At 39.6% G+C, this 245,259-nt stretch overlaps 2 protein-coding genes and 2 long non-coding RNA genes across 12 annotated transcripts in view; 3 read left to right on the plus strand and 1 right to left on the minus strand.

Annotated features, from left to right (window-relative positions):
• CR2 (complement C3d receptor 2) overlaps window positions 1-13,364 on the plus strand; it is a 49,687-nt gene extending 36,323 nt beyond the window's left edge. For 4 of the 5 annotated variants that reach the window (XM_074309038.1, XM_074309041.1, XM_074309040.1 and 1 more), the window contains 5 exons: window positions 3,106-3,288; window positions 4,870-4,917; window positions 5,592-5,667; window positions 11,953-12,064; window positions 12,909-13,364. In XM_074309038.1, coding sequence (XP_074165139.1) covers window positions 3,106-3,288; window positions 4,870-4,917; window positions 5,592-5,667; window positions 11,953-12,046 — 401 coding nt within the window. In that variant the 3' untranslated portion in view covers window positions 12,047-12,064; window positions 12,909-13,364. Of the gene's footprint in view, window positions 1-3,105; window positions 3,289-4,869; window positions 4,918-5,591; window positions 5,668-11,952; window positions 12,065-12,908 lie in introns of those variants that run through there. The other variant, XM_074309042.1, reaches the window with a different exon arrangement.
• Window positions 13,365-81,361: 67,997 nt separating this feature from the next.
• CD46 (CD46 molecule) lies at window positions 81,362-129,674 on the plus strand. 5 transcript variants are annotated; one of them, XM_074309054.1, is made up of 14 exons: window positions 81,362-81,705; window positions 83,152-83,340; window positions 90,998-91,189; window positions 96,407-96,506; window positions 98,920-99,005; window positions 102,009-102,203; window positions 107,794-107,976; window positions 111,232-111,273; window positions 113,240-113,287; window positions 115,784-115,822; window positions 117,264-117,299; window positions 121,578-121,635; window positions 125,135-125,245; window positions 126,422-129,674. In XM_074309054.1, exons 1-13 carry the CDS (start codon window positions 81,540-81,542, stop codon window positions 125,232-125,234), a joined length of 1,434 nt encoding a protein of 477 aa, XP_074165155.1. In that variant the 5' UTR covers window positions 81,362-81,539; the 3' UTR covers window positions 125,235-125,245; window positions 126,422-129,674. The 5 variants fall into 5 exon arrangements, with proteins under 5 accessions (XP_074165155.1, XP_074165156.1, XP_074165159.1 ...); XM_074309055.1 differs by lacking the exon at window positions 125,135-125,245; XM_074309056.1 differs by lacking the exon at window positions 83,152-83,340 and having other exon boundaries at window positions 81,396-81,705.
• Window positions 129,675-131,713: 2,039 nt separating this feature from the next.
• LOC141565667 (uncharacterized) lies at window positions 131,714-235,046 on the minus strand. The gene is made up of 8 exons (XR_012489087.1): window positions 234,890-235,046; window positions 233,530-233,823; window positions 160,324-160,460; window positions 159,223-159,311; window positions 155,180-155,271; window positions 149,626-149,720; window positions 142,751-142,894; window positions 131,714-135,373 (listed from the first exon to the last, which is right to left on the minus strand). It is a non-coding gene; the product is annotated as an uncharacterized LOC141565667 (long non-coding RNA).
• Window positions 135,366-142,156, plus strand: LOC141565668 (uncharacterized). The gene is made up of 3 exons (XR_012489088.1): window positions 135,366-135,763; window positions 137,105-137,838; window positions 142,050-142,156. It is a non-coding gene; the product is annotated as an uncharacterized LOC141565668 (long non-coding RNA).
• Window positions 235,047-245,259: the final 10,213 nt, after the last annotated feature.

Here is a 245,259-nt window from a genome sequence, read left to right on the forward strand (position 1 = left end):
TTCATATTTTTAAACACTTGTCAACTGGGAAATAAAGGTCATTTGACTTTATTGAATAAAAGATTGATCTGATCAATTTTGTACTTAAGGAATTCACTTGGGCTGCAGCGTGTAGGGTAAACTAGAATGATGAAAAACTAGATCCTGTTGTAGTAATATGGGTGAGAAGTGAACCTATGTATAGTTGTGTGATTAGAGAAGGGACCAGATGAAATAGATGTTGTTGAAGTTGAAATAGTAAGCTTTGGCCGGTGTTCAACTATGTGACATGAGAGAAAATTAAGAAGTTCAGGATAGGGCCAAGGTAATGAAGCTGAGAGACTGGTTTCCGCAGTAATAAGGAAATTTGGAAGAGAGGGTGGGTTTTGGGGGAGAAATAATGAGTTTATACTGTAAATGTTAGGTTTGAGAGGTCTTTTGGCCATTCAGTATCTAGTAAGAAACAGTAAAAATAGAAATTAGAAATTAGTAAAAATTAGAATACAAAAAGTTAATTTAAAAAAGAGTTTAAATATGAACCATAGATTACACAATTAAACAATAAAATGAATTGGTTGGATGACAAAATTCAACAAATAATTATTGCTACTTAAATGTCAGCATGGTAGAAAGTCTGCAGTGGAGGGTACCCAGAATTTTGTGCTTGGCCCTGTGGTTGTCTTGATAAGAGCATAAATGTTATGCTCATCAGATTTGCAAATGACACAAAACTAGGAAGGATAGTTATCATAGCAAGTTACAGTTTTTAAATGGTAGGTCATGACTCCATGTGGGGTTGTGTAACTGAATGTGGTTAAGTCGCAAAAAAAAAAAAAAAAAAAAAAAAATGGCAGTGGTAAAAGGTATCAAATATTCCACCAATATATAATTATTTATTTATTACACATCCATCTCATTAATGTACAAGTTTGCTTTCATCTTTAATAAATGATAAATATATATGTGTGTGTGTATGTGAAAGAATTATTTTAAAATAAAATTTTTATTATTTATTATCAGTACATGTTTTATTTGCATACCTATTTCATATACTTATATACCTGGGGTTGCATAAAATAGTTGAAGAAGTCCTGTAGTAGAACATTGAGCTAAATCTAATAAAATATACTTCCATTAGAGATAAATATGGATTTTTGTACTTGGGCACAAAAGATTAACTTCACAAACATAAGCTGTGGAAAACATGGTTAAAATAGCAATTTTGAAAAAATATTGGAGTTTTAATGAACTGCAAGTTCAATATCACCAATGTGATACAGCTGCTAAAAACTAATGTAGTCTTGATTTATATAAAGGGGGACATAGCTTCCAGGAATAGGAAGATGGTAGTCTTGTTAACTCTGAACTCATCAGACCTCCTCTGGAGTATTGTGTTCAGTTTTGGAGACCATGGTTTTAGAAGGACACTAATAATAAATAAAAAGTATTCAGAAGAGGCCATCGAAGATAGTGAAGGGCCTTGAATTCATGTTATACTAGAATTATTTGAAGGAAATGGATTTTTCTGGTTTTGAGGAGAGAAGATTGTGGGGAAAGAGTGAGAATATGATAGCTGTCATCAAATACTTGAAAGACTTATTTAGTGAAGGGATTGGATCTATTCATTAAGCTCTGAAATTTTGCAAAACCAAGTTGCAAAGAGATAAATTTAAGCCTGATATTAAGATAAACATTTTGGGGCAGCTAGATGGCACAGTGGATAGAGCACCAGCCCTGAATTCAGGAGGACCCGAGTTCAAATCTGGTCTCAGACATTTAACACTTCCTGGCTGTGTGACCCTGGGCAAGTCACTTAACCCCAGCCTCAGAAAAAAGAAAAAATTAAATTAAATTTTAAAAAGATAAACATTTTAAGTAAAGCTATCCAAAAATAGAATAGTGTGTCTGTGCAATATGAGTTCAGAATCCTTTACAAGAAGTTAGGCACAAGTAGTCCATATGGAAATTTCTCTAAATTTCCACATCTGACATTTCTTTTGCATTAGTCCAATTCTGCTTTACTCATAAAACAGTTATACCATGCTGGAAGATCCTTTGCCAGTGTCTACCATGACACCCAATTAAGACCAAAGTTCCTCAGAAAAACCTTAAAAGTGTCCTTGTATCACTTCTTCTGATCTCTGTATGAAGACTTGACTTTGTGTGAGTTCTCCATAAAATAGTCTTTTAGCAAATGTGCGTTTGGCATTTGAACTGTGTAGTTAGTCCATTGGAGTTGCACTCTCTGCAGTAGAGCCTCAATGCTTAGCAGTTTAGCTCAAGAAAGGACCTTAGTAAAGATCAAGGACATCATCTTGCCAGGTGATCTTCAGAATCTTCCCAGATAATTTAAATGGAAGAGATTCAGTTTTGGGACACGGTGCTGGTATATTGTCCAGGTTTCAGAGGCACACAACAATGAAGTCAGGACAAAGGTTCGGTAGACCTTCAGTTTGGTAGGCAGCCTAAGAGCTATCCTCTCCCCTACATTCTTTTGGAGCTTCCCAAACACTGAGCCAGCTCTGGCAATGCATGCATCAGCCCCATCATTTATATGTACATCCCTTGAAGGGTAAACTGCCAAGGTAAGTGAACTTAGCCATAGCATTCAAAATTTCTCCATTTGCTGTAACATTTATTGTTCCACATGTGACTGATGTGGTGCTGACTGGAAGAGAACCCATATTTTCTTGGTATTTATTGTTAGGAAAAAATTAGCATAAGCAACAGAGAATCAATCTATACTTTATTGCATCTCAGGCTCAGAGACTGAATTGAGTGCACAATCAGCATTATAGTAAGAACTCCCTGGTGTATAAATTGTACTAGATGGCTGTCAAGATTGCTTCCAACTCCAAAATTTCTGCTTCTGTGAAATCTAAGCAGCTTCCTAAGGGACCAGTAAAGAAGGAGAATTTCTAATAAAATTTTTAAAAAGAAAGTAATTTGTACCACAGAATCTAGAAGCACCTTGAGATTTCAGAGATTGGGATTTATAAATCACCAGTTCTTGTTCATTTTCTTTTCACTGAGATGAACAAGGTTTTAAAATCTTTAAGAGTATTGTATTTCTCTGAAAGAAGTTAGAAGATGGTCATAATCTCAATCTCCTTTCCTTGATTTCAGAAGTAAACTGTCACCTCCCAGAATTCATAATTGGTGCCCACAATGTGTCAACTAAAAAAATATATGATTTTGGAGCTATCTTTACTCTGAAGTGTGATGAAGGATATATGCTAGAAGGCAGTCCTCAGAGCCAATGTCAAGAAGATCATAGATGGGACCCTCCTTTGGCAGTCTGTAAATCACGTATGTATAATATAATTATTCCTGCCGTGTCATATTACATCTTTTGTCCTCTAATGTTGGACTGTATCAGGGATGCCCTTTCTATTGCTGTAAAACTCACAGAAGGAGAAGTTCAGTTCACCAAATATTTGAAAGTAAGTTGATCAAATTTCAGATAGCACTTTGGGAGATCTCCTTTAATTGTGGAGTTTTAAAATTTCACATATACCTATTTCAAAGTGCTTAGATGTAGCACTTAATAAAGGTTTAGTTCAGCAATTACTGAATCCTCACCACTACAGGCCTGCTTCCTGTTACCCACAAGTCTCCATTTCCCATCTCTGAGGGAGACCATCTCTGAGTCTTTGTACTGCTATCTTTTATTTGGAGGATTGTATCTCTTCCTACCTGTACCTAATAGCTTCCCTGGTTTTCCTCAGTACTCAGCTCAAATCTCCTTTTGTTAGTGTTAGTTAGATAGACGTTGGTGCCTTCTGCTCTGAGCCGACCTTCCCTCAGTTCTTTGTGAATCTTGGATGAACTTGGTGACACTCATGTTAACTCCCTCTTTGTGGCCAAGGGCTGTCTTTTGCCCTTCTTTGCATCTTTGGCACAGAGTAAGTGGTTAATAAGTGCTTGTTAACTAACTGAAAAGAATCATCTCTCAATGGACATAAAGGAGTGGTAGAGTGGCAGAAAACCTTTTCTATCCCAAGAAGGCTCTGCTTGCAATGAATGCAAAATCAGTAATTTTGTATTTTAGAATCAGAGTCTATACTGAATCTTTTCCCCCATTTCATTTCTTCTTTTAAAAATGTTATTGTTGCCACAACATAGCATTTCCACTCTTTCTGTTATTGTTTGCTTGCATTTTTGTTTTTCTTCCCAGGTTATTTTTATCTTCTTTCTAAATCCAATTTTTCTTGTGTAGCAAGACAACTGTATAAATATCTATACATATATTATATTGAACACATATTTTAACATATTTAACATGTATGGGACTACCTGCCATCTAGGAGAGAGGGTGGAGGGAAGGAGGGGAAAAGTTGGAACAGAAGTTTTAGCAAAGGTCAATGTTAAAAAAATTACCCATGCATATGTTTTGTCAATAAAAAGCTATAATAAAAAATCAATTTTAAAAATGTTATTGTTCACATCTACAGATAATTATCCAAGTTATTTATCTTTGCACACAGTTCAGATCCCACCATTGTGACTTATTTGTGTAATTTTTAGCAAGTAGCCCTACTTTTCTGAGGCTCAGTCTCTTCTTCTGTAGGAGATTGGACTTGATTTTGAGTTCTCTTCCAGCTTGAAATCTCTGATCCATGATTCTTATTACATAATATGTAGTTTTTTATATATGTAATTTGTTTCATAGCATTGATGTTCCCCAAATAACAAGTTGGACACATTTCACTTGGTTTTCTTGTCATGGTATTTTTAAATATTTTTTAAATCATGTGATTACATATGCTAAAATGATGGTTTGTCAAATCTTTCTGAAAGTTCTTATATTAGTTTAATGATGACATTGTAAGAATCTATTTTGAGGTTATACTAAACTCTTAAACTGATATTTTTGTGTTTTTTCCCCAGTGAATTATTCTTCCCTTCTAGGCTCCCAAGGTCCCCTTGTTCTCAGTGGTAAGTTTTAACAACTAATTTTAGAAAAGTAATAGTCGCTTTTATGAATCAATCCAGACTCCTTTTTTCTACTTAAATATTAGTTTTTCATTTTGAACCATTATGTAAACATGTGATATTCTTTAGAGTTACAATTCAGATCTTTATATACCTAAAGAAAAACTCCAAAAAAAAAAAAAAAAAGCTCTGGCTTTTGATGTTGGAAAAAGTTTGTTTTATGGTAATATAATCTTTTCAGATTATTCTGTCTAACTGATAGTAATAGTCTACTTGAAGCAACCTTTAGCTAGAAGAAATAGAAGACCTGTTAGTATGAAATATATTCATATATGTATTATGTGGGGAGGAGAAAAAAATTGGTACTGGTTCCCAGTCTAATTATTTGACTAGAATGGTGCTGTTGAGACAAAATAACATATTATAAAGTTTTATATTTTATAAATTTAGCGATTTGATTAAACATGTTTGATACTTAGATGTTTGGCCTTCAAGGTTTGATCCTGAAGCCTGTATAGGACCTATATTCATATAAACTGTTAATAAATTGATATCTGTTCATATAAAAAAATTCAACTATGGCTAAAGATAAATTTGCTAATACATCATAAGATAAAAATTAAGAAACCTGTTTATTCCATTTTTCCTGGTATTTAATGTTCCTATTTTCTGCCTAGGCATTTCTTTGGGTACAGTATTTCTTATTCTATTTGCTGGTGTCACGTTGGCAATAATATCAAAATATAAAGAAGGGTGAGTTCAATTATATTGTCTTACAAAATATTTAATACTTCCCATGCTTCTTTTCAGAAGCTAAGATTAGTAAAAGAAATGTTTAATATAAACAATTAGCTTATGGGTGACTAAAGTACAAATAGAAACATTGGGTTCTTATATGAAAATGGGAGATTTTTTAGGAAAAAAATTTAGTACATAAAGATATTAGGTGATAGAATTATTTAATACCTTTTGGTTATTTTGAAATTGATGTCACTCATAGGCATATCACACTTGTTTTGTCCAAAATAGAACTCGTCTTTTCCCTCAAAATCCTACCTCTTCTGGATTTGGGGATTACTTCTCAATGCACCAGATCACCCAACTTCATAATCTCAATGTAGAATCCACCCTCATGTTGCCTGTGCAAAGTCACAGCACCAGGAAGTGTGATGTTCTGTGTGAAGAACAGTCAGAAGGCCAGTTCAGATGAACTGAAAGAGAGGAATATGAAAGGAAAGAATACGTGATACCCAGACTGTCAGGGACTATAAATAACAAAGAGAAGAGTATTTATTCTTGAAGAAGTAGAGAGCCACAAGAGTTTGATTTAGCAAAGAACAACATGTCATACCTAGACAAACAACATCATTTTACTGGGCGGAGAACAGAGGGAAGGAGTCAGAGCTCTGGGGACCCATTAAAAAGCTGTTGTGGTGGTCCAAGATAGAAATGAAGAAAATTTAAACTAGGGTCGTGACTATGAAATTAGAAGGTAGAGTTCATATATGAACTTGAGTGGAGACTCTTCCTTCAAAACTTAGTTCAAATACTACCTTCCACATGAAACCTTTTTTGATCCTCTCCTAGCTACTGATGTCCTCCCTCTCATAGCTGCCTTATATTTATTTTGTTTTTATTTTAGATGTCTATTTGTGTCCTGTTTTTTACTATGATATGATCTCTCTGAAGACAGGGAATTTCAGTTTTTTAGAATTTCATTCCCTGTGCCTAGCTTAATATTTAATTGATTGATTAATTTTAAATTAAAAGATGAACAAGCTGATGCTTACTGTTCTTCACATGGTTGTTTATATACTTTTTCTGTACTTTCGAAGAGGATATGAAATTACATCATACATAATTAGCATCACAACAGAAATAAATTATGCCTACAAACCTTAGTGCCATTTTGTGCTTTCAGTTCCTTAAAAGATGACAAATATATTTTCCCCTTAGTTATAACTAGTTCATGTACATTGCACTCAGCCTTCTCTCACATTGCATTTACTTTAAGGAGATTATTCATATTCCTGCAAAGTTTTTCTATTTGTCATTTTTATGGCAGTCTAGTATCTTTCTAAAGTGTCAATCTGTTGAACTTTTTCTAATAGTTATTTGTCATGAACATAAATATACGCAGAGTACATAAAAAGCAGGTCAATCAAGAAACTTTTCAAATTGCTTACTATGTGCTAGACACTGTCGTGTCGCAGCTGTGAACAGCTGGGAGACCGCACCTTTAAGCACAAGGAGGAGTAGATTTTCAGAGGCAGAGGGGAAGAGGGCCAGCATTCTGGCATATCCAGCAGCCTGCAATAGGGGCCAATATACGTAGACACAAGTCATGAAGAGGGTGATAGCTCCATATTATGAAGTGCTGAAGTGGCAGAGGTGCCTGAAATGAGTCTTAAGTGTCATAGAAGCCACTGGAAATTACTGACTTAGTGTGTGTGGTATGAAATGCAAATAATATATTTTCTATATTGTGCAATTTTTCTAACAGTATTAAGTATGTGTTGATAATTGTATATTATACAGTTTAATAATTAAACTATACATTAATTCTTGTACATAGACAAAGGGCTTCAAATCTGCTTTTGAATTATATTGAGTGACTATGAACTAATCACTTAACCTCTTTAAAATCTTAGGTAATGTTCTCTGACAATTCAAGTTCCAGAACAATTGCTAGTATGTTTTGGTAGAAGTTTCCTTCTTAGGATACATCAGTAAAGTTACAGGCCTCAACAAAAAGTAATCCTGGACAGACATAGCAGATAAAATGTTGGGCTGGTAGACAGAAGTATCCAGGTTCAGAGCCTACCTCTGACACCAGTTGGGTGACTGCACACGTTACTTTACCTTATGTCTCAAGCAACTCCGTAGGACTGAACTCTACTCAGAGATGGGACTGTGTTGGTCTTCTACATATTTATATAATAATCTTGGACATGATTTCAACCCCATCTTCTAGTATTCTATGTTCAACTGGTGTTTTTAATGTACTAGGTATTTTAATGATTGTCACTTTTTAATCTTTTTTTTTTTAAGTCAGAGAAGTCAAACCTCTTCATAGTTACTTTTTTTTCTTTTCAACATACTGCTTTCTGAAGTCTATCCCACTTAATTTGGAGAGTATCATCATAAGGGAGCAAGGAGGGTGCCAATGAATTATTTGGCCATGGCAATCCATAAAACAAAGAAAAACACAATGTCCCCTGCAGCCCCTTATGTTTCTTCAGGAATTGACGTAGAGTGTGCTAAGAATCATAGTTTTCAAACTATAAACTTGACTATAAACATCAGTCTACCATTTGTACTCTAAATATTAGATCCTTGTCCAGTGAACAGCAATGAGACACACTCTGAAAGGAACTATATCAATCTTGAGAAATGAAACCAGAAAAACAAACAAAAAAGAAGTTGCAGTTAAATGGAAGGATTTATTGACAAGATTTTTAGTGACAAGACTTTAAATAAGTGAACTAATGGAATTAATTTTATCACATATTCAAAAGCAAAAGGAAATATAATTTGGTGGGAAACATTATCTTATATTACTCAGTTTTGCAAAAAGATTATCATGAAATTAATTATAATTTGTTTTTGCCAAAAATCTTTCACTGAGGATGAAGTAGAGAAATTCTGCGAAGAACTTCCTAAGACTTTCCAAATTTAATGAGCATTTACTTTGATACTTGATAACCTCAAGGAAAAGCTAGGCACAGGGAAGAATAATGAAAAATGTTTCTGTGAGGTTGTTTGGTGTTAGCCATGCCTAGTGTTGGATTCCACTTGAAGCACATAATCATGATATAACTTTAAACCTTCTGGATAGTCTGTAAGTCTTTTCGTACATTATCTTTTTAAAAATAAATGTGCAATACATGATCACCAAGCCACGCATAGGTTGTTTTTGCTACTTTTTGGAAACAGGATAAAACTAATTTGTCAGTTTCCTTTTGCTCTTCTGAGAAAACCCTTTGAATCATCTTTGGTTGTGATATTTTGATTAGTATATTATATTAACTCACTTTGTGCTCATTAACTGATGCATAAAATCTCATTTTCACCTTCATTTAAGTTTCCCATATTAGCCATATTGCACAGCCATTGATGTTATTCTTTATATTTTTCTTACTCTAATCTGACCTAATTTATCTGTTTTGTGATTTTTCCCATTTGCTATTCAAATCCATTTAAAGTTTTGAAGTTAAACAAGCTTGGTTTCTTTTTACTTCTTTTCTTTTTTGTACTATTATTGTTCAGACTTAGCGTTGTCTAAATCAATGTTTTTATAGTAACATCCATTATAATATCCACCTTGTTTTGAATGATCCTTTGGGTGATCATCAGTTCTTAGTCTTCTTAGATATGACCTTATTACCCATGATGTTCCCCTCCCCCCAACTGTGGCTGTTTCCCTCCCTTCCTCTTTCCCTCCTTCCTTCCTTTTTTCCCAATCTCTCTCTCTCTCTCTCTCTCTCTCTCTCTCTCTCTCTCTCTCTCTCTCTCTCTCTCTCTCTCTGTCTCTCTCCCTCTATGTGTCTCTGTGTGTGTGTCTCTCCCCCCTCTCTCTGTCTCTCTGTCTCTTTCTCTCTCTTTCTCTCTCTCTGTCTCTCTGTCTCTCTCTGTCTGTCTGTCTGTCTGTCTCTGTCTCTGTCTCTCTCTCTGTCTCTCTCTCTCTCTCTCTCTCTGTCTGTCTTTTTCTCTCTGTCTCTGTCTCTGTCTCTGTCTGTCTCTGTCTCTCTCTCTCTCTCTCTCTCTCTCTCTCTCTCTCTCTCTCTCTCTCTCTCTCTCTCTCTCTCTCTCTCTCTGTCTCTCTCTCCCTCTATGTGTCTCTGTGTGTGTGTCTCTCTCCCCTCTCTCTGTCTCTCTGTCTCCCTCTCTGACTTTCTCTCTCTCTGTCTCTCCCTCTGTGTGTGTGTGTTCCTGCCTCTGTATGTCTCTCACTGTCTCTCATTCTCTGTCTCTTTCTCTGTCTCTGTCTATCTCTGCATTTCTCTCTGTCTCTCTTTGTCTCTGTCTCTCCCTTTCTCTGTGTGTGTGTCTCTTTCTCCCCCTCTCTCTCTCTCTCTCTCTCTCTCTCTTTCTGTTTCTCTTTCTCTCTCTCTCTTTTTCTCTTTCTCTCTCTCTCTTTTTCTCTTCCTCTCTCTCTCTCTCTCTCTCTCTCTCTCTCTCTCTCTCTCTCTCTCTCTCTCTCTCTCTCTCTCTCTCTGTCTCTCTCGATTTCTCTCCGACTTTTTCTGTCTGTCCGTTTGTCTTTCTCTGTCTCTCTCTATTTCTGTCTGTCTCTGTGTGTGTGTCTCTGTCTCCATGTGTGTCTCTCTCTGTGTCTCTGTCTCTATGTCTATCTGTCTCTCTCTCTCTCTTTCTCTCTCTCTCTCTCTCTCTCTTTCTCTCTCTTTCTCTCTCTCTCTCTCTCTCCCTCCCTCTCTGTCTCCCTGTCTCCCTCTCTGACTTTCTCTCTCTGTCTCTCTCTCTGTCTCTCTCTCTGTCTCTCTGTCTCTCTCTCTCTCTCTCTCTCTCTCTCTCTCTCTCTCTCTCTCTCTCTCTCTGTGTGTGTGTGTGTGTGTGTGTTCCTGTCTCTGTATGTCTCTCACTGTCTCTCATTCTCTGTCTCTTTGTCTCTGTCTATCTGTATCTCTCTCTGTCTCTCCCTTTCTCTGTGTCTCTCCCTCTCTGTCTCTCTGTCTCACTCTCTGTCTCTCTCTCTATTTCTCTCTCTGACTCTTTCTGTCTATCTGTCTTTCTCTGTCTCTCTATTTCTGTCTGTCTCTGTGTGTGTGTCTCTGTCTCCATGTGTCTCTCTCTGTGTCTCTGTCTCTATGTCTATCTGTCTGTCTGTCTCTCTCTCTTTTTGTCTCTCTATCTGTCTATCTCTCTGTCTCTTTCTCTCACACATACACACACTCACTCCAAACTGGATATTTCAGAGAAATCTCAAACTCAACATGTCCAAACTAGACTCATTACCATTTACCTTCTTCCACTTACCTCCCCCCCTCCATTACCTCTTCCAATTTTCCTTATTTATGTTGAAGGAATCGGGGTCACATTCAGTCTTTCCAAACTGTCAGGATCTCTATATAGTACAGGACAAGTATATTTAAACCTAGATATTTAAAGGAAATATACACATATACATACATACAAACACATACATATCATAATGTAGGAAATGTTTTTTTTTTCTTTTTTAAATGAGAATTTGGGGGCAGCTAGGTGGCTCAATGGATACAGTCCCTGAAGTCTGGAGGACCTGAGTTCAAATGTGGTCTCAGACACTTAACACTTCCTGGCTGTGTGACCCTGGGCAAGTCACTTAACCCCAGTTGCCTCAACAAAAGAGAGACAGACACACAGACACACACAGAGAGAAGAGAGAATTTGAGGCTTATTTTCAGCTTTTTTATTGTAAAACTTTATCCCCAATTTTATAAGGTAATTAAAATAGTTCAATTTGTAAAAATCTATTCTATAACCAACTTTTAAAAGAAATAGTTTTTTTTTTTTAATTAGGTAGATTTGTTAGAGATAAATAAATTGCAAAGCCTCTAATGTTAAAAGATAGTTTTTTTAAAAAGGAGAAGAAAGAAAGGAAAGGAAGAAAAGAAAGGAAGGTCAATTTGTGCAAAATTGTCATGCAATACCACCTGCACTGTTACATTCATTTTATGGCCTTTAGGAATAGGTTAAAATGGTAGTGATAATATAGTAAAAATCCTTTGCTTTGAAAATCAGAACTTGGTCTTGTAAGTTCTTTAGGCCTTCGTATATTATATATTTTAATGATTTTACTCTGGCAAGTTCTTTTCAAGTGCATTTTACATAAGCTAGGGGGAAATAACTTTAATAAAATCAGCTGGGCAAGCACTTTTAAGATTTTCTGATTGTGATTTTTAGTTGCCACTTTAAAAATTTTAAAACAAGAATGTAGCCAAATTTTTTAAATTGTTTATTAACTTTAGCCTTCTTCCCAAACTAAAACTTTTTAATGAATTTTTTCCCTCTTGTATTTTTTCTTCTTCTATTTAGCAATTACTATACTAATGAAAATTGTAAAGAAGTAGCTATCCATTTAGAGACACAAACATCTTACAATACTGATACTTACAGCTTTGCAAGTTAACCAGAAGACTAATAGCAGGTATCTAATTAATTCTGAATGTTTTTATCAATCGGTATTGATAATAAACATGTTCTGAACTAGGTATATTAATGGTTGCAACTTGCAATATTTCCCTTTATGAATTAAACATGCTTTAAAAACCTACATGTAATGATGACTTACTTCTGGCTTTCAAATGTATAGCTTTTAATAATTATCTGCTTATGTGCCTGAATATCACCTTGCTTGTTTAATATTTTGTATAGAACCAGTAAGTTTATAATATGTAGTTATTAATAATATTCATATTTATAATGTTATTTCATGACTTACAAAATGCTTTCCTCATAGCTCTTGAGTAGATAATGCAAATATTATTTTCATCTCACTGGTGACAAAAGGTAATATTAATAATTACTTTGCTTTAAAATAATGCAACTACCAGTCTAAGATATTAGTAAAGATTATATTTTGTTATCTTTACAAAATTTTTTATTGTATAAAGAAAGATTATTACATTTTATTATGTCCAGAATTTTAATGGCATTTAAAATGTCCAACCAGTATGTGATTCCTTTACCACTTTTATATGTGTTTGCTCTATAAATAAAGATGTATCTACAATTTGTACAAACAATTGAACATCTTAATAAAAAAGAGAGAGAGAGAGAGAGATAAACTTGAAAGCTGTTGTGATGCCAAAATTTCAAACTTTCTTTTTAAAGGCCAGGTAACTTAGAATGTAAACATCATAATCATCATATTTAAATATTTATATAATACTATTCACTTATGTATAGAGTGCCACAGTTGTCTGCATTCAAAGTTTTGCAGTATAATTACCATCTTTTCTACCAACTAAATGGAAAATCTGTTATTTCAGTTGCCATTGAATGCTGTGAAACTGGAAAGTGATCTGGAAATGAAGCTTTAATCTGGATTTGAAAAAAAAACAACCTGCTTGTGAGACATCAGACAACAACATCTTAGAATTGATTTTACAGAGATGCAACTTTTATCAAAACATGAATTTTCAGGTGGAACAAAGCAAGGTTTGGTTTGGTTTTTTTTTTAAGTTGGCCTAACCAAATTCTGACTACCTTTTTTCAGCCTGACCATTCTGTTTGTTTTTGTTATCAGCATGCTGACTATTATTTGAACACTGAACTTGAGACATGGTTTCAATTAAAGAAAAATGATTAAACCTTGTTTCTAGGCATATTTGACTTTGCCCACTTAGAAGAAAGACTTTCTTTTTTTTATTTGAAAGCTGCTTAAAACAATTTTTTTCAATTATAAAGATAGCATTTTGCTTTTTTTTTCCTCAGGTTAACATTAGTTCAGTATCTGCCTTGGGTTTCCCTATGATGTCAAAAAATAATGTAATAAAATTATTAAGGGAAATGTTATTAAGGAAGAATTTGGGAGAGAGAATATTTTGATGCTCCTTTATTTGTATTTCAAAAATTGTAGTTTCTTATTTTTAAGAAGTACTTTATGTGAACTAACAAATAAAAATTATTTCTATAGAAAATTTGGTGAATCTATATAGATTGTGTTTTGCATGAAAACTTCTATTTACTTAAAATTCTTAATGTATCAGTTAAGAAGTAAAGAACTACATGGGGAAGGTATTTTACTGGGAAATGTTCCTACTGATTGTGTGTGACACTAATAGGTCTATGGTGTAGAGGACCTCAGATTTTGGGGAACTCTGGAAAAGATATGCTTGAAGCAAAGAGACTTACAGCAGGGTGTTTACTTGGTGTGACTGATGAGATAACGGTTCTTTAGTTTACATAATACTTAGTGTGATGTAATGAGGTAATCACTGTATTTGGCATATATTTACTGTGATATGGTGATGTAATGTTTCTACAGTTGGCACATGCTCAGTGTACTGTAGTGATATAATCATACTAAGGTATTTAAGGGCTGAGAGGACTGGAGACAAGAGTGTGTGCTCGATCCCAGACTCCATCTTTGACAGCCTCCTGGTAGTTCTTTTGCCTTCATCACTTTTCCACCTAAGACCAAGGCTCGTCCAGAGATCCTCCAGGAAGCTAGCCTGGACATTACATTTTAGTGCCCAATGTAGAGAACTGACATGGGGTTCTAGATGACAGGCTCTGGATGTATATACTCAGCAGTTCAACTGATACCATCATAAGCTCAGTGGAGAAGTCCCTGTGATCCGGAAATAAGGTGAGTATAAAAATAGACAAGCAGGAAACTTAGGTAAAGGCTAAACTAGTCACTCTTTTTTTTTTTCCAGCTGAAATGGGACAAATACACAGTGGTCCTCAAACTTTTTAAATAGGGTTCCAGTTCACTGTCCCTCAGACTGTGGGAGGGTCAGACTATAGTAAAAACAAAAATTCACACTCATATAGTTTGAGAACCCCTGTACTAAGAAAAGAGCCTCCCCTACCCCAAGGGAAGTATGTAGAATGCATAGTTAGAGTAATAAAGAAGCAAGGTTTGTTGGTAACTCAGAGGCAGATCACTGGGCTCTTAAATATATTAGACTGCATGTCTTCTTGGCTCGCTAAGGAACAAAAAACAAGAACCAGACATGTGGAAATAAGTGGGGAAAGCAACTAATTGAATATTATGAAGCTAAGGGTCCTAATTCAATTCCTAAGGAAACATTCCTTATATACAATATAATACAATCGGCTTTAAAGGAGTCTACAAGTTCTTAAAAAAAATAAAAAAAAGGAAGAAAAGAAAAGATTTTAATGAGAACAGCCAGACAAGAAGATGTGAGGAGAAAGAGAGCAGGAGAGGGCTGATACTTCAAAAGAAGGTGAAATTTACTACCAAAAGCATTTTCCTAACAGTAAAGAAAAAAATCTTCCAGAATACAACTTTATTAAGAATATTCCCCCTCTCCCCCAAAAAAAGAACATCCCCATCCTGGTCTACATAACAGATTCTTAAAAAATGTTAGAAATACTTGATTAAAATGCAATTGTAAAATATTTAACAAAATAAATAAGGATACAATAAAACATAATGTTAAGAAATGAAGGAAGGAAGAAAGAAACAAAGGAAGAAAAAAGTAGCTAAAGTAAGAGCAACACCAAAAGGAACCATCCTTCCAGGAGTCAATCTGTCCCAGTGGATCACCCTCCTATTATACCAATGGATTCTTATCTCACTTAGAAGAACAGAGACTAAGCATGTCTATAGATAAGCAATCCATAAACATCTACATTCCTATTTTTACCTAGCTGTTTTGCTATTGATAACGATGGTCTATCTGGATTATTCTTCTAATTGCTCCAGAGACACCAAAATTAAGTTCAGAGACTATTTTATTCATCTTTGTATTCCCATAATGCCATAATTACTTGGTTAATGAATAAATGAATCATCTATGCACTTCTATGTCACTTCCATATGAGTATGTTCCTTGGAAGTGTGACTTAAGGTTAATTTAGGATTAAAAGTTTTGACTTTTTCAGTCTCTGCCTGATAACATAACTCATACCAAAGCATAGGAGTATAGACTGACTTGATGTCTTTTGTAGTCCCATTCACGGTTGAAGCATTAACAAGGCTGTTACCCAGGGTCAGACCCAGAGCTGGCTTAGCCATGTTGACCTTTCATAATGTTACCCAGTCATTGTTGCCAGATGAGAAGGGCCCAGAGAACAGTGGCCAACTGTTCAGAGGTCTAAATAAAAATAAAAGATCCAGGACCTAGGAAATATTTGACTGTTGGTGACATTGCTAAGGCCATTTCCAGGAACTAGAATTGATATCCTAAGTCAACTTGGAAAAATATAAAATAGATATTTATAATCTGTTCTCCATCCCTTTAGAAGAAAAAAAAACAGGGAAATTTTACCTATTAGATCTTTGGAGAAGGGAGAAATTTATGATCAAAGAAGAACTAGAGAACATTATGAAATACAACAAGGACACCTTTGATTAAATTTTTAAAATGTGCAAACAAACCCAATAGAAACAAGATTAAAAGGAAAGTACAAAACTGAGAAAAAAATTTTACAGACAGTGTTTCTGATAAAGGCCTCATTTCATATAAAGAACTACGTCAAATTAAAACAGTTCTGAGGTGGTATCTCAGATTGGCTAAGATGACAGAAAAAGGTAATGATAAATTTTGAAGGGGATGTGGAAAAACTGGAGCACTAATGCATTGTTGTAGAGTTGTGGAATGATCCAACCATTCTGGAGAGCAATTTGGAACTATGCTCAAAAGGTTATAAACTATGCATCTCCTTTGACCCGGAAGTGCCATTACTGGGTCTATATCCCAAGGAAATCATAAAGGAGGGAAAAGGACTCACATGTGTGAAAATGTAGCAGCTTTTTTGTGGTGGCAAAGAATTGGAAAATGAGTGGATGACTATCTGTTGGGAAATGGCTGAGTAAGTTATGGTATATAACTGTAATGGAATATTATTGTTCTATTTTTAAAAATGATGAACAAGCTTTTAGAAAGGTCTAAAAAAAATTATATGAACTGATGCTGAGCAAAACAAGCAGAACCAGGAATACATTATACGTAGTAACAGTAAGATTGTGTGATGATCAACTATGAAAGACTTGGTTCTGGGGCAGCTAGTTAGTGTAGTCGATAGAGCACCAGGAGTCAGGAGGACATGAGTCAAATCTGACTTCCTAGCTGTGTGATCCTGGGCAAGTCAATTAACCCCAATTTGCCTAAGGGGGGGGAAAAAGACAGACTTAGTTCTTTTCAGTGGTTCAATTATCTAAGGCAATTTCAAAAAACTTTGGGTAGAAAACACCTCTGCATCCAGAAAGAGAATTATGGAGATTGAATGTAAATGAGCATGATGAGGTTTAGAATTGGGATACCTAAATGAAATTAGGTTTAATTGTGGTCTAGTGGCAGGTTCAGGGTACAAGGAGTCAAATAGACCTCTCCTGCAACCCCTTTGGATTCGGTGCAAGGATACAGAGTTAAATGAGGACTAGTAGCAGCACAGAGTCCCCTGTAAAAGAATTTACAGACCCCAAAATCTAGATTAATAAAAGATGTTTATTATGGGGTTTGAAAGTAAAGTCTAGTTAGTAAAGTTGAAGGTAGAGATAAGAGACATTGGAACCAGGGTTCCAGTGGGCAGAGATCTTTTGGAGTGCCAAGTGTGGCATAGCTGCCATGTTTGGAACCTCTGCAAAGAGAGGACTCCAGCTTGGCTCTTTTATAATAGGAGGCTTTGGCTACAAGCTGAAGGGGACTTGTAGGTGGAGTCCCAGGTTGGCTCTGGGCTGGATTTCAGCCAGGGTTAGAATTTGAATTGAATTCAATGGGTTTCAGGACTGAGCCAGATAACAAAGATGAAACTGTCTGTGCTTAGGTGTGCCTGAGGCAGAGTCCGAGGAGGTTTTCTCCTTTAAAGATTTTTCAGAGTTTTGGGGTTCCCTCATCAAGTACATGCTATGTTCATTTCTTTTATTCTGTTTTTTTCTCTCTCCCATGGTTTTTCCCTTTTTTTCTGATTTTTCTCTTCAACAACATTCATAAAGAAATATGTATTAAAAAGTTAATGCACATGTATAACCAGAAAAAAAAATAAAACAATTAGTAAAGGGGAAAAAAAAGTAATAAAAGACAAAACATAAAAATGTCAAAGAAGAATAAGAAGGAGGAGGAGGAGGAAGAGGAAGAGGAGGAGGAGGACGAGGAGGATGAGGAGGACGAGGAGGAGGAGAAAGAAGAAGAAAAAGAAGAAGAAGAAGAAGAAAAAGAAGAAGAAGAAGAAGAAGAAAAAGAAGAAGAAGAAGAAGAAGAAGAAGAAGAAGAAGAAGAAGAAGAAGAAGAAGAAGGAGAAGAAGAAGAAGAAGAAGAAGAAAACACTAGCATAATCCCTCTGATTAATTCTGACTACAACTATCTCCTAATACTTCCTATACAAACTTTCTACTGGTCTGCACATATATACCCCTTTCACATCATCTATCCCTGATACATTTTTGAGAAAATATCCTACCTCTCTATTATTTGTGTTAGATTGACAGGATGTGAGGGTTTAAGAGGACCACAAACTTTATTGGCAATCAAAAATCTCCAACAAGCTAATGCTAGATTTTTTTAGATATTCAGAAAAGGAAAAGCAATAGCAAATAGTCCTCCTAAAACTCAGTCCCATTTAAAGTACATTTGGAGAATTGTGTTTACATCTGGTCATTACATTTTTTTAAAGATATGTCAAGTTAGAATGTAACATGAAGTGATCAGAATGAATGGAGTCTATTTCAAATGAAGATCAGTTGAAAGAATTGGGAATATGTGCTTGGAATATATTTGAAATATTTAGTGATGGGAAAGAAGGATTAGACTTGTCTAGCTTGGCACTAAATGACAGAACTAGGAAAAACTTGGAGTCAATTGCAGAAAAAAAAAAATTAAGTTCAATGTAGAGGAAAATTTCCTAACAAAAAGAACTGTTCCAAAGAGGAAAAGGCTCCTTGAGGGCAGACACTATTTTTTTCTATTTGGATTCCCAACTCTTAGCACAGTACCTGGCACAGAGTAGGCTCTTTATAAGTGTTTATTGATTGGATGATCTCAGGAAATAGTGGTTTCTCCCCTCAGGAAACTTTCAAATGGAAGTTGGATACCACTTACTGGAAATATTGTATAAGGAGAGAGACTTTTTTTTTTGAGTTTGGATTAAATTATTTTTGAGATTTCATTGTGATCTTAGAGTCTGATTCTTTGTCATGGTGGCCTCAGTAGTCTAAAGCAGGAAATTACCAATAACTGTTACTCCTCTCTTCTTTCTCTAATCTCTATCACTCATTCTGGCTTGAGACACTTTACCCAACTTCTGTAAACACCTGTTTGACATTAAAAATAAATCTCTGAAAAAAAATGATTTGGAAATTCTCTTATCATGTGGAATGCTAGAGCTATTAAAGAAATGAAGTTCTTGTCCAGATTCTTAAGGCAAGTAAGTAGTGATGCTACTGATTCCCCAGAAACTCAAACAGAATGGCTATCATTAGGATAAAAGTTCTCTAGAAATACATATCTCTGGATTTCATTCCTGCTAGTATGTGTACTTACCATAAAGAGTGAGGGACTGACCTTGGCACATCTGACAATACCCATATTTGGTTGATCATATTAGAAAAGAGGTGCAAAACCTCATGAGATTCATGAATGGGATTCAGAATCTCTGGGGAGCCCTTGGTTTTGCTGATCAGAGGTGTATTTAGGATTACTCTACTCCTTGGAATTTGTGTAACAATAAGAACTATATAATCCTACTCAACACATTCTGACATAAATACAAAAAGGTTTTAGCTGAGAACAAAGAATAGCATATGCTCACATTGTTGAGCTGAAAGAGGAATGTGAAGGGGAGTGTTTACATTATGTTTGGTGGTTTCATAATTAAGTTAATGAGGTTGTCCTCCTTATCAGGACATAAATTTTAGCCTTCCTCCCAGGCTGAGTGAACAGAAGCTATGCTCTGGGGCCTGAGATTAGCACATTGCCTTCCTCCTTCCTGGCTTGAGGTCATGGGTCCCCCTTATACTGGATATATGCATTGCCCTTACCACTTGTTGCTTACACTTATCAGGTCGAGCCCTGATCTTAGTGAGATGCAAGAAATTTTCCAACAAAACCAGCCTTCTGGTCCCACTGACCACCAGCTTTCATGACTATTATTAAGTTCATGAATGAGTCTACTTTCATATTCCCTAAAAGCCAAGAACTATGTCTCTTGTTTCTGAATATCTATAGACAGACAGTTTCTCTTCATTTTTCTATTTGATCTAGCTTTCCCAGGCTGTTGTTGGTTTTTAGGAAGATTTTGGAAATGATGGAAACCAAGCAGATGCAGAGTGTTCTTTTATGGGTAGAGGCCCTGAAAATTAGCCCACAGGGCTCTATAACTAGATCATGCCCCTGCATATGCTATAATTCCTCTTGATATGGCACTGAACGGCAAATTCCTCTGTAGTATTTACTGTAGCTGCTAGCTATTCCATTTATATCTCTGTGACATAAATATAGTCAGCTGTATTGTTAAGTCAGTGAATGAGAACTGGAAGTTATCTCAGCTGATACACTCCTGGGTGATGTTGGGTTTTTGAAGGCCATGCCAAAAAGTATATCCTACCAAGATGGAAGGGTTTTGAGGAGTGGATCTTGGCAACCACGGTGTGCCTGTCAACTGAGAGCCAAAGTATTGTGAAGCTTGTGACCAGAGAGCTGACCCTCATTGAATCTTTTGATGATAGCAATTCATGAAACCATCTACTCCACCCACATTTCTGAAATTGTGGCTCTTTCAAATATGGCAAGCCATTTTGGCCAGGAGTCATGGAGAATGACAGAAGAGAAAAAGTAAAATGAACTTCTGAACAAAAACAACCAAAAGGGGCCTGCAAGTTGAAGACCAACTAATGCTATCAGTTGGTGAGAGCTTTGGGAAAATGAAGACACTATAATGAATAATTGCTAACTACCAGGAGCATAGGAAAGATGCAGATAGCAAAGCTACAAGACACATTTAGTAGCAACCCTGTGACAAGCCACCACCAATGGCGTATGTCTTGGATCTAGGTCAACACTCGACATTTATGGCCAAGACCTTGGGAAATAACTTCTTATATTCAACATTATTTTTACCAATAACTATAAAGACAGAGGCTGGTACAACATTCCTTATGTAGCCAGATATAAAGATGAAATGGGCTCAGGATTTTCACTCTGAAATTGATAAAGATGTTTGCTTTTAACTTTATCAAGTTGAAAAAAAAATGTAAGCCCATTGGACTGACCTGAATCTTCCCCTTTTTTGTATGATACTACATGCAGTCCAGACATTCAATAGACAAGAAATTAAAATAGTTTTTAAAAGCATCATTGTGGCTAACTTATTAAAACAGGAAGCACATGGTAGGGATACAGGATCTGCAACTGTAAGTAGTTGAAATGTAGTCAGGGTTACCTGAAGGATGCTAAGAGTGAGTAGAAGCTGCAGTTCAGTCATCCTCTACCCCATCTCACCTTATGAACCCTCTGACCTGTCAATGTGAAAACAGGGTGATTAAGCTAGCCCAGAAAGAGAAAAGTTGAAAGTCAAGCATTATGTCAAAGATCCCACACTAAATACAAATCTTCCCTGAAGGAAAAGCTACTTATGGTTTGTCAATACTAGCACAGGACCCCATAAAATTCCATATTTGTTGTAGAAATCTTTTGCCCACAACATCCTGCTGTGTCTAATGGTAGAACTGTAGGCACATCTCAAGAGAATGTTGCTGATGGGACAGAAAGAATTTATATTGTGACCCCTTGGCCATATGGGCCCATGGAGAAGAATCCTGTGGACTTTTCACTGGTATGATTTATCATTTTAGAGAATTGTCTAGGACAGTGAAGACTTAAGCCATTTGTCCAGGGTCACAGTTTACAGTCTTTGTTAGCACCAGAATTAAAAGTTCTGCAAAGAACCCATCTCCACTGAAGAACTGCAATAACACAACAGAATGTGTATTAGGGACAATACAGAATGTTCTTCTGGAATATCAATAGTTCACTTTTTGTACAAATAATAAAACATGGAGCTCACAGAATGATAATACAGCAGAACAAACATGGCTCACTCATCTCTTTGCTGTTCTTTTTTCACATTGTTAATTTTAGATAAAATTGATCTGGATTAAAAAAATAATTATATAGAGAGTTTATAAGAAACTGAAAGAATACCAATGAGTCAGGAAAAAGAAAACAAATGAAAAGAGGTCAGATATTACCTACAAAATGAGGGTGTACCTTCAGATCTGAACTTATTACCTCCACTATTAAATAAACTTAAAAGGTTCCCCCATTACCTACTTTTTAACCATTTAAAATTATTCATAACCTGGCCCCAACCTACCTTTTCAGGTTTATTATACATTATTCCTTTCATATAGGATACTATCCATCCAGACTTGCCTTTCTACCATTCTTCACAAAGAACAATCTATTTCTCATCTCCAGGCTTTGCACATTTCACCGGTCCACATTCCCTTCTTATCTATGCCTTTTAGAATTATGGTTCTTTCATGAAGCACCCACTTCTATAAATATTGCCGTTTCTGATCCCCATAGCTGCTACTTCCTTCCCTTTTCATAATTACTTTGTATGTGTGAGAGATGTGTGTATGTGTATAGTTATACATATATTTAGTTATATCCAGCCCCACCTTTCCAATGTCCTTATATCTTACTCCCTTGACACCCCATCCCTTGACTCCAGATGTTTTCTCAGGCAGTCTCTCATACCTGAAACATTTCCCTCATCCTCCACTCCACCTATTGACCCCTCGGGCTTCCTTTAAGTGTTAACTAAAATCCCACCTTCTACTTCTACAGGAAGTTTTCCCCCACCTTTCTCAATTCCAGTGCCTTCACTCTGTTAATTATTTCCTATTTATTCTTCGTGTAGCTCATTTTGAATATATTTCTTTACATAATGCCTCCTCCTTAGATTGTAAATTCATTGCGGGCAGGAATTGTCTTTTGTTTCTTTTTGTATTTTCAGCACTTAGCACAGTAACTGGCAGATAGTAGGCACTTAATAAATGCTTATCAATTGATGAATTTATATATATATATATATATATATATATATATATATATATATATATATATATATATATATATATCCAAATACACATATATGTATGCATATACTGTTATATAGACAGTTCTCATTTTACATAAATTTACATTATACAAATTCAACTTTATATAAAGAATTCTGAAAGAAATTCAAATGAAGATTCTGAATGAGGATCTGATCGAGCTGCTACCTGCAAAAATTACAGAAAAAGAATTGGAAGCTTCAGAATCCAAAGCCAAACAAAAAGGTTTATAACAAAATAGTTGACAGAAGCATTTCATCCTTGAGTAAAATTTCTCTTGTACTGAAAAGATGCATCCAAGTATTTCAAGATTTTTAAAAAGTTCAAAGACTAGTTGAGGATATTGCTTGCTATGGTCAGATATAAGAGGTGGGGAAAAGGGTCATTGTCCAAACATCTCTTGAAAACTTCATTAAAAAAACTACACAGCCAGTCACCACTGATGAAGACGAAGTGCAGGGAGTGGGAAAGGAGCAGCATATCACACACTTATATTAACTTTGCTGTACAGTACTGTGCATACTTTATCATTAATTTGATCTTTCATTTCATAATTCTGTTCATTATCATGGTACAATTTTTGTATGACCACATTTTAGTACATTTTATGATGCATTTAAAGGTATTACTTTGTGAATAACTTTGTTATATAAACAAACTGAGCGGGGGCAAATTCACATTACATTAAAATTGTTTTATGTGAAGCTCTGCAGAAAGATCCATATATGTAAAGCAAGAACTGTCTATCTATATTATACACACACACATATGTATATGTGTGTGTATGTGTATATATGTATATACACACACACATATACTCCTCGTTTTGTATATATTCTCTCTCCCCAAAGGAATGTGGGCTTCTTTAATTGGGCTTGTTTCATTTTTATCTTGGTATTGATTCCCAGCACCATCACGGTGTCTGAAACAGAGTAGGTACTTAATATGTTCTTGTTAGTTGATTGAAAATATTCCATTTTTCTCTGCAAGTTGAGATGCTCCTAACTTATTGAACTTAGGGTTTTTTGTTGTTTTGTGAGGTTTAGCCAAAAACAACAAATTCATAAGTATCTTTACTGTCAAATTTCAAATTAATTCGTGAATGAGCCATGATTTAACCCATTTGGGTACTTCTGCAGGATATATCATAGTCTTTATAATTGTTATGGCCAAAAACTCTCATCAGGAGCCACTAAACTATACATAGAGCTCTGAACCAGCTTCATATTGACTTATTAACCATATATTAACATTATCTTTGTCCTATTATATTTGTATTTATTTTCTTAATATTTCCCAATTACATCTTAATCTGGATGGAGCTGCAAATGTTGTAGATTGCATGCAGGCTGCCCTCTGCATGTTTGACATCTCTGATGCAGAAATTAATGGCTTTTCTGATCATGTATGCAAAATCTGAAGGAAAATGCAAACACCAGGTAGCTCCTATTGCCTGTTATCCCATTCATGAAGCTATTACGTATACTCCATCTCTACTTTAAAGTTTTCAGGGTGCTGTCTTCACAACAACCATCTCAGGTAGTAGAAGTATATTTCTCTGATCTCAGTTTCCCAGATCTAGGCAAGCTATATTCCCCCCCTGGTTCCCCTCCCCCCAAGGAGTGAAGATATATCTTCTCCAGTGCTATTGGATTGAACTTCTATTCTATATGTTAACATCCAGCAACTAGCACTCCAGTTCCATCTAACCAATTAATAGCTTTTATCCTTTAAGCAAAAAGATTGACTGAAGAAAACAGAAATATAAACACTTCTACCCAATGTCAAAAGGCATACTTTCTCCCATAACATCTTGGTCTCTGGAAATAGTTGGCTTACATTTAATGCCTTTCTACATAGTTTTGGTCCCATCAGGTTCACTTCCAAATGAGTCCTCTCCTGCGACATGAGACCTCATCTCAACTACTCCTTGCTAGATTGAGTCCCCCAGTCACTCCTTGCTCCTTGGGACATCAGTGCTGAGCTAGCTGTAGGATTGATTTAGTGAGCTAGCTACATAGCAAGAGTTTTTTTTTTAATTTTAGAGATTTAAAGACTTTTAATAACTCTCCCATCCCTACCTATTGAGAGCCCTCTTTTCCTTCCAGTCCCAATGTCGCTTTCTCCATGAAGCCTTCCAAAACTCCTCAACAATATAAATTTTTTTTGAAGGAAAGGAAAAAGAAAAAAAAAGTCATTTGAAGATGAGGAAATTCACTGGTGATTTTTGAGAATGCTATTTCAATAGAATGGTGAAATGAAAGCCAGATTACCAAGGGAGATAGTAGGCATGAAGAGGTTTCTAATGGAGGAAATTTTGAAAGATTAACCATGAAGGAAGAAGGGAAATGAGGCATACCTATATGGTGTGGAATGGGTGAGAATATCTATATGTGTATATGTGTATGTATTCACCCATTCATATATGTGTGTATACACATGCACATATGCATAGCTACATTTTAAAAAAATATTAAAGAGACTTTTAGTAAGAGGAATTAGAGAACAGATTGAAGCTGCATGGGAGAGAAAGCTGCAACAAAGTCCAAGGAGAGATAGGAGGGATCAAGGACATAGACAATTGAACATTAGCAAAGCGTTGAGCAAAGGAAAATGAGTGATGATTCTGAAAAAATTTGAAGATTGGCTAAGAGAGTTCACATAGGATAGCCTCAATATGTCAGTGCAGTAGGAGCCTAAAGAGGGGGAGGGGGGGAGAGAAGAGGGAGAGGGAGAGACAGAGACAGAGACAGAGAGGAGAGACAGAGACAGAAGGAGAGGGAGAGACAGAGACAGAGAGACAGAGACAGAGAGACAGAGACAGAGAGAGACAGAGACAGAGAGAGACAGAGACAAAGACAGAGAGACAGAGAGAGAGAGAGAGAGAGAGAGAGAGAGAGAGAGAGAGAGAGAGAGAGAGAGAGAGAGATTGGAGGTACTGTGGGTGGGAGTGACAGTGTGCAAGAGCAGCTGAGGACATTCACCAAACTGTAACCCCTTCTCTTCTACTTTCCCCACTTCCCATAGAGGGTTACACTCTGTGAAGTAATAAATTCCTTGTCTAATCTTGGCTTTCAAAAACTGTGATGTGATACCGTGATTACCACACATTGGTTTGGGAGTCAGGGTCAATTCTGTTACTTGCTCTGCCTGTGACTGTGAACAAGTTCAAACCTCAGTTTCCCAAGAATTGTTTTAGCAATCTGAAATTTTTATCTCTGCTGACTCAGTTTTCATCTTTTTCAGACTGACACAACTCATCATTTTCACTACTTCTTCATCTCCAGTCCTTCTATAATACGCCTCACTTGATATGAGCCATAAGAGTTCTTTGCCTTTGGAAATGCCAGAGTAATGAATCTATGAGTACTTGTGCTTTCAGATTTTATATGTTAATATTTGAAGGACACATAACATACTTTGGATACGTACTCCCTCTGTCAAAGCACATCACAGGCTTTATAAGTTGCTGTGGCCAAAAACACTCATCATTTAAGGGCTGGCATTCTAATAGTGTAGACCAGAAAGGTCCGATTCAAATAGAAATGGAGGCCATTGAACCATGTATGTACAGATGCCTGCTGGTCACATATTGTCTTAGAAAAAATACATATTGACATTATCTATGTTATCATTCCTCTGAAGTGACCACAGGCATATGACTTCAGTTGTCTGCCTCAGTTTCCTTATCTGTAAAATAAGCTGGAAAAGGAAAGAGCAAATTACTCCAGTATCTTTGCCAGGAAAACCCCAAATGGGGTCACAAAATAATATTTGACTAAAACAACCAAACAACAAATGTTTCATTGTATTTGCATTAATTTTTAAAAATTTTACCTCTCAAAAAAAGAAAAAATATGTATATGTGTATATATATTTCTGAATTAATTGATTTTAATCTGATTTGCATTTTGCAGTTGAGTTAAATAAGGCAACCCAGCCAGTGTCTAAGGCTAAATTTGAATGTAGGTCTTTTCTGACTCCAGGAATAGCTCTTGATACATTGGTCCATCTAGCTACCTCTCTTTACTTCTCTGGGTTTCAGTTTCCTTATCTGTAAAATGAGGCGATTGAATTGTATTGCTTCTAAGGTCCCCTTGGATTATCATTATTCCTGACACATAACAGGTACTCATAAAAGCTGATGTTTGCTAAGAAAATATCAGCTAAGTAAAGTTAGTCCCCTTCTTTGTGAATGAAGTTGGCAGCTCCTTTCCACAGAACTGAATGAGATTTTCCCCCATGCTCAAAGTTCCATTGCCATTTTTATTATTTCACTAATAGCACTTACCATAATCAATCTGGTATTACTGTTGTTTTCAGGATTTACCACATCCCTTCTATTAAACTGTGAGTTCCAGTAGTATTTGTTTTTCTATCCTCCAGAGCATCTAACATATTGCTTTGAACCTGGTGGGCACTTAATAAGTATTTATTGACAGGTTACATTCCACTAAAAGTCATTTTATTTTCAAGTCAATATATTTTTTCCAGGAATTGATATCAGGCTGACTGGTCTCTAATTTCTGAACTCTTTCTTGTCCTCAACCATTTTTAAAGACAAAAACATCTGTCCTTTTCCAACTGTTAGTGAATAATCATATATTATTGAGCTCATACTGTTTCACTCTAAATATAGATCACATTTTCTTCTAAATCTCATGAGCACAAAACCTGAGGATATCTTATATTAGTATTTCTTAATGTTTGTCTTATGTTTTTTCTTTCAATAAAATTTCTGTGGCTTATTTTGGGACTGTGGCTTATATTTCAAGACAACCAATGTTTAGACCAATATGGTATTATAGGTTAAACATTGTGCTGGGTGCTATGGGGAGTTCAAATAGGTTTTAAGTATTGTCTCTCCCTTTAATGAGCCCACCTTTTAAAAAAACAATGACTCATGATTTTGAAGTAGCACCCTTTAAATATCCTAGGATCAATTCTATCATGCTCCATTGATTTTTATGTGATTTATTTCTTTCTGAATTTTCTGTCTTCCATTGAAAACAGGACTTGTTTTAGTCAACTACTCCCAGTGTAGCATATTGGATAGAGTAAGTAGAGTACTAGACCCAGCAACAGAAGACCCAGATTAAAATTTTCCCTCAATTATTCACTATGTGCATAATTACAAAATTAATGAACATGCATTTTTCATGCTTTAAAAGTGATTTTAAAAATAGGATTTTTAGTCACAGACTAATTTAGAAAGGTTCTTTGGGGACTTCTTCTGCATTGCTTTATTTAGGAGTCAAACTCTCTTAACACCATGTTGACAGGATTTCAGGACTTCATCTGAAAATAAAATCCCTAGTCTTTTACTGCAACTGCAACTGTGCAAAACAAAAATGAGGGGGTTTTTTGAGGTATCTTAAGAGGTTTTTTTACTTCTTTACTTTCTTCTTAATTTCTTTTCTATGTTGAAAACTAAGAGTTTATAGAAAGGGAGGAGAATATCCATCTGTTGCCTTCTCTGCTCCATTATTATTTTTCCAGCCAGAAAGGAGTAATATTCCATTTTCTTTGAAGAATAAGCAATCCCACCCACTAACAGCAGTTAATACTTAGTAATGAAGTTTAAATCTTGAGGCAAGATACTTCTAAGTCTCCCAAATATTTGTCATTGACTTATTTAACAAAAACCATCTTCTGACATACTTTTATGAGTTCTCTCTGCTGGTCACCAAATCTCTACTTTCCATTATATGTCTCCACTTGTTTTGTGGACTTTCAATCAATCAGTAAACATTTATTAAGCACTCACTATGTTTATCGATTGACTGAAAGTCCATTAAGACCAGGGGAGCCAGTACAATGGAAAGCAGAGATGTGATAACCTCCAGAGATGCTGCAGAAATTGGAAAGAATAGTAATACCAGTACGGAACAGTAGAGGGCAGAACAATGACATCATATCTGCCTACTAAGTCACAGGTGTCCCCATTCCTAAGCCTTGGTCACCTGGATTCATAAGTTTGTCTCAGCCATACATGCTCCATGGATACATGTATTCCCTATATGTATGTGTGTTCTCTTGTGCCTACCCCTGCTGAAGCTCAGGTGATTGATTATACAACAGTGTACTCTGCATGAGGAGGACTTTTTTTTCATCATGTTTTCACTGTTATTTCATTAATTTTTAAAATTAGACTGATGTGTCCTCTATTGACTGATAAGGCTAATTATATTTAGTGAGAGCTCATAAACTGTATAGCTTTGGCTGGGTACTAAGTCACAGAGAACTTCAAGTCTACAGTAGCTTTTCTGACAGTCCATAGAGGAAGGAAATCAAGAAATTCCATGACTGAAGAGTAATTCCTTTGATTTAAGATTCTGTGCCTCATATGTGTCACCTTTCCTGGATTTATTTACTTTTAATTAGTCCATTATTTAGTCCAGGATGTGAACGAATTTATCAAATCTTCTCCTAAAAAAAATCTCTCTGATAAAAGAGGAAATTCACAAGGAGATTCTGAAAAAAAAAAATTATCCTTCACAATTTTGCTTAAGATTACCCTTGATTATGGGTACAGATAAGTTATAAAATATTTTAGCTCCTGATTTCAAAGGATTTTAATCCAAAGACTAAAATTATAATTTGATACTTTTGAAACTTGATAAACTAGAAAATTATATAAGAACACGATATATGCAATGAAAATGCAGTATATCTACAACTATCAAGAAAACAAATGACTATCACAATAAAGTTACCATGTTTAATCTTAATTAATCTGTGGCAGATAATTGATCCAGTGGATAGAGCATTGGGCTTGAAAGATCTAAATTTATTTATTTATTTATTTTACATCTTTTCATTTATTTATTCTTATATGTTGAAATCTGTTTTATTATTGTGTTCATTATAAATATAGAAGCTGATATAAAAAGGAATGTTGAACTCATAGACTAGTAATACCTACAAATAGAACACTCTATGGGGCTTCCTAACATTAATTTACTTTTTTATAAATTTTTAAACAGATATGGACATCTTGCTCTGTTGTGGTATCAATCTAGATAATTTTTCTAAGATGAAAGATCTAAATTTAAATCAATTCTCAGAACTACCTACCTATATGATCCTAGGAAAGTTACTTAACCCTGTTTGTCTTAGTTCCTTAAGTATAAAATGCAGATAATCATAGGGTTGTGGTGAGGACTGAATGAGATAGATAGCACAATGCCTGGCACATACTAGGCACTCAATAAAGGCTTGTATCCTTCCTTGTCTGCCTACCTTACCACCTTCCTTAATGGCCTATCTCCATCCTTCCTGACATTCCCCTTTCTCTCTTTCCTTCTCCCTCTGCCCTCCTTCCTCCCCCCTCTCTAGATATATACATACAACATATATGTATATGTGTATATATACATGTGTGCACAGCCTTTGACACTATCATTTACCCTCTTCTCCATGACACTGTCTTGTCTCTAGAGTTCCCCAATATCATTCTCTAGTCCTCTCCTTTCCTATTAGACTGTTCCTGCTCAGTTTCATTTGCTGGCCCAGATCATGCCCATTAACCAAAGATGTCCCTCTCTGCTGAGGCTCTGTCCTAGGCCCTCTTTCTCTTCTCCCTATGTATTATTTGACTTGGTGATCTGATTGGCCCCCATGGTCTCCATCAGCATTGCTATGTTGATGATTCCTGTATCTACTTATTCAGATCTAACTTTTCTCTCCTGCCTCCAACCCTCACATCACCAGCTATCTATTGGATATCTCATACTAAATGTCTCTTAAATTCAACATGTCCCAGAGTGAACTCATTATCTTTCCCCTTATGCCCTTCCCTCTTCCTTTCCTTTTACAGTCATACATACCACCATCTTCCCAGTCATCTCATTTTCACTGCCCATATCCAGTCTTGTCAGTTCTACCTTAGTAACAGCTCACATTTATGCTCTTTCTTCTCTTCTCTGACACTGTCACCAAATTGGCCCATATCCTCATCACTTTATAATTGAACTATTATGGTAGCCTGCTGGTTGTTCTCCCTGCCTCCAATCTCTCTTCACTCAAGTCTCACCTTATTCAATAAACTCCAGTGGTTCCCCAATTTGACATTCAAAGCCATTCATAATCTAGCCAGTCTTCCTATACCTTATACCCTTTTATATACTCTACAATCTAGTGATAACATACTTCTGGCTGTTCCTCTAAATTTTTACTGCCCCCCCCCCACTCCAAACCTGAAAAGTCCTCCATCTTCATCTCTTGTCTCTTGGATGCCCTAACTTTCTCCCAGCTAAAGTCTCACCTTCTACAAGAAACTTTTCCTGATTCCTTTTAATATTAGTGCTAGATAGTCTGTTGATTATCTTTGATTATCTGCAAGATATCTGGTATTCAACGTATCCCAAAAATCTTAGGACAGTTTTAAGTTATGAAAGACTAAAAACAAACAAACAAATAAACAAACAAACAAAAAACACAACTTGTATATCTTAGAAGATATGATACATCCAAAAGTCTTAGAACAATTTTGAGCCATTTCAGCTTATAAAGACTTTTAGAATATCCTGCATAGTTTGCTTGTATACAGTAGATTATACATTTGTCTCCTTCATTAGAACATGAGATACTGAGAGGAAGGACTATTTTTTGCATTTCTTTGTATCCCCAGTTCTTAGTACTATGCCTGATACATATTGACTTGATCTGACATCACAGGATAGGAGAACTAGCACAATTTTACAGTGACAAGTTGAGGAGGTCCTAGGTCACTAGGTGGAGTCAGCAGAGGCACCCTGAAGTACTGATAAGATTACTCCCTGAGGCAAGCAGGGAAGGACTCTGGGGATCAACTCAGCCTTACCGGCCTACCCTTGAAGAGGTCATGGTTAGCCCCAATTTTCTATATCTAATCAGAAAGCCAAGTTATGTCAAACCTCCCAAGCTAAATTTCCTTTATACCTCTGCCCAAGGCCCACTCCACCTTTGATGAATCACTTTTGGATTAGCCTACCACTAAATTTTGTTTCCTAGTGTCTTTTTTCCCATTCCCCCCTCCATCATGCCTCATGGTGTTTCTCCTTCTTATATATATGATATATATATATATATATATATATATTCTTATAGCTTCCTAACTCTTTTAGGATGCTAAACCCCTCTGTGGATTTAGCAGTCAGTTTAGGGCAAATTCTCACTTCATAGAGTATTTCCTTTCTCCTGGTTAATTGTGAGTTCTGCAAGGGAGCTTATCTTTTCCATTGTTAATTGTTAAAACCCCTTTCCTTGCAAACTATATGCTCTCCCAATCTATTTCATATTTATCACTCCTGGTGTCTATTGTACCTCTTCATTTTGTCTGTAACCGCTTCTTAGAAATAAGCCTACCTTTTACCAAAGAGAAAGACCACTGTGAATTCTTCACATAACTAAACCCCAACATTTGGTGCCAAATCCAACATTTGGTGCCAATTGCTCTTCTCAATGTAAACATTTGGTGCACCTATATCAATCTTATCATTTGGTGCTGTACCTCAAGCACATCAATTACACATCAATGATCCATGGAAATATTGTAAAAGAACTTCAATTTAAGTCCTATTTTTAAATATCTTGGTAAATTGTCCCAAGGAGGTGTAAGTACAGATAAACATAAATTTGTTCTAGTTAAAAAAAAAAAAAAAAAAAAAAAAAACCCTCCACAGTACTTTTTACTGCTGATCACAAGTACTACAATTTATCTTAAAAGAGAATTATGTAGAGAGGTGCAATAGTGAAACAAAGGTTCAATCAATCAATAAACATTTATTAAGTACGTTATTGTGTATCAAGCACAGTGCTAAGCTCTGGTAATACAAAAAGAGGCAAAACACAGTCCCAATTCTTAAGGAGCTTACCATATAATCAAGGAGATAAAAAACAATTTAATTTCCGTCAAAGGCAACACCTAGTTCAGGATCACTATGCTCTGACACTTCCACTAGGTAAACAAAGCTAGTATATAATATGACTTTGTGTTGTGCTTGACTATCCAAATTGTTTTGAAAGCATCTTGTAATGGAAAAGTCTACTGAAACTATTTAGTGTCTGGAGCATATCTTTGGTGAACTGAAGGAAAGGATTTTATATGAAACTATGAATCTCCATTATATAGAATTTATTTGTGTTTTGTTAAGTATATGTCAAATTTAAAATGGATCTTTTAGAGCCATCCTGCTAGGCTGTAATTCCTTCTGAACTTTTTTCTGCCAACTTCTCTTTTGGGAAAACGGGGAACCCTATTTTTACCTTCCTATTCCATTCACCTCCCTTCTATCAAATGAAAAAAGAAAGAAAATTAATGCTCGGGTTTTTTTTAAGTGTTTTCTAAATTCCAAATAAAATTAAGAGAAGAGGTGGGAATATACTGCCTCTGAAATGCATTCTATCACTAGAATAATACTCTATGAACAAACATTTTATTATACAAAGAACTTGAAAGGCATGAAAGCATGACCTTCTGTCTTTTGGTTTATTTTATATTTCAAATTTAACATTGTAGTTCTAACACTGTTCTGTATATATCTTCTCCTGAACTTCCTTAGGCTTTTATCTGTTTATCCTTTAATCATCCATAAATACTCTTTTATTTTGTAATCCCCACATTGGCCATTGCCTCTCCATCTGGAGGTAAGTAGCATTCAGTATCACTGGTACTCTGTAGATGAAGAAACTGAAACCCTCAGAGTCTATAAAGTAACTTGGTCAAACTAATCATTCAGAGGCGGGTTTTCAATGCAGGCCCTCAGACTCCAGAACCAGTGCTCTAATCGTTAAATTCATGAGATAGAGAAATAGATGGATAGGTAGGTAGGTAGGTAGGCAGGTAGCTATGTGGATGGACAGAAATTGATGCATGGTTGGATAGATATATGGACAAAGAGGTATGGATAAAAAGAGAGATGGATAAATAAAGTTAGATTAGATAGAGAATAAATGATTGGACATTAGCAATGAATATATACTACTACTCAATAATAAAGGCTCTTATCATTTGCAAAGAGAATTTTGGATGCTTTTAAGGGATAAGCACGAAGCTGTAATTAGCTCAATGCCTTTGCATCTTCTGTTTGTTGCATTGTCTGGTAACATTAACAACTGAAATTGTCTACAACTGCTCTGCCCTCTAGATAAGAAAGCAATCTGGGCAATAAGCTAAGTAGTTTTTCTGGAATATTTGATTTCTGACAAAGCCACCTGGGGCTTCTCTATTCCCACAATATTCATGCTGGTGTTAGGGACAAAAAGACCTACCCAAATTGATTACTCAGAGATTACTCATAGAAAGCAGAATTATTTATTAGAATCTTGAGAAGTGGATCCCCATCCTGGTCTGAGAGCTGAAGCCCACAGTTGAGCCACTCCCTTGAAGATGTTCACAGCTTTAATATATTTCAGACAATGAACCTCCAAAATCTCACCCTCTATATGATGTGATTGGTTACATAAATCTGTATTCCTCTATTTGGTCAGTGGAATATAGCTGATAATGTGATGTGTAGCTTCTTCCCCATATACTTTTTAATCCCTTCCTTGGACAATGGAATGTAGTCCAGGCCTTATCTAAAATCACGTGACTCTGGAGAGGCTGAATCTGAGGCCTTAAGGCTTCAATCAATTTAGCTAATAGTCAATATGTGCTTAATCTGTAAGTTCTTCACCTTTTCCACACACTGGAAATGCAAGGGATCATTCTTAGGTGCAATCATTTACTCCTGGGATGGAGGTACCCTCCCTGAAATCACTTACCTGGCAATTTTGTTTCGAACCATTTTGAATCCTTGACACAAGAATTGTTGGGTCTATCACCTTGTGTTGAGCCTCTGTGTCCTTTTTTACTGGCACCATAGTATAAAGCTTCTGCAAAGTAATATCTCCATGGAAGATGCTACAACAGACAATAGAGTATATGACTAAATATTCTCCTGAGAGAATTAAAAAAAAAAAACAACATTCACTTTATCTTTGTTGTTGCCTTAGGTTGTTAATTTTAGATAAAATGTCATATTTGGTTAGATGACCAGAAAAGAAAGAGAGTTAATTAGCTAGTAGATTAATTAGTTAATTTCTGAGAAACTAAAAAAAAAAAAAAAAAAAATAGTGAGTCAGGAAAGAATAAATAACCTCCCCAAAAGGAAGATATAAAGTTCTCAATTCTTCCTGACAATAGTCAATTAATAGTCTTGCATATAGTAGGACTTTAACAAATGTTTATAAAATGATATTGAATAATGCAAGAATAGTATATTTTATTGGTCTTACCCAGTGAAACTTCCCAATCAATTGGAAGAAAATTAAAGCATTAGAATTACTAAGATTTTAAAAGAAAAGGAAACTGAGGCATACAGATGGGAAGTAAATTGTCTAATGGTATCTCAAATACAGTGAAAGTGGGGATATTGGAACACTGGAAAAAACTGTAATTGGAACCTATGTTCTAGTTAATTTTTTTGTTAATTTCACTTAGTTCATTTCAAATCCACAATACTCTCCTCTTTTCTTATATTTCTAAACTCTTTGGGGGGAGTGATGGGGTATACTAATAATTTCTCTTTATTCCCATTGTCTCCACAATAACTTTTATGATCTCTGTCATGAAAAAAATTTGTAAGAAATTGAAGAAGTAAAATATAATCATATTGATTTATAAGCAAGCCCAGCCATTGCATAACAAATCGGGTCCAAGGCTCCTCAGGAAGCACAAGAAAACCATTTGACAGTTAACAAGCCTTCTTAAGGCTTGACTATAGTCAAAATCTAGAGCCAATAATCTTACACAAACTTGAGTAACATAGGCATTCTCTCTTTCTAATTGGCCTTAGTTTTACAAATCTTGTGGTTATTCCCAGGTAAATTATCTGGTAATTTCAAGAATACAAGACATGTGGAATGGTTCCCAGAACATATAAAGTTAATACTACTTAATTTTCCCAAAAATTATATGAACAAAACATTTACAAGTATATAAAACTTTAAGTCACAAAATGGATGTTTTTCACAAAATGGAGCTGGTTTGGTTCTTTCAGTTCTTTTTCTTGACCCTTGTGGAATATATTCCCCATGGAGCACTTATATAGTACTAAATGTATAAGGCTAAGGTTTATTGGATCAATATTCTGAAACATCACTAGATTATTTGAAATTAAGTTCAAACCAACTTTGGTACAAGTAAAACATCTAACACAAAGTCAAAAGACAATTATGAGGCATAGGATAATGAATACACCACAATTTGATGGAAGTTCAAGGACTCATTTGTGACTTAAGGTAAGTATATATTCAAAATTAACATATCATTGCAGAACCAGGAGCTCATTGTACACGGCAACAAGATTATATAATTCTGATGGACTTGGCTCTCTTCAACAATGAGATGATTCAGACCAGTTCCAATGATCTTGTGATGAAGAGAGCCATTTATACCCTGAGAAATGAGTGGGAAATGAGTATGGTTCACAACATAGCATTTTTGCTTTTTGTTGTTTACTTGCATTTTGTTTTCTTTCTCATTTTTTTCTCTGTTTGATTTGATTTGATGTGTGCAGCAAGATTGTATAAATATGTATATATTTGATTTAACATATATTACTACATGGTTAATATTTTTAAAATTAACATAGCATCAGGGTCACCAAGAAAACCCAGAAAATATAAACACCATGACACAAAAAAAGCCCCAAACAATTAAATAATGATTACCAATATTATAGAACATCAAGTTCTATAAGAACTTCTACAAGATTTGAAGAAATCTTTCCCAGTGTTCTAACTACACCACAGAAGTTTTTCTTCTTGCTGGCTGCATTTTAAATCTTTCCAGGTAACAAAATCTAGCACACAGAACAGAAATGACATCTGCACAAATTACATGGAAGAGGACCATCCCTTCCCCACACAAAACAGCAATATCTCATCAAGTACACTCTCTGGTTATTTTAGATTTTTGCTCTGAACATTAGGTTTGGACTGCTTCTTCTTCTTTCCCTTTGGGGAGAGCAGCTCCAGTCTTATGGCTTGAATTCCTATACACAGAGCCTCTCAATGTGGAACCCCAAGCCTGGAGAGCTTTCTCCCATCCAACAGTCATTCTCTTTGCCATTTATCAGGACTTCCTTCTAACTTACTAGGTTCTACCCCTTAACCTTGTATCACCAAACTTTGACCCTCCCAGAATCCCCTTCAGCCTAGGGACAGCCCACGAGCACAGGCAGTGCCTGGGGAGAGCAGCTCCAATCTGGAATACTCCTTCCCCTTTACCTCTGGTTTATGCGTTCACAAGTTATCTGACTGTTGTCTCTGGCTTCTTCAGAGACTTTCCCTCTGCTTCTGTTTATATCTGAGTGCCTCTACTTCAGGCCCACACTTCACAGAGAGGAAGGCAGAGAGTCCCAATCTCAAGGACTGTCAGAGAAAACCCAAGCTGGCACCTGCCTTGCATCAGAACCCTAGCCATCTCTCTGGGAAGTTATATATCCCGGACGAGCCCCCACAGACTGTGTAAGGTGGTGCTAGAGCCCCTTACCTAAAATGACTACTCAGAGACATCTTCAGAAGAAACAGGAAACATTTATTAGGTCCATGCAAGGAAAGACGCAAACATGCTATCAGAACAGACCCAGAGCCTCTTAGCTCTCATCTCCCAACATGATTGTGGCCCTGAGTCCTGAAACAGAGTGTGAATTAAATAGCAAAAGACTTGGATTCATTGGAATGAAAAGAAAGTAACCACTGACCAATGGTCAGCAAAGCTGTCTACTTCCTGTGGGTCACATGACTTCCTGAAATTTAAGCCTAAGGTCTGACCCACTCCATCTCATAGACTTTTTGAGAAATCTTCACCTGGTTCCATTCATAACCCATTACCAATTGTACATTTAGTCAGTGTATTTCACCTTGAGTCTCAAATGTCCCCTATAGGCATCCAATTCTTGAAAACATCTTTTAAACATTCTGGAATAGATCCTGTGTCCAGATTAGTTCTGAAGGGAATTCCTCCTAATAGATCTGCCTCTCTGGTTCCAAATCAACTTGCAGAAATTCCTAAATAATGCTGGTAATTTCTACTTGCTAATAAGACTCAATACAATTTAAATGTAAAATCCTTAATCCAATTTTGAGAAATCATTCTCAAAAGATACTCATGGCCTATATATTTTATTGGAAACCATGTAAGCTCTGTGTGTGAGGTGGGAACAGGGAAGAGAAAGAGGACAGAAAGAGAAAGAGAAAGAAAGAGAGAAAGAGAGAAGAGGGGGGGAATCTTAGTGAAAACACTGTAATCCTGTTGTTTTTTCAGAATTTATAGTAATTCCATTTAATTTGAAAAAAACTTTTTCATCTTTGTTTAATTCTTCCCTTTTGATGATATTATCCCTGTGTCACCCTGAAAAAAAATGAGACTTTAAGGACCTATTCTTATATATGAATATAAAATGGATGGCAAATTTAAGAACTCATTTACTTAGTTGATTCAAATTTATTGACAATAGTAAGTTATGTCATACTTATATCACATTATTTTCATAGATTTGATATTACAACAGCAAAAGTTAAACTGTTCACTTGCCCTGATTATAAATAAAAATTATTCTTTTTATTCTAAACAAACAGTAAGTTATTATTGTTGTAATCCATTTTAAACACAGAATATATACTATTAAATATTTAAGTTTTCAGACATTTTTATCACATTCTTTTAACAGCTCAATTCATAATTAACTACATCCAGATTAAAAAGAAAAATTACTTCTCCAACAGTATATAATGGCTTCCTAAATTTTACAATATAATTTTTAAAAATACAATAATTTTTAAATCATGAAATACATTTATTACCAAAGAGGTGACATCAATTCAGTTGAATTGTCTTACATAGAAATCATTCATTTTATATTACCAATATAAAGTACTTATATCTATTAACATTGTTATAGTGCTTTCCATGTGCCAGGTACTATGACAAGCATTTTAAAATCATGAGATCCTCACAACTAACCTGAAAATTAGGTGCTAATATTATTCTCCTTTATATATTAGGCTTTAAATCACATAATGATTCAAAGTCACCAAGGTGACCTTGGTATTTTGTTTTGTTTTTGTTTTTTTCTTTTTTGCATTAGGTCCTATTTGTTACAATTATGTTAACAGGAAAATATATCTCACTACAAATAAGGTCACATTATGATTTAGTTTCAGAAGAAGTTTTTACCAAATCACTTCTAGATTTGTAATTACCAAATAAATGGTAACATTTAAATCTTAATTTTTCCTAGGACCTATTCTTTCCAGTTTCTCAAGTTCAAATAAATCCATGTTGAGACTCCCAACTTCTCATCATTTCTTTGAATCACCCAAACAGCCAAATCAATTTCTTTTATTTACCGAACCTAATCCCACCCAGAACACTTTAAGAAGGACAACAGAGGGTACATCTTACCTTCCCCTAGGTTTTTCAATTGCAGGTATAGGGATTTTTTTTTCTTTAAAACTTTACTGTTGCTTTTGGGGTTCTTAAAAGCTTACAAATGCACAGTTTATTTCAATACCTTTTTGATGACCTTGCTTTTGGTCTATCTAAGCAACTAGCTCTGCTCTTTCACAAAATAAAATACAATGATTAAAATATTAAAATTTTTCAGTTGCTCTCTAATTTAAACAAGCTTCTTAAAAAGAGTTAATAATAGTTAAATTTCAACTGCAAAGTGCTTTTACTTTGGAACTTCACTGGTATTTTCAAACTATCTTGAGTTCTCTCTAATCAGTGAAATCATCTTTCTTCCTTGCACTAAAATAATAAGTCATTCAGTCACTCTCCAAAGAAAGTGTTAAGTGGTCTAAGCATGTTTCCATAAAACTTTTACAAAATCACTAAAATATTTTACCATTAAAGGAACATTCAAACCACAATTTGGAAGTTCATAGTAATTTTAGTCTCCAATTAATTTATATTCCTGTAGACTAACAAATATTCCTTTCCTTTTTATATGTGTCTTTTGTCTGCTTTACCAACTTGCCTAGAATTAGGAATAAAGAGGAAAAGTAAGTACCTTTCTGAAAACTTCAAAAGTTCCTCAAAAAATTTTTTTTCATTTTTTATCCTGGCTAATCAGGTCATAGGAAGAAGTTTGTTTGATCTACACAATACAGAGATAGTACACTAGGAAATGAATGTACTTGCTGGCAACATTTTTTTCTAATCTTCCACTAAAAGTTTTAATCAAAAAGTCATTGTGCAGAATTTTGTGAAAGTAATTTAAAAACATTTGAGAGTCCCTTCTTTGAGTCAGATCAGGGAGTCATCTGGATTTTCATACATTTTTGGATCTATTACACAAGTTTATCACTACTCAGAGCCTTGATTCAGACAGGACATAAAGGAAGAAGAAACATACCATAAAATTAATACAAAATTAACAAAGACAGTGATCACCATAACAAAAAAGACAATATAAGAAACAAACAACCTAAAATATACATCATCACGACACTGAAGAAGCACCGACACCTGACTTTCTGGGCTGGGAAAATCCCTAATCACAGCTCTTTAGGTCTTGGAGTGGGAAGGCCCCAGGCAAGGTGAGGTTCTCAAAGTCCTTTTCCCACTAAGGGGCTGAGAACAAAGAAGGCACTATGCTACTTACTCTCATTTGATACATAACTCTTGAGAGGAAGCAGCCTTTCAGATACAGGTCCATTTTGAGGGACCCACCAAAGAGACTATTTGTTCATTCCCTTAGGATGATTGCACTTAGTCAGGGAACTAGCCATATTTCCAAGGCAAAACACAAGTCAGCAATAAAGGAAACTTATTAATTAATTCACAGGGTGGGTGGCTTTCCCTTCCTATGCTTCTTGGCATCCCATCAGATAATTACAAGCATGTTCTCATGTTCTCAGCAAAAAGTTACACATAGGACTTGACCAAGACTCACTAGGATTCATCCCCCAACAGCACTAATAACTCATATAATCCATGGTTTTTCATTCTTCTGATTCTAATTCTAATGTATTATTATACATAATTATATATTATTATGTCATAATTATGTGACTACTGCCAAAAGGTAATTACCACTGGAAATGAGGTTCTATCTTTTCTAAACATTATATACCTTTCTATCACCTCTCTGCACTTATATTAATACTTAATGAATTGACAAGTAGCCTAAGTATCATTTTTTTTCCCATGGAGTCAAAAAAGCTTTAAAAATTCTTTAGCATAATTAACCTAAAAAAACACATTAGGGATTTTTTTCAGCTCTAACCATTTTACTCCCTTGCTTTTTCAAAAGCACATTATTAACTTTAAGATCAAATATAAATTCTTCCTTTGGCATTGAAAATCCTTCACAATCTGCCTCTGACCTATTTTTTCAGTCTTATTGTATATTATTCCCTTCACGTACTCTTTGGTTCTGCTAAACTAGCTTTCTTACATTTCCTTATACATGACCTTCCATCTCTCATCTCCATGACTTCTCTCCATCCCTGGAATGCAGTCCCTTCTCACCTCTGTCTCATAGAATCCAGTTCTTTCAAGACTCAGTTTGGGTACTAGCTCTTGTGAAAGTTGCTCTTGAACCTCAGAGTTATTTAGTGACTCTCACTTAGAATTCCCTTGTATTAACTTTGTTTATATTTTCTACTTGCCTATATTTGTGAGTATTATTTTCCCTGAAACTCCATAAGAGTACAAACTATTTGCATTTTTCTTTATATCCTAAGGGCTCATCACTGTGTCTCATATGTAGTTGATTATAGATAAGACATTCTTGTTGATTAACTGGCTGAAAATACTCCATTTTATTTGTAAATTGAGATGACACTCCTAATCTTATGTAGTTCTAAGGGTGTTTTTTTTTTTTTTATTTTCAGAGATGCCAAGAGAAAAATATATCATTAATGTTTGTGCTTTCACATTTCCTATGTGAATCTTTTAAGGATCTATGATTTAATCCATGTGGATACCCTCTCTAAAGCACAGATTCCAATCCCTCTACACTTTGGTAGATGTTAACCTTCCCTCTTTTCTTTTCAGTTTCCTTTTGGTATTTTTTTTTCTCTTCTCTCATTTGATTTTGAGTTCCTTGAGGGCAGTGATTTTTTCTTTTTTTTATTTGCATCCACAGTGTAACACAATACCTGGCATTAAGTAGATGCTTAATAAATAAATGTTTATTGATTACTGACTGACTTATGATCATATAACTTAGTAAGTATCTGAAACACAAATTGAATAGGGATTTCTTAAGTTCAAATCCAGCACTCCTTTCACTAGGCTACAGACTCTTTATCTACAGATGACTAAAAGTTTAAGTGACTACAGTCACACTGGTAATTTAGTAATAGGATTGGAAACTAGCTTTTCTTGAGTCTTGTTCCTTTTGTTTTTCTATTATAGACAATTCTCACTTTATATAAATGTACTGTTCCACAAACCTCTATGTAAAGTAATTTTTATATAATATGAATTTGCCCCTACCCACTCACTTCACTTAACTTATATAACAAAGGCATACATAATAATATTTTTACACAAGTCATAAAATATACTAAAAAGCAAGCCTATTAAATACTGTACCATAGCAATAAACAGAATTATAAAGTGAAAGATAAAGTTGATTATAAAGTATGCACAGTACTGCAAAGTAAATGCTGCTATGCAGTATGTTATCCCTTCCCCACTCACTGCATTTAGCTTTTTCTTAACAAAGTCTTCAAACTTTAAAAAATCTTAAAAGTATTTGAATGGGGGCAGCTAGATAGCACAGTGCATAGAGTACCAACCCTGAAGTCAGGAGGATCTGAGTTCAAATCTGGTCTCAGACACTTAACACTTCCCCGCTGTGTGACCCTGAGCAAGTTACTTAACCCCAATTGCCTCAGGGGGAAAAAGTATTTGGATGCATCTTTTCAATACAATAAAAACATTCACTTAAATAGTGAAATGCTTTTGCCAGCTGTTTCACTATGGCTCTTTTTGGTTTGACCTCGTGAATGAGACCAGATGAAGTTTTTTCTAAAAATATATCTATGAGATGGAGTAGGTCAGACCTTAGGCCTAAGTCTTGTGAGCCCTATTCCCAGAGGTCTGCAGGGCCAGAAGGTTAGGTCTTAGGCCCAAGTTGCAGAAAGTCACATGATCTCTAGACCTAGAAGTCTCTAGGAAGGTCAGAACCTAAGTCTAACCTTCAGGAAGTGATATGACCCACAGGAAGCAGACAACATTGTCGACCATTGGTCAATAATGGTTACTTTTTAGTTCAACCAATCAAAAGATTTGGGTTTTTTGCTATTTAACCAGCTTTACTACTTCTGGACATGGGAGCTAAGATGTCTCCCAGGTGTGCTTGAACCTCTCCCTGTAGGGACTAAATAAATGATTTCTCTTTGTATCTGAACATGTCTCTGATTAATTAATTTGGATAAGGTAGTCAAGCACTATCCCATACCATTTATGGAAGCTCTTCTGAGATCTGTGACTTCCCAGAGAGACGGTTAGGGTTCTGCTTCAAGGAAGGCTCTAGCTTGGGTTTTCTCTGAGTGGCATTGAGATCAGACTCTCAGCCTTCCTCCCTATAAAGTAAAGTACCTAAGAGAGACACTCAGATACAAACAGAGGCACAAGTCTTGGAAGAAAAAGAAGCCTGAGGCAGAAGAGCCAGGTAACTTATACACCCATAATCCAGGGGTAGAAGGGGCAGTGGAGCTGCTCTCCCCAGGGCACTGTCTGTGTCCTTGGGCTGTCCTTAGGTGGAAGTGGGCCCTGTGATCACCAAGGCTTGATGATCCAGCATAAGGGGTGAGCCAGAAGAAAGTCCTGATAAATGACATAGAGCAGGGGCACCCTGGTTGAGTGGGAAAGATAGGAAACTCCTTCTGGGCTTGGGGGTCCAAGTTGAGAGGTCAGCTCTGTGTATCACAGGAACTAAAAGCCATTGGATGTTCTCCCCAGAGAGGTTTAGTGATCCAGCCAAGGGGCGGCCCTAGTAGAGGACCCTGGGATTATCAAAGACAGGAACAGTCCAATTCTAATCTTCAGAGCAAAAGAAAAACAAGTGCACTTAATGAGATATTTCTGTTGTGTGGGGGGAAGGGATGTGTTATGGGCCAGAACTCTGAACTTGAAACAAAGAATTCTTACAAGGTACTAAGTCAGTGGAATTGATAGAATTATCTAATTTAGCATGGTTCAGTATGATTGATTTAATTCTACAAGGAGATGTTATGGGCCAGAATTTGAAACAAGGAAGTGAAGAGACAATAGTTAAATTGAGTTTAGCATTGATTTAATCCTACAACAAATAATGATTTCCTGCTGAGTATGTTTATGAGGCCCGCTGGGTTATAGCAAAATCAGATCAGAAATGACATTCGACCTAACCTCGCATTAGCAACACACACTTCCGGCATTGGGCTGAGGTTCATAGTTTTTGTTTTTACCATAGTCCCGCCCTCCAACACTCTGAGGGGCAGTGAAATGGCCGCCTATTTAAAAAGTTTGAGGACCACTGGTGTGTAGCATATAAGCAAGAAGCTCTCAGAGCCAGAAGGGACAAGCGCATTAGAAACTCTCAGAGGCTGAGACAGATTCATTCCATCGTCCACCTTTGTGGTGGCTGGAGGCTGAAGCACAAACCTTGGGATTCAGGGAGATTCAGAAGCCAGAGAAGGCAGGCAGGAGCTCAAGCTCTCAGAAACAAAGAGAGAGATAGGCCCAAGTGAAGGAGACAATAAAGGATTTGACTTTAACACCTGTCTGCACTTGTGGTAATTACTGAACTGAAACAAAGGCTGCCTCCAGAGACCCCAAGAAAACCTCAACAGAGAACATTACATTTTAGAGAGAACATTACAGGGATACTACTCTTCCATGTAATTTTTGACTCTGTGTCTTTGTGCAAAATGTCAGTGTCATGTCTCTTCTGTGAGCTAGAATTTGTTAAAAAGAGAAAAAGGCCTGACTTTCCTGTAGACTTCAGCTCTGGCCAAAATTGGGGAGCTGCAGGAAAAATTTTGAGTGTAATGATTGGGAAGTTTTGCAATTGGTCATTTTAATATTCCAAATGCTTAGCATAAAGCAAATACTACATGAATGTTAACTTCCTTATTGGATTTAATTGCTTCATATTTGGTAACTTTACAAGGGTTTTTTAGATGTGACCAATATACAATACCAACATTGAGATAAATTAATTTTGTGTGTGTGTAAAGTAATTTGGAAGCAAATTAAATTAAAGCTCCCTCAAGGAAGATAATATATAGAATAAAGAGTCTCTTTTTTCTCCTTTTTCCCATTCCCTGACTGCAGCAGGGACAAATGGAGCAAAAAAGTGAGAGAAAGAAACTATGCTAAATCAGTTCAATTAAATTTGTTATTTGAGATATGATAGTAAAAACAGTTTTATATAAATTGTAATCCTTTTGCACTGACTTGGAGAAAAAGTATGATGAATCTCTTACAATTATGTGAAATGATTACTATTAAATGGTATGTGCTAGAATTGTGAATTGGTTTATCTTAAGTAAGATCTTAGAAATTTGTGTGCAAATATTGAAACATTATTACTGGAAATTTAAAGCTATATTTAATTTGATTTTAAGTTAAAATATAGGTTACTAAAACAAAGTTATGGTAACTTACCTAAGGGGAAGTCACATATTTGTATCCCCTAATTAGATAGTATGTTGCTTTCTAAAATGTATATTGGGTAATTTGTAAAAATTATGAGCTATGCTTTAAAATTTTGTCAGCTCTGCTGGACAGATGCATAAGTTTTATGAAACTTAGTCCAAATTTATTTAATTATGAATCTTAAAGTTTAAGGGGGAAAAAAAGAAGAGGTGATTTTAAAGGCAAGGGATAAGAATGACTGATTTGCAAAACCAATTGATAATTTGAATTGAACATTTAGTGAGAATATCATAAAATAACATATGGATTTTTAAAATTATAGTTTATGCTGTAAAACTGTTGGATATATGTATAAGTTTTATGAAATTTAGTCCAAAGTTATTTAATTATGAATCTTAAAGTTTAAGGGGGAAAAAAAGAAGGGTTGATTTTAAAGACAAGGGACCAGAAAGTTTGATTTGCAAAATCAATTGAGAGTTTGAATGGAACATCTAATCAGAAGGTACGTCACAAAGTAAAGAACACCACAAGGTAAATCTTGATTTTTAAAAAATATTTTTTAATTGTTGTGGACATTAATATTTTTCCCTGAGGCAACTGGGGTAAAAGTGTCTGAGGTCAGATTTGAACTCAGGTCCTCATGACTTCAGGACTGTTGCTCTATCTATTGTTCCACCTAGCTGCTCCTGCATGTTAAAATTTGATATGACTGTAAATTACATGAGATTCCTATCCATTTTTGTGATAAGTTATGTTATGTGACTATCATGTGGAGATTGTGAAATTGATAATTATAATATATGGGTTACTGTCAAAATATTGAAACCTGCCATTGTTATTGGTTTGGAAGCATGTTAGAAGGAGAAAGAAAAGGATAGCATGTTAGAAAAAGGGAGAGACAGTATGTTGGAATCAGGAGAGATGGGATGTGGGTGGAGGAAAGGAAGAGAAAAGTTGTAACAGAAGTATTTGCAAGGGTCGATGTTGAAAAATTACCCATGCATATATTCTGTCAATAAAAAACAATAATATTAAAAAAAGAAAATTATTATATCTACCAAAGTCTCCATCTGTCTTCAGCAAATTATTTAATATTTAAGTGCATAATGGTCTTCTTGTTTAATGAATATGATAACAAAGGTGATCTATAGCTTTCTTGAAGTACCTAGAGCAGAATTTTAACCTGATTTGATAATGTTATTTCCAAAAAGTTTATAGGAACTCCTCAATTGAAGGAAGTTGAATTAATATTTTTTTAGAATGAAGAAATTATTAATGTTAATTCTGATAAAGTTCTTTTATGTCAAATTAGTATATTCTATATTCTATAAGAATTTTAATTGATTGTATTCATTCATCTTAAAGTTGTATCCATTATTTAAAGGGACTCAGAGAATAATAGTTTTTGTCTTTGTCCCTTTGAAGATGTTTCTGCTATAGACAATGTACAATTTAGAAATTTTCTATGTATTGAACATTTTAAAAGCAAAATGATTTGTGTAATGTTGAACTTAAAAGCTTCTACTTAGAGATGAAAGGTAAGCTGTGAACTTTCTAGGATGAATTTCTTACTGTTATCAGTGTAAGGTACATCATAGCCAATACCTACTTAGAATACGTGATCCTTGTACCTGTACTCTAGAGAGCCTCTCAGGAGAGTCATTTTGAAAAAGAAAAATTTTAATTGACCTGTTTTTTAAAAGGTCAAAACAAGAGAATAAACAATAAAATACACTTTCTTCCTCATAGCAAAGATAGCCATGTTGAAGTGTGACAAAGAGATCTCATAACAGCAATGGGCTCCCCGGCTGGTGGCAGGCTTTGCTAAAGAATTCACAAACCCGAATGAATGACGTGAGGTTTATGGCAAAAAATGGGTTTATTACAGTAAGAAAACAACTTTCTTATTGGCAAAATCCTATTAGGATTTTTGCAAAGGTTTGGACACACAGCCTTTGATTATATTTGATTTTTGTTGCCCCCAGCCAGAGAGCAATTTGAGGGACTAATTTTCATTCCAATAGAGCAGGGATCCTCAAACTATGGCCCGCAAGTCAGATGCGGTTCACTGAGGATGTTTATGCAGCTGCCAGGTTATGGCAAAATCAGACCGGAAGTGAGGTTCAACCTAAACTCACGTTAGCAATGCACACTTCTGGCACTGGTCTGAGGTGGCAGAGACAGAGTGTGAGGCAATACTGAAGTGAGGTGAGTTCTCAGACCGGCATGTATGGTGTGGGGAAGGGAGAGAGATGCAGAAGATAGAGAACTGGTGGCCCATGGCCTTGTAAAGTAACGGAAGCCACCACAACAGACAGACGCAAGGGATGTACAGTGCATGCTGCACATGTCATGGCTGCTGCAAGGGGAATATATGGGCTGTGTCTGGCGCATGGGTATAGTAACAGTTAGTACAAGTCCCAGCTTGACCCTATCATTGTCATTAACAACTTTCTCTCTAGTGAATGTTGTGATACTGACTGCTATTGTCACCCAGAATGAGGCTCGTAGTACCAGGCCATGGCCCTGTATCCTTAGTGACCTCATATCTGGCTTTTGTGGTCATCAGTTTTATCATTGTATGTATGTTCTGTAGTTTCATAAAGAGATGGAATATTGCTAACATATGTCATCACCTTATAATCCCTGGGGGTCTGACCTTAGTGCCCCCCACTTATCCTGAGTATGAGGGGGTGCAGAGCTGGTGTACTGCTTCATCCCCCTCCAGATTCTTAAGGTCTCCATACACTTGTGCAACTTCAAGTCACATGATGACCTCCCCCAGAAGCCCCAATGTATGATTTGTCACTGAAGCTCATTCTGCACATACAATATATCGCGCAGTTATATACATATATGCACAGTCTTGCCTGCAATTATGATAAATTACAAATACAGCCTGTATGATCATGCAGCTCTGGATCACAAGAACTGACCCCAGGATTCAGAGGAAGCCAGGGCATTTGGGAGGGCCGCCTGAGCGGTGACTTGTGTGCAGTAAAGGTCTGAAACAGGAGAAAGTGCGGGAAATGGAGGCATCACAGTGCAGAGGCAGCTATATATATATATAGGTATTTTACTAATAGCAATTTGCAATCCCTTAGAAATAATGATATCAAGAAAAAGAAAAATTGACTTGAAGTGTAGGATATTCAAAGAACAGTGGACTTATGATTACTTTTTCATGCAGTACAAGGAAAGAGCTGTATGTCTGATATGCCAGAATATAGTGTCTGTGTTCAAAAAATACAATTTGAGTTGACACTATGAAACTTAACATAAAAATAAATATGATTGTTTGGTTGGAGAAATGAGAAAAGATAAAATATTAAAACTGAAAAATACATTGACAACTCAGCAAAATATTTTTGTGAAGCAGAAGCAGCTAAATATTTCATCACTGTGAGCAAGTTTTCAAGTTGCCAAGCTAAAAGCACACACTGGCAGACCATTCGTGGAGGGAGAATTTGTTAAAGAATGCTTTCTTTCTGTTGCCAAAGAGATATGTCCAGAGAAGGCTGATTTATTTAGTATAGTGAGTCTTTCAGGACCTACAATTACACAGAGGATTGAAGAAATGGGAGACAATCTGCATCAGCATTTGTAAAACTCCACAAAAAAATTTTCATATTTTTCCTTGGCACTCAACAAAAGCAATGATGTTCGTGATTCTGCACAACTTCTAATTTTTATTCGTGGGACGAATGATTATTTTGAAATCATAGAAGAGCTTGCTGCACTGAAAAACATCAAAGGAATAACTACAGGTGAGGATATCTATGAAAAGGTTTGCCAAACTATGGTTTGGAGCTGGACTGGGCTAAACTAGCCAGCATGACAACTGATGGTGCCCCTAGCATGGCGGGGTCTAAGAAAGGAGTAATTACTCGCGTTAACCAAGAAATGGACAAACATAACCATTCTCATCCAATAGCCATACACTGCCTCATCCCCCAACAAGCGCTGTGTAGTAAATCACTGAAGTGGGACTCTGTTATGAAAATTGTGGTATCTTGTGTTAACTTCATTAGAACTAATGCAATAAATCACAGACAATTTCAGGAATTTCTGTCTGAGCTAAATGTTGAGTATGAAGATGTTCTATATCACACAGAAGTCCATTGGCTGAGTTGAGGGAGAGTTTTGAAACATTTCTATGACTTACTTCCACAGATTACAACTTTTCTGCTTTCAAAAAACAAAGAAGTAGCAGAGCTCAATGATGCAGAATGGAAATGACACCTTGCTTTTCTGACAGATGTAACAGAGCTACTCAACAATTTCAATATGCAACTTCAAGGAAAGGGGAAACTCATCTGTGATATGCAATCACATGCCAAAGCATTTGAAGTAAAATTAGGCCTCCTCATTAAACAAGTGAAGGAGGAAAACTTCTGCCATCTCCCCACAACTCAAAATCTGTTAGCAGAAAAACCACTGATTGCATTCCCAAACAAAACATGTGTGGATTCATTGGAAAAATTACAAAAGGAGTTCCAATTTAGATTTAAAGAGTTTCATCTCCATGAACAGAGCATAGAGCTTTTCCTTAACTCATTTTCTATTGACATTGAAAATGTGTATACAATTTACCAAATGGAATTGGCTAAGCTACAGAATTGTGACTCTCTGAAAGATGCATTCAAGTCAAGCAGCCTTCATAATTTCTATGCATCTCTCCCCTTTGAGACATATCCTCATCTCAGGAACCATGCACTCAAAATGACAATCATCTTTGGCAGCACTTATGTCTGTGAACAGACTTTTTCTAGAATGAAACATTTGAAATCTCCAACCAGATCAAGACTAACATATGCACACTTACATCACTTGTTACGACTAGCAGTGACAAATATGGAACCAGACATTAACCATCTCATTAGCCAAAAGCAGACCCATAGTTCCCATTGAAATACTGGTAAGTTTGTTGATTTAACTTTACTTCATTTTAAATATTGTATTTGTTACCCTTTGTTTCTTCACTTCAAAATAAGATATATACAGCATGCATAGGAATTTGGTCATAGTTTTTGTTTTTACTATAGTCTGGCCCTCCAACAGTCTGAGGGACAATAAACTGGCCCCCTATTTAAAAAGTTTAAGGACCACTGCAATTGATGGTAGTGATTATGTCTCAGGTCAAGATCTCCAATTGAATTGAAGGAGATTACTATCTGGGAGTTTCCCCTATGAACAGGAGGGTGGGGTCCTTCCCAAAAGCCCGGAGGGTTTGAGACCCAGGACTACTCTTCTCCCAAAGACCAAAAAAGATACATTTTACATGAGCCATAAAGACAGAATGTTGTATGTCCGGTCAATTTTGTTGTTTAACTGTTAATATAAAAAAATGGCTCAATCTATTCAATTAATAAAAGGGCTATACAAATAGAAAGCAATGAAGAAATGTATTTTTATAAGAAATTTAATGGTAGGCTATTTATTAAACTTAATTTCTTGCCTTTTGCAATACTTGGGAATCTCCTTCCTGAGAGGGTAAAAGACCTAAGATTGTTGACAGCCAGTAACCTTGTCAAACTATGTAAAGTAACTTGTGAATCTAGAAGAGTAAGTAAGCTGCGGTGTTTCCTGATTCCATATTCCTTGGGCAATTTATAGCAGAGCCAAATGACAGAAGAGTTGAAAAAAAATTTTTAAATATTTAAAGATCGCTCTCATTCTACCCTATCCTTTTTCCCCCTTCACCAGTTAAAATCTGTCTATTTCTTATTCCATCTAAGCCCAACTCATGTTAGTTTTTCCATGAAGCCTTCTAAGATCCCCCAATACCGTCAAATTATTTAGAGGTCAAAGAAGGAAGCCCAAAGGGGAAACGATTATTGAATTTCAAAAGTATAATTTCAATAGAATAATAGGTGTGGAAGCCAGATCTCAGGGATGGAGAGTGGACAATAAGGAAGTATCAAGTAGAGAAGTCTTTTTTTTTTTTAATTAAAGCTTTTTATTTACAAAATATATACATGGGTAATTTTTTTTCCAACATTGACCCTCGAAAAACCTTTTGTTCCAAATTTTCCCCTTCTTTTCCTAACCCTAGTTGGCAAGTAGTCCGATGCATGTTAAATATGTGAAAATACATGTTAAATCCAACATATGTATACATATTTATGCAATTATCTTGCTGCACAAGAAAAGTCAGATCAAGAAGGAAGATAAAGAAAAACTGAAAAAGAAAACAAAATGCAAGCAAATAACATCAGAGAGAGTGGAAATGCTATATTGCGATCCACATTCTGTTCCCATCATTTTCTCTCTGGCTGTGGATGGCTCTATTTATCACTGTACAAATGGAACTGGTTTGGATCATCTCAATGTTGAAAAGAGCCATCTACACCAGAATTTATCATTGTATAGTCTTGTTGCCTTGTATAATGAGCTCCTGGTTCTGCTTATTTCACTCAGTATCAGTTCATGTAAGTCTCTCAAGGCCTTTCTGAAATAATCCTGTTGGTCGTTTCTTACAGAACAATAGTATTCCATCACATTCATATACCATAACTTATCCAGCTGCCATTATAAAGAGGGCTGCCACAAACATTTTTTGCACATGTAAGGTCCCTTTCCCACCTTTAGGATCTCTTTGGGATATAAGCCCAATATAAACACTGTTGGAACAAAGGGTTTGATAGTCCTTTGAGCATAGTTCCAAACTACTCTCCAGAATGGTTGGATCAGTTCACAGTCCCACCAACAATGTATCAGTGCCCCAGTTTTCCCACATCTCCTCCACCATTCGTCATTATCTATTCCTGTCATCTTAGCCAATCTGAGAGGTGTGTAGTAGTGTCTCAGAGTTGTCTTAATTTGCATTTCTCTGATCAGTAGTGATTAGAGTGTCTTTTCATATGACTACAAATAGTTTTAATTTCTTCATCTGAAAATTGTCTGTTCATATCCTTTGACCATTTATTAATTGGAGAATGGCTTGAATTATTATAAAATTGAGTCAATTCTCTATACATTTTAGAAATAAGGCCTTTATCAGAACCTTTGGCTGTAAAAAATGTTTTCCCAGTTTATTGCTTTAGAGGATTCTTTTGAAAATATTTTGATCATGAAGGGGAGAAAATAAACGGGGCATACCTGCATGTTGTAGAATAGGTAATGAAAAGATTTTCTTTTTAAAAATTGAGGAGATCGGAGAATATTTTTAGTCAGATGGGGAAGAGTTGAGGAGAGGGAGAGATTTAAAAGGTATGGGAAAAAATATATGCTAACTGGAGTTTTGGCAGAGGCAGGAGGAAATAGGACTGAGGACACAGATAAATAAGCATTATTAGCAAAGAGTTTGGCAGAGAAAAGAATGTGATGATTCTGAAAAGGTTTAAAGACTAGCCAAGGGGAGGTGAGGAAATTTATAAGGGATAGGCTCAATAATTTAATGATGTAAAAGCCTAAACTCATGTGGGTGTGTTTACATATGTATAGGTATACTTATTGGGAGGGTGTTGTCTGAGGTTTGAGAAGGAATAGAATTATAACTCTTTTAGAGGATCAAAGTAAATTAGTAGGTAAAACTTTCCTTTTTTCTTAGTCACAGGTAGTGATCAGACTTTCCTTTTTTTTTTTTTCAAACTTTAATATTTATATTATTTCCTTAGTAAAATTTATTTTTAAGTTTTCAAGATTTTTCTGGGCTGGAAAAGGGAGAAGATTCTCCTTCACTGTGGTTAGAGAAATTGTTAATATATCTATGAGTAGAATGTGGCTTAATAGGAAGAAAAAAGAAAAAAAAAAGGAAGCTATCAAAACTTGAGTAGGGGTTAGAGAAGAGAAGAGTTCAGGTATCCTGGGAGAATGGAGTACAGAAGCAATTAAGGACATCCAGAAAATTGTCATATCACCTCTCTCTTCCCTTCCATGAGAAATGATACTTCCTTTTATTTCCCTAAGGAGCTGATGTAGAGAACAGAACGCTGGTTTTGAAGTCATAATACCAGTATTGGTATTTCCTCTATTTAAGATCTTAGAAAAACACTTCTTTTATGACTCAGTTTTCCCCAGGCTTGCTTACTTACTTTAGTGTATCAAGATTTGATGAATGAATTTTTATCTCCATGTTGCTCAGCCCTCATCATTTTCAGAATGAAATGTGAATCATTTTAATCTCTTTTAATGGCATCTTAATTTTAATTACTTATCTTTAGATTTACAGCCATTTCTCCAGCTTTCTTTTGTTTTAGAACACAGGTGGTCATGCCATCCCTGACTTCTCAGGGAGGAGAGAATCCCCAAAAGGAGGTGATCACACCTTCTCCGACCTCAGGAAAGGAGATGAAAACACCAAAAAGGAGGTGATTACGCTCCCCTGACTTTTCAGGAAGTCAGGAAGACATCACACTGTTTCCTTGATGAAGGACTGCTGTGGATGCCTCTTGTGTAGCAAAAACGGATATTTCCAAGGGTTTTTGAGTGACTTTCAAACACATTGGATAAAGCCAGTTTAACTTCTCACAAAGCCTCTTGAGCTTCTTTTGTAAGCTGGCGTGGTGAGTTTAAAGCACTGTCTCCCCTTAAAATGACATATAATGATTGCAATTGATAGGTAGTCAAGCCTAACACTGGAAGCATCCATTGGATATCTCCTATCAATTTCTGAAAGTCATTTAAGGTGTTTAGCTTCTCTGTTCTTAAGGAAAGTTTTTGTACCATAGGCACCTTAGGATATATTTCATATCCTAAATATTGAAAAGGAGCATGTCTTTGAATTTTTTATGGAGCTATGTGCAATTTGTAGTTCCTTAGTGTTTCCATAGTCTTTTGTAGACATGCTTCTAACATTTGTTCCTCAGGTGTACATCCCAATATATCATCCATGTAATGTAATAACATTTCTTTTGGAAATGCTTTTCTTAAAAAAAAAAAAAAAAAAAAAAAAAAAAATGCTTTTCTTACTGGGGTAAAAGCAGCAGCAACATACATTTGACACATAGTAGGGTTGTTTTTCATTCCCTGTGGCAAAACTGTCCATTCATATCTTTTATAAGGCTCAGCTAAGTTAACGTTGGACACTGAAAAGGCAAATCTTTTCATATCCTCCTTATCTAGAGGGAGAGAATAGAAATAATCCTTAATGTCTATAACCCAAAGAGGCCATTCTCTAGGCAATTGAGTAGGAGATGGAAGTCCAGGTTGAAGAGTTCCCATAGTTTCCATGTATTCATTTACCTTTCTTAAATCAGTCAACATCCTTCATTTTCCAGATTTCTTTCTTACAACAAATACTGGGGAATTCCAAGGACTTAGAGAAGGTTGTAAGTGTCCTTCGTCAAGTTGCTCCTGTACTATATCTAATAAGGCCTGAATTTTATTGCTACCTAAGGGCCACTGTTCTATCCACACTGGTGTATCAGTTTTCCATTGGATAGGAACAGGTGAAAGTGTTGGCAGGCCTTCAATAGCAGCCCTGCCTAAAAAACCGAAGTACTCATTTGTAATCCTAATTGTTGTAAAATGTCTCTTCCCCACAGACTGATGGAGGTTTTTTCATCTAGAAAAGGAGTAAAAACTCCTGTTCCACCTTCAAATATTGATCTCAAAGGGGTAGCAATAACTTCAGCTGCTATTGATCCTCCCACACCAGACATGTAGGTGTCTGCTTTAATCTTTGTCAGTGACTGGGCCAGTTGGCACCTCTAGTGACTGTACAATCTGCACCAGTGTCTACCAATTCCTCTAATGGTATGCCACTTATATAGTGAGCATAGGTCGGTCAGCTGTCACAGCTACTGTCCAGCATATTCCTGGATTTTGTTGCTTGGAGTCAGACTATGGGTGACTATCACCAGATTGCTTATTAGGAGTCTGTATCAATAAACCTGATGCTACTACTTCTGGCTGATAAGTCACACATTGTCTACCTATATTAGTGACTGGGATATTATCTACACATTCCCCAATTTCCCATATCAGTGTATGGATGGACACTGTTTTGTAAGTACATTCAGGAGGTGAAATGGTCAAGCCTACTGTGCCTGGGGGCAAGGGATCCATAGACTGGAGAAGAACTGATTTCACCTCTCCCGGGGGTTTCTCAGTTGTTCCAGCTGCATACAACTCTATTCTCCCCAGTTGTGATCCCTTTCTCTCATCAGATTGCTTCCTGACTGATTGGTCATGTCTGGGTACTGAAATTCTAGGCACTCTCTGGGTGTACCATCGGCTGCCATCATGCCCCGGGTATTTTTTGCCTTGGGCCCTGGGGCTGGGCCCCTCATCACATTTCCCTGTCTACATTCTGATGCCCAATGGAAGCCTCTGTTGCATTTTGGACATGGGATATTGAGTCTTGTTCTCCCACCCTGTTTTCTCACTCTGTCTCTATGCCAACATTGAGCTTTCAGATGTCCTGAAAGTATTGATGAGTCTTTCTGGAAGTCCCTTGCCAAAAGGAACTGTCTCCCCATGTTCATATCTTGGGGAGTCTGTATCATAGCCTGGCTATAAAATATATTTGTGCCCACTGTGGCACAGTGTCTTATGATCTCTAAAAGAGCATCCTTGTGTAGTCCTAGTATAATCCTTCTACAAACCTCATTAGCATTTTCTTTAGCAAGTTGCCTTATCATAATGTCAGTTTCTGTATTATCACCATTAGTTCATATGATAACTGTATGCAAATGTCCCACAAAATCAGCAAAGGGTTCATTTGGCCCTTGTACTATTTTTGTGAAGGCTTCACCCTTATCATTTTTACCAGGGAGAAAAGCCCATGCTTTTATAGCAGCAGCAGCAATTTTTTCATATGCTGCTATGGGGTAATTAATCTATATTGAAATTTCTGCCTAAGAACCTACACCTGTTAATTGATCATAGATGATTGGAGAATTAACTCCACTATGACTATTTTATTGGGCTTGTATCCTATTGAGCTCACTATATTCAGAAAGCCACAACAAGGTTTGTCCAGGTTCTAAGCATGTCCTTGCTATAGATTTCCAGTCCCTAGGGGTTAAGACTTCATAAGCCAAATTCTGTAATAACATCTTAACATAAGCTGATGTAGCCCCATAAAGAGAGCAAACCTTTTTCAGGTCTTTGAGGATTTCTATATCAAAAGGAATATATCTTCTACTTTCTTGACCAGAAGAGTTAAACTGTTGAATCACAGAATACATTCCTATTTTCAAATCAGCTAAATCCTGCCCTTCTTCTGTAGCTTTAAGTAGGGCCTTTTGCAATCTAGTCATAGGAAGGGGTGATTGCTGGGGGTGGGGAGAGGAGGTGCTGGTAATATCACTGCCCCTCCCACTACTCCTCCTCCCTCCATCCCAGAAGGTGAAGTTGATGGGGACTGTCAGGAACCAGTTCTGATTTAGGTGGGGTTGAATCTGCCTTGTTAGATTGAGAATTACCCTGCCCTTCATTCTCACTTAACTATTCATGCTCTCCAGTGATATAGCCATTAATCTGTTCATTGTCTTTCTCTTTTTCCTCATACTTCCTCATCTAGCTGTTCTTAAATTTTTTCTTTTTTCTATAACTTTCAGTTTTCTTTAAAGCCAATTGTATTATATTGTATGTATAGAATGTTTCCTTGGAAATTGAACCAGGACCTTTGTCGTCTTAGTATTCACTTAGTTGATCTCCTACTAGTTTCACAATTATCTTTCCCTACATCTTCTTCCTTTAAGAACCAAGGGGACATACATTCTAATGTACCCAAGAGTCTAGCAATCTGCAACCAAGTTATAATTAAGCCTTATCCCTTGATCAATTTAAGTATGCTTTCTATAGCACCACCCTCAGGGTGTGGATGGGGGTGGGGGTGGGGATGGGGCCGAGTCTTTTCCTAATATCTGCCCCATTTCAACTATAAAAGGTTACTAGTTTGGCCCTTAACAAAGTAAGTTCCCTGTTTGTCTATTAAAATACCCTATTTCCTGGTTACCAGGACTTCTTCAGTGAAATTAGAGTCCTTGGTCCACACTTTGGGCACCAAATGTGAAGACTGAGTTAGCATCCCTTCCAGCTGACCAATGATGGACAGAAACAACTATACCCAGAGAAGGAACACTGGGAAGTGAATGTAAAATATTAGCACTACTGTCTATCTACTCAGGTTACTTATACCTTCGGAATCCAATACTTAACATGCAACAAGAAAATTGGATTTACACACATATATTATTTCTAGATTATACTGTAACACATGTAAAATGTATGGGATTGCCTGTCATCTAGGGGAGGGAGTGGAGGGAGGGAAGGGAAAATCTGGAGAAATTAATACAAGAGATAATGTTATAAAAAAATTACTCATGCATATATACTTCAAAAAAAAATGTATAATTATAAAATTAAAAAAAAAGCACCCTGGATACCTTAAAATCAGCTGGAGTCAGAATAAGCAAAAGTCCTTGTTCTTTATTCTTGGTCTTTAGGGATAGAAGTGAATTGGATGGATGCAGGATCTCCATAACTCTCCTCTTCGTCTACTGCCCAAAAATGACTCTGCCTTGTCTTACTCCACCCCCTAGTCCCTCCTACAACTCTCTGTATACAACAATTATTGAGCCAGCACAGAATAGTGGGAAGGGCCATTGTATAGGCATAAGCTAATAGAGTATTGTCCAATTGGTAATTAGCCTTAAGTGCCTGGTTGTCCAACCTCAGTGCATCAACTCAAGAGTTTCAGCCCTTTACACCTGCTTGTTCCACCCCTTACCTCCCCCCTCCCCCCAGAACATGACTAATGTAGAAATGTGTTTTTTGACAAATGTTGGAGGGGATGTGCAAAAACTGGGACACAGTTGGTGGAACTATGAATGAATCCAACCATTCTGGAGAGCAATTAGGAACTATGCTTAAAGAGTTATCAAACTGTGCATACCCTTTGATCCAGCAGTGTTTCTACTGGGCTTATATCCCAAAGGGATCCTAAAGGAGGGAAAGGGACCCACATGTGCAAAAATGTCTGTGGCAGTTCTTTTTGTAGTGGCTAGAAACTGGAAACTGAGTGGATGTCAGTTGGAGAATGGCTGAATAAAGTGTGGTATATGAATGTTATGGAATATTATTGTTCTGTAAGAAATGACCAGCAGGATGATTTCAGAGAGGCCTGGAGAAACTTACAGGAACTGATGCTGAGTGAAATGAGCAGGGTGGGAGGGAGAAGCAGAGCTATGATGGCAGAGAGGACACATGCTTCTTTCTGAATTTCTCCTTGGACCCTCAACTAATTACCAAAATCAGCCTCTGAATTAGTTGTAGACAGGCAGAATTCACAAATATTGGGAGTACAGCAAATTACCAGAAGAAGATAATTTCAAAGCCCATCAGAAAAGGTCTGTTTTTGGTCGGGCACAGAGGAAGGTTAGGTGTAGAAGGCCAGTGCATGCTATGCAGACCTGGGGTGGTGCAAGACTCTGTGTGGTGGAGAACCTACATGGAGGAGGACTCTACTACAGTGTTGGCTACTCTGCCCTGATTGCAAGCCACTAGATCAGCAGAGAAGTTAGTTATAAAACATCCAACACAAACACAAAAGGTAAAGAGAGAAGCCCAAAGCGCCAGAGTCTCACAAGATCTGACCACACTCACCCAGCACCAGGAGTGACTCGGCACTATCCCAGGGCAGCTGCTGCCACTCTCCTGCCACTTCACTAGTGCCAGTACAGGAAGCTTGTAAAATCTTCCTTGCCCTAATAGCAGATCCCAACTAATTTTTTTTTCAAATGAGTAAAAAGGGCAAAGCAAACTCTAATTATTGACAGCTTCTATGGTGAAAGAGAAGAACAGATTTCAAACCCTGAGGAGACTAAAAGCAGATTGTCTCCAAATGAAGCCCCAAAGGGTGATATAACCTGGTCCCTACCACACAAGGCTCTCCTAGAAGAAATTAAAAAGGATCTCAAAAGAGAGCTAGAAGAAAAATGGGGAAAAGAAAGGAAAACTGCAAGAGAAAGGCTTGGAAAAGATATATAACGCATTAAAAGAAAGATTTGATGAAGTGGGAAAAGAAAACAATTCCCTGAAAAACAGAATTTGTGAAATGGAAAAGGTAAAAAACTTCCAGGAAAACGGAATTTGTGAAATGGAAAAAATTTCCATAGAACAAAACAACTCATTTAAAAACTCAAATGGACAAATACAAAAAGAAGTAAAAAAAGTAAATGAAGAAAATAATTCACTGAAAATCAGAATTGAACAAATGGAAATGAATGATTTGAAACATGAAGAATCAGTCAAGTAAAACCAAAAAAATGAAAAAAATAGAAAAAATGTAAAATACCTACTCAGGAAAACAACTACCCTGGAAAATGGACATAGGAGAGACAATCTAAGGATTATTGGACTCCCTGAAAAACCTGATGAAAAAAGGGCCTAGACACTATTTTTCAGGAAATCATCAAAGAGAACTTCCCTGATGTCATAGAATCAGAAGATAAAATAGCCATTGAAAGAATTCACCGAACATCTGAAAGAGACCCCCAAAATTAAAACTCTAAGGAATGTCATGGCTAAATTTTAGAACTATCACACCAAGGAAAAATTATTACAAGCAGCCACAAAAAAAAATTCAAATACCAAGTAGCCACAATGAGGATTACTAGGGATCTAGCAGCTTCCATGTTAAAGGACTGAAGGGCCTGGTATCTGATATTCCAAAAGGTGAAGGAACTGGAATGCAGCCAAGAATAAATTACCCTGCTAAATTGGTCATTTTCTTCCAGGAAAGAAGATGGACATTCAGTGAAACAGATGAATTCCATTTATTTCTGATGAAAAAAAGCAGAGCTAAACAAAAAAATTGACTTCCTAATATAGAACTTAAGAAAAGCATAAAAAAGGTAAAAAGAACTTTTGAGAACCATATTTCTGTTATGGGCATACATAAAGAGTGCATATATAATTTGATTTTACTGTTATATAAAAAAGAGACTAGAGGTGGAAAGGGAATAGTACCAGAAAAAGAATAAAGAGATAATAAAGGAAACTATATCTTATTAAAGGATGCCATAGATAATGAACTAATATCAATACTAAACATATATGCACCAAGTGGTATAGCATCTAAATTCCTAAAGGAGAAGTTAAGAGAACTGCAAGAAGAAATAGACAGCAAAACTATAATTGTGGGGTATCTCAACCTTGCTCTGTCAGAACTAGATAAATTAAACCACAAAATAAATAAGAAAGAAGTTAAATCGGTAAATAGAACACTAAAAAAAGTTAGGTATGATAGATCTTTGGAGAAAATTGAATGGAAACAGAAAGGAGTATGCTTTCTTCTCAGCATTTCACAGAACTTATACAAAAATTGACCACATATTAGGACATAAAGACCTCAAAATCAAATGCAGAAAGGCAGAAATAGTACATGTAATTTTTAAGATCACATGCAATAAAAATTATATTCAATAAAAAGCCAGGGGAAAATAGACCAAAAAGTAATTGGAAACTAAACAATCTCATCCTAAAGAATGAATGGGTGAAACAGCAAATCATAGACACAATTAACAATTTCAAAAGAATGTCAATAATGCGACAACATACCAAAATTTATGGAATGCAGCCAAAATGATAATAAGAAGGAAATTTTATGTATCTAAATGCTTACTTGCATAAAATAGAAAAAAAGAAGATCAATGAATTGAGCTTGCAACTTAAAAAGTTAGAAAAAGCAAATTAAAAACCTCCAATCAAATACCAAACTTAAAATTCTAAAAATGAAATGAGCAGAACCAGGAGATTATTATACACAGCAACAACAAGATTATACAATGATCAATTTTGATGGACATGGCTCTCTTCAACAATGAGAGGATTCAAACCAGTTCTACTTGCACAGTGATGAAGAGAGCCATCCACACCCAGAGAGCGAACTATATTTATATTCCTTATCAATGGCAATTAACAACTACTGATCAACCACCAGCAACAGACAGATAAGCATAGAAGTCCTCACCCTTCTGCTTCCAACAGTCCTTCTGGTCATCATCACAGGAAGATTCCTGTGAAGAAGGGACCATGGAACCCACCAACCAGAATCCCCAGGGCAAAAAGCCAGCCTTGGGGGAGACAGGCCCAAGTTTGAAGCAGGCCGGACCACCTGTCTTCACCACTATTTCCTCTCGGGAATAACCCCCACTCTGAACCCAAGAGCATTGGGAACAGCTATTTTCCAGTCCAGTGCTCTCAGCCATCATTCTGGGAAGCAACTTCTGATAAGATGCAGCCCAACAACTGCTCCTACAGATTCTATAGCAATCCACAGGAAGGTTGAATCATGTGTATTCCTTAGATATTTTCCTGGTTCCTCATCAAGGTCAGCTCCCAAGGCTACAATCTCCTATTGTGAGTGATATTCTTTTGAGACCTATTGTTCTCCTGAAAATGAGTCACCTGGGCACTTCCCTCTCAGAATACACATCCACCAAAGATTAAGAAAGAAAGAACACCAAAGAGAAGTGGGTATGTGTTCTCTGCCACATGATGACCTGATGGAAGAAGTGGAACACTCAATGCTGACCTTCCCCCAGAACTCAGAGAAGTTCCTAATTCACTCTATGCCAGGAAGAAAAAAGCCAATAAGGCATTTTATATGTGAAACTAGTTCCAGCTCAGTACCTCCTGAATCAACAATCCTTTGAGTTCCTTGGCCAATAAGAAGACTCTTAACAACCCATGTGCTAACTTCTCAGTCATTCTTGGAAAGAAGTATGCTCACCCAGCCCCTCCATGCTGAATCACAACCTGCTCTTTATATCCTATGAGAAATCAGGGGCTTCTTCAAACTGGTCCCTTATTGGTCAATCTTTCCATTGCACTACTTTAATCAAGCTTCAAGATGAGCAGTTATACAATCTGTGTAGTAAAGTTCCTGTCTGTGTCACTGCTTTAATTAAAATATTTTATTATTTCAGTATGCTTGTTAGGCAGCTGGGTGGTATGGTGAATAAAGTAATGAATCTGGAGTCAGAAAGAGCTGAGTTCAAATTCAGTCTCTGACATTTACTAGATCTGTGACCTTGAGTAAATCACAACCTTTATCTAGCTCAGTTTTCTCATCTGTAAAACAGGAAAGATGATAACACTTACCTAGTAAAGGCTGTTGTGAGAATAAAATGAGACATTTTAAAAGCATCTTACAAACTGTAAAGTGTTGTGTGAATGTTGGCCATTATTGTTGTTTTTGTTGAAGAACTTTGAAACTGGAACATACTCTTGGGATCAAACTCAGGAATATTTCCTGAAAAGGAACCAATCCAATTCTTGTGGTTATCTGTACATTACCTTAGGATCTACCAAAAAAAAAAATTCTCACAATTTAAAAGGGGAAAAGCAAATAAATATATACAATCTATGTACAGGATAAATAGGAAATATATAAAAGAGAGAAGGCACTAGAATTAAAAGGGATTGGGAAGGCTTTCTTGTAGAAGATGGAATTTTAGCTGGAATTTGAAAGAAGCAAGGGAAGCCAAGAGGCAGAGATGAGGAGCATTCTAGGCATGGAAAGACAACCAGAAAAAATACCTGGAGTAGAGAGATGGGGTTTCTTGTTCATGGAAAAGTAAAGAGGCTAGTGTCTTTGGATCAAAATGTTCCCTGGTTCCTCATCAAGGCCAGCTCCCAAGGCTACAATCTCCTACTATGAGTGGTATTCCTTTGAGATCCATAGTTCTCCTGAAAATGAGTCACTTGGGCACTTCCTTCTCAGAATACCCATTCACCAAAGATTAAGAAAGAAAAAACACCAAAGAGAAGTGGGCATGTGTTCTCTGCCACATAGGGACCTGGTGGAAGAAGTGGTTTAAAAAACCCTAGATGTGTCATTGTTACTTTGATAATTTAATTTATTAATTTTTATTAAATTTTTATGCATTGATTAGTTGACAAAGTGCATAACCTAAGTTGCCTCTAAGGTCTTCTCTACATACTCTATATATTAATAAACAAATTTTTAATTAGTTATCTTAAAAAAGGTAATTGGTCGACTTTTATTAATTTCTCCCCTATAATTAAATACCCAGGAATCAGAAAGACACAATTCTTAGGACTATTTTATGTATTAATAGGTCAAGGTTCTTTAAAACTTGAAGCACTGCTTTGGTATGAGGTTTTCCTGGAATAAAGGTCTAGACTAATATTTCCTTGTTTATTTAAAGATAACTATGTATGTGTTGCTATGATGCTGGTTACTAGATATTATCATCCTACCGGATACATAGTTCAATAAACACTACTTTGAAAGGACTCTTTTGTCTTTGATTTCTAGTGAAGAGAGAAATAAATTCCAATGAGTCAGGTAAAGAAGCAAAGCCTCATGGGGCTATGCTAACAAGACATTAATGTTTTAAGTGAGTTTCATGTTCAATTGCAGAGCCTGTGCCTAAAATGAGATGAGATGACCCTAAGAATTCAACCTAGAAAGAACCTTAGAGATCTCATGGAGTCCTACCCGCTTATTTATGGATAAGAAAGTTAGGCCCAGAGAGAAGAAACTTGTACAAAGGTCATATAGCTAATATCAATCACCAGGATTTGAACGGAAGTTTTTTTGTTTCCTGTTATCATTATCTACTATGCCAGCTAATTTCAAAGTATAAATTAGGGACTTCTGGGAGTCCCTGAGACCCTCTAGGAGAATCTGTGAGTCAAAACTCTTTTCATAAGAATAAACATTTTAATTTATGATATGATAAATATCAAACTATAACCCATACAAATAAAAACTTTTTGGGGAGAGGGGCAATGTAAAAGGGTCCTATGACTAAAATGTTTAAAAACTTCTTTTCTACCTATACCATGCTGCTGCCAAGTAATGGACAAAGACTGGTATGGGAATTATTTTGACACATTAAGCAATATCTGAATTTCTGATATAACTACATATCCCATCAAGCTGACACGATTTGCTGAAGCTCTATAATAGCTCTCATATTATTCCCCTGCTCTCAACTCACATGACTACCATGTCATGGCTCTAATCACTTCTCAACAGGATTACTGTAATATTGTTCTAATTTTGTAATAATGTTCTAATGATTCCCTATCTCAAGTGTTTCCTCTCTTTGATTCATCATTCTTTTTGTACCCATTGGCTTCCTATTTCCTCTAAAATTAAAATACAAAGGACATTTATCACCTTTCCAACTTAATTACATATTGCTTCACATACTCCACAATCCAATCAAATTAGGTCTTTTTATTGTTCTTCTCACAAAACTCTTTATCCCATTATCCTGCCTTTCTTTGTCTCAAATCTGGACTGCTCCCTTTTAACCACTCTGCATCTTTGGTTTTGGTAGTTTTGTAGTTTTGGCAAAATGCATTATGATGCTTACTTATGGTAAGAAAGCATTTTGTTTTTATTTTTGTATCCCCAGGGTCTAGATCTGTGCTTATATTGTATCAGACAAATATCTGCAAAATCATTTTTTAACTCATGGCCTTTATAATTATCTGGATTTTCTCTTTTCTCTGTATTACTCATTCAATCAAAGTTTCCAAAGAGGGAAGAATTTGGAATTCAAACAAAAAAATGAATATTAAACATATTTTTAAAAAGACAGTCAAAAAGCAAGACAAAAACAAAATGTCCATTTTAGGCTCCCTCCTCTCTCTAGTCACTTCATGCCATTGTTATGTAAGACTTGTCCCATGGATTCTTCTTTTTTTGTCCCTTGTGCCTCACCCCCAGAAATATGACAATTATTATAGGTATCAGAGAGGCCATAATCTCCTAGTGTGGTCCCTTCCTTATCACATCCCCGATTAAGTAGTCAATTGCTGATCTATATCTTCTCCTGATTATCTTTTCCCCAAGTTTGCCTCAAAATTTCTCCCTTGTGTTCATGGTCTCCTGCTCCCAAAGAGGTCACCTTCCTCTCATATTTAAGTCCCACCAAAAAAAAAAAAAAAAGTAACTTTTGATTTACCTATAGCACAATATTGCCACATTCTGTCCATTTCTTTACTATTATCTCTACCAGATATCCACCTTCATCACTGTCTTCTTGTGTATATCGAGAGTCTTTTATTGGTCTTTCTGTTGCTGTAGATATCCTTGCCTGCTGCATTTATTCACTCCACCTGTATTTTTATCATTTGGAGTGTTCAAAAAACAAATGATCTTTTCAGTTCTAAGTTTCCTTTTGAAAAATGTTTTAAACTCTTCTTTATTATTGTCAATATAATATTATTATTGAAATTTTTCTTCATGTATGGTGATGAGATGTGCAGAGCATGTCACCCTGGACTGTATTCCTGAACTTTGATGCTTTTCTGAACACATTATTCCACTCCTTCCTATGTTTCCTAATGGGTACAGAATAGTCTTGAATTATCAAATAGCCTATCCTTTGTAAATGTATCAGTTTTGTTTTTTGTTTTGTTTGTTTCTAGTGTGATTTTGGTACTTGGAAAAGTAGTAAAATCTTGCAGTAGGAAGCCTTTCCCCTCTCAGCTATTATCAGATGGTTACTCAGAATTGAACTTTTCATGACTTTCCCTGAGTATTATAGGATGTTGCCTCATAACTTATGCTATTTCATATACAGCTGAACTAATCACATGATTAATATTTGAACATCATACTTCTACAATAGTGACTAAGATTACTGTGGGAAACTAGACATTAGTCAGTTAAACATGTTGCCAAGCCCACTGCTGCAGGAGCAAGATTATTCAGGAACTTGTCAGAAAGGGGCTCATAATTATGACATAATAGAAGTTTAGTCAGGAAACCCACAAGGTCTTAAGAAGGGTTCTCAAACTACGGCTCATGGGCCAGATGCGGAACAGGATGGGGCATATGTCCTCCTTTTTATCTTGTGTTGGAAATACCTAAATTATTTCAAGGATGCTTTCAGGGACCCTACAGATGATGAGCTTTAAATATTTTTATTCTACAAAAGCAGTTATTTTATCTATCTTTACTATAGTCCACAGAAAATTAAAAATAAAGCAAAAAAGAACAGCAACATCCCTGAATTATTTCTATATGAACTCCATCTTTAAAGTAGAAACTTTCCAAGAATGATCATAATAACAATGAATATCTATGTAGTGTTTTAAAATGTACAAAGGACTTCTGTTATAACAATGCAGTTAGATTATGTTATATATTTTATTTCAATTGGAATATAAAAATTATAATGATAGTTAACATTTAAGTAGAGTGAGTTAGGTACTGTGCTAAGCACTTAATGACTATTATCTCATTTTATCCTCACAACAACTCTGGGAGGCAGGTGCTGCTGGAGGTTAGATAGCTTACCCAAGGTCACACAAAGAGTAAGCATTTGAGGTCACATTGGAACTCAGATCTTCCTGATTCTAGGCCTAGTATTCTATCCCTTGGTCCAGCCAAGGTTTGCAGTGATGGAATGAGGAAAACTTTAGGGAATAGAGGGTGGGCACTGATGAACAAAAAGTCAGACTCACAGAGTCAGAACAGACAACAAAGTTCATGTAGCCCCAAACATAGTTAAACAGAAACCTTGCCTACAATGTCTTATGACAAGCTCTTTTCTAGCTTCTACTTAAATCCTTCCTGTGAGAGGGAATTCATTGAGGGAAGCCATTCCTTTTTGAATGTATATTAGAATGTTTTCCTTCTACTAAAAAAATCTCTCTCTGCAACTTTCTATTATTCTAAGTTTTGTCTTTGAAACAAAAAAAAAAAAAAAAAAATAGGGTTAATCCCTATTTCACAGACTTGTTCTTCAGATATTTGAAGATAGCTGGGATGTCTCTCTAGATATTACTGTAAATACTGTCATATGATTTCACAAATGACATTTTCTGGACATACTTCAGCTTTTTAATGTCCTTCATTTTAATTCCAAATGCCATGAAAGACAGGCAATAGACAAGATACATAATAGGCAAGAACCCCAGGAACAGCAACGCTTCCTCAGGCTATTCATTAACTATTTCTAGCCTTCCCTGCACCCATAATCCAGGGCTACCATCCGCACCTCTATCAATAACAGCTGTCAACCAGCTACCCCCACTGAGTAAAGCAAGCTAATCTAGCTAAAGCACTAAGTTTCCCTGAGGGGCAGACAGAAAAGTCAAGTCAGGCCCCTACTACCATGCTGACCACTATCTCTATGCACACTTTGGTGGAGCAGCTCAGGATTCTTCCCCTCTGCTCCCAGCAATAGCAGCACCCTCCAGACCAGAGCTTCTTAAACTTTTTCTACTGGCAACCCTTTTTGCCTGAGAAATGTTTCCATGATCCCTGGTATATATATAATAGGCATACAAATCAAACATTTACTGATAATCATCATTTTGGACCCCCCATAATTTAGTTATGTGACCCAATATGCAGTTTTGACCCACAGTTTAAGAAACTTTGTTCTAAATAACCAGTCTTACTTTCAAAAGACTCAGAAAATTAAGTTATCAAAGTCTTTGCTTCTGCCAAATAGTTCTTAATCAGAAACCAGTGTAATTTCTTGAACACTTGGAGCATTTAAAAAAAAAAAAAAAAAAAAAAACTCCAGCCCACAAAAACTCAATGTTCCTCAGACTTGAAGGACATCCCATTCTAGTAACAAATCATCTGATCCTAGTTGACCAGATACATTGACGGAGATGAGAAAGACTGTGTATCTCCCAGGAATTAGTACAGTGACTGGCACATAATAAACTTAATAAATGACTGACCACTTTTTATCTGATTCATCCTGCCTCCAGCACATGACTACACTATCCCCCAGATCTCCTAGAAAAGTTAAGGGAGGTAACTACAGTATGAAATGTTCCTAAAGCCATGTTGACTATAATGTTTACTGTTTCCTTTTCCTAAGAAAGAAAATAGACACAAAATGAAGGTAATCGTTCCTTACAGTGCCTTTCCCTTTCAACTGAAAGCTCATGGAAGCCTTATCCATGGATTGCCTGTCAGAATGGAGTAGAAGTCCAACCACTGCCCAAATTATAGATTTAGGAGTTTGCAAAAGCACTTCAGGACAGCCACCCTTCTGTCCAGTTCTGATGACCCTTACCCAGGAATTCAGTAAGGGGGTGTTCAGGAAGATCCACAGCCTCTGGTGTGAGGATGTGCTGACTCCTTTTCAGGGCTGCTCATCCCTGTAGAGAAGCTCCACAAAGCTGTAGCCTGTGCAGCAGCCCCAGTCTAGTGAAACAGCTCGGCAGACAGCTTAACCCAGGCCCAGGGAGACTGGTGGGCCTCAGGCCTGCATGTCTGCCCCAGCAGAATGGATGAGAACCACATGCTCCAGTGGCCACGAAGGCCCTGAAAGGATCTGTGGGGCTGAAAGCTTGGCCGGTTGTCAGAGATGCCAAAGCCACTATTGCTTCCCAGGCCACAGGTCATCTGGACTTTGGTTGTGCTTGATGACCAAAAGAGGGAGGCTGAGGACTCTGTGCAACGCTGCCTCACCAAGATCCAACTCATAGGAAGGACACTGGTCTTCAACCATGAGGGACCAGCAGTACCCAGTAAAGGGGCTTCCTATTAGGTACAGGTTTGGCTCCCTCACCTCCCTTCCAGCTCTAATTTTTACTACCACTCAAACGAGGAGATTTACTACTTTGTCCCTGTATCACTCTACCCACCCTAACCTCATTTATTTTTCTGTGGCCAGACCCCCACTTAACTTGTGTGTTATTTGCTTCCTGTCAGATGAATTTTCCTAAAGCACTGCTTTATTTTTCATGTCATTCCAGAAGCTACAAGAGTACTCTCTGGAGTTTAAATACCATTGTCTGGAACATGTAGCTCTTAGTAATCTTGTTCTTATTTTTTGCTTCAAAGCTTCTGTTCAATTCAGGTTCTTTCTTATATTCTATTCATTGGTTTCCAATCTATATTTCTTCTTTCCAGCTTCCTTTCACTCAGATTACTGCTGTTCACTGGTTTTACACTTTGCATACGGGCAGGTGCCTTGAACACAATTTCTGGACCATATGGGAGGATTCCACGGAGAGACGAGTAACACTTAGCCTTAGTGGGTGACCAACTTCTTTTTAAGTGAGTTATATGTGGTGATTTTAAATAACAGAAATGAAAGTCAGTTTTATGGCCTGAGGGCAACCAAAAAAATAAAAGAAAGATCCATGTTTTATTTCAATTTTTAAGCTTGGGAATTTAAATATGAAACATATAGAATAAATAACTCATTAGAAAAGGGCCTCAGGTTATCGTCTTCTTGCTTATCAAGACAGGAGTGGGACCACAGCTTACATATTCCATGACAAAAAAAAAAAAGCCTCTTGAAAACTGATTTTCCCTGGCATGCTTCTCTGGCATTTATTGTTATACTCAGCAAAACAATGGAGACCTAATACTTTATCTAAATAAATCAAGTGTAACAGAAGAAAATGCCGTTGTCCAGTGAAAGGTACTCATAAAGATGGCTAGGTGACACTGTAGAGCACAAAGCCTACTCAGGAAGATCTGAGTATAAATATAGCCTCACAAGTTGTTTGAGCTTGAGCAAGTCACTTAATTTCTGTTTGCCTCAGTTTCCTCAACTGCAAAACTGGGATAATCGGTTCCTACCTTCCAAAATTGTTGTATGAGATAATAAATATGCATTAAACACAGTGCTTGGCACATACCAAATATTATATACAAATGTTAAGTTATTATTATTCTTATAAAGGCGGGAAACAATCCCTGGGGCTGAGAAGCCCTGAAAGACAGACATATGCACTGACACCAGGCCTTTTTATACAATACCAACATAGGGAATAAGTAAGGGTGCCTAACTTGGATTGTGAAGGAAACTAGAGAATATAGGGACAGGAAAGGGAAGGAGCACATATCAGGAATATCATATCCTTATCATTAACACTTCTTTTTGGATAGCCTTTAGAGCCAAAATTAATCTTCCACTTTTCAGTTTTCAGTCTCCAAATGTTTTCATTTGTCTGGGGTTAGTCTTGTTATAAGTTACTGGAATGCAATCTTCCATGGGAGTGTACTTCTCATTTATTAAAGCTATCTTCATTCCTATTCATGTTAAGCTTCAAAGCAAATACCATATACTCACACCCACACCCTCACCCACAACTACAATTACCTGGTCCTATTTTGTAAGGTTCAGTGCCAGATTTACCCACCATCTAAAGAAGACATTACAGAGAGCTTTAAAAGTTCAAAAAATTTGCAAAATTTCATATTTTATGCAATTAATTAAAATAATCACATATCATATGATAATGCAGTTAACATAGCATGAAGATTTAATGACATGCATTAACAATTTTCAGAGAAAACTAAATTTGCTAAATATACTTCAGTTACTGAATTGTGCTGGCCAAACTACAACTGATTGCTGTCTATATGCAATACTATACACACATGCATTTGCTGTTTTACAACAAATATATGCACTTTTTTCTGAATTTACAAATTGCCTGAGGCGCTGAATTGTGGCTAGATCTGATTGAGAGTTATACAGTCTGTATGTGTACATGTCAGAAATGAGACCAGAACCTGGATTTTCCTGACTCTGAAGCTAGTTCTCTATTTACCAAGCTTACTCCAGGTATTATCCTTGATCCTACACTCGTGCCAGCATAGTCTTCCTAAAATAGAAGTATGACACACACACCCTTCTCTTCATTAAACTACAGGAGCTCCTTATTACCTGAGGACCAAATATATAATTCTTGTTGGCCTTTAAAACTATTCACAACATGGCCCCCTTCCTACCTGTCTGGTCTTCTGCTTTGACTCCCTTTCCTGTACTCTACAACCCTGTGATACTGGCCTACTCAGTGATCCTCCCACCTTTCCTGCATCTGTCCATTTCCAATGACTAATTTTCAACTATACTATAGAGAGGATTCCTGTTCAAATACCGGTTGGGCTATAATTCCTTAAAGTCCCTTCCAAAAGTTACCTTTTTTTCAGTCTATCCCCCTTCCAATGGAGGTTCACTCATCACTATAGTAGCTTCCCTATAATTTTTTCTGTGTTCAGAGTTCCTCCAACCCCCAATATACTCTGTACATTATCTGCTGTTGTTCAGTCATTTTCAAATCTTCATGATCTCACAGACCATATCACACCCGCTGGGTTTTCTTGGCAAAGACACTGGAGTAGTTTGTCATTTTCTTCTCCAATAGATTTATCAGAAATTAAGTGACTTTCCCAGAGTTACCAAGCTCATAAATGTGTAAGGTCATAGTTGAGCTCAGCTATTCTTGACTTCAGACTTGGCGCTCTACCATCCACTGAGTGATCTCGCAGCTTCTGCCCATTACTCAATCTTTCAAATGAATTTTTCAAAAGTCCTGTTTTCCTCAATCATGTTTTATTTCTGTCATTCCTCTACTTAAACAGTTCCCTTGTCTAATTCTGAACACCCAAGTCTGGCATAGAAAGCCCTCAATTATTTTATTTCAAACCTATTTTGCACACCTCCAACTTTCTGTTCAAACCAGGCTGCTTTTCTGATTATCTCAAGAACACCTTATTCTTTTCCATTCTACACCTCTTTACTCCCCCTCCTATGACCTTGCCTCCCATTTCCCGATACTACTCTGCACAGGCCTCCTGGTACTCCCTGCCAATCTTTGTGCCTGGAAAACACTCCCTCCATATCTCTCCTCCTTTAAGGCCCAGCTCAGGTTTGACCCCCTCCAGGCAACCATCCCTGATTTTTCCCCACATGAACAGAAACTGAATTAAACATTCTTACAGGAGCTGTAGATTTTATGCTATCATCACAGTCTGCCTTAGATAATTACCTCTCTAACTAATGGTTAATACACAGTTTCTCCATTCAATCCCTGTCCAACTAAGTTGTATTCTTTCCCAGTTCCTACCTTTCTCTAACCTCTCCTTCAACTATGCCCTTTTGTCTCTTAATCCTAGATCTCTCCTCTTTTTTTAGCCTAACCAGACTGTTTAAAATTAAGTTTTATCTTATTTCAACTAACAAGTATTTATTTACTCTCACTTCCTCTTATGTTCTCTCACTTTCTCTCTTCTAACTTCTACCTCCTCCAATCGCCTCCCAGGAAGGAAGGGGGGGGGGGGGGGCATGAGAAAGCCCTTTTTAATATGCAGAGTCAAGCAAAACAAATTCCCATGCTGGCCATTGTGTAAAAATGCTTCTCATCTTGCAAATTGAGTCTGTCACCTCTCTAAAAGAAGGTAAATGGCATTTTTCATCATTTGTTCCCTAGAATTATAGCTGGTCACTGCCTTGATCAGAGCTCTTAAGTGTTTCAAAGTCATTTACCATGACAGTCACAGACATCTCTTTCCAGTGTGGCCTGTTCCTTCTCTCAGACTTCTCCTACCTCTCCACACACTTAGCCAGGGAAAAACTGGCATTCTTCTTGTTCTCCATGCCAATTCCAGACCCTCCCTCTGAGGGGAATCTTCTCTCCTTTGAGATTTATTAGTCTACAACATCCAGTCCAAATTCTTGTTGCTGCCATCTACCTGGCCCTAGCTTACTTTGATTTTTCCTCAACAACTTTATTACTAGGCTTATAATCTCTCTCTCTACTCCAACTCCTGTCTTCAAATTTGTAAACTTCAACAGTCATGTTGATATCCCTTAAAATCCTCTGCTATCTCAGTTCCTATGACCTCCATTCATTTCCATCCTGTCCATGGAAGTAGTAGTCCCTTAGGCCTCATAATCACAGAATATTGGACAACCCTGATGATGTTAACTATGAAATTCCTGTCTGTAATCAAAATCTCCTGTACTAGCTCCCGCTGTGCTTTATTCTTTCTAAACCTTTTCCTGACTGTTACTGTAATATCCAGACCTTCTATTCCTCCCTCTTGTCAGAGCCCATCAACTTTGCTCTGGCCTCTCCTTCCTCTTTTCATAATCTTAGCCCTGTAATCAAGTTTAAACATGTACTGACCTCTACCCTTAAATCCCATAAGCTGTTCTAAACTAGTCAATGGTTTGGGTCAACACTGAAAGTCCTTCTTGTCAAGATTAACTCTCCTCTAGGGCCTTTGATCACATCTTCCCATACAACATGCTGACACCTTCTATAGCTTTAAAAAAACATTTTAAACATGCTACTCCATCAAGTCATCATCCTTCATCTCCATCTCACTGCTAAGTTACTTCAAATTACTGTCTACACTTTGACTTTACTCTTTTCCCTCACACTTCCCTCAATTTCTTGAAATTAAGCTTCTGATTCTGTCACTCTAATGAACTGTGTGTTCCAAAATTCTAATGATTAAATTCAAAAGTCTTTTCTCATTTCTTTACAGATGACATAATATGACATGATAGTGACAAGAGGTCACAGAGGTAATGCTAGAGGCAGGATTTGAATTTAGGTCTTCTGACTCCAAAGGTACCATCCACTTCCAAATACTCTGGAGACTGGGGACTTGTCAAAGCCTGGCCTTTAGTTCTACTTTTGTCACTTATCAGTAGTTAAATATAAATAAAACACTTCAATCAATTACTAATTTTGCTGAATCTATTTTTTTAATTTGTTTTAAAATTGTTTTTAGTTATTGGTAGAAATGTATGATTTTAATTTTACAAGGAATTCCTAACATGGAAACTCCTGATAATGGAGAGTAATTCATTAATCATTTATTATGGACTTACTATGTGTAGATCTTAGAGATACTCAAATGTATCTGTGATCTCAATTATTTTGTGAGTTCACTCCAATAATGCAACTCATTAATGCCTTCCCATCCTATGAGATTCTGGTCCAACGCTGAGGCTCTCCTCTTTGATATTTGTGATATCTTTAATTTATTAATGGAGTTAACCGAATATATACCTGGCATTCCTTGCTCTCCCCTTATAATCAGCCCACCTTCTATTTCTCTCATACATTTCTTTGAGGACATCCTTTGTTCTTATTCTTCTCTGAAATTCCTTGATAGTCCTACGTTATACCCTGCTTATATCTACCATGTACCATTCCATAACCCTCTATGTGATTCTTATCTTTGAATCTTTGGAGGAAGTGGCATTCTAGAGCCCTAGTATTCAAAAACAAAAATGAAACAGTATCACAAGAAGTGATCACAAGAAGTTTACTTAGGTTTGAATGGGCATCCCTGCCTCAAGTCTCTCGCCATTCCATACAGTTGCCAAGATCATTATTCTGAATCATAAGTCTATGTTACATCCCTGCTCAGTAAGATCTTATGGACCTTATTACCACTAGGATAAAAAATATAGTTTTGTGGGGGCAGCTAGGTAGCACAGTGGTTAAGACCAGCCCTGAAGTCAAGAGGACCTGAGTTCAAAATCTGATCTTAGACACTTAACACTTCCTAGCTGTGTGACCCTAGGCAAGTCACTTGACCCCAATTGCCTCAGGAAAAAAAAAAGATAGACAAGACAGACAGACAGATAGCCAATCTTTTGGCATTGAAAGTTCTTCAGATTTTTCCTTTTCAGTTTTTTTGTATCTTACTCTCTTCCATGTATTGTATGTTTTTGTTATACTGGCTTATCAGTTCCCTGAATATAATACTCACTTTCCAACGTGATGTCTTTGCAATGTTTGGCCCTACATCAAATGATCTGTGCCCTCACCTCAGCTTCTTAGCTCCACTGGCTTCCTTCAAGACATCCCAAAGCCTCCCTTCTATAGGAAGCTATTTTTAGTGGTCTTCCTTCCTCCAAATCCATCTTCCCCTCTCAGATGGCTAATAATTGCATTTTGTATGAACCTAATTGTTCATATGTTGTCTCTCTTTTTAGAATGCATGTTCCATAAGGATTGGAATTTGGTTTAATTTTTATTTTTTAATTTCCAGTAAGGTGCCTATGGAACACAGTATGAACTTAACAGATGCTTGCTGACTGAGAAATTTTGCGATCCTAAACCCTCGCTTTGTGAGCCTACTCAACAAACCAAACAAGCAAATACAAAATACGTACAAAATAAAATCAGTTACTCACCTGCAAATGTCACAAAGAGAGGCCAACATAGATTGAGTGACTTGCCCATGATCACACTTCTAATATGAATCAGACCTCTCTTTCCAATACATCACACTGTCTCTTCCTCATCTGTAAAACAGGAGGTAGAGTATCTGCCATACTTGTGCAGCAGGAACAAATGAGATAACATGCATAGGCCAAAGCCACATCATTGTAAAACTATTAAGCAAAAGCACTGTTACACCATTAGAGTGTTACTCTGAAATGAGGATAAAAACACCAGTAATTCTTACCTCACAGAGTAGTGTGAGAATCAAGGGAGACAATTAGGCTGAACCTACCTAATCATTTGACCTCCCTCAACCCCTCTGTTTTCTTTCAGGCTCTCAACTCTGCACTAGCCACTTTCTCCTTTCCCCTACCTTTACTGCTTGGTGAACCAGTTCAACTCTACAGCATCAACTTTCTTGAGTCCCTGGCACCTTTATATCTCTAAATTATCTAGCTAAGTTTCAGCCTTGGATCACTTCCTTCATTCCTACATACTAGCTGCTGAATGAAAGTGAAGAAAATTACACAACCGTTCTGACTGGGTCCATTATATATATTTATGTTACACAGCCTCACAGGGCCTTCATTGTTGCTAAGCAATTTCATTATATCTTCTTTATTGATTACCTCTCCACATTGGCTCTTCCCAAACTTTTCATTCCTTCTCAAACTTTCCATGGATCTCCCTCTCCCCACCTTCTTAGCTAAGAACTTTGCCTCATATTTAAAAAAAAAAAAAAAAAGGAAATTCACTGTGATGTCTTTCTTCCTCATTACTCAAATGCTTTCTGCAACTATTTCCTCCTTCACCCATTTCACATGTAGAAATGGCTCATCCTAATATCATTACACACCTGTCAGATTGGCTAAGATGACAGGAACAAATAACGATGAATGTTGGAGGGGCTATGGGAAAACTGGGACACTGATGCATTGTTGGTGGAGTTGTGAAAGAATCCAACCATTCTGGAGAGCAATCTAGAATTATGCCCAAAAAGTTATCAAAATGTGCATACCCTTTGACCCAGCCATACTACTATGGGCTTATATCCCAAGGAAATACTAAAAAAGGGAAAGGGACCTGTATGTGCCAAAATGTTTGTGGCAGCTCTTTTCATAGTGGCTAGAAACTGGAAAATGAATGGATGTCCATCAATTGGAGAATGGTTGGGTAAATTATGGTATATGATTGTTATGGAATATTATTGTTCTGTAAGAAATGACCAACAGGAGGAATACAGAGAGGCTTGGAGAGACTTACATCAACTGATGCTGAGTGAAATGAGTAGAACTAGGGGATCATTATACATTTCAACAATGATATTGTATGAGGATGTATTCTGATGGAAGTGGATATCTTCAACATAGAGAAGAGCTAATCCAATTCCAATTGATCAATGATGGACAGAATCAGCTACACCCAGAAAAGGAACACTGGGAAATGAGTGTAAACTGTGAGCATTTTTTTTTGTTTGTTTTTCTTCCCAGATTATTTTTACCTTCCAAATACAATCCTTCCTTTGCAACAACAACAATTTGGTTCTGCACATATATATTGTACCTAGGATATACTATAAGATATTTAATATGTATGGGAATGCCTGCCATCTAGGGGAGGGGGTGGAGGGAAGGAGGGGAAAATTTGGAACAGAAGGGAGTACAAGGAATAATGTTGTTAAAAAAAATTACCTATGCATATGTACTGTCAAAGAAAATGTTATAATTATAAAAATTAATAAAAAAAAAAGAAAGGAAATGGCTCATCCTTCTATGTGAACAAAAGATCCTATTCCATCCTGTCTCCCTGTGTCATTCCTCTTCATTACTTATCTTCAAACTCTTCCTGTCTACTGGCTCCTTCCTTACTGCTTACAAATGTGACTATGTCTTCCCCATTCTAAAAAAAAAATCCTTATTTGATTCCTCCATTTTTACAATCATCCTATATTTCTTCTGCCCTTTGTGGTTAAACTCCTTGAGAAGGCTTGCTACAATAGGTGCCTTATTTTCCCCTCTACTCACTGTCTTGTTGACCACTTACCATCCGTTTTTTTGTTTTTTTTTTTAACCTCATCACTGTTATGATTCTTACAAGGTGCTAAGTCACTGGAATGAATAGAGACAATAATTATCTAATTTAGCATGGTTCAGTATGATTGATCTGATCCTACAAGGAGATGTTATGGGCCAGAACTTGAAACAAGAAGGTAGGTACTAAGTGGAATTAAGTTGATAATGGTTAAATCTAATTTAGCATTGATTTAATCCTACAACAAATAATGGTTTCCTAGTGATGTAATGATTGGAGTATATTCAATGTGAAGCATATAAGCAAGAAGCTCTCAGGGCCAAAGGGGACTCTGGGAGATTGAGAAGCCAGGATTCAGTTGGGCAGAACTGAGGAAGACAGAGAAATGGTGGCAAGCTGTCCTGTAGAGAACACTGAAACCAAGATCCGGAAGGCCTCCAGAAAACTAGCCGAGCCCCAAGTGAAGGAAAGAGAAAATAAAGGATTTGGACTTTTAACTCCTGCCTGCATTTAAGGTAATTATTATACTGAACTGAAACTAAGGCTGGCTCCAGAAGCTCCCCAAGAAACCTGCTCCCAGAGAACATTATATTTTAGAGAGAAGAACATTACATTTTGGCGCCCGAATGCGGGACAGACACAATCCTAATTTCAGTTGAAAACTCTCTCTGATCCTGATTTCAGTAGAAAAGTCTCTCGACCCAGAAATTAGGGTGAGTACAAAAACAGACAAGGAAACTTTGTTAAAGGGCTCAAATAGTATTTCAGCTAAAATTTCAGATATTTAGAAAGCAGCCTGCTTTTCCTCTTCAAGGAAAATGTGTAGAGAGCATTGCCATACTTGTAAAAAATCAAGGTTTAATTATAACTTGGGAGCAAATCATTGATCTTTTAAAAACTGTACAGTACACATCTCCTTGATTCTTTAAGGAAAAAGAATTGAATCCAGACGAGTGGAAATTAGTAGGAGAGCAAGTAAGTGAATATTACAATTACAATCCAAACTCAATTTCCAAAGATAGACTTTATACATACAATTTAATACAACTGGCTTTAAGAAATTATGTAAGTGTTAGAATAAGGAAAAATAAGAAAGAGCAGGAAGGGGAGGTGAAAAGGATAAAGAATCAGATAAGAATAGAGTTAAGTACAATTCTGAGTGTGGCACTTCACAATGGGAGCATTTCCCATCCCCAGACCTACTTCCCTCAATTAACCCTCCATGGGTGGGGGGAGGAGGAGGGGGAGAGGCAGTAACACATTCAGGACTTCCTATGAAGCGGCCTATGACAAGATTACAAAAGGCATTTGTTAAGGCAAAAAATGAAGGTATATCTGATTTTAAAATAAATGCATACCCTGTGATTGAAGAGCTTCAAGCCAAAAAAGGAGAAGATACACTCCTTTTGATCTGGAAAAAATTAAGGATTTGAAAAAAGGTTATACTCTTTATGGGGCTACATCATCTTATGTTAAGAGGTTACTAGATAGTTTGTCTTATGAAATCCTAACCTCGAGTGACTGGAAATCCATAGCAAGGATAGGTTTAGAACCTGCACAAAACTTGTTGTGGTTTTCGGAGTATCCTGAATTATGTAGGATTCAAGACAGATGCAATAAGCAAACAGGAGTTAATATACAAATCACTTTTGATCAACTAGCCGGTGAAGGTCAGTATGGAGAGAATTCAGCACAGATTTATTATCCCATAACAGTGTATGAACAAATTTCTAAGGCTGCAATAAAAGTTTGGGGTTCTCTCCCAGAAAAAAGATGAAAGTAAAGCCTTCACAAAAATAGAGCAAGGTCCCAATGAACCTTTTGTGGATTTTGTGGGATGCTTGCAAACAGCTGTCACAAGAACCATTGGAGAAAATGCAGCTACAGAAATAATGACCAGACATCTGGCTATGGAAAATGCCAATGAAGTTTGCAGAAGAATTATATGGGTACTACACAAAGATGTTCCTTTAGAGGAGATCATAAGACACTGTGCTACAGTGGGCACAAATGCTTATTATACCCAGACTATGATGAACATGGAAAGACAGGGTGCCTCTTGGCAAGGGACTTCTAGAGAAATCGTCAATGTTTTCAATATGGAAAAATAGAACATCTTAGAGCTCAGTGTAGATATGGAGACAGAGTGAAAAGACGGGCTGAGAGAAGACCTAAAACCCTATATCCAAAATGCCACAAGGACTTCCACTGGGCCTCAGAATGTAGATTGAGCCAGAGAAATGAGAAGTGGGACCCAGCTCCAAGACCTCAATCAAAAGACAGGTGGGCATGATGGCAGTTGAGGTTCCACCCAGAGCACCTTTAGAAGGTCAGGACTCTGATGTGATCTATTAGCCAAAAAGCAATCAGATAGCAAAAAGGGATTACAATTGGGTAGAAACAGGCTTTTCAAACCAACAGGGCAGTGTCCAGTGCAAGCAGCTCCAATGTAATTGCCAGATGATGAGGAGAGATTTAGAAAGTGGTAATAGAAGGGAATTAGGTTAACTGCTTGGGATAAAGTTTTGTGGTATTCCTACAGATGGAGAAGAAAATAGATGGGTGGCAACAAGCACCTGGAGAGAAACAGAAAAAGAGAAACATGCGGAAACAAAAGGAGAAGACCTAAGAACAAAATCTGTAGGAATCACTGGATTCCCTAACACAAGATGAGACTGTTGCAGGACTTCAAAACTTGCAGGAATTATTGGATTCCTGTCACATGAATCAATGGACAATAGATTCCTTTTGGACTATTTCTAGGAGTTATGGACATGTATAATTTCTCAAGGTGATTCATGTTATTTGTAGCATCACTACTAGCTTGTATTATATTGCTATGTGCTTATGTAATTTATGTGATTATGTGTAATACCTCCCATATTTATGGATGGATGTATTCCTGTTTCAAGAGAGCCCCTTCAGAAACCCACTAATCTGATTTGATTTCCCATTTCCTTTGGTGTTTTCATCTGCCTTCGTGAGATGTCAGGGAAGGCACGATTATTGGGGTTCTCACCTCCTTGAGAAGTCAGGGAGGTCATGACCACCCTATGTTCTAAATCAGGGGCCAGATCCGCCCCTTTATGCGGCCCTCCCAGTTATGGCAAATGGGCTGAGGGGCGGAGACAGAGTGAGTTGAGTTCTTGTTTTTATGATAGTCCCGCCTCCCACAGTCTGAGGGACAGTGAACTGGCCCCTCTTTGAAAAGTTTGAGGACCACTGCCTGACTGCTAACTGCTCTCTTTTAAGTAAAGATAGACTACAAAGACTAACTGTACTCTCCCGTATCTTACTGGCTAAAAACCTGCAGCCGGTGCGCCTCAGTTGCTCTGGAAGTGTACTCCCATTTCAGTCAGTAGCTTAAACTCTCCGCATGAAAGGTTAAAAAGTCTCCTCTCACCTCAGTTTCCTTCAAACCCTAACTAAAACCCCATTTCCTACAGAAGATCTTTTCCAAGCCCCAGCCTTCCCTCTTCTATATAAATGCTTGAGCAAATTGGTCCTCTCCGTTTAATTCTGAGCTCCTTGAGACTTTTTTTTCCCTACCCGCTCAGAGCGCAGGCGTGCCACCTGGCTGGCACGTAACATAAATGCTTCCGGGTTGAATGGCTACACTCCAACGTCGGGTATAATTATCTTTAAAGCCCTCCAAAGATAGAGCTTTCCACGGTTTTCCAGAGAGCCCCACACGCCTCTGCTGGAAGTTCTCATTTTCCTAGTAATGTTTTCTCCTTTGGGTCTTGGGGCACGGGCCCCAGTGGGTAGGGAGGGGATCCACCCCTAGCTACGGGCTGGGAGGGAAGGGAGGTAAACAGGTGAAGAAACATTACTTCAGAGGATTCCAGAAACAAAAAGAACAAAGCTCGAGGCCCTCCCGCACCTTGCACGTGGGCGGGGTTCCTCCGGGAGAAGGGGAGGGAAAGGCCCACACGCGCTCACAACAATGCAGGATTCGCTGTTTCAGGCCTGGAGCACAGGGCGGGGGGTAGGGAAGGGTGTAGAAGTGGTTTTTAAAAACCCATTGCGACAACTTCCGGGACACCACAGGAAGCGCCCCTCCCCGTGCCTCCCCAGCTTCCGGCTCCCTTTTCTCTCTTCTCCCCTCCCCCCCACTCCGTCCGGACGCTTCTTCGAGGGCGGGGCCCCGTTTATGATCAAAACTAAGGCGGGGCGGGAGGATTCCCCTCCCTCGCCCTCTGGAGTTCCTGGCGGGCTTCCCGGGAGCGGGTCTCCACCCAGAGCCTGCGCCCGGCTCGCTAGGGGGATTGCTGTTAGTTAGAGAGCGGAGCGACTCCGCCGATGCTTCTCCCGGCGCGCGCCCTGCAGGAGTCCATCGCGGGACGTTCGGCGTCCTCCCGAGAGAAGCGCGCCGCAGCCATGGGGGCGTGTGCCCGCCGCGGGGCCGTGCTCCCTCCCGAGGCGCTGCTCTGGGTGCTAACACTTCTCGCACTGCCGCGGGTCCGCGGTGAGGAGGGGCGCCGGGGGCTGAGGGGGGATGCGGGGTAATGCGGGCTCGCGGCCTCGGCCCTGCCCACTGCCAGTCCCCGGGGACCGACGAACCCTTCTGGCGCTCCCTGGGGGGGGAGGGGAGGGGAGGAGGGGGGTGAAACACTTTCCTCTCACTGCTTTCCGTAATGTCCCCAGTAATGGAAAGAGAATCCGAATTTAATCCAGCCTTTATTGAGCACCTACTGTGTTCAAAGATAAAAAAAATGTGTTGCAAAGATAAAAACGAAACAGTTCTTGCAAACTTCAGGCTTGTAAGTGCGGGGGAGACGGGGCTCCGGATGGCCTTGACTTTGGCCAGATGGGAAGTGGATTTCACACCCTGCCCCCACCCCGATGTCCACTTCCTTTTTTTGGCCGGTGAACGACTTATTAGAACAACCCAAATCATTCCACTAAGTGACTCCTGGAACAGAAACGAGGTGGTTAAAGCTTCCGAAGGGCAGCGCAGACCCCTCCTGACGGTGTGTGGGTGGGGCCTGCGGTGACCCGCACCAATCCTCATTTTTGCCGAAGGAAACAGTGTTACTGAGAGAGTAGGGAATATTCCATTTGGCCCTATATTATCTCCTAAATTGGGGTAGGAGGAGGAATTGCTACTCAAGCCCTATTACTAAAGTAGATTGGGGGGGGTTATTAATTTAAATTGATTAATTTATGCATAAATTAATGAATTAATAAATTTTTAATTAACTTAATCTATGAAATTAACGAAATCAAAAAGAAGGCGTCAGAAATGTTTTCACAGTGGGCAGCCATTCTCACATATTTAATTCCTAAAATTATTTGCAAATAATCATCGCAGGGATGAGTCAGGACTTTGCTCAGAAATCTAATTTGTTTTACAGTGATAAATTCATACTTTGTCAAAACAGCTGAAAATCCAAATCTTGCAACTGTTTCAGTTGAAGTAAGGTTAGAAAAATAAGTTTTGTGAATGAGGCTTTGAAATCAGAGCTTTGACATTTTGCCTTCCCTAAAGCATAAATTCACGGCAGTGCTTTGACTGTGATGATTCCCAAATCATAGCAAACCTTGTTTCTTGAAAATACATGCTATGGGGGGGGGGGGGGGGGGGGAACGGTGTCATGGTTGAAGAAGAAAGGAAGAGAATCAACATTTATAGGGCCTACTATGTGTTCGGCACTGTGCTAAGCACTTTTACTAATATCTCATTTCATGCTTCGCAATAACCCTCACAATAACCCTGCTGTCATCTTATCCTCATTTTCCAGTTTTGGAAACTGAGACAAACGGGTGAGCTCCCAGTGTCATACAGGTATTAAGTGTCTAGGGCTGGATATGAAAACAATATTCCTAGAAAGGTAATTAAGGTTCTTTTAAAAACCCTCTCCCCTGTTACTGGAATTGTGTATAGTTTGTAATATTTAATCACTTTTTTTAGGGGATTGTAGTACTCTGCCAACATTTCAGAATGCTCATCCGGAAGGAAACTATGGTGCTAAAAAAAGCTTTGTTAATGGAACCATCATAAGTTACAGATGTGATACTGGTTATGTTAAAATACCTGAGAAGTCAGACTCAGTTGTTTGCCAGGATACGGAATGGTCACAAATCCCACAGTTCTGTGATCGTAAGTTGTTGATTTATGTTTGTTTTTAAGGAAAATAATTTACTTGTTAAAAACTTAGTATATAACAAACCGGATAGAGGCAGCATGGTCTGGGACATGAGATTGGACTTGAAGTCTGATCCAGTTTCTTCCTTAGACTGGGTGAGTTAGGTGAACTTTCTGTGCCACATTTTCAAAATGAAGAGGTTATTCTCAATGTAATGTCCTTCTAGCTCTAAATCTATAATCCTGTGAATTGTAACACTTTAAATATCCCTAACAGCTTATTCCTTTTCTATCTGTTCTTTGACACTTCACAACATTTGTCACATTTTCTTTTTCCTTTTCTAGGATCAATTTTTTAAAATTAATTTTATAATTATAACATTTTTTGACAGTACATATGCATGGGTAATTTTTTACAACATTATCCCTTGTACTCCCTTCTGTTCCAAATTTTCCCCTTCCCTCCACCCGCTCCCCTAGATGGCAGGCATTCCCATACATAAATATGTTATAGTATATCTAGGATCAATTTGAAAGCCATATAGTGTTACCTTAAATTGTTTAATTTGTTTTTTAAAATGTTTCTTTGATCTATAGTGAGGTTGGAGTTTTTTCATGTTATTACTGACCTGGGCTTTTATTTTTATAAATTGTCTTTTGACTGCACAAAATAAACCAAGTGTTATTGCCCTGTACTATTTGTACTGGTTCCTTATTTTAGATGTTAGATTGACATATAATTTTTCATATATTCCTAATTTATTGTTTTTCTTTTTGTGCCTGGAACAATTAATATTTGTTCCATTGAATTACTGGATATTTTTTGTTGATAATTTTTCCATGCAGTTGAATCAATTAGTCTTGTTTCTGATAATTTATTATTTAATACTTTTTATATGTCCTTTGTAACTGAGAGTAAAAAAATTATTTTTAATTTTTTTTTTTGGTAAGGCAAGTAATTTTTAATGATTATTTTCTCATGTTTTTGTCTGTGATACAGATGCAATTTTTTATGGTATGACTTGAGACTTGTTGCTGTCTAGTTTTCAAAACAGATTGTTAAATAATCCTTGACCTAGTTTTTATTTTCTGCAAATTCCATCAAACATATATACATTTGAATATGTGTGCTTCTGTTTCTGTGATAATTTTCCCTTCCACTTATTTTTCCTGCTCTCCCCTCCCCCAAGAATGAAGTAATTTTATAGGAAGATATAGACAAGAATTGAACAGGTATAAGAGGATTTATAGATATGTTACAATCTCCAGTGTTGGAGGGAATACTCACATTCAACAATGTTTTCTGACATACTTCACTTATTTAAAGCCATTTAGTAAGCAACCTCCATGAGGTGGAATATAGCCAAGAATCAAAAAGTAAACAAACATAGGCAATTTAAGAGACAAAAAGAGATGTCATGAAACCTGTATAATAGTCATTTGTGTACTTTAGGATTAACTCTTTTCTCACCAGCTATTGCTTTTTACACAATTCTAAATTTATTTGATTTAAAAGGCTATGCTAGATTAGAAGCATCAAATTACAAAATCTGAATTGGAAGAGAACTTAAAAGCCATATAACCCAAACTATTCCTTGAATAAGAATTTCTTCCACAATGTAGTCGGTAAATAATCCAAGTTTAAAGACCTGCACTGGGTTGGACTATATCCTGAGATACCCCATTTCACTTTTGATAGTTCTGATTATTAGGAAGTTTTTCCATATAGCAAAACCAAATCTGACTCTCTCTAACTTTTGTCCAGTGTCCCTAGTTTTATCTTCTAAGACCAAGCACAGGCTCTTAAAAAAATTGAAGACTGGTCATATTTCCTCTAAATTGTCATATTATCAAACTAAAAATTCTTGGTTCTTTCCACTTGTTCTGATATGACATAAGGATCCTTCACAGTCCTGGCCACCCTTCTCTTAGTGTCCTCTGTGGTTCTTTCCACCTTTGTCTACATTCTAGTGTAGATGCTTCCTAAAAAGTCGTATTCTGAACTATACACGTTGTTTCAGGTATGGCCTGACAATGACTTTTATGCAGTTTTAGACAATATCATACTTCTTTGGCTCTCATTCTATACTATTGATTCATTGAATTGTCAGTCTGTTAAAACTTCAGACAAAATCATGTATATTAGAAGTATAATTTTTGAAACCAAATGTGAGGTTTGAAATTTAACAGGGATTTAGTCATTTGAGCTTTTTTTGGATCCTGACTTTGTTCACTATCCATCTCCTTAAATTTGATAGCATCTGCACTTTTGATAAGCATTTTGTTAATTAAAATGTTAAGCTAGAATGAAGGACAAATCCCTATCGAGTTTTATTGGAAACTTTACGTTGACTTCAAGCTATTAATGACTACTCTTTGGGTCTGACAGTAAGGCAGTTCAGAATCCACAAATCTGTTCACTAACTCTTGTTCTTATCCACAGAATACCATGAGAGACTTTTCAAATGCTTTTAAAAATTTATGTAAATTTATATGTACAATATTTTCTTGATCTACCAAGGACATTGGGTTTCCTTGACCTGCTCTTCTACTCAGTGCCTGAGCTAAATCCTTCTTGAATCCACAGCTGGCTCTTTTCTTTCCTGCCAGGGAACCATTATTTGATCTGTGCTGAATTCAGTCTCCCATTGGACCAATAGATAAGATGCTATGAACAGTCAGGCTAATCTTCAATCCCTTTCTATGTGCTCCGGGATCTTACTCTTCTCTCTCCTTCTTACACAAAACAGATTAACCCTTTTGTTGTTGTTGTTGTTTCTTAATTTTTTATTGAGGTTTTTAATTTTCAAAACATGCAAGGATAATTTTTTCAACATTGATACTTGAATAACTTTGTGTTCCAATTTTTCCCTCTCTTCCTCCATCCCCTTCCCTAGGTAGCATATTCTCCAATATATGTTAAACATGGTAAAAAATACATGAGAATTAACCCTGTTTAAAAAATATATATGGCTAGTATAATATGACTTATTTTTGATGAGGTAGACTCTTAATGATGACCAGATGCTTTTCTATATATTCACTAACCATTCCAAATTGTTTAAAGTCAAGCTTGCTGATCTTTTTAACTTTTTTTAAAATTTTATTTAGAATTTTTTTCCACAGTATATCTGCATGAGTAATTTTTTTATAATATTATCCCTTGTATTCATTTTTCCAAATTATCACCCTCCTCTCTCCAGTCCCTCCCCCCGATGACAGGCAATCCCATACATTTTACATGTGTTACAATATAACCCAGATACAATATATGTGTGTAAATACCATTTTCTTGTTGCACATTAAGTATTAGATTCCGAAGGTATAAGTAACCTGGGTAGATAGACAGTAGTGCTAACAATTTACATTCACTTCCCAGTGTTCCTTCTCTGGGTGTAGTTATTTCTGTCCATCATTTGATCTTTTTAACTTAACAGACCATTCTTTACATTAGAAAAAAAAAAAAAAAAACACTGAGACATTTGCCCTTTTCTAATACTTTGATAACATTTCATTGATAAAAGTTCAACCATATCTAACAGTACTTTAAGTACCTTTTTGTTTTGCATGTCTCTACAGAAAAGTGACTTCAACCTCTTACCACTACTAAAATTCTTCTTTGTAACAAAGAAAAATGTTTGAGCAAGGCCAGCTTGATAAAACTGCATCGGACAGTATGTAATTATATTCTATTTATATTGTACTCTATTTCTCCTGGTGTTTCAATATGAAGTTTCCAGAATTTATATTGTTTATGACAATGCATCAGTTTCACCGCCTTTAGTGTTATAGTTGTTATAGTGTTAGTTTTTATAGTCATTATTATACATACATTTTTTTAAAAATCCAAATTAGTGAATTGTCAGGCTCCCTATGTAGTTACATAGTTCTTTAGGCAATTCCCTCTTTTTTTTTTTTTTTTTTAAAACTAAATGATTTTTCTGTCTTTAGACTTCCCTTTTGATCTTCTCATTCTTTCTGGGATAATGGTAGAATTTTTAGGCCATGTAATGCTACATTTTCTTTCTCTGAAGAAGAAATCTCTTCTTCTAAAATCTTGGGGGTTTGTCAGACGGGCTTTCTTGTCTCAATCATGAATTCTAAAGATGAATGGTTATTCTCATGATTCTTGCATTTTTACTTCTCCAATTCTTTCTTGTTATTAGAATCAGATCTAAAATAGCTTATCTCTTTAACAGTTTATTACTTCTGAAGAATGAAATTGTCATTATAGCAATTTTGATAAAGGAAAATGGTTATTAGAGGTAGTAGTAGTAATTAATACCCTGTAAATAAGGTAGTATACAGATTAAAAAAGCTGACAAGGAATTGAAATACAAGTTTAGCATTAGGACAAAGAATCTGGTACACATTTTACTTGCCTTGAGAAGGAGGAAGTGTTAATCTATATAGAATTGGTCCTTAACCAATTGATATCCCTCTCAAGCTGGTTAATAACAGAAAGGGCTCATGATATGTTTTAAATGAAACAGAAAACTTTATACCTTTAACATCTTTATGAAATCTGCAATTTCACTGATGGAATTGGAAGGGCAACTTGTAATTGGTTGACAAAAAGTTAGTCCTACTTCTGGGGACCTTTGCTAGTGCTGGAATCTGCCTCACTCACCTATTCATTGCTCATCTCTGGTGCCTTTCAGCAGATTGATTCCCCTAGTGGGGTAATCTGTTTCATATTGGGAACAGAGAGAAGGGGAGAAGGCCAAGTAAGAAAATAGATTGATAAAGTATGACCAGAGCACACAAAAGATGTTGAGGTAAGTTATATTTCTCAGCCCCACTGTTAGTAGCTTCTTGTCCCCAGTAACAGACACTGAATCCAGCACAGAACAGAATCAGTGGATGTCACTTAAAAGTAGGCTACCCCTGGCAGCCGGAAGAAAGCCAACTGTCAATTCAAGAAGAACTTGGGCCAGGCACTGAGGAGATAAGACTGAGGAAACGTATCTGAGCAACCTATCTCAACAGAGGTGCTGCTCTCAGAAGGTGCAGCCTGAGAATATTAAGAGAAAGGACATGGTCCCACAGTACTAAAGGCAATTTACTTAAACCACATATTTTTCTGCAAGTGTATTGGGGTATAAACCCTAAGTTTATGGAGAGTGGGGAGGTCGAACTGTTAGTTAGCTATTTTCTTACTATCCTAGCTGAGTGTCTTTCCCTTGTTTCAGTGTTCCTATGGGCTAACTTTTTTTTTTAAATTATAGCTTTTTATTGACAGAACATATGCATGGGTAATTTTTACAACATTGTCCCTTGCACTTACTTCTATTCCAATTTTTCCCATCCCTCCCTCCCCCTCCTCTCCTAGATGGCTGGAAGTCTTATACATGTTAAACATGTTAAAATATATCTCAGATACAATATACGTGTGTAGATCTGTACAGTTCTTGTGTTGCCCAAGAAAAATTGGATTCAGAAGGTAAAAATATCCTGGAAAAAAACCCCAAAATGCATGTAGTCCACATTCATTTCCCAGTGTTCCTTCTCTGGGTGTAGCTGATTCTGTCCATCATTGTTCATTTGGAAGTGAATTGGATCTTCTCTTTGTCGAAGATATCCACTTCCATCAGAATACATCCTCATACAGTAGTGTTGTTGAAGTGTATAATGATCTCCTGGTTCTGCTCATTTCACACAGCATCAGTTGGTGTAAGTCTCTCCAAACCTCTCTGTATTCCTCCTGCTGGTCATTTCTTACAGAGCAATAATATTCCATAACATTCGTATACCATAATTTACCCAACCATTCTCCAATTGACGAGCATTCACTCATTTTCCAATTTCTAGCCACTACAAAAAGGGCTGCCACAGACATTTTGGCACATACAGGTCCCTTTCCCTTCTTTAAGATCTCTTTGGGATATAAGCCCACTTGTAACACTGCTGGATCAAAGGGTATGCACAGTTTGATAACTTTGAGCATAATTCCAGATTGCTCTCCAGAATGGTTGGATCTGTTCACAACTCCACCAACAATGCATCAGTGCCCCAGTTTACCCGCATCCCCTCTGACATTCATCATTATCTTTTCTTGTCATCTTAGCCAATCTGACAGGTATGTAGTGGTATCTCAGATTTGTCTTAATTTGTATTTCTCTGATCAATAGTGATTTGGAGCACCCTTTCATATGAGTAGAAATAATTTCAATTTCATCATCTGAAAATTGTCTGTTCATATCCTTTGACCATTTACTAATTGGAGAATGGCTTGATTTCTTATAAATTAGAGTCAATTCTTTATATATTTTGGAAATGAGGCCTTTATCAGAACCTTTAAGCGTAAAAATGTTTTCCCAGTTTGTTGCTTCCCTTCTAATCTTGTTCGCATTAGTTTTGTTTGTACAAAAGCTTTTTAATTTGATATAATCAAAATTTTCTATTTTGTGATCAATAATGATCTCTAGTTCTTTGGTCACAAATTCCTTCCTCCTCCACAAGTCTGGGAGGTAAACTATTCCATGTTCCTCTAATTTATTTATAATCTCGTTCTTTAAGCCTAAATCAGGAACCTATTTTGATCTCATCTTGGTGTATGGTGTTAAGTGTGCGTCCCTTCCTAGTTTCTGTATGGGCTAACTTTTTAAAGATAAGTGTACTTGTGGGAGCTCATGAGCTATAATTTTAGGAGTGTGAAGTTACCAAGTTCTTTGAAAGTTCCTTTGAACTCTAGATGTAAGAATTTTTCCCTTTTGGGACCCTACTTACAACCTTCAAATGTGCTTCCAGAGAGCATGCCTTGTGATATAACACTTAACAATAGCTGTTAGTATTGTTAATGATGACATCAAGTTAACCCCTTCAAAAGACTGAGTTTTATTTTCAGCATGTTCTTTTAAGAAAGCAGTACAATTTATATTTCTCCCCAAAATACTTTTAAAAAATTTAAACAACTTTGATGTTTTAGAGGGTGAACTTCAATTACCCAGGAGGCTTATTCACATGGAATAGAAATGCCAAATAAATGGAAATAATGTTATATTTTAAATGTGTACATTAGTCAATTTAAGATATGAATTATTTTCAATTCAGTAAGTATTTCTTGAGCAACTACTCGTTTACTTCATGTTTTTCTTGGGTAACCAACCCAAGGTAGGTTAAGCACAAGAGGCATAAGAATATAGAAGACAAGTCCTCTATTCTTCAGTACATTAGTCTTTAAAAGGGGACCTAAAAGATGTTTAAAGTAATTACTAAAGAATGTTTACAATGTCATTTGTCAACTGCATTGAAATTAATATAAGCTGTGTAGTTTATAGAGACCTGGACTTCCAAAAGAACACACTCAGTTCTGACATCAATATGAGCTATCCTGATTACCTGATGAATGACTAAAATCTCACTTTTTATCTACCCGGCTCCAGACCATGGTTTCACCTCCATCTAGCCATCCATAAGGAAACCAGAGCCTATTCAGCTCAAGTATCTTTTCATCTGCTGCAAAGTTTGTACAGAATCTTTTGGTATATAATGTACTAAGACATTGAAGGGTTTTTTGCTTCGTAAACTTTTTGAAGAAAATATTTGCATCAGCTATTCAAAATATGTTTTTATTTGCTAGTCCTTTTAACTTTTTCTTCAGTTTATTTTGTTTCTACATTTTTTGATGACTGTATTCCTTTTTTAATGTGCTTTTCCCTTTTGTTTCCAGGTAGCTGTAATGCCCCAGAGCGGTTTCTTACTATGAAGCTGAATGCCACATTCGTAAATAAAAATTACTTTCCTATTAACAGCACTGTGATTTTTGTGTGTCGTGAAGGTCATACACCCAGTAAATTTGGTCAACTCATCAGTACCTGTCAGGAAAATGGAGCTTGGTCACCTGTCTCAGGGTCTTGTAAAAGTGAGTAATTCTACCAGTATAATTATCTTAATTGTTGTTATTGGAATTTTCCATTCATTTATGTTTAACTATGAAACTTTTGTTTCTAATTTTTTTTTCTATCACAAATTTGCTTCTGTGAATATTTTGGAATTGGAACAAAATGAGCTACTTGATCATTCCAATATTTAGCGCTAGCAGAACGCTATTCAATTAGGCTAGACATTGAGGTACCATACGAAAGTTCATTCAGTTCAGTAGAGCTCTCCTCTTTAAGATGCCCAAGATGTCCCATCAGCCAAGCATCGAGGCTCCCTGAAGAAGTAACATTACTGCCTGAACCTTTATTTCCCTGAGTTCATTAACTGCAAAAGGCATCAGTATTTTGTAAGATGGAAAATTTGGCTACCTTAGTGGGAGATGGGGTTAAGAAATTGCCTTTCCATGCACTATATAACACAATGAGCCCAAAATGCATATACAACCTAGATAGTCTGAAAGATCAGACTATAAAAAAATTAGAAAGGAACTAGAACAAGTACTTTTTGCAGCTATGGCTAGAGGGAGAATTCTTTAATCAAACAAGGCAAAAGAAATGATCACAAAAGACAAAATCAGTAATTTTAGTTTACATGATATCGCAAAGCTTTTGCATAATTAAGGGAAGCTTTTGATTAAGGGAAAAAAATTGTGTAATTTCAATGATAATGTCTGATATCCAAATAAGGAACTCACACAGATGTTAAGATCATTTTCTCATAGATCACTTGTTAAAGAATATGAACATAGGGGGCAGCTAGGTGGTGCAGTGGATAGAGCACCAGCCCTGAAGTCAGGAGAATCCAAGTTCATATCTGGCCTCAGACACTCAACACTTCCTAGCTGTGTGACCCTGGGCAAGTCACTTATTCCCAGTTGCCTCAATAAAAAAAATAAAAAAAAAAAAGAACATAAAGTCTTCAAAAAAATTGCAAATTGTTAGTGATTTGAAAGATTGCTCAAAATCACTATTAATAAGAGAAATGAAAATGAAAAGAACTCTTTAAGATTTCACCTCATGCTCAGAAGATTGCTAAAGATAGGCATAGATATTATTGGAGGGGCTATAGCCAGATATTATGCTGCTAGGCATCTACTCTGAAGCAGCTAGATGACTAAGCAGATCGAGCACTGGAGCTAGAGTCAGTGAGATCTGTGTTCAAATCCATCATCAGCCACTTCCTAGTTGTGTGACTGGCTACAGAAGGAAATGGCAAACCACTCCAGTATCTTTGTCAAGAAAACCTCAAATGGGGTCATGAAGGGTTCAGATATAGCTGAAATGACTGAACAGCAACAAAGGCATCAACCCAAAAGTAGTCAAAGAAAAAACAGGTTTTACTCATCAAAATATTCATAAAACACTCTTTTGTGCTGTCAAAGATCTATTGATTAGGATCAATTAAAATGTGATGGATGGATGCATTTGGATATTATTGTACCATGAAGAAACAATATGAAGAATTCAGTGAGCTGTGAGAAGATTTATATGAACCTAGGCATAGTCCGAAAAACAATGTCTAGTACAGTGCATTGTCAGGGGGAAAATTTAAAAATGAGACTGAATGCTGTGTAATTATAATGAGCAAGATTAGCCCCAGATAACAAATGAGAAAATGTACATACTTTCTTTTCTTATAGAGATAGGAAACTGGGAGTATGGAACATGATTTGTGTCCTTAGAAAGTTAATGTGTTGATTAGTTTAATTAAATTCTTTTTCCCCCTCTTTTAAAATTTGTTACAAAGGTTGGCTCCATGATTAGAGACAAGGTGAAGGATCTATTTGAAATTGGTATAGTATATAAAATCAGTCAATTAAAATGAAAATTTTAATAATAAATTTATATTCCATTAAAAAAGAATACTTTATATCTTTTGACCTTATTTGGGAGGAGGGGAATAGCTCTTGATCTTACATGTTTATTTTAATTCCCTATATGTTTTGAGTGCTAGATTTTTGCCAGAAATGTTTAACACGAGCTTTGTATAGTTGAGAGTTTTCATTTCTGGCTCATTGATTTTGTTTGTGTAAAATCTTTTTAATTTTATGTAGGCAATATTGTCTGTGTTCTCTCAATTGACCATTCTGTTCATTAAGAATTTTGCCTCTAGCTGGGTGGTGCAGCGGATAGAGTATCAGCCCTGAAGTCAAGAGGTCCTAAGTTCAAATTTGGCCCCAGACACTCAACACTTCCTAGCTGTGGGACCCTAGGCAAGTCACTTATTCCCAATTGCCTCAGCAAAAAAAAAAAAAAATTCTGCCTCAGCCATAGTCTTCCATTTTCCTCTATTTTTTATGGCATGGTCTTTCATATTTAGCTTGCACATCCATTGGAAGCTCACCTTTGTATATGGAATAGGACACTATTTTAAGTAATCTGTTTTCTTGCATACTATTTATTTGGGCACTGAAAACATTTCAGTCTTTGATTCATGCCAGAAAACATCAAGGAGCATGTAAACTTCATAAAAGTGCAGGGGCTGAGTTTTTGTCTCTGTATTTTCAGTCCCTAGCACATAATAGGCATTTAATAAATGCCTAAATGTTGGTTAGTTATGCTTGGGACAAAAAGACTTATCCAAATTAACTACTACAGAGATCACTCATAGAAAGCAGAATTATTTATTAGAATCTCCATAAGCGGACCCCATCCTGGTCTGCGAGCCAAATTTCACAACAGGATAGGGCCAGAGCCTTGAAAATGCTTACAGCTTTTATACATTTCAGACAAAGAACCTCCAAAATCCCACCCTCTATATGTTGTGATTGGTCACCTAAGTCTATATTCCCCTATTTGGTCAGTACAATGTAGACAAGGTAATATACAGCTTCTTTGGCTACGTATATATATTTTAATCCCTTCTTTGGACAATGAAATGTAGTCCAGACCTTATCTAAAATCATATGACTCTGGAGAGGCTGAATCTGAGGCCTTTAAGGCTTCAATCAATTTAGCTAACAGTCTCTGATCAGTATGTTCTTAATCTGTAAGTTGTTCACCTTTTCACACAGTTTGTGCTATATTCAATATACTTTACAAGTGGTATCATTAATATTCTTTTGTTATTTAGGTGCTTGTAATGTTCTGATCATCTCTCAGTTGTAATCCTTCTCTGGGAGGAGGTGTCTTTTCTGTTTAATCTTTTCCTTTATGAGCAGATTTCTTGGGAGGCTTCTGGAGCCTCCAGCCAGCCTCCTCTTCTTCCTGAATCCTGGCTCTGAATCTCCTCCAGCTCTTGTCCTTTCCCAGTCCAGACTGTTCTCCAAGCTCAATGTTGCCTCTTTTTATCCTCCCAGAGAATGGGCGTGGGATCATACAAGGGCTTCTGGGAAGAACCACTTCAATCAATGAGCTTGCTCCTCCTAGAATTCCTAAGGTGTAAACTCCCTTTAAAGGCCCAAACCAAAGGTCTGAGCCAGAGAACTGTCAAGTCAACCTGAGTTCTCACCTTGTCACTATCCAGACAACCTGAGTTCTCACCTAGTAATCCTAACAGGTGCTGGTTTTGGAGGCAAAAATCCTGAAATTGAACTATATCTCTGACACTTAGTATGGGCATTACCTAGCCCTTTTGAATCAAGTTTCCTAACTTTTTTTTTTTTTTTTTGCTGAGGCAAAAAGCTTTTGATTAAGGAAAAAATCTGTGTAATATATTAATATATGTCTGATACCCAAGTAAGAAACTTACATAGATGTTAAGATCATTTTCTAGTAAATCATTTGTAGGTCAGGGTCACAAAGCTAGGAAGTGTTAAGGTCAGATTTGAACTTGGGTCCTCCTGACTTCAGCTAGTGCTCTCTATCCACTGCTCCACCCAGGGTTTAAAATGGAGATAATACCTCTTGAACATTCCTCATCCTCTTTCTCTGAGGCTCAGATTAGATGGTTTTGTTTGTTTGTTTTTATAGTTATAACTTTTTTTGACAGTACATATGCATAGATAATTTTTTTTTTACAACATTATCCCTTGTACTCCCCTCTGTTCCGAATTTTTCCCCTCCTTCCCTCCACCCCCTCCCCTAGATGGCAGGCATTCCCAAACATATTAAATATCTTATAGTATATCCTAGGTACAATATATATGTGCAGAACCAAATTTTGTTGTTGTTGTTGCAAAGGAAGAATTGTATGCAGAAGGTAAAAATAATCTGGGAAGAAAAACAAAAAAAAAAAAAATGCTCACAGTTTACACTCATTTCCCAGTATTCCTTTTCTGGGTGTAGCTGATTCTGTCCATCATTGATCAATTGGAATTGGATTAGCTCTTCTCTATGTTGAAGATATCCACTTCCATCAGAATACATCCTCATACAGTATCATTGTTGAAGTATATAATGATCTCCTGGTTCTACTCATTTCATTCAGCATCAGTTGATGTAAGTCTCTCCAAGCCTCTCTGTATTCATCCTGCTGGTCATTTTTTACAGAGCAATAATATTCCATAGCCTTCATATACCATAATTTACCCAACCATTCTCCAATTGATGGACATCCATTCATTTTCCAGTTTCTAGCCACTATGAAAAGAGCTGCCACAAACATTTTGGCACATACAGGTCCCTTTCCCTTCTTTAGTATTTCCTTGGGATATAAGCCCAGTAGTAGCACTGCTGGGTCAAAGGGTATGCACATTTTGATAACTTTTTGGGCATAGTTCCAAATTGCTCTCCAGAATGGTTGGATTCTTTCACAACTCCACCAACAATGCATCAGTGTCCCAGTTTTCCCACAGCCCCTCCAACATTCATCGTTATTTGTTCCTGTCATCTTAGCCAATCTGACAGGTGTGTAGTGGTATCTCAGAGTTGTCTTAATTTGCATTTCTCTGATCAGTAGTGATTTGGAACACTCTTTCATATGAGTGGAAATAGTTTTAATTTCATCATCTGAAAATTGTCTTTGACTATTTATCAATTGGAGAATGGCTTGATTTCTTATAAATTAGAGTCAATTCTTTGTATATTTTGGAGCTGAGGCCTTTATCAGAATCTTTAACTGTAAAAATGTTTTCCTAATTTGTTACTTCCCTTCTACAGATTAGATGTTATGTAGATAGATTTTTACAGATTTTTTACCTAACTTAAGTATATCAGTATATTGCTATATAGATATTGATATCTATCGATATTCAATGTACCACTTTTGAACATTTTACAATGCTTTATAAATGTTAACTTTTTTTTTTTTTAACCAGAAAAATCATGCCCAAATCCAGAATCATTAGATAATGGTCAAGTTAAAATAATAACTGATATCCTGCTTGGTTCTGAAATTGAATATTTTTGTGACGAAGGGTAAGTTGTTTCTTAAGAAGTGTAGTGTGATTTAACTATTTAGTATTATGATTTTGTTTCTCTATTTCTAGAGCTTGTAAAACAGCCCACTGTGATTGTCATTCATATCTTGTTGATTGTAATTCAATGAGGGTTTTACAATACTTAAAGATCATGGGTGAATTCTTGAAGGCCAGGCCTTTGTTAGTACAGGCTCTGCAGATCTCATTAACCTGGAAAGTCATTGTGGTATGCCCTAATGAGATTTTCAAACAAAGTTTGGAAATGGTATTACTTCCCTGATGAAAGTAATGAACTTTTTTATTTTGGGGGGCAGTGATAACTCTCAAAGGTTCTTTACTAATATGCAGGATTGGTGCACCCACACTAAAGAAATCATAAATAACCGAGGCATTTTAGTATTTATTTGTACCCTCATTTTATTATTTTGATAATATGAATGTCATTACAATAGAAGTACTCTTCTTATTTCCTGCTATCTGCAGTACTTTTTTCTTTGTCTGAAGAAAAATGAGAGAGTATAGGTTGTAATACTAGATAGGAGAGTTACTTTCTCTTAGTCTATGATTTTATCCTGTTGGCTGTCAAAACTAATTATAATTCTAAACATATTGCATATATCTAATTTAATAGTGGTTGTTAAAGATTTTGTTAGAGACAACCAACTGAGCTTGTTTAAAGGTACAGTTATTAGTATTGTTTAAGCTTCCCCCCAGTAGGCATTCTAAAAGGTTGTTGTTACAAAGGAGTTTGCTGCTTTATTCTAGAAGATACACTCTTCACATTTCAGAAGGAGGCTGTTAGATCTTGATGGTGCTCACATGCCTCTTCTCTCTCCTGGAAATGCTCATAATGAGCTATGAACAGTGATCTACCAGAATGTTGGACTGCTGTGAGATAGTGGTACTGTAGTCCTATGAATACTAAGTATTCAAGAACTGAGCAAATATTAGAGAGAATTAAGTACTTAATACAAGAAATTATAGTGCAAGTAGTTGTAATTCAATATGTTTTATTCAACAATTATTTATTAAATGCTACTATGCACTTGTACAAGACATTGAAGATAAAAAGATAAATTTGGAGTTCTCGTAGAATTTAAATTTTTCTCTACATTTGTAATATGGAGAAATTAAAGAGAGTATGGAATTAGATAAGTGTAAAAGACAGATATATAAAAAAGTTAATTATTTGAATAATAATGATATGAAAGTAATAAAATAAATATATGTGCAATAGGTACTACAGTTTCTAGAGATTACTTTGGTTGAGATGGCAAAGAAAGATAGCCTAAATAAAATCACTAGCCCCGGAACTTTAAAATTATGTAGGCATATAGGATGAGGAATTCAAGTTGGGGTAAATGATATAAGCTAAACATAGACATTTTAAAAATAAGATCAGGGTCCAAGTTAATCCCAATAAACTTTGGATAGAAAATGCCATCTGCAGCTAGAAAAAGAATTATGGATATGGAATATAAATGAACACATGCTATGTTCACTTTTTGTTTTGTTTTGTTTTTTCTTTCTTTTCTGTGGTTTTTCGCTTTTGCTCTGATTTTTCTCTCCCATCATGATTCATAAAGAAATGTATATTTAAAAAGTTAATGTACATGTATAATCAAGAAGAAAACTTTTAAAAATTAATAAAGAAAAGGAAAAAAGAATGGGTTACTAGGATTAAAAAAAATAATATTAAGGAACATTGAGAAAACTAGCAATGTCAGATTCATGTTAAGCACATTAACTTTTTGCTTATTTATAAGGGTTTGGTATGGGGGTACTTTAGGTATCTTTGATATGGTATAGTTTCTAGGGAAATATAGCCGTGACCTTGAGGAGGGAGGACTTCTGTTCTGGCTGTATTTGATTTCAGAGTCCTTTAGCTTTGCCCTCCCTCTCCTACCCAACCTAGGAATGCAATTATTCTGACAGTCTGCCTGATTCTAGACCATCTCCTCAAGTCATTGCTGACTGATAAATCTTGTCAGTGAGAACCAAATTCCAGAGACCATTCTTCCTTCCTATCTACGAGCTATAGAATTAGCATATCTGTGATAGAAAGTGGATAAATGTGTCTCCTTGCTTCTGTTTCACTGCTGGAAATTTAGCCTGCTTTGCAATGATGATATAATTACAACAAATTTTGCCCTTTGGCTAAGGAGATGGGTTCAAGCCTGCAAATGAGATACCTTGCGACATCTGTCTATGAACCCAAACTTTTTGGGTCCCCTTCCCAACCTCAATATCCTTATTTGAATAAATTGTAAGAGTTTCATTTGCCACCTTTATAATGTTTTTCATGAACTTTTATCAAAACTTTGGTGTATTTATAGTTTAAAAAGAGTGAGGTATCAGTCTGTTAGTTTATTCAAGTTGTATTGCCCTATAACATGTTCTCTTATTTTTAGTTACACTTTAATAGGTGATAATATTAGATTGTGTCAGGTTGCTGGAAACAAAGTTGTATGGACTGGTGATGTTCCAGTTTGCAAAGGTAATTAATGGATTTATACATTTAAAGAGTTTTTTTTTTTTTTTTGCATGTGTATTTGTGAATTAGGTAATGTCTGTCTTTCAATTTGTTATTCAAAATGTACATCGAAATTCATGTTCAAATTATTTTATTATTTGAAGATATTCATCTTCAAATGATCTTAACCTAGTATGATAATGCAATAAACGTCAATTTATAAATGTTTCTAACATTCATTTGTGAACTATAACAGTGTCCTAGGTTAGCTCATCAAAGCACATTCAGTCACCTATATGTCAAAAGTTTAAAGGAAAGAGAATATCTTTTCTTGGGGAAAAGATAAACCCAAAGCAAAAGTTAGAAATAGGACACTTTTCCTTTTTACATTATCTTATCTCCTAGTGTCCTTTATTCTGCTCAAAGATTCTGACATCCTGTATCCAATCCTACCTTCCAAAATACTTCCTACCCTTGAATTATATACATGTTCTTGCCTTTTCTTCAATCAGGCATCCTGTTCCTTTTATCTTGCTATCTTAGTTAGGATCAAAACAGTTGGAATTAATTCACACCGAATGTTCTAGTTCAATAATGTAAATATTTATTAAGGGCCAGCAATATAGAACACACTATGCTAAACACTAGAGATATAAAAAGAAAAAAACAATTTTGTCCTAAGAGGCCTTTGATAAGGATCAACATGTAAGAGGTATATGGGATATAACATTATATAACCTATATGATAAATTGAAGAGGGAGAGGACACTAACAATTAGAGGAATTAGGAAAAGCTCTCTGTTGTGAGAGAGTGGGAGGATAGCACTTCAATTTGATCTTGGAGGAAGCCTGAAGATTTTTGGAAATGAAGGTGTGTGTTCCAGGTGTACACAAAGGTATGAAGAGAAGTGGAATTCTGAGTTTAGCTGAAATCTAGAATTATGAAGGGAATAATTTTAAATAAGTTTGGAAATTTAGACTAGAACTGGACTGTGAAAAGTTTAAAGTGTAAAGCTTAAGAGTTTGTTTTATTTTGATCTTTCTAAAATAAGGGGCAATTGAAGCTTCTTTAACAAGGTAGGTACATGATCATTTACACTGTCATTTAGGAAGATTATTTTGACAGGGTAGATTATAGAGGAACTGGATGCAAGGTGATCAATTAGAAACATTATGTATAAAAAGTTGGAGAGACATAATTTCTGGGGAATCAATCATTTTATTAACAATGCTAGCATATTATTAATAAAAGAATGGTGTTTTGGCTATCTCTCTCAGACTAAAGACAAATCATGGAACCCACTCAATACTTATATGCCTTTGGAAGAGTGGATGTTCCTGATTGTGCAAATCAATTCTGGTTAACAATTAATGAGGAAGAATTAACCTATTGAAAGGTGGACCTCCAATAAAGGACTAGGAGATGTGATTTTGATCACATCATTTACTTCTTAATCACCCCCAGCCTTGGACTAATTTAATCAAAGAATTTATCCCCAGTCAAATCTGAGTAGAACACAGTGGACAGGAATTCATCTAGATAAGATGGTTTGCACCTCAAACAAGGAAATAGGACAAGGAAAAAGTCTGGATCTTCCCCATAATTGGCTAATAGTAATTTCTCTCAGAAGATTATAATAATAATCCAGGTCATATAATAAGAGGTCATAAGTATTTGAATTATGGAGGTTCTCATGTGAATGGAGAGAAAAGGATGGAAGTAGAATTAACTAAGTTGATGTAAGGGAAGAGTGAGAATAGAGCATTCAGGATGAAAAGCTGCAAGTTTGAATGATTGAAAAATAGTGGTGTCTTTAGCAGAAATAGTTAAGTTTAACAGAGAAGAGAAATGCTGATTGTTTATTAAGCCCTCTGAAGAGATTTATATTCAGAAAAGAAGTAGTGTCCTAACTACATTAAACTTCATTGGTGAAATTTCAGACCTTTTTTATTGTAGTGAAATGAAAAAAAGTTTAGAAAGATCTTTTTGAATCAGGAACAAGGATTCTAGCCAAGCTTTATTACTTTCAGTTTATTTCTGCTCCAAAAACAGTCTTTATTTATTAAGTAACCTGTTACATACAAAGTCAAAAGCACTGAAATCAAGAGAAAAACTTCCTTCTAGGATTTTACATTGTGTGCTTCATAGCACACAAAACCCAGAAAAGTAAATGTAAAATATTTAAGGAAGGAGAGGGCGAACTAACAACTCTGGAATCAGGAAAAGATTCCCAGAGGAGATAGCACCTGAACAGAACCGTAAGGGAATAGAAGGAATCTAAGAAGTAGGTGTGTATAGGGTAGAGGGGAGAAGGAGTGAAAAGAGCTAAGGAAGGGATTTCATGCACAGGGAGTAGACTGTACAAAAGTACGCTGAGATTGGGACAGCTGGTAAATGTGGACGAGGGTCTGGCCTAGATGATGGCCACAGGTGGGAGATGGTGGTTCCCATAACAAGAATAGGGAAGCTTCACAGCTCCTTCTCTTTCTCTGCTTCTAGAGCTACAAAGACTTGCCTCCCTTTTGCCCTCCTAAGACTGTATAGTTCTTCTTGGCAAGGATATTCCCTATACATAGCTATAGGTAAATGTGTCCTAATGCCCAACAAGCAAAACTCCAGGCCTTCCCTCCCACATGATTTTTCCAAAGTAAAATATAGCAAAAAAACTTCCTTAAGATAATATTCATAATGCTCCCAAATTAGGAACCTAGGTACAGGCGGTTTCCAGGGGCATGTAGAATTAATGCCATCTCTTTCTCTGCCTCTGCCGTGCAGATTTCAGTAATGATGATAAAAACCAGCTTGATGCCCTGGAGAAGCTATGGGCACAGAGCTGCCCTTGGCCTTCTCTTCCTCTCAACCTATTCCTTCACATAAGGGCTAAAAGCTTCATCCTAATTGGATCAGAACAATCTTAGATTGAGTTTGTTAAATGGTTAAGGTTTTTGTCACCTTGAGTGGAATATTTTTGGTTCAGCAAGTGAATAAAAGAAATAATTATATTTAATTTTTTTCTTTCCCATTAGTTAATACTTGCCCACCACCTCCAGATATCCAAAATGGAAAGCACAATCGTGCTGGCGAGGATTATTTCCCCTATCATGAGACAGTGACTTATCATTGTGATTCAAGTGTTCGAGATCGATTTTCACTTATTGGAAGTAACACCATTTTTTGTGAAAAAGATGGACAATGGAATACAGCGCCCCCTCAGTGTAAAGGTGATGGATTTCTTGGGGGGGGGGTGATTTATAAATAGTAAAAGACTACTTTGAAAATAATCCTATTGTGTTTATCAGTGTTTGAGTAGTAACAAAGCCTATGTCCCATGCTTCTTTTAAAATCTGCCTTTAACTATATTCAGTATGACAGGGTGTTTTAGAGTAAAAATTGATTCTATATCTGGAAATGTTATATAATCCAAGGATTGGAGATGATTTGTATAGTATGTGCTTTTTGGGTTTGTAACAAGATCACACATATTTGTAGATATATCATCAAGGTATTTGACTAGGATTTAATTTGAGAAAAAATCTGTACCAATATGTTCACATAAAAATTCACTGTTAATGTAAGAATATCATCTTTACAAATGGAATGAAAATTGTCACTGACAATCCTTACATGGTAGTTTTACATTTGTGTTACTTGTCATCATTTGAGTTGTGTGCTGATTCAACTTTATTTTTTTTAATAATAGTTTTTTATTTTTCCAAATACATGCAAAGATAGTTTTCAACATTCACCTTTACAAAACTTTGTGTTCTAAATTTTTCTCCCTCCCTCCCTCCACCTACAAAAATATTTATAGGACTTCTTTTTATGGTGACAAAGAATCGGAAATTGAACAGATGCCTGTCAATTGGGGAATAGCTGAATAAGTTGTGATGTATGATTATGATGGATTCCCTATTCAGCAAGCAACCCGATATAGGCTAAGCATGTGCAATTTTTCTAAACATATTTCCACATTTATTTTGCTGTTCAAGAAAAAATCAGATCAAAAAGGAAAAAAAATAAGCAAACATCATAAATTTAAAAATGTGAAAATACTATATTTTGATCCATATTCAGTCTCCATAGTTCCCCATCCAATTGCAAATGGCTCTTTCCATCACAAGTCTATTGGAATTGCCTTGAATTGCCTAATTTTGGAAAGTTCCGAGTCAATAACAATTGATCATCACATTATCTTGTTGCTGTGTACAGTGATCTCCTGGTTTTATTCACTTCACTTAGCATCTGTTCATATAGGTCTCTTCAGGCTTCTTCAGAGTCATCCTGCTGATTGTTTCTTATAGAGCACATGGGTCCTTTTCCCTGTTTTATGTTCTTTTTGGGAATACAGACCTAGTAGAGACACTATTGAATCAAAAGGAATGCACAGTTTGATAGCCCTTTGAGTATAGAGGAACATCCTTTTCTACAAATATTTTAAATTACTTTAAATATAACTAAAAAGCAGAATTAAAATAATAGTATTAACAAGTTCAGGTTGATGTTACATATAAAGAAAGCTTTTAATCAATAATAATATGAAGTTTCTAAGGGAAACAAAATCCAATATGCCTTTGAATTCCCCTCACCTTTTAAAATTGTTATAAGGCATAGTTTTCATCTGATTTGGGATTTTTCCCCAGACAGTTTAAATAGATAGTTCTTTGCTTACCTTCCCTGAATCCTTACATTAAAGACATGTCCCATTTGGACTTATCCATAACTCTTAATCTTCAGAAAGGCATAATATCAAAAACTCTGATAGGTTTTAAAAGCGTAAACTTATTGATATTTTAGTTTCAGCAGGACTTGTTAAAATTATTTTGTGTCTAGGAGTTATTCCACCTTTCCTCAGACAGATGCTTTTTTAGAAAGCATAGTTACATTAATATGTGTTTTCAAATAGTTTTTTTAAAAAGACATATCATTTTTCTGTCATGAAGTTGTGAATTGAAGTGTTCTAATTCTGAAGAGCAGTTTGGAACTATGACTAAAGGACTCTAAAATGGCATAACTCTGACCCTGCAATACCACTAATTAAGCTCATATGCCAGGGAGTTCAAAGAAAAATGATACATGTGTACAAAGGTATTTATAGCAGCTTTTTTTTGTTGTTGTGACAAAGAATCGGAAATTGAGCAGATGCCTGTCAATTGGGGAATAGCTAAATAAGTTGTGATGTATGATTATGATGGTATTGTGCTATAAGGTTTGAAGAGCAGGATCATTTCAGAAAAACCTGGGAACATATATGTGAACTAATAAAAAGTGAAGTGAGCAGAATCAAGAGACCATTGTACAGAGTAATAGCAATATTATACAATAATTATCTGTGAATGATTTACTATTCTGAAAAAAATAGTAATCTAAGATACTAAAGCATTTGTGAAGGAAAATGCTGTTCCCTCCAGAGAGAGAACTCATGAAGTCTGAGTGCAGATTGAAGCTTAATTTTTTCACTTTAAATTTCTTTTCTTTTCTCTTTATTTTTCTTTCTGTCGTCACCTTTACAACATGGCTGACATGAAATCATGTTTTGCATAATTTCACTTGTATGATTGATACTACATTTCTTGCCTTGGGGAACAGATAGGGGGAGAATATTTGGACCTCAAAATAAAAAAAAATCAATGCTAAAAATAATAAATTTACCTTCAAAATAAACAAAAAAAACAACCACCCTATTTCCCTCACCAGAAATAAAAGCAGAAAATTAGCAAGCTTGAGTTCTCACTGTAGGTTGATCTATAGTTTTATTTCTTCCCTTCCCAAACTTGCATAACATTTATCATGAGAGTTTAGGGGTAAGATGGAATAGACTCTTGAGTGAGCAGACTAAGTTAGAGGATTGGTTAATGTCTCCTCTCATATGATATACCAAAATCAACATTGTTATATCAGGGTAAGTGAGGTATTTGAAAGATGAGTACAGCCAGCCCAGGTTTTTTTTTTTTTTTTGTTTGTTTGTTTGTTTGTTTGTTTTTTAATGTTAGCAACAGCAGCAAGATACAATGTATCATTTGTACTAGGGTGGAAACCTTGTTCGTCTTAGACTGCTAGCCTTTTGCCCAGTCTTTCTAGTCCCTGTAGTCCTCATATCAGCCCTATTGACTGGGAAATACTTCCTCTTGTCCCAATAAGTCAAGACTTAGGAACATTATAGTAATTAGAATTGAGATTTTTATTGAACTTACATGTAAATTAATATTTAAGTCTTTACCTTTCAGTTTGCTATCAGGTAATTATTTTGGAAACTATATAGCATGATACAAAATTGAATCTATTTCACAGGATTGCTCCATATACCTAATAAAAAAATCACACTTCTCCCAAAACTCCTATACTTTGTAGTTGAGAAGATAATATACATCATCCTCCTCATTTGTATGGAACTAAATTCATTTGGTTCAATTTGCTTCTAAGAAGCATTAAAATATAGTATAGAGGTAATTAGTTATCTAATCTCTAAAAAACTTTTCAAAAAGTAGTTTTCCAATGCATCTTCATTCCTGGGTTCTAAAATTTAGAGCTAGATAAAAACTTAATATTATATGGTTTAGCTCTTAGTTTTTTGGGGTTTTTTTTAAAGGTTAAATGTAAATTTTTTCAAAACCTATTTCCTTATTTGTCATGTCGAGCAAGAAAATTCAGATCAAAAGGGGAAAAAATGAGAGGAAAAAAGCAACAAGCAAACAAATAACAAAAAATAGCCCATACTTTTTATAAATAAGAAAACAGAGTAAGAAATGCTAATCAAATTCTTAATTCATTGGTCCTTTTTATTATATCCTTAGCAGTGAAGGAATACATAGGAGATTACTTGTAGAATCTCACAAATGAGGTACATGTTCTCTATCCCCAGGCAGCCTGACATAGAAGAAAAAAAAAAAAAACCCTTGATTTGAACCTAGAAAAGACTGGATCTGAATCCTGGATGACCCTGAGCAAGGTTCTTTTCTGGTTCCTCATCTGTAAAGGCTTTAGTTGCTCTTCAAGTTCTTTTCTGGCTGGAAATCCTCTGATTCTGATATTTCCTTAGAATTTAGGCTATTCCTATGTTTTATATGACCCATGTGCTTCCATCTCAGAAAATTTATTTTCATTTGACCTTTATTATTATATTTTTCTATTTGAAAAGAAATCTATTAAATTTTTCCTTTTCTTTTTGCTAAGTGCCTTTTGCGGATAACCTTCTTCAGTCTCCTATAGAAGACTTTACCTTTTACAAGATGCCTTTGATTCAAGATCTTTCAAAAGTCAATTTATATTTCCTTTCACAGGCCAATTCATCTTAACACAATATATAAAGAACTTAAAGTTTAAAAACATTCAATGATTTCATTCCAAAATTTTATTCTTTTAATTAGAAGTAGGGATTTATCATAAGTACTATAAATGCTTTCATTGATTCATCAACTCACCATGAAAAAATATATTTTGTGAGCCAAATTCAACTTGGTAGATATTTATTTAACACTTAATTCAATAGGGCTAGTCCCAGAAGCTAAGCATCAGAGGAAATAAAAAGATAAATGAATAGGAAGAGTTACCTATAAGATGGGGTTTGCCCATTCTAATCAAACCACCAAAGAATTATTTTATAGATCTAGAAAAAATAATAGGATTCATCTGAAGAACAAAGGGTCAAGAATATCAAGGGAATCCTTTTGAAAAGAGGAAGGCATCAGGGTTGCACCAGATTTCAAATTATAATGCAAAGCAGTAATTACCAAAAGAATCTGATACTGGATAAAAAATAGACATGCAATATATGTTAGTAAACAACCATAGTTATCTACTATTTGATAAACCCCAAGATCCAAGCTATTTGGCCAAAACTGCTGGGAAAATTTGAAGCAGTCCTGCAAAAACTAGGCATAGACCAGCATGTTATATTTTATACCAAGAGAAGTTTAAAGTAACACATGATTTAGAGATAAAAAGTAAGATAAATTACTTTCAGCTTCATGGATAAGGGAAGAATTAATGACCAAACAAAATAGGATCATGGAAAGCAAAATAGATATCTTTGTTTACATTAAAAGGTTTTTTTGCACAAATAAAACCAAGCATCAGAAACTGGGAAGGGAGAGGAAAGGGGAGGAGGAAATTGCAGTAAGTTTCTCTGATAAAAGTTTCATTTTTCAGCTGTATAAGGAACTAAGCTAAATTTATAAAAATAAGAGCCATTTCCCAATTGATAAATGATCAAAAGATATAAACAGGCAAGTTTCAAAAGAAGAAATCAGAGTTAATAGTTATTTGAAAAAAATGCTCTAAATCACTACTGATTAAAGAAATGCAAATGAAAGTAACTCTGAGATACTATGCAGCCATCAGATTGGCTAACATGACAGAAAAGAAATGACATACTGGAGTGGATATGGAAAACTAGAATTTGTGATGTAAAATGCTATCCACCTCCTGAAAGAGATCTCATGAACTCTGAGTACAGACTGAAGCATATATTCTTTCACTTTATTTTTTTGCCTTTTTTTCCCTCTTACAACATAATTAATATGGAAATATGTTTTGTATCTCTTTACCTGTGTAACTGAATTTGTATATCTGGGAGGGAGGGAGAGATTTCAGAAGTGAAAATTTTTTTTAAATATTTTTTTAAAGACGTCATTTGCCCCTGAATGTAATGTATCTGGAATCAGATTTTGCAGATTTTTTTTTTTTTTAATTGTTGGGAATTGTTTATTTCCCACTTTTTCTGTCCTTGAGATATCATCATACACACCAACTACTGATCTACTCCTACTTCTTCAGTGCAGTCTTTTCAAAAACTTCTTAAATTTTCTTTTGCAGAAGTCAGATGTGAAACTCCACAAGTTGACAATGCAGTCCCAATATCTGGATTTAGACGCTCTTATTCTTATAGGGACACAATTATTTTTGAATGTAAAGAAGGTTATACCTTGCTGAGTAATAACAAAATTACCTGTGAAGCTGATAATAATTGGAGCCCTGCACTTCCAGTTTGTTATAAAGGTACAAAAATCAGTCTTTTACTTTTTTCACTTTGCTACGTCTAACATGAGTAACAATACTAGAATGACTTTAAAGAAATCATTGCTTGTCACATTTCCAACTCATACTTATTTTCTGTGACATAATATTTGCCAATATATCCTGCTTTAATTGTTATTTTTCAAGGCTTACTTCTATTGTTGCTTATTATTTGAGGACTCTTGGTCATTTTCCTAGTTTTAGTGTTCATCTTCACCCCTTTCCCCAGAATAAGACTTTCTACTTCAGTTTGTATTTATATTTTTTGTATTGGTGTATGGAAGCAGATGTTTCATATACAGTTCATACTTGGATCTATACTTTTCTGGATTTCGGGCCAGATATCTGTCAGTGATTTCTTTGTCCCTGAAACCCTATTTTTTGTACCCTCGTACCCACTCACCTTATTCCTATCCACATTCCTTACTCCATCTATTACTCCAATGTCCCACCGAAGAGCTACCCACTTCTTCCACTCAGCTATTGGAACACAGGCAGCTCTATAGGGATAAATTTTGCTTTCATCTTAAACCTTTTTCTTTCCCAGTTCTTCCATCTTCTTTCATTTTACTGAGAACTGGTGACCCAGCTAATCTGTCTGCCCTTTCCAGCGCTGGTTGTACTTTAACTGTCACCCTCCATCTCACTTGGTGTGGTTGGGGATTTGAGATTTCCCTCGCTCCCTGTGGCCTCTTATATTCCATACCTTTATTTACCACCATCATTCAGGAGCCTTGCCACTCCACACCTGCTCCCTAATTAAGATTCTGATAGCTGTTTTATACCTGCTTCTCAAACATTCTTCTTCTATGCTCACTGAGTGAAGAGCCTGGCTTTTTAATCTTTCCACTCCCCAGCTTCTGCCCTCACAACTGGGGACTTGCACTTACCTTAATACTCCCTCCAACACCCTCCCCTCTGCTTTCTTTGGGTTTTTTCTATCACCTGATTCTCTGTCCCCACCTCAGAGACAATCATAGCCTTGATCTTGTCTTCTGTTGCATTCCCGTTTGTGTTCGAAAACGCCTTCTCTGAATCCAGTCAACTGCCATCCGATCTTTCTGTCTTCTCTCAGCTCTAGACTTTGTTCTTGGTGCATACCATGGCCTTCTGCCAGGATGTTACCCAGGCGTTTTCTTCACTTGTCTCCAGTGCCAGTTATTAATGAACTCCTGCAATGCTGTCCTTCTACTGCTTCAGTGTCCCATTTCCCTCTTTCTAGTCTTTCTCTGTCAAACTTCAGTCTTGGATTAGTTGTACCATTCATTGTTTTTTGCTCTTTTTCGCGGTCCTCAGTGAAGCTGCAAATAATCTCAAAATCATGCTAAATGGGTCTATTACAAATTTATATTATGTTATCCCAACTGAACCTCATTACTATAAAGAATTCTTTTTATAACTCACTAATCAATTCATCATCCCACTCACCACAGCAGCTTTTTCCATCCCTCCTCAAAACACCAATTACTTTCCTTTCCTTCACTCTTTAAGCTGAGACCTTTGCCTCTTATGTCACTGACAAAAACATTGGCAGCACTTGCTGGGAGCTCCCTTTTGTTCCTTCTTCATCTTGTATCACTCAAATGTCCAACTGCTGCTGTCTCCTTCACTCCCATCTTCTTGCTAAGACTAGCCCCTCTACCTGCCGAGATAATCCCATTCCGTCTCTTTTTGGGGAGTGATCTGTTATCCCAGTTCACTCAGTCATCTCTAACCTTGCCTCTCTAGTAGTCATTTCCTGTGTCTTTAAACCTTTTCATGTCTCCTCCCTCTCCACGGTCCTTTATTTGATTTGGTTGTCCTTGCTGGTGGTCCAGGATCTTGCCTCCCCTTTGTGGTTAATCTGCCCGAGAAGGCTGGAGCAGCTTTAGTGCTTCCACAGCCTTCATTCTCACTCTCTCCTCTCTTTGTAGCTTCACTAATGGTCTCATCACTCAGTCAAAACCACTTTCTCCAAAGTCTCTAGGGACTTCTTCACTGCCAAATCTCAGTCCTTGCCTCAATGTCTCTTTAAGATTCTTTACTCTGTGGATTATCCTCTTCTCCTTGGTCTTTTCCTATCTCTGGGTTTTCACAAAACCAGTCTCTCCTGTCTTTCTTCCTTTCTGTCTAACCACTCCTCCTTCTTCTTTGCTGTATCTTCACTCAGGTCATGCCCAGTAACTGGAGGTTTCTCAAATGGGTCCTCTTCTTCATTGGGTTCTCTATCTCATAAGTTCTCATGGATTCATTTCTACCTTTTCTGATGATTCCTATTTTCAGCTGCCTGATGGCCTTTTTGAAATGGCTATGTCCCATAGATATGGGATATGTTTTAACACTGTGTCTTAAAACTACACTCACCTTTCCTCCCCAAATGTCCCTCCTTTCTGACTTTCCCGTCATTGTCACAGACACATCCCCCAGTTCACTAGGCTTACAACTGAGATGCTACCCTTGACTCCTCACTTCTCTCTTATTCCCTCATTTCTAATGTTAGGAAGTTCTGTTTGTTATATCTTCAAAACCTGTGTTTCCTCTGATACTGACACTACCCATGCTACTTTGAGTAGCTTGCCTCATCTCTCTGCACTCTAATGAATCCTCCAATCAATTGTCAAATTGGTCTTCCTAAAATACAGGTGTAACATGGCTCTCCCCCTCCTCCATTCATGTAACTCTGATGACTCTCTGTGGCCTACAGGGTCTGATATTAAGTCCTTTGTTGTTCAAAACCTTTAATAACCAGAACCTCTTCTATTTTTCCAGTTTTCTTAAATGCACTCCCCTTCTCCCTTGTATTCTCTGTAATCCAGTGACACTAAACTCCTTGCTGTTCTTTGAACAGATACTAGATATTCCCATCTCCCAGCTATAGGCATTTTTTACTGAATGTTTCCCATACTTAGCTGTCTTTGTCTCCTAGCCTCCCTGGCTTCTGTAAAGACTGAGTCAAAATTCTTTTTATAAGACTTTCTAAGGAGCAGCTGGATGACAGTGGATGGAGCACTTGACTGTGCCCCATTTGAGTGTGAACAAGGTCTTTTTTTTTTTTCGTCTTTCTTTATATTCCCATCTCTTAACACAGTTCCTGTCTTGTAGCACACTCTTAATATATAGTTGTTGACTAACAATAAAGAAAAATTATAGGAATTTTTATTTTAGGAAATGAAAAGACAAAATCGTAACTTTATACCAATAAGAACAGTGGTTCTTAAACTTTTTGACATAATCTATTTTTCTTTTTTGAATTTCTAGAAATTCCTCCCACTAAAGAACCACCTGCCTCAAGTCATCCAGGTTTAGTATTTCTTTATTTAATGTATATTGTTAAAAATCTTACAATACTTTGGGTCATCATTCATTCATCATCTTCACCAAACCCAAAAATTAGATGATGATACAAATGATAAGATGTTCAGTGAAAAGGGAAGGGGAAAAGACTAAAGTTCAATTCTTCCCCCATGTCTATTTCTAGTGATATTTAACGATTCTTGCTGACTTATCTTCAGTAAGGTGACATGGCAATTTTTTTTAATAGAATTCATCATAGGGTTTTTCATTTTTTTTTAGAGTTCAGTCCATTTATTGTGTTCTGAACTGTTGAAGATTCTTTGAGCTTGGGAACTGTTCTCATATGACCAGTGTGGTATTCCTAGCATTCATCTGATACTTTGCTGATCCTGTTCAGAACCTCACTATACTCTGCTGTTGCTGGGACAATGAATGGAGATAGCAGTCCACCTCTACAAATGGCATCTAAGATTTCATTACTCATAAAATCATAGTTAGAAAGAGCCTTGGAGGCTATTTAGTTCAATCCCCTCATTCTGAGGATGAGGAAAATGAGATCCAAGAAAGGTAGAATCACTCAAGTAATACGGATTAAATTCTCATTGAAGTACAAAAGTTTTACAAAATCTTATTGAGTAAATATAGAAGTTTTTCAGATTTTTTTTTTTTTTAGGGACTAGATATTACTCAATAAAATGCTTAGATAGAGTTTATAAGTCATGTAAGCACTATCCCATTTCTTATATTCATTTATCCTCTGCCTCAAGTTTTCAAGAAGAAATATCCATTGTTTCTCACCTCTTTCCGATTATTTGTTTATTTATTTTTTTTGCTGAGGCAATTGAGATTAAGTGACTTGCCCAGGGTCACACAGCAGGAAGTGTTAAGTATCTTAGACCAGATTTGAACTCGGGTCCTCCTGACTTCAGGGTTGGTTCTCTATCCACTGCACTACCTAGCTGCCCTGAGATGAATTTCTTATGAAGGCCTTTGATTTGCAGGTAGAGTAGAAAGCATATGGTAATTGACAAAGTGGGGTAAAGAATGTTTTCTAGAAGTAAATACAGAAGGACTCCAATTCTAATTAAGCCTTCTAGTTTCTGTCCAAGGGTAAATGTTGTTCTGACTATAGCACTTGGAGTGTTATTTTGAAAATCAAATGTGATAACATATCAGTATTTTGAAAACCTTAAAATATTTATGTAAATGTTAGTTTCTATCAACAGTGATAAAAATGTGACTGGAAATTTTTTCTCTGGAAGAAAGGCCTATAAAATATTTAGGCTAGGAATTATTTTATATACTGCTAAATACTGTAATTAAAAGACTCTTTGGTCTAGTATTCCCATATAAGATATGGTTGTAGATTTTGGAAATTTATGTGGGATATAATATAAAAAGCTAGCCTGCATTTTATAAGAATTAATTTTATTTGTTGACTATCACTTTTACTCACTGGCAATGCATACTTTCGTGTTCATTGTAAATAAATGTTTATTAATGTATTTCACTCTATGAAATAACCAAATGCATATTTAATTTTATTTTTGCAGTTTTTCCAATATCTTTTTTTTTTTCTGAAGCAATTGGGGTTGACTTGTGCAGGGTCACACAGCTAGGAAGTGTTACGTGTCTGAGACCATATTTGAACTCAGGTCCTTCTGACTTCAGCATTGGTGCTGTATCTACTGCGCCACCTAGCTGACCCCATTTTTGCAATTTTTCGTAAGAGTTGAAGCAAAAATACTTATATGGGTTTGTAAAGTTTTCATGGTAATAAGTAGAGTTTTAAAATTATTAAATAGAAAAGAATAGCAATTGGTTAATAATAAAGTTCATTAGATAGTTTCTAGAGATTAAAAGTACAAAACTTTAGTATTATACAGATAAAGCTAAAGCAATATTTTCTAAATGGTTTTTGTTTTTGTTTTTTAAATTAAATCTGCCCTCGGTGTGTGTGTGTCTTTTTTAGGAACTGCTATTACTTCCAAAACAGAACCACCTGTCTCCAGTCAACCAGGTTGAGTAATTCAGCATTTAGCATTTTTATGTAGATTTTAATTGTTTATGATGCTATTCACCCCCTTTCTTTTAGATATTCATTCTGATACTATACTATCAGTAAGGAGGGAAGTAGAAAAGGGTGTATACTCCTTCCGTGACTTTCCTCAGTGGTTCAGTGGCTCTTTCTGACTGTTCCTTGATGAAGCTTTGTTGTTCCAGGGCTTTCCATTTTTCAGAGCACATGTAGTTTGATTTAATAAAAATATATACTATGAGCAAAGTTCTGTACTAAGTTAGAACAGTTCTGAAGTGAACAGGGAAGTTCCCCATCCCATGTTTTAAGTGAACTTCATAATAGACAACAGTCTATTTTTAAATAAATTTCTTAAAAAAAAAAATGCTGATATCTGTTGTCTTTACATCACTCACCCACATTTCCCAATGTATCCCTTCCAGAGAGAAGTCCTCTATAACAGTAAATTTAAAAGGGGGGGGAATAATTAAGCAAAATTAATACCTGCTGCTCCAAATGTTCTATCTTTGATCCTATTTTGTTCCCTTAATTACCCAAACAAAACAAAAAACCTATAAGAGAGTGAAAACAAAAGATGTTCAATTGAGGAATGACTAGACTTTGAATGGAGTAAATTATTATTGATTATTGATCATGAATAAATGATAAAAGGGACATTTGCAGAGAAATCTGAGACTAGTATGAACTGATGCAGAGCCAATAGAATCAGTACATTTTATACAACCACAATATTGTAAAGAAAAATAATCTAAAACTCTGATTAGTATAACAAACTATGACTTCAGAATAATTCTTCTAGCCATTTCTTATCAAGAGAAGTGATAGACTCAAGTTATAGATAAAAACATACATTTTTTTAAAATGTTCGGTGAGTGGATCACTTTTTGCTTTACTATGATTGTTACAAGTTGGGTTTTCTTCCTGTCCTTGGAGGGGATGTATATTTTTTTAAACATTTTTTAAAATTAAAGCTTTTTATTTTCAAAATGTATGCATGGATAATTTTTCAACACTGACCCTTACAAAATCTTGTGTTCCAAATCCCCCCCCCCATTTCCCAACCCTCTTCCCTAGATGGCAAGGATTCCAATATATGTTAAACATTAAAATGTTAAATCCAATATATGTATACATATCTATATAATTTTTTGCCACACCAAAAAAAAAAAAAAAATCAGATCACAAAGGGAAAAAATGAGAAAAAAGCAAAATGCAAACAAAAAAAGTGAGAATGTTATGTTAAGATCCACACTCAGTTCCCACAGTTCTCTCTGGTGCTCTCTTCATCACAAGACTATTGGAACTAGCCTCAATCACCTCAATGTTGAAAAGAGCCACAGAATTGATCATTGTATAATCTTCTTGTTGCTGTGTACAATGTTCTCTTGGTTCTGCTCATTTCACTTAGCATCAGTTCACATAAGTCTCTCCAGATCTCTCTAAAATCATCCTGCTGATCGTTTCTTACAGAACAATAATATTCCATAGCATTCATATACCATAACTTATTCAGCCATTCTTTAATTGATGGGCATCCATTCAGTTTCTAGTTTCTTGCCACTACAAAGAGAGTTGCCACAAACATTTTTGCACATGTGGGTCCCTTTCCCTCCTTTAAGATCTCTTTGGGATATAAGCCCAGTAGAAACAATGATGGATCAAAGGGTGGTATCCACAGTTTGATAGCCCTTTTGGCATAGTTCCAAATTGCTCTCCAGAATGATTAGATCAGTTCACAACTCCACCAACAGTGTGTTAGTATCCCAGTTTTCCCACATCCCCATCTGGAGAGGATTTAGATGGGAAAGATTTGATTGTGTTGAAAAAAGGGGAAAAAAAGTCATTGCTGTTTTTTTTGTTTGTTTTTTTTAATTCACAGAGAATTGTTTAGTATTATTAATTACATTCTTTACAAGCACTCCTTAAAGTAATAATTGTATTTGTGCAAGTATTAAGCATTCTTTGTAATATTGACTCATGCACACACTCACACACACATTATTTTAAACGAAACTTTTTTTTCTACATTTCCCTTCTGAATTTTGTCATTATATGGAAATACTATTAGTTTCTGTGAGTTTACTTGTAACTTTTTTGTACTTTGCTGAAGAGATCAGTTGTTATATTTTTTTTACTCTGAAATAAACCAGGAAATAGGGATAGTTTAGTATTAACCCTTTCTCTTTAAAAAGCCTTTTTTTCCCCCTTATTACACTTGTTGATGTTTCCTGGAATTGGGTAAAATCACAAAAGCTTTATTCCTGTAATTTTTGAGAAAGGTTCTAACATTTTTCCACTACATGTAACGTCAGAATTAATTTATAAAACTTCATTGATGAAACAAAACTTTTATAGCTCATAAAAAGTTTATAAAACAGAATTGCAAGCAATTAACAGATAAAAGATAAAATAATATGCTAGAAATCACTGTATTCATTTCAGTTTTTGACAATCTACTTTCCTTTTTGTCTTTTCCAGGGCTTTCACTTCCTCCCGAAACGAAATCACAAAGACCAGGTGCACTAACTCTTTGTTTAACATTAATAATGCAGACAGGAGGAGTTATTTGCTGTGGCCCAGAATATGTTGTAATGAATAGGAGGAACATGTTAAAGGCTGGGATATACTTTCATTCTTCCTCTGTTTTTGTTTCTATGTAGTGGTTTTTGTTGGTTATTCCTTGGTAAACTGTTGCCTTTGATGCAAGAATTCTTAAACTTTTTTATGCTATGGTCACTTGTGGATGCACACAGTGTCTGACACATAATAGGTGTTCAATGAAACATTTATTGACTTACTGTGGTAGGCAAGTGAAGTCTATGACCTGTTTTTTTAGAAAAATAGTTTTTAATTTAAATAAAATATAGTTACAAAGTAAATTAGTTATTGAAATACAGTTGATAAAATATTTTTTTTAGCAGATCACAGACCTTAGGTTAAAATAAGTTACTTTAATGAATGAGGTGCATTTCTGGATCTTTAGATACTTTTAATCTTAAACAATTTTTTCCCCATTTAGCTTTAACACTTAGCTCATCCCTCACTTAATGTGAGAATACACAGAGTTCTCTTCATATTTTAGAAATAGTGGGCAAGAAGTAATAATATGAAAGTTCACAAAGTTAAGTGATTAATGGCATTCTGGTTTTTCAGAAACTTGTTTTTCCTTTTGTCACATTCTTTGGCTTCATTCCCAATTTAGGTTAAAGCCCTAATAATTCTTCATATAAAAGTCATTTCCTCATCTTTAGTAAGTGAAGGAGAAAGATAAAAGATTTAGTTGTGATTCTTGTCTTTTTTTGGGGGGGAACTGTAAAACTTGAGCCTTAGTAATGGTACATGGTACCCTAAGGCATATATTTATAAGTTGAATTGTATATAAAAGCTTCTTCTTAAATTTTCATAGGTGCATGTTAATATTCCCAGGTTTGATTTCAGTGTATATGCTTTGGCATGTTGTGAGCATTTTTAGAATTGATCCACCTATAGGTTCTACCTGTCACACAAACACTGTCTTTACTTGAACTCCACTAAACATTTTTACAGACATATACTATGAAGTTCCTAAACTTAATTATAATTAGGAAACATTGTGTATTGATATGAAAACCAAATCCCAATCAGATAATATAGAAATCATAGAAATGGATACTGCAATAGCATAGCAAAACTTTAATTTATTTTTCTCCTACTTTAATATCATAATTGATTCAACATTTACTAAGCAATTACTGTTAGCAATGCACAGAAAAATGTAAAACTAGATTGTTGCTCCATTTTCTATATCACATGCTTTGCCATAAGCTTGAAAGCAAATTAAAGAGTTCAGTGAACCTAGAGACTTGAAGAGTAGTTTTAAAAACAAGTAATAGATTGATTAACCATTTTTAGTATTCTAGCTCAAATAGAGATGAAAAGTACACCATATTTCATGCTGAATTATATTAATTTTTCTTAGGTTCTGGCATCATTGTCCTGATTGTTGTTATCATAGGTAAGTCATACAAAATCTTAATTGTTTTAAAGGGAAGCCTGCATGGTTTAATCTGAAAAAGCATAATTACATTTTTCATTTTTACTGTTCATAATTGTCATTTGGTCTCCCAAACATTTTTGATTACTTTTACATATCAGTGAAAAGTGATTAAGCTTGCATTCCCCAACATATGTATGTTTATTTATATTTAAGTGTATATATTGTTATGTTAATGTTATATACATTGTAAGCCACACACAAAGTTGAAATTGAGAATGAGATTTAAAAATGAAATAACATTTTAATAGATTATTTTAAAAGTCATTAATGATGACTGTTTGGACATGTATACATATGCTGTATTTAATTTATACTTTAACATATTTAACATGTATTGGTCAACCTGCCATCTGAGGTGGGGAAGAGGGGAATAATTAGAACAAAAGGTTTGGCAATTGCCAATGTTGTAAAATTATCCATGCATATATCTGCATAAATAAAAACTATTAGTAAAAATAAACAAATAAACGAAAGGGAAAAAAAGTCATTAATAATGAAAAAATGTTAACTCTAAAATTATCATCATTTTTAGTGATAATATGAATGTAGTCAAGGGTCTGAGACCCATCCCTACATAAAACAAAGTCTCCAGAGCGAGTGAGTGGTGTTTATTACATTCCTGCAGGAAGGGGCGGGTGTCCTTATAGTAGAAGAACCCGCCAGTACAGAAGGAAGAGAGAAGGTGCTTATATTAACCAAAACCCTTCCCATGTGCCTCCCTATTTCCTCCCAGCTGTTCCTAATTGGTCATTATTATGTGCAAAGCAGTGTTTCCCTCTCTGCTTTCATGTCCTCCTAGATATGTCCCCCTTCCCTCGTCATGTGTCCCATGTTCAAAGGTAGTGGAAAACTCTTAGGGAGTATGTCAGTTAACATGCAAGTAGCCTATTTAGTATGGGTAGTAGACTAAACTATCTCTTGGTCACCCCTTACTGGTTTGAGATGATCTTGCTGTGTGTGGTAAGACTGAGGTCGAAAAGAACATGAGGCCTGTTCTTGATTGGTTAGATATACCTTCTAAGCAGCTTTGCTGCTCACAATTGTACTCTCAGAAGATCAGTTCTTTCACTCTTCTCTGGGGCCCCTCTATGACTGTGAGAACAGTGGTGTTAATGATGTAAAGGTACGGCTCTGAGTGAGTTCAGTTTGTTTTAGTCTTTGGTTTTAGCTGAGAAAGATACTCCACAAAAGTCTGCCAAGGTGTCCAGTTAGTAGTCACGTAGTCAGTACTTCGTGTGGGCCAGGTCCTTGGAAATAGAAGCGAAAAGGAAAGAGTGCCCTTCCCTAAGTTGTTATATTCTAGTAGGGGAAGATAGTACAGAAAAGGAAGCTGACAAGAGGAAGGAAGAGACATAGGGAGAAAGTCATTAGGAGTGGAATGAAGGAGTGCCTCTGGCAGGCCTGGGTAGGTAGCTGAAAACAGAGGTGAAACTGAGCAATTAGAGTAAAGTGCTAAAGGCTGCTGAAGGCTGAATGGTCTTCTAATAGGAGAAACTGAAAAAAGAGGCCTTGAGCCTCTGCTAGAGAAGTGTAAATGGAAGAAGCATGGAGTGATTAGCTTACTGAATCACGAGGTTTCATCTACCAATGATTCAAAGGATTTTTGTTGACATTGACTTGGTAACGTTATATTTTCCTTGATATCAGTTCTTGCAAACTAATTGAAAAGTTTTGCGTTTTATTTTGAGAAGTTTTAAACAGTATAGAAAGTTCTCTTTCCACCCATGTCCACATGTGAGAATTTTTGTTATACATTGTTGTAAGAAGACAGAAGCTTAGATTTATGCTTTTAAAAGTTGTCTTGACTAGAGTAGATGGCGGAGAGTAGATAGGACATTGCCAGAGCTCTCCCTGTCTTCCCTCAACATCAACATTAGACCAAGCCTTTGAACAGATTTTGGAGTGACAGAACACACAAACATTTGGAGTATGATAATTTTCCAGCTTAAGATATCTTGGAAGGACTTCAGGAAGGGTCTGTCTCAATTGGGCTGGGGGGAATGCAACTTAGCTTGGGGGGAAGTACAACACAGGGAAGGAATCTAGCAGGAGGCTCTTAGCCAAAATATAGCAGCATTGACTATTTTCTGGTTCAGGATGCCAGTAGATCAGCAAACCAGCTATGAGACTTCCAACACAACTACAGAAGGCAAAGGGAGATAGGAAAAAAAAATGGGAAAAGAAATGAGAACTATATAGGACAGTTATGAAAGTATGGGGGGGAAAGCCAACATCTTGGAAAAGGAAGTACAGAAATTGACTTAAGCAAACAGCTTCTTAAAAAATAAATTTGGCAGAATGGGGGGAACTACACTGAAGAAAACAACTTCTTAAAAATACATTTGGTGAAATGGAAAAATATATATATATACACACACACACATCAAAGAAAACAACTCCTTAAAAATACATTTAGCAAAATGAAAAAAATACACACACACTCTCTCTCTCTGTCTCTCTCTGAAGAAAACAATTTATTGAAAAATATATTTGTTAACGTAGAAAAACAAAACAACTTCTTAAAAAATAAAATTAGCAAAATGGAAAAAATACATTGTACAAAACAACTCCTTTTAAAGTATAATTGGCCAAATGCAAAAGGAGGTTTAAAAAAAAAGCTAACAGAAGAAAACAATTCACTAAAAATTACAGTTGAACAAATGGAAGTGAATGACTCAATGAGACATCAGTCAAAATTTTAAGAAATGAAAAAATAGAAGAAAATGTAAATACCTCTGGAAAAACAACTGACATGGAAAATGGATCCAGGAGAGACAATCTAAGAATTATTGGTCTACCTGAAAACTATGATGAAAAAAGAGCCTGAATAATATCTTTTAAGAAATCATCAAGGAAAACTATCCTGAATACCTTAGAACCAGAGGATAAAATAGTCAATGAAGGAATCTACCAATCACCCCATGAAAGAAACCCCAAAATGAAAAGTCTAAGGAATATTATAGCTAAATTCCAGAATTATCTAATCAAGGAGAAAATGCTGAAAGCAGCCAGAAAAAAGAAGGCACCACAATCAGGATTTCTCAAGAACTAGCAGCTTCCCCATTAAAGGATTGGAGAGCTTGAAATATGATATTCCAGAAGGCAAAGGAGCTTGAGCAACCAAGAATTGACTATTCAGCAAAACTAAGCATTATTTTTCAGGTGAAAAAATGAACATTCGATAAAATAGGGAATTTTCAGTCCAAGAATGAACAGAAAATTTGATATCCAAATATGACTCAAGAAAAATATAAAAAGGTAAATGGAAGAAAAAAAGTGCTGGCTTAAAATACTATTTTAAAAGTAAGTTTAAAAAAAATTGTGATGGCTTCATAATATAATCAGCTAATATCTTGAAGGTCAAGCATGCATTTAGGATGAAATGCAACAATAACAATAGAATAATAAATAGCATTTCAAATAATTTTAATCTGAATTTGTTTTTAGCTTGTCCATGTGGTTAATGAAATTTGTAGCAAGGATAGAAGAAGCATGTACTCACATTATTATCTTCGATCTATACTTTCTTTGCAGAAATCTTTTTAAAAATACTTGCCTATTTTGTGAAGTCTTTAAAACTAGATAATGTAATTCATAAAGCAACTTAATTGGTTTTAATCTCAACTATATGCATCACGGTGAAAGAACAAGAAAAGACACATGCCACCAAGTGATGGAATATGCATAGCTATAACATACATATCTCCTGAAGATACTGATGTCAATCCATTAGTCTCTTCTTTATTTTTAGATAATAATAACTCTGAAAAGAAATTCTAATAATTTTCTTCATGTATCTTGAATGGATCATATTGCATATACTCATTACACTTTAGAGACCACCCATCTTGAGTGAAGTAAACAAATCTTTGACGCAGAAATATACAATCTTATTTTGTCAGTGTTCTTGAAGGATTCTTTGTACTTATGACCATTCAGCCTTTAAAAAAAAAACTAATTTCTACACACACACTCCCAATATTGAATTGAATTAATCCCTTCAGTATTCTCTGGTAGCCTTATAAATTTTCTAGAAATCTGTTTTTACTGATATTTAGAATGCCCAATAGGCCAAAAGGAATTTATACACTGATGAAAATTGGTTGAATATATTACCTAGTAATTGATGTGAATTTGTACTTTGTGTGTGTGTCATATTTATAATACTCAAGTCTGTCATTTTTAAGAAGCTTGCTAATTTTTAACATTCCACAATGTCTGAATTTTTTTAAATAGTTATCGTATTTGTGATCATCATTATTATCATGTATCGACAGAATAACAGAGAAAAAGGGTGAGTCAAAATTTCTTTTAAAATAAATTGTTTTTTACAATTCCATTAAGAATTTTTTCTTTTTCCTTTTTTCCAGTGTATTAATGTTAATGCTATACTTGGCAAATTTGCTTTGTAAGGGCCATTTCGAACTTATTTTGTCAGGAAAAGGACACAGGCAAAATATTTGACTTTTTAAAGAAAGAAAAAAATACTTCCAAACTTAAATCAAAGTGCTGATTTAGGATCTATAGAAGGGTGCTGAAAGTGGCCTTCCCAGAATGTACAGCTTAGTGTGTGATCAGAGTTGGAGCATCAGTGGCCAGCCCCACCCCATGCTAGTGGAACTCTTAACTGGAATAGAATAGTTGATCTTTCAGAAGTCTTTTTTTTGGAGGGGGGAGGGGGAAGAGAGGATCAAGGCAATTGGGATTGAGTGATTTGCCCAGGTTCACACACTAGCAAGTGTTAAATGTCTGAGGCCAAATTTGAATTCAGGTCCTCCTGACTTCAGGGCAGGGCATTCATTATACCACTTAGCTTTCCCTTGGAAGTCTTTTTTTTGGGGGGGTGCGGGGGAAGGGAGTCCATAAAGCTACAAATCTACATCACTCACATTTTGCTCTGTTCTAAGTATATGATCATTTCAACACATCTTCAAAACTGCTTTTTGTTTCCTTTTGACCTTCAAATATTTCAGTGACCTTCCCCTTTCTCTCTCCAACATTTTGGTGATGTAAATGCTAGTTCCTTTCTCATACTGAATTTAAAGAAAACAAATACATACACTGATACTGTCTGAGGATGTAGATCTCATTCTGTACCTTGACCTCACTACTTTTAACAGTCCTCCGGAATTCTAGCTGGCCACATTGATCAAAGTTGTTAAATATTAGTTATTTTTTGTTGTTATTATCCAAATTGTTCCCTGGGATCTGCTACTTCATTCTGAAGTCTAAGATATCTTCCTGAATCAAACCCCTTTGACTTCTTACGGGGCAGTACTATTCCATTTTATTCATATATCATTTATTTTAACTCTTCCTCAACCAGTGGGTCCCCATTTAATTTCCTGTTGTTTGTTGCTACAAAAAAATAACATATATTAATAAACATTTTTGTAAGTGTGAGCCCTTTCCTTTTTTCTTTGACCTATTTGGAGGTATAACGTATAACTTGGTAAATAAGAAATTTCTATGTCACAGTGTCCACTAGTTATCTTTTGAATGTAGTTATAAATGGCTAGAATAATTCAATTTGGTAGCTTAGAAATTTAAGGCGCTCCTAGGGCAGGTTCATAATAATTGGTGTCATCCAAGATCATGAATATTACTCTTTTTTTTACCCCCAGATTATTATGATAGTAAACATTAGCAATATATATAAGCAGAAAGAACAATATACAATTTTGAAGTTTTAAATATAATTTAATTGAAAAAAAGAGGTAGCACAATGAAATAAATAGTTCATTGCCACACCAATGTTGTACCCATAATTTGTGTTATGCTATTAAAGGAAAATATTTTTATCCCTTTGCCTGCTTTTGTAATTGCACAAGAATTATTTAAGTTTGATTAGGTTTTCTGACTAAAACAAATTCTTTGTAATTTAATATTAAAATTCTGCAAAGAATCATGAACTTTTTCAAAACAAAGCCTATTGCATATTTCCAAATGGGTTCAGAAATCCAAGAATAATAATGAATATACCAATAATATTCATGGTAATACCAAACATTTATATAATATTTCTGTATTTGTAAGCCACTTTTTACATGTCTTTTATGATTTAAATCTCACAACCACCCTGTGAGATAGATATGAGAAGTTTTCTTTTGGAAAATGTGACAGTCGTGCCATTGGTACGTTGGTGACAAATTCAATGTTTACTCCTTACAAAACTTGGGGTAGGGGGAGGCAGCTAATTCTTAGGTAGCTGTAGGAACAATATGGTCATGCCATCTGAGAAATTTATTTTGGAATGCTCTTTATAAGAACTGTGTCTGCAGATTTTTCCAGTGCTGTTTTTTTTTTTTAATTCTCTTTAATTAATTGCATTTAAAAATGTTAAAATTAATTGTAGTGGTTGACAGAGTCAAGTTCTGTAAGACCTAGCAAATTAATAGCATATTTCTTGGTCATTTAAAAATACAGAATGCTTGAAAAAACAAATGTGTAAATAAGAAGATGTAAATGAAATACTTTGCCATCAGGTTTTGAAAGTAATTATTGGGGTAAAATAAAGATAGAGTCCTTTAGAATTATTTCTGAGGAATACTGTCTTGTGACTGGCTCTATCACTATCTTAATAACTTTGACATAACCTTCAACTCAAACCCTAAGGAGTTAAAATATTATCATATTTCTATATTATTCTATACTTACACAAATGATATTATTCTAAAGAGCTTAAGTATTTTTAATTGTACTTGTTCATTTTTATCTTTTGAGATTTTATTAAACTTTCTTTTAATTTTTTTTATCCATAATGGCAAAAGAAAAATTTTTTTTCAAAAAATCTTTTCTTTCTCATTGTTCATTATAGATGGACAGAAGCATATATATTTGTCTGTGATGAATGTTAATGGATAAAGAAAGCTTTTGATAGTTTTTTTACTTTGCTTATTTTAAATTTTATCCTGCCTATTCTTTAAAAAGTGTTTATGGAAAAGTGTTTATGGAAAAGTCCATTTTTACTGTTATAGTAAATGGGATTTGTAGGAGACAAAAATGAGTCAAATTGAATTGGGAAGGATATTGAAAAACAATGCAAATTAGTTTGAACTTTTTTCTGTTTGCCTCTGGTTCTTAAATAGGCAATGCATTGTAATGTAAATCATATTGTTACAGTCCATTCCAATTTACTTATATAAACATGTAGAAGGAAACACTATCACAAAACTTATTTATGATTGGTTTGGTGGTACATTCTTGATTTAAATTCAAGTCTTATTTCTAGAATTCAAGTTTTGGGAACTTATGAAATAATTATTTGCTCTTACAAGGCATTCAAAATATTTTTTTCATAGTTAATCTGCCCAGGGATCATCAGTAAGCATACTTTAAGCTGACTGTATGTACTGGAAAAAAACTTGTCATAGAATTGGACACTATGAAAATATATCTTCTCAATAAGCACACTTAATAAATAATGTGCCAAAAACTTGGGAGCATTAAATTCCAGTATATTTCTTTTCATATTATCTTTTAGTAGATGAAATCATTTTAAATCATATAACTGTATGCTCTACAATCCTCATGCATAGGTCACCACTGGGACAGTTCAGAATTTCTCCATTTGGTTAGATGGTCTTTAATTTTGTTCAAATTAAGAGCACATTACATTTTTAGTAAAACCACAAAGCAGAGACAAACCTAAATTAACTTTTTAAAGCATTACTTTTTATCTCCCATAGAATTGATTTTGTTTTCCTGTCTTCACGAAATTTTTCTTTTCGTTCTTTGGCATGATTGATCATTCATATTTTATTCAGTCAGACCTTTTCCCTTCCTCTGTTCAGCACATACATAACTGATGAAATCCACAAAGAAGAAACAATTTTAAATTCTCTTACTCCTCCTCCTAAAGAAGACACCTTAATGAAAGAAAGGTTTACTTAAATCATTAAAAGGTATCTGTAACTCATGTTATATTCTTATTATACTCAGCTTGAAAAAGTGGTCAGAAATTTTCACTGGAACTAACCAAAGCTTATAGCATATTTACCGGGAACAGAAAAACCAACAAAAAACCCCCCTTGTGCTTTGTGTCCTGTTTTCTTTGCTAAACTGCTTAAATTTTCTGGCACTAAACTTTTGATTATAAAGCATACTTTCTAAAAAAGTTTTCTAAAGAAGCTTCAAAACACTATGAGATTATTGAATGATTCTTCCTCTTTCCTTTCAAAAAAACCTTCCATTTCATCCTCAACTAGAAGCACCATAGGAGTCAAGAGCCTCCCCCAACTGAGGGCTTTACTGAAACAGAAGATGATAGACTAGCACTGCAACTTGTGGCCATCAGTAAAGCATTTTAATTTCAGTCTTTATGAAATAGATGACATCTTTTTCTGCCCTTAAAAATATATATATATAAATAATTTATTTGCCAGGAAATTTGAACCTGAGCTTGAAAATGTATCTTCAAAAGAGGAGTTACTCTTGTCAGATACATTTAGTAGGTGCTTCTGTGCTTTTTAAGTTGGTTGTCAGGAATATTGCACTTTCCAAGAAGAATTTCTTGGTAAATAAATGGTTTATGTCCAAAGGGAAATTTGTAATATGTTCCAAAAAGACTACCATTAAAATGGTTTGTGTTTTTAGACTGTTATTTAAAATGTTAAGGCATTAATTAATTGCAGAATTCACTTATCTAGATGTTTTGTTCTCCCATCAGTGTAAGATGAATTGACACTAGAATTGTTAAAGGATTCACGTTATCAGAATGAATCATCTTTTTAAAAGCTTTAGTTCAGTCAGGTTTTTGAATTGTATCATTTTAAATTCAGCCATCCCTAACCCTATTGAAATTCCTAAATGAAAATCATTTCAGTTTGACACATTGTGAATTGGTTACCAACTTTGTATAAAGTTATGAAAACTGTGAAAAGAGAATTGCTCAGAGCCAGAATTATTTTTTAATAGACTTCTTTCTGGGATGATTGGGATTGGAAATTCTTTTTAGAAGAATTAGGAAATCATTTAGAAATAGTTTATTTTCTATATGTACCCATTTTTAAAAATACCTTTATAGTTTAGCTTATTATGTAATCTTGTTTGACCATATTTTTTCTTGTTTTACCTTATAGGAAAAATGCAACAATTAGTGTTGACTACAAAACTTCCTTGAAACAAGAAAATCATTCTGAGGAAAGCAGGTGTATGGTTTCAGAAAATTAATGTGACCACCAGTCTGGCCTTTATTTTAATTGAAATGTTAAAGCACTTTTAAAGTTACTTTCGATGCAGCTCCTTTGCCACTTAAATGCACTTGTTAAATTGGAACTTTGATGTTTAAAGATAAGGCTTAGAATCTTTACATAGACCCTTATTAGCCATCCTTTGATGTGTTGGGAAACCAGGGAATATGATGCTTAAAATACACACACATTTGCCCAGGTTATCACAGCATATTGTATAGTATCAAAAGAACAATGGCAAGATAATACTTAAAGAAAAAAAAAGTTTTGCAAATGTATTTATAATTAGTTTTGAAATCTGCAATATTTTCATTCACTGGATAATTTTTAAAAATTAAGAAATTCATTGAAAATAAGGAAAGGTTGATAACCAATAGCTTGCTAGATAATTAAGTTTTATAAGAAATGTTTTTGTTGATATTTTATCCTATTTATGACTTTTGTAATCAGTGTACAACTTAGTACAAACTTAAGAAATTAGCTTGTGCACATAGCTGTGAAGTTGCCGTTTATTTTTACCAATTAAGGACAAATAGGTTTAAATTAAACAAAATATTCCCCCCAAAGACTATTTCTGTGAAAGTAAAGAGACATGTCTCCAGCCAAGAATTTCAGTACTAAGTATACAATGTATACTTGAGGCCTTACTATCTTTTTCACAAATCATTATAGAATGGGGAAAATGTACTAAGATTTAGAGCTGGCTTAATTCAAATAGGGCAGGTATTTTGTGGTATGAATGTACCATCTTTAAAGCATATTACAATAAATCTCGAGGGGCAGCATAGAATGGGGTACAGCATGACACACATGGGAAGAGCACTTAGTGACTTTAGGCCAGTGGAATCGAGCTTAAATAGAAACTTAGGAAATCACAAATTAATATTATCCACGTTGAATTATATTTTATAAACTAATTTAATCTGATTTGGGCAACACAAAAGAATTTTTAAAGACAGCTTTCAGGCCTGAGTGCAATATCTCTACCCTAGGCTGTTCTCTAAGTAAAGTGTTGCCTATACATACACACACACACACACATATAAAATGTATGTATCAGTAAGGTGAAAGATTTCTTTATCAGGAGTTCCCCATACTTCAGACACTTGACCCCCTCCCTGCACAATGTAGCCAGTTTTTACCATCAGGGAATATGTTCATATGATGATTTAAAGCCTTAAAATATATTCTGGAGGGGCATACTCTCATGTGTGATGCCATTTTGCCCCTCAGTGCAAAGAGATTTTTTAAAGACTTCAGCTGAGCCAAAAACAAAACAAAACTTAAAAATATATTTTGTATATTTTCTAAAGGTATCTGCAAAGGAAGGCTATGAACTTCAGAAAGTTATCATTATCACCTGCCTTACTCTTCCTAATTAGAAAGCCCAATGTGCAGTTTACTCTTTCTAATTTAATATATTGGGATATCATTGTTTGGTCAGGAAAAAAGCAAAGACTTTTGTGTTGTATGGGTATGGGTATGTTTGTATATACTGAAGTGTACCCACAATTGAGATTCATGATTTTGAAAAAATTTTGTTGTATATAACTGTTTCCCATTTGTATGTATAGGTGTAAGTGTACACACATGTAGGAATAAACCCAACAAGTTTGACAAACTTCCATGTCATAATTCTTAAGTCTTTTAGGGGACAGATGAATTTCATCTGCTACATTTACTGACCCTTTCCCCCCTCTCTTTGGATTTCAAAGTAGTAAGTAAAATCACCTCCCAAATTACATAAAACAAGCTTTTCACCATTGATTTATTAGCTTTGAGCCCTCTGCCCCAAGGAGAGGAGTAGGATAGTAAACTGGAGAATACTTTTTATAAACTTTTTCTTTTTTGTCTCAGACCTCAAACTTTTAAAGGCTTACAGAAACATCAGTTGTTGCCTATGTAATTTATTAGCAGTAACAGATAACCTAATAGATATTAGAACTATCACAGCCAGAGAGGCTTTCTGTTCTAAAACCACAGAGCAGAGAAAATGCTAATTGAGAGCATTCTAGTATAGAACTCTCCCAAATACGGGTAACAAACTTCTCAGAGTGACATTTCATTCCATTCTCTGAAAACCCTACAGAACAGTTGTGTAAACATGGGAATCAGAGTGAAGTCAGTTTCTTCAAAATTGTCTTTCTGGTCTCCAAGTCTTTCGCAGCTGCATTCTTTCATGACAGTTGACTCTCCCAAGTTTCTTCAGAAATGCATTTCAGCTCTTGGTGCTTCTCAAAGACTCGCATTAATTTGACTCAAGATTCATTTTGTTATAGAAACAGACAATTATCATATTCAAAGTATTCTGTAAGAGGGGCCATGGAAGTTATCCACATATGTTACAAACATATAAACACACATACTTTCAAGGAAATTACTTGGCGGGGGGGAGGGGGAAGATGTCAGATTCGATGTACCTTACATCAATTTGGACTAGTGCAAAGTAGGGAGGTATACCCCTTGGAATTGCAGATTTTCTTATATTACAAATATATAATAAAGTTCTATTTTGAAGGACAATTAGTCCAGTTAGGCTAGGAAATAGTGTTATGTATCAATAATCATAACTTATTTGTATATAAAGGAATGCTTCGGTATTTCTTGTAACCTTATTTATGTTATTTATGAATATGAGTTCTGAATTTGTGATATCAATAAGCTGTCCTTTTTCACATTCATGTTGTTAGGAATGACTTAATTAAAGTGAAGGGGAGAGAGCTATTTAAAACTGGGTAGGTGAATATTTTGAAAGAGACTTCTCTTCAAAATAAACTGTTATGGGGGTTTCTTTAAACCTAATTTTTTATTGTATATTCTCTTATGTAGGCATTTATTAAATTCTCGATTATGTATGTTATATACCATTGTTATACTTATTGAATATCTTTCAAACTGTAACTTAGAATTAAATGTCATTTTTCTACACATACTTTCAAATACCTAAGAAAATCAGCTATATTATGAACACTGACTATTCATCAACAGCTTGTGCCTTCTCTATTAAGAATTTGTGGGGGAAAGGTCACCCTAACTAACTTGAATAAAAATTACAAATGATGTCCTTGAAAAGGGTGGTGAGAAGGGAAATCAGAATGTGTGATTCTAAAGCTAAATAAAAATAAAATTGTATCTACACGAATAGACTGATTGCTGAATTGGCAGGGATCTTGGTGAAATTTCTCCAAAATCAGTGCATGTAGGATTGGTACAGATAGGCCAGGCTTAACCCTGACTTATGTTTTATTAAAACTAAATGATAAGTTATATGCAGATCTCAAATGACAAATTTTTTAAGTAAAGCATGAAGGCTATTGCCAATTTTGATATGTGCTCACTACTACTCCAAATTCTTATCGTTTCATTGTATTCCTTTTGATTCTTTTTAAAAAGACGACTACTGCTGATCTCTTTACAATGTGTAGTGAAGCTAACATTTTTTAGACAAGTTTTGTAAGATTTGTGGCCATATGCTTGTTAAAACTTTTAACTGTTCAACAATGGAAAATTTATGATGTCAGCATTTTACTTTGAAAGAATCATTTCTTCCATAAGACTGGTAACATTCCCCACACCCTATACCTATTTTAATTTAGGGGTATTGTATATTGTTTGTCAATGTCTTTTACTCTACTTCTGCAAAAGCAGCTACTGACTTTTTTTCTGAGGCAATTGGGGTTAAGTGACTTGCCCAGGGTCACTCAGCTAAGAAGTGTTAAGTGTCTGAAGCCACATTTGAACTCGGGTCCTCCTGACTTCAGGGCTGGTGCTCTATCCACTAAGCCACCTAGTTGCCCCAAATGAGGACTTTTTAAATAAGATTTTTATGCAAAGGTTGAAAACACTTGTCAGATTTGGGGGAAGTTTTATTTAGGTACAGGTTAATGTAGATCAGCAATCCCTAACTTTGCATCCACAGACCTGGACAATTTCAAGAAGGCCCATAAACATAAAAGCAGATTTATTTTACACATTTAAAAATACTTCAGAAAATGGGGGGCCCAGGACACCTCAAAAAAGGTTAGCACTTTGCCCCTTCACCCCTGGCCTGTAGCCCTCCTCGCCCTTCCCCCTGTGTACATTGTCTCTTGAGGTTCTTTCCTATGCAGGATTCTGTGAAAATCTCCCGGTTTGGGGCCCTCTAGTGGTAAGGTTGTCACAACTCAGCTCCCCAAAATGTCAGAAAAAGAAAGAAGATATTAAGAGGGGAATTGGCCTTATATGACAATCTAACAACTCGATAGCAGAGTTGTGATCCAAGAAATTGGAGCTGCTAGGTAGTTTCCAAAAGGCTCATAAATTTAGAACCAAAAAAGCACCTTCACCTCATTTTATAGATGAAGAAACAGGGCCAGACAGGTTTAATAACTTACCCGGAGTCACACAGTGTCCAAGGCAGGATTTGAATCCAGGTCTTCCCGATTCCAAGTCCAGTGTTCTTATCCACTACATCCCTTAGCTGTATATACAATGTATATAGCAAGATGAGAATAGTTTACTTTACCAGATTTGTTTGTCCTATCCCTTATGCCTTTTTCTCAATTTCATGGAATTGAATGGGAAAGAGGCATTGAAAAACAAACATGACAAGCAAGGCAGAAAAAAATTTATTAGTGTATTTAACCTTTTATAGATTTAATCATTTCATAGCACCTCAAAATTACAAAGAAAAGGCAAAACTCAGGACTCTGGAATCAAATCATGTTGATTCATGTGTCCAGAGAACATTCATCTAGCAATCAGATAGATAGGCTGTTTCTTACCTCTGAGTTTTAGAAGCTTCAATGCAGCTGCAGTTGATTAGAAAGAACTGTGGTCTTTTTTTACCCCTGTGATTCAAAATGCAAATGCTACAACTACCCGACCAGCCTTGCACAGGGTTCCAGGACTGCTGCTTTTCCCCCTACATCATAACCGATTTCAAATGGTGCTAGACAAAAACAGACTCTGAACACCAAGAGAAATCGGTCAGCCTGTGTAAGAGAGAGGTCCAGTAGGGTTTGTGGAATTCTGCTGTATTATGACAGTTGCTGACATGTTTGCATGTACAAATAACCTCAAATTTTAAGGAAAGTAAAAGAACATTTTTTTGCCCCCCTGGGGGGGGGCACTATATCTAACCCTTCTCATTATTCCAGAAAAAAACACATCACCACTCAATTGAAGACTAAAATCATGACATTCATTAACCAAGAAGTGTTTATTTTATGAAACTATTAGGACCCTACCACGATTGGGTAGGACTGTTCACTAACATTCAATAAGTGTATCATATTTTTAAAATGTCATTCATCCTCACAACAACCCTGTGAGGTAGGCAGGTGGTGAGTATAATCCCCATTTTGAAGAAAAGAAAACTGAAGCTCAGAGATTCTGACTAGGTCAAGCTAACACAAATAGTAACTGGTTGAGATTAGAACCTCGGTCTCGAGATTCCCAATCCAGTGAGCTAAGCAAAACTGACCTTAGTTTCTTATAGCATCATCTCTGGAGCTAACAAGCTGGACGAGATCCTACCCCTTAATTTGATTTTTATGACAATCGTCCTGTGGAAGGAGACTTCCTGGTTCAAATGGCGAATCTAAAAAGATGAGCCACTAAAACTTCTTTGTATGTCCTTCCCTTGCCGCAATTCTTACTCCTAAAACACTGATTTCAAATGGTGCTAGATACAGAGATGGAAAAATCTAAGCCACCATGTGAAACCAGCTTCCAGAAGAAGAGGAGCATCTTGAAGAGGGGAAGTCTCAGCCTCTGTTCCGAGATGGAAGGTCGTCTTGCTCTTCCACTGGTGACAAAAGGTACAATTATTATCATGGCACGAAGAAGAGAGTTAGGTCATGGTGGCTGAAACCATGCAAAAATCAACTTTACCATCGGCCAAAAGAGCACAGATTAATTAAGTTGTTATAAATATAAATGGGAGTCAAAAGCTCTTACCGAAATACCATTAGCTCTCACAAATCAAGGACATTTTCCCACTTAGGCCACCATTTTGCCTCCTTTCATAAAAGATTAATACCCACCTGTGGTTTCCTCTCCAACCTGTTCAGAAACCCTTGAAAATTTCAGTTGAGGAGCCCGTCCCAAATATAACACCCGTGGATTCTCCTGCTTTTCCTGTAAGCGGACCTCCTGAAGGATTTTCCTCAATCACGTTATATGCGGTATGTTACTTGTCCCCACGTTTCTTTTCCCTCCCCCTTTCTACCTAGATCAGGGGTGCTTGTGGTCCAAGAACTTAAAAATTTTGACAGAATTTGTTTCCAGTCCTATTAAAGTTAGATATTTTAAAAACATGATTCTGGAAAAGGGTCCATAAGCTTCCCCCAACCGCCAAGAGTCCGGGGCAGAAAGAAAGATTAAGAAGCCTCGACTTAAATAACCTTTTCTGTTGCTCTCAAATCACCGGGCTAAGAAAACAGACACAGGCTTATTCAGTTACTTTCCTGACACCAAATCCAAAGGGAACAGCAGAGGCGGCAAAATCCATGACGTTTCTTTGCTAATTCTCACTAGGCTAAGGGCCTTCGGTGCTTTCTTGTCACTGCTGGGAAATGCTCTCTTCCCATTTTGGAAACGACTTGATTAGAATCTCACCTCTGCAAAAACTTTTTTGTTTTGAGAAGGCCGAGGCCTTGCTTCCACCAAGCCTGACTCTCCTAATCTCCTAATTGGCAGGCAAAAATAAATAAGGATCACCAACCCTTCCCGGTGGCTTGCAAGACTAAACATGCTCCTCTCAAAGACGTGGGGATTAGGAAAGCTTGCACAGCCTGCCTCCCCTGCCCACTCTGGAGGTGCCGCTGTCACTGACCCCTCCAAAACAGACTCTGGCCTGGCCTTCCTAGAACCCAAGCCAACCAAGATGGACTCTCACCTTAAAGTTAACATGTTTGTTTACTTTTGCTGAGGAGATTGGGGTCAAGTGACGTGCCCAGGGTCACCGGGCCAGGAAGTGTCAGGTGTCTGAGGCTGGATTTGAACTCGGGCCCTCCTGACTTCAGGGCTGGTGTGCCCCTAGCGGCTAACCAAAGCCACCAGCCTGATAATGCGCTGACCCAGGGGACGGAGGGGCTCTCCCATACCATACCCCAGGTGCCGACCAGAATAAGAGGGAGTGGGCAGGAGTAGGAAGGAGGGGAGTTTATCTGTCTTTAAGGAAGAGCCAGATCCAAGAGCAGGCTTGGAGATCTCGGCCAGACTAAAAGGAGAGCAAAATGCGGGGCAGCCGGTGGGGTGACAGCGCCGCCCTGGGGGTCGGGAGGAGCTCAGACCCTCCACCTGCCTCACCAAAAGAAAAAACCTTGCAGACTTTCCAGCTGCACAGTCAGTGGGGTCTCTGCCCATCATCTGGCCTGCGAGCACGCTCTGTGCTTCCCGCTGTTCCTGGGCCTCCCCGGTGCCGAGCGCTGCACGGGGCGAGTTCTGATAAACACGTGATTGAGGAGAAGTGGAGAAGTTGTGGGAGCTGTGGGCAGAGGAGGCCTTGTGTGCAAGTGCAAAACCAAATGTGCAGGGCAAGGCGCTGGGGGCCGGCTAGCCTGCTGCAAGTGTGCGCGCGGCCCCCTCCCCAGCCGGACCGCGGACCCACCCGGCTCGCTGCAGACTCACCGAGGCAGCCGCTTTTCCATCCTGTTCTTGCTGAGTCACAGCTACTTACGTGATGGATGCAAAAAACAAAAGCCAACAAGCAGAAAAGTCCTGCTCCGGCCGGCCCTTGGGAGGTCAGGCAGGACCCCCTGCTTCACCCCTCAGCACAGAGGCCGTCGAGGAGGGCGAGGCGGACGCGCCGCCGAAAACGGGGCGAGCTCTGCCCTCCAGCTTATCCTGGCTCTGGCCCCCACTGCCGGGTCAGAGCACGCGGCCCCCGGCCCAAGGCCTGCCCCGACTCCTCGTTTGGCACTCACCGCTAACCGGCTGGGGACTGCGAGTGAAGGGGACCATTTTGCAACCCCCTGGGAGGGCTTCCCGGCTGCAGGCCCGGCAGAGGAGGCGCTCGCCTCTCGAAGGGAGCAGGACCACCGGCCTCCACTGCCCTGCCAGGAAGGCCCCGACAGCTCCCTCGGACGAAGTGCAGAAGGAGGTGCAGGCTAAGCCAACAAAGGCAGGCTCTGCTCTCAGGAAGTGACTACGCGGAATCCCCGAAACCAGCTCCTCTTGGTTTCCTGAGGGGCCGGCGAGGCTTCGGGGACTCGCGTTCCTCGGGAGGGACGTGTGTGTGTCAGGGCCTGAGGATCAGACACGGGACCGGGAAGGAAGCCGAGCCCGTCTGACGTCCCGTGGGGCGAGGCAGGCTCTCCGAGGGCCGGGGGGGCCGACCAGGCGAGAGACCCCTTCTCGGGGCGCCGTGCCCGCAGGGCCGGGTGTGAGCCGGCGGCGCACACGAGGCCACGGTGGCTGCTGCCTGCACCCAGGACACGGCCCCAGCGGTGCGGGGCTTCCAAGCTCGGGTCCAAATTCTCCCCTTTGGGGAAGGTAGATTCAAAAGTGAAACTGCAGCCGTGGGAGATCTAACAGGCCAGGGCTGGGGGAATGTCAGGAGGAGCCCTGGAGGGAGGAGACTGGGGAGGCCCTCACCTCGGCCGTCCTCCATGTGCTCGCCCTCCTCCAGGTCCCCGAGCTGGGCGCGCCCCGGGCCCCCCCCCCGCCCCTTCAGCTGCAGGCTCCGTCTCCTACCGGGCACTCTCGGCTGGGCACCTGCTCACCGGAAGGCCTGGGGGGCGGCCGGAAGAAGCCCCTGTCTCGCCTCCCTTCGCCCTCACGATCCCAGGAGTCGGCCAGGTGTCAGTGTCCCCGGCACAGCTTCCACTTCTTCCCCACGACTCCAGGACCCTGCGTCTGGAAGGAAAGGGCGTTCTGACAGGCCAGATGTCCTCCCCATTGTCTCCCTGACACAGCCCCTCCTGCTCCCTCTCTTTCTTGTCCTGGAAGGCGCTGGGCATGCTAACTAGCCTCAGTCTGGCAGCTCTGCCCACTGCCTGGGCACACACCTGGCAGACAGCACCCCGAGCTGGGCACGCCCAGTGGCGCTGCTCCACTTTGCTCTTGGGGGGGGCGGGGACGGGGCTGGGCCAGTCGTGGGGTAGGTTCAGAGCCCCGCGCCAACTTTCAAGCACGCCCTCTTGCCCGCTTCCCCTAATGCATGATATGGCTAGTGGCTGGACCCGGCTGCCCACCGCCCCGCTTTGTTCTCAGGACCTGTCTCTGCCAGGCTTATGACCGGGAACAGTGAGTTGGGGAGGGAGGGGTGGAGGAGGAAGTTTCACAGTCTGGTGCGTTCCCATCAGGAGGGGGGAAAAGGGGGAAGAGGAGGAAGGGGAGAGGAGGGAAAAAAGGAGGGAAGGGAAGGAAAGGGGGAGAGAGAGAGGAAGGGGGGAAGAGAAGAGAGGAAAGAAAGAGGGGAAGGAGGGAGGGAGAGAAAAAGTGATGGAGAGAAAGAAGGAAAGAAAGGGAGAAAGTGGGAGGCGAGAGAGGAAAAGAAGAGAAGGAGGGAGGGAGAGAAAAAGTGATGGAGAGAAAGAAGGAAAGAAAGGGAGAAAGTGGGAGGCGAGAGAGGAAAAGAAGAAAGGGGAGAAGGAGGGAGGACGGGGGACAGAAAAAGAGACGGGGAGAGAGAGGAGAAGGAGGGAGGGGGAGAGAGATCCCTGACTGAACTTTGATGTCTCCCCCTCCTGTCAGGAATGACGCTGCTGGTGGGGGCGGGTGCCCAGGTGCCAAGCCAACTGGGCTCTCGCCCGGCTCTCTCCCAGGCCTGGCACTCTCCCTCCGGCCGTTACCCAACATGCACTTCTGCCTCTTGTCGGGGAGACCTCGCCCTCTTGTTTTCAAAGTTTTATAACAGTATTGTTTGTTGTTGAGCAGATTAAATTCTTTAAAGGTTGGGGGGGGGGGAGGCAGGCTGGGGAAGATTGAGAAAGCTCGCTGGAGCCAAGAGATTAAATTAGCTCCTTTCTGAACACAGAGTTCACCTGCCTTGGAAAGGGACCAATGGCCAGGAGCACGTGTCCCCTCTCTCTGCCCTCTACCCTCATGCTCTCCTCTCCCCATCCTGGGGAGGCGCGCCGAGCCTGACAAGGACAGGCTTGGTTGCACCATCAGGGGCTGGGGCTTTAAGGGTCAGTGAGCCAGAGGTCAAGACAAAAGAAAAGCAACTGAATAGGAGAATGGGAATGGAGAGAGTGCCCCCCCACCAGCTGAGGACCACTGAGCCCTGCCAACGCCCCAGGCCCTCCCGTCGGGGCAAGGTGCTGCTTCTCCCCCCTTGGTCCCGGGCCGTCCTGGGGTCCTATGGGCGGGTCCCGGGAGCTCCGCTGGGCAGATGGCTCATTTCTGAAACGAGCTCTGGCTTCTGTTTAAAGCTTTTCCCCCCTAAAGACATTTTCTTAAAATGGTGCCCTGATGCACGTTAACCTGTGCAATGCAATACACCAGATATATAACGGGTCCGTTGCGGGAGGTGGGGTAGGAGTTGTCCTCCGGAACCAGATGTGAGAAGGGCTAACGGCAGAACCCAGGGGTGAGGGAGGAAAACCCGGATTTAACTCTCGCCTCTGACTTCTCCCGGTACAGGGCCTGACGGGCAGCTTAATCTGCAATGGCTGAAAGCTCCCAAACATTACGGGTCTGTATCGGTGGGAGACGTCTTCACCGGGAGTTCTCTATCCGATCCCCAAACTCGGACCCATGTCTGCGCACACAGCCTGCCCCATCCCCTCCTCTCGATCAACTCACATGCACGTCGGAGGATGTTCTCACGGACACGGGCGTCTGCACGTGGTCTCCGAAGAGAGCAGGAGAGAGGCGGAGAGTAACAAACGACAGACTGGGGGGGCGGGACTTGAGCCCAAAGAGCCGGGCTCCAGGTCGGCTCTGCCACCCAGGCAAGTCCCGGCTTCCGTAAGCCTCCACATCCTCATTTTTAAAAGGAAGCTCTTGTGGGAAGTGGGAAGCCCAGCAGGCCTGCAGCTCTCCTATCACCGCCCACCAGAACGCTGCCGCCTCCTTGCCTACACTTTCCAGTAGCCCACGAGGGAAAGGCCCCGGCAGGGAGCGCTCTGCCCCGCCGCCAACCCCGGGCAGTGGGACGCACTGGAGAAGCATTCATTAGGCCTTTACAATGGGCCCTGCATTATGCTAACCACAAAACAGAAAAACTATCCCATTTCAAATAGTTCTTCTGAACAGCAGACTTTGCTCTCTATTAAAAGCTATTCTTAGCTGTATCTTTTTTTATTTTTCCAGGCTGTGGAGCGTGCTGTCCACTTCCTAACTAAGAACATGCCCGCGTACTTCCCGTTCCCCAGGTGAGGCTCTACCTTAAACCACCACTCCTCGGCCACTACTGTCCAAGCCGTTCCAGCCCGAGTGCCCCATGTCTCCGGGATCTCTACCTTTGTCACAGGTAGAGCCATAAGGCAGGCAAGGGATGCAAACAATTCTGCTTCTGTCCCTTCCCCCAACCTTCAAAAATCGTCTCTGGATAGTGGTGCCAGGCTTACCCTGTCGGACCACAGAGCTCCCTCCTACACATCCACCAGAATCCCTGGCTGCGGGGCAGGTGGGCAGTGCCCAGGCCTGTGGCTACAGGTCCCACCCAGCCTCAGGCTCCTCCCTGGGAGGGATTGGTGGGAACATGCCCTCGTGGGCCTTTCTCTTTCCTTTTTTCTTTTCTTTTTTTTTATCCTCATAAAAAAAAAAAGCTATTTCTGGGGCAAGTTCCAGGAGCCCACACAAGTCAGGTTAGGTGGGGGGTTGCCTGGGCAAAGCATTTACTCTAGTAGAACACAATTCAAGCCTCGTGGCTCAGCAGCTACAGCACAGAGTAAAGAGGCCCTGAAGCAGAAAGGGGCGGCGAGGGCCACGGAACCCCAGTTCTATGGCGATCAGAACATGCGGCAGGCATGTAATTATGCCAAGGCCAAGAAGGCGCTTCAAAAGGCGCTTTTGTACCCAACAATCCACTTCCACAAATCCCTAGACTGGAGTCAACTGATAAATTAGCTCCTTTTCTTAGAAAACGTAACCACTGTCTGTTGGTCTGGTTTCTCCCCATCTGATCAGGAAGTTCTGCCCAATATCTAACTGAAATCCACCCCGCGGCAACCTTCTCATATATGTCCACGTAAAACAGCTGCTCATCATCCTTCATGGAGCATCCCCTCCCAGGCTGCAGGGCTGCTCCTGAGCAGAGAAGCGTGGTATTTCAAGAGACTCAGAGAGCGGTCCCCCAGGAGACAAAGCCCCGAACGCTCCCCAGCCTCAGTCACTAGTGACTCCCCGTGAAAGGAACCTGCTTTAGTCCAACTTCTCACAGCACATTTAAAAACAAAGCCTCACCAGGCAATTCAACAACAGGAGCCAACTGCAACCCTTCAGAGAGCCTCATCCCAGAGACTCAGCAAAGCAATACTCCTTCTATGGGAGTCATTTCTTTCACTCCATGCCCATAAACATCCCTCCTGCTCAGAGATCTTCCATCAGCCAGAGCCATAAAGGTCAAGGAAAGCAAGCTGACAAGAAGTAGGGCTTTATAAAGGCTCTCTGTCTCTATGTTTCTCTCTCTCTCTCTCTATCTCTGTGTCTCTTCTCTCTCTCCCTGTCTCTATCTCTGTCTCATCTCTCTTTCTCTATCTCTGTCTCCTCTCTCTGTCTCTGTGTCTCCTCCCTCTCTCTCTCTCTCTCTCTGTCTCTGTCTCCCTCTCTCTCTCTCTCTCTCTCTCTCTCTCTCTCTCTCTCTCTCTCTCTCTCTCTCTCTCCCTCTCTCTCTCTCTCTCCCTGTCTCTATCTCTGTCTCATCTCTGTCTCTCTGTCTTTGTCTCTCTCTCTCTGTCTCTGTCTCTCTGTCTCTCTCTGTCTCTGTCTCTCTCTCTCTCCCTGTCTCTATCTCTGTCTCTCTCTGTCTCTCTGTCTCTCTGTCTCTCTCTCTCTCTCTCTCTCTCTCTCTCTCTCTCTCTCTCTCCTCTCCTCTCCTCTCTCTCTCTCTCTCTCTGTCTCTCTGTCTCTCTGTCTCTCTCTCTCTCTCTCTCTCTCTTTCTCTCTCTGTCTTTGTCTCTCTCTCTCTCTCTCTCTCTCTCTCTCTCTCTCTCTCTCTCTCTCTCTCTCTCTCTCTCTCCCCCTGTCTCTATCTCTGTCTCATCTCTCTGTCTCTCTCTCTCTGTCTCTCTCTCTCTCTCTGTCTCTCTCTCTGTCTCTCTCTCTGTCTCTCTCTCTCTCTGTCTCTCTGTCTTTGTCTCTCTCTCTCTCTCTGTCTTTGTCTCTCTCTTTCTCTCTGTCTTTGTCTCTCTGTCTCATCTCTCTGTCTCTCTGTCTCTCTGTCTCTCTCTCTCTCTCTCTCTCTCTCTGTCTCTCTTTCTCTCTCTCTCTCTCTCTCTGTCTCTCTCTCTCTGCCTCTGTCTCCGTCTCCTCTCTCTCTGTCTCTCTGTGTCTCCTCTGTCTCTCTTTCTCTATCTCTCTGTCTCTCTCTCTTTCTCTCTCTCTCTCTCTCTCTCTCTCTCTCTCTCTCTCTCTCTCTCTCTCTCTCTCTCTCTCTCTCTCTCTCTCTCCCCCTGTCTCTATCTCTGTCTCATCTCTCTGTCTCTCTCTATCTCTGTGTCTCCTCTCTCTCTCTCCTCTCTTTCTTTTTCTGTTTCTCTCCCTGTCTCTTTTCCCTTTCTCTATTTCTCTGTCTCTGTCTCTGTCTCCCAAAAGAAAGCATTCTCTCACTCAGAATCCATCTTTAAATGAACCCCAGACCAGAACTGTTAAATAATAATTCCTCCAATGCTTCAGGGATCTATGATTTAATTGGCCTGGTTGCACCCTCCAAGGAAGCAGATGGCAACCTCTCCACACCTTAGCATTCATAGTCTATTTGCTTCTGTAGCCAAAATAATTCATCACCTAGTGACCAACCTTCTGGCTGATGAGTCTCTCAGTATATATCCAAACTAATCCTTGGAAGACAGCCATATAGGCCTTCATGGGGCCCAATTAAATAAAGTGTTTTGATACTTGAATGGATCTCTGAACTCAATGGTGGAACTCCCTCACCAGGGCAGACTGACAACCCCTCCATGTCTCTTCTCATTCTGTCTTCCCAAGTTGCTCAAGGAAGACCCAGTAAATGAACTGGAGACAACTTTTAGATAATCTTCAATGGGCCTATGACTTTTTCAGTGTGGTTACTCCCCCCAACTGTGCACGCCATCTCTCTCTCTCATCCACGTCACCCCCATAAATCTCCCTCGTCCTAAAGAAGAGAATCCTGATTATTGTTTTGCCAAGAAAAAAGCTCCCTTTCCCCCTTACTCTGTTTCCATCCTCTCAAGCCATTATATTGTATATCTCTTCTCCTCTTGTGGCCAAATTCCTAGAAAAAGCCTTCATTACTTCCTACTTCTCAACGCCTTGCACTCTGATCTCAACACTCAACTGAAATTGCTCTCCCCAAGTTCGCCAACAATCTCTTAACTACTCCTATGAACTCTGGTGATCTATTACCAGTTTCCCTCTTTTTTGATCTCTCTGAAGCTTTGTGACACTGCTGACCATTCCCTCTTCTTGGAAACCATCTCTTCTCCAGGGGTCTTGATGATAACGCTCTGTCCCTATTCTCCTCCCTACCTATCTGACCACTTCCTCTGAGCCACTTTGGCTCACCAACCCGCTGATGCGCTGCGCCAGGCGCCCACCGCCACTTCTCCCTGCCCTGTTTGTGACCCACCCCTTTCATTCTCCAGAGCCCTGGCGTTCCCTGACTCCTGGCCGCCGGGAGTCCCTGGAAGGCTGTTACTAGAAGAGGTCTTTGTTTCAGACCCATCAACCCTATAAATCCATTCAAACCCATAAATAATAGTATACATTCCCTTAAAAGAGTAAATCAATGAAAATAAAGGCCCTTTCCCATCTTTAAAGAAACCCTATTGACCTCAGCGGAGCACATTTAAATTAATGCCAGTTATGGTAGTACAAGTGGCCAAGAGGCCACATAGATCATTGGTAAGCCTGAGTGAGAGACCCGAGTGCCCAAGGCTAATGGGCATCTATGTCAGCGGGCAGAATGGATGGAGGGTGGGGACCCGAGACCAAATCCTGCCTCCCTGAGGGACCCTAAGCAGTTCGCAATTTCTCGTCATCTATAATATAGGAAGACTATGTATATATAACATATAATAATAATTAAATAATATAATGTAACACATAAGACTATACATAATACAGAAAGACTAAACTCATAAACCCCAAGGTCCCTTCCAAGATCTAGATCTATGACTCTATGAGTCTACACTTAAAAAGTTCAGGAAAACAAAATCCACCGGAGGCCCCAAAACTTCAGGGATTGCGCCTCTACGTGAAGTCTGAGAATACTGTTTCTTCTTCAGGGAAAATAAGAGTACAAGACATTATTCTCTTCGGTACCTTACTGCCTGCCTGCTCAATAGGCCGGGGAGGGAGAGAATTTGGAACTCAAAAAAATTTAATGTAAGAAAATCAAATTAAATTAAAAGGTAATTAAAAAAGAAAGCACCCCTTTCAGGTGTGTCGTTTAATAATCGGAAGCACTCTCAAAGACATAAAGATGATGTTTTGGTGATGCAGTCGCTGCCCCCATCGGCCCCTGTCCTTGGCTAACTACAGCAACCCCCAACTTGGAAGCTCCTCGGAGGAGATTCACAGCACCACTTACCTTACTTAAGAGAAGAAGCCTATCTCAAAGGACTCCGCGATAACATTTTAAATAGGCACTTAATAAATAAACACCCAACTGAACTGAATCTTTTTCTAATGGGAGCAACTTGGGTTAACTCCGTGTTCTCCAGGAAGGAGGACCATCCTCAGGGGTGGTTCTCTACTGGGGAGGAAACCCAGCCAACCCTCCAGGATCAAATTTGCAAAGCTAAATATTTGCATCTTAACTTTGCTTCAAGGCAGCCATGCAACTCGGATGTAGGAAAAAGGCAAAAGCACTAGAAGGAAATGCTATCGCCCACTCGGCTCCCCCAGCCAAGATGGCGGGGGGAGCACAGAATGTCTGAGCTGGAAGGGGCTCACTCAGAGAATTTGGTCTAATTTCTTGCACTGCAACGAGGAAGGCCCAGGCCTAAGGGCACAAAGGGGCTAATCCCAGCCCGGGCAGCTAGTCTGCGGCCAGAACACAATCCTGATGCCCGCCCGGCCCCCCATTCCTCCCAGTTAACACCGTGCTTAGCAGAGAAAGTCCCGGGTTATGATCGTTACCTGGTAAATGTCCCTAATACTGGCTGACAGATGGTTTCTGGAGAAATTTTCTTCTGGAATTCAAAGATGGCTGAATTAATCAGTTCATTCCAATCCAATAAGCATTTATGCAGGGGCTACTATATGCAAATCGCAGCGCTGGTCCTGGAGAGGAAAAGACAGGAAAAAAGAGGGTCCCCCCACTTCCCCCTCTCGGCCTCCCGGTCTCTGTCTCTCTCACACACTCGGAGACACCGGGATTCTCAACATCTCTCCTAGGTATAGGTTCTAAACATTTTTGTTTTTTATTAATTTATGTATTTAAAATGTATCACATATTGTTAATGTTTATTTCTAAGTATTTTAGTATTTCAATATTTCAAAAATATTTCCATAGAGAATGGTAAGTGGGCCCGTGGGCCTGTATCTGCATCTCCTGGAATTTGACATGTGATCACGGATGTCTAACATGCATAGAGTTTCTCACACACATCGATGGAACGTGGGCCAGTCACTGTTGTTATAGAAACGGCAGCGGTGGTTATCAGAGCAGCACTTTGGGGCTCCGGTGGCAGCCGAGACGTGACTTTTAAAACGCGGCGTTCTTGGGCAACCTCCCAGCGGCCCGCGCCGGCGGGGCAGTGACAGAGGCACGCCACTAGGGGGCCGCCCCATCCCGCCTTCCAGGACAGCCCCAGTGAGGGATGGAAAGGGAAAGGAGCCCTAGCCCAGAGGGAGCCGAGGGCGGGGAGGGGGCGGGGTTGGTTCCAAGCCCGTCACCTACCCCCCTGGGCCATGCCATCTTGGGCTCTGGACTTTCTCAGGTTTCTGCAGAAACGGGGCCACTAAACCTTTCAGAAGGATCCCTACAGGGCGCATTCTGACGCAGCTTTAAAATGTTGCTTGTGTTTTGTTGTGTTTTTTACTTATTTTGTTAAATATTCCCCCGTTGTATTTTAAACAGATCCTCCAGAACGTGGGGGACATTTTGGATACTCCGCTCCAGGTCCTCTCTGACCCCCCCCCCCAGTCCCGCACCGGTGAAATCCGCCTCTGTCCTAGGGAAAGCTCCAGTGGGCTGCGGGATGTGAGAATGGCGGGGCCCCCAGACGCAAACTCGCCTCTGGAGCCGGGCCGTAGCCTCCCCCTTCCCGGGCCTCCCATTCCTTTGGGCCTCCGTTTGTGGATCTGTAAAATGGAGGGGAAGCAGACCCCCAAGGCCCTTTACCTCTCAGGTGCCGTCCTTTTTAAGACCCTAGCCGTACCCCTGTAACCCGACCCCCAGCTGCAGGGCCTGCTGCCTGACAGACTTCTCCCCGTCTCCACCGCCCACAATTACCCCTGCCTAGCCAAGAGGGGGCTTATTCAGGACGCCCCGCGGGGTCTCTCAGCCTGGCAGCCCGCAGCCCCTCCTCGCCCAGCACAGATTTCACAGGCCGTGACTCGGGTCGTTCCCCTTGTTCTACAGTTCGGATAAGTTACTTCTCTCCCCGTAAAAAGTTCCCATGGCTGCCCTGCCCCTCCAGCCCCTGACGCCAGGCGGGCTGCCAGTTTGTCAGGATCGGGGATCCTAGGAAGGAAACAATTCAAGGCTCAAGCAAGTTCAGCCTGACCTACCTTTGCCCCGGAGGAAATAAATCCCGAGCGAGCCGGTGCCCACCCACCCACGACCCGTCCCACCCTTCATCGCCAATGGCCTCTAGGATGCCCCCAAAATGTCAGGGAAACGGGCAGAGGCCTCCCCAGGCTGCCAGCCTGCCCGCGGGAGTGAGAATCCCTCCGCACCTGTGCCCTCTCCCATCAGGCCGGCCAATCACAGCCCTCTGGGCCAGCCCAGCCGGCCCCCCCCACTGCGGCGCAGGAGTCACCAATGACTTGGCAAATGCTTTTCTGCCCGTCAGGGGCAAAGTTCTCACTGGCCAAGCCCATGCGGGGGAGCGCACCCGCGGCGTCTGGGGGCGGGGCCTTGAGAAGCCAAGGGGCAGGCGCCCGGCCTTGACCTACTGTGTGACCCTGAGGAAATCACTCACCCCGTTGGCCCCAATATTCCTGCCTGGGGAATGAGAAGAATGAGCCTCACCCTTCCTGTCACAAATAATAAGTCCCCCGAGTGCCGTCCGGAGCCAGAGGAGGCTGGCAAGAGCCCTACTGGTCATCCTGGGCAGGTCACTCACTTTTTGGACCTCAGTCGCCCCATGTGAAAACAAGGGGGTTGGACTCTTGGGACCGAATGGATCCCAAAGCTCTTTCCAAGGCAAAGTTTATGAATTTGCTTTGAGTGTTTAGGAACAGGGATGAGGGTCTGGCCCGGGCCAACCCCTGCACCTCAGCCACCCCGGGCCCCTCTCACTCTGGCCTTCCTGACACTTGGGGCCTCTTCTGCATGGCCAGAGACCCACCTCTCACCCAATGACCTTCAGGGAACAGCTCTCTCCCCCCCAGACAACGTCTCAGCCCCAGAAGCTGGAAAATTCCCCTCAGATTGCAATCTGGCCCGAGGTTTCCTCTTCTTCACCCATGCCAGCTCTCCGTGTCCTTATTTTGAGGTTTCTTGGCCTCCGTTCCCTTGCTTTCCTCTCCAAGCCCCAGAATCTCCACATCCATTTCAGAGTTTCACGCCCCACTTGGGGACCCCAGATCTATACATCCTTATTGCTTCTCTCCCCTCTTCTTCCATTCCCTTCTCTTTCTCCCTTCCTCACTCTTTCTATCTTCCTCCTTTCCTCCTTTTTTTCTGTTTTCTATCAGTGTCTCCCTCTCCCTCTTTCTTTCCTTCTCTCCCCTAAATCTCTTTTCTCTGTCTCTCCCTCCCTCTTCCCCACCTCTCTCTCCCCTCTGTCTCTCTCAATGGTGACACTACCAGCACCCTGAACCCCCTCCTCTCTGTCTCGGGGTGCTGACAGCCTGGCCCCCCAGATTCACCTCTTCCACCTCCTTACTACATTTGCTTTGGGCCCCTCGTGTTATCTGCACCGGATGCACAGCTCTGCCAGGAGGCAACTCAACTAGGCCCAAACTTCATTAGCCACAGATTCCCGAAGCCCAAGGAAAGTAGAGCGTAATGGAGGGACCGCACGGTCAGCAGCAAGCGAACGGCCAGAAGTGGTCCCGGCCGTTTCAGACTCCCGGAGGAGGGAGGGAGGGCTCACCCGGACAGAGCCGCCCGACTGTTGCCGCCGGACCCAGGCTCTGTCTTGCCACGGTGACCTCTGCCTTAGCTGGAGCCAAGATCTCGCGGCCTGAGGTTGGCCAGGACTGTGACTAACTCTCAAGATGGAGCTGACCGATGAGGTCCCCACCAGACCGGACGTTCCCTGCTCCTCTGAGCCAACCTCAGGCTCGGACCCCATCTTCTCCCTCCATCCCCCAACTAAGTAGCAACTTGTGGATCTGTAAGGCCTCGGCCAGACCCCAGAGGAAATCCAAACTACCTCTCCAAGGCTCCTGGTCTTCAGGGCGAAAAGGGAAAAAAGAGCGAGCCAGACTTTTCTGGGGCCATTCCTAGTTAACGAGGCTTTTATCTGCTGCGATGCAAGGAAGCCCCAGACTCTGGGATCTCGAAACAAAGGTGGGGGAGGGGGGAGATGAGGACAAAGTGAGGTGACGGGGCAGGAGTAGAGGAAGTTCATGGGGGGGGCACCAGAGGCAGCGGCACCCCCTCCCCCGTTGGCAGAGGTAAGGTCCTCCCCTCAGGAACAGCCAGCTGCCCATAACCCAACATCCGAAAAAAGCTCAATTGCCTCTTGGGAGCTTCAGCCCCCCCAGCTCCCCGACCCCTACCCAGCCAAGGACGGGCCTGGTCGGCTCCCCCGCGTGCGTGCTGCTGGCTAAGGCCGAGTTATTCACAGAAACAATTTCATTCCGGAAAGCCACAACCACCTAGATCTAGGAGGAACTCCTATCTGCCAAGTCTATATGAGTGTGGGGTAAAGAAGGAGGGAGAAGGGGTGGAGGAGGGAGGGGAGGGATAAAGAAAAGAATACAAAGAATGAATATAGAGAGCAGGCTTCTGCTATCATCCTCCTGGGAGGATCTCAAAGCCCCCCACCAAAACCAAGGTTTCCCACGGGCGACGGAGAGTGAAAGGTTCCAAAGCGGAGGCAGAGCTGGGCCGGATGCGCGGGACAGAAGCCGGGGAGCGCTGGGGGGGGGGGGGGGGGGGGGGGGGGGATCGGATCCAGGGCTCGGTCCTCTATCGCCTCACATTATCCACAAGCACTATCAAAATACACGGCATGATTATTTTCTTGACGTAGACGGATTTGGTGTGGCTAATTAAAACAGGTCCTATTGGCCAAGTACATTACAGTGATTTATTAGTGGGACAGAGATTTATTTCCTGGTGACGTGGCCAGTGCTTAAAGGAGCTGCTTTCTCAACTGTCACTAAAACCCCACCCCCAGCTCTGCCAATTGTCATTATTTTTATTATTGTTGCTATTATTGTTACTGCTCGGAAACGTTTTGTAATCAGCATGCTGGACGGGGTTCAATTTTTTTTTTCAAAGAGGGCAGCCAGGGTCTTGAAAGTCAGGGTGACTCAGTCAGTAACCCAGCAATTTAGGGACGGAAACCCAGGGCCTGGTCACTCGTTTCCAGAACTTAGTCTTCGGCCCCCAGCCCCCCAGCTGGGCTGTGGGCCCAGGAAAAGGCCATTCACTTTGAAGGCCGAGAACCAGCAAAAGCATCCCGGGAGGATGCTGTGTGCCCCTAGCACTGCACCCTTAGTGCCCGTCTCCCCACGGCGCCTTTATCTGGGGGTCACTGAGCTGTTAAAAGCAGCCTGAAGTCCTGACTTTGGGGAAAAGGGATGGGGTGGGGCGGTTTTCAGTCACTCCCGAGAATTCAGAGGCCTCCAGTTACCTTCCTCCAATCACCCTCTTCCCATCAGAGCCGTAGTTACAAGCCGACACGCCCAGCAACGGCTCCCACATCTCCCCACCCTGCCTATTCCGGGACATGACTGGAAGCGATTGCAGCGGGTCTTTTCCCTCCTTCAGACCCCCTTCGGTCGTTCCCACCAGCCACCTCGACAGCCCTCCTGACCCCAAAAGCGTGGGGAGAGAAAGGAGGGCAATTATTTATTATGAGGGGCATAGATCTAGAGATAAGGGACCCACAGGCCAGCTAGTCCAACCCCCTCGTTTTACAGATGAGATACTGGGTCTGAGCAGGATCTTTCTCAAAATCAGATACATCAGGGTGGGATTTGAACCCGAGGCATCTGACCAAAATGAGGATGATTTTTTTTTCCTTTAAAAATTTTAAAACTTGCTCTCTCGCTCTTTTTTATTTTCATTTCTCACCATCAGCACCCTTTTCCTAGTGTATCAAACTGTCCCCCCCTTACAGGAATAGCTCTCACTGAAAGCCACTTGGGAATTTCCCACTAAATGAGCAAACTGGTCAAGAGGGGAAGGAGGAGAAAACTGAACCAGACTTCACTCATCTGGGAGGAATGCAAGGGGTGAAGGCCCCAGGGCTAGTTTCCCAATAAGCAGCCCAATGACCCACCAAACAGCTCACGCCACATGAGAGAAGTTCCCTCTATCACAGACATACGAGTCCTTGGGCCAAGCAGCTCAGCGGGAGGATGAGGATGGGGCCAGTTGGGGAGGAGATTAATAAAAGGGGGCACCAGAGGCGCCCACCCCATCTAAACTCAGAGCAGGCCACGCTCGACCAAGCGTCCCACTTCCTTCCATGTGCTGCTGTCCTTCTGTTCTGGAAAAACTAGTTTCAGAAATTCAAAAACAAGCAGAGGAAGGCCGGGGCTTTTGTTGAAGGCTACTCTGATCTCCAATTCAGAGGCTTCTGTGCTCAGACCCTTCTATGCTGATCCTAAGAGGGGTAGGCATAGAAATGAAAAAAAAAGGGGGGGGGAGGAGGAGGAGAGCAAGGGGACCCAGTGGGTCAAAGTGGGAGAAGCTGGGATCCTCGAGAAGCACAGCCAGGCCTTTGTTCCCGTGCTGGCCACTCGAGAGAAGCTGGTCTCTCTCCAGCTGCCTTCTGACCCCCACAACGTCCTGGGCCCCCAAGATCAGAGCCTCAGAGAGATGCTATCTTAACTGGCTTTGTAGATGAACACTGATCACAGTCAAAGTCACAAGGTACCTGTGGGGTATTTTCTCTCCTATTTGAGCCAAAAGAAAAAATCCCATTCCCTCCCAAAGGGAACCACTGATTCCCTTACTACATCAGCTTCTGCCATAAGACATGAGGTCTCAACCACACACATCCAACCAAGATAAAGGCTGCCATTCCTTCTCAGGTACTGGCTCCCTGATAATAGCATCTATGAGGGTCCGCGGGATTCCCTTTGGGAGGGAGAGAGGCAGCCCCAGTAGATAACAACTTAACATCAGGTCACATATACGTGGAAGGTTCCCAGCAAGACTACAGCATGATACCAGAACTTGGCAAGAAGCTTATAAGACCAATTAGCTTGGCTTAACAAACTCTATCACAGCCTAAGTCAATAAGGATAAACGGGATTGTAAAGACCATGGTGGACAACTCTCTCCTGTCCCTCTCCCCCAGGCTAGGTGATGTGCATCTAGTCTACTCCAATGCAAGAAAAGTGAAAAGCTTCCGAAAGCCAAAGGGATCAGTGGTCAAGAACTTTTCCATGTGCTTAACCCTGTAACAGTACAATAGCAACCCCCACACCAGGGATGATAAAAAGTGAGGGTTTATTTTTGATGGCCTTAAAGAAAGCTGGCAAACACACGGACCACAGACAGCCAAAAACCACAGAAGGCCCGCCTCTAATGAAATCAAATGAGATAATGTGGCTTAAAGCACTGTGCAAATGCTAGTTATTGTTGTTGTTGTTCTGGTGCTGCTGCTAGAATCATGAAAGACCCACCCAGTCCCTCATAGACGGCTTCACCTTACCAGGGAGATTCTAGGTTCTCCAACAATGTTTCTGTGGCTCAGCATCCACCATGGGCCTTCTGATGGACCTTCTGAGAGGAGAGAATCCTGCATCCCTGCAAGGAAGGAACAGGAGACAAGCAGCTTAGGTTTATGTGGCTGAGCCCTGGACCGACTGAGGACCAGTAGCAAAGGGCAGAGCAGTGGGCCTGGAAACAGGATTCTCATAGCCCTAGTAGCTCTCTTTGGTTTCTGCTTGCCCATCTGAAGCACGGGGGCCTCGAAGTTGGGGCATTTCTGTCTTCTTATAGTAACTGGTCTGCTGGATTGCAGAGCTTTCTGAAATGCAAAGATGCTCATATGATGCTACACAGACCAGTCTTAGAATTAAAAACACTCCTCATAAATATTTTTGTAGAAAGAGAATGAGCTGGGGAATCCTTAGCAAAGACCAGAAAGCAATCCAGTTCTGCAAAAGATTGTCCTGATGCAGGAAATCAAAGGTTTTCCTGATTACTCCCCTTATATTTTTTTACAATGTCATGGAGACAGTGAAGAAATAGGAGAGCATCCAGGATATGGTCGACTATACTTGTGAACTTCTTGAGGACAGGGATCATTTATTCTTGACTTTGTACCCTTGGTGCCTTGTGCATACCTTATTAAAATTATACTGGATTTTCCTAACTTTTTGTAGGGAATGTCATTTTAGCCAGATTTCACAATTCTGCACATTCTCTTCTTCCTCTCCAAATTTTAGATGAAAATTTGCATGAATCCTTCAGGATGATCCGTGAGACAAGAAGATAAGAAATTTGGTTTTAATTTTCACTCACAGGACATGGTATGTGTATAGAAGGGAGATAGTGAAAGAAGATCCTGACAAGCTAAATAAAACCTAATCTGGCTCTCTTCCTGAGTCCCCAAGCAGAAGATGCCTGTTCATGCCACAAATGAACTGCCCTCATCTGATGACTCTGGGAAGCAGTGGAGAGAAATGGAAGGCCCCAGCTGTCTGGGTAATGGTTTGGCCAGGATTCAGGGGCAGTAGGCAGCCCATCCTCTCCCATTTCCGGGATAACTAAATTGATGAATAAAGGGAAATAGAAATAAAATTTTGTACAGCACAGTAAGCTCTCGAAAGATCTAGAATCCTGTAGTTCCAGCACCTTGCCTTGCACAGAGTAGGTGGCTAATATTTACCGACAGTACATAAAAAAGACAGTGTATGGAGAACCCTTTACATCATGAAAGAAGTAGAGAAATGAATGAGTGGAATCTTGCTCCAAATATGAATAAAGAAGGAAAATGGGGACTCAAGGACAGTTTCCCGAGAAACTGACCATGAGCCCAGCCCTGGTCCAACAGAGACCAAGGACTCAAGCTCTGACAGTCAGAGGCTACAACACAAATGAGCGCAGGGACTCTGACGAGCCTCCCCAAGCTGATGGTTTGTTCCCCGAAGGTGACAAGAGCGACTCCTACAAAGGCCCACTGCCCAGGATGGACGTCTGCAAGATGCCCCCCGCTCAAGGATTGCCCAATAGGGCTACAGGAAAATTCCTCAGAGGATTTCTAGCCCAAGAAATGCTCCTGACGTTTGTTGGAGGGAATATGAAGATCTAGGGAAAAAATACTATTTGGCAGATTTCATGTCTAAACCTCAAGGGCTGGCGTTTTCTTCTCTGAGGTACACATCGGGCTATTGTGCTTTCTGACCCGGAGACTCAAGCCCAGCCCCTTCCTCAATCTGACCCCAGACAGCTAATTTTCATGTCGATGGAGCACAGGACAAGAGGCTGAAAGCTCCCTCTCAGGGCTCACGACGCAGCGAGTAATCTTCCAGGGGGACAAAAGAAACAAGCCGGCATCCACCATCAGCGCGCCTTTCCCTTCCCACAATTACTGACAGCTGTTTGTCAACTCCTGAAAGCCCCAGAAATGACAGGGAAGGGCTCTGGACTCCTTCCACCCCCAGGGCTTCAGGAACCAGACAGTCCATAGCGACACTTTGGGAGGAGAGATTTTAGAGGGAAAAACTAATGGTCCTCCCAATGGGACTTGCAGAGAACTGATGAACTCTCCCTAATCCTCTGTGCCCTGCCTTTGTGAGAGCCCCGGTCACTCCCTCCAACTACCTGGCATGCATACACACACACACACGCACACACACACGCACACACACGCACACACACACACACACACACACACACACACGCACACACACACACACACACGCACACACACACGCACGCACACACGCACACACACACGCGCACACACACGCGCACACACGTATAAAATGCCTTGGGGGGTTACAGAGGTTTCCTTACAAGAGCCCTGTCAGTAAGTGGCACTGAGAGGCTTCAGTCCAATTTACAAGTGAGGAAACTGAGGCAGTCAGTATTGGAATCAGTCTTCTAACTAATGCCCTTTCCACTTGGTAACCTGGTGACAAACGGATGGGCCAGGTTGGTTTGGGGGACCCCTCACAGAATCTGCAGGACTGAGAACCATACACAAGCTCATCTCCCCTGTCTGCTTGCAGGCCTCAGAGGTCTACCAGATAGAATCAGGCAATATGGCAGTGTGAGACAGTGTTCGACTAATCAGTCAAAAGTCCTGGGTCTGTATCCTGTCTCAAACACTTAACTATGGACAAGTCACCTACGATCTCAATTTCCTCATTTATACAATGGATGTCACTGTGGCACAGAGAGGATTAAATGAGACAATGGATACAAACTATTCTTAAAGCTAAAGTGGCAACAATTATTATCTTTTGGCAAAATTTGGTGATGTGGAGGTTAGAGTACCAGTGCTGGCGTCAGGAGTCAAGTTCTAATCCAGCCTCAGATACTAGCTGCGTGGTCCTAAGAAATTCACTTAACCCCAATTGCTCCTTCCTCCATCTTTTTCTATAGAATCGTAGGTTTCGTATATTCTGAGAAGGTGAGTCCAAAATAAGTTAAGTTGACCCCTGCGGCCAGGAGTCCTGTATCCTGAGGAGGACTGTGCTGTTGGGTCTATAACCAGTAAGAAACAAGGTTGACAGCTCCGCCCAGCGAAAGAGCTCTGGGAGATGACTATGAACCGCTACATAGAATTCCCAATCCCTCCATTTTTGTCCGCCTGCATTTTGGATTTCCTTCACAGGCTAATTGTACACTGTTTCAAAGTCTGATTCTTTTTGTGCAGCAAAACAACTGTTTGGATATATATATATATATATATATATATATATATATATATATATAATTTAATTTATACTTTAACATATTTAACATGTATTGGTCAACCTGCCGTGGGGGGGGCGGGGAAGGAGGGGAAAAATTGGAACAAAAAGTTTTGCAACTGTAAAATTATGCATGCATATATCTGGTAAATAAAAACTATTAATTAAAAAAATAATAATAAAAAATTTTAAATGGGCAAAAAAGAAAGAAACAAGTTGGAATCATAGAGAAATTAGAATGCCTTAGACTTGATCTTGCAAATAACCAGAAACTATTCTAAATGTTCGAGCAGTTCAGAGACATGACTTCTAACTAACTTTTCCATACTTATTACCTGTGTGTTACTCTCTGGACCTCATCTCCCCCATTTGTAAAATTAGTGGGGCTGAACTGGACTCAGTGCTAAAACTATCACTTCAGATAATACAAGTCAGGGGTAGAAAAGAGAAATTAATGTGGAAAAGCTTGGGAAGTACAACAAGATTTCAAGCCTAGGTAACCAGGAGACCAATGGCACCATTAGCAGGAATAATAAATTTTGATTTAAGTCTAAGGAGATAGCTGCCATCTAGGGGAGGGGGTGTGGGGGAGGAGGAGAAAAATTTGGAACAGAAAGTTTTGCAAGGGTCATTGTTGAAAAATCACCCATGCATATGTTTTGTCAATAAAAAGCTATAATTAAAAAAATAAGACTAGAGAGATGACCGGTTCAATTTCAGCTGTGTTAAATTTGGGGTAGCAATGGGACACCCAAGAGGAGAGGTCCATCAGCTACCTATTTTTTTAAACAAGACTAATATAAATAATCTCTTACAAGGAATCTTCCTCTACAAATTTAGGTCAGTCCCTTCTCTGCCATGGACAGTCTTAGCAAGCTGCTTAGAAAACTGATTTTTTCCAGGATCACACAGTCCAGAAGGGCCTAAGACCACATCTTCATGACTCTCTATCCATTATATCAGGCTATCCCTCTCCAGCAGGGAGGTGCCCAAAGATAACTGGAATTTTGGGGAAAAATCCATAAAATGCTGGAGTTGGAGATAAAGACTTGAGAATTATCTTTATGGAAGTGAATCTAAGGGAGACAGATGGTCTGAGGGGGAGCGTGTAGCGATAAAGAGAGAACTTTAGGAAATAATACCTAAATTGAGAGGTTGGAGAAGGAACACCACTGAGAGGGCAGAGTATTTGGGCTCAGAGAGGTAGGAGGAGAGCCAGGAGATGTTAGTGCCACGTTAGCCAGAGGAGATTCAGGAGGGAGGGGTTGGCAAAGCATCAAATGTCACGGAAAGCTTAAGGAGGATAAGGCTTGAAAAAGGCCACTGGATTTGGTCAGCCACTGTGACCTTTGAGAGAGCATTCTAAACAGAGTGCTAGGGCTAAAATATAGATCACAAGGAATTAAGGTGTGAGTGGGTGGTGAAGTGGACCAGCCACAGCCAACAGATCTTTCCAAAAACTTGGCACCAAAAGGATAGGACAATGGCAAAGGAACATGGTGGGTTGGAGGAAAAGGTTTTTTTAGACGCAATCTGAAAATGTAGGCAGAGGAGACAAGGAAAGAGTAAAGAGAGGAGGGAAGAAATAATGGATGGAGTAAATGTCCTGGAAGAGGTGGAAGGGAATGGGCAGCCTCAGGAAACAGCAGAAAGAAAACAGAATTCAGAGTCAGAAGACCCAGATCTAGGGCCTAATTCTGCCATTTACCATCTATGTGACTTCGTAAGCTAATTATTCTTTTTTGGGAGCCTCGATTTTCTCATTTGCAGGATAAGAATAACAATCTTCTACCCTGTTTATCTCTCAGGACAGCATCAAATGAAACCATGTGGGTCAAGTGCTTTTTGAACCTAAAGCACAAATCCGTGTCCTCAAGAATGTGGATGGAAAGGAAGAGGGGCAGTTCTTCCTCTGAGCTAAGAAGGACAAGACCCCCAGACTCATCTGCCCTTCCTCCTGGATGCCGTTTCCTGCCAAGGAGCAGCCGACAGCTGCAACCCTTTGGGAGTTGCAATGGGTTTATACATATTTCACTGTATTCTACTGGGAGGCATGTGCTATTACTCTCCCGGCCTGACAGATGAGGAAACTGTGGCACAAACACAGTGATAGGAGCATCTGGGGCAGGATCTGAAGAATCCAGAGGTCTATCGACCGCACCACCCAGCTAATACAATACAATCAGTTCCCACCCCCCCCTCCAGAAGGGATCCTTCCGTCATCACGTGTCATGGCACTCTGTGTGCCTCCGCTAACAGTGGAATTATCTGTGTACGTAGTTGATATTGCAGACAAGGCAGCTGCTGGAGAGAGACAAGAAGAGGGGGTTCAAGTCTTGCCTGACACATCCTGACGATGCGATTCGATACACGTCACTGAACTCGGAGCTCCGGGCAGCTCTCAAAGTGCAAAGCAGGTGCTGATGGGCAATCTTTGGAAAAAAAGAGATTTCTTACTGGGTGTCCCTATACAGTGAAACCAGAGGGTCCCATTCCATCCCCTTTTCTCCTACCCAAATGGATTGTGAACTCCTCCAGATCAAAGGCAATATGTAACACCTTCCCCCAGTGCCTTGCACATAGAGGTTATTTAATAAATGTCGGTTAAATGAACAAGTAAAGCAGAAGAGGGCATGTGAAGACTTGGAATTTTGAGATATGAATGTGCTCTCTAAAGGGAGAGCCTCAAGGAAACTGAATGATCTTTGGTCATCAACCTTAGGGTAGCATCACCCAGAAGCCATCCTTCCATCTGGGCAGCTGCTCCCTCCACTGGCACAGGTATCAGTCCTTAAGAAATGGACTCCTAAACTGGACCATCCTTGGTCATCCACCTTAGCTTAACATTACCAAGCTAGTGTCTCCACTGGCACAGGTCCAGCCCCTAGGAAACGGTCCCCCACATTTCCTGTGGCTCTCCATCACCTGGTGATGGCTCATCATTAAGACCAGCTGCTCTTAGCAGGTTCGGCCGGAGCTGAGGCTCTATGGCCCCAGGCTTGTGAGGACCCAGGATCTCAGACCCTCGGCTCTGGAGAAGAGGAGTACAGGTAGGGGGAGGGATCATGCGGCGGCCACAATACCAAAAGAGGCCACCTGGGGGCTGGTCCTCCAAGCTGTGAGCCAAGGAGCAGGGAGAGAGGTGGCCCCCTAGAGGTTCTTCGGGGAGCAGGGATGACAAATTTCAGGGACGACGGGACATTCTGCTCCGGAGGAGATGATGTAGCAAACCATGGCCGATCTCAGGAAGGGGTCCCCACGAGAAGAATCGACCCATCAATCCTTGCATTACAAGTACCCCTTCATTCTAGTTCCTTATTCCCCACTCCTAAATGACTCTCCCAGTTTCCCAATAAGGGCTGGTATACGTGGGATGTGTAAATAAGGATGTAAGGAAAGAATCGGGGGGTACCCGGTGCTATAGTCTACGTGACGTAGTAGTAGTAGAGAGTCGGAAGAAGCGAGTTGGGTACCTGGGCTTGCCATTTACTACTACCTCCATAATTACAGCCTCCCCAGACCTCAGTTTCCTCACCTGTAAAATGAAGGGGGGACCTTCAAAGCCCCCCAGGGATTCTCGACACACAAACATCATGGAAAGCAGCAAAACCTGACTCACGGCCCATCGGCCGGTGGCCGAAGGATGGGCTGCCGGGAGCAGGGGCCCACAGGGCCGAGGCCTCTCACGCTCTGTGCTACGTCAGCCACCCCACCCCAAAGTGCGTCAGGACTTTCTCTGAGGAGGATCGTCGCAGTCTGTGCCTCCGAACGCTTTCTGACTGGGGAGGGCCCTACCCAGCACAGCCGGAGGCCCCAACAACAATAATCGTGCTTCCCGAAGTCTGGGTCTCGGGCTAAGGGTGGGCACAGCCAGGCCTTCCTGGCTCCGAGAGCCTCCTCTCATTGCCGCAACCTCCACTACGTCCTCTGCTGCTTCTGCAGCAGCCGGCTCTCCATCTCCTCCCCCCTCCCCGCATCGGCCCCCGCCCGTTCTGCGCAACTGGCGCAGGAGGGCCGCAGAAGCCCACTCCACCACGGCAGGGGCCGATGGACACCGCCCTAAGACGAGCAACCGGAAAGCCTCTGGATTCAAGACTACTGTCCAGGGACAAACAATTAAAAAAGGACAAGAAAAAGAACAGGGATCGGGATGACCCAAGAAAGTCACAAGAACTACGCCATCCCATCCGACCTCCATCTTACTTTGTTAGCCATCATACCTTCTCCTTTGGAAAGACCTCCCCCTCCAAAATGAGCTGAGTTATAGAAGGAAGTTGAAGGGGATCACTCTCTCTCCAGGGCAGATGTTCCCAGGAAACCTCTGGTGACGAGCACTGAGCGCAGGGACCGAGTGGGATCTGCCCTCACAGCCAGCCCATATTGCCAACTGCGCAACCCTCCGGGTGCTGGTGAGCAGCCCTGTTCACTAATTTCTCCCCCAGCCAGGACCTTCCTCCTGGGCTCTCTGGACCCCAATGGGGCGAGGGCCATGCCAGAGGACGAGAGAAGGCACATTACACGATTACATAAGAAATGGGGGGGCACGAGCCACCGGCCAAACTCCAGGGTGCACTGCGGCGCTGGGGTGGACGGCCGGGGCATCAAACGGAGCTTTCTGACCCAGTCGGGTGGTGGAGGGGGCATAGCTAGGCTCCAGGGGCCTATCTATTCCGCACCTGAACATCTGTGGCTAACTTGGGACCTCCATTTAAGGGAAGGACAAAGATCTCCGCCTCCCCCCCACCAACTCCTGCTTCCCCAACCAAACGCTGCTGCCCCAGTTTCTCTCTCCCAATCCTCCTCTCCTTAGATGCAGGTCAGAAAGCTCTTTCTTCCATCGGCTCTTAGAGAAAGCCCACCCAAGTGGGCTAGTGCAGGGGCCAACATCCCGGGTCACTCCTCACTCATCGCCTTCCTCTCCCTCCCCACCCATCCACCCGAGGATGATGTGAGGAGGGCAAGTCCTCCCAGACTCGAGACTGGCCTCTGAGGACCTATGGCCACCTCCGGACGTCCGTGCAAACCTGTGGTCCCCGGGGGGGCAGTCTGGAGGCCGCCCCGGGAGGCAGCAGCCGCAGCCCTACCTTGCCCACGCATTTCCAGGAGAGTTGGAAGTTATTTGCTGCAACACCAAGGTGCGGCCAGTGACAGCTGGAAACTCCCTCTTTTGAAATCAAATAAGCCCAGGCAGCTTTTCTTCTAAGGCTGTCAACTCTTCTGCCATCCCCATGCCCCAAATCAACTCTTCTCCCCCTCCAGAAAAAAAAAACCCATTTAAAAAAAAGTTTGTACAGCTGCAAGATCTTCTTACACCTAAGGAGCAAATGCAATCAAGCCGGCCCTGTGGGTCCTTAGGATGCCCAGGAGCTTCTGTCTCAAAGCACCCCCGGCACTGTTGCACACACACACACACACACCCCTGAAGGGCTTTCAGAGACCAGAAGTGCCCGGTGCCCCCCTCCAAGCTCCAACCATCATCACCACCCTACCCCCCTTTTTTTCTCCAGTGAAATGGAAATTCAGATTTGATACCCAGTTCTCAGCCAATCCAAAAGAGCTTTTCACCTGCCATCACCCTTCTCACCAATGGGAGGAAGTGTCTGGAGCCTGAGCCCTCCCCTGGCCAATGAAGGGCCAGCCCTGCCACTTAGTTAATGATGCAGCAGTACAGGGAAGGCCATCACATGGGAACTGGAGAGATGCCAACATGGAGACACAGAGAATGCAAGGTAAACAACTTTGCAACGCCAGAAGGATGACATTTAATCTCTAAATGCTGGCTTCCCCTTCTCGGCTCATCCTTAACCCTCTCAGTGGGGCTCAGCAGGCTCGGGGAGCCTCGGTCCCCTGCCCCCCTCAGATGTGCCCATGACTGCGTCACCACTCGCCACTTAGTTCCCCCAACTACGCAGTGACAAACCCTCCACAGTCTCAGCCCCCACCCAGGGCACCCAGGTCCCACCCCACTTCCCAACTCCTCCCAGACCCCGATGCTCCCCACCATGGCCAACCTTGGGAGGGGGAGCCCCCCACTAAGTTGTCCCTTCACCTTTTCTTTCCCTGATCCCCCCCACTAACATTTCTGCATCACAACTCTGTTGATTGACAAACAGATACCCAAAGAGAGCTTGAGTCATCTGTCCATCCTAAAGAAAGGGACCTCCTGCTGGGAGGTGTGGATGGAAGTAGAACCTGGGGGGGGGGGGGAATAGTCTGTTTCCTTCCTCATGACCCATGTCAGTATGGACTAACTCACCCTAAGGAGAATGAAAATTAAAGTGGAAAAATTAAAGGGAAACAGCCAAAGAAAAGAAAAGAACGATTAGGAGAGAAAGCACCCCCCCTCCACAGAAGACTCGCCCCCGATCCCAGAATATACATACGTGGGGGAAGAAGGGGTACACACCACCAAGTCTGGGAGCCCGTCACAACTGCCTGTCGCCTCCTGCGCAGTCCCGGCTCTCCATCCAACCTGCCGTATGGTGTCGCAGGACAGAACGTTCCAGAATTTCGTCCCTGGTGGAGCCTGCCATCGCCCCCCAACCTCTGCCCCCCCAGCCTCCTTCCCCACAGAGCCATCCTGCCACCTTGCATGCCATCTTCTCTGCCCGAGCTCCCACGGGCTGCGATGTCCCCAATACATCTCTGAAAGCTTCGCAAGTGGGTTGGCAGGAGCTAGTCCCCAATGTTGATATTACTTCTCTCTCTCTCTCTCTCTCTCTCTCTCTCTCTCTCTCTCTCTCTCTCTCTCTCTCTCTCTCTCTCTCTCTCTCCTGCTGCTGCTGCTGCTGCAGGGCTGTTGCTAACAGACCTATCGACGGAGCTCTCCCTCTCTCTCCCTCTCTCTCTCCCTCTCTCTCTGAGCTGTGTGACGCAGATCTAAATTCTCCAGTCTGCTCCCTGTGTTGCAATAGCAGAATTGCAGCTTTCCCCTGGAGAGCTGGGGGGGGGGGGGGGGGGCAGTGCCAAGGCTGGTCAAACAAGACCAAAAAAAAAAAAAAAGTTGGGCCTTCACACTGCCTCTTCGGCCACACTTTTTGGGTGGCCCATCACCACCCATCACCTGGGATGCTTTGGGGCTTCGAGACCCTCCCCTCAGCAGGCTCACCTCTTCCCCCGAGACCCCCCTGCAGAGCCCTGCTTAACTCTGGGAGATGGTCCCCAGAACTCGGCCCAACAACACATCAGCTCATCTTTTCAAGTCCCTAAATGACGATTCGTCGCCATCCTAGGACCCCCGTCACGTTAACTATTTCTGCTACAGAGGGGTCAGGGGGAATTCACAGGCCGGCTTGTTCCCAAACCCAGGTTCCTCCGGATTTCTCAGGGTTCCTCTGGGCCTGACACAGTGAGAACGAGAACCCCACTTGCCTATCTGATGTCAGGGATTACCCCTCCCACCCCCCACCATGGGGTCTTCTGCCAGGAAATCTGGGGAGCCAGGGGGAACTGTAGCCCGAGGAATCCAGGATGAAAAGACTTACCCTCCGGCCCTCCAAGATCAGGTGCCAAGTTCCAGAGGTGTGGACTCCAACCATAGCTGGGAGGACTTCGGGGCCTCTGTCCCCCTGGGAATTCAACTGCTGAGTCATATGTTCCTGAGAAAAGTTCTTCGGAAGGCCTGAGGGGCAGCAAAGCACCAGAACAAGCAGATTCAGGTTAGAATCAGGCTTCTGTTGGGTTCTCCTCTCTACAAGCAGCAGCTACGAAAAATGAACAGAAACTAGCTGTCCCTCGCCCGGCTCCAGTTCCTCCCTCTGCCATTTTCCCCACCCCCAATAAAAAAGAGCATCGCATTGATTAATAAGCTTAATCAAGCACATTAACCCCTGCTTGTCTGAACAGTCCCCAAAGCCAGCCCTGGGGAACGCCTTCCAGCCTCCGTCTAGGTATAGGAAAGTGACCCTTTCTGGAGGAGCAGCTGAAGAGTTAGCCTTCTGGCTGCCCTGAAGGCCCAAGGTTAGAGAATCTCCGGCCTCGGTAATCACACACAAGCCCACTCGGACCGGCTTAACTCTCGACTGCAAAATGGCTTCAGGGACACTGTGGGGAACCAGGAGAAGTGTATGGAGTCTGAGATGGAAGGAGGCTCCTAGGGGTGAGTTTCCCTATACCGTAGCTATTTGAGAGTCCAAGAAATAGAAAGACCAGCTGTTGCCCCAACGCACCCCATGTCCGATTCCGGCCAGAACCTTCTCCTGGCAACTCCCCCAGCCTAAGCGATCATCCTTTGGCGAGGGGGGTTTGAGGCGCACAGGAATCTCACTCTAGCAGAAACAAGGACCGCATGGAAATTAATCGCAGCCCCACGGGGTTCCGGGAGAAGCCCAGGTACTCTGTGCCAGGTCCTGGTGGGGGGCAAATGCTCCAAATTAGCACCTTCTGGGCTCCAGGGTAGAGATGTCCAATAAAGGAGGCCCCACTGGTCTGACTATCAAACCGAGTAAGGCCTCGATGGCAGCAAAACCAGCCCCCCCACCCCACCCCAGTGGTCGCTTGCCCATTTAAATCCCATATGCTTCTGCTTCCTCCTCCATGGGAGAAAAACATGTCTGAGTTCACATCAGGACATTCCTGATTTATCCAAGAGACTAGGATCAAATAAACAAAAGACTTTTAGCTCTGCCAGGAAGCCTCCTGTTTTAGGAGGGAAAACTAAAAGCGGGATAGGGAGAGTAGGGGGCGTTGGAGAGAGAAAGGGCCAACTATCAAACTATAGCCATCTTCCCCCTCCCAGCCACGGGGATGTGGCGGCCTTATTGCCATAGTGATGGGTATGTCATAGGTGGGAGGAAGTAACAGGAAAAATCCAAGAAAGAGAAAAGGCGAATCGCTCACAAGATTCAGGGATGGAGCAGGGCAGGAAGCTACAGACAACATAAGATGCAGACCCGGACACATCTCGGGATGTCAGGAGCGAACATCGACGTTTATAAATTAGCAAGAAAAAAAATTTATTAGAGACATTGATTCCAGGCCCCACACTATGACTTGTGATAATAACATGTAAGATTTTTGTTTATTTTTTTTAATCTAAATGAAGAGCTAGCATTCACCTCAGACAACTTCAATGCCTTAAATTTAAAACTGGATGGAGGTCTCTGACATGCATCATTTCACTGATGAACAAACTGGACGTGGAGAATGTTATCATATACATGGCCCTTAACTTCTCAGTACCCCCAGCCTATGCCCTAAGACTCCAAAAAGTTGCTCCTCCGCTCAGGGCAGTTTCATTTCTATCTTTCTGCCCAGAATGATTATGTTTAATAAATGCTAGTTAATTATATGAAGCAAGGATTTTCCGCACTGGAAGTTACTTATATGAAAGAATCACAGGTTCCAATCAAAAATAGAAACAAACACATACGGTGTTTTTCCCATGCCCTTTTTGCTTCCCCTGGCAATTTTTGGTTAAGATAAAAATGCTCCACTTCCCATGTACCACTTCCCAAATTTGGGTTTCTCTTCCATTAATCTCACTTTTTTTTTTTTTTTTTTTTTTTTTTTTTTTGGGGCTTGGAGCTGACATCAGAGAAGGGAAAAAAAAAAAAAAAAAAAAAAAGGCAACAACAAATGGGATGACCAGGAAACAGAAATGAATTTAGTTCCAAAAACACGGGAGGATGTTTACTTAGCAAGTACACTCAAGCCCACAAGGAAGCAGTTTTACAGGGTGCTGTGTACACTGTTTGATTTCAGGGGGGTAGCGATAACCACAGTGTGAAGGGGAAGGGACTTGGCTCCTTCCATGCGCCCTAGGAGGGCTGGTAAGACCAGGGTCAGGCTAACTTGAAAAGGCTGGGCTTGAGCTCAAGTTGATGAGGTCACTGGCTCCCCTCAGCTTCTCTGCAAGGAGAGGCCCAGGGAACTAAACAAACTTTTCAGACATTGCAAGCACTCAATGGCCTCTGACTGATCTGGGTCAAAACTTGGAAGTGCCAAAGACAAGGGATATTTTTAAGGGTATTAGCTGAACTTTTACCCACCCCCACCCGGGGTTGGATTGCAGGCTGCGTGTAATTGTAACTCCAGCTACAGTAGCCACCAAGTTTGGAAAAGAAAGTGATCACAACTTGGGTGCCTTCTTGTTTAAGTCTTTAAATGGTGGGCTAGGGTGTTTCCCCAAAGTTGATGGGGCGGTGGAGAAGATGGACAAAATGCTAAGTAATGGTGGCTGGCAAGCCTGTGTGGCTCAAGGGGAGACTTCGCTGGTGAGGCAACGGGCTCCAGAGGAGGAGTGTTTAACTGTGCTGTCAGAACTCTCTGGGAGTCTGCAGACGGCCCTGGACATCTTCTCCGAGTAATAATTTTAGGAAGAGAACAAGCTAACTTTCAGTTAGAACTTAAAATCAAAATGTAAATTTTTTTCTATTTAAATTCATGGGCCCTGCTTGAAAATCAACCCATGAAATCCTGGGAGGGTCAGGTTAAGAGTCACTGATCTTGACCTTCCCTGAGAAGGAGGGAGGCCATAAGTATTAATGAACTCATCTGAGGAATAACCTTGGATTGCAGGTCACAGATTAGGAAGGAACCTTGGTGATCTTCAAGTAATCTTCCAACCCTACTTCTTGACAGAGGTGGAAACAGACTTTGAAAGGATAAGAATGGCTTGCCCAGAGTCACACACTGTTAGTTGAATGTATGAAACAGGGTTCAAATCCAGGGCTTTCCGACTCCAAAGTCAACAATCAATCGGCTAAAATTTTATATCACATTATCTCAATCACCAATAATTTCCCAACACTTTGGAAATAAGATCAAATGAGGCAACCTTTATGGACTACTTAGCAAACCTTAAATCACTACATTTAAAAAGCACTTGTGTGTGTGTGTGTGTGTGTGTGTGTGTGTGTGTGTGTGTGTGTGTGTGTGTGTATATATATATATATATATATATATATATATATATATTTTTTTTTTTTTATTTAGTATGACAGCCAGGTGGCTCAATGGATAGAGCACCAGACCTGGCCTCAGATACGTAACTGTTATCTTCAGTTTCCTCATCTGTAAAATGAATTGGAGAAGGAAATGGCAAACCACTCCAATATCTTTGCCAAGAAAACCCCATGGACAACATTGACATGCAATAGTTCATGGGGTCACAAAGAGGAAGAGTCAGCCATGACTGAAAAACAACAATTATTTATTATTATTCATTATTGTTAACCAAATACAAGCCTAGTATTTGCAGAAGATACAAGGGAAGGATCAAACATAATTCTGGCTATCCAACAAGGAACTTATATGCTAGCTGAGAAGATGAGAAGAGACTGACTCTGATACTTTGTTAGGTCTATGATTTAATTCATGTGGATATTCTAACAGAAGCCTTCTAAAATATGGGCATTCTCCCAATTTACAAACAAATATCCCAAAATTTCTTTACTGAGACAGTTACTTGGAATTTAGGACATATTTTCCAAAAGAAACAATGTTACAAATGAAGGCTCAGTCCCTGGCTAGTCCCCAAGAGCACATTTAACCTGTAGCTTGGCTTCAGCAAGGATACACGTCAACTGATAAAAGAGTAGGAAAAAAGTCTGTTGAAAAGTCTGTGATTAACTAAAGGAGGAAAAAAATTGAACCACTAAAAATTTATCTATCAAATAAGTTAGAAGAAAATGAAGACATTATTTCCCAATAGATTAGTAAAAGATATGAGCAAAAAATTTTTCAAAATAATTATAAACTTAATGACTACATGAAAAAAACTGCTTCAAATAATAATAAGAGAAATGCAAATTAAAACAACTTTGAGTTTTCACCTCACACAGGAAAAAGCTGACAAAAGAGATTAACTAACAGTCAGGGTTGCAGACTATGGAAAGCAAGTTTTGCTTAACTAAAAGCACTGTGGAGCTGTGGATGGGTCCAATTGTTTTGGAATACAATTTAGAATTATGCTAGAAAAGTGACCAAATTGTTCATACCCTCTGACCTAGTGTTCCCACAGTTTGACATACACCGAAAAAAGGTCAAAGAGAGTTCCCATTTCAATCCCATGTCAAAATATTAACAGTTGATCTTTTAGTGGAAAAAAAAAACTGGAAATAATATGAGTGTCCATTAATTTGAGAATGACTGAACAGATTGTGAGATATGAAAGAAATATTATTGTCACATAAGAAAAAGATGAATACAAGAAATTCAAAAGAAAATCTGTATTAATTTATGTGGGCTGAGGTAAGCAGAACCAGGAAAACAATATAAACAATGACTATAATAATATAAACAAAAGATTCCAATAAAACAAAGCCAAACACAGTGTAATTATAAAGATCACCCATGATCTTAGATTAGACATCAAAAATGTGCTTCCCATCTTGCATTTCAGAGTGGAGGACTACTGGCATGAAATACTACATACGTTGCCTAATTGGCTGTGTTAGTTTTGCTTATCTTTTTCTTTGTCATATGGAAAGAGTCGATAGGGACAGGAACATATTTAGAAATTAAACAGCAAAAATAGCTAGCATTTAAGATCTGCAGAGTGTTTTGTATATGCTGTCTCAATTTAAAAAAAAAAGGCAATCAATATATAGTAGAGTGAATCTTTTTTATGTGGATTTTGAAGATTTGTGAGCATTTTCAAGGACTTTAGAGGTCAATGATAATTGTTTTTGTTATATCGAATTTCATTTCAAAATGTAACCCTTTTCTTCTCCTAAACACAGACACTGGCAAAGACAACAGAAGATGGGGATAGTCAACACTGGGAAGAGTTGTAGAAAGAGGCCCACACTAATGCATTGTTGGTGGAGCTGTAAATTACTATACTCACACAGCAAAGGCAATCTGGAATTATGCTAATTTATAAATAACCAAAATGTCCCAACCCTCTGACCCAGAGTTCCTCCTGCTAGGAATAAGCCTCAAGGATGCCAAGAGCAACAACAACAACAAAAAGGCTCCACATACACCAAGATATTTATAGCAGCGCTTTTTGTGGTAACAAAGGACTAGAAACAAAGCAGATGCCCATTGATTGGGGAATGACTAAACAAATTGTGGCATATGAATGTATTGGAATATTACTGTGCTGTAAGAAACAACAGAGAAGGGTGGAAAGACTTACATGAACTGATGTAAAATAAAATAAGCAGTCAGATAAATGACATATAAAATGATTAAAACAACATAAATGGAAAGAACCAACAACAGCAAAACTGAAACTGAATATTGAAAAAAATAACAAAAACCAAGCTTGGCCCCAAAGAAGAGATATTGAGATGAAAACACTCTCCCTGCTCTGTTCCTTTGCAGAGATGGGAATCCCTGGGTGTGGTACATTGTATTTCAAGTCAGCCTTTTTTTTTTTTTTTTTTTTTTTTTTTTTTTTTTTTTTGACATATCAGTCAGTTTTGCTAAGCATTCTCATTCTGTCTCTACCTCTCCCTCCCTCCTTCCCTCTCTCCCCCTCTCTCTTTATCTCTCTTTTTCCCTCCTCCCCTCTCTCTACCTCTCTCCCTTCCTCTCTTCTTCCTTTCTTCCTTCCTTTCTTTTTTCTTCCTCCCTCCTTCCTTCCTTTCTTTTTTAACTTTCTTTTCTTGCTTGCTTGCTTTCTCTATCCCTCCTTCCTTCATTTGATTATAATGCATGGTTCTCTGGAGGAGAAAGGATATAGGAAGAAATGTAAGATGATGTAAAAAATTTTTAAAGGAGGTAAATATGGGATTTGGGTCATAATGGGTCTAGATATACTAAAGCAATAGATTCAGTATAGGAATTCCCAAAGCCTGACTTAAGATAGTTAAGATGTACTCAGAAATATTTCCCTATTACTACTCAGAATAACACTATTCTCTCAGTCATTCAAGCTCAAAACCTCAATGTCATACTCAACTGTTTACCTTCACCCAAGCCAAATCTTCCTGTTTCCACCTTCACAACATCTGCCCATTTGTCCCATTCTCCATCCACATAACTACAACATTTGCGCAGCTCTTCCCAGTTCCATTCATCTGCCATTCAGTGGTCAGGGCTTTTCCTAAAACTTAGGTTTGACCATGTCACCTCCCCCCTGCAAACTCCAGTGGTTCTCTATTACATTCAGGATCAAATCTAAAATCCTCCTCTATTTGACATTTGAAGTTCTTCCTAACCTGGGACCTCCCCATCTGTCCCAGTCTTCTTACACTTTATTCTCCACATGCATCCTGCCATGAGTCGCACTGGCTTCTCACTTAGCCTTGAACCTGACATCATCTCCATCTCAAGGACCTTGTTATGTGCTGTCCCCTGTATCTCAGCACCTTCACCTCCTAGCTTCCCTGATTTAAGGTCTCAGTCCAGCTCTCACCTTCCCCAGGAACTTTTCCCCTTTGAGATCTACTCTATTTCATTTATATTTAAATATTTACATATTTTCCCCCTTTCTAAAATGTGAGCTTCCTGAGGACAAGTTTTCTTTTTGCCTTTCAGGAGAGGCTGGTACAAGGCCTGGTGAGCATTTAATTAATTCCTATTGACTGACTAAGAAGCTTTCACTGGACCTGAGTGTTCTCGAGATCCTCTGATTCATCTCCTTAAGACGTCAAATAATTTGTAATAGGGCATTTGACCAGGACTCTGACAGGAAAAAGGAAGACTTTTTCTGTGGTCAGAAACTGTTAGAGACAGAGAGATTAAGGAATGTTGCCCAAGGGAGCATTAATTGATCTGTGAGTGATTGAAAGGCAATGGAGACCGACAATAAGTTGCCTACTATGTGCCAGGCACTGTGCCTTAAGTACTGAGTATCCAAAGAAGAGTTTATACTATAATGGGGGAGACAACACCAAATAATGACATCCAAATAATACAATACATGCTTGATTTCCTTATATATGAAGAAAAGGAGGAAATTATAAAGGAGGGAAAAGGACCCACATATGCAAAAATGTTTGTAGCAGCTCTTTTTGTGGTGACAAAGAATTAAAAAATGAGCAGATGCCCATCAATTGGGGAATGGCTCAATAACTTGTGGTTTATGAAAGTTATGGAACACTATTATTCTATTAAAAATGATGAACAAGCTGATTTTAGAAAGGCCAGGAAAGATTTACATGAACTGATGCTGAGGAAACAAGTAGAACCAGGAATACAGTATGCACAGTAATAGCAAGATGGTGTGATAATTAATTACAAAGGCTTGGTTCTTCTTAGCAGGTCAGTGATCCAAGACAATCCCAATAAACTTTGGACAGAAAATACCATCTGCACCCAGAAAGAGAGAACTATGGAGAATGAATAAAAAAATCAACTCATGCTATATTCACTTTTTTTTTTCTTTTTCTTCTGGTTTTTCCCTTTTGTTCTTATTTTTCTTTCAACATCTTTCATGAGAAATGTGTATTAAAAATCAATGTACATGTATAACCAGAAGAAAAGAAAACAATTTTTAAAAAAAAGAATGAAGAAAAGGAACAGCTGGGTCTAGGTCAGGTAAGTCTCCAGACTTATCCCAAGTTTATACCATTATTCAAAAAAGAAACCTGATTGTAGTCTAGGGAAGTTGGAGGTAGGAAGTTGGGATAAGGAGAGGAGAGGTGGGAAACCAGTAAACACAGTTAGTCAATTGTAAGTATGGAATGTTTGGTAAAGTGTTTGAAATGTAAGGAATGTTTATAATTAATTACATAACAAGAGCATAATAAAGTATTTAGAGTGTGGTATAGATGAGAAAGCATAAGAAGCTTTATAGAAGAGACAAGATTTGAACTGGATCTCAGTGAATGGAGAGAGGCATAATTGTGCATTAAGTAAGAATACGCAGGATACACATAATTGATCACCTGAATAGAGTAGTGGGCTCATGTTGGAAGAGAATGGTAAATAATTTGGATGTGATAAAGTGAGACCAGAACGTGGAGGATTCTTGCACTATATTGGATACTAAGGAAGTCTTTGCTCTCCCTAGAATGGGATATTACCCAATAAGCTAGAGGCCATCTTCATGTCATTTTCACTACTGGTTATCTCCTATTTCTATGTGACCAGATCCCTCTTGTTTCCAATTAAACATTTCTCTGATAACAATCTCTAAACCTCTTCAAATTCATAACTCCTTTGTTAGAATGAGCAGTAGCTTACTCACTTCCACCATATATCACTTCTCCTTTTCCCTTTTGGAGATCCTCAACTCCGGTCTTTGGGAGATTGTAATGTTCTATGACTTGAAACTATACAATAACCCCCTAAAATTTAAAGGTTTTAAAAAGGATGTGCTTTCAGAGAAACTTGGGAAGACTAGTATGAATTAATGCAGATGAAAGTGACCAGAACCAAAAAAGATATGACAAAAATAACATCACTGTAAAGACAAACAAGTGTGAAAGATTTAATTCTGATCAATGCAATGATCAATAATCATGATTCTGAGGGATTAAATATAATCTACAGAAGGCAGCCAATGCAAGTATTTGCTTCACTTGACTATACATATCTGTTGCAAGAGTTTTGTTATCCTTTTTTAAATGGGGGAGGTAGAATAAATGTTCTTTAATTGAAAATAAATGAACAAAGACAGGCCTTTGTTTCAGAAATAAACTTGGGATCATAAAGAGAACTCCTTTTCAACTCTGGGCCCAGCTCATTATCAATCTGTAATATCTAAGGTATATGAATTAGCAAAATAGCTCTATGAGTTGTATATTTGCTTATATATCTGGACCCAAGGTTTTCCAAAATTTTAGTCTCAAGATTCCTTCATAGTCTTAAAAATTATTGAGCTTTTATTTATGTGGCTTAGGTTTATTGACATTTAATATATTCAAAATTAAATTATCTTAGCATTATGAAAATAGTTTTGATCTCATGGGCCCCCCTGAAATGGTTTCAAGGACCCTCGGGATCCATGGACTATGCTTTGAGAACTGGTGGAACAGTTGACTCTACTTAATCTACTTTTTCCCCCTACATGGGCAAGTTAAACCAAACTCTTTAGAGTGATCTTGATATCATTTGGGAGGCTCTGCCATTTTCCTTGATTTGATACAATCAAGTTCATTTGGAAGACCTCATTCATCTATAGGAAATCTCTCTTTAATTCAAAGTCTTTGCTAGAGATCTTGCATGACAGTAGTGAACACTTTTGGGGGATACATATCTCTGTTTTATGCCTGATTAATATTAAAAAATCAAAGGAGTGAACAAAATCATCCTTGTTGTTTTGTCTTCTAAAGAGTCTGGTATAATTCTGACAAATGCACTTGTTGGAAGATATCCTTTTAGATGCATTTTGTTCTAGTTATTCAAAGCCTTTTTTTATTGTCATCAAACAATAAGCACCAAGGGATCTTGTCTTCTTTAATTTTAATCCTTTACACCTTTCAATCAACTCTATGATTGCAAAGATGTGGTCTACTATAGAATATTGTTTGCAAAAACCAGTTTATTTCCTTTCCATACTTTTAACAAGGATATACTTAATGCATGTGTGGATTTTTTTCATTAAAATTATATTGATGTGGAAATAGGCATCAGTAATCACTGATATTGGTTTCTCTTGGTTTTATTTGTTTTTTATGTTTTTGTAATAATTAACTTCTCTGAATCTCTGGACTCACTCAGATTCAAAACTTCAGTATCATCCTCAATTCCACCAACCCCATACATTCAATCTGTTGTCAAGTAATGTTTTGAACTACATGAAATCCTCACACAGATCCTATTCTATCCATTCACACAGACAAGAATGCAGAGTCCCCATAATCTCCTTCCTAAACTATTGCAACTGCTTTCTAGTTGGTTTCTCTGACTCAAGTATCTCCAAGCTAAAAACCACTTTTCATTCGGTCAAATCAACAAGCATTTTTGAACATTTAGTATGTTCCAGACACTGTGCTAAATCCTGAAGACAGAAAGAAAGGTGAAAACAGCCCTTGCCCTTGAGAAGCCTGCAATCTAATAAGGAAGACAGCAAGTAAAAAGCTACACAAAACATAAAATCTGTACAGGATTATTTGGGGAGATACCCTCAGGGATGAGACACTAGCATCAAAAAGCACAGGTATGACTCAATAAACAGTAGTGGCCAGGATCTACTTTAAACAGTTTGGCTTTTAAAAATCTTAACAATGTGAGCCCTTCCTATCCTTCTAGCTTTTTTATTCCTTCCCCTTCACATACTCCATAATCCCATTTTCCCATTCTACCATCCCCATATGCTAATGCCCTTCCTTTGAAATGACCTCCCTTTGAATGTTTCCACATTTAGTAATATAGTTATTACATGTTGTTTCCCCCATTGGAATATGAGCTTTTCGAGGGCAGCGGCCATGTTTTTGCCTTTCACTGAATTTCCAAAATTTAGCACATGGTAAGTGCCTAATAAATGCCTTATCACTGACTGGCCAACTGATTCTAAGAGCATCTCTTTAGCTACCTTGTTGCACCAAATCATGTTAATGTAACAAAGAAAGAGAAGCATTCATGAGACAGTGTTGCTGAAGACAACAATATTATTGAGAAGACACTTGCAAATTAACATAAATCTCTAAGCTAAAGAGGATCATTGAGATAATATATGCTCCAAGTACAAGGTCCTAGGAGTCAAGTTAAAACCAAAAAAAAAAAAAAAAAAACTGGATGGTCGAGGACAGCTTGTGCTGGTGGAAAACCCCTGGCACAGAAAGACTCCCAATCATGACAAAGAGATTAGATGGCTGAGGCAGCAAGCAGCAGGAGGCCAGCAGGTGGTACAGACTGGAGGTTTGGGAGATGAGGCTGCTGTACCCAGGTAGGGCACACACTGGCATGGAAGGGGAAACTAACGCCATTGGCTGGGTCACCTAGGCAAAGCACAAAGAACCCAAGGGGAGCTAAAACTAGGATGGGTCCCTGAGATAGAGCTACTAAGGGAAAGCAGAGAAAAAAAAAGTCGAGGAAGGGGTAGTGAATTCTGAGTAAATTAATTTTAAAATGGTACATAAACTAAAAGATCTCAGGCTAGCATAAACAAGACTAAAGCGTACATGTGGTGAGAGTCATTTATTTTTTAAACCCATTGACTCAGAATGTCAGCACCAGAATGGCGTTCTAACAGAACTCAGTCCTTCCTTTTATTTTCAATCTCTCCTTATCTGCTGGCTCCTTTCCAGCTGTCTATTCTTTCCACTATCCTGAGAAAACCTTCACTTTACTCTCCCATCTCAAACTATCTCATATTTACACACACACACACACACACACACACACACACACACACACACACACACACACACACACACACAGATACACATACATATATAGTCAAACTACCAGGAAAAAATCATCTAGATCCCTGGTCTTTACTACCACTCTCTAAAAAATAAAAAAATGAGGAAAAAAAAAAAGCCTTCTCTGCTTTAGGCACTTTCTAGTCCAGCCAAACTCAAGTACCCGCCTTGCTGTCACTTACAAAAAGGACATTCCGTCTCCAGTCTCTATCTCTGCACAGGCTGTTCTACCCTTTTCAACTCTGGCCTCTTAGATCCCTATGGTCTTCAAAGCTCAAATCATTTACCAGCTCCTCGAAGAGGCCTTTCCAATGAATCCAGCCTCTACTGCCTTTCCTTGATAAATTATCTTACAATTACTTTACATATATTATATATTATGAGAGATAGTCTGGAATAATGGGGGTAAGAAAGGGAAAGGGAGAAAGAGAGAGGGAGGGAGGGAGGGACAGAGGGAGAGAGAGAGGGAGGGAGGGAGGAAGAGAGGGAGAGAAGGAAGGAGGGAGGGAGGGAAGGAGGGAGGGAGGGAGGGACAGAGGGAGAGAGAGAGGGAGGGAGGAAGAGAGGGAGAGAAGGAAGGAGGGAGGGAGAGAGGGAGGGAGGAAGAGAGGGAGAGAAGGAAGGAGGGAGGGAGAGAGGGAGGGAGAGAGGGAGGGAGAGAGGGAGGGAGAGAGGGAGGGAGGGAGAGGGAGAGAGAGAGAGAGAGAGAGAGAGAGAGAGAGAGAGAGAGAGAGAGAGAGAGAGAGAGAGAGAGAGAGAGAGAGCGCTTCCAAATGAAGAAGTCTTAGGTTCAAGTTCCATTTTTGCTCTATATTGGTTGTATGACTCCCATAAATTACTTTGTCTCTTGGCGCCTTAGGCTAGAAGTATCAAACACCTGGCCCCAGAGTACAGCCTGAACCAGATTATAATGGAATTTGGAAATATTTAACAAACTAAAAAACCAAAATAAACCAATAAAATATAGATGACATTAAACTAAGTCAAGAGGAGGCCAGCAGGGATCCCTATGTACTGATTAGTGGCCCCTGTTTTCTATTTAATTTTGTTATCACTGCTTTAGGCAACTCTCTAAGGCCCTAAATTGCAGAGAAGGGGCTGATCTGTACTGCTAGAGGAATTTCCCCACCTGGAGCTCCCCACACCAATGAACTCAGATCTTTCTCAAAAAAAGCAACAACAAATTTTATCTACTTCAATATGTACATGGTGTCCCTTGAAAAGATGTAAGCTTCTTGAGTGTGCTCAATTGTTCTGTTCTTATCTTCATAAACCTGGAACTTAGGGCATAACATATTTAACAAACGATTACTGATACTTTCCACCCTGCTACTAAATTGAAAGGATTCTCTGCAACATTGTACACTGTAACAAGATTATGTGATGATCAGCCATCATAGGCTTCTCAACAATGAGGTGATTCAAGGCAATTCTAATAGACTTGTAATGGAGAGAGCCATCTGCATCCAGAGAGAGAACTATGGAGACTGAATGTGAATCAAAGCATAATATTTTCACTGGTATTTGTGTGTGTGTGTTTTTTCTTTCTCGTGTTTCTTTCCCTTTTGATCTTTTTTTCCTCAGAATAACAAATATGGAAATATGTTTAGAAGAAATGCACACATTTAACCTATATCAGACTGTTAGAGGGAATGAAAGAAGGAGAAAGATTTAGAACACAAAGTTTTGCAAAAGTAAATGTTAAAAACTATCTTTGCATTTGGAAAAATAAAATATTATCCAAAAAAAAAAAGGAGTTCTCTACAAGGTCGCCAAAGATGTCCTCTTCTTGACTTTTCTGCCACTTCTGCCACTGTCAACTACCCTCTTTCCTCCTCTTTCTTCTTCTATGTATGAAATTTTTCTTCTCCCAGCTAAAGTACCCATCCTTTTCAGTTTCTTTTTCTATATCATCTTCATCTCCTGTCTACTAAACACATATTCTCTTGGTAATCTCAAACTTCTATGGATTCAATCACTATCTTTTCACAGATGACTTTCAAATTTATATATACAGACTTATCTCTCCTCAACTCTTGTTATCTCCCCTAGATGTCCCAAAAGATGGGAAAACTGAGAGACTTGCCCACTAGTATATCCAAGGAAAGGTTCTGTTCATGAAGAAGGGAGAGGACAAGTCATGTTAATGAGGAAACAATTATATTTAAAGTCACAAAAGTCCATCCTTGTCATTGCTCAATCTCAAACTCTGTTATGTCCAAAACAGGATTCATTATTTTCTACTTTAAATCTACTCATTCTTTGCACATATCTCCATTTCTCTTAAAAACTTCATCATCCTTCTATCCACCCAAGGTTCAAAACCTTGGAAGCATTCTTAATTCATCATCTTCTCCAAATATTTTATCAGTTATTCTCTTGTTAATACTTCATCCATAATATTTCTTGCATCGTTCTCTTTTTTTCTATTCACAAGGTCTCTACCGCAGTTTAAGCCAAAATGCCCTCTCATACTATTACACTAGCTACCTAAGCACTCAGTTGTAGTCTCTCATCTTTCCAAGATTTGTCAAATTATTCTCCTAAGGCCATGTTACTTCCCTGCTCAAAAATATTATTGGTTCCCTACTGCTTTAAGGATAAAATACAAACTTCTCAGTCTAGTATTTAAAGCCTTCCACAATGTCGCCATACTCCTTTTTTCATTTTTATTTCTCATTATTATTCTATGTTCCTACATTACATGTTCCAACCAAAGTAGCCTACTAGCTGTTCCCCAAAATCAATATATCATCTCCTACATTCATGCCTTTGCATGTCTGAAATGCACTTCCTCCTCAACTGTTTCATAGAACCCCATGCTCTCTTCAAGATTTAATGAGGGTACCATGTTCTAGATTTTCCTGATCTCTCCAGTTCCTGTTGCTTTCTTTCTCAAATTATTTTATGTTTATCTGTGTAAATGTTTTATCTTTCCATTCTCTACATTTTAAAGGGCATAGATACTATTTTTTGGTCTTATGTTCTTATCCCTACTTGCTGGCACAGTATTTTGTACTGAATAATAACTAACATTTATATAGTGCTTACTATGTGCCAGGCAGTGTATTAAACACTTTACAATTATTATTTCACTTGAACAGTAGAAATATAATAAACATCTGCTGAAATGAGTTTTATTAGCTGTAGTTAAACTGAGAAGTAAGTGCATACAGCTGGTCTTTAAAATGAGAGCATAGGGAATTAAATGACTTGCTCAGGATCTTATAACTAATAAATGTCTGAGATGGATTCAAATTCAGTTCTTTCTGACTCTGTGATGTCTTAGATACCTTAGAGCTCAAACTCTAACAGAGCTTTTTTATCCAGCCAAATGGGATCAAAAGCAAATAGAAAGGGATCTCTGTGAGACACATAGAAAATCACAAATTAACATTGTTATATACTTTTAAATTGTATTTTATTAAACATTTCCCAAATACAACTTATCCTGATACAGGCTGGGGTCATAAGCTTTTTTTTTTTTCCTGAGGCTGGGGTTAAGTGACTTGCCCAGGGTCACACAGCTAGGACATGTTAAGTGTCTGATACCAGATTTGAACTCGGATCCTCCTGAATTCAGGGCTGGTGCTCTATCCACTGCGCCACCTGGCTGCCCTGGGTTATAAGCTTTAAGACTGACATCTATGATCTAGTCTACTACCCTTTTCTTCTCTGGACAGGAAAACCGAAGTCCAGAGATGATGAAATGTCAAAGACATCCATAAACTGATAAACATTCTAAGGTCAAGTAGAATAGCAAAAGCCCTTGAGATAATGCAACATGAAAACCAATTGAAAGAAGTGAGGATATTAAGCTTGGAGAAGGAAAGACCTAGGGGAGAAATGCTAGCCTTTCAAGTATCTGACTGTCATGTGGAAAAGGCCTGACCTTGAAGGGCAGAACTGAGAACAAAGGGAAGGTAGAGAGGACCAGATTGAAGACTTGATATAAAGAAAACTATGCTTCCTTACCATCAGAGTTGTCTAAAAGAGAATCAAGAAATAACAGATGCTTTGCAAAGTTCAAGGAAGAAAGGGAAGGAAACCCACTTACTGGTTTGTTGTAAAAGGGATTCCTGGTTAGATTATGAGGTTTCTTTAAATGCTGAGAATCTATGATTCTATGACTTGTCCAAGGTCACACAGTGAACTACCGAGCAAAGGCAAGCATAGGCTTTTTGTAAATCCAATGCTTTCTCCATTAATATAGCATCTCACTGGAATGATCTATCCTTTATCTCCATTTTCATGAACACAAGTTTACTCCAAGTAGCTTGACTGGCAGTCTCTAAGTTATTCCATCTGTTGCCTCTGGCTAATAAGAGGAGAGAGAAAGACTGAAAAGGGGAGGAAGAAAGGATCTTTGGTGTCGGAATTCAAGGCTTCAAAGTGCCCTGCCCCAACTGGATCCCATCGCCTCAATGGGAAAGCAGCAGAGGCCAAAATATCTCTCTCTTCTGAGGCCATGGATCATTAAATGTGTGCTCCCACCCCAGATGGCTTACTGCTCAGCCTCAAGCTAAACCCTGGCTAGCGTTGCATCCAGCACCTGCTGCCCTGCTGATGGGCGGGAGCTAGATGAACAAGCTACTTTCCAGAGCTGCCTGGCCTAGAGGCTCTAGCCTAATGCTACTAGGGGCAACAACAGAACACAGTCTTCTTGGGAGCACAGAGTAATTTAACATGGTTCTTGGCCTGCAGAGCAACCAAAATAATTTCTGGAGGTATGGAAGTATCGCTGAGCCATGTGAGCTAGATCTGAAAGGAAGGGCTGTCCCCTCCCCGCATACAGACACCCACAACCCACAGAAAAGAGAAGGAATGTCAGCCAGGTGTGGCTGTGGCATCCTGGAGAGAGGCCCACTGGTAATTTAAGTATATATAACTCTGTTGACTGCAGCTCTAGTCTATAATTTCCCAAAGGCTCCTCCTTGTACCCACTCCTCTTTCTTCAAAGAAAAAGGTACTCTACTCCATCCCCAGAGAGCCCAAACATGAGAGATGTATCTCTCAGAGCCTATTAAGGGGCAGCTAGGCCAGGACTGGCATCAGGAAGACCTGAGTTCAAATTCAGCCTCAACCATACACTAGCCATGTGACCCTAGGCAAGTCACAACTTCTGTTTTCCTCAGTTTCCTCATCTGTAAAATGGGGATTAAAAATAGCATTGCCTCCCGGGGATGTTTTGAGCATCAAATGAGATAATAATTATAAAAAGCTAAGCACAATGTTTGGCTATATAGGTAAATGCTATATAAATGTTACTATTATTATTCTTCTTAGTATTTAGGTAGATGCACCAGGTTACCATGTGCTTTGCACATGGGACTTCTTAAATTTATTCAGTTTCTACTAAAATGCACCAGGTTCTGTTGCAGGCACTATAACAAACTATGTGTCATCTGCTTAAGCAAGTTAAAGACTTCAACCTCAAAAAAATCTAAAACTCCAAAAGGGTTAGGAGTGATATTTTTTTTCCTTTATCTGTACCACTAGGGGTTAGCATAGCACCTAGCACATGGTAGGTGCTTAAAAAATATTTGCTGACTGATTGACTAACATTTTCTTTAAGGATCATCTTTCAAATCCATACTGTCTCCTCCTCTGATGTTTGCAGTCACAGCCTGAGCAAAGGCATAGAAATCAAAGATGAAAGAAACACAAAGAAATGCTTCTCTGTTCCCTTCTCACAGCTCACACCCTAGTTCTTGGCCTACATCTTGCTTGGCCTACAATCGCCTCCTAACTGACCTGACTGCCACCAGTTTCTCTCTTTTTTCAGGCTGTCCTTCAGAATACCACCTGCCCAATTTTCCTAATGCATGCACAAATCTGATCAAAGACTACCTTGCACAAGCTCTGGCAAGCTGGAAAAGCTGCCAACATAATCCTAGTAACAGATTCTGCTGTTCCAGTATCATCAGGCTGAGTTAATGGAGACAGACATCTCCAGTCAGTCAATCAATCAACCAATATTTATTAAGTACCTACAGTGTACTTAATAGGTACTGTGCTAAGTTGAGGGAATACAAAAAGATAGTAAAAGATAGCCCCTCTGCCTTCAAGGAGCTTACAATCTATTAGTGAAGACAACAAACAAATATATACAAAGTAAGCTACAGACAGTATAAATAAGAATTAAGAGATGGAAGACACTGGAATTAAGAAAGGTTAGAAAAGGATCCTGCAGATGGTAAGATTTTAGTTAGGACTTAAGGGAAATCTGGGGAAACCAACAGGCCAAGATGAGGAAGGAGACTGACGGGAGTCACGGGGGGGGGGGGGGGGGGGGAGGGGAAGCCAGAGAAAATGTCCAGAAGCCAAGAATCGGAGTGACTTGTTTATGTAATAGCCAAGAGGCCGGTACTCATCAGGGTTGTTATTGTTCACTCATTTCAGTTGTGTACAATTCTTCATGACCTCATTTGGAGTTTTCTTGGCAATGGCACTGGAATGGCTTACCATTTCCTTCTTCAGCTTATTTTACAGATAAGGAAACTGAGGTAAACAGAGTAAAGTGACTTGCCTAGAGTGTCACAGCTAGAAAGCATCTGAGGCCAGATTTGAACTTAGGAGGATGATTCTTCCTGATTCCAAGCCCAACACTGTACCATCTAGCTACCCACTTGTCAGGGAGTGAGATGTAAAAAGATTGAATAGATAGAAGGAGGCTAGGTTGGGAAGAATATCACAAAGTTGACCTTTCAATGATGAATTTTTTTGGCCACTGTGATTCACAAAAACATGTCACACCCCATGATTAACATCTTTCTGTGGTTCAGTATGACTCTGTTTTTTTGTTTTGTTTTGTTTTTTAAACTAGGTATGTGATTTCACCAAAAAAAAAAAAAAAAAAAAAAGAGCTCCAAGCAAGGAACTCTCTTGACTAATGCAAACAGATACTTTCTTTGCAATTCACAATCTTAGAGAATTGTCTGTCGTGCTAAGAAATTCCCCTGGGTCACAGGACAGTATGTGACAAAGGGATGCCTGGTATCTGGTCCCTCCTCCCTCTAAGAGACAGCTCTCTTCCTATTATACCACGAAACTACTGAATAAAATAAAAGCCTCTTAATCTGGCATTCAAAGCCCTTCGAGCTCTGGCTCCAACTCTACTTTATAGTCTTCATTTCACATCCTCCTCCTTCCCAGACTTTGTGCTCCAGTCAGTCAGTTCTCTTCTCATCCTGCCTTCTCCCACTCTTACTGTCTGTGTGAGCTGAGGCAATTAAGTAACCTCTTTGGACTTTCTCATCTATAAAAATAAGGGGTTTGGGATGAATAGCCCTTATGAGCTCTGACTGAGCTGAGGCAATTAAGTAACCCCTTTGAACTTTCTCATTTGCAAAAATAAGGGGTTTGGGATGAATACGTCCCTATAGCCTCTGATTCCCAGGTCAAAATCTGGGATTCCTACTCTCCCTTTTGTCTCTCCAATCCCTGCCTAACCATACTAGGTTACAGAGGGCTTGCTTACAACAGGGAATGGGAAATGATGACCTTTGAAGGATCGTTTTCCATGCAATCCATGAAAACATAGGTAGACCCAGACCGCTTGTTCTGAATGTCCTTCTTTAGTGGGTAGAGCTACTCTTGTGATACTTTTGCTCTGGACAATCATTTTGGAAAAAGTTTTCTCCAAACATCATGAAAATCAGATGCACTCTAAGAGTTCACCTCTACCCATCCTTTATCAAAAACTGAGTGGATGTTGGACAGCATGACTGTCCAACTGATGGAGCTGGCCATTTCCATCCTAAAGCACCTTCCCTGCTCCCAACAAAAAAGCTTTATCCCACAATGTGACAAACTTGGGTATGTATGGGGAGTGGGGTGGAGAAAAGGGGAGGAATAGAGGCAGGAGGCAGACAGCTCCCAAATACCTCCCCAGTCCCCAAATCTGACAGCTCACTCTCCTGAAGTCCAAGACACCCAGATCGACTGTCTCCCAGAGCGTCAGTGCTAAGAATAGAGTGTGTGGGGGAGCACGGGCAGGCTGAGGTGCACACTGACAGCACAGTTGGAGGTAGTCCGGGCCGCAGTGCTTCCTGGGAGCCGGAGAGCCCAGAAATAGCCGCGTGCCACACGGTGCTTCCCGTCACTGTGAGTCACCGAGATGCCGGAGAGTGGAAGAGCAAATGAAGGGGCGCTGGCAGGCTTGGGGGGCAGCAGAACAGCCTCCCTGTAGACCTGTATCTCTCACCTGTATCCCAGAGGTATTTCCTTCCTACTACAGCCCTGGCACCCACGCCTTTCTCCTTCTAGCCTGACAACCAAAATGACCCCCCCAAATGGGGAAATCTTAGAAAAAAAAACAAGAAAAGACCTTAGAGGTCATACCATCCAATCTCCCCATAGTGTGGAAAAATCCCAGCTAGCCTACCACCATGAAGATCCTCCAACCTCTGGGGATATAACAGGGAGTACCATGAATAGGACTCGTGAGCCCTGGGTTCTGGTCTGGTGAATGAGATGGAACAAGAAGATGGCTACTAAGGAATACTAAAAGCTCCTTAAAACCCAATTAAATTGAAAGCTCCTAGAAGGCAAGGATTTTTGTCCAGCACATAATAAATGTTCACTGGACTGAACAGAAAAGCCACATCCCAAGTTAAACAGGAGGTCTGGCAAGGCCTGAGCACTCCTAACTCCATCTCCAGCATTCTATCCACTTGGCCACTGGCTGCTTTTGAGCATAAAAAGCATCCCCAAGGGCAGGTGTGAAAGGTGGGCTTGTCAGGGAGGAAGGACGGGAGGTAACAGCAGGACAGACTGAGCCCTGGTATCCGGAACTATTACAAGCCCCAAAGGAAGGACTCCAAGAAGCTGGCTAGCTCTTCTATGAAAGATTTATGGAAAGCCAGAGAGAATGCTGACACAGGATGAGACAGCAGGCAGTGTTTGGGAGAGACACAGATGGAAAGGATATCCAGAAATATAACGTACACACATATTCTAGCTCGCTATAGGTTTTACTCCCCTAGAGGAAGAAGGGGGCTCGGGTCTTATCTAAACTTTGCATCTGCTTCCAGTAAACACATTAAGCATTTAATAAATGTTGAACTGCTCAGCTGAAGAGGATCAAACTGTCTTTATCTGTCCTCCAAGCATAGAATACAAGACCAAGAGAGATTTCAGAAACTCCTAAAATTCAAGTCATTGAATCAAATTAACAACTCAAAACATTTATTAAGCTCTTATCATATATAAATCATTTGCCAAATCAAATATTTATTAAATTCTTACCATATATGTGAACTGGCCATTATCATATAATGGGAAATGTCTAAGTCAAGAACTGAACCCAGTTTTCAAACTTCAAGTACATAGTACATCAAGTACATTCAAGTACATCACTTTAAGCTTTGTGCCTTAAAATATTCTTTTTTCCATACTGTCTTTAAACTTTTCCCTTCTCCCAATTGTCCTGTTTCTGCCATCTTCTCAATAACCCAGGCTCATAACCTGACTCTTCTCTCATCACCAACCCCATAATCTTTAGTCAATGTGCCAACTCAAATATTTATTAAGCTTTATTATTATTTATTAATTTATTATTATTCCACATACAAATCACCAGATTAGGCCCTGGAGATATAAAAACAAAAATAAAACTCTCTCTGACTTTAAGAAACTTTGATTCTTTCAGAGGACACAATGTATACAAAGCTATATAAATAATAATAGTAGTAGTAATAATATCACTAGCATTGACACAGCACTTTACAGTTTGCAAAATGTTGAGAATTCTCATTTGAGAAATACTTTAAAGTATCAGAGAGAGATGAGGAGGGAATGCTTCATAAATGTATAGAGGTGGGGAGGAGATGAATGTTGGTTTAAGAGAACAGTGAACAGACTGGGTTAGCTAAATGTAGAGGACATGAAAGGGGAATAAAATGAAATAAGGTCAGACCAAAATTATGTAGGGTCTTGAATGCCAGACTAAAGAGTTAATATTTTATCTGATATGCAATTTGGAGTTCACTAAAGATTTCTGAGGATGGAAGTAACTGTCAAATATAGGTCTTGGGAAATTACAGAGATGGCTGTGTGGAGGATGAATTTGAGAGAGAAGAACAGAGATATCAAACATGCAGCCCACACAAACATGCATCTCAAATGGGCCTGAACCAAATTAAAATATGATTAAGAAACATTTAACAAAATAAAAATATAATAAAGCAAAGATAATATTACATGGTTTAACCAACTCAACCTACAGCCCACAGGAATCCTTATGTATGGTTTATTGGCCTCTGTTTCTAACTGGGTTTGATACTACTGCTCTAAAAATGAGACCTATTACCAAGAGTTGATGAGGGTCTAATAGCAGCTTCATGAATGGAAGGAAGGAGATGAATAGCAGAGTGAGGTAGTAGAACTGACCAGACATGGCAAATGACTAGAGAGGATGGGGATGGGAATGAGAGAAGAGTTCAGGTTATGAGCCAGGTTATTGAGAAGATGACAAGAAACAGGGCATTTGGGAGAAGGGAAAAGTATGGGGAAAAAACTTAAAGGCACAAAGTTTAAAGTGAAACAGCACTATGTACTTGAAGTTTAAAAACTGGATTTAGTTCCTGACTTAAACATTTCCTACCTGTGTGATAATAGCCAACTAACTAGCACCTTAGTTTCCTTATCTTTAAAATAGGCATAGTAATATTTGTTCTATATCTGGAAGGATTTTTTTTAAGAAGACACTTTTTCCTTTTAAAAGTATCACATGAGCATAATGTTATTGGTCCTTATTGTTATTTAGGAGTAAAGAAAACATTGTTTTGGACACTGAGTTTTAATAATACTATACTTTATAAACCAAGTTAACAGGGAGGAGATGTCTAAAGAGGCAATTAACAATTTAAAACTTAAATCCAGTAGAGAAATTTGATATATAGATTTGGGAATCATCTCTGTAGTGATGATAATTGAACCCATGGGAAACAATGAAGTCAACAAGAGCCCCGGAACACAGCCATTATTAGGAAGCTGGACAGGCAGGATGACTCAGCAGAGCAGACCAAGAAGTCGTGGTCAGGCAGGTAGAAGAAGAACCAGGGACAGTATGAAGTCAAGAAAGCTGAGGGATCTAGAAGGAGCAGGTGCTCTGTGGTGTTTAAAGCTGCTGAGACATTGGGGGAATAAAGAAATCGTTTGCAATCTTGGAGAGAAGATTCTCGACAGGACAGAGGAGGGGTCAGAAGCCAGATTCCAGGAGTAAACAAAAGAGGGAATTGTGGGCAATTCCTCTTAAGAATAATAAAGGGGAGAGATGCACAGAAAGAGCTTAAGAAAAGGTCAGGGTAAATTTAAGAGTGTTTTTTTTCTCAGTCCTTAGGCCCCCTGACTTCTCTGTACTTTTTTTTAATAAGGTGAGCTTAAGTTTTTCAGAAGTAGAATAGGTTGCACAAGGATTCAATCATCAAGCATTTATTAAGCCCTTATAAAGTACTAGGTATTATTCCAGACATAAGTACATATTGCTACAACATTGACAATATCTGCCTTGGAGGAGATTCCATTCTACTAGAGGACATATGACATATGACATATGACTGATAAGTCAGTGCAGAAGGTATACATTTATATTTTCATATAAAGAGATGGGGAGAGCACTAAATAATTAAAAGAATTTTAAAAAAAACCCTTTGAAGTAAATGGCTTTTGAGTTGAGTCTAGGAAAGAATTAGGGGATGAGAGAGAACATTCTAGTTATGGATTGTTGCTTAAGGGGAAAGAGCAAATGGATTTGGTTTGGCTGGAACACTGAGTGTCTAAGGAATGAGGATGCTCAGCCAATAAAGGTGCTCTATCCACATAGCTACCACCTTAGCCCAAGCCATCACCTCTTATCTGGACTATTGCAATAATCTCCCAATTTGTCTCTCTATCTTAAGTCTCTCCCAATCCACCTTTAAGATGACTATCAAAGTGATTTTCCTCAATTCCCTACTCAATAAATTCCTAAGTTTCCTATTGTCCCTATGATAAGATCCCAACTCCTGTGTTTGACTTCTAAAGCTCTTTGCAATATGGGCCCAAGAAATCTATTTAGTTTTGTGATACATTACTTCCTTTCTCATACTCTGCAGTTCAGCTAAGATAGCCTTTTTCATCACACATGGAGCGCTATCACTGATACCCATGTCTTTGGCTTGTCTCATCTCATGCCCAAGATGCAACTCCATCTTGCATTTCTTCAAGGAATCTTTCATTCCATTTAAGATTCAGCCTAAGCTTCTTCTCCATGAAGTGTTTTCTGATTCCCTTCTTCCCTAATTGTTAGGATCACAAGGTGATAACTCAGGTTGTCTAAACAATTCTCTGGCTCAGAATTCATACCTTTGGTTTGGGCCTTTAAGGGGAGTTTACACCTTTGGACTTCTGAGGTAGAGTTTACATGTTTAAAGGAGTTTGTTTGCACCTTTAAGAGGAGCAAGTTCATTGGTTGAAGTATTTCCCACAAGCCCCTGAGTTCTCACATGCCCATTCTCTGGGAAGATAAAAGAGGCAACATTGGGCCCCGGAGAAGAGTCTAGTCTGGGATTGAGTTTAGACGGCACAGAGGAAAAGATTTTACAGAAAAGAGATCTCCTCCCAGAGAAGGATTATAACTTAGAGACGATCAGGACTTTTACAATTTGAGCTAGCCCAGCTAGCTCAGCTGATAGAGCATGAGACTCTTAATCTCAGGATTGTGGGTTCATGCCCCACGTTGGGCACCAAATTGTAAAGGTCCTGATCATCTCTAAATTATAATCCTTCTCTGGGAAGAGATCTCTTTTCTGTAAAATCTTTTCCTCTGTGAGCAGGTTTCTTGGGAAGCTTCTGGAGCCTCCAGCCAGATTCCCTCCTTCCAGACTGCCGTCCCAACTCTGTCCCAGACTAGACTCTCCTTGCCTGACCACTGTCTAAACTCAATCTCCCAGTCAGACTGACTCTCCAGGCTCAATGCTGCCTCTTTTATCCTCCCAGAGAATGGGCCTTTGAGAACTCCCCCAGCCAATGAACTTGCTCCTTCTAAAGTTGCAAACTCCTTTAAACATGTAAACTCTCCCTCAGAAGTCCAAAGGTGTAAACTCCTTTCAAAGGCCTGAACCAAAGGTATGAATTCTGAGCCAGAGAATTGTTTAGACAACCTGAGTTATCACCTTGTAATCCTAACACCTAATGACCTTTCCTGTGTTTTTATTCTGTATATCTTGTGTGCATACATTATATATATATATGTGTGTGTATATACATATATACATATATGTGCACACAATGCATGCATGTATATATACACATACATAAATGCGCTGCAAACATACACATATATATACACATAAATACATCTATGTACATATATGCCTATACCTATACATATAGTGCCTTCCCTATAGAATAGAATGATTGAAAGGTGAATGATTGAAAGCAATGGAAGGGAAAGGGGACCTCCCTCTCTCCTACCTTAGGCTTTATTTATGGTTCCCTTGAGGGCAGAAGCATACTGGAGTTTGCTCACCCATGGCTTCCTGGACACAGGTCAGGGGCTAGACCCATAGGATTGGACATCCCAAACCCAAGAGTGCATGGCAGCAACAACCAGGACAGTGGGGGAGCATCAAAAAATCTTAAAGAAGGATACAGAAGAAGCAGACATATTTTGTTCATTCAAAATATGATTCATTAAATATCCACTATGTACCAGGCAGCATGCTAGAGACTAGGGCTTCCAATTTTTAAAAAGAAGCCAGTCCTACACTCAGAGTTCATGGACAATGTTACTAAATCTCAATTTCCTATGTAGGCTGAAGTAAAGGTAGAAATCTTAATTTCCTAGGCAGTGTGATTTTGGAATCTAAATTGTAATAGAAAAGGAAGATTTTTTTTGAAAGGGGACAGTTTGGGGGGTACCTTAAGAAAAACCCCAAGTTCAAGAATTAGCATATTTAACTTTTTAGAAAGAAGAGAACTGCTGAGTTCTTACATTCATAACAGAGGGGGAAATTTAAAAAATTTTTTTAAAAACTTTTACTTTGCTACTGCCATTACCCAAAGTTACAAAGAAAAGGCAGGTCCAAAGGAAAAGAACTGGCTATCTAGCAGCCCAAAAACCTATGTGTTTTCTGGGGAGGAGTTCAAACCACATTAGAGCAATGTGAGTCTCCCGAAAGGCCCTGTGGGGGAGCAATATTTCACTGGAAAGTCAGGGTGTGGTCCACTGACCAGTCCAAGTTCTGTTTTTTCCCAAGGAGAGTTTTTGTTTAATGTGTTCTGTATCTGATTGTGATCTCCAGTGATCTTTTGTGGCCCGTATCTTTACAATGAGTTAAAAATGTAGTCTGTCTTCTACTGAAAAATACTAGAACACAACACAACACAACACATATAACCAGGTCCCTCCAGTTCCAAAATTTTACTTTTCTCTTTTATTATGGTTTCTAATGACAGGAGACTCACTACCTAATAAGATATTCCCTTTCATTTTAAGGTAGTATTAAGAGAGCATTCTAGAATTATGCTATCTCATAACTTCTGTCCTCTGAAGCTAAAGGGTAAATTTAAACTGTCTTTCACACAATAGCCCTTGAAGATTTACTGAACAAGTCACTTAATCGTATTTGCCTCAGTTTCTTCATCTGTAAAATGAGCTGGAAAAGGAAATGGAAAACTACTCCAGTATTTTTGCCCCCCCCCCCACGGGTCACAGACACAACTAAAAATTAACAATAAAAAAAACCATGACTCCTTGACATTCAGGCTTAATATTCCCAGTTTCTTTGATTCTTCTTGACTTAAGAAATTTCTAGGCCTTTCATCAGACTGGCTACCCTTCTGTGGACACTTGAGCTAATCAATACCTTGTTCAGAATGTAACACCCAGAACAGAACAGAACATTCCAAGAAAGTGCTGACTAATGCAGAGTACAATAGTACTAACATTTCCCTTGAATCCTTCTGCCTTCACCTTCCCAGTGTCCACCTTCCATGAAGTCCACCTTCCCCTTCTTCATCCATATCATCACACACAGAGCCAGCTGTCCCAGAATCTCCCTTCATTAACTTACTGTGACATGTCCTTCAGGTTCCTCAGTTCTCAAAGAATAATCTGGCAGGATTTTTTCTGTTGAGTAGATGGAGAAACTGTGGCTCCACAAGGGAAAGAGAATTGGTTTAATTCATGGCAGAGCCTGAATTGAAACCTGAATCCTGTGGTCTCAGATAAACCATTCTAAGTATCTGATCTTTCCCAATCAGTGCTGACAGTGAGCTGGGCCTCTGCCAATATTGATCTCTCCTTATGGTACTTATTATCCATAGCATGCAGCTGGGCACCTGATTATATATTGCCTTGCATTGTTCTTTAATATTTTACATGTTAGGAGATTCATCTTTCCAAGTAGTCTGTGAGTTTCCTGCAGATAAAGGCCTTACTTCATCCTATTTCTATAGTCTCTTCCAGGTACCTGGAATTTTTTTCAATAAATGCCCAGAATCATAGACCTGAGTGATCATCTAGTATAACACACCTAATTTTACAAATCAAGAAAACGATCCCAAGGAAAGAAACTGGTCCGAGATTACAGACTGTCTGAATCAGAACTAGGGCCCAAATATCCTGACTTCCCAATCCATCATCGGGGAAGTCCAAAGGCCAACAGAAAAGGGATGGGGACAGGGTGACATAACTCACAACAGCCCACTCCTAATCCAAGTATCCATCAAGTTTGCCTCTTTCACTGGGCCCCAGGTAAATCTGTGAATGGAAATAACCACCTCCACACACAGTTTTCATTAACACCACATTTACCTATAGTGCCATTCCTAAAGTCTGTATCAATAAATAAGCATTTATTAAGTACTTGTTATATGCAAGGCATTGTACACAGTAAGTGCTAAATAAATATGCCTAACAATGATTCAAGGGACAGTTGATGGATGCAATGGATAGAACACTCTGAGTTTAAATCCAGCCTCAGATCCTTACTAACTATGAAACTGTGGGCAAATCCATCTTACTCTCGTCTGCCTCAGTTCCTCATCTATAAAATAAGCTAGAGAAGGAAATGGCAAAACACGCTAAGATCTCTTCCAAGAACACTCCAAATGGGGTCCCAAAGAGTCAGACATGATTGAAATGACTGACCAACAACACCACTGTATCCTCCCCAGGTATCCCTGCATTACCACCTGATCCTGTTCCAACTCAAGAACCGAAGCAGAACACAGATTTTATACATTATATAAAAACACACACTAGTTGTACAAGGTTCCTTTCTGCCCACTAGACATCTGGATCTGATCTAAGAAAATTTAAGGGGATAAGATGCTGCTTTACACTCACAAGGAAGCCTCGGGGAGATGGCTGCAGGGACAGTGTCGCCTCCCACTTTCATCAGGACCATGGGCTGCCCTTCAGTTCTGGTGGCTACTCCAAATGTCAGTGAAAAAACAAGAATGAGCAACGCCCAAGTGGAGCTGCTTGCCTAACTCTCTGGAGTTTTTAATCCATGGATTCCATCCATCCAGTGCTCCTGGGAGCACTGAGAAACAGGAAATTGCAACTGTGCAAGGGAAGGATGGGTCATTGCTTGGCGGCCTGGACCAAAGTCCTCAGAGGTCTGATCCAGGAGCTGGCTCTGACGCGGTGAGCTAACAAAGCCTTATTGAGAGGCCGTTCCCCAGGGTCAGCACTGTGCCTGACCTATAGTAGGTGCTCTAGAAATGCTTGAGGGGAAGTTCTAGAATCAGGGGGGAACAAGGTAAGAGGAGGAAAGCCAGAGACTCAACAGGGAAGGAAAGAAGTAATCAGAACAGATTTAGGTAGGATTCAGAATTTTAGAGAGAAAAGGGAACACAGAGAAGGCTGATTTTAAACATCTTGACTTACTGATGAGAAAACTGAGACCCATGAAGGCTAACTGGCTTGCTTAAATCCATATTATGTATCAGAGCTGGGATTTGAACTCAGGTTCTCTGAACTCAAAATACCCACCAGAACACTGTGCTCAGCTACTGGGGAAAAAAAGACGTTTTTAGAAATTGTCCTTATAGTTGCATGCATTGAACCTATATTGGATTGTTTACTGTTTTGGGGAGGAAAGAAGGGGAGAAAAATTTAGAAGAAAAGATTTTGCAAAGGTGAATGTATTTTTGCATATATTTGGAAAATACTATTAATTTTTTTTAAAAATTAAATAAAAAAAGAAATTGTGCTTTTGACTATCTAAGAGAGAAGCAATTAGCTATGGGGGCACCAAACACATTCAACTGACTGAAATGACACGGAAAGAACTGCAGAGCAAAACTGCAAAGATTTCAACTTGTACCAGACAGATGAGGATTTTTATTTCCTGGGCCTTTTTGGGTTTTGTTGGGGGTTTTCCCTGCCTGTAAAATACCCAAATTAGGTAGATGGATGATGTCTAGCCTCCCAGCTATAAGCCAGAGATATTAGTTAATTAATTTGATTAAAAAATTAATAAATAAGCTCATGCAAGTATTTTTCTCTAGAGCTAGGGAGACTTTTCCTTTTTAAAGAAAGATTTGTTATTATGTCTTTGTAATACCAATGGGGTTCTTCTGGCAAAGATACTAGAGGGGTCTGGCATTTTCTTCTCCAGTGTATTTTACAGATGAGGAAACCAAGGCAAACAGCTAGTAGTTGAACTTGTAGTATTTCTGAATCCAGGCCTGGCACTATATCCACAGAGCCACCCAGTTGCCTTTAAAGAAATATGGACTAAATGAATAATAGCAATAGCTCATGTTTCTACAGTGTTTTTAAGTATCCAAAACACTTCTCTCACAAAAACCAAGATAAGGGGGCACTGGTATGGTTGCCCCCACTTCACAGAAAAAGAAACTGAGAGTCTCCAGAATCCTACAGCTAACAAGCACCACAGCCAAGATTTAAACCCAATTCCTCTGACTCTAAATCCTGCACAGAAATCCCTTCTGCTGATTCATAGCCGGGACTGGATCTTGGCCAGCTGGCTCCTAGGAAGGAGCCATTTCCCTGGAGACTGGTAGGTGCCTTGTACAGCGCCTGCTCAGCAGAAGGGCTTCTGGCAGAGGGATGGCAGGATCCTGTCGTCCCCCAAGGGGCTCTGGCTGACAAGGGGCGATGCAGAACGAGGAAGGGGGTGAAGGGACAAAAGGGAGAAGATCCCTGGTTTCTGGATGCTCGTTCCTCACAGACAGCTCCCCATGGAAGTCAAGCTGCTAGCAGAATTTCCATTCCAGATTGGCCCCCCAGCCTCCCATCTATTACCCCCATTCTGCCCCAGCAGGCTGTGCCGATTTCTCCCTCTATGTTTTTACAAAATCATCCTCTGCCGCCATCCATCCCTCCCTCCCTCCTTGCCAACCTGCCAAATGAGGATGCCCTTACCCTCCTATCTGGGAAACCATCTCCCTTTCAAAACTCTCCCTCTGAAAGGTTGTCCCTAATTAACCCTATCCAGCTCTGATTCCTCTGCCTTCCTAAGCACATAAGGATGCATGCACTCTGTGCTAAATATATACGTGAGTATACGAGCGTGTGTGTTTTCACAATTCTTCACTGCAAAATGCCTCATATGTGTTAGCCCTTTCTCCTCAATAGTCAGTCAGTACTATGGGCCTGTCACTGTGCTCAGCACCGGGGATCCAAAAAGAAGCAAAACATGAGAGGCTCATGGAGCAGGGACAGTCCTTTCCTTGGCTCTGCATCTCTTGGCTGCAAGGACTACAGAACTTGGTATATAATAGGTGCTTAATAAATGCCAGCCCCATCCCATCTTATAGATGAAAAGCCCCTTTACGATTCAATACATAGATCATGGAAATATGTATAGAAGAATTTGCCCAGGTTTAACTATATTGGATTTCTTGCCATCTGGGGAGGGCAAAGAAAGGGAAAAAAATTTTGGAGCATAAGGTTTTGCAAGGGTGAATGTTGAAAATTATCTATGCATATGTTTTGAAAATAAAAAGCTTTAATAATTTTTAAAATAAAAATTCATAGCACAGAACATCAGAACAAGAACCAGGAGGCTAGAACTGAAGAGAAGAAAAGGACCTTTGGAGGTCACAGAGTCCAGCTCCATTTTACAGATCAGGAAAGTCAGGTCCAGTTACTTTGCTAGGGTCACTTAAGTAGCAAAATGATATAATAAAAAGAGACAGGAAGACCTATATTCCATGCTGCCTATGACCCTGGGCAACCATTTAATTTATTTTAATCTGTTTCATTTGTAAAATGAGTATAACAATAGCACTTATTTCACAGAGTTGTTATATAATCAAATGAGGTAACTTATGTAAAGTCCTTTGCAAACATTAAAGTACTATATAAATGCTAGTTATAATAATAATAGCAGTTATCGTTAAGCATAATGAACATATGTAATATAAGCTATTTTATAACATATAATATAGGCAATTATATATAATGTATATGATATGATTAATTTTATAATCAGTAAAATTATATCATCATCAACTAAAATTCATTGTTATAAATTATAAGTATATATAATTATGAATAAAATAATAATGAAATATAGTTATAAATTACCATTTTTTATACCCTGGATTTCATAGCTAATAAATTTCTCAAGCAGGATTTGAACTTAGATCCTCCTGACGTCAAGTCCAATAGGTCAAACATCAGTGGCTACCCTGGTTTGCAACACACTCTCACTGATCTCAAAAGTGTATCGTATCTTGGGGGCTGGGCAGGGTACTAGACCAGAGGGACTGTGGAGGAGGGACTCTTTCCATGCCCAGGCTGCCCACCCTGGGGAGGACACAGCTCCAACAGCTGGCTGGTAGCCTGTGTCGACCTGAGCATCCATGTCCGTACCAGGCCGGTACTGGCATCCACTGCTTCATGCTTCCCTCCCCCAGCCTCGAGCCCCTGCTCTCTTGCCTTGGGAACGTACTTGTCCTTGGCTAGGAGAACAAACAATAGCACATGGCCTATTTCCAGCAGCTTTTACTGTTTCTCAGTTTAAAAGGGGGTGGGGGGCAGGGGGAGGCGGGTACAGAAAGAAAGAAAACCAGGATGGAAAGAAAATAAGCGCTGTGGACGCTGTGATTTGCAGCCCCAGGCTGTGGTTACCTGGCAACCCAGGAAGGTGTGTCGTGGTGAAGGGGACGCAAAGAGACAAGTACCAGTGTTGGGAACAGCTGAGGTTGGACCAGGGGAAGGTCACAACCGGCACATCTGGTTCCCTGAGGTGCTGGGGGGGGGCTGCAGCTGGGCTGCCGTTGACCCCAAGCGCCCGGCTCCCAGATCTGTGACCTGCCAGCCTCCTCACACTATCCCTTTTGAAAGCCATGGCTAGATTTTCCTTCCCCAAAAATGTATCCATCCTATCACCATCCTGATCTAAAATCATCACGGCCCCCAACGCCTGCAGGATAAATGGATGAATGAATTGTATTTATTAATCAAACAACCACTGTGTACTAAGTGCTAGGCACTATATTAGGTGTTAAGGATAGAATGAAAGAGACTGACCTCCAGACACTCATGACCAGATGGAGAAAGGAAGACAACATAAAGAGGGAAAGCGGTGACCAGGGAAAGGCGGTTTTTGTCTGGGCTGAGGGGAAGGCCTCTTTCCCCTCTTTCCAGAAGCAATAGTAATATTGATCTAATTACTGTTCCCAGAAGAAGAACAACGAGAATGGGGTGTTAGGGCTGCAGAAGGGCACGATGCCGGTGGAAGGATGGGTGGGATGTGAAGCGGGGCGTGATACTGGCCAAATATCACAAGTTAGGTGAGTTAGAGTTCACCCACCAATCATGGTGGCTCAGCCCCAGGCCAGAGCTCCCAACCTGAGCAGATGAGGGGAACTCCCTTAGAGGAGGATGGTCTCCAGAGGTCAGATTCACATTCTTTTAAGATCCTCTCCCTTCTGGCCCTAATTTACATTTCCAGCCCAAGCACTGCTTCTGATACAACCATCTAGTCTTCTCACTGTGATCTGCTCATCTCCAACCCTCCACTCATGGCATCCCTCCTCTCTCAAATTTCCTTTTTACCCACCTACCCTAATTCTAAGATAATGCTCATTCATCCATTCAATAAACATTATAACAGGACCACAGCACTTAGGGCTGGGTTATCTCTTTATTGAGTACTTATCATTCACAAGGCACAAGAAGTAGCATACACATGATAAGGCATAGTCCCTGACCTCAAAAAGTTTTTAATTTTAACAAAGGAAATAATAGTCTAAGTTTATAAGCATTTATTAATCACCTACTGCACGCAGGTGCTAGGTGGTATGTGGCAGGAAATTCAAAAATTAGGTTAGAGAAGAGTTCCTGTTCTCTCTCAGTCCAATAAGCTGCTAGTGCAGTGGATAGAAAATCGAGTCAGGAAAACCTGAGTTCAAATATGACCTCAAAAACTTACTAGCTAAATCATTCAGCTTCTGTTTGCCTCAGCTTCCTCTTCTGTAAAATGGCACATGTAACAGCATTTACTTCCCAAGGTATTGTGAGGATAAAATGAGATAAGATTTGCAAAGTGCGTTGCAAATTTTAAAGAGCTACATAAATGCTAGTAGATGAGGAATGATAAGGAGCAACAAAAGTACTATGGGGAGGGCTATAAGTAGTTCAGAGGATGGGATCCATCTCGATGAAAGACTTCTCTTTCCCACCAATGGCCATTTTGTTCCTCCTCATCTGCCATGATCACTGGGAGAAAGGAGAGTGGTGTAACTGGAGGCTGGGGATACATGTGAATGGCAAAGGAAAACTCATTCCTCCTTTCTACTTAAAAACAAATTCTTGAGGTAGGGACCAAGTAAAATGTCACCCAAAGTATTTCTCCCACATTCTGGGAAGGTGAGAGCAGAAGGGGAAATAGAACAACACTCCTGAGATAGGAAGCTGGGACAACTGAAATCCCGAGAGAAATCCAAAAGCAATAGCTTGGCCCTTGTGCTATCTGTCCCCTAGGCCTAGAAGGCTGCCCCTGTCACCTCGGCCTCTCTGAAGCCGACTTCTCTGGCTCAAGGACAATCTCTTGACCAGGGCCTTCCTTGACTGACTCCAGTTGGTAACAAGGCCCTCCTCACATCCCTCCCAAGGACTATTATTTCCATTTTAAAGCAGAGGACAAAAGGAATAAATGGCAGAGCTGGATTCAAAGCCAGGTCTCCCCCTGCTATGAACAAATCCAATGCTCTCTTCCCTAAGCTAGGCTACTACTAGGTAGATATTTGCTAAGTGGAACTGGATGGAAAAGAGATGCGCGTGACTTGAGGCGTCATCCCAGTCCCACTGATGCTTGTGCTGGACAATCAGTTCCTGGAAAATTGAGAACTAACTGTCCTAGGGCTGCCTGGGTTATGAGCACCGTTCTCTCCCTGGAGCTGCGGGGAGGGTCAGTGCAGAGGACTCGTGGGCGGCTGCCACTCCTGCTTCCAGCGCCATCTCTTCTCCTCGGCAGTCTCCCACCACTTGAACACTAAGAGAACAAAAACCTGGAACAGCATCAGCCGTGACATTTGTGCACATTTACTCTCTCACTGCCTTTCCCTTTTTCTTTTCTCTCTCTCTCTCATACCATGATAGATAGATAGACAGAGATAGAGAGAAAGACAGAGAAATGGAAAAATGGAAATATAAATAGATGGAAAGAAAAAAGATAGATGGATATGGATACATATATACATAGACAAACACATATATAAGGATAGATAATAAACACATGCATACAGGACAAACATATACATACACAGATGGACAGATACATGGAAAAACAGGTACATACATACAGGGATAGATAGAAAGATGGATAGGAAAAAAGAAAGATACATATACAGACAGAAAGATGGCTACATATATACATACATACGTGGATAGATGGGTAGATACATACATAATACATGGATAGAAAGAAAGATGGAATGCATACACGGACACATACATGATACGGAGATAAACACATAAGAGACATATGCACATACATGAGTAGACAATTGGGTACAGGTATACACAGACAGAAAGTTACATATATATACATACACAGATGGCTAGATACATAGAAGAGAAAAAGAGAGAGAGAAGTGGATGAATACATGCATACATGGACAGACATACACAAACATATATATGGACAGGTAGATATACATAGACATACATATTTTATATATACAAATATGGATGGATAGATACATGATATACAGTTACATATATGCATACATAGAGGGATAGATGATAGATAGATTTTTAACAATGTATTGGGAAGTTTGCAGCTTAGAGAAACCCTGATCTCTAGGAAGCACTGGAAGAAGAATTTTAAAAAAAATTTTTTTTTTTTTTTGGCTAACTCTATCCCAGTTTGCCTAGCTGCTGTTTATCTCCAGGAAAGTGCCCAAGCACAATCCCAGGCGGAATGTAAATGAAGGATCCATGTAGACGGAACACGAACTCTGCGCAAGGGGAGCCAATCCAATCAAAACCCACCCCCGCCCCTGCAGGAGCCTGGGCAGACAGAACAAGGCAGGAGATCAGAAATGGAGCCTGAACGGAGACAGCTCCAGAGCGAGCATTAATCAGCAGGATGGACAGGAGCCACAGCCTGCCAAAGGGCAGGCACAATGGCACAGCCCCAGGAAACTGAACAAGGAGGGCCTGCCTACCTTTCCTCCTCTGTTCAGTCCTGCTGGGAGGTGGAATCCAGGCCCCCTCACAACCCAAAACTGCTCTTTCCCAAACTGGTTCTCCCTGACCAGAAGTTACAGGAGAGCATGGCATCCCTGGCACACAGTAGGCACTTGACTGAGGAGCACAGAGATGGGAGACACTGGTGCTAATGGGAGGAGAGAGAGGTTTCTGATGTCTCTAGTCTCTCCCCTGTCTTTCCCATTCTCTACCAAGGTACCAAAACAATTTCCCCCAAGCCCACCATCCTTCATGAAGTTTCACTGGCCCCCTACTACTTCTAGGTGAAAGCCAAATTCTTTTTGCATTTTTTTGTTCAGTCATTTCTGATTCCTTGTGACCCCATTTGGAGTTTTCTTGGCAAAGATAGTAGAGTGGCTTGCCATTTTCTTCTCCAGCTCATTTTATGGATGAGAAAACTGAAGCAGGGTTAAATGACTCGCCCAGAGTCACACAGCTAGTAATGTCTGAGGCTGGATTTAAACTCAGATCTTTGTGCCACCAAGCTGTATCTTTTCCATTTAATATCCTTCACAAAGCTGGCAGAGGTCTACCCTTTCAGAACTATCTCACGTTCATTTAAGTACATTATGTTCCAACCACAGCAACCTACTGTCTGTCTGCCATATACAAAAATCTACATCATCTTCCCAAGCCTTTGCTGTCCCCCAACCCCTGTCTTTTAGAACTAAATTCCTTCAAGATCCAGATCAAGCACCTGGATCCCTGAGCCACAAACTCTGGAAACTGCTAGAATCGTTTTTACGCATCTCCTAATGGATAGCATTTATATAACATATGGGCCAGGTGCTGTGCTGAGCACTTTATAATTATTATCATCTCATTTGATTCTCCCACAAACTCTGGAAAGTGGATGTTATTATTATCTCCATTTTACAGATGAGAAAACTGAGTCAAGTAGCAGTTACATGACAAGCTAGTGATCTGAGACAATATTTGAATTCAGATCCTCTTCTGGCTGGAACTCTAGGGCACAATCTACTATATGATCTAGTTGCCTCATATAAATAAATACATATGTACATAAAGAATAGAAAGACAAATATGTGTGTATACATATATGTACACACATATATCACAAATAGATGTAGATAATATATGACAAAGATAATACAGACGTACACACACACACACATACAAACAGAACAGATTCAAAATAAATACCAAGTGATTTAGATTCTCATGACACTTCCTTCTCTGGTTCTCCTATTTTTCTGACTACTCTTTTCCTAGTTCATCATCATGGGCCCTCAGACTCCCAAACTGTGAGTATTCCCCAAGATTTGGTCTTTTCCTTTCCTCCTCTATATTCACTTATTCATGGACTTCATCAATCCCTGTGGGTCTAAGTAACGTCTCTAAGAAGAAGACTTCCAAATACATACACAGCCCTGGGTCCCCAGCTAAGCTCCAAATGCTTATTGGATATTTCAAACTGAATTGCCACAGGCATCTCAAACTCAACATGTCAAAAACCCAACTTAGTATCTTCCCCCCAACCCCAACTCCCTTGGGCTAACTTCCTTATTCCTATCACCATCCTTCCAGTCAACCTCAAACCTTTTGAGAATTACCATTAAATCCAAAGCTCTCACTTTAAAAATGGGGAAACTGAGGCGCAGAGAGAGGAACTGACTTCTCAAGTTTGCAGTTAACACATATGACGGAGCCTTCCTGAAGGCGTCTGGAAAAGATGCAATCATCCTCCCATATTCACAGGGGTTAGATTCCTAGTTCACAACATGAATTCAGATATTTAAAACTTATAAAGAAAATGAGCTTAAAAAAATACAAGGAAAACGAACATTTTGTTCAGTCTCATTCCTAAGTACAGTCCAACAGCCAACGCCAATAGGATGTGGTAATTTTGTTATCTCTGTTCTTGGGAACTAAATGGCATAATTGCATTTATAATCTCTATCCTGCCACACTTGAGAATCTAGAAAGCAGCTGAATCTTTCTTTACCAAACCAGCATCTTTGCCATAAACAATAAAGGGCTTATTTCCCAATTCCTGTCTGAACTTTTCTATCTCTCTGTATTTGGGAAAACTTTTCAATTTGAGAACTGCTTTCTGGAGGGTGAACCAGAGCAAGTATCTGAAAGCTAAAGGAGATGGCTAAGATGGGAAATAACACTTGGAAGGACTCAAAGTTACATTTGGGTTGGTCAGATCCTGGAAACAAGCTGCAGTCTGAGGCAAGGACCGTCTCTCCTACAGGCTCTTTTCATCCTTCCTGCAGGGATGAAAACTAATGCCTGGGTGTGGATGTGCAGGTTCCCACAAGAACTGGCGGCTGACCGAGGCTGCAGGCAAGCTCTGGGCCTGGCTGGGACAGGAGGAGGGCAGCTAGGATTATAGGGAGGCTCTTACACTACGTGTGACTTTCCGAATGAGACAATTCTATTTACACAGATGGATTCATTTAAATATTTACCATAGTTCAGAGAAAGCTCTGGAACTCTTGCTACTGTGGGAACAGCTTGGAACCTGGGTCCCTGAACCACAAACACTGGAAATTGCTAGAATCGTTCTTACGCAAATGGAACCGTGGAATCTTAGAGCTGGAAGAGATCTTGGGAAATAAGAAACTGTGAACGCAAACCCTAAAAATACACTGAGACTTTACTGTACAATCAACTCTCAATTATCAATACCATTCAACCAAACATCTTCCAATTGCTGGGGAAACTATAAATTTTACATAAAATAACATCAACCCTTATTTTTGACAGTGCTTTAAGGTTTACAAAATACTCACCTCAAAACAAGTCTGCAAAAAAAGGAATACCAGTACTCTTATTCTCATCTTATAGAAAAAGAAACTGAGAAGTATCTCCATCAGAGCTTGTAAGTGCCTGAGGCAGGTGGGTCTCCCGATGCCAGTTCCAGTACCTTCTCCACTAAACTACAACATGGTCCCTGACATCCTGAAGGTCAGAGTCTACTGAAAGAGGGGAATGAGATGTAAATGCCGCTACCCATCATGGTGGTGTTCGGTTGTTTTTCAGGCAACGCCAACTCTTCACGATCCACTCTGAGTTTTCTTGGCAGAGAAACTGGAATGGTTTTCTGTTTCCTTCTCCAGCTCATCTGACAGATAAGGAACCGAGGTAACCAAGGTTCAGCAGCTTGCTCAGGGTCACCCAGTCAGGAAGAGTGTGAGGCCGGATTCAAACTCACTGAGATGGCAATCCCTGATTCTAAACCTGGCACTCTATCTACTACTACCACCATCACCACCACCAGTCCTACCACTAGTACTACTACTACCAGGATCATCACTACTATCACTGACTCTATCAGTATTACTGTTATTACCACCACTACTAACACTGCTACCATTAGTACTACTATTGTTGCTATTACTACTATTACTAAACCAATACCACTACTACCACTAGTACTACTAGTACTAATACCATTACTACAACCACTCTCACTGTGACTACTAGTACTACTATCGTTACCATTATTACCACTACTACTACCACTACTCATTAAATCCTAAACGAGAAAGGAAGGAATCGAACCCCCAAAAATTGATTTCAAGTCAACCCCATAACCTTTATGACTTTCTCAGAAGATATTAGTAATAATTATTACATAACTTTGCCATAGTTAAGTTATAGGTTACTAAATCATTATCACTACTACCATTAGTGCTACTATCACTATTACCACTATTACTACTATACTATTGCTACTACTAAACTACCATCACTATTCCCACTAGTACTACAATCCTACTATTAATACCACCACTACTCCCTCTACTACTACTACTATTACAACCACTATGACTATCACTAGTACTACTATCCCAACTGTTAATACCATCACTACTCCCACTACTACTATTATTACAACTACTATCACTACTTCCACTGCTACTATCTACTGTATTACTACTAAACTACTATCACTATTACCACTATTACTACTATCACTACTGCTACTACTAAACCACCATCACTATTCCCACTAGTACTATCACTACTATTTATGCCACCACCACTACTACTATTACAACCACTATCATTACTTCCACTGCTACTATCTACTGTATTACTACTACTACTAAACCACTAGTACTACTACCACTGCTATTACTACCATCACTAGTACAACTACCACCACCACTATCAGTCCTACCACTAGTACTACTACTACCATGAGCATCACTATTACCCTACCTCTATCAGTATTACCACGACTGTTACTACCACTACTAAACCACTATCACTATTATTTCTTCCTTCCTTCTTCTTCAACATGGTCTATATTCTGTGTTACTCTCTGGTGTAAATGCATGCATTTTTTTTTCAGACAAGGAGGAGGCACAGGAGGTAAGACTGCTAGGCCGGCAGTCAAGAAGATCCAAGTTCAAACCCTGCCTCAGACACTTAGTTATTTATCTGCTCTCAGCCTCAGTTCCCTCTGTAAAATGGAGACTATAACAGCACCTACCTCCCAGGGATGCCATGAGGATTAAATGAGACAATGATCAATATAAAACACTAAGTATAATGTCTGGCACATAGTAGGTGTTTAGTAAATTCTTCCTTCCTTTCCTTCCTTCCATTCCTTCCTTCCAACCATTTTAGAGATAAGATATATTCAGAGTTAGCCTATAGTCAAATCAACATGGTATAGAAATACATTTTTTTTTGCAGCTCATTTATTTCCCTAATTAGGTTTGGTTCCAGCTCATAAATCTTTAGGTTCAATTCTCCTTAAAATTTATTTGCACCCCATGGAGCTGGGCCTGGAAGAAAGGCAGGCAAAGGTAGTGCCGGATGGTGAGGAGCCAGTCTGGCACTAGGAACAGGAGGGAGAGTGTTACAGCAGAATTGGAGGTTTTTGGGTTCAAATGTCACCATCACTCCTACTACCATTATTATTACTACTCTTACTACTACCACTACCACCACTACTACCACCACTATTAATACTACCAATTGGGTAGGTCACATCCCCTCCCTGGGACTCAGTTTCCTCATCTGCATGATGCATGAGCTGAAGAAGAAAAAGGCAAACCCCTCCAGTATCTTTGCCAAGAAAATCCAAATGGGGTCACAAAGAGTCAACCGTGAAGGAAGCGACCAAACACCACCACCAATTGCCTTTAGATCTCTCCAGATCTCCCCCATTCTCCCAGGATTCTAGTGCCTTCCTCCCCAAATGTCCCCATAAGTATTTTTTACACGTTTCTGCCTATTTAGGCACCTGTTGCCTAGACAACTAGACTGTAAACTCCTGAAGGGCAGGGTCTTTGTCTTTGGCTATTAGATGCTTAGCCCAGTATCTGAGGCAGAGCAGGCAATCACTAAATACTTGGTCCTAAACTGCCATCACAGACTTATAAATAACCTCCCTTTATTTGCCTGACCTTTCAGCAAAACCCATCTCCCACTCCCACACCTTTGCTCATGGCTGTGCCCTATGCCAAGAACTCAGCCCCCTGATCAAATTCACAATTTCCATCCAGGTTCATCTCAGGAGGTGTGTCCTAGGGAAAAGCTTCCCCAATTCCCTTTGATTTTACAGCTCTTTCCCTCTCCACATCATTTTTATCTCCTCTGTGTATATTACTCCATGTATCCCTCTTCTCCTTGAGGAAATGGCTGTTTTTCCCTTTGTAATGCTTCATTCCCCATCAGCTAGCACAATGACTTGCATATAGCAGGTGCTTAAATAGCTGTTGGCTGAATTGAATCCTACAAATTAACAATCCTCCCATGTCTAGGAAAATTTCAAGTACCTTCCTTGGGAGAAATGTAATGTTTCTTGTCTGACCTGATCTAAGAGCAGTCTCCCCAGCAAGAAGTCAGCAGTGGGTGTGGGACAAAGGTCCCAGAGCACAAGGGGCTAGGGAGTTCTTTCAGAACTAAGCTATCTGATTTTCTCTGGGTACCAGCATCACATTCCTGGATGTGGATTTAGTTCAGTTGCATAAACATGGATTAGGTACCTAATGGTATGATGCAGTAAGATAGGGGGTGGGGATTCACAAAGACTCCCTCAAAAAGTTTACAACCTAACAGTGGAGAAAAGACACAGAAATGAATAATTTCAAGGGAAAAATTAGATAAGCACCAAGAAGGCTAAACAAACAAACAAACAAAAAATGTGAAAAATCTGAGAAAATATTTCTACCCCATGTCCTGGATCCTGACCCTTCCCATCAGGGCAGGAGGACTGATCTCTCCAAGGAGACGGCCCAATCTTTCTGGCCCACCCCACAATCCTTCTGCACCTTGCACCCCAACTCATAAATTTAGTCAATAATCTGAGCAATGTGTTGTACCTCTCTCTGGCAAATCTTAGGTCCCCTAGTGGACAGAATTAAAGACCTGAAGACATACATTTGAATCCTACTTTACAGACCTACAAACCTGGGAGAATCACCGAATCCCTGATTTCCAATTGCCTCACATATAAAATAATAGAATTGGACTCAACTGCCTTCCTTCCGAGGTTACCTCCAATTCTCCCTGAATATATCTCGTTTGTCTACAATCATTTACATGTTGTCTCTATCATTAGAATGAGAGCTCCCTGAGGAAAGGCCCCACATTTTTGCCTTTCTTTGCAACCCAATGCTTAGCACAATTCCTGACATACAATTATATTAAGCAATTAATAAATGCACACTGATGATTGTATATATATAATCTGTATCAAACTGCTTGCCTTCTCAGGGACAGGGAAGGAAAAGGGAAAGAAAGTGGAATTCAAAATTTTTTAAAATCTATTAAAAACTGTTGTTTACAAAAATATAAAAATAAATTAAAATTCAATATTTTAAAAAATGCAGGTTGATTCTCCAACTGGCCTTGAAGGTCCCTTCCAACTAAACATGTGACCCTAGGAAGTTTGTTTATGTGTCAAAAGAGTTGTCCCCCTTTTGAGTAGCATTTAAATTTAAGTTACATTTGTTAGTACTTGAGTTAAATTCAAAGTTGAATTTAAATTCGTTTTTGGACAACCAGCTATCATTAAGTTCGATAGGCTTTTCGCCCCAGTCATTCTCACCTTCCTAAAACTTTCTCTCTCCTGCTAGGGGTTACATAAAGAGAATCACACACACGGTACCAAGTCCTCTGATCCAACATAGATTTGGAAAACACAGAGAGGGTGTAGGTCACTTTTAAGACACAGAAGTGATGCAGGAATCCCAGACACTCTTCGGCCTCCTCCAAGCAGAAGCAGCCCTCCAAGGCTTGGGCCGAGACACCAAAAGGTCCTGAGCCACCGCGTGCTTGCCTGAGCAGTGCTGACCGAGTCTCTAGCTATAAATCTCGTCCACCCCTGGCTGGGTTTGGCTCCCGAAGCTGGGCCCCCACCGGCGACATATTTGCTAAATTTAGGGCTGCTCCCAGCCACCCAAACAGTTGAGCTTTTCGTGTCCATTTCAAGTTCACCTGAGGACAGGCCTTTGGGCAGAGTGGACCAGGACAACCCCATGTCACCTTCCCCCTCTCCCATCAAGGCCAGGGTCCAAAAGCAAGAAGGAGCAGGGGGAGGGCCAAGAAGAACGAAGGCAGCCAAGATGGGGTGTCTCACAGGGCCCAGAATGGCCCAGGAGTCCCATCAAAGCTCAGGGCCCTGAGTGGTCAAGGTGGAGGGGACGAGGGATTCAAGGAGACTTTCCCCATCCTGAGCTATAAAAGCATAAGGCCCTAGACAGCTAGGCTTCAATGGAACTGTGTAATTTAAGATATAAAGGTGGCATCTATACTAGGAAATTTTTTTGAGGTATTTAGGGTTGAGTGACTTGCCGAGGGTCACACAGCTAGGAAAACTCTCAGGCTAGATTTGAACTCAGGTTCTCCTGAATCCATGCTTTATCCACTGCACCACTTAGCTGCTCCTATTCTAAGGATTCTTGACCTTTTTGGACTGCCTATGGATCATCAATTATAAACCAAGCTGATGGATCCAGCTGCTGAATGAATTTTTTTTTCCCTAAGGGAATCAGGGTTAAGTGACTGGCCCAGCATCAAACAACTAGGAAGTGTTAAGTGTCTGAGGCCAGATTTGAACTCAGGTCCTCCTGACTTCAGGGCTGGTGCTCTATTGCCTACCTGGCCCCTGAATAATTTTTAAATGATGTTTCTAAATGCATAAAATAAAATACATGGGATCACAAAGGAAGCTGATTATGTTAAAATACTTATATGAAAAATTAAGATTCATTAAATTAAAAAAATAAATAAATTCACAGATACCATGTTAAGAATTTATGGATCCATGGGTCCCATAAGCCTGGGAAGGCTCAGAAACAGACTATGCAGCCTAGCAAGATGTGGAAAGGGTTAGCATCCACAGTGCTAGCTCTTGGCTATTGAAATTTTTTACCCAGAAACTTGTGAAACTATTTACCGAGGCACAGAGGGCCTATGGTCGCTAACAGTGAAAAACATTAAAAATAAGGAGGTATCCGTGCTATTTTTTCAAGGACCTTCGCAGCCTCTGGATAGATGGTTTCCTAATTGGCTGTGGGAAAAGAGATGGGTTTTATAATTTATCTTATGCCCAGGTAACCAAAAACTGACCATCACGAGTTCTGAGCCCCAGCAGTCCCTTCTTTCTGGCCTAGGAGGCAGAGTTTGCATTCAGACACTGCAGGGGGTCCTGGGTTAAGGCTGCAGACAGTGCAGATTTATTTAGAAGGTTCACAGTCCCCACTATTGTTCATGCTTTCCTCTGAGATTCCCTCCAATTTACCTTATATGTAATTTTTTTTTTTTTTTTTGCACATAGTTGTTTACATGGTTTTTCCCTCATTAGACTGCAAGGTCCTTGAGGACAGGGACCACATTTTTGCCTTTCTTTGTACCCCCAACACTTAACACATCACTAGATAAACTTTTGCTGCCTTGACTTGGTTTGTTGACTTAAAGCTTGACAGCCATCCAGTTGGTCAGTGGAAATATAAATATTTTGTTAGAACGCTGATCCTCTGATATTTTCTGTGTAACTTGTGAATTTACCCTCTTGATGTAAATTAAGTTTGGTAAAAAGAAAGTGACTGGAGCTAGAAGCATCTAGAAAGGTAACAAGGCTTAAGGTTTCAGGACTCAGGACAGGGTTAACCTGGTTAGAACTGCATGATGCATCAGGCTGGGGAGGTAGCAGGATGGTGATCCAGAGCCTTGTCTTGACTTCAGACTGGATAGCTGACTCAGTGAGCCTCCACTGGCTCTGCCTGGGCATAAAAGGCAGGGAGAGAGCCCTTCTAAGTTTCAAACACTTTTGAAATCATTTATTTTCGCTACTTAATTTTATACAGGATATGATATATAGCTTATGAGAAAGACAGGTGCCATAGAGCAATGGGGCCTAGAATCAGGAAGATCCTTAATTTATGGAGAAATTCCCTAATTTCTCTCTGCTACAGTTTCCTCAAATGAAAAATGGGGATAATAATAGCACTTAGCTACCAAAGTTGTTGTAAAGCTCAAATGAGAACATAATTATGAAGCATTTAGCACAGTGCTTGAAACATCGTAGGTGCTAAATTATTATTATTATTATTATTATTATTATTATTATTATTATTATTATAACAGGCTTACCTTACTACATGCCCTGAACAAGGACTTCATTCTCAGCCTCAATTCCCTAACCTGCAAAATGGGACAGTACCAGCTGCATGGTTCTTCCCTCACAGACTAGTTGTGAGGATTCAATGAGAAGAGACTATGAAGCACCTACTATGTGCCAATCACTGTTTGGATCCCTGGAAGTACAAATAGGAAAAAAAGGTAAGACATTCCCCCAAACTCATTTACCTGATACTCTTAAGCAGGAGAGAAAACACATAAATGTGTAAAACATTGTTTGCACTAATCTCCTCACTGTCTGGCACATAGTAGGTACTTAATAAGTGTTTGGTGATAGAATGAAATGGAAATGTTAGCTCTTTTATTTATTATTATTAAAACATTTGCTGAATTAGTGAACAAAGATGTAGGAGATTATTGTCTCTGCCCTCTGGGTTTCAAACCCCTCCAAAGAGACTGGGGGTGTCCCAAAGCTTTAATGGCTTAAAATTACACTAACTTTAGGGATACCCTCTACTTCCCTTTCTCCCCTCTGGAATACTTAGAACTTGACAGGTTGCAACCAGAATAGAGACGTGATGAAAGGCTGCTGAAAGTTGGTAAATTTAGAAAAAATGAAAGACTTCTCTACTTTTAAACCCCACCTACCCCCAACTTCTCTGTTCCCTTTAACGTGTTGTAATTCTCGCCTATATTTATAATCCTGGTACTTAGTACAGTGTCCAGTACACAGTAAGTGCTTAATAAATGTTTTATCTATAAATCTAATATTTGTGGATGATTTGGAGGGGAAATTCCTGAACAATTCAGGTCAAAAAGATCCTGAACTTAATTTAGCCTGAAGAAATAGAAAGAGCGTGAGATCTGGAATCTGAAGTTTCTTGTAGCACTAGAACCTCAATGAACTTGGGTTTCTTTACCTTCAAAGGCTTTGGGCCAAGGGATCTCACAACTCTCATGTCCACACTTCCAGGCTCAGGGCACTTGCTGTTTAACCCCGTGCTGGCAGCTAACTTCCTCCTCTACTCCCCCCTTCCAAGTTCAGCTCACTGGCCACCTCCTGCAGGAAACCTTCCTTGACCCCTCCCTGGGATAACAGCAAGAATAATAATGCCTACCAATGACATAATGCTTCAAGGTTTGCAAAGCATATGACAAATAAGATCTCATTTTATCCTGATGGCAACTATGGGAATAGAAACTTGCATTCCCATTTTACAGATGAATTTTACAAATGAATTTTGCAGCACTTCCTGAGGCTAAGGGTACAAGTGATTTGCCCAGGATAACCCAGCTATTAAGTGCTTGAGGCAGAATTCAAATGGGGGTCTTGACTGTGTGGCCCTAAGTCAGTCACCAGCAACCTGTATATATATTATATTAATGCTGCAGAGCCTGCCTTGTAGAGCTGTTAATATAAAACATGGTGCGTCGTTTTCTGCAAAATTCAAGGCTTTACGTGAGTGCCAGTGAGAAGGCTGTACTTCCCAGGAGAATGTAAGTTGCTTCAGGGCAGGACAGTTCTATGTTTGCTCTCCATTCTGGCCCCCAAGTGGAATGTTTGGCACCTGGTAGGCGAGTGTACTGACTTAACTGGGGGGGGTGCCCGCTTCCCAAATACCTCCTCAGCCCTGCACTCAACATCCCCCTTCCCTGACATCCCAGACTGCAGTGTCCCCCGTGGGGAGCCCGCTGCCCAGCCCAAAGCAGCAGAACAAGGCCCAGAGCAGGCCTGGGCCGGGATGGTGCCCACGTGGCAGCCCAGGAGCGGCTGGCCACACAACAGGCCCTAAGCCTCTTACAGATTAAAGTTCCTAATTTAAACCTCTATTTGAGGTAAGACAAGTGGGTCAGGGCTCCATGGGGCCACTCTGGCTGTTCAACAGGCTGAGAGAGAACTGGGATCTAAGAAATTCTTGTCCTTTTTTTTTTCTGCTGGAAAGGAGGGGGGAGAGAGTTGGGCTGGGGGAGGCTGGACAGGGGAGTGATGGGCTGTGGGGGGGAATGGCTGTGCCAGGAGAGGGAAAGTGATGGGCTGTGGCGGGGGGGAGTGGGCTGTGCCAGGACAAGAAGAGGCAAACTATAAAAGCAGACAAAAAGAGTAAAAGGCAAAGGGATTCCACATGGAATTACTGACTAGGCCATCAGGAGATTTGAAACCCACCAAGAAATTTCAAGCTTCAATGTAATTTCAACCTCCCTTCTAAAAAACCTTAAGACCAGATTTGAACTGCAGAGTGGATGGCTACTGGCACTCCACTGCCTCATCCAAACCCCAGTCTGCCCCACTGCACGTGGAGCATGAGGAGAGGAGGAGGAGAGGAAGGAGGAACACAGTAAAGAACAAATAAGGAAACACTCAAAAAACAGGAAGCAAGAGGGAAGAAAGGGTGAAGCAGAGGCCGGGAGAAGGGGGAAAGACCGGGACTCTCTGCCTCTCTGTCTCTCTTTTATCTTTTTCTGTCTCTTCTGACTCCCTCTTGTCTCTGTCCCTCTGTATCTTCTATCTTGTCTCTGTCTCTCTCTGCCTTTTTTTTTCTCTCTTGTCTCTGTCTCTTCTCTCTCTCTGTGTCTGTCTCTTTCTCTGCTTCTCTTTGTCTCTTCTGTCTCCCTCTTGTTTCTGTCTGTCTCTTCTCCCTGTCTCTTGTCTCTCTGTCTCTTCTCTCTGTCTCTCTTGGTCTCAGTCTCTGTCTCTCTTTGTCTCTTCTGCCTCTCTTTCCATCACTCTCTCTGTGTGCCCTCTCTTCTGTCCCTTTTCTCTCTTTCTCTCCTCCCCCTTCTCCTCTCCTTCTCTCTCCCCTCTCTGATTCTTTTTGTCTCTCTCTGTTTCCCTCTCTTTTCCCTTTCTCTCTGTTTCTTCTCTCTGTCTCTGTCTTTCTCTGTGTCTCCTTTCTTTTTCTGTCTCCCTCCCTTTTCCCTCTCCATGTCTCTTTGTCTCTTCTCTCTGTCTGTCTCTGTGTCTCTATCCCTTTCTCTCTCTGTGTCTCCTTCTCTCTGTGTGTCTCCCTCCCTTTTTCCTCTCTGTGTCTCTCTTTGTCTCTGTCTCTTTGCCTCTCTTGATCTCTTTCTCTGTCGCAGTCTTGGTCTCTCTCTCAGTCTGTTTCTTTCTCTGTCTCCCTTGGTCTTTTCTCTCTATTTCTCTGCCTCTGCCCCTTTCTCTCTCTGTGTCTCCCTCCCTTTTCTCTCTCTCTCCTCCCCCCTGCCTTTCTCCCCTTCTCTTCTCTGATTCTTCTCTCTACCTCTCCTCTCCCTCTCCTCCTCAAGCTCAGGTTTTCCTGGCATAGCTCCCCAGTTCCTCTGCAGCAGGAAACACCGGGCAGAGGAGGAGGAGGAGGGAGACCGCAGACCTTGTCTGTAGTCCAACAGCGAGGGCCCGCCTTTGGCTTTCCTTTGAAAACAACAACAACAAAATTTACCACATCTGTCTCAGTGGAGATGATCTTACCCAGACAGGAGGGAGGAGTCCATGGTTGGAGAGGAGAGAAAACCCGATTATGGGTCAGCTGGCCTGGGAGAGCATTAGTGGTTCCTCGCCTTGGAAGGGCATTAACTTTGTTTTGTTCGTTTCACTTTTTCCCCTAAACTTTAAACACTAAACAAAATGGGCTCCTCTATATCCAAAGCAGAAGGAAAAAAGAGGCCTGAGCGTGCTGCTGAGCACCTGAGCTACACGAGTTGTTCTTCCTCCCAGGGGACAACAAATTCTGCCTGGTGTTTTCAGAACTATCCTGCTAGTCTGTGTTTCCTACCAAGCCTCCTTCTGTTCTCTTCTGTGCATTTAGAAATCTCTCAGTGATTCTCTCATCTCACTTTTTTCTTTTCTTACTTTGCTAATTCTATAGTTATGCCCTTCAATTCTCCCAAAAAAATCTGAAATTAGAAAAAAAAAACAAACCTACCCCTTGTGTCAGATGTGCAAATGTAAAGCGTAACCACTGTAAACAAAATTGTAAAGTAACTGCTATACTGGTCATGTCCAAAAAAGGGCATGTCTCCTCCCTTTTCAGTTTCTTCCGTGACCAGGAAAAGATGGGAAGCCTCTTTCATCCTCAATCTTCTGGAATAGACTTTCTGGAACTATGGTTGCCACAATTCTTAAGTCTTTCCAAAATGGTTTTTATTTACAGCAGTGCTCTTAGATTTCACTCTGGATCAGTTCTAAGTCTTCCCAAGTTTCTCTGAAACCGTCTCCTTTATCATTTCTGAGTGTAATAATGTTCTATTATATTCGTACACCCTAATTTGTTTGGCCAGTCTCTGCCAACACAGAAAAGCTGCTGTAAATATTTTTGTACATATGAGTCCTTTTCCTTTCTTTTGGGTGTATAGGCTAGAAGTGGAATCACTGGGTCAAAATATATGTGCAATTATGTTCATTCTAGGGCTAAATCCAAACTGCTTCCCAGAATGTCTTGGTACAATTCACAGTTCTACTAATAGGACATTAAGTCTTTGGGCTCTAAGTTTCCTGGGGTATATGATCTAATTTAGAGCACCAATGGTGCATCTCAACAATGCTGGGGAAAGGCCCACATCCCAGGCACTGAACCTCATCTCGATGGATACTAGTATTACTGAGTGTTGGAGCTGGCCGGGATCTCAGCATTCTTCTGGTCCGACAAACTCACTTTACTTTAGGAATAATGAAATTCTAGAAAAGTGAAGTCACTTACCTAAGCCACATGGCTAATTAGTGACAAGAACCAGGACTGGAAAAGGGCCTCCTAATTCTCAACTCTCTCCAATAAATTATTATGTATTCCCTTGATAAACCTAAAATGTTATTCTAAAAGAAAAAGCAGATTCCCCAAAAGATAAGTAGTCAAAGAATATGAACAAAAAGTTCTTAAAATAATTGTGGTATTTAACCACAACCACTTTAAAGAATGTTCTGTATCATTACTACAAATCAAAACAACCCTGAGATTTCACCTCACATTCTGCAAAACGTAAAAGATGACAAAAAATGGTAATCATCAGTACTGGAGGGTTTGTGGAATGATAGGCCCATTAATACATTATTTGGGCTAGTAGGGTAGTTTTGGAAAGAAATTTTTAATTATGAAAATAAAGTAACTAAAATGTCCATATATCTTGAACCAGAGACTCTCTTCTTGGGTTTGTACTCCCAAGGAAGCCATCACTAAGAGTAAAGTTTGTAAAAACATACACCAAAATATTTATAATAGTACATTCAGTGATAGCAAAGAACTAGAAACAAGGTAGATGTCCATCAATAAGGAAATGGGTAAATAATTTGTGTTATGTGAATATAACAGGATATCACTATGCTGTAAGAAATGATGTGTGTGATAAATACAGAGAAGCACAGAAACTGCTTAAGAACTGCTGCTGAGTCAAGAAAACAATCTACACAATAACTACAATAATACAGCTTATTCCTCTCTATATCCCTCAAGATAAAAAATGAATATAGCCAAAATTATAAAGACCAACTATGACTCATTCAACTGAAGAGATATGAGAGGATACCCCCAATCTGCCCTTTTGTAGAGGTCAGAGGAAGGTTCAGAGGTAGTACAATTGTACATGTTTTAGGGCTTTTTTCCTCCCCCTTAAAAATATTATTAGTTCTATAAAATGCTTCTTTGAGAGGGGGAGAAGGAATACTTAGGATAACTGTGGCTATATAAGAAACAGAATACATATTAATGAAACTTTTTTTATAGGTAAAAGCAGGTAACATTTTTTGATGGAAAAAAACTGTCTTGATAGTTCTTGTTTTTATGTCATGGCCATATATTTTTATACTCTACTTCCATAAATCAAACCTTCCTTTACTAGGAAAAATTATGCAAAAACAACAAGCAGCAATTTTTATGACAATATATAACATTCAGTGCGGGTAACCCATGACTCCTCTTCTGAAAGAGGAAGTTTATTTCATTATTTTCCTTCTGGTATCAAGACTAGTCACTACACTTAAGACAAATGGTAATTTTATTCATTATAATAAATAAATGGTTTTCCCCAAAAAATTCTGGACCTTTGATTTCCCTGAAATAGGGAACTCTCACTATGAAAACTTCCTCCTCTGATACAAATTAACACATCCTTTGCAATTTAGAATCTAAGGAAATTACCTCAAGGTATTCAGAGGTTCAGTTACTTGCCCAAAATCTTATAGCTAGAACCTCTCAGTGGCAATACTGGAATCTCCCTCTTCCAGATCCTTTAAACCAACCCTCTACCTCAAAAAACAAAAACAAAAACAAAACGAAACAAAACAAAACAAAAAACAAATTAGTGGCCTGAGAAATAGCAGGAGAGCTGTGTTCAAGTCTTTCCTTTTACACACAGTCACTAACTGTGAGCAGATAACAAATTCTCAGACAATTCAGTAAGATTATAAACTGCAGAATATTTCTGATTTGCTTAAGTACAGGGGGCCTCCTCATTGAGAGCTTCCTCATTGAAGTGAAATCATAGACCCAGAATAAAAAAAAATTAATACAATTCAGGTCTTTTGATTTTGAACAAAGAATCTACTGTTTCCCTTTGCTAATAATGCTAATGAATGCTCGCCCAGAAGGCAGATGGTCATCACCTGGAATTCCCAGTGTCTATTCTGTTGTACTTCAAGATTCCTCTCACAGATTCCCTGAGGATTTAGAGAGTGTATTATTTCATTCCTTCCATTCCCAACTGAATGCTGACTACTTGCCACTATCCAGCCCTTAGTCAGCATCACTGTCTAACCTTGGCTGAATTTACCCCCATACAATGTGAACCTTCTATAATAATGACAGGGCTACATAAGTCAGTGAACAGAGAGCGCTGGGCCTGGACCCTGAAAAGCCTGAGTTCAAATCTCAGTGACTATGTGATCCAGAGCAAATCACTTAACCTCTGCCTACTTAAGTTTGCTCATGTGTAAAGTAGGGATAATAATAACACTTCTCTTTCAAGGTTGTGTCATTACAGCAATAGCTAGAAGGTTTACATGGTGCTTTACAGATGTAATCTCATTTGAGTCTCCCAGCATATCACAAAGTGCAGAATGAGTTTCTATTTGTAAAATGCTTTGCAAACTTTAAAGAACTATATATAAACACTAGCTACTATTACTATTATCATTATCAAGCTCCTCAAAGAAAGGAAATCAAACATTCTCTTGCAGAGTCCTCAACTCCTCAAGACCAAACTCATTGATTAAAGTTAGTTAATTTAATTTCTATTTTTTATTTATTTATTACAGTTTTTAAAATATTTTAATAATATAAATATATTTTAATTCTAATTTAATTTAGATATTTTATTATTTTAATAAAATAAATATATTAATGTTTAATTTTAATATATTAATAATATAAATATAATTAATAATGTTAGCATTATTTAATATTGTATTAATATTTTCATATCAATGTAATATTAATTTTATTACTTATATCATAACAATGATAACAACCATCTGAATCCTAATTTGTACTAAGCTGGTATCCTTATAAAAATAGTCCTTAGTAACAATAAATGATATTTATATAGCACTTTGACAATTTGTAAATTTATGCTTCATATGCACTATCTCAGTTAAGCTTCATAACTATCCTGTGAGGTAGATGTTAGATGGGGAAGTGTTTCATAGCTAGCAATTATCAAAAAAGGGATATGAACTCAAGATTTTCTTGACTACAAATGAAATCCTCTTCTCCACTAGACCCATTCTCCTGAGCCTGGCAAGCTCCATACTCCTGCACAGCTTTTGAAATCTCACCTCCTCCTCTCCCTTCTCGCCCCCATCAATCTTTTCCTGGTAAGAAGCCACAATTCCTTTTGCTCTACTCTGATCTAAGGCAAAGTTCTATAAAAGCACATTATTTACTGTGCTTTTGCCAATGCTTCATCCTAGCCCTGAGGTGAGCATGGGTTCTTGAAGGAGATGCCCACTGAATGCAAGCAATCAGCCTGCTCTACCACCCATGAAGGGCTTTGAACATCAACTTGCCAATGAACTTTCAATTGAGGACCGTGTGGTCTGAGAAGCTCATCCTAATGAGGAGGGAGGACTGTGGGGAGACTCCAGCCATTCACAAAGATCCACGAGGATGGCAGCAAGAAAGTGAAGATCCTTGAAACACTCAAATATCTGAGGCTCCTTCAAACCTAAAACCATGATTCTACATTCTATAAAACAAGGGATGAATGTGGACCTCTTAGATGACTTTTTTTTCCCTCGTCAAATTCATGGTGTTGTGGAAAGGGATGTGAAGGCAGAAATGTTCTCCAATTATTTTCTTTTAATCTTTTGTTTGCCAGATGAATTTCTTGCTACCTGCTAAGGGAAGCCAAACATTTGACTTCTCCAAACATGCTAATACACACACAGGCTTCATGTTTTGAAGAGTATCCAGACGGTTTCTGGGCCACCATTAATGTCAATTATCCTCCAAACCCAGGCTCATATGGGAGCTCACCATCCAAGCCCTCTCATGTACAGATGGATGGATGCCAGTCCTTGCACCCGGTCGGCATTCATTAAACACTCTCGATTAATCAGATACCAGGTTAAGCAGCAAAGACCTCCACGTTCCCTGCGGTTGGCAGGAGTGCCTCCTTATTCAACAATGCCACGTTGACACAAGGCTGAAAGGCAAGCAGATGTCTGCTATTGCAAAAGGCAAACTTTATTCTTTACCACAGACAACAGCTCCTCTCCCACTTTGTCTCACAAACCAGACACTGATTCCAAAAACTGGACATCACCACAGGGAAAAAAAAAAAACAATAGCTCCAAGTATGTGTCAGCCTAAGGACATACTACTGAGAGCTTCAAACAGGAGGAAACACAAGGTTTTCCTCAATGCATAGAGTTCTAGCTACAGAAATGCTACAAGATTTTGAAAATGTCAGTCTCACGGCTATGTATAAAAAGATAATTACTCATATATTTCAATATGTATAACATATATTGGACTGCCTGCCATCCAGGGGAAGGGGTGGGAGGAAGGAGGGGAAAATCTGAAACACAAAGCTGTGCAAGGGTCAATGATGAAAAATTATCCATGCATATGTTTTGAAAATGCATATGTTTTTGTTGGTGGAGTTGTGAAAGAATCCAGCCATTCTGGAGAGCAATTTGGAACTATGCCCAAAAAGTTATCAAACTGTGCATACCCTTTCATCCAGCAGTGCTACTACTGGGCTTATATCCCAAGGAAATACTGAGGAGGGGAAAGGGATCTGTATGTGCCAAAATGTTTGTAGCAGCTCTTTTTGTAGTGGCTAGAAACTGGAAGATGAATGGATGTCCATCAATTGGAGAATGGTTGGGTAAATTATGGTATATGAAGGTTATGCAATATTATTGCTCTGTAAGAAATGACCAGCAGGAGGAATACAGAGAAGCTTGGAGAGACTTACATCAACTGATGCTGAGTGAAATGAATAGAACCAGAAGATCGCTGTACACTTCAATGCTGTATGAAGATGTATTCTGATGGAAGTGGAAATCTTCAACATAAAGAAGATCCAACTCACTTCCAGTTGATCAATGATGGACAGAAACAACTACACCCAGAGAAGGAACACTGGGAAGTGAATGTAAACTGTTAGCACTACTGTCTATCTACCCAGGTTACTTATACCTTCGGAATCAAATACTTAATTGCAATAAGAAAATGGTATTTACACACATATATCGTATCTAGGTTATATTGTAACACATGTAGAATGTATGGGATTGCCTGTCATCAAGGGGAGGGAGTAGAGGGAGGGAGGGGGAAATCTGGAAAAATGAATACAAGGGATAATGTTATAAAAAAAATTTACTCATGCATATATAATGTCAAAAATATATAAATAAAATTTAAAAAAAGAAAATGCATATGTTTTATTAAAAATAAATAAATATATACTATTTTCACCAATGGAAAAAAAGATAGTTACTGAATCAGTCAGTCAAAAATCAGTGAGCATTTGTTAAGCCTCTATTTTGTGTCAAAAACTGTGCTAAGTGCTCAAAATATAAGGGGAAGCAACCCCTGCACTCAAGGAATTGACCTTCAGAAGGTAAGTGAAAATATTAGCATCATGAGTAGGACAGAATCTGCCTTAGAAGGGACTTCAGAGTCACCCAGCTCAACACCCATGCAATGCAGGCGTCCCCTAACAGTCACTCGGCCCTGTGCCCGCCCACGTCCAGTGATGAAGCCCTCACTCCCTCACAGGGCAGTCTTGCTGCTACACCCATTATCTGGTTCACACTCCCAGGCAGCTCAGGAATGGCATCCACAACATCCTTAGCATCTCTCCTCGAATAGTTCTCCAGTGACAGAATTCACTACTCATAAGCAAATAGCTCGTGGTGAACAATTATGGATACTAAAACTTTTTTCCTTATACTAGGGAAAAGTCAGCCCCTGTAACTTCTTCTTTCATAGAATGATCAGAATATATGTACATGTGATACATGTACAACTATTTGTTATATATACATATATGTGTGTATTATATAGATTGACATGTATGTATATGTATACCAAGAGGCTATGTGTATTATGTGTGTGTGTGTGTATATATGTGTGTGTGTGTGTGTGTATATATATATATATATATATATATATATATATATATATGGGTATGTGTGTATATATATGGGTATGTGTGTATACATGATATATATTATATATGTTTGCCAAGATGGCTGAATGGATAGAAAACTGGGCCTGGAGTCATAAAGAACTGAGTTAAAATCTGGCCTCAAACTGACCAGCTGTGGGATTCTGGGGAAGTCACTTTTTTTCTCTTTACTTTAATCCCCTGGAGAAGCAAATAACAAATCACTCCAATGTCTCTGCCAAGAAAATCCCATGAACAGTACTGGTGTGCCAAGACCCACAGGGTCACAAAGGGTCATATATGACCAAACAACGATGTGTATGTATGACATTCATATAACACATATATACCACATATACATATTTATGTGTATGTTCCTCTCCAACTGTGGGTTTGTTGTGCCTTATGTGTATATTGTATATATGTGAATTTACATATATATATATATACACACACACACACATATCATATATAGAGGTATATGTTCCCCTCAAATTCTGGACTCCTGATGGTCTATATAAACATGCATACATATGTGTGTATGTATGTATGTATATATTCACACATACTCACACACACACACACACACACACACACATAAACTGCATTCATTGTATAGATGATGAAACTGAATGACTGGCCCAACATCTCACAAGCAATAAAAGAGCTAGACTTAGTCTTGGCTGCTTAATCCCCAAATCTCATGCCCTTCCCACCACTGTTCTATTACTGGCTCCCTTGCTGGTACTAATCCTATACAGTGCTAAGCAAAGGGCTAAGTCAGATCCCTGACCAATGCAAAACCCTCCTGATATTCTAAGTTTTCCAGCACTTCTCTAAATCTTCTCACCTACCAGCCCCGTTCCCTCCATTGAGCATCACAAAAACCATCCTGCTCCAGAATTCCACTGTGACCCATGGTCCTTCTAGTCCATGGGCTACATTTAAGACCACAAAAAAAGATTAGGTATATTAAGACCATATAAAGGATACCAAAGTCCTCCACTCCATGTCAGTATCATTCTCTAACAGACATTGATCAGATTTCCCATCCATCCCATCTTTAGGGCTCTGGGGCAGGGCTATCAGAAAACAGAGGTCCCAAGTCCCACTCTGAAGCTCCTCACCAAAGAACCCACAAGTATATGTTAGAATTGATGAATTTCAATGAACAATCTCAGTCCTAGAAAACTGATTATAAAACATAATCTTCCACAGAGACAATGTGAATGAAACATTGTATCCGAAAGTATCATTTGCTGCAACAAAACAAATGTGATCCTTTCTGCTTAAATGTTTTTTTCTATTACTAGGAAAAGTTTAGTAAGAGTTGGAGCGGAACTGAAAAGTACAGTTATAAAGAAGCTAAAAGGAGACCTTGAGTCCAACCAGTTCATTTTACAGATGGGAAAAACTGAAGCTGCAAAGTAACTGACAGGATATGAATCTCAAATCCAGGTTCAATCCTTTTTTCCTTGAAGGGAGCCTCCCGGGACAAGGTAAGAACTCGATAACAATAACTAAAACCAACCTAATCCCCATAAGAGGACATGAGAGAGAGAGAGTTGGAGGTGGATGGGACGTTAGAGACTATCTCATTCCATCACGTTGTACAGAAGAAGGCATTGGCCAGATCAGGCCAGGCTGAATCAGCCTTAGGTAGGGAATAGGGGCTTGTGCTAGTCACTGAAGGCTGGCCAAGAAGTATCCAACACAATCTCCTGCCCTTGAGGAACCCACAAATGGTAAAGAAGAAATAAGATCAATAGAAACTAAAGGAAAATTTAAAACCACAACAGAAAATCAAATGCTTAACTGTGGGGCTCCAGCATCTATGAGAATTCAGGCAAAGGAAAAAATCCACCAAATAGGACTGGTTATCATTACAGTAAGGCTTAGTCTACTCTGTGCATACACTCCTTAATGCAGCATTAATGGCAACTCATATTTCTGATCTTTAAGGCAAATAAGAGGCCACAAGCATTTATTAAGCACCTACTAAATGCCAATGTGAATGGCAACTCACATTTCTGATCTTTAAGGCAAATAGGAAGCCACAAGCATTTATTAAATGAAAAGGGCCAAACTATTGAAGGAATTCCCAGGTGAGAAGGTAACTCAGGTATAGAGGCAAAGCCTGGAGCAGGGAAGTGGAGTTGGGAAGGGAATGACAGATGACTGATAAGGGTCCTAAATGAAGAACCCCACCAAGAGGAACCACTGAGACACAAAATTCTTTCTTCAATGTTAAGAAAGAAAGGTTCTAAGTAACATGAGAGTTGTACTCTTATCTTATAGATGAGCCAACTGAGGTTCAGAAAGGCTGCCTTGCCTCTTGATTTGCTTATAAGTGCCAGAGACACAACTCAGACAGATTTTTTAAAACTAACAGACCTGTGCTCTTACCATTACACCATGCTGCCAAGAGATCTAGAAAATGGCAAAGGAATACAATTACAGACATCTAGGAAACTCTTCCAGTTAACCAATGATGATTGCCAAAGGTCCTGAGGCTAGGATCCAGGAATTTCAGAAGGGAAGACAACCACTTTCAAAAGGCCTAAGTGAGAAGATACAGAACCAATTCTGGTCCATTTGGGAAAGTCCCGCTGGCACTACGCCTGTAGATTCAGGCCAGGCCCTGCCTTGGGGAAGCTCTCCACACAGAGATAGGTTTCAATTGATGATAAAACAGGAATTCTGCCCATAATGCTGGTGTCTGGGATGAAATGACAGACGAAGAAGCAACACGTTTCACCTACAGAATTAGGGGCTGAGGTCTCCCTGAGGAACTGACATCAGGGCTGGCAATGGAACAAGAATGGGTCATGTAAATAGTAGATTGTGGTTTATGAAGTACATTTATGAAATACATTTAATATTTATTAATATATTTTAAAATATATTAATATTTATTTTTATTGGCCAACTTATTATTTTGATATTATAATATATTACATATGATATAAAATAATAATAATGAAATATTATTATTTTATTGGCCAATTTATTATTACTGGCCAATGGGGTATGGTGCCAATCTGTTCTCAAACACTAAACCGAAGTCTATAAAATGGGAGCCACATCTAAGCTTCAGAGTAGTAACACCTCCTCCAGTTTTTAAAGAATCTTCTGGCTTTTTAAAAAATGCCTTCCAAATTTTCTCCTTTCCACAGAAGCTATAATGGAGGCAGGTATGATGAATCCCAGTTTACACATATGGAAACAAAGGCCTGGAGACTGGCCCAAGCCTAAGGTCAAACAGCACCTTCTTACAGAATCAGAATTAAAATTAGGTTTGCAGGCTGTGCCACGTGGCACTCACCATACCACCAGCCTCATTTATGAGCACTACAAGACACAGTGAAAAGCAAGAAGGTGAATGCTAATTTAGACTGAAAAGCCCTGGAATGCAGGTCAACCAGCACTGAAGTGGATATTGCTGTAGCCACTGCCCCAGAGACTCACAGAGGGACTGGAAACGAAGAGGACAGTCCACTGGCTTTTGTATAACTGCCAATCAATCAGCATTTATTAAGTGACACAATAAATAATAATAATAATAAAGATACTGTGCAAAAAACAGCCCCATCCCGCCCTCAAGGAGATTACATTTTAATGACTGCTATAAGCAAGCTGGGCCTTATATGGTGATGCACTGGAGTAGAGAGAAACAGGTTGGTGCATTAGATAGAGGAAGTGAAAGGTATGCAAGAAGAGGGCTCAAATTCTGCTAAAGTAACTCCCGGAGCCTCAGTTTATTCATCTGTACAATGGATGACAAATGAGTTCCCTCCCAATTCTGGAATTAAGAGGTGGCTGTTATGGTTTGCCTTTCCCCCTGATATCTAGGAGATGATGCCATGATGGGGAAGTGAACTGGATTTAAGTGAGAGAGGGTTATACAAAGTCACCAGCCTCGCTTTTTCCTCCAGAGCCAGCTGGGTCCAGTGAGCAGATACAGACCAGGAAATTACACCTGTTTAACATAATTTGGATTGGTTGGGGTACCTACACTGATAAACCAGAAGGAAAAAAGGAAGGAAGCAAGCATTTATTAAACTTCTACTATATTGTAAGCCCCTTCTCTCTCTCTCTAAATATAAATACACACATATACACATATACATATTATATATATATACATATATATATAATAAGTATATGTGTCTATCTATATCTATCTATATAAATAAAAATAAATAAAAAGACCAGGAAACTGGAAATGGTTATAAATAAAATGGAAGACCTTGGCCTTTTTAAGCTACCCAAGTCTCAATTTTATCAGAGTTTAATAAATCACAAATCTCAGTAATGGAAGAGCAGTTGGGGGAGGGGGCAGCCCCCACTTTCCACTGAATCAGCAGCAATTGGTCATTCAACCTAGGCCAGAAGGCCTGCAGTGGTAAGAATCCCCAAGGCAGCCCCTTCAAATGGTACACAGCTTTCCGGAGGACATTATACCTTAAATTAATCCAGAATCTGCTTCTCAGCTAAATCTACTCATCAGCCTGGGCCAAAACAAAACAATTCTAATCCCTTTCCCATAGGACAGTGCTCCACATATTGGAAGGCTACTGAAGTACCATTACCTTCTTCAGGTTATAAACCCTCAAGGCCCCCAACCCATCCATTATCTCCTGGAATGGCTTCCAGTACTCTCATCATGCTGTAACATCCTGTATTCCAACTAGGTAATTTAGTGGAATCAAAATAGTAATGAGTTCAAATACAGCCTCAGCTTGCCTCAGGTTTCCCAATCTGTAAAATGGTAATATTAATAATAACAGCTATCTACCTCCTAGGGTTATTGTGAACAGTAAATGAGATAAGAATTATAAGATGTTTAGCATAGTACCTAAGCATGTAAGCTAATATTATTAATAAATTATTAAAATATTATTTAAATTAATATTATATTATTATTACTGGTGTTAGTAAGAACTGAGTTCAAATTTGACTCCAGGGATTTAGTTGTATGACGGTAGGCAACTCCCTTAATCTCTGCCTGCCTCAGTGAAATGGGGATATTACTACTACCTAATTCCCGGAGTAGTTGTGAAGATCAAATGAGAAGTTTATGAAGTGCTTAGCAGAGGGCCTGGAATATAGTAGATGTTTAATAAATGTTTGCTTCCTTCTTTCCTTCTGGTTTATCAACATGGGTGTCCAGAACTAAACATGTCTTTTTAAATGTGATCCAACCAGGATAAAGCCTAGCAGAGCTACTATCTACTTTATTTAGGGGAATAAGAAGAAGAAAAAAGAAAAAAAAAGAGAAAAGAAAGAAGAGGAAGAGAAGGCAAAGGAGAAGGAGGAGGGGGAAAAAAGAAAGAGGAGGACGTTTATATAAAGTTTATATAAAGGTTTACAAAGTACTTTACATGTTATATTACTGGATTCTCTATATACTCTATTAATGAAGCATAAGATCATTCCAGATTTTGGAGGGAGAGGGAAGGAAAATATCCTACTACTGATTTATATTAAATTTGCAATCCATAAAAAATAAAAATTCTTTCATAGAAACCATTCCATTGCCTCTCTTCCATCCTATCCTTGCCCAGATGACATTTTTTTTAAACCAGGAATCTTTCTATTTATCCCTATTGAATTGCATCTCAGTAGATTTTTGCCCATCATTCTGGCCTTATATTAAGATCTCTGTGAATCCTAACGCTGTTATCCATGTGCCAGCTCTCTGCTCCAGCTTCATGTCAGCCACAAATTTGACAAAGCATGACATCTCTGCCTTCATTGAAACCATTGAGAAAAATGTTGAACACAACAGGGCAAAGGACAGCTTTTTGGGCACTGCAACAGAGACCTCCCTCCAGGTTGACACTGATTCATAATTGGCCCGTATCTAGGTCTAGTCATTCAACCAGTTCCAAATCTACTAAAGAATGAGACAGCGTATTAGAGTAGAAAGAAGGCCTGATGGTCTTTGGGCCATAGCTTCTTCAACTGTTAAAAATGACAGGACTAGACTACATAGGTCTAGGGTTCTAATTCTATTATTACTTATCACAGTAGTTCCCAGATAGGCAAATAGAAAAAAAAAACCCTTTTTATAATATGTAAAAATATTTTACAGACCTTCCCAAATTATGTCAAATAAGTTAGCATATGTAAAGCCCACTTTATCAAATAAGAGATAATATGAGATAATAAACAAAATGAGATAATAATTCTAAAGCACTTAGCATAGTGGCTAGCATATGATAAGTGATATATAAATTTTGTTGTTGTTGTTGTTGTTATTATTATTGTGTATTTAGCATACTGCCTGGCTCACAATAAGCATCAGACAAATATTAGTTATTATTATTATAATGCACTTAGCACAGTGGCTGCCACATAATTATTATATAAATGTCCTTGCTGTTTTTATTATTATTATGCACTTAGCATAGTTACTGGCCCATAATCAGCACTACAGAAATATTGCTATTATTATTATTATTATGGACTTAAGCACAGTGCTTGCCATATAGCAAACAAATGCTATATAAATGTTACTGTTGTTGATGATGATGATGATGATGATGAATTTAGCATAGTACCTGGCCCATAATAAGCACTACAGAAATATTGGCTGTAATTATTGTCATTATTATGTACCTCAAGCACAGTATTTGCCACATAGCAAGCAAATGCTATATAAATGTTGTTGTTATTGATGATGATGATGATGATGATGATGATGATGATGAAGCATTTAGCACAGTGCTTAGCACATAATAAATACTATAAAATACCAGCTATTATTAATAGAATTATTATTAATATTATTTCAAAGCCACTTAACACAACACCTGACACTGAGTAAGTGATGAATAAATGTATTATTACACACATGCTAGCTAATATCAGTATTAGCATTATAGTAACTGTACTATCAGGAAGCATTAACTGGAAAAACAAGGATTAAGAGGAGACCTATGATTTCATTACTATAGGAACTCCCAGATTAGAAAATTCCCTCTATTAATGCAAGATAGCCAGAGAGTTGCCGAAAGTATTAAGAAGTTAAGAGCATGACACTTTCGATCTGAATCAGAAGACCTGAGCCTCAAATCCAGAACTTCCTGACTGGCTTCCAACCCAGCTCTACATCTATTACAAGGGACAAAAAGCTACTCTGATTTCACTAAAAATTCTAAATAACATTTGTGACAAGGAGATGTCAATCTCTAGGCTTCATCCACCATCCCCTTAGTCTTCCAAATCCAAAAGCTTCCTTCTCCAATACTCCCCAATATGAGTTGTCGTCTTAGTAGAACAGAAACTCCTTGAAGAGGCAGACTGCCTTCAATTTTGTATTTGCATCCTCAGCATTTAGCACAATGCTTGGCACGTAGTCCATGCTTAAATGATTTTTCATTCATTCATTCCTCCCAAGAGCACCCAGATATACTAGAAAAACAGCAATACATATATGTGTGAGACGTTATTTATTCACTCTGCAGAAAGCATGTTTGCTTATTTATTCTCCTGAGTCATGCTGCTTATTTTGCTAGAGCTAAATAAAGATCAAAATGACAATGCTTGGTACTCAAATGGATTCTCTGGCTCCTTATAATAAACTTCTCAGCCCTCAGGTTGGAAAACAGAGATCTGGTCCCACTCTCTCCATCTTGACCACAAGAACTTTAAGAGACTGTCAAATGCCCTACTGACGTCAAGAAATCCTGTGTCTACAGCATTTCTCTTCCATCCTGCACCCCACAAATGCCATTCCATTAATTTGATCACAACCAACTGAGGGACTCTCTGGAAGTCAAGAAAATCTAGCAGCTGGTAAACAAACCATTGCAATACACAGCACTTGGAAAGGAGATGGAAGAATCAGAACATGGGGATGGCAAAGAAGGGGACAAAGAGGCAAGGCGAGCAAATGCCCACCCACTCACTTCTCACCACAACAAAAAACGAATTTCTTGGTCTTTCCTGGCCACCCACAGTCTCCACCATATAAACAGAAATTACAAGTCGTCCTTTTTGAATATAAGACAAGGACCAAGAGAAGCTCATGTAGTTTTAATGCCTCCCTCTCCTTAGTTTCTTCATCTATAAAATTAGGGTCATGGCTCTAAATTTTTATCTGAAATTCAGTTTCTTCACTTTTTCTCTCTGTTTTTCCTTAGTGGGCAGCAACTGAATATAGAACATAGAAGGCAGCAGACAGAAAAGGGGGGGGGGGTTCCTGATTCTCCCCTAGCTGACTTCTCCTAATCTTTCCTTTTACTTTATCCCTATGGGTTCTGTTCCCTCACTGGGAGGGACCTTGCTTAGCCCACCCCTTCTGTCCTCCTTTCTCATTACATGGCCTTGATGTCTTGGGTACCCAATTCATGCTTTCTCCTTCCCCCTCCTACTCAGATTTCTCACTGTATACTTGAAAGTTCTTGATTTTTTTTGGTGACCTGGTTAAAGCTATGGGCCTCAAAATAATTGTATTTAAAGAAATAAGTAAAATCCATATAATATTTATAAATAATATACAGAATAATTGTACTGAAATATTTTTTTAAAAAACAAGTTCAAGGATGCCAGTTTAAGAACTCATGATCCAATGCAACCCCTTTGTTATTTCTTTTACTACTGACAGGACTTAATACAACCCCATTCAAGTAAGGGCTTAGATTCAATCAACCAAGCAAGCATTCCTAAGTGCTTAAGTGATGGAGATACAAACTATTTCTGCCTTTCAGGAGTTTTTATTCCAATGGGGAAGGCACCATATTCAAACTTAGATGCAAGAAACATGCAAATCACCAACTAGGTAACTTCAGAAAGGGAAGTACTAGAAGCTGGCTGACCAGGAAAACCTTGGGGAAGAAGGTAGTACTGAGCTGAGTTCTGAAAGAAATCAGGGAGGGACATTAGGAGGTGGAAGTACACTGTAAGATAGTATTTTTGTCAGAGTCTCAGCTCCTAAAAAGAAGCAAGTTCAGATGATGGAGAATGGAGAGAATTAAGGAAATGTGCTAGGGTAGGGCAACTAGGAGTAACTATAATTGGTGCATTTTATCTCACTCTTTCCCTTCTCCTGACCTCCCATCTCTCTCCAAGATGAAGGCACGAGAGTGAACACACACACACAGAGTACAAATAACCTTCAATAACCCTCTGTTCCCCCCACAGGCAGAACTAGAGCAATGTGGTTTCCCCTCCAGCCACTGAAATGTCTCATTTCCTATCTCAGCTCTGGACGGAACTGATCCATGGGCCATGGTGAGGGCAGCTGCTTCTGCTGCTGCATGGATCTAAAATAAGCTTCATCTAAGTCTTACCAGCACATCAGAGTGATAAACCTTTTGGGAAGCAAGTCTTGAGTAAAGGGATTTTCAAAAAGTCAGTTGTTCAATCAATAAGCATTTATTAAGTGCTTACAGTATGCCAAACATTGTGGTAAGTGCTGGATCCACAGACCTGCTTTCCAGAAGCTCACAGTCTTATGTAGTCAGGGAGACAAGAGGCAAACAACTGTGTACAAACAGGAAATGTAGGAGATAATCAAGGCACTCACACTAAGGGAGCGTAGGAAAGGCTTCTTGTAGAAGGAGAAATTTAGATATTGGCAATCAATAGATGGACCTAGTTGGACTATATGCATAAACATAAATTATATACATGTACACGTACATTTGTGTTATATGTATGTAAATATGTATGTATATATATAGACACATATTTACATTTATTCTGTGTATATATAAATACATCTAGACATTTATATATTCTGTATATATGTATATGCACACATGTATCTGTGTTATATATATAAATATATATGTATATGTATATATTTAGACACATATTCTGCGTATATATACATGTAAATATGTATATGTGTGTATATACACACATATTTGTATGTAGGTGTAAATATATACATATATACATGCATGTGCATCTATTCATATATGTATGCATATAAATGTTAGTTACCATAAGATAGGATATGAAGGAAGCCCATTTAAGCTAAAATCCCAGCTCTTTAAAGAAGCCTTCCCCCATAGTGCCTATGAGAACACAGGAGAGTTATAGGAGCAAAGACCAAGAATTGTAAGAGATCTCAGAGGTCCCTTTGTTCTAATGCTCTCTTTTTTTCAAGAGGAAACAGGAAAATGAAGGGATTTACCCGTGCTAACACAGTCCCAAGTCCTCTGATTCCAAATCCAACCCTCTTTCTACAATATTATGTCATCTCGGGAATGTTACAAATAATAAGACAAGGCCCAAGATCAGCAACAACCACTGACATTTACATAGTGGGTCAAATAAGCACTTATTAAGTACTTGCTGTGTACTGGCAGGGTGCTAAAGGCTGGGGATACAAAGAAATGCAAAAGGACAATCTCTGCAAATGATTCAAAGTCTGCTGAGCCCTTTGCTGACAGGAGCTCAACAGGAGCCCTCACAACCACCCAGTGAAGCCTACTAGGTGCTGCAGGCAGCAGCATCTCCATTCCTGACAGCCAAGGACTAGTGGTTAAAGGTGTCTATTCTTCCTGAATGGGTTAAAGTTCTAACAATTTGCCCACTGGCTCCCCATTCCAGCACCAACATCACTGACAAAGCAATTCCCACACCCCGTCAGCAGCAGTGAGGGAGACCTGGTCACCAAGCCCAGCTGGGGCTCTGCCCTCCCGAGGCACTTGGCTAGACCTCTGATTATGGAGAGCCCAGTGATGCTGGAGACAGGGGAAGGGCATCCGGACACATGGCAGGCGCCATGGCCCTGGGAGAAACAGGAAGGCAGGACCTTCCAGGATAGGCAGATAGGAAGACACATGGTCTTCTGGGAAGCACACACTATCTATCATGACTCAGCAAGAGAATGAGAGACAGAGACAGAGAAAGAGAGAGAGAAAGAGATAGAGAGATAAAGAGAGAGACATACAGAGACAGAGAAAGGGAGAGTAAAGGAGAAAAGAGGGGAGGGAGAAAATGAGAGAGAGAGACAGAGAGAAAATGAGAGAGAGAAGGCGAGAGAAGGAGAAAATGAGAGAGAGAAAATGAAAGAGAGAGAGAGAAAAGGAGAGTGAGGGAGAAAAGAGGGGAGGGAGGGAGAAAATAAAAAAAAAAGAGAGAGAATATGAGAGAGAGAGAGAGAGAGAGAGAGAGAGAGAATGAGAATGAGCTTTTTCTCTCTCCTCCCTCATCTTGGCATCCAGGGCCCTTGGTAAAAGAAGAGACTGGACTGAACCAATCTCTGCCTCTGACAAGGGGAGCCTAGGGGACCAAGGGAGAACAGCGATGGAGGAGCTGCTTCCTGCAAAGGGGAGAACATAGTATAGGTGCCTAACGTCCTGCCCCCCCCATACTTATCATCTGACTCCCCAGTCCACTCTCCCAACTGGTAAGCTGTGGTAGCTGTGAGAAGAAGGGATTTGCCCCCCTCCTCTGAACACCCACTTCTTTCCCTTGTGGCTGAGAATGAGTCATTCACTCTGTTCTCTTCAAAAAGAGAGACCTGTTTGTATGTAACAGTGTGAGTGATTAAGCCCTGCCTGCGTCACCAACTGCCTGCCGAACATCTCCAACTGGGAGTACCATGAGCATCTTAAATTCAGCATGTACAAAATGAAAACTCCTCTTCCTCCCTAGTCATCCTCCACCCCAGATTTCCCTGCTGCTGCTAAGATACCATGGCCTGTCTAGGTACCCAGGCAGGTACTCCAGAGCCACCCCCCACAGTGCCTTCTCCCTCCTTCCTCCCCCTCAATCCAATCAGTTACAGTCTGGTCAATAATACCTTATCCCTTCTCTCTCACCTGTTCCCTCTGCCCTAGTTTGTTCAAGTATCCATCTCCATCCTCCACATTAACTTCCAAACAACAGAACAGATCTAATTATGGCAAATCTTTGTCAAGAACCTTCCATGGCTCTCTATTGACTCTAAGATTTAAAAAAAAAAAAAAAAAAAAAAAAAAAAAAAAAAAAAAAGCTTTTATGTGCTAGTTAAAGGCCTTCACAATATAGAGAATTAGTCTAGACTAATCTTCCAAACTTAATGAATTCTCCCCTTTACTCACTCTAGGTGCAGAATAGACAGAGCACTTGGCTTAGAGTCAGGAAGTCCTGAGTTCAAATTCAGTCTCAAACACTTAAAATATGTGTGACCTTTAGCAAATCATTTAACCTCATCTGGAAAGTGGCAATAACATCAGCCCCTACTTCCCAAGGTTGTTGTGAAGATTAAATGAGATCATATTTGTAAATCACTTAGCTCGATGCCTGCCACACAGTAAATACTATATAAATGCCTATTCCCTCCAAGTTCCAGCCAAACCAGCCCATTTGCTGCTCCTGGAATTCCATCTCCCACTACTATGCTTTTGCACAGGCTGATCTCTCCTGCCTGAATGCACTTCTTTACTTCTTAGATTCTTTGGCTTCCTTCAAAGCTCAGCTCATAGACCATCTTCTGTGGGAAACCTTTCCCAATTCCCTTGGTCATCAGAGGTAATGTATATACTTATATGTTTATGCATTCTATTCCCCAGTAAGAATATAAATTCCTTAAAATCAGAAAGTATTGTTATTTTGTCTCTGTTTTGCCTAGGATAGTGCCATGCATGTAATAAGCACTTAGAAAATACCTGTCAGATAGTTGGGTACAGAAATACCTTTCATTCAACAGGGAAATGGGAGAAGGGGAAATCAGAAGGAGGAAAGATTAAGGAGAGGATTAGTTCTAAGCAAAACAAACTAACTAAGGATGTACCAAAATTAAGGATATACTCTAAGGATGTACAAAAATATTTATAGCAGCTCTTTATTGAGTTGGCAAAGAAGAATATGTATATGTGTGTATATATGTGTGTACATACATACATACATATAGAGATAGAATACTATTGTACTATAAAAAGACCTGGCTTTAAAAAACCTGGGAAGACTTATATGAATTGATTCAAAGAGAAGAACCTAAAGAACAATTTAGACATTGATCAAACTAGGAACTCTTGTCAGCATAATAAGTAACTTATTTCAAAGGACATGATGAAACATGCTCTCCACATCTCAATAAAGTAGCAGCAAATGACTTTAAAAATGCAGAAATGAAGTGTGTGAAGGTGTGGAGTGTGTGTGTGTGTGTATGGATTTCCTTTAGAACTTGATCAATGCAGACATTTGTTTTGCTTGAATATACATGTTTGTAATGGGAGTTGTGTTGTTCTTTTGTTCTTAATTAGGAGTGGAGAGAAGAGGAAAAGTCAGATTTTTTGCTGATTTAAAAATATATTATTTAATTTAAAAAAATAAAATGCTTGTTGGACTGTATCCAAAAGAAAAGGATTGGATTAATTCATCTCTAAGATTAATTCTAAAACTCAAGCTATATGAAGAATGAGCGTGGATGCCAAAAGTCACACAGCTAGAATGTTAAGTCATAGATCACCACCACCCAATTCAGATCTTTTACTTTCAAATCTAAGAAGCAGCTTCTAGTCCATTATAATAGAAATAATCCCAAGTAGAATGTTGAGTTGGAAGAGAACCAAGAGACTGCTCAGTTCTAAATGAAGAAACTCAGATCTAGAGATTCAGGGTTACAAAATTATCAGGAGAAATGAGATGAAAAGCAGGGTCTCCTAATAGATAATCTATCACTATTAATGACTCAATGTGATACATGCAATCTTACAGAGATTGTACAATATCCAATAACATGTGCTAAGGTAAAGAAACAAATATTTACATATATGCATCTCTTAATCACAATCCTGAATCACACAGCTAATGTCACAAGAATTTTTCAATGTAAGAAGGGAAAAGAAGAGAAGGAAAGGGGAAGGGAGAAGGGAAAGAAGAGAATAGAAGAGGAAAAAGGAAACAAAAGAGAGGGAGAGGGGAAAGAGGGGAAAGAGGAATGATGAGGGACAGAGAAAAGAGAAGGAAGGAGGAGAAAGTAAGAGTAACATAATGAGGCAGAGAAGGGAAGAAGGAAGGGGAATGGAAGGGAGAAATAATAAAGGACAGGGATGGGGGAGGAGGTACTAACCAGAGAGAGGTGAGATACAAAATAAAAACTTGACCCTGAACTTCAAATTTTAGTGAATGCAGTAGTATAGCAGTGAAGAAAATGAACCCATAAATAGAAATGGAACCTGGGATAAGTCAGCTAGAATAGAACAATGCCAGCTCCATGTCCTTAACCCTGTGCTCTTCTCTCTATTCTATGTCTCCAGAAAGTATTAATTTCCTATAGATACTTCTACTTAGGGTATATTGCCATCACCTCAAATTCAATACACTTAAAACCAAAATGACATTTCTCCCTACCTCCAAAAGCAACTCTGTCTCCTGATTTCCTGTCATTATACTGAAGACCTATGCTCTGGATCATTTAGAACCCTTCTTTTTCCCTCCTCCTTTATTTCCTAGATCCAATGCACTGCCAAGTCTCTCCTTAATTCTTTCCCAATGTCTTTCAGATTCACTTTTTTTTCTCTCAACTCCCATTTAATCAGGCCTTCACTGTATTTCATCTAGAATATACAACAGCCTCTTTAGTTGAGCTTCCAGCTTCTAGTTTTCTCCCTCAATTAAAAAAAATTCATATATCTAAACTGCTTCTCTCAGATAGTTAAATATCTATAGACAGTAAAGATCCTATCATAAACAAATTAGAGGAGCAAGGAAAACATTTCCTTTTAGGTCTATAGATCAAAGATAAGTTTATCAATAGAAAGAATAGGAGAAAATAAAAAGGATAATTTTGATTATATAAAAATGATAAGTTTTTATACAAACAAAACCAGTGCAGCTAAAATAAGAAGGGAAACAGTTGAACTGAGGGGGGAATCTTTGGATTTTTTGGATAAAGGTCTTATTTCCAAGATAAATATGAAATTAATTCAAATTTTAAAAAACAAGAGCCTTTCCCCAAATGATAAATGGTCAAGGGATATTAATAAGCAGTTTTCAAGGGATAAAATTCAAACTATCAACAGTCATATGAAAATAAGTGCCAAATCACTAATAATTCAAAAACTGCTGATAAACCTGAGGTCATGCTTCACATTCAACAGACTGGTAAATATGACAAAAAAGAAAAAAAAATTAAAGTTGTTGGAGGAGCTATGGGAAAACAGATGCATTAAAGCGTTTTTTTTATATGAAACTATAAATTGGTTCAACCATTCTGCAGATCAATTTGGAACTATGTTTCCCTCCCCCAAATCACTAAACCATGCATATTCTGATCTAGCAATAATACTTCTGCTAGACTAGTATCCCAAAGATCAAGAATTATTATTAGTAGTTATTATTTTGGGAAAGGATCCAACCATACAAAATATGACAGTCCTTTTCAAAAAGCTAATGAACTGGAATGGAAGCCCACAGTTTAAGGAAAGGTTGAACAAATTATAGCATCTGAATGTAATGAAATCCTATTGTGTTATATGAAATAATGGAAGAGGCAATTTCAGAGAAACCTAAAAAGATTTGTATAAACTGATGTAAAGTGAAGTAAGGAGAAACAAGAAAACAATTTATGTAATAATAATAATATTATAAAGAAAAAATAACTGAAAGATTTAAGAACCGTGATCAGTGAAGCAATCAACCACAATTCCAAAGGACTCATTATGAAATATTCTACTGGCCTCCTGACAGGAAGGTAGAGACTCAAGACACATAATAAAATAAACATTTTTGGACATAGCAAATGTAGGGATTTCTTTTAGTTGACAATTCATATTTGTTACAGGATAATTTTTTTGTTTGCTTTCAATTGGGTAAGGTGGGAGGGAGAGAAAATATATACCCTATTAATTTAAAAAAGTTTAAAAAGAAGATGATTGTATAAATATTGTTTCTGTTTGCATATGAGGAAACTGATCTAGACATGATTTTATTGCCCAAGACCTAATAAACCCCATTACAAGATGTAGTTCTCTTGACTCTCAAACCAAAGCTCTTACCACTCCACCAAGATCCCTTTAATCCATCCTGCACATTAATTCCAGAGGATCATTTTATTACAGCCATCAAAAATCTTATTAAGTCAATTCAATATTTCTACAATCTTAAATGGCTTCTATGAGTCAGAAACTTTGTTAGGAGATGGGGATAGGATAAAAAGACAAAAGAACAGCTTCTGTCTTCAAGAAATTTACATTCTATAGGGGAAATAAAATATGCACACAGAGAGCAGTGAATAAAAAGCATACACACATTTCAGTCTTGGTATCACTCCCTAGTATTAAGTGCATACTGGGTACTCAATTTTTACTTCATTCAAATGCAAAATTTCAGAACTGGAAGTGATGCTAATAGTCATCTCCAAGCCCTACTTGAATGAATAAAATAGCAGCTTCATCATGAAACTCTCCTATTCCAGATCTTACAAAGTTTCCCTGCTTCATCTTGCTCTGATTCTTCTGCCTGGATTTCAAGGAAGGCATCCCATTTCCTGCCCTGCCTTAAGTGCTATGCAACTTTATCTCCCATTTATGCTTAATATACCCTCTGCTCCACTTAAGGGGGTGGTGGTCTCCCACTGTCCCTCTGGTATGCCAAACTCAAGATTGTTCATGCTGCATTCTGGAATTTCTCCCCAACTTCCCTCCATCTACTGCACGCTGTTCTTGGCCTTCAATGTCTGAAGGGGTTTGGAGTGGGGGAATGTGCCACATCTCCATGTAGGAAGTTCTGAGGGAGAGGGATACCTTCCAGTGGGAAAAGGCAAAGAGAAATGTCAAATCTGGGTGGGTGGGTATGAAAGTCAGAAAAAGGGGAGAAGACCAGAAATTTAGTTAGATTTCATAAAATAAAAAGAATTAGGAGGGAGGAGGAGGGGGAAGAGGAAAAAGAGGAGGAAGAGAACAAGAGGAAGAAGAATAAGAGGAGGCAGAAAAAAAAAAGAGGAGAAAAGGAGGAGGAGAAGGAAGAAGAGGAGGAGGAGGAAGTTTTTCCATCCTCAGATGGATAGGAACGATTTTCATCACTGCTTTGGTTGCCCCGGTAACCAGGGACAGCCCAGTGGAGAGTACAGTACAAGAACATCATGTTTTCTTTCACTATCTTATCTTCCTCCTCACACCCCCTCTCTCTGCCCATCCTCTCCTGCGCAGGACATCTCCTCCTTCCTCATGGGTCACCTCCCTCTCTGAGGAGGTTTCTCTCAGGAGCTGGAGGACAGGGCGGCAGCAGGCTCTCCCCCCTCAGGGGTCAGAGGGGGGGGTTGTGGTGACCCCTTCCCCACCCCACTATTCTCTGCTGCCGGCCCCCTGGCACCTCGGACCAAAGTCACCAGCCGCCCTCCCGAGTCTGTATCCTCCCAGCATTATTCACATGCCCAGGGAGAGGGCGGAACACTCCCTCCCAAGTCCCCACAGCTCCTGCCTCCCCCGCAGATACCCTTTCTACATGTCCCAAGAGCAGACACACTGTTCTTGCCGTGTGAGGTTATATAAGCATTATATAACATGGTGGCACCAATAACCACATGGTTACGCAGGCACCGGAGACAAGCCCGGATCTGGACCCGGCCCAAGTAAGGAGACAGGGCCCCTGGCTGACCCAAGGGCAGATGGAAGTCACAGCAGCCTCAGAGAGCAGGGACCCCAGCCCTGGACGCACGCACCCCTCCCGGCCCAGTCCCAGGGGGAGCAACTTGCCTGGCTGAGGTCTTCCAGGCCTCCTCCAGACCCTGGCCGGGGGGGAAGGTCGCTGCCCCACTCTCTTGTGTCCGGTCCAATTCACGCCCACGGGGTCTTCGGCCTTCCAGTAGGGCCCAGGGCCGAGCTTCACACTGTCTGGGTCCCAGTGCCCATCCAGGGGAGTTTGGGGGAGGGGGTGAAACAGTCAGGCAGACCCAGGCACACGAGACACCAGAACACGTTTGTTTCAGGAACAAGTGCTGCAGAGGACTTGGTTGGGCCAGATGTCCCCCACTCTCATGTGCCAAGCAGCTTAAAAAAAAAAAAAAAAAAAAAAAAAGTAGGGATAAAAGGGGAAAAAAGGGCTCACCTTTTTTTTTTTTAATCCCAAATAACCTGTGGTTATTGTGGTTATAAAGGAAGCTGAGGAGTATGGGGGCTCTTTCTCCCAACTCCCACCCACCCAGCTTCCGCCTCCTGTTCTCCAACTACCTCCTGCAGAACTTGGCTGAACTTCAGCACGGAGGAAGCAAATGCAGCGCAAAGCCCCTCCCCACAAACACACACCCGGAGACCCCAGCTTACTGCAGTGACCACGCCTCCCCCTCTGGAAAGGGGGAGAGACCGAGAAAAGCCCCCTCCCCTACTCCTCTTCCGCAGAGTAGCCCGGGCTGGGGGGCTCCAGGAGACAGGGGAGGGGAGGAGGGAGGAGCCGCCGCACCTGCCCAGGGTGGGTCCCGGGGCCACGCCCTGCTTGGCCGGGAGAGAGGGAGGTTGGCCAGGCGATGCAGATGCAGCCCCCCACCCATGTGGCCGCACTTGCTTCCCTGCAGCCTCCTCTCTAGCTATCACATCTGCCTACCCCTGCAAGGGGGGGAGAAGCGGAACCCCGCCATCCTAGCCCTTCGCAGGCAAGCGCGCTCTCCCGACCACCTGTCCGCCTCTCCGGAGCCCTTCGCACTCTGCAGCCCCCTCCCCACTTCCTTTTCCCTTCTTCCCCCCAGGGTCCTCCTTAGGCCTTCCTCCATTGGTTCTCCTCTTCCCGGGGCCCCGTTCTGCAGCAAAGGGGGCACCACGCCCACTGCAGGGAGGACAGGAGGGGGTGGGGGGTCCCGCATGGGGGATGCTCAGCTCCTGGCGCAGGGGGCTGATTCTGCGCCTGCACCTGCCCCGAGATCCCCCGCGCGCAGCGGCCGTGCCCACTGACCACGCCGCGGGGCGGGGGCGCGCGGGGAGCCCTCTCCCGGCGGGGCGGGGGGCTGGGGCAGAACCGGGGGAGGGGCGCCGCGGGGGCACTAACCCCGGGGCACTGGACAGCCGGCCGCAGGCCCCCAGCTGTGCGTGCACGCTCCCGGGCCGGGCCGGGCCTTTCTCCTACCTTTCCTTCGGGGTCGGCTTCCGGAGCGGGGCGGCGCTGGGGGAGGGGGCCCCCGAGGGGCCCCCAGGGAGGCTGGAGCCCGGGCAGCCGCCGCGGCCGGCCGCCGGCTCTTCTGCAGCGGCCGCCGAGCCAGCGTGTGAGCTCAGCCCCCGAGCCCGGGCGCTTCCCACGCTCTGCTCGCGGGGCCGCGCCACCTAGCGGCCGCGTCGGGGCAGTGCGGCCTGGGCCGGGGACACGCGCGGCAGCCCAGGCTGGGCCGGCCCATGCGGAGCGACCCGGAGTCCGCTGTGCGCGCAGGCCTGGGGGCCGCCCGGCACCAGCCGGAGCCCGGCCGGGGCTCGCGCCGGGACGCCAGGACTCGGGCCGGGACCCCAGGGCCCGGCCGGGACTTGGGCGGCAGGAAGCTCGGCAGACCTCGGTCCCGACAGTGCGCCCAGCGCTGGGCTAAATGCTGGGGGAGGGGCATAAAGGGGCAGGCAGGCTGCCCCTGCCTTCAAGGAGGTTCCAGTCCAATAGCGAAGGCTACCCGCAGACCACCAAACAGAAGAGGCCGCGGACGGGAGCAGGGTCCAGTAACTGACCGGAAGGAAACAAGGGGGGGTCTGGGGAGGTCACGGAGCTCCTCAACCCAAGTAAGAAGGAGCTGGCAATAACCCTGCTCACCAGGGATGACCGTGGAGAACACACATGCATGGATTTGCAAATATTAACGGGAAGAGCGAATGTGGAATTGTTTAATCTTTTCTTATTCTGAATTTAAGAAATAAAGCAGCCATTACCATAACAAATTGAAATGGAAGGGGGAAAAAAGAGTATTGTTTCGGAAACTGCAGATCTATTCCCAGTACCTTGCTTTTAAAATACACAAAAAGTTATTATGTAATTTTCTTTTTAAAATAAACAACCAAGTTATTACATAATTTCCTTTTGTAATTCCCCCCCCCCTTCTCCCCCATGCTACACATGGCTACCATTAGGTCAATGTTCGTTTTCATTAGAAACAATCAGAATTTGAACTTCGGGCTTGGGACCATGTTAAGTTCCAGTGTCCTTAGAAATGAGGAATCAGGGCCTGGAGAGCCGAGGGACTTCCTGAGGTTGGTCAGCCGGGACTGAAGAGGCCGTTCGGTGAAATGGAAAGATCCGGAGTTAAGAGGAAACAGCCCCGGTCTTTCTGGGCCCTGCCTGGAAAAAGCCCATCCCCTTGCTGACGGGAGTCATGAAAGCCATTCCTCTGCGTCCAGCCAGGACTTCCCTTAACCTTTTTTTTTTTTTTTTTTTTTTTTAAGAAGCAGACCCGTTTCACTGGTTTAGGGTACAGCCAAAAGTCAGCACTGGTTCTGGACACAGAAAACCCGGATTCAAATCCCACCTCAGGACAAATTACCTGTGTGATCTTGAGTCATTTAACTACACAAGCTTTCTCATCAGCAAAATCAGGTCCACCGAGGCCCCTCCCAGCTCTAAAAGTTAGGTTCTTAATATCCTTAATCTATACTTGTTCTTCCAGAATTCTCCGGAGACACTGAGAAAGTAAGGGACTTGCTTAGGGTCACGAAGCCTAAATGCTGACTTAGAACCCCCTCTGGGAGACCTGGCTGGGAAGAGACCTGAATGGAGGGAGGAACTGAAGGTGGCTCAGAGTGGGGAAAGGAGGGGAAATCCAGGCAGCCAGGTTCTGGGTGAGGAGAGGTGTGAATTGCTTTTATGTTAATGGGTTAATGAGATAAGAGATGTTATCACTTTTTATATTTGTTTTCATCCCTACCACCAGCATCTTTAAAGGCTTTCTGGACCAGCCAGGCTTGAGCAGCCATGGCCTCTACTCATCCACTTCTCGGAGCCTCCCTGCATTGCCTAGTGTATCCAGAACGACTCCTTTCCAGAATCCCTCTGATCTGGGGCATCCAAGTGATAATATATGGAAAGCTCTTAAAGCACCGTATAAATGTTAGCTATTATTATCCAGGTGAACTCCTCCAGACTACCCTATGACACATCAGAAACTGCCTATAATCAATCAATTAACATGCATTTATTTAAATGCTCACTATCTACATTAGGTAGCATGGTGCAGAGCCTGGAATCAGGGAGACTCATCTTCCTGAGTTCAAACCTGGTCTCAGAAACCGTATGACCCTGGGCACTTAAACCTGTTTACCTCAATTTTTTCATCTGTAAAATGAGCTGGAGAAGGAAATGGCAAACCACTTCAGTATCTCTGCTAAAAACTCCAAATGGGGTCCCAGAAAGTCAGGCATAAGTGAAAAAAATAAAACAACCACCACCTATACATCGGAGAAACAATCCCTAAAGGGTAGACAGTCGACTGTTACTATCATTCCCAAAGAATTGCAGATTTAGCACCAAAAGAGGCTTTAAAAGGCATCCGGACAAACCTGGTTCTTTCATAGGTGCAGTGACTGAGGTTTTTTCATTGCTTTGCCCAAAGTCACCGGAGCAATTGATGGCAAAGTCGGGTTACAAATCCACGTGATCTGATTTCATATCTGTGGTTCTTATGAGGCACAATAGCAATAAACAAATAAGTCAGGCGAGCGATGGGGAGGGACACTGCTGAATGATTTTTCTATAATCAGCTATTAAAGACTTGTACTACTAATTAGTCTATTAATTAGACATTTTCTCATGCTTCCACATGTTATCAGCCTGCCAAGGCAGAGAAAACCCAACCCCTGGGATAGAAGATAAGAAAAATCAGGAAGACAAAGGTAGCAAATTCTAATAACAGTGTGTGTGTGTGTGTGTGTGTGTGTGTGTGTGTGTGTGTGTGTGTGTGTTTTAAAAGCACAGTTATCAGTGCTTTGGGCAAAACCATCTGCAATAGTGGGGAAGAAGCATGTTCGAGAGAGTTTGATATGACCTTTGTTGATCCAGAAGGAAGGAAATTAGAATCCATCCGGTCAATCGATGAGTTTTTATTAAGCACCTCCTATATGTCAGGCACTGTGCTAAGCAATGGGGATACAAAAAGAAGCAAAAGACAATTCCTGCCCTTCAACCAGTAGATTCATATTTTTTGTTGGTGTTTGTCCTTTGTTCTTGAAAAGGACCATGAAATCAAGGAAGTGATTCCCTGACATACAAGTGACTTGGATTTAAGGAAGGGAGGGCTGTGCAAGGTCGCCTGCCTCACTTTTTCCTCCAGAGACATTTGGGTCCAGTGGCCAGATATAAATCAGGACAACTGAAGATGACCCGGGATGCAGTGGGAGACCTTGGACTTTTTAAGCTAAGGTCTCAGTGACGGAGGCAGCACTCATTCAGTGATTAAGGCTAGGTAGCAATTGAAGCAAAGAATCTTCTTTTATCCTAATCCCGCTCCCCCCACCCCAATTTTTTTCTAAATAAATTAATTAATTAATCTGGGAGGGGAAGACTCTCACAGTTTCTATTCAAAGCAGAATATAAATATAATATAAAGAATATAAAGAAAGTCATTAACAGAGAAAAGATTCTAGAATTAAGAGGGATTGGAGAAGTCTTCTTGTAGAAAAAAGGATTTGAGCTGGAATTTGAAGGAAGCCAGGGAAGTGAACGGGCAGAGATGGGATTGACTAGTCCAGGGATGGAGACAGCTAGAAAAAATTTTCAGAGCAAGAGATGAGTTTCTTGTTTGTGGAATGACCAGAGGCCAGAATGTGGTGGGGAGTAAAGTATAAAACTAGAAAGGTGGGAGGGAAAAAAAGGGAACTATGAAGGACTTTGAATGTCAAGCAGAAGATGTTGCATTTGTTCTTCAAGGTGATAAGGAATCATTAGAGTTTATTGAATAGAAAGGTAACATGGTTGGACCATCTTTTTAGTGAAAACTTTGGACTTTCCTTTCCACCTTGAGCAATCAACTGACGTTTCCTGAGGAATGTTGTTATTGTTCAATCATTTCAACTGTATTCGACATTTATGTCTCCATCTGGGCTTATCTTATCCTGGAGATACTAGATGTGGTTTGCCATTTCCTTCTCCACTCATTTTGCAGATAAGGAAAGGGAGGCAAAGAGGGTGAAATCACTTGTTAGGACCACACAGCTAGTAAGCTGCTGAAGCTGAATTTGAACTCAGGTCTTTCTGATGCTATCTACTTTCCAGCACTCTTTCCACTGCGCCATCTAACTGCCACTGCCAGAGGAGTGAGAGATGTTTATTCCCATACTGCCAAAATGCATTCAAAATTGCAAGTGCTCACATTTCTTCCTGCTTTCAATCAATCAATAAATGTGAATAAAGCTTTTATTTGTGCCAGACATTGTGCTAAGTGTTTTCTAGTCCTTTCCTCACAACAACCCTATTATGGATTAAGTAAAGCCATATTATCTTTTTAAGATTGAAAAATAATAGTAATTATCCATTATGTAGCAATTTACAAATATAATCTCATTTTATCTTTACAACAACTCTGAGAGGTAGATGCAACAATTATCACCTTTTTACAGATGGGGGAACTGAGGCAGATAGAGGTTCAAGCCAATATTATTATTCCCATTCGACATGAGTAAACTGAAGCTCTGAAAAATTAAATTACTTATTTCAGGCCAGATCTGCTGCTAACTCTTAAGTTTAATGTGACACCATTAAGCCCCTCGGGGTGCCCTCCCTACAAGAAAAGCAATGGAAAGAAAAGTAAGCCCATAATTGATCTCCTAGTGGCTGACAACAAACAGCTACTAGGACTGCTGGTCTCCCTCTCAAAAGGAAGGCACATGCAATGAAATCTAACAGATGTGAACCATCTTTTTTTTTTTTTCCCTCCATATGCCTTCCATATATGAAGCTACTGTTTGGGCTTTAGTCCTGAGTCAATAATCTACCCAGAGGTACTTGATTTTGAGAAGATGGGAGAAGGGGAGAAAAAAATGTAGCCATATCAATCAGTAAACATTTATTAAGTGCATTCTATGTGCCCAGAACATAAGTGCAGGAAATATAAAAAGAAGCAAAAGATGACCCCTGCCTTCAAAAAGCTTATAATCTAATGAAGATGACTAGAAGAGTAAAGGTATTAAAATAGAAATAGAGATAGAGCCTTGTACAAAGTTACAAGGAATAATCATAGTTAGCATTTATGTAGTACTTTAAGATTCATAAAACACTGCAAATATTCCCTCTTATTGTAGAAGATAACACCATCTCCCAGGCCTAAGAGTTGTCCTGGATTCCTCACTAACTCTCATCCCCCATATCCAAACTGTTGCCAAGGCCTAATGATTTCACCTTTGCAACACTCTTGATTATGCCTCTTTCCTTCCTCTGACACCTAGTGCAGTTCTCCATCACTCCATGCTGTGATTATTACAAGAGCTTGCTTGTGGGTCTTAGCTGCCTCAAATATGTCCCCAATGCAATCTATATTCCATAGTTGTTTTGATTTTCCTGAAGCACAGAATAGATTCTCTCTCTCCCTGCCTTCCCTCTTTCTCTCCTCCTCCTCCTCCTCTTCCTCTTCTTTTTCTTCTTCTTCTTCGACTTCTCTCTCGCTCTCTTTCTCTCTGTCTCTGTGTGTCTCTGTGTCTCTGTCTCTCTCTCTCTCTGTCTCTCTCTCTATCTCTCTCTCTCTCTCTCTCTTTCTCTCTGTCTCTCTCTCTCTCTCTGTCTCTCTCTCTCTCTCTTTCTCTCTGTCTCTGTGTGTCTCTGTGTCTCTGTCTCTCTCCTCTCTGTCTCTCTCTCTCTCTGTCTCTCTCTCTCTCTCTCTCTCTCTCTCTCTCTCTCTCTCTCTCTCTCTGTCTCTCTCTCTCTCTCTCTCTCTGTCTCTCTCTGTCTCTCTCTCTCTCTCTCTCTCTGTCTCTCTCTCTCTCTCTCTCTCTCTCTGTCTCTCTCTCTCTCTCTCTCTCTGTCTCTCTCTGTCTCTCTCTCTCTCTCTCTCTCTCTGTCTCTCTCTCTCTCTCTCTTTCTCTCTGTCTCTCTCTCTCTCTCTGTCTCTCTAGTCTTCTCTCTCTCTCTCCTCTCTCTCTCTCTCTCTTTCTCTCTCTCTCTCTCTGTGTCTCTCTCTGTGTCTCTGTGTCTCTGTCTCTCTGTCTCTCTGTGTCTCTGTCCTCTCTCTCTCTGTCTCTCTCTCTTTCTCTCTGTCTCTCTCTCTCATTCTCTCTCTGTCTCTCTGCACCCTCTCTCTGTCTCTCTCTCTCTCTCCTCTCTCTCTCTCTCTCTCTCTCTCTCTCTCTCTCTCTCTCTCTCTCTCTCTCTCTCTCTCATGCCACACACACAAACTCATAAACTCCAGTGACTTCCTATCGCTCCAGAATCAAATAAAAAATGTTTCTGTTTGATATTCAAAGCCCTTTGTGAGCTAACTCCATCCCACCTTCAGATTCTTCTTATACCTTACTCCCCACCACATATGCTTCCATCTAGTGACACTGACCTTCTTTTTTATCTTTAGGCCTTTTTTTTCTGGCTGTTCCTTATGCCTGGAAAGCTCTTTGTCCTGACCTTCTGGCTTCCTTTAAGTTCCAACTAAAATCCTAGCTTTTACTGGGAGCTTTCCCAATCTCTTTAAATTTTAGCACTTTTCCTCTGCTAATTATTTCCTAGCTATCCTATAAAAAGCTTGCTTTGTTTATGTTTTTAGGCCATGCTTCCTCTCTTATGAGATTACTCCCAGAAGGTAGGCCTCTTTTGTCTCCCCAGTGTTTAGCACAGTGCTGGGCACATAGCAAGTGCTTAATAAATGTTTATTGTTTGATTGGCATAGAGAACTCCCAGTAAGAAAAGTCTCTACTAAGGTAGATTAGAGTCACCTAACTACCCTGTTTAATAACTATTTCATGAATACTATAAGATAATATAAGTAAAGCATTTTTCAAACTTTAAAACACAAATACATGTTTAATGTTCTTTATTCATGCATATACATATATATATATGCAAATATTTATATGTATATAACAAATATTTAAATGGAGCTGTTATCTTACTGGTGTGGTATACATCAGAACCCTCTGTGTTTTCTTTATGGTAAGTAGCACAGTGGATACAGTAATAGGGCTGGAGTCAGGAAGATCTGAGTGTAAATGGAGACTAAGAAAGGTACTAGAAAGTCTTTGGGTACTATTTGTCTTAATTTCCTCAACTGTAAAATAAGGTAGCACCAGCTTCACAGAGTCAGTGTTAGGATCAAATGTTATACTTGTAAAGTGCTTAATGGAGTGCCTGGCACATAGCAGGCAGCTAATAAATGCCTGTTTCCTTCCTCCCTTTGTATCCAACCAATTATTATTCATGTTTTCCCCAAAAACATTAAGGATGCACCTAATATACTAGGGGGAAACTAGGTGGCACAGTGATAGAGCACTGATTTGGAATTAGGAAAATCCATCTTCCTGGATTAGAATCTAGGTATTTATTAGCTATGTGACCTGGGCAGGTCACTTACTCCTGTTTGCCTCAGTTTCCTCATCTGTAAAATGAATTGGAGAAAGAAATGGCAAATCAGTCCAGTACCTCTGCCAAGAAACACCCAAAATGGTTCACCGAGAGCCAGACATGACTGAATAATAACAATATACTAGAGATCTTATTCTGGCTTTTCTTAATCTCCCTGGGGCATCCATGCAACACTAAGGCTGCCCACCTGTTGCCATTCATTCTCAATTCATGGCCAGTCCACCTCCGCTGTCAGCCTTCTATGTCCCCCATGATGCCTTTCTTGCTCTCCTGCGCATATAAGGCGTCACTGGTAACGCACGTCAGCTCACTAATGCCCACCATGCGTCTTTTTAGTGCCCTCTGAGCCACTTACAATTTCAGTTCCTCTGAGATCAGGCATTCATGATTCATAGCACCCCCCACGCACACGAACACACAATCTGACCCATGAGTAGGTGTTACGATTAATCATCGCTGGCTGATTACCCTGATTGCCTCGTTTGTTAGCCTGCTGCGGCTGTCATATTTTCAGTAACTACATTTTGTTTGTCCTCATTCTAGTACAACCTTCATCTGGATATCAGACAGAATTTTTGGAACACATGAGCTGTCCATATGTGGAAGGCTTTCTTTCACATCATTATTTTCTGGCACGCTAAAAGGGCTAACCTACCCAGCACTGTGCTTTGCATATAGCAGATAATCAATAAATCATACGTGAAGGATTCTTCACTCTGATTTATATATTCACAGCTCAAGGGTGTAGATTATAGTAGAAGGGTTAGACAACAGGATGAATTTACTGACAAGCTGTGGGGATTGAAGAGAACTGGAGACCTGTCAATCCAAAGATTTCCTCCTTTTCCTCCTTGATCTCTTATATAAGATTTCTCATATCAACATTTAAGGCAGTTTAGTAGATAAAGCATTGGACTTGAAGTCAGGGTTTGGATCCTATTTACTCAACTATGTGACTTTGTGTATATCACAAGCTCAGTTTTTTCATCTAGGAAATGGGGATAACAATAGCACCTACCTCACAGAGTTGTTGCTAAGGGTCAAATGAGAAAATAAATGCAAATTAGGTACTTTGAAAAACCTCATCAAGTCATCTAACCATGTTTGCCTCAGTTTCCTTATTTGTAAAATGAGTCTGAGAAAGAAATGGCAAACCACTCCAATATCTTTGCCAAGAAATTCCCACATGGTGTCACAAAGAGTCAGATACTACCGAACAACAACAAATCTGTTATGGGCAGCCAGATGGTGCAATGAGCTTGAAATTATAAAGACTCATCTTCATGAGTTCAAATCCAGCTTCAGATACTTACTAGCTATATGGCCCTTGGCAAATAATTCATCCCTGTTTTCCTTAGTTTCCTCAAGTGTAAAATGAACTGGAAAAGGAAATGGCAAACCATTCCGCTATCTTTGTCAAGAACATCTCAAATGAGATCACCAAGATTGGACCCCACTGAAACAACTGAACAACAACAAATATTGGCTATTATTATTTTTCTTATGGTGAGTCACCCTCTTCTTCCAGTAATTTTTTCCTTCCTTGCCTTTTGGGATCTTGCACAATTATGATTATCTGCTTTTACCACTCTTTTTTTTTTTTGCTCTCTCTACTTTTTTTTTCCTTCCTTTGCTTATTAAGCATGGACCTTCTTCTAGTGCTGTACCCCCAACAATAACTTTTCTGCAGTTGGTTTTCCCCTTCTTCCCTATATGATTTAGCTATTAATGCTTCTCTACAGATGATGCTTGTGTCTCCATCTTTGTCCTGGATGGCTCTTCCAAGATCTTCTTCCAGATCTCTGACTAGCTTTTGGATATCTATAGGGCTCACTAGTACCTCACATTCAATACAAAGAATGGATTTTTTCTTAAGACAACATATCTATAATTTATTACCTTCCCTCTCACAAATCCTCCTAGGCAGGGAATCTGGTAGTCATCATTGATTCTTGTTCTCCATGCTAATATTCAGCTGATAGTAATAACAGTAACGTTTATATGAAAATTTTAAGGTTTACAAAAGGATTACAATTCTCTGAGCTAGGTGCTATTTTTATTCCCATTTTCAAATGAGAAAACTGAGGCTGAAGGAGGTTGTCAAGTAACCAAGGTACAATTTGAGCTCAGATCTTCTTGACTTCAAATCTACAACACTATGCACTTTGCTCGCTGGCCACATTAATGTCACTGGAAAATCCAGCTGAATTTGGAGGCAAGATGTGCAATCAATCAACTAGCATTTACTAAATGCCTAATGTGTGTTAAGCATTGGAAGTGTAGGTGATTAGGATAGGTTCTGGCCTTTGGATAAGAAGCATGCTCATGGGGAAAAGGAGCAAGAGCTGATTTTTATTGGAATGGAAGCAAGTTGGAACCAAAGGCCAGACTTTCTGCAAAGCCCTAACTAAAATCTAAGTGGTTGCAAAAGAAGCAGGAAACCCATTGCAAGAACAACAAGAAGTAGGTGATGCTGCAGATTCAATACAGGTTGAAATCAAGAAGAATTGAATTCAAATTTGAGCTCTTGACACCTACTAGCTGTGTCACTTGACACAGTGTTTGCCTCAGTTTCCCCATCTGTAAAATGGAGATATTAATAGCACCTACCTCCTGAGTTATTGTGAGGATCAAATGAGGTATTTATCAAGTGCCAGCAGTGTATATAATAGGTATATAATAGGCATTATATAAATGTTAGCTATTATTAAGAGCAGGGACTCAGGCTAAGAAATAAGTATTGGGATACAAATTGTTCATCTGACTCAGCTTGTCTCCCAAAGCCTAGACCTCTGATTGTGATTGTGGGCATTGGTACAGTCTTGACATGAGTTTAATATAGCCTTGTTTGACTCAGCCACACCAGCAAAGCAGGGGGCTCAGATCACCCTCTCTTATCTATTCTATATTCTCAAGGTTTTTGATACTTGTCCCCTTCATACCATTACCACTACTATCTCTGTGTCCTTTGC

The sequence above is a fragment of the Sminthopsis crassicaudata genome, chromosome 4, assembly GCF_048593235.1.
Source record: "Sminthopsis crassicaudata isolate SCR6 chromosome 4, ASM4859323v1, whole genome shotgun sequence".
NCBI classification, from domain to species: domain Eukaryota; kingdom Metazoa; phylum Chordata; class Mammalia; order Dasyuromorphia; family Dasyuridae; genus Sminthopsis; species Sminthopsis crassicaudata.

Excerpts from the sequence above, each read along its gene's own strand:
- CD46 (XM_074309054.1), top strand. The coding sequence starts at position 81,540 with ATGCTTCTCCCGGCGCGCGCCCTGCAGGAGTCCATCGCGGGACGTTCG. Across the intron at positions 111,274-113,239 it reads ACCTGCCTCAAGTCATCCAG|GAACTGCTATTACTTCCAAA; the intron begins GTTTAGTATTTC and ends TGTCTTTTTTAG. Across the intron at positions 117,300-121,577 it reads CCTGATTGTTGTTATCATAG|TTATCGTATTTGTGATCATC; the intron begins GTAAGTCATACA and ends TTTTTTAAATAG.